The sequence below is a fragment of the Rhipicephalus microplus genome, chromosome X, assembly GCF_043290135.1.
Source record: "Rhipicephalus microplus isolate Deutch F79 chromosome X, USDA_Rmic, whole genome shotgun sequence".
Taxonomy (NCBI): domain Eukaryota; kingdom Metazoa; phylum Arthropoda; class Arachnida; order Ixodida; family Ixodidae; genus Rhipicephalus; species Rhipicephalus microplus.
This window is the reverse complement of record NC_134710.1, coordinates 411553737-411842094: the sequence shown is the minus strand read 5'-3', so window position 1 is coordinate 411842094 and position 288358 is coordinate 411553737. Positions and strand designations below refer to the sequence as shown.

At 44.6% G+C, this 288358-nt stretch overlaps 2 protein-coding genes across 12 annotated transcripts; one reads left to right on the top strand and one right to left on the bottom strand.

The window, feature by feature from the left end:
- Positions 1-84307: 84307 nt before the first annotated feature.
- On the bottom strand, positions 84308-188387 carry Uck (Uridine-cytidine kinase). Of its 9 annotated transcripts, XM_075880274.1 has the most exons (9): positions 188115-188387; positions 176125-176266; positions 144280-144375; positions 119510-119606; positions 107944-108089; positions 96812-96909; positions 96477-96525; positions 93879-93966; positions 84308-84521 (listed from the first exon to the last, which is right to left on the bottom strand). In XM_075880274.1, the coding sequence occupies exons 1-8, from the start codon at positions 188385-188387 to the stop codon at positions 93914-93916; spliced, it is 954 nt and encodes a 317-aa protein (XP_075736389.1). In that variant the 3' UTR covers positions 84308-84521; positions 93879-93913. The 9 variants fall into 9 exon arrangements, with proteins under 9 accessions (XP_075736389.1, XP_037269177.1, XP_037269181.1 ...); XM_037413280.2 differs by lacking the exon at positions 93879-93966; XM_037413284.2 differs by lacking the exons at positions 93879-93966; positions 188115-188387 and adding an exon at positions 187651-188030.
- On the top strand, positions 188268-275988 carry LOC119160984 (TBC1 domain family member 13). 3 transcript variants are annotated; one of them, XM_037413279.2, is made up of 12 exons: positions 188268-188405; positions 195890-195963; positions 208250-208290; positions 210930-210991; positions 220467-220548; positions 235627-235866; positions 239901-240038; positions 242972-243038; positions 248056-248298; positions 256075-256156; positions 269198-269255; positions 275791-275988. In XM_037413279.2, exons 1-12 carry the CDS (start codon positions 188386-188388, stop codon positions 275872-275874), a joined length of 1191 nt encoding a protein of 396 aa, XP_037269176.1. In that variant the 5' UTR covers positions 188268-188385; the 3' UTR covers positions 275875-275988. The 3 variants fall into 3 exon arrangements, with proteins under 3 accessions (XP_037269176.1, XP_075736386.1, XP_075736387.1); XM_075880272.1 differs by lacking the exon at positions 188268-188405 and adding an exon at positions 194283-194374; XM_075880271.1 differs by lacking the exons at positions 248056-248298; positions 256075-256156; positions 269198-269255; positions 275791-275988 and adding an exon at positions 244823-245070.
- The last annotated feature ends 12370 nt before the right edge of the window (positions 275989-288358 follow it).

Here is a 288358-nt window from a genome sequence, read left to right as displayed (position 1 = left end):
CTTTTGTTAGAAACGCATCGACTGCGAAAAATCTCCCTAGCTTCCTCAAAGTTGCACATGATGTTTGAAACAGAACATAGGGGGGGGGGTCAGTAGGGGTGATCGCCCCGAATGTCGGTCAGCTAGCACACCCCATTACCTTACTTTCGTGCTCTTAGTCTACTTTCTATAACCAATTATTACAAATCAGTGAAACCACTGGGAGCACACATTCAGAGTATGTATGATTTGCAGGGGTTTTGAGCAAAAACAAGAGTCATGACGACGCTCCACTCTCAGCTGTTACTTCAAGTGATTCCCCCCCTGTAATTTAGCGGCTGGATACACCCCTGACATGGGTAGCCCGCAGACCTCATTTAACCTAAACTGGCAACAAGTCACTCCACCCCTTCCCTCGTTTTGCAATCCAACCCCCGCTATGTCGGTTTCGTGCCAACTTGGCCTTCTGCTTCAAACGTTGCCGACGACAAAGTTACTGCATAAACTGCTTTTAAGGCGGACGCAGTTGGCCGCTCCTACAGGTGCGCAGTAAAGCCGATGAAATCGCGTGCTTTTCATGTGGTCAGCAAGATACATCGATCCTCGCACTTTTTTTTCGCGCCACACCAACCGAATTGCCAAGCAACAATTTGTCATCGGCAACAGGTCGGCGAGAGGTCTGTGACTGACTGCGAAGTAGTTGGCCCGCCCTTGGCACCCACGTAGGTGCGGTCTTAGGGATTGACAGTGGCGTCACGTCGGCCAACGTCGGCGCACAGCGTAGGCCCGACCGCGTTGGCCAACAAGCCCGTGTGCGTGTCGTCAGCGGGTTGACTATGGTGCGACCTTACGTAAGCGTCAATTTACCGACGGCTGCAGGTCGGTTGCCAACGTTCCTTGCTCTGCTTTCCTTCTTTTGTATTTTATGCACATGACATTGGTTCGGTGCACATGTACGACGAAATTAAAGGCATCTAAAGTCTGCACTTCTTAGAATGTAAGTAGGTAACCCGCTATAAAAGAAATGCGAACGTAAGCTTACTGAATTTATATGTTTATTCCCCAGTTGTACAAGTGCATTATCTTTTCATGCATCAGACTTCACATGGAACAATTTGCATCAGGCCTTGTGCAACCAACTATAGACTCGATGGAGTGGTATTCCTGCTAGATGAGTTCTCTCTTTCGGTCAATTTTCATGCTCTTGGTCGTGAATACGTATTTGGTGCCTGACGTTTTACCACCGAGATGTAAGGCTTGTATCGTTCTGTTGCTGTGAAAAGCTGAAGTGAACAAAGAGAATGGTTAATACCTACAAAAAAGCAGACTATTACAAGACTAGTTACACAGTGTCATGCGTTTATGAGGGCTGTATATATATATATATATATATATATATATATATATATATATATATATATATATATATATATATATATATATATATATATATATATATATATATATATATATATATATATATCCGCATTAGAGAAGAGCTCACGCAGCAAGAACGCAAGACGAAGTTCTTACCCCATCCTCTTTATGAGCGCCTTGCGTGTAATTAAAGTGAGCTCTCCTACATCCGACTTCTGCTGTGTCTGCGTCATGACACTGGTGGAGGAGCTGGGTACATGTCCATGACGCCTTCCAACAGCCCGGGATCTAGTCCTCAAAGAGTTCCGCTCGTTGAAACACCCGTTCACCGCGCCAGCCGCCGCCTGTTAGGCCTGAGCCCAGAGTTCGGTCCTTGGCCGAAAAACGTGACCGCACCCGGAAGCAATAGCCCCGCCATGACCAGCCCAAGCACGAGACAAATGACTGTTTTCACCCCTAAAATTCATGTGGATTTCGACGGCAACACATATGAGGACGCTGTAACTGGCTTGAGGAGTTCGAGCGTACAGCAAATGTTAACGGGTGGAACGCCGCTCAGAAGTCGGCGTACGTGTATTTCCCTCTTCAGGATGGGGCTCGCACATGGTTCACGAATCACGCGTGGTCAACGTGGGACGAGTCCTGGCGGCAGTTCTTGGACACCTTCGCAGACACCGAAAGGAGGGAGCATGCACAACGACTTCTCGAATCACGGATTCAAAAGCCAATTGAATCTGTTGCTATGTTTGTTCAGGACGTGGCTCGTCTCTTCCATCGCACCGATCCTGATATGTCCGAAAGCAGAAAAATCAGCCACCTCCTGTGCGATGTTAAACAGCAGCTCTTTGCTGGTCTCATGCGGAACCCACCTTCAAGTGTCGACAAATTTTCGAAGGAGGCGACCGCCATCGAACGCGCACTACAGAAACGCTACCGCCAGTACGACTGCCCGAAAAACAGCGGACAAATCAGCACAACCACCATGACCACTGTGACACCTGACGAGTGTTCTTTGCGTGACCTGATACGCGAAATCGTGCAAGAAGGGGTGAAGATGCTCACCGCCACACCGAATGACTGCTTGATTGCGTTGGTCACAGAAGTCGCGCACCAAGAGATAAGGCAAGCGCTGTCACCTCCTGAGCCAAACACTGACACTGTTAGGCCAACCTATGCAGAAATTCTCCGTCGACAGCCATCTAACGTGCCGCCACCCCAGCAGTACCCCCAGCAACAGCCGCCGACAGTGCCTTGGTACTTTAGGGAAACGTCGACACCGATTCAACCCCCACTTTGCAAAACCGACATATGGTGTACCCCTGACTACAGGCTTCTGTGCTTCCATTTTGGGGAAGCAGGCCACATCGTGCGGTATTGTCCTCGCCGCGTCACCGGGTACCAAGGATTTCCGTCCACTAGCCCTCGGCACTATTTCAACGGAAGACGAGCATGACGATTCCGCAGGACGTTTCTTCTGAGTTCCGGTCATTCTCGCCCTCTCCTGGTCGTTTTTCCCAATCTAATAGAGGTAGCTTCATGGACAAGGTGAGAGAAAGATCTCCGATTCCACACCGGGGATACTAAAAGCAGCAACTTTAGGGGGGGGGAGGTTGCGAATTGCCGAAGCGTTGAAAATCCCCCATTACCGTCGCACCAAGCGCCACACATTTCAAATGAATCGACAAAAGACGGCATTGTGACCACCGACATTACACTTGTAATTGACGGTCACGACGTGACGGCACTGGTCGACACTGGTGTGGACTTTTCAATAATGACTGTGCATCTGGCCGACAAACTCAAGAAGGTGAAAATGGAATGGACGGGACCGCAAATTAGAGGAGCTGGAGGCCAGCTGCTGACGCCTACCAGCAAGTGCACCGCACGAATAAAGATCGGGAATTCATCATTCGTCGCAACCTTCGTTATTCTTTCTGAGTGTTCTAAACAGGCCATTTTGGGTATGGATTAACTGCGGGAGTACGGTGCCATCATAAATATACCGGATGGTGTACTGACCTTCTCCGCGGACCATAGCGCAGCACTGCAGCGCAAGCCCATGCTCGTCATTGACGACGTGACCATCTCACCGTTTTCATGCCGCCTCGTCGCTGTCACATGTGACACACAGCATACTGGAGAAGGTGTCGCGGAACAAATGTCTATGCTTTTACTCTCTCGAGGAATTTCTATTGTCAGAAGTCTCGTCAGTGTAGTGTCTGGGTAAGCAGTGATCCTGTGACGAACTTCAGCAACGAGCGTTGACACATTGCAGAGAGTACCACAGTTGCATACTTCGATGAAATCGTAGAATTCCGCGAGTGCTTCGCAGTGCAACAGGCAGAGACACCAGCCGCTTCCGCACCACCACCACCTGTCCACGTGAGCACATATTTATCGCTAACGCAGAGGCACAGTCTTCTAGATGTTCCCGGCCAGTTCAAAGAATGTTTTTCATCGACCTCGAGGGTAAATAAACGCCACTGACAAAGCACCGAATTATAACAAAAAAGACGGCCAGACAAAATCCATACCACGTGGCACCGAAAGAGCACGAAGCAATCCAAGAACAAGTCTAGGAAATGCTTGACGACGACATCATTCCGCCGTCAAAAACCCCTTGGGCGTCACTGGTAGTGCTGGTTACAAAAAAGACGGCCGCTTACGCTTCTGTGTGGACTACCATAAGCTGAGCCGCGTGACAAAGAAAGACGTATACCCGTTACCGCGTATGGACGATTCGCTTGATAGGCTTAGGCTTGCACGCTTCTTCTCATCGATGGACCAGAGAAGCGGATATTGGTAAATCGAGTTCGATGAGCGAGACAGAGAAAAGACTGATTTTGTTATGCCTGGCGGACTTAACGAGTTTAAAGCCCTACCCTTCAGATTGTGCTCCACTCCAGCAACATTTCAGAGACTGATGGATACCGTCCTATCAGGCCTTCAGTGGCAGACGTGACGGGTATACCTCTACGACGTCATTGTTTTCTCAGCAACATTCGAGGGACATCAAAGACGGCTGCTTTTAGTATTTCAAGCAATACGGTTCGCTGGCCTAACGCTGAAACCTGACAAATGTCATTTCGGTTTCAAGGAACTCCGTTTTATAGGACATGTGGTGAGCCATGAAGGTGTTCATCCGGACCCCGACAAGATCGATGCCGTCCGAAAATTTCCGGTGCCAACGAATAAGAAGGCCGTCAGACGTTTTCTTGGCCTCTGCGCCAACTACCGCAGATTTATCGCTAATTTCTCGCTCATAGCGTCGCCCTGAAAACGCATAATGAGTGACGATGTTCCATTTTTTATGGGGCGAAGAGGAACAAGCAGCAATTGACGATCTGCGACAGCGCCTGCAGACACCACCTGTGCTTGCTCACTTTGACGAGGACGCTCCTACCGTGATTCACACTGATGCTAGAAACGTACGTTTAGGCGCTGTACTCGTCCATTGGCAAGACTCAGCCGAGCGATTGATTGCATATGCAAGTAAGACGCTTTCCCGTGCCGAGTCCCATTATTCCACAGCGGAAAAGGAATGTCTTGCTGTAGTATTGGCAGTTATGAAGTATCGCCCATACCTCTACGTCCATCGCTTCCACGTAGTCAGCGACCACCACTCGCTTTGCTGGCTCACCAACTTGAAGGACCCATCTGGTCGGCTAGCGCGCTGGAGCTTACGCCTTCAAGAATTCGATATGACGGTCGTCTATAAGTCGGGACGGCAGCACTCTAATGCTGATTGCTTAACCAGGTCGCCTATAAAGCAAGACTATGTCCCAGAAGAGGAGAACATGGCGTTTTTAAGAGTAGTCGACAAGGCCACCATTTTGTCTAAGCAGGAAGAAGAACGCAAGTTGCTTCCTCTTATTTTAGGGGCGAAGCTCCTTAGGGCGTGGGCTGTGCGTCCTCTGTAGCCTGTATGTAGCCACCTCAAGTTTAGTTCTTGCAGTGTTCACTAGATGGCGGTACCGTCCCCTGTATGTAGCCACCTCTAGTTTAGTTCTTGCAGTGTTCACTAGATGGCGGTACCGTCTCCTGTATGTAGCCACCTCTCGTTTAGTTCTTGTAGTGTTTACTAGATGGTGGTACTTGTAGCTGATGATGAAAAGATGCAAGATGTTATAAACTAGAAAGCGGTACTTGTAGTTGATGAAAGACGCGAGATCTTATAAAATAGGAATGATGTCACATATGGCGCGTGTCATTGGTTGAAGGCAACCGTTCGATTTAGTGCGGCGACGTGCGCTAGGGGGAGCGTTGTAATAAAATCCGTTCGCTGTTGGCGCGCGCTCGGAGTCGCCGGATGGATAAGCCTGCACAGCGGAGAGAGCGCAAGGCGGCAGCAGCGCGCGCTCGCAGACAGAATCCCGATGTGCGAGCGCGCGAGGCAGAAGCGCTCCGTGAAGCTGCGCGACGCCGCCGCCAAGATCCTGCCGTACGTGAAAAAGAGGCCGTCATAATGAAGGGACATCGCAAGCCATCCATCGTCTAAGAACAAATAAAAGTTGATTTGTGTATATACACACACATCGTTTCTCACATCTTTACATGATGATCTACTGGGCGAATTACACGGAAGATTCACAGTTTACCGATGAATCCCTCCGGAGCTTCGCCCATTCATCACCATTCACCCCGTGAATATGCCGTAATTTTTTTCCTAACGGCCAGTCTACAACAGTTCCCAAGATAATTGCAAGCAGCCTGCCGTCATTCTGCTTGCGCAGCGGTGTCCTATAAAGAAGAACTTTTCCTCCAGTGAAAGTGACCACTTACTTGTCGTCCCGACATCCATTCGCGATGAGATTCTGAGCGCTTGCCACGATGAGCCAACCTCCGGCCACCTCGGATACACGCGCACATTGGCCAGAATCTAACAAGTTTCAAGTTTCAAGTTTATTCAACAACGATGTCAGTTTACAGAAAAGTGCGTACAGGATTGGTAATACACACAAGGAGCCCCAAAGTTGGAAACTGTCAGGGGGGCTCCCATACATGATGTTAACGGGAGAAGAAACAAAATATACAACATTCAGTTGTTACGGTATCTTCAGTAAGAAAAAAAAACGAAAGTAGAAAATACATATATGTTTAGCAAGGCAAAAAAGAAAACTCAGAAGAACAAACAAGCGCAAGTTATAATACAAAACGTAAGGACAATATAACATGTAGCAATTGTTATCGCTACATTAAAAAGCAGTTGCTAAGATGAAGACAACTGTTGCAAAAAATATTTCTTTACTTGGTTTTTGAATGCATGTTCTGTGGTTGATGATTTTATTACGTAAGGAAGGGAATTCCACAGCTTGATTCCCGTAAATGTGGTAGTGAACTTGCCGTAGTTTGTGCGAACTTTAGGCAGAAGGCGGTTATCAAGCTCAGAAAACCTAGTAATATTATTAATTACAAGGCCTTCCAAGACAATGCCATCTATATGCACATTACCGCGAAAAAGCCTATACATCACAACTGATAACTTCAGCTGAAAGAGGTGATAAAGAGGATGTATATTTAAATTCTGATAAAGTGGCGTTGCATTGGTTAAGAAATGGCTGAAAGTCATGAGTCGAAGTGCTTGATTCTGTAGGCGTTGTAGTTGGTTGAGGTGGGTCAAATATGTGTTACCCCAGGCTGATATGCAATAAGATAAATGGCTGTGAATATGTGCGTGATGAAGGGAGTGGATTATGTGTGGCTGAAAATATGAACGAGTTTTGATTAAGGCGCGTATTTCAAAGGTTATCTTGCGAATGAGTGATTGCGCATGAAGATTGAATTTCATATGCCGGTCAAGAACTACACCGAGAAACGTTGTACTGCCGGACATGGGAATTAAATTATCGTCCAGACGCACAGATATAGATTTTGAAAGTACAGTCGGGAAGGAATGAAAAACTATAAAAACAGAAGTACTAATGGCCGAAGCTTCCAGGCACTGTAAACCATAACGTCCGCACGTGCCTCGATTGTCGACGATGAAAATCGCCACCTTTAAAACAAGCCGGATTGTTGCAGCCAGTTCAAGTGAATACTATGCCGTTTGCACAAATCGGAAAGGACCTCCTTGGACCATTTCCGACTTCCCATACTGGAAACGAGTGGGTACTTGTCGCTACCGACTATCTTACTCGCTACGCCGAAACAAAGGCATAATCGAGCAGAACTGCAGTAAAAGTGGCACGATTTTTCATTGAAAATATCGTTCTGAGGCATGGTGCTCCTAGGATTATAATAATGGACAGAGGTACTGCTTTCACGGTCATGCTCTTTAAGTCAGTGCTTGAGCTCAGTGGAACAGCGCATCGGAAAACTACCTCCTACTACCCACAAACCAACGGAATAACAGAACGCCTCAGCAACACGATTTCCGATATGCTGAGTATGTACATCGACGTGGATCATAAAAAGGACGAAGTTCTACCATACGTGACGTTTGCTTATAATACGGCGCAGGGGGAAACTACCCGAAGCCCGCCATTTAGTCTTCTTTATGGCCGTGAAGTGACGACAATTCTTGATGCCATGTTGCTCCACGACTACGACGATACAGACACCAATGCTCAAGCCTTTACCCAACTAGCTGAAGAAGCGCGGCAGCTTGCACTCGTGCGAATCGCCCGGCAACAGAGTTACGACGCACAACGTTATAACCTGTGACAACGATACGTCACTTTTCAACCAGGCGAGAAAGTATGGGTCTGGAGCCCTATCCGCCGACGTGGCCTTTCTGAAAAGTTACTCAAGAAGTACTTTGGTCCCTACAATGTTGTACTGCGCCTAAGTGTCGTGAACTTTGAGTTCATCCCTGACAGTTCCTCGCGAACTCGCCAGCAAAAATCTGAAATCGTACACGTTGTGCGGATGAAGCCATATTGCAGTGAGCCAGTTGCATAATACCTCAACTACATACACGGCGTATTTTGTCGCAGAGCATCGGGACGATGCTCTTTCTGTAGGGAGGCAAAGCCTGCATTCAACCTGCAGAGAAGAGCTCGCGCAGCAAGAAGGGATGACGAAGTTCTTGCCCCATCCTCTTTACGAGCGCCTTGCGTGTAATTAAAGTGAGCTAAAGTGAGCTCTCCTACATCAACCGACTTCTGCTGTGTCTGCGTCGAGACTATATATATATATATATATATATATATATATATATATATATATATATATATATATATATATATATATATATATATATATATATATATATATATATATATATATATATCAGCAGCCTGGCTACGTCCACTGCAGGACAAAGGCCTCTCCCATGTTCCGCCAGTTAACCCGGTCCTGTGCTTGCTGCTGCCAATTTATACCCACAAACTTCTTAATATCATCTGCCTGTCATAATATATGGCGCGCGGGGTTAAAATATACAAAAACAAACAGTGCGCCGTGCGATGGCAACTTGTGAGTCGATCCTTTTGAATGTGTGCGCCGTGCGGGGGCGAATCGCGTATGTGCCGTGTGGTGGCGAAGAGGACGGCGATTGTGTGCCCAGCGTGCCTCGAGACAGCGTGTTCAGTGCGTGGCCCGTGCGCGAGGGTCGGATTTCCAAGGCTGGGCTATCCTTCGCTAGGTGTCCGGTCGATGGGAGAACGCGGAGCCCTACCTCCTGCTGCCTCGACTTAGAGCGCTCCCGCCTGTTCCACTACGAGATCGGGCCAGGGAACGTGCACGAGGCCGGGCCAAAGCCTTGACGCTGTGTGCAGACGGGCACACTCAGGGTTCGGCCCACGAGCACGCACAGGCCGAGGGCGTCCACCGTGGAGCGGGTCCCTTGGGCGCAGCGTCCCGGCATCAACTGCCACGGAGTGGACCTCCGGGACTTCACGCGGCCAGACCAAGAACCGAGCTACGGCATCGGACAGACAGCCTACGCACAACGTCTTCGACTCGGCGACCTCATCGGCTCCGACAAAATAGTGTAGGCTACTGCTTGACTATTTGGCGTAGCACCCCTTATGTCAAAAGTAACTTTTACTATTCGTTGAGTCCTGTCGTGGGTGTAAAGATGTCCTACGTGTGTTTGTCCACTTGCGTGCTGCATCATTCTTTCTGGAGCGAATCCTGAACCCAAACATAACATCACAAACTGGCGAGCCTGCCAGGATTCGCTCAGTAACAGTGAAAGAAAGCAATTTCGCTCGTGTAACAGCACACGTTCGACTCCAAAATGGACTTAGGAAAGCTTACCGCTGTAGGGATTGACTCGGGCTGACAGGCGCAGAACTGAGCAGGTGGATCGAGGCTGAGCAGGCAAAACAAAGGGATGATAGAGCTGCGGAACGAGAGGCACTGAAAGAAGCTGCGGAGATAGCGCGCTTAGCCAATGAGAGGCAGCGTGAGATCCTCCAACTAAAGCAACAGCTTCAGGAATGAGCTCGGAATGTACCGGCCGCAGCTAATGACGTTCTGCCTCTACCCAGCACTTCATCACCACTTAACCCACAGAAGCTACTTCCTCTCTTTGACGAAAAATGCGATGACTTGCACGCGTACTTGCAGAGATTTGAGAGAGTAGCGACCGGTCAGGATTGGCCGCAAGATAAATAGACCCTGGCTGTGAGCATGTGCCTCACGGGTGACGCCTTAACTGTGATCGGTAGGATGACTGCCGCCGATTCATTGGACTACCAGAAGGTGAAGAAAGCCTTGCTGCATAGGTTCCAATTTACGGCGCAGGGTTACCAAGACAAGTTTCGCAAGACTCATCTGTCGGGGACGGCCCCCGTACAGTCTCGCGCCTCTCCCCAGCCTTCGCTGCGTATCGCGCCGACGAAATGACGAGAACTTTCTAGAATGTGGCGCGGAAGGTATTTAATCGAGCGGCCGAGACGAGAGAGCAGGAGAAGACGGATGTAGCGCCAGAGTACGTAGGGATTCCGCCGTGTAGTCGGCGAAGGTTTCGTCCGTAGGGACGAAGCAGGAAAGGAAGAGGATTTCTACCTGAGGGGTGAAGGCTCGAGCTACAGGCAAGAGAGTGTGTTTACCGCTATCGAGCGAAGACGCGTGGCGACAGCTGCGTGTGTGAAGCCGACGTGTTCGGGCGAAGAAGTATGAAGCTTGGAGAGTGGCCTATTGAAGACGGGAGGTTTCCTAGAAGAGAAACTTCGGCGAGGTTTCCTGGAAGAGAAACTTCGAGGGCTGCGGAACGACAACAACGCTGGACTTTGAGTGAGTGATTCTCGGAAGAGTATCATCTAGACTTTGGTTCCAAGAACTTTGGACTGAATAGGTTTTCTATCTCTTTAGTCTTTATGTGTCTTGGTTGTTCAATGCATGCGACTGCATTGTAGTGCGTATCGTTGTCTGTGTCCGTTGTTTTGAGTGTGGCTGATTGTACTGTGTAGTACGTTGTTTGATTGGTGACGTATTGTATGTAACTATTGTGGAGTGTGCATTCTTGTGTATTGTTTTCGATCTGCCATTATTGAGAATATAATTTTGTTTGTTTATCAACTCTCGGCTCTGACTTGTTCTTTGGGCCACAGCCGGCGTCCGCTGGCGCGCCAAAAAGGACCACTTCTAAATTGTCCACGCTTTCGTGGTGCGGTTCGGGGGGCCGATACTTCGGTTCTTGGAATAAGCCTGGCGATCGCCTCCCTAAATAAACAGGACATGTGTGACAATTAATCTGGCGTCCGCGACACAGGACCTTTTGGTGCACAGTGTGTCCAAAGAAGTGAGAAAGAGCCTCGAGTTGTTGATAGTGCTATCGGAACGATTTTGTGTGTGGTTCAGTGTTCTTGCTAACGAGTGCAGGGGATTGTTCCGATAGACTGATTTAGGCAGATACTTTTTGCACGCGGCAAGGTTTTATTTGCGAGTTGCGAGACACCATGGATCTCGAAAAGTTAGTCGCGCTTGGTGAGAAGATCGGTCTTTCTGGCGCCGAACTACGGAAGTGGGTCACCCAGAAGGAAAAAGAAGAAAAAGAGAGGGCCAAAGAAGAAAAGGCAGCTGAGCTGGAAAAACAAAGGCTGGCGGTCGAAAGAGCCAAAGCGGAAAAAGAAGCTGAGTTGGAACGAGAGAGGTTGGCAGCTGAGAGAGCCAAGGAAGAAAAAGCAGCTGAGTTGGAACGAGAGAGGTTGGCAGCTGAGAGGGCGAAGGAAGAAAGAGAGCAACAATTGAAGTTGGAGTTGGAGAGAGAAAATCTGGCAGCTGAAAGGGCGAAAGAAGAAAGAGAGGCAAAGGAGCGACAGCTGAAAGAAGAAAGAGAGGCAAAGGAGCGACAGCTGAAAGAAGAAAGAGAGGAAAGGGAACGGCAGCGGCAGCACGAGATGGAACTCGAGCGGCTCCGGTTGCAACAGCGAAGTGAAACTCCCGTCCAACTTAGAGTTGAAAGCAGCGAACGGGAAGATCATGGCTTCCGCTTGAACCCAAGCAAGCTGCTCGTGGCGTTTGATGAAAGGAAGGACGACCTTGACGCGTACCTTCACCGATTCGAGACGATTGCGAAGAGCCAGAATTGGCCGGAATATCAATGGGCAACTGCTTTGAGCACTTGCTTGAGTGGTGAAGCGCTCAGTGTGTACGGTAGGCTGACGCCGACCGATGCAGCCAACTATGCAAAGGTGAAAGCTGCTTTGCTGAAGCCATTTAGATTTACCGTGGAAGGATTCCGGGACAGATTTCGGACAGGAAAGCCAGCTGATGGTGAGACGGCTACGCAGTATGCCGCCTGACTTTGTCATTATTTCAACAGATAGATTGAACTTTCAGGGACAGCGCAGGAGTACGATGAGCTTAGAGAGCTCCTAATTAGAGAACAATTTCTGACTAGTTGCCACCCAAGCCTGTCGCTGTACTTGAAAGAGAGGAAGGCTGACTCACTTGAAGGCATGCTCGAATTGGCTGATCATTTCTTGGAAGCGCAAGGTGGCACTAATTTGGCCAAGGTCAAGAAGGATTGTCCCGATGATTCGAAGAAATTGGTTCCCGAAGAAAAGAAGCATGCAACAGAGAACATTCCGCGATGTTTTCTGTGCAACCGAGTGGGTCATCGCGCGAAAAACTGTCGAACAATCTTTACGAGCCCTACGGCAGTAAAATGTTTTAAGTGTGGTCAGACTGGGCACAAAGCAGACGCATGTCGAAACGGAGCGAGTCAAACTCACCAGGTGTCCTGTGTGCAAGCGGCACCGAAATCTGATAATAATGCCGTCACCGATGGATTCGTAGAGTTGAAGAATGGGGAGAAAATTCTTATTGTGGGTGCTGTAATGTCAAAACAGCCAACCGGTGTTACGAAGGGAATGCCAACGCTGCCTGGAAAGGTTGCAGGCAAGAAGATTACGGTTCTAAGAGACACCAGTAGCTCCACGGTTATCGTGCGGAGAAATTTGGTACGGGAAAGTGAGTTGACAGGCAGAACGAAACCGGTTTGCTCAATTGACCGTACGGTTCGGATGCTTCCCGAAGCAGAGATTGGGGTTGAAACCCCATACTTCAGCGGGAAGGTTATGGCTCTATGTATGACGACCCCCCTTTATGACCTTGTCATCAGAAACATCGACGGGGCGCGAGAACCGAATGATCCGGGATGTTTGGGAGAAGACCTTAAGATAGAGCCCTCGCCAACCCAACGACCGCGAGATACAGTGGAGGAGCAACCCGTGACGGATCCCACTCGAGCCCAAGGTGAAGCCGCGGTGCAAGGGACTATGAATGATAAGATGATCGTGTTGAACGAGTTCACGGGCCGGGTTACTGGACTTACGTCGGCACGACCTCAACCGACCGACAAAGCAAAGGAGACGGAGTTGGCCAGCCGGGCAAAATGTAGAGACATGATCAAGCTGGTAAATAAACAGACAGGACCCGTTGAATGTTATGACCCGTTAACGGTGTCGGAAGTGACAACGATGGCTGAGACGCCGCCTCAGATACCGTCGTTGGAAAGGGCTCGCCGAAAAGGAACGTGGAAACACAAGAAGAGATCGAGCGAGCACCGCAAGAAAGGGCGCAAACGCCGCTCAAAGTACACAGGATAAGTGCTGAAGTCGAATCAGAATGTGTTTGGCAGTGCTGAGTGCCATATGTTGTGTTAATGTTGTGTTATCCTGTGTCACCAGTGTCGAAGTGTCTGTGCTGTGATGTGATGTATAGTGTTGTATAATTGTTGTAATGAGAGAACTTTGTACGTTTGTATTGTTTGGAATGAGTGATGAAGTGTTGTAGTCGTGTACCTGTGGCTATATTTCATGTGTTGTGGAATTGAACTATAATGTAAGATTGTATTGAGCGGTCTATTGCGAATGTGAAGTGTCATGAGCGACAGTTTGTGTTACAGTGTTTCAGAGTGTGTGGTGACTGTTCGCGCTCGTTTGTGTGGTTTTGAATATTATGAGATAATATTCTTAAAGTGGGAGGCAGTGTCACAGAACGAGCGCTAAAAATGGGCGCACCGCCGAATTCTTGCGATAACGGGCGAAAGAAACGCCGCGATGTCAAAAAAAAAACATCCAAGGCTCCCCGGGCGCGCGCTCTCCCCGCAGAAGCGTGGCTTCGCCGACGAACCTCCTCACCCCACAACGGCGGCCGAGCAAGCACTCGATTTTTCCAGAAGGAACGGGGCGTGTATGCCGGGTTGACTCATCTGTTGGCGACGGCCCCCGTACAGTCTCGCGCCTCTCCCCAGCCTTCGCTGCTGCGTATCGCACCGACGAAATGACGAGAAATTTCTAGATTGTGGCGCGGAAGGTATTTAATCGAGCGGCCGAGACGAGAGAGCAGGAGAAGACGGAAGTAGCGCCAGAGTACGTAGGGATTCCGCCGTGTAGTCGGCGAAGGTTTCGTCCGTAGGGACGAAGCAGGAAATGAAGAAGATTTCTACCTGAGGGGTGAAGGCTCGAGCTACAAACAAGAGAGTGTGTTTACCGCTATCGAGCGAAGACGCGTGGCGACAGCTGCGTGTGTGTAGCCGACGTGTTCGGGCGAAGAAGTTTGAAGCTTGGAGAGTGGCCTATTGAAGACGGGGGGTTTCCTAGAAGAGAAACTTCGGCGAGGTTTCCTGGAAGAGAAACTTCGAGGGCTGCGGAACGACAACAACGCTGGACTTTGAGTGAGTGATTCTCGGAAGAGTATCATCTAGACTTTGGTTCAAAGAACTTTGGACTGAATAGGTTTTCTATCTCTTTAGTCTTTATGTGCCTTGGTTGTTCAATGCATGCGACTGCATTGTAGTGCGTATCATTGTCTGTGTCCGTTGTTTTGAGTGTGGCTGATTGTACTGTGTAGTACGTTGTTTGATTGGTGACGTATTGTATGTAACTATTGTGGAGTGTGCATTCTTGTGTATTGTTTTCGATCTGCCATTATTGAGAATATAATTTTGTTTGTTTATCAACTCTCGGCTCTGACTTGTTCTTTGGGCCACAGCCGGCGTCCGCTGGGGCGCCAAAAAGGACCACTTCTAAATTGTCCACGCTTTCGTGGTGCGGTTCGGGGGGCCGATACTTCGGCCCTTGGAATTAGCCCGGCGATCGCCTCCCTAAGTAAACGGGACATGTGTGACAATCGACATGGCCAACGTGTCGAAAATGTACGAAGGGCTACGTGATAATATAATCTCCGAGCAATTCCTACGCTGTTGCCAACCGAAACTAGTTATCTTGTTAAAGAAGCGAGAGGGCAAATCGCTTGACGAGCTTGCTAAGCTAACTGATCGCTTTCTCGAAGCACAGAATTTACCAAACATTAGAAAAGATCCCAATTCTGGGCAGGGTTTCAGTGAGAAACTTAATGAAGCACCCCGGAAACCGCAAGTGAAGTGCCTGCTCTGCAATTGATTCGGCCATTCAGCTCCCGACTGTCGCAGCCAACCTAAACAAATGGTAAAGTGCAACTTGTGCGGCAAACCGGGACACACAGCTGAAAATTGCAGAGGTCACCGCGCAGATAACAAACCGACTTCGTCCTGTGCATTCACAGAAGCACAACCGACTGGACCTCATCAGGGCAAAACATCAAAGTGCCCACGAAAGCAAGCTAGCCGCTCAAGTAACGACGACGAGAGCAGAAAACCCGCTGTACATTTCCTAAGCGACAGGTTGCCAGTAGTTGAAGGGTGATTGCTAGGACGAAAGATTCGCGTGCTTCGGGACACAGGCTGCAATACAGCAATTGTCAGGCGAGAGTTGATTCCTGAAGAGTGCTTGACAGGCAAACCAAGCAATGTCGTTTTGCTTGATGGCTCAAGTAGTCGCCTCTCCGAAGCCATCGTACAAGTGAAAACGCCTTACTTTTCAGGCAGTATAAAAGTGGCTTGTGTGAACCACCCACTGCACGATGTGGTTTTACGAAACCTTCCAGGCGTCAGAGGACCATACGATCCTGATTCGGACTGGGAGCGAGCAGATGCAGCTGAGGAAGAGTGGAAAGAAACGAACGTGACCAGGAACCCTCCACAGGCTTCAAGCGTGGCTAAATTCAAAGCTCTGCAACAAAAACAAAGCAAGATGCGTCCCTTGTACGTCCCGGAAGTTGTGTCGAATGACATTACAAAAGAGCAACTCATTGAAGGACAGCAGAATGACCCGAAGTTAAAATCACTTTTTAATAAAGTGAACAAAGAATTTAAATCTAAAAAAGGCCACAGCTATGATTTCGTTGAAAAAAATAGATTACTCTACCGTCGTTATCGCCTTGCGACAGGTAGAACATTTAAGCAGGTGGTTGTTCCAAAGGCGTTTCGACGAAATATTTTAGAAGTTGCCCATGAAAACATCATGGCTGGGCATCAGGGAATCAAAAAAACAACCGATCGTATTTTGCAAGAATTCTACTGGCCTGATTTACACGGAGACGTAAAACGCTTCGTGAAGTCGTGTGACATATGCCAAGGAACAACACCTAAAAGAAAAATAGGAGTCGCTTCATTGGGCAACATGCCTCTGATCCGCACACCTTTCGAAGAAGTCGCGGTGGATCTGATCGGCCCCTTTTCACCAATGTCAGACCGAGGAAACCGATACGTTCTTACCTTAGTTGATTTCGCAACTAGGTATCCGGATGCTGTAGCACTTGCTGCAATTGATGCCGTTCTTGTTGCCGAAGCACTTATAAAAATGTTTTCTCGCATTGGTTTGCCCAAAGAAATAGTGACCGACCAGGGAGCTAGCTTTACCTCCGACTTAATGAAAGAGGTTAGTCGGCTCATCTCCGTGAAGCTTCTCAAGACGACGCCATACCATGCCATGGCGAATGACCTAGTCGAGAAATTCAATGGCACCCTGAAGATGATGTTAAGGAGAATGTACCAAGAGAGACCACGAACATGGGACAGGTACCTTGCCCCACTGCTTTTTGCGTACCGAGAAGTACCACAGGCAAGCCTTGGATTCTCTCCCTTTCAGCTTATCTATGGTCGTCATGTCCGAGGACCACTGAGAGTATTAAGAGAGCTGTGGACGAATGAGGGACTCGACGGAGAAACACGGACACCATATACACGTAAGTCTTTGACTTGCGGAATCGGCTGGAGGAGACGTGCAAGATTGAGCACGAACAATTGGAGAAAGCTCGCGCCAAGCAAAGAACATACTACAAGAAGAGTCGTCTTAGGAAATTATGTTCAGGCGACAAAGTTCTCATATTGTTGCCTACTGACTCCAATAAACTTCTAATGCAGTGGAAAGGACCATTCCCAGTAATTGAGCGAAGAAATGACGTGGGTTACGTCATTGACGTCTTCGGGAAAAACAAAATATTCCATATAAATATGCTCAAGAGGTACAAAGAACGAAGCCTAGCCAGCCCCAACAGGTGTCAGTTGTCACAGAGGTTAACGAAAACACCACCGAAGGACAAGATGAAGTGAACCCTATGCCAGTACTGAACCTGCATCGCACGCAATTTTGCACCGATGTCAACGTATCCACAGACCTTACTGCTGAACAAGTTGAAGAAGTGGAATGCTTATTGGAAGAGTATGCCGACATTTTTTCAGACCTGCCTGGAAAGACTGCGCTCGTGGAGTGTTTTTTACGTCTTACATCCGATAAACCGGTGCACGTCCCTCAGTACCCTATACCATTTGCCTTGCAAGAAAATGTCGAAAATGAAGTGCAAGAGATGCTAAAGTTGGGTATCATTGAGAAGTCTAAGTCGCCGTACCACGCACCGATCGTCGTGGTGAAGAAACCTGACAACACGCTTCGACTCTGCATTGACTTCAGGGAACTAAACAAGATACTCATCCCGATTTCGAGCCAATACCACGCATTGATGTCGTACTTGCACTTGTTGGTCAAAAGCGGATTTTTTCCAAATTTGACTTTACGAAAGGATATTGGCAAGTACCAATGTCTTCAGAGAGCCATGAGAAAACTGCTTTTTCCAGCATGTCTGGTCTCCACCATTTTCTTTACAGGCCTTTTGGTATCAAGACGGTGCCGGCCGTATTTGCGCGCCTGATGAGACATGTACTGGGTGGTGTCGAAAACGTTCATCATTACTTCGACGATGTTGTCATTGCTACCGACACATGGCAAGAACACATCGACACCCTCAGAAAAGTGTTTGACCGAATCAAACAAGCCAATCTCACGATCAAACCAACGAAATGCTAAATAGGAGAAAGCAGCATCGTGTTCCTGGAACATCGCATCGTGAAGGCTACAGTCGAACCCCTTCTCAAAACACTGGAGAAGATTCTAGCTGCTAAGCGTCCTGCAAGCAAGAAGGCAGTACAGTCATTCGTTGGCTTGACTGGCTATTACCGGAGGTTCATACCGAACTACGCCGAACTAACAAAGCCATTGACAGGCCTCACAAGGAAGGGCCAAAGACACAATGTGTCGTGGGGTCCAGCTCAACAAGAAGCATTCACAACACTAAAGGAGAAGCTAGGTGAGGCGCCAATACTCCTCGCTCCCGACTTTTCGAAGGAGTTTGTACTTCGCACAGACGCCTCGAATACGAGCCTGGGTGCGGTATTGCTTCAGATGGGAAACGATCAAGTGCTACACCCTGTCGCTTACGCTAGTCGTAACTTATTGCCCAGGGAGACCCGCTATTCTACAACCGAGCGGGAATGCCTCGCACTTGTATGGGCCATACAGAAGTTTCATATTTACCTGTATGAAAAGCCGTGCATTGTGCAGTCCGACCACCAGCCCTTACAGTATTTGAATTCTGCCAAACACCTGAACAATAGGGTGTTAAGATGGAGTCTCCTTTTGCAAAAATATTCCTTTTATGTTGAATACATAAAAGGCTGTGACAACGTAGGAGCGTACTACATGAGTCATGCTTAACATGTAGCAACAAATTGAACCGCACAAACTGGAAAGCGTGCTGTGCAATAACTCTTTCTTCCCGCGCGTTTCTCTTAGAATAGTTGTAAACAACTTTCTTGAAAAAGGGGGTATTGTCATAATATATGGCGCGCGGGGTTAAAATATACAAAAAACAAAACAGTGCGCCATGCGGTGGCGACTTGTGTGTCGATCCTTTTGAATGTGTGCGCCGTGCGGGGGCGAATCGCGTATGTACCGTGCGGTGGCGAAGAGGACGGCGATCGTGTGCGCGGCGTGGCTCGAGACGGCGTGACCAGTGCGTGGGCCGTGCGCGAGGGTCAGATTTCCAAGGCTGAGCTATCCTTCGCTGGGCGTCTAGTCGATGGGAGAACCCGGAGCCCTACCTCCTACTGCCTCGACTTAGAGCACTCCCGCCTGTTTTGCTACGAGGAAATCGGGCCAGATAACGTGCACGAGGCCGGGCCAAGGCCTTGACGCTGTGTGCAGACGGGCACACTCAGGGTTCGGCCCCCGAGCACGCACAGGCCGAGGGCGTCCACCGTGGAGCGGGTCCCTTGGGCGCAGCGTCCCGGCATCAACTGCTGCGGAGTGGACCTCCGAGACTTCACGCGGCCAGACCAAGAACCGAGCTACGGCATCAGACAGACGGCCTACGCACGACGTCTTCGACTCGGCGACCACATCGCCTCTGACAAAAAACTGTACGCTACTGCTTGACTATTTGGCGTAGCACCCCTTATGTCAAATGTAACTTTTACTACTCGTTGGGTCCTGTCGTGTGTGTAAAGATGTCCTACGTGTGTTTGTCCACTTGCGTGCTGCATCATTTTTTCTGGAGCAAATCCTGAATCCAAACTTAACATCACACTGCCCACCTCACCTTCTGTCTCCCCCTAACCCACTTCCCTTCTCTGGGAATCCAGTTTCTTACCCTTAATGACCAGCGGTTATCCTATCTACGCACTACATGCCCGGCCCATGTTTATTTCCTCTTGTTTATTTCAACTATATTATCCTTAACCCCCGTTTGTCCCCTAATCCACTCTGCTCTCTTCTTGTCTCTTAAGGTTACACTTACCATTTTTCTTTCCATTTCTCGCTGCGTCGTCCTCAATTTAAGCTGAACCCTCTTTGTAAGTCTCCAGGTTTTGCTCCGTAGCTAATTACCGGCAAGATACAGCTGTTATATACCTTCCTCTTGAGGGATAGGGGCAATCTACCTGTCATAATTTGAGAGTGTTTGTCGAATGTGCTGCACCCCATTCTTATTTTTCTAGTACTTCAATCTCGTGGTTCGGCTCTGCGGTTATTACCTGTCCTAAGTATACATGTTCTTTTACAACTTGAAGTGCACTATTTCCTATCTCGAAGCGCTGCTCTTTTCTGAGGTTGTTGTACATTACTTTCGTTTTCTGCAGATTAATTTTAAGACCCACCTTTCTGCTCTCGTTGTCTATCTCCGTAATCATGAGTAGCAATTCGTCCCCTGGGTTACTCAGCAATGCAATGTCATCGGCGAAGCGCAGGTTACTAAGGTACTCTCCATTAACTCTTATCCCTAACTGTTCTCATTCTAGGCTTCTGAAAAGCTCCTGTAAGCACGCGGTAAATAGCGTTGGGGAGATTGTGTCCCCCTGCCTTACACCCTACTTGATTGGTATTATGTTGCTCTTTTATGAAACACTATGGTAGCAGTTGATCCCCTGTAGATTTCTTCCAGAATGTTTATATATACTTCATCTACCCCCTGATTCCGCAGTGTCTGCATGACTGCTGATGTTTCTACTGAATCAAGCGCCTTCTCGTAATATATGAAGGCTATGTATAGTGGTTGGTTATATTCTGAGCATTTCTCTATTACCTGATTGATAGTATGAATGTGGTCAATTGTTGAGTAGCCTGTTCGAAATCCTGCTATTTCCTTTGGTTGTTTGAATTCCAATGTTTTGTTTACTCTGTTAGCAATTACCTTTGTAAAAAGCTTGTATACTAAAGAGAGCAAGCTGATTGGCCTGTAATTGTTCAAGTCCTTGTCATCTCCTTTCTTATGTATTAAGATGATGTTTACGTTCTTCCAAGACTCTGGTACTCTTCCCATCAGGAGACACCTCGTAAACAGGGTGGCTAGTTTTTCTAACACAATCTGTCCTCCATCTTTCAGCAGATCTGATGTTACCTGATCCTCACCAGCAGCTTTGCCTCTTCGCATGCTCTCCAAAGCTTTTCTGACTTCTTCTATCATTACTGGTGGGGTGTCATCTGGGTTACTGCTAGTTCTTATAGCATTAGGGCCGTGGTTGTCTCGGCTACAGTACAGATCTCTGTATAACTCCTCCACTATTTTAACTATCCTATCCATATTGGTAGATATTTCGCCTTGTTTGTCCCTTAGTGCATACATCCGATTTTTGCCTATCCCAAGTTTTCTCTTCACTGCTTTGACGCTTCCTTCGTTTTTCAGAGCGTGTTCAGTTCTCTCTATGTTATACCTTCTTACATCGCATACCTTACGCCTATTAATCAACTTCGAAAGCTCTGCCAGTTCTATTTTGTCTGTTGTACTTGAGACTTTCATGATTTGACGCTTCTTAATTAGATTCTTCTTTTCTTGGGAAAGCTTGCCAGTGTCCTGTCTAACTATCCCGCCTCCAACTTCCACTGCACACTGCGTAATGATGCTCGTCAGATTATCATTCATTGTATCTACGCTAAGGTTGGTTTCCTCACTAAGAGCCGAGTACCTGTTCTAAAGCGACACTCTGAACTCTTGTACTTTCCCTCTCAATGCTAGCTCATTGATTGGCTTGTTGCGTATCAGTTTCTGTCGTTCCTTCTTCAAGTCTAGGTGAATTCGAGACCGTGCCATTCTATGGTCACTGCATTGTACCTTGCCAACCACTTTCACATTCTGCACGATTCCTGGGTGTGCACTCATTATAAAATCTATTTCGTTCTTTTTTTCGCCATTAGGGCTCCTCCATGTCCACTTGCGGTTTCCTCATTTTCGGTAGAAGGTATTCAAAATCCATAAATTATTGCGTTCTGCAAATTCTACTAGTAGTTCTCCTCTGGCGTTTCTAGTACGGATGCCATAATCTCCTACTGCCTGGTCTCCAGCCTGCTTCTTCCCTACCTTTGCATTAAAGTCGCCCATCACTATAGTATACTGTGTTTTTACCTTACTCATTGCCGATTTCACGTCTTCATAGAAATTTTCAACTGAAGCGTCATCATGGCTGGATGTAGGCGCGTAAGCCTGTACCACCTTCAACTTGTATCTTTTATTCAGTTTAATTACGATACCTACCACCCTTTCATTAATGCTATAGTATTCCTCTATGTTGCCAGCTATGTTTCTGTGAATTAGGATCCCCACTCCCAGTTCTCGTCTGTCTGCCAAGCTCCGATCGCAAAGGACGGGCCCATTCTGTAGCACCGTATAGGCCTCATCTATCCTCCCAACCTCACTGAGCCCTATTATATCTAATTTAACATCCTCTATCTCTTTCAATAGTACAGCTAGACTTCCCTCACTAGATAAGATTCTAGCACTAAACGTTGCCAAGTTCAGGTGCCGATTGCGGCCTGTCCGGATCCAGAGATTCTTAGCACCCTCTGCTGCGTTGCAGATCGGACCACTGCCGTGGTCAGTTGCTTCGCAGCTGCTGGGGACTGAGGGCCGTGAGTTATTTGACGTATGCATGTGGGAGGTAGTGGCCAGATACTGCACCAGGGTGGCCAATCCTTCTCTGTTAAGGGTGTACATTCCCGGCGGTGGTTACCGGTGAGGCCGCATCCATATATATCATAAATATTGTGCACTTACAATAATTATGTCACTGCGTTGATTTTCTGAAACATGCTTGAAGCCCCAGAGCACACAGTTTCCTCGTAATACATCGCTGGAAAACAAACAGTACAACAAACAAATTAAGCACAACACTTCTTACCTTGAAGGTGGGTCAGGCAGTTATTTTTCAGTCGTCGTTTAAAGCTCATTTGCGACCTAACGTAACGTGAAAGATTGCGTCCGAGTTTAGCAACCAACCATGCATCATATCTTAGCAGACTTCCTTTCAGCATGGCGAGACCAGTGCATCACGCTATCCACACTTTCTGTAGTCCTTGTTTCAGTGCTTCCTAATGAAAAATGGCAATATTTGCCATGTTCTTGCAGTATAAAGAAACGAACAAAAAACACGACAGGCGTATGTTTACCCGTAAACGATCAACGACGACTGATTCAGCAGGCATTCACCTGAGCCATTCTTATCTGTCCGCTAGAGGACACTACCGGATTAACACATCAGTTTCGCAGGTCAAAGTGAATTTTTCTAAGACAAAACTGTCAATGCGTTAGGAAACATTGCAACTTACGAGTACGCATGAAATTCTCGGCGGCGGGACGTCGCTGCCTCTAGGAACATGTCAAATGAAATGCTCCTCAGTGCATCGGCGTATTACGACTGCATGGTAGCCCTTCAACATGGTGGTGGTAGTGGTTAGAACAGAAGAAAGGCACCTTATTTCTGCAGTCCGGTTGGGAGCACGGCGCAGTACCGGCCCTTCAACATCTCGTCGGCTCTCCGAGCGTTGTCTCTTTCCTAACGCCACGACCTAAAGAAAAAGTAGGGAAAAGAAAGCAAAAGGCCCACTGCACGCTTCGTCCCCATCGGCACCCAACCGCATTCCTTTGCTCCTTTCAGGTCTTCTTTTTCTCAGAGACGTGACGTGTGGCGTATGCATTCTCTCCCCAAAGCCGAACCACATGACCCCAACCTCTTTGGAAGGAACGCACGTGCTGCTCTTTGTGGTGAGAAAACGAATGCCAAAAGGAGGAGGGGTGACTCCGTATTCTCACTGGTAGCTTACGGGGCCGCAGGTATTCGCAGGCACCGCAAACTCTCAAGTTCAACTGATCACCTGTAGGGCGAAAAAATCAAACACGGCGTAGGGTGCCTTGATGCCCGCGCGCGCATCCAGGCACCCTACCATTGCGCGTTTCTGCTTCAAACACTCATAGTGGGTCTACTAACCTCTCTTGCCACTTGCGCTATTGCTGGATGGACGGATAGATGGATGGATGGATGGATGGATGGATGGATGGATGGATGGATGGATGGATGGATGGATGGATGGATGGATGGATGGACGGATGGATGGATGGATGGATGGATGGATGGATGGATGGATGGATGAATGGATGGATGGATGGATGGATGGATGGATGTACGTAGGATTGTATGCATGTATGTATGTATGTATGTATGTATGTATGTATGTATGTATGTATGTATGTATGTATGTATGTATGTATGTATGTATGTATGTATGTATGTATGTATGTATGTATGTATGTATGTATGTATGTATGTATGTATGTATGTATGTATGTGGCTGGACCCTTTAGATCAGGCGGCGGCTAACGCCACCTAGCCGTGATCCTTAGTGAACTAGCCACTAGATTTATCTTTTTTTCCTTTAAATAGTGATTTTCGGGACAGGTACTTTACAGTGAAGGGTAATTTTCACTCGTTCTTTGACTTTAACCACCAATCAGATAACTTTCTTCTAGTTAACTTCACCCGCCTAAAGTCTATTTTGCACTCCCTGTCCCTCAACCCCAGTGCTTTGAAAAACTCTGCGCCATCATCCTGAACTATAGGGGTGAAGCCTTTTACAGAACATTATCAAGTGTTAGGCAGTTTCCTCCTCTTCTCCACATTCACTGCATACCATGTCTACCCCTTCGTATTTGGCCCGATATGTCTTCGTTCGCAATACTCCCGTCCTGGCCTCAAACAGCAGAAAACTACCCCTAGTATTATCATCAATCCTTTCCTTGGCAATTTCCTGCTTACAAGTACGATAGATCTCTCGTGCAGACTTCTTCATCATGCCATTTCTCTTCATGTCAATCTCCGTTTTCTTCACTTTCTTCTTAACCGATAGTTCTTTTTGGTTTGGCTACCTGCTGTTTTCTAAGTATTTACCAGTCAATTTCCTGGTTCGCTTCCTCCATTTTGTATCGACATTCTTCATGCACAAGTAGCTGAAAACCTTCCTAGCCCAACGCTCCTCCCCCGATTCTCTCAATCGCTTCTCAAATTTTATCTTGCTGCTAGCTTCCCTGCCCTCAAATGATGTCTATCCCATATCACCTTGTACTCCCTGATTTTGTGTATTCTCGTGACCTCCTAAAGCAAGCCTACCTATTCCACGTTGCTTTCTAATCTTGCTTGAACTTCAGATCTCATGCACAAGACGGCATTGCCGAACGTCAACCCAGGAACCATGACCCCTTTCCATATTCCTCTCACAACATCATACCTATTGTAATTCCACAGTGCCCTATTTTTCATCACTGCTGCGTTCCTGCTACTATTATTCGTTACGTGTTTCGTGTTCCCTTAGGTACTCGCGCCCATTGCTTATCCATACGCCCATATATTTGAATATATTTGTTACCTCTGGCGTGACCTTCTGTATTCTACCTCACTACCTGCATTAGCATTAAAAATCATGACTGCTGATTTTCCTTACTGAATCTGAAATCTGACTTATCTCCCTCAATATCGCAGTTGTCCATCAATCTCTGCATATATTTCTTGTTGTCGGCCATTAGCACTATATCATCAGCGTACATGAATGCTGGTAGTGCCTGTTCAAAGAGTTTTCCTTGTTGGACGAAAGAGAGGTTGAAGCCAAGTCCACTTTTCTCTACTTCAGCCTCTAATCCTTGTAGGTATGTTATGAATAACAAGGGTGACAAGGGACACCCCTGCCTAACCCCAGTTTTACCTCTGTGGGCTTGGATACCTGTTTTTTTTTCACATTATAACTACCTTGTTACTTTTAAAAATTTCCTTTAAAAGATTAATGGCTTCATCTTCCACACCTAGTGTGCCCAGTATTCCCCACAAGTCCTCTTAAACCTTCCTATCGTACGCTCCCTTGATATCCAAAATGCTAGCCACAGGGGCCTGAGTTCTTTTTCTGCTATTTTGACGCGCTGCGTCAGTGAGAACAGATTGTCTTCCAATCTCCTCTGTTTCCGAAACCCGTTCTGCAGTTCCCCCCGCACCCCCTAATCCTCTGTCCATGCCTGCAGTCTTTCCTTTATATTCTGCTTCGCCAGCCTGTAGACCACTGATGTCACTGTTATAAGACGGTGGTTGTTTGTGTCAGCTTTGTCCCCCTTTCCTTCATAAATCATGCTCATCCTGCTAAGTTTCAATCCATCGGGGACTTCACCATCTTTAGTGTTCTGCTCACTGCCTCTATCTAAGTCTGTTTAGACTTCTGACCCAATGTCTTTATCAGCATAATTAGAATGCCATCCGGGCCTGTTGATGTACTACTTGGAACCCTCTTCTCAGCCCTTTCCCACTCTCGTTGTGAAAATGGAGCCATTGCGCCACTTGATCCATCCTTGTCTATTGTGGTGCATAAGGCACTTCTTTGTTGAAATTTTTCTGTCACCCTTGTCCTTATATATTAAATAGCTTCGTCCCCTTCTAGCCTAGAACCTTGAGTTGCAGTTATAAACCTCTGCTCTAGACTCGTTTCATTTCATAGGGAGTTTAGATGGTTCCATAAATTTTGCAGCTGCCTTTTTGTTCTTTTTATGTACTTCTGCCAGTCACTGAGCACCATTTTTCTAATCTTTTCATTGATCAGGAAGGATGCTTCTTTTCTAGGGCTTAGAAAAATGTCCCAATTTCTTTCAAAACACCTGTCGGTTCACCCCACTGCTTAGCATGTCTGTGCTCTCTAGAGGCTTCCTGACGTTTTGCTATGGCTCTCTTAACTTCCTCATCCCAGTAACTCTTAGGCTTGTGTCTTCTTTTCCCGGGTGACTTCTCACGTACCTTAGCAAGCTCTAGTCCAAACAGTCTATTAGACTTGTCTATGTCCACACTGTTTTATTATCCTCAGTGATTACTTTCTCAATTTGTTTAGTAGCAATTTCTATTTGCCTTTCTGAATGAAAATTTTCCTGTAGTTGCTCATCTTGTCTCTTTCCCACTTTCGTTACTCTTCCAAAACTTAGCTTGATACGTTTGTGATCACTGTCCAGACTTGTGCAGCCCCTTCATCTATGTGCATTCCCCTGAGCTTATCATACATCCCATGTGACATGAATGCGTAATCTATCGTTGACTGCAGCCTTCCTACCTCCTATGTTATTTGCCCTTCACACTTCTCAGTACTGTTGCAAATGATCAAATCATGCCTTTCACACATATACCCATCCAGTCAGTATACTCATCCAGTCAGTATACCCATCCATATCTTCTATGTGCGCATTCATATCTCCTAGTATAATTATCTCGCACTCTCCTCCTAATTCCTCAATGTCCTTTGATATAGATACCACCATTGCCTGGTTTTCCTCTCTAGCCTTTGCTCCCGTCCACAAGTACACCAAACCAAGGAGTGTCATCTGCCCAGCTACTTTCCCTCTTAACCATAAATGTTCCATGCATCCCTGCTCTACTCTTCGCGAACCCATGCTCTTATGTATGAATACACCAATTCCACCCCCTTTTTGCTGCCTTCTGTTCTATTGCAATATTCCCATACGTATTCTGGATTGCAAGGTGGTTGCTCCATGTCCCGAAGATGTGTCTCCACAACCACATATACCATGAGCTCCTCCTGCCTCAACTGCTCTTCTATCCCTTCCCACTTTAACCTATTCCTGCCACCCTGCATCTTAAAATAGCCTACGTTTGACTTTGCTCGGCCCTTGTGCTTACGTCGATTTCTTTTCCCACGGACTCCATGTGGCTTCAGTATTTGTGCCTCTTTAGGACCATCTTTGGCCACACTGTTGGCCTCAGGGCTCTGGGTCTCCCTAAAAAAGCTGTGGCTTGACGACCCATTCTATTACCGACCCTCCTGCCCGTCGCACCATTGTAGTGAATGCTAAAGGGGTGAGCGCCAGGCTGGTACACGTCTTGGTTAACTTCCATTACGCTGCGTTCGAGTTGCCGGCTCATACCCTTCATCACACAATTGGCCTCCAGTACCCTCCTTTCAATCCCACGAGACTGCCCCCAAACCTCTGAGACTGTGCATATGGTCACATGCACACTCACAGAGGCTTCTCGGAGCTACGCATCTCATCCTCTAACTGTCTTTGAAGGTTATGATACTTGCCCTTCAACACATCATTGAGCCCAGCATGAATAATGACGAGATTTTCGCCCTCCATGCTGTTCTCTACAACCTCCTGAGCTTTGGCCAGTGCATCCACCATGCTCTTTCCTTACTGGGCCTCCACCCTGACTCTCCCATCTTCCTTCACTGTCTTGAAGACGCCATCACTAACCCTGGCCACGTTAGAGTCCCTTACCACTAGGACCCTTGTACGCTCCAATCGCTGGCTTCCTGTTTTTGATGGCGCCCCTGTTTGCTTCACCTGTTTCTCTCGCTGCCGTCTGTCCTGTGTTTCTGCCCTGCTCGAAGACTGCCGCGCCACCGAGCTGTATGTTCTCAGAGCCTCCGTACTGTGACCAGACACTGCAGCCCCCTGACCTCCCTTCTCGCCGGTTCCTTTCCGCCTGTCGCCTTCTCCGCTACCCACGCCTTCCGTCTCACACCGCTCGGGGCCGGGGCAAAGCGCCATTAGCTCCTTTACCCGCTGCTCGAGCTCGGTCCGCTCTTCCCGTTCTTTCCGAAGGTCGCCCTTCATTTGCTCTGATAAGATGGCGGTAGCCTCCTTCCACTCACGCGACTCTCCGAGCTGTTTTTGGAGTTCTACTGCTCCCGTTCCGCCCTGAGCTTGCCCTGAAGCCCCTTTATGCTAGCCTCCGTGCGCTGCACGGCCGCCTTCAGTGCCTCGCCACGCCTGCACACGAAGCTCGCCTTCTGCGCGTCGGCCAAGCTCGAGAATTCTGCCTCGTCCAAGTACCACCAACGCTTGCATTTTTCGCACTGCACCAGCTCACTCTCGCCCGTGGTTTTCCTAGCCTCCTTAGTCATCACCCGCCCGACAATCAGACCAAGCGCCCGACAGCCCTAAGCTCAACCTTAATCCCGCTATCCAGCCGCGTTCGCTAACTCTCATACCTCAACAACTGTTAGAAGCTGCCGCCAAGCCCGCATACACACGGCTTCAATTTCGCTAGTAGACTCTCACTAGGTTCCCTTCGTGTTCGGCTCTAGCTGTTTAACAACTAACCTGGCGCCACGAACTTCTTCAAAACAGCCGCCTACCCCATTCACGTGGTTAACGTCACTGCAACTTTGCCCGTGTCCCACACCTACAGTACTGCGAACGCAAGTTATTGATTAAGAGAGAAAAATAAAAATGATGTTCACAAACACAAAGAAATGAAGGAAAACTTATCTCGTGTTGCGCGCTGCTCCTGCACCGACGCACCTGCTCGACCTTGCAAGACCTGTACTTGCTATCTCTGCACTTTCTTGTATGGGTGCCCTCATCGGGGCCAAGTTTTAATTTTAAAATAATCAAATACTACATCTTTGCGTACCGCTACACATAAAAAACAATTTGTTCTTCTAGCAAGTTGTTTTTCTTAAACATGTGCTGCGTCATCAATTTTTTTGTTTTAGTTTTCGCTCCCGCTGACTCGAGGTCAGCCGCAGCCTATTGACATCATTATCCTCATTTCAAAATTTTCTGCAGCCAATGGTTGCGACGGGAGGTAATTGTTCGCGGTACGTTTGAATGTGTCTGTTTTGCTGTTCCTTCACTGTAAAGGTTTCGAGCCTCTGCCTACCAACATGCTCTTTCTCGTTCTGTTTATTTTGACTCGTTCAAATGCTTTTGTGGAGGGAATTCAAGTGACTTCCGGGGAACGAAGCGACCGTTGAAGCTTTCATTGGATGAACACCCGTTGCAAGCCCGGGCCGGTGAGTAGAAGCAACTTCAGTTTTTTAAGGACGGTTGCTTGCGGGGCCAGTAGGTACATTTCAACATATGTAGTTTTTTCTCCCAATGACTGCATAGGCATCACACGGTGGCAGCGCATTGCAATATTTAATCTTAAAATTGTTTAACGTCCTAATCTGTAACCGGAAGAACGTGTGTTACTTGCGGCATGGCTTCACGTGGAACGAGTCGCTGACTCAATAATTATTTCTGAAATTATATTACCAGGTAACACCAACGAGGCCATTGCGATGAAAGAAGGCAAATACATCACTGTCACCTCGCATGTGTCTTCGTAGCTAGCCCGTATATTCATGCAAAAACCTACTAGTTTATAGTTTACCGCAGTCGCTCTCGAGAAACATCACATAATTATGGGTCTGGTTTTGCTATTGTGCGACCAAGAAAGTGTCACATAAATGAAAAATACCCCATTTACTAACAAAGCCTCCTGGCCCACCTGACATAAAAGCAGCTGTGTACAATGGGCAAAGAACCTGCTACATGACATGCCTTGTGAAGAAGCAGCCCGAGTGATACACGTGTTATGAGGTACCATTAAATATCTGTATAAAATACTGCTGTTTACTAGTTAACTGAGTTTATTTGTTTACTTTGCAAAATTATATGCATTGAATAATCATTGATTTTATGCATTGATATCTGGTGATGTTACTTGTTTTTCCAGACTACCATGCAACGACAGGATGACTACCCCCGAATGTCCACAGTCTGCAAGCGCGTTGAAACATCGATCTGAATGTCCACTATAAAAGCTCATCTTGAACCTCACACTTGGAATGCTGCATTTGTGAATGTTTTACTGTGCATATCATTGAGGGGTGCTTTAGATTGGCCACAAGCATTGGCTGTCTACCATGGCATGGAATATACACTTCAATAATGTTGAAACTGTAACACTGTAACACCGTTAGTTAGATTGTGTGGCACCACTGAGCTCAACAACACTCTGTTTAATCCCATCCACAGTGGCCACATTTCGATGGGGGTGAAACGCTAAGACGATTGTGTGCTTAAGGGTTTGTTTGATTCGCCTGCACCACTTGATCCATTTTAAAAAGTGCTGCACCTCGCCATTCGTTTTAGTGGCGCAGCAATGGCATCCTCTAAATCGTGCCCTTCAATTCAAGAAGCGCAGGGAAGCTACTGCACCAAAGCTAGTTCATGACTTTCCTGTACTTTCTGCTCTGACGGCACTGGTTTGGTGCAGCCACACGCACAGCTTGCCAAACAACTTAGCATTAGACGTTGGTACTGTACCCACCTCTACAAATCCGGCGGGTTTTGCCAGGATATTTGCACCTCATCAAATTAAGTGAACAAAATTAAGGATTCCACCTTGTCGGCACCTTGTCATTCATTTGTGATGCCGCACTGCTGAAATCGTGCTACACAAGTTCTAAAATTCTCGTGCACAGCTGTGAACCAGTTACGATTGGTGCAGGTGAACTAAAGTAACCCTTAAAAGATGGAAGCTTGAAAATATGAAAAATCTGTGAACAGGAGGTGTCAGAGCAAATGTTTCGACAAATAGTCTCGTCTCCTGTGAGGCTACAACGTCATTTGTTTTAACCCCTGGAAGCCACAATCGATCTAAATTTGCCCACTACTGTACGACTCACGATCACTTCATAGTTGGCGAGGGAATAGTCAGAAAATATTAATTGCAAAATGAACACCCCCGCAGTGAGAGGCATTAACAGGTTTTCTGACATTTAGTTGTGCCTTGTCAAGCTGTTCATTTGGGGATGATAAGCTGTTGTTTTCCAGTGGTTAGTGTGCATCAGCTTAGTGACTTGTTGCAATAACTCTGCCGTAAATGCTGCTCCACGATCGGTTATGAGAACAGCAGGTGCACCATGACACAAAACAATGTCGTGGACAAAGAATCTGGCGAACTCAACTGCAGTTTTCTTAGGCACAGCTTTTGTTTCTGCATAGTGAGTCAGATAGTCGGTTGCGACGATTATCCACTTATTTTCTGAAAATGACGTAGGGAATGGACCAAGAAGATCCATTCCCACTTGCTGAAAATGTGCTCAAAGTGTTTGGAAGGTTGGAGGAAGCCGGTGGGCTTTGCGGGTGGAACTTTACGACTCTGACAGTTACGTCAGGTGTGTACATAGCGCTGAACGAATGAATACAGCTGTGGCCAGTCGTACTTCTTTCGGATGCGCGCTAATGTCCTAGCAAAGCCTTAGTGACCGGCAGAAGGATCGTCGTGGCACGCCTGCAAAACTTCCTCACACAGTGCCGTTGTAACGGCGAGGATAAAAGTTTCCTAGCTGCTCTCAAGATTTCTCTTGTAGAGAACATTGTTCCGCAGGCAATACAATTTTAATCCGCGTGACAGCCGGCGTGGGACAATAATGCCTTTTTCTTGAAGATGCTGAATGACAGGAAGTAGCGCGGTGTCCTCACGTTGAAACTCAGCCATGCGTACCACATCGACGATGCCAAGAAACGCTAAATCTTGTTCAGTGTCAGATGACGTCGGGGAAATAGGAGCACGAGACAGGCAGTCAGCATCTGTATGCTCATGTCCTGATTGGTAGACCACCGTTATGTCGTACTCGGGAAGGCGGAGGCTCCAGCGGGCGAGGTGGCCTGATGGGTCCCGTAGATCGACAAGCCAACAGAGCGAATCTTGGTCACTGACCGCTCAAAATGGCCGGCCGTATAGGTAGGGTCTAAACTTGCTAATGGCCCAAACGACTGCTAGGCACTCTTTTTCGGTGATAGAGTAGTTAGCTTCTGCTTTTGTGAAATTGCGGCTCGCGTAAGTTATCACACGCTCTGCGCTGTTCTGCCATTGAACTAGAATGGCTCCGATTCCTACTTTGCTGGCGTCTGTGTAAATCTCGGTGTAGCAGTATCGTCGAAATGTGCCAGCACTGGAGCTGTCTCCAGTCGATTGCGTAGCTCTACGAAGGCTTGTTGTTGTTCATTCGTCCATACGAAAGCGACATCTGGCCGTGTCAGCCTTGTAAGAGGTTCCGCAATTTTCGAAAATTCTTCGACAAAACGGCGGTTGTACGCACAGAGTCAGAGGAATTGCTGAACACCCCTCTTGTCTCCAGGACGAGGGAAATCGGCAACGGCACCAAACTTCTCCGGATCTGGTCGACCACCCCCCGGGCTCACCACATGGCCAAGAAACTTGAGCTCCTGATTGCCAAAGTAGCACTTTTCGGGCTTGTTAGTAAAATTCGCTCTCCGTATTGCAGTGAGAATGCTGTTTTGCCTTGAAAGATGCTCGTCAAACGTGCTTGAAAACACAACGACATCATCCAAGTATACAAGACACGTCTGCCACTTTAGTTCAGCAAGTGCAGGGTCCATCATGCGTTGAAATGTGGCGGGAGCGGAACAGAAACCAAAAGGCAGCACTTTAAATTCGTAGAGCTCATCGGGAGTCACGAACGCAGTTTTCTCATGGTCGCCCTCGTCAACTTCAAGTTTCTAGTACCCTGATTTAAGATCTAAGGATGTAAAGAACTGGGCATGGCGTAAACGGTCTAAGGCGTCATCAATATGTGGCAGGGGGTGAACTCGCGTTTTGTGGCTTTGTTAAGCGGTCGATTGTCGACACATAAGTATGCTGTCTTTTTTTTTACTAAGACAACATGTGACGCCCACGGACTTGTCGAGGGTTGAATGACGTCATCATTCAGCATTTCTTGAATTTGACGCTTAATCACCTCTCTTTTCTTCGGTAACACACGGTATGGATGTTGGCGAAGAGGACGTGCCGATTCCTCGGTAACAATGCGGTGTTTTGTAAAGTGCCAACCACTGCACGCATATGCACGCGCCTACGCGTCAAAAGCGTCTAGTCACGCCTGTGGAGGAAAAGGGCGCGCAACCACTGACACGCGTCCACCGCGTTGCACGCGTTGCAAAGTCGATGCATAATGTTGCTTGACCTTTTGGCTTAGAACTGTCCAAGTTTAGCACAGAACGGCACGTTCTTAACTGGAGCAGGTTTATATGTTTTAGACGATATGAGAACAAGTTAAAAAATTGATAGTGCTTCACCCACCACAGTTTAGACTACTTTGGAAGTAACTGCCATTTCAGTGCCCAAAGTAACTAGAGCGGTATGCACCAGAAATCAACATCGGTGCGTGCGCCGCTCCCGCGAATGAACATTCGCGTCTGGCATACTGTACGTCTATCATAGGGGTGTGCAGGGTTCTCCTTAAGGAGAGGGGGCAGCGAAAGTTTGTCCCAGTGCCCCTCCCCAGGGCAGACTTAGCGCCCCCTCCCGTTTATGTTAATATATGGAGTTGACATTGAGCTCTCCCCCCCTCCTCTCTCCGGTGAATGAGGCGGCGGCTGCCCTCCTGATCAGGTTTACAAACCACCGGCTTTCTATACCAGCTCTACCAAATTTACTAACAATATCTTGAATATGCTGGTACCTTCAGTATATTTACACAACATATTTTATATCAGTCAACTTAATAATCACGCCTGCAACTTCATGATCTGACAGATTTAAGTCAATCATAAGACTACAATTGAGGCCAGAGTAGCAGGCTTTCGGCTGATGAGTGTGTTCGAAATACCCTCAAATGCAACAAATAACACCTGGTTCTTATTGATACAACAGATATTGGCCATAATATAGGAACCAAATACTGCGTAGAAAGCCTTCGGGCATTTTCCATAGTCGAAATGTGCTCTAATGCAACTAAATGTGCGTGACACTTCATGATGTGACAGATATCGGTCATAATATTGCAATTGACCCCTGTATGGAAGACTTCTGGACTTTGTCTTTAGTGAAAGTATTCTCTAAAACGACAAATGACACCCAACTGTTCATGAAGTCACAGATATTGGTCATAATTTTAGAACTGAAACCTTAATGCAAGACTTCTAGACGTTGTCTTTAGTCAAAGTATTCCCTAACACGACAAACGACACCCAGCTGTTCATCAAGTCACAGATATTGTCATAATACTGGAACTGAACCCTGTATGGAAGACTCCTGGACGTTGTCTTTAGTCAAAGTATTCTCTAAAACGACAAACGACACCCAACTGTTCATGAAGTCACAGATAGCGGTCGTAATACTAGAACTGAATCCTTGATGCAAGACTTCTGGACGTTGTCTTTAGTCAAAGTATTCTCTAAAACGACAGACGACACCCAACTGTTCATGAAGTCACAGATAGCGGTCATAATAATGGAACTGAACCCTGTATGGAAAATTTCCGGGCGTTGTCTTTAGTGAAAGTATTCTCTAAAACGACACCCAACTGGTCATGAAGTCACAGATATCAGTCATAATATTAAACCTGAATCCTTAATGGAAGACTTCTGGACGTTGTCTTTAGTCAAAGTATTCTCTAAAACGACAGACGACACCCAAATGTTCATGAAGTCAAAGATATCGGTCATAATATTAGTACTTAAATCTTAACGCAAGACTTCTGGACGTTGTCTTTAGTCAAAACGACAGACAACACCTAACTGTTCATGAAGTCACAGATAGTGGTCATAATATTATAACTGAAACCTTAATGCAAGACTTCTGTACGTTGTCTTCAGTCAAAGTATTCTCCAAAACGACAGACGACACCCAACTGTTCATGAAGTCACAGATATCGGTCATAATATTAGACTGAATCCTTGATGAAAGGCTTCAGGACGTTGACTTAAGTCAAAGTTTTTTTTCTAAAACGACAGACGACACCCAACTGTTCATGAAGTCACAGATATCGGTCATAATATTGAAACTGAACCCTGTATGGAAGACTTCTGGACGTTGTCTTTAGTCAAATAATTCTCTAAAACGACAAATGACGCTCAACTCTTCATGAAGTCACAGATATCGGTCATAATACTGTAACTGAACCCTTCATGAAAGGTAGCCAAAATGTTCTCCAATGCAATAAAACACACCCGACACATCATGATGCAACAGATATTAGTGACCAGATTAGAACCGAGCACAGCGTGAAACACTTTCGGATGGTATATTTATTTATTTTAAAATACGGCAGCTCAATGTGAGGCTACTGCAAAAGTGGCGTACATATATACAAAATGAAAGGATTTAAACAGTAATATCACATTAAGTGTGCCAAGGTAAACAAATATCACTACCCTTGAGTGCACCCCTGTAATAAATTAGAGAAATAGGACATTATTATATTACAAGTGCCTCCAAAAAGTCAGACACACTGGTATTAAGAATCGAACCAAGTAGATCAATCCAGTGTTTGATAACTTTATTTGAACGTGTTAGAGAGCTCTACAAATGACTTCTAAGCTGGATGGTGATTGCGGATCAGTGCTGTGTTGAAGACTTCAGCACTTTGCTGGTAGTTTAAATATCCTTTAACATCTACAAAATGCATCTGACACTTCTTGATGAGACAGACATTGGTTTTGAGATTACAGCCAAGCACTGTGGCTTTCACATGTCATCAATTGTCAAAATATCCTATAATGCAATAACGCATGCCAAAAATTTTTGATTGAACAGATACCGATCATAGGATGGCACCAGAGCGCCGTACAGAAGTTTTGGCTAGTTTCCCAACAGAACTAAACTGAATATGCTTAAGTGCATGCATATATATAATCCAAGTTAATGCATATAAAAAAACTGAACAGAAATGAAGGACTCCCTGGAAACACATACAAACATTCAATGTTCGGAACCATAGAATAATATCTTCAGCTCGTTAGAGTCTGGAGGAACAGATAAATACATGCACAGCTCTGAAAGGTCTCATAAGTGGCATGAGGTACTTTTCGCATTTCTCTTATACAAAGTGCAGTACCATACTATGGCACCTTGATTCATTCTGTGCATACATGTGGTGATCTTCTCTTCCAACAATCGTGTTATTGTGCAGCTGATTTCAAATCAGGTGCTTCTCACAAGGTTTTCAGTTATCTGTCCAACTGTAAACAGAACGCACGTTATGTTATAGTAAACTGTAAAACGACGGAAAAGCGCCATTGTATGCCTATAGCTGTGAGTATCAGAATGAACTATAAATTAAGAATGTGTGTGTTAGAATGCCTCCAAACAACGTATGTGCTACGGAGCGTGGCAGAGAAGCAGAAGAAGCGAAAAGTGAAATAGCAGGCATTACCAGCAGCACTTAATTATGCAACTTTCTTTTTCGATCACCACAGCAACGCACGCTCGAGTTTCTGTCTTGTACGTGAATGGAAATGAGATTGCTGACAGCTGAATGTTTCAGCGTTGGTGGTACCCGACACGAAGTCACCTCACACTACTACCAACCAGCGCACGCTTGTTATTAGCTTGGCAACACACGAAAACGATTTGCACCGAAGCCAACGAATGTTTCAGCGTCGTACAATCCGCGAATACACTTCTATAAGTACGTACGTTTTCACATCAAGGAAATGTATTTACTAGTGCGAGGTTCGCTTTCAGCGATGATGAATACCGATGTTGAAAACAAACACAGTGCAGATAAAACCTCCTCCGTATGAACTACGCGATATTTCGGCCATCGTATATGGTGTCTATGTTGCGACGGAAAGTACGGTAGAGTTTTTTCAGCCGATGTTCCTCGCATGTGCTCGTTCATACGAACTAGATGGTAGAGGCCTGCGCTGGATGCAGATGACACCGATCTGAATTGCCTCCGTGGTAGGCGAGGGCTCATGCTCAAACCTTCGAACCTCCGAAGTCTGTTTACACTCGTTTTTAACACAGAAAGTCACAGATCAAAGCACAAGAACACCGACATGCTCCTTTCGCTCGGCCGACGATCGCACACGGGACCGGCGCTAGCATAGCCGGCCGGCATTCGCTGGATTTGTCGGCATCGCTTGAACTCGGCACAAAACCGCATCACGCTGGTAGCTCGTCGTTTTGTTGTCGTTCTAGATTATGAAGCAGTCATTCAGGAACGTTTGGAGTAGTTTCCATGCTTGCTTTCAGCACTCGACTGTGCCTTTGAAGCGGCGGCCATTAGGCACAGCATTCGGAGTCATCGCGGCCTCTGGTTGGTTGGCGCCGCTGTACGCGTGGTGACGTAGCGTACGCGTGCAAAAATATCAAGCCCGGCTTGATCCCTCGCGCCTCCTCGCGTGTGCCCCTCCGACGCCGACGCCGAGAGGCGCATTTGACGCTTTTGACTCCTAGACGCGAGCATACGTGTGCCAGTGGTTGGCACTTAACGTTGGTACGTTGAACTTTTGATGCTGTGGAGAAGCAGCCCGATAATTCCCTCACAAGGTTCAGCAGCCGCTCTTTTGTGAATCTGGCAAGTCTGGATTAACTTGAATGCGGCTTCCCAGGTCAGCACAAGCTTTTGCATGCGTTGAAGTCGTATCCAATGTGCCGATATTGGAAAAGTCGGCGCTTTCACTGTGGAAAGCGAGACAACAGTACCTCTAGGGACGTGCTGAAACTCATTGATGAAGTTGGTCAGGAGAACTCGAGAGCATTTATTCTCTAACCGAACAAGGCATCGGGCTATGCAGATGTTTCGTTTGAGCAGCAGAGGGATATTTGCCTCTGCAATACCTTCATAGGCGTTGAATTCATCAAAAACGTCGCAGCTTACCAAGGTCAACACGCTACTCTTCAGCGGTAATGTGACGTCATCGTCAACCATTCTCAAAGCATTGACGTAGCTGCCGTGAGAGTTGCGCGCTAAAGCGTGTGCCATAGAAAACGTCACCTGCGACTCTTGCAAGTCAATCTAGGCTTAATTATCATGCAGAAAGTCAAGTCCGAGAATTAGGTCCCTCGAGCAACTCGGCAGTATTACAAAATCTCCGAGATACGTAAATCCGTTAATACTGCCTCGCGCTGTGCGCCGTCCCACCAGAGTGAGAAGATGGCCTCCTGCCGTACGTATCTGCGACCTAGCCCACTGGGTAAGAACCTTCTTCAGCCTGCAGGCAAGACCCATGCTCATAACGGAAGAGTCTGCTCCAGTGTCGATTAGCGCCATTACTTCTTCGTCGTCCACAGTTACCGCAATGTTTGATGTCACCACTCTTATACCACGTTTGGCTGTGTCTGTACATTCTTTTGCTGCCGTCGCTGTCGTCGTAGTGGAGGATCTTCCGTAGAGTCAGCGTCAGTGGCGTCACCTCCGGAGATCACTGAACTCAGTTTTCCCGACTTGCAGGACTGGATGAATCGCGTCTCGGAGCGCCGCGTGAATAGGCTGGGCTCGGTGACCTGTAGCGAGCAGGCGACGACGAGCGGGGCTCTTCCAACCGATGTTCGATACTGCGACGATTCGAGATGAAACTCTATTTCCAGTGGTCACTCGCCAGGTCGTGGACGAGAGGCATTAGGCGAAGATTCACGGAGACCCACACGACGGTATGGACATATTCGGTAGACATATCCGGCTTCCCCGCAGTGGAAAAAAGGGGCCTGTGGTCGGGTGTACGCCACATGTCACTCTTTCTTGATCTTGCTTCGGTGATCATCGGTGGGCTGCGAGGACGGAAGCCTACCTCCGTTTGCTGAGCGTGTCGCTCATTGGGGTAAAACACGCTGGGTGAACTGCTCGATGGAGGGCATCGCATTTCTTCCGCGTAGCTCATCTCGACACAGTGCCTCTGCTGTGGCGCCTCACACTGTTGGGGAGCGTGAACGGCTTGCCGTAGCTCGGCGCGTACCATCTCCGCAATGGAGAGCTGATCTACAGGTGAAGCAGTCACCTGCATCTTTTGTAGCTCTTCCTTAATGAGAGCTCTGATGAGCTCTCGCAACGCGCTGATGTCATTGCCGAGAGTGACAAAAGTGACCTCATTTGGATGTACACCGCGGTTATACTGCCTGGCATGCTATTGAAGGGCCCTCTCCATGGCAGTGGCTTCCTCATGGAACTCCGCAAGTGTCGCAGGCGGGTTTCGAATCAGGCCGGCAAAAATCTCTTCTTTAACACCACGCATTAGGTGGCGAAATTTCTTGGATTTGGTCATAGAGGGCTCCGCACGCCTGAAAAGCCAATTCATGTCATCTATGTAAGTCGTCACCCTTTCGTTAGGGCCTTGAACCAGGTGCGCTGGTGCTGGCGCGGTGACGTTAGGCGGTTTTTGATTCATAGTCCTCTGACGTTGATCGAGGCAGCAACCCATATTGTGGCTCAAGTCCCTGGAGACAACGGCTCAACGTACGTGCACAGGGGTAAGTTCGGCTGAGCTACTCGATGGACTTGCGTCAGGGGTGCTCTCAGGGGACCCTATCATCTACCATACCCAGCACCTCCACCAGAAAATGTCACAAAGACACAGCTACTTAGGCACAAAACAGGGCGTTTACTTTCGTAACCCAAGGGCCAGAAATGCGAACACCAGAGCACGCGCCCACAAAACTACTTCGTTGTCCTCCTCAGAGGCTGGCTACTATAATTGCCAGCCTACCTTGCGTCAATATGTTGTGGTGAACGGATTCTGCACCTAACTAATATGGACTCCATATTCGACGACGGCGTCTACAAGCCACTACGCCTGTTCGCTCGCGAAGATCTGGAACTACCGCCACATCAAGAGCAAATTATGACCCTGACCTCTAAGGACATCGACCACGGTGACGTCTTAATCTCCCCTTCGTTGACTGGCGTCGCTAAAGGTATAGCCCTTGCGACAGGTGTCGTATGTTCACCATGGCTCCGCGATCGCCATTGCTGCAAATGTAACACCGGAGAAAGTTATCCTGCCAGAGGGCAATGCCGTTGCCTGTGTTATGGATGCTGAGCCTGTGAGCGTCACACCACTTAAACCTGCCTCTACCAACGACCCTTCTATGAATAAGACAGCACTTATTAGTAATGACTTAACAACTATGCAGGCGCCGCAGTTGCTTGCTTTGTTAACGAAACACGCCGATTCTTTTGACACCTATTCCTCGACGTTCGGCCGAACTACCACTGCAGCGCATCCCATTCAGACGGAGGGAACATCTATTGTGCATTGCTGCCCGTACTGCGTGTCTCTCGCTGAGCGAAAAATCATCAAGGAAAACGTCACTGACATGCTCCAACGAGAAATAATTCCTCCATCAACTAGCCCTTGGTCAACCCCTGTTGTATTGGTACGAAAAAATGGCTCTGTGCGCTTTAGCGTCAATTACCGGGCACTTAACAACATTACACGCAAGGACGTATACCCCATGCCATGCATTGACGACGCCCTTGATTCATTGCAAGGCGCCGAATACTTTTCAAGCCTTGATTTACGTTCGGGATATTGGCAAATTCCCATGCACGACGACGACAAAGAAAAAACGGCACTTGCAACCCCCGATGGCTTATACGAATTTAACATGATACCTTTCGGGCACTGCAATGCGTCCGCGACGTTTTAACGCATGATCGACAGCATCCTGTGTGGTCTGAAATAGAAAACATGTCTCTGCTACCTTGATGGCATTATAATCTTTTCATCAACGTTTTTTCAGCACCTGAGGCGCTTAGATGACGTCCTAACATGCCTCGCCAGCGCGGGTCTGCAGCTCAACACTAAGAAATGCCGTTTTGCCACTAAACCCTTCAAGATTCTCGGTCATGTGGTGAGCAAGGACGGTATTCGCCTTGACCTCGAAAAGATCGCTGCCATCCTTCCATTTCCACGCCCACAAACCTAAAGATTTGCAAAGTTTTCTTGGCCTTGCATCCTATTTTTGTCATTTCATACGAAATTTCGCTTCAATAGCTGTGCCACTTCCCACACTACTTGCTTCTAATGCACCCTTTGTGTGGTCCGAAAAATGTCAGTCGGCGTTTGACCTATTTAAGGAAGCTCTCACGTCAGAGCCTGTACTCCGCCATTTTGATGAGACCACCCCGACACTCCTGCATACCGACGTGAGTGGTTGCGGTATATTCTCCTCCAACGCGATAACTCTGGACGGGAAAGGGTCGTCGCATACACCAGCCGAGTGCTTACTCCTACAAAAAAGAACTAAACCATCACTGAGCAGGAGTGCCTCGCTGTGGTTAGGTCCATACAAAAGTTCCGTCTTTATCTGTACAGCCGTCAATTCACCATCATAACGGACCTTCACGCCTTATCCTGGCTTTCTACAATGAATAACTTGTCCGGACACTTGGGTCGTTGGATTTTACGCTTACAGGAGTATCAGTTTGAGATTATTTATAAACCTAGCAAAAAACGTCAACACGTCGACGCTATTTCTTGTTGCCCACTACCTACGGCTTCGTTCGATACTCCAGCTGCCATCTTTAACGACACCAGTGCGGACATGACTCCCAGTTCTGTTGCCTTGCTCGCCTCGCTGTACCAGCCCCCAATCGACAATGACCAACCCTTCAGTTCTCGCCAACAGGCTGACTCGTACTGTCGGCGCATTATAGACCACCTCTCAGGAGTTACGCGTCCACCCAATGTACGGCTTCGTCGACAACTTGACCACTTCAAGTTTCAGGATGGTGTGTTGTGTTGTCACATTTATCATCCTGACGGTCAATGCTGGGTACCTGTTCTGCCACGCGCTCTTCGACATCATGTACTTAACGCCTTTCATGACGATTTGACTGCTGGCCACCTGGGCTTTCACAATACCTACGACCGTATTCGAAGCCGCTTTTATTGGCCTGGCCTTTCTACCATCATAATCAAATTACGTGGGTTCCTGCTCTCCGTGCCAACTTCGCAAACTTCCGACATCTCCTCCTGCTGGTCAATACCAGCCAAGGACGTGCCCTACAACACCTTTCGAGGTCTTTGGTGTCGATCCTTATCGGCCCCTTCCCGTTACTGTCGCTAGAAATAGACGGATAGTCACCGCCGTAGACCATCTGACACGCTACGCCGAGACAACTTCAGTAGCTCCTGGTTCAGCATCGGAAGTTGCTGACTTCGTCCCTCAGGCCATAATTCTACCTCATGGTGTTCTTCATTTACTCCTAAATGACCGTAGAAATGTGTTCTTATCACAGCTTTTAGGTGAAGTTCTTCGCGTTTCTGGTACTACTGACAAGACGGCGTCTGGCTACCATCCTCAAACAAACGGTCTGACCGACAGATTTCCTCGAACACTTGCCGACATGATCGCTGTGTACATTCAATCGGATCACAGAAAATGGGATAAACTTCTACGATTGTCACTTGGACCTACAACACCGCTGTTCAGCGCACAACCGGCTACTCATCGTTTTATCTCGTTTAGGGACTTTCACCTACTTTTTTATCGACGTTTCCTTCTTCACCAGCAATGGCCCTCCATCATCGTCTTCTTGCGAAGAATATATTTCTCGCCTTGCCCAGTGCCACCAGCGCGCTGGTATGAACACGGAAGCTACGCAACAAGCAAGGAAGGCCGTCTACGACACCTCTCATCATGTGGTATCATTCCATCCGGGTGACGAGGTGCTACTATTGACACCAATTTGCACACCTGGTCTGTGCGACATGTTTCAGCTTCGATTCATCGGCCCATATGTAGTTTTAGAGCAGACTTCACTTGTCAACTATCCTGTCACACCTCTTGTCCTGCCAACTGACCGCCTTTACCGCAGCACCGACCTTGTACACGTTTCCCGCATGAGCTTTTCACACGACGTTCCTCGTCACCTTGACTACCCGTCCGCAGCGGCTAAGCTGGCCGCTTCACGTGGGGGGAATTTGTGTAGGCATCTATTATGCGCTTCCAAATATTAGCAATATATATATATATATATATATATATATATATATATATATATATATATATATATATATATATATATATATAGATATAGTGGGAGTAATAATTCAATGGGTGGGCCAGTTAGTCTTCGTGAAGGTATGGGATATGGCACAACGGGAGCGTTGTCAACAAGGATAAATATATTTATTTCCCAACAGTTTCGGGAGGGGACCTCCCTTCATCAGGGGATGAGTTATACTGACATGAGCTGTCAGTATAACTCATGTTCATGTCAGTATAACTCATCCCCTGATGAAGGGAGGTCCCCTCCCGAAACTGTTGGGAAATAAATATATTTATCCTTGTTGACAACGCTCCCGTTGTGCCATATCCCATATATATATATATATATATATATATATATATATATATATATATATATATATATATATACATATATATATAGTTATTTATTTATTTATTTATATTGCTACGGTATGAGCCAAGCTGTGGTATGTGCCGGTGATGTAAAAGGGGAAGACGACGTTGTCCGGTGCGATCTGAGGACTCCATCTTTACTTCTGATTGCCCTATCTCATCCTCACCTCGTAAATAAAACCAGTCATCCTCTATTCAACCGTAACAATTCATTTGTTGCCCTCTTAACGAATGATGGTGCCGCGAAATTTCTCAAGGTGTTTACGCTCACCTGGCAAAACAATGTATGCATTAAATTACTTGTATTTTTGTTATTTGGTCAATAATTTAATTGGATTGTCGCACACGTATTCTCTGCCAATTAAAGTTATCGAGCTTATGACCACAGGTATATTGTACTTCACTGTCTCCCAGGTAATGTTTTTGAATGTCAAAGAAAACACACTGGTGTTTATATGGTTTTGTGGAAATAACATTAATTCAGTCGTGAACCTTACTATGGCTCAGGCCCGAATGTCGAATTCTTCAACTCCCTTCTCAAGGCCATTTTAGATCTATCTCTATATAACTGAGAATGTTAGTTAAAATCACTCAACAATATATTTTATGTCAGCTTAAATAAATGCACGTTGTATTACTATGATCATTCGGCAACCAAGGCCGGCCCAATGTGTTCCCGACTGGTCACCCCGAAGAGTGATTGGCACGATCGGCATTCACTCGGCCACCGACATAGGCCTCAACCACGCCGCCGACCAAGTGCCGACGTAACCGACAGCGCACCTCGGGCCAGCCCTTTTCGAATGTCGGGGGGCTGGCGAGGTTGGCTGCCGAGTACATGCCAGTCATCCACCTAATGGTCGGCAGTCGACCAAGGTTGCTTGAGTAGTCTCTAATAAATCAGTAACAAGAAAAAAAATAGTCGTACAATTTACCCGCATGAAACACCACTTCCAAAAAGGTAATCTCTGGCATTGGTCGGATGGGTGCCATAATGCTAAATGTTGGACCTCTCAGCCTTACTGCTGCGATGCGGCTCACATCGAGCAAAGAACACGTCTTGCAAGATGAAAGGCTTTAATGGAACTGAAGAACTAAGAAAAAGAAAAAAGTGAGCCGGCATTGCCCTGAGGCCATGCGTCAGCTTGTGAGGAGGCTCAATTATTATTATTGCTGCTCTTCTGTAGCGAGGGATGAAAAAAAGGAAGTCACAACAGTCTCCCGCGCCGATATATGACGCTAGGTGGCTTCCAATTGGCACAGTAGCTGCACAGGACGCTTTACCACAGTGCCGTCGGGCAAGCGTAGAGAGCAAGTACTGACGATGCCTTCCCGTCCACCAATAAGTTATTCTATGCGAACTAAGCTCCACAGTTGCCTTGGACACTGTTTTTCTCTGAGTAGAACTACATTTTCTTTCTTCAATATGTGATTTTTTTGCTTAGCTGAATGTGTAGTTCCCGAGTTCATTTAGGTACTCCTTAAATTTAATCAACGAGACCACAAAGTTCCTGTCTCACCCCAAATCCTGTCTTACCCCAAAGCTTTTTCAGTTGATCATTGGTCGACTCGGTGTTGGTATTGAGGTCGTAAGGTGGTAGCGTTGTCAGTCTTTTTCCAACGAGAAAATCTGCTGGAGATAGGGGCCCTACGGCTCATCCACGTCATTGCACTCATATGTTAAAGGCCGATAATTTATTACTGCTTCCACTTCCATTAGTAATCAACTCTGTCTCATTCACCGGACGTCAACCAAGTATCTTCTCCAAGCAGGTCTTGACAGAACGTACGAGTCTCTCGTAAAATGGGCCCCACCAAGGAGCACTCGGGCAAATGTATTTCCACTGAATCTTCGAGGAACAGAGAAATGCAAGTACGTCGGGGTGCCTAATTGTTCGCCAGAGCTTCTGTAAAGCTTTGGACGTTTTGACGAAGGTTCGGGCACTGTCGCTGTACATTGTGTGACAGAGGCCTCGACGTGATTCGAAGCTCTGAAGTGTGCAAAAAAAATTCGCCGTCGTCAAATATTCAACAATTTTCAAGTGAACAGCTCTCGTTACAGCACAAGTAAAATGAGCGATGTAAAAACGCTCATGGTAATGCCCTTTGATGAGTAGTGGACCTGCAAAATTCACTCCACTTACAAGAAACGGGAGGGGGGGGGGTTGATAACAACGATCCTGGGGCATACAAGGTGAAACTTGCTAAACTGGTATAGTCTGGAGGCGTTGGCAGATGACACACCATCGTACTGTTTTTTTTTTCACCAGCTGTCGTGGTTGCGGAATACAGTATTTTTTTCCTGATATGAATCACTGTATCTCGTACTCCTCTGTGGAAGACTGTTTTGTGAACATGATTGATGATTAAAGTACTGAGGTGAGAGTCTTTCAGTAAGAGGATTGGATGGTGACAACCGTACGTGTCGTCCATCATCTGAGCGTTTACTTGTACCCGAAGCCGCCCGTTGTTGTCGAGGAACAATCTTAATTGTCCAACTGGACTTTGGGAAGCTATCGGATTCTACTTTGTGACGCAGCTGCCTTCCGTTATCAAAGTGAACTATCTGTTGAAAGCGGATCAAGTAGCATTCTACCTGTTGCATTTCTTCAGCAGACGGCTCCTCGAACCTATATCACTTTCCTTCTTTAACTTTTTTACATAACGGCAAACCGTGCAATTACTCTTACAAGTTTTGTGAGGCTGCTGAATCGTTCGTTATCAATCAGCGTTGACACCGATGTTCTCGTGTCAACAGCGTGGATATTGCTTTCTGGTCCCGTCTCAGCTGCCTCGAGCTTTCCGTTTTCGAGGTCAAGTTTTCCTCTGATTTATTTATTTATTTATTTATTTATTTATTTATTTATTTATTTATATGTAGGGTTTAACATCCCAAAACCACCATATGATGATAAGAGACGCCGTAGTGGAGGGCTCCGGAAATTTCGACCATCTGGGGTTCTTTAACATGCACCCAAATCTGAGCACACGGGCCTGCAACATTGCCGTCTCCATCGGAAATGCAGCCACCGCAACCGGGATTCGATCCCGTGACCTGCGGGTAAGCAGCCGAGTACCTTAGCCCCTATACCACCGTGGCGGGGCAAGTTTTTCTCTGAATTCAGGCCAGAATGTATGAGGCATGGCAAGATATCCAGGTCCATACCACCACAACTGCGACCGACTAAGTTTGTGTACAGTCCAGCCTTGAGTGAGCAAATCTGCGGAGTTTTCTTTTCCGAGACCAAATCGCCATCGAGAATATTCTGTCAAACTTCTGATCTCCTGCGTCCTGTTCCGTACAAATGCCTTCCAGGAAACGGGTTCCTTGTAAATCCAGCAAAGAGTAATCTAAGAATCGGACCAAAATGTTGCTTCACCTATGCCCAGGTCGCAGTTCTTGATAATGTATGCATACAAGCAGGCTGCAAATAATGCTGAAATCAATTCAAGCTTCGCCAAGGTGATCATTTTTAACGGTGCAACTCTGGTCTTTGTCATTAGTAGTATAGTGTGAGCGGTACCACTTGAATTGAAGGTGCGAAGGTAGGCTGCAGCACCGTATGCGGACTCACTTGCGTTGGACAAGATGTGCAGTTCTGACTTTTGATAAGCGCCTACGCTTTCCGCTGCAGGGAACCTTGGAATACTGAGCTCATATGTAGCATGGCTACCTCCCTGATCCATTTTTTCCACACAGCTGACATCTTTGTTAGCATGGTGTCATCCCAGTCAAGTTCTTGCGGGAAGATTTTCGCCCTAACTAATTGGGGATTGATATCTGGGATTTAACGTCCCAAAACCACCATATGATTATGAGACACGTCGTGGTGGGGGGCTCCGGAAATTTCGGCCACCTGGGGTTCTTGAACGTGCACCCAAATCTTAGCACACAGGCCTACAACATTTCCGCCTCCATCGGAAATGCAGCCGCCGCAGCCGGAATTCATTCCCGCAACCTGCGGGTCAGCAGCCGAGTACCTCAGCCACTAGACCACCGGGGCGGGGCTCTTCGCCCTTACTAAAAGGGGTGACAGAAAACCCTAAGGGTCGTAGATTCTTGCAACAGCCTGGAGCACAAAGCGTTTAGTAGTCTGATGCTCCTCCATAAACTGTAGGATATTCTAGGTATCCGTCTTCTTGTTCCAATAAAGTCCCAGGACTTTCAGAGGTCCAGAAGGTGCACGAGCAAAGTGATTTTTCGGGAGAAGTGGTTCCTTGTTTGAAGACTGCAGATACAACAAGGTCGTTCCTCGCCCATTTACGAATGTTCATCGAAGCATCTGAGAATATTTGAATTATCTCTTTCTGCATTTGAATAGCTTGTTTAATAGTGTCAGCGCCAATAAGAAGACCATACATATATATGGAGTCTTGTAATAGCCGGGCTGTCATAGGAAAGCCAATTTCTTCGGACCTGAAGTGGTGCTTCAGCGTAGCAGTTAAAAATACCCGCAACTTGCCAGAACGGGTGATTAGATACCAGTGAAAATAAAAAGAGCGTGATATATGGTGACATGTGAGAGCATACGTTTTGTGATCTGAGTAGCATTTATATTTCCAAATCGGGTTCAAAAGTAACCAAAATGGGTATGTCGCGCCCCTAACGCAAGAGCTATGAACCACAAATGTGAAGTCTTCATAACTGTGCTGTGATTATTTAAAACACACGAGAATAAGGGTTCAAATTTCAAATATATACGTTATTGTTCACTTCTGTTTGTTTCTATTTGGCTTGAAAGGTAAAAGAAGTAGAGCATGAAAAGTGGCGCTGCTTTCGTGGCCTCTACAGAGAAACGGATGCAGTTGCGCATGCGCGTGCCACACGGCGTTTCCCGAGCAGCTCGATTCCCGTCGCGTTGGGTGCTTTGGAACTATGCGAGCTTCTGAATGCGATCGCTGGAGCACGCTAGATGCCGTCGACCTCTGTGGATAATTGCTACCACTTCATGCCTGCTGCTGCTGGTGGCGATGGTTACGCTCCGCCAGATTCGCTGCTACCGCTGTCGTCCGTCGAAGCATGTCGCTCTGGCGCTACTTGATGGGGGTCCTAATTTTGTGCTCGCATGCGAGCCAAAATTCGTTCCTCTAACTCGAGTTGTCAAGCGATGACATATCAAAGCCGTCCAACTACGCCCGAACGCAAGCTATTATGCGTGAATTGTCGATCACATGTAAACGTGTTGTTTCGTTTTTGAAGACGTCTTGGCTCTTCTTGGCTAAAGTAGAGAAAACTACCTGTGCACGGCAAAAAGTACTTGCATAAGAAGCCCCGGAAAAGTGCTGTAACTTTTGTAATATAATTTAGCACGCTAGAACGCAGTGGTCACGGGACTGCAAGCTAGACAAACACAACATTACGTGTTTGCACTTGGAGCTTGACTTTTCCTCACTGCTGGCGTTCCACAGGCGTATTATCGCTATCGCGATCACATCCACTGTTTGCAGCTAGAGGTGTGCGCCGAGGGGTCAGCGCCCCGCCACCGACAGTTCTTGCTACGCCACCGCTGCCGACGCCAACTGATCGGCGCGCCATTTAAATAGGATTTTTTTAGCTAACCTGCGTTTATTTTGCACCTTTTGTCACCAGTCTGGCGTCTATTCTGTCCACTTCGCAAACGCATCGAAATTGGTTCACCTGCCATTTCAAGTTAATTAAGTGGACTATAAAAAACTTTCCGAGTGCTCCTAATAAAGTTGGATAAGATTTAAACGTGAATTTTAAGATACCTTTGATTTCACTACATTTCAGCGAACCCCGGTCAGTGATAGCGCCAACGGTGGTGTTTAGCGAGGACTGTCGACATATTCTAGCTGACGAGATTATGTATTATGTGAGGCGGCCTTTGAACAATGATGAAAGGTGTGGAACGTTGGTCCTGGAATATTCATATATATGACTGTGAAGGCGGGTCGACGAACAAAAGCAGTTCAAATGCGAAGTGTGTGGGCAAGGACTTGAGACGGACAGGGTAGAAGCACTTCTCTTCGATGTGTATGGAAGATGTTGTTATAACTGAGGAAGGGCTAGCTGTTTAGGGCGTATTGACAAAAAAATCAGTTGAGAAACTGGACCACATGCATGGGCTTTAACGAACAAAGGTAAAATGACAATTATTATACGAAATGTTCTATCAAACAGAAACGACCACCATTGTATCGGCAGGTTATGTAAGATCAACAATATTGGACAAAATATGGTGATTCCCATAAATTAAGTTTCTGTAAACTGTGAAGTACGCACAGAAGATGAATGCGCACAAAACACTGAAGCGTGGGCTTGTATTTTCAACGTGCTTTATCCTGCACACTGTGCGATACTTCATTCCTCACTATCAAACAAACTAATCTGCCTTTCCTTCAGCCGTTTTTATAAACGGCTGAAGGAAACTAACTATATATTCAACTAACTATAGATGCTGATTTGTCACAACCATGTTTTCAAAGGACACCACATATGTCACTTGCTCAGCAAGTTGGTTAATAACATTTTTGGAAGAACAAACTAAGGATCTCAGCCTGACAGGACATCGAGCTAAGTATTTATGGCGGAAAGCCTACAAACTCATGTACCAAAAGCGATTTCGTGAAAAATAGGCTGAGGCGTTCCACAGCTGCACGCCTAACACTACAAAGGCAAGAAGCGTGTCAAAAGGGTAAAAACAGCTCACTTCCATGATCGACGCCACGTGCACTCGCTAACTAGCAACGCGAATCCCTTATCTAGTTGTAAGGACATCTGAAGGATCACTTATACATGTGTTGCACTTTGCCTTTTTTGTTTTTTAAGGCTTCAAAATGTTCAATTTCAATCTGTTTTTTTTCCTTTGCCAATGACACTGATATATTGGGGACGCGGAGACTAGCGAAGAGGTCGGTTTTGTGCCTGAAGGATGTTCACACTGCCTATAGGTGTCACTAGGCCTCGACCAGTCTGATCTCTGCAGACACAGCCGCATGACAAAGTAATTTCTTTCAAATCATTTAATGCCATTGGCAAAGAAAAAAATTGAACGCACAACTCATGAAGCCTTTAAAATAAAAAGACAGCGAAGTGTCATGTGTGAGTGATCCCCCAGCTTTCCTCACAGATAAAAAACTCGCCGTATAGATAGTGGGTATACTTGACATTGATACTTTGGTGCTCCATGGAAATCGGCTGCTTCACACTACCTTGAAACATTTGTTGGAAAAGAAATGTTTGGTTAATTGTGCAACTGTGGTTTAGATGGCCTTTTTAGGCATGTGCTTCTGGTTAATTTTTGTAGGGGCTTTCTTTAATAACGTTTAGTTTCAAGTCCAGCACTTGTCTTTCCTGGTTCCTACGCTGCATTCGTGTTTTTCGTTGGTTTCTTTTTACGTAGATCGGTAAAGATGATCTCTATTATTGTCATGCGGGCATAGTAACCACCCTTCCACCCTTCTCATTCTCTCATATTTCACCATCTTGAACGCATACAAAAGGTCTTCATCAACGCGTGACGTGAACGAGAGATGTGCTCCGATTATAAGTCGGCCAACTCACTGATGTGTCTATCAGAGGAATTGAAAGATTCAGATTGAGGCGTGAGTCAGAGTCTGAGTGGATCCAGCTGAGTTATACTTAGGCAAGTCTTCTCATTCCGAGTGAGCCCGGCTGAATTTTAGCATGGTGAGTCTGAGTTCAAGCGAGTTCCCAGTTCGATTCAGCAAAATTTTGTTTAGTCTGGATTCTTGTGAGTTCTATGCGATGCCCCACAGTGGGGTTCAAGTGGCTAAGATACTCGGCTGCTGAACCGCAGGCTGCGGGATCGAATCCCGGCTGCAGCGGGTGCATTTCCGTTGAAGGGGGAAATCTTGTAGGCCCATGTGCTCAGATTTGGGTGCACGTTAAAGAACATCAGGTGCTCGAAATTTCCGGAGCCCTCCACTACGGCGTCTCTCATAGTCATAAGGTAGTTTTCCTCACATATCATTCAAGTCCTATGCGAAAAAAAACCTATTTAATGAGGGTGTCTTGTTATTTTGCTTTCCTATGGTTACAAATATTTATAGTCTCATTTTATAGCGTGCCTTGTTATCGTGTATGTGCCACCTTGTAAAGTCACAGAACTGCCTATTTTCAGGTGGAGCATATTCGGTCGAGCGAGAACAGATTGGGGCCTCGGGGTACCCCCCGGGGGTCAGTCATTTTCCACTATTCTTCAATATAGTGGTGAAGAATTTTTCAGACAGAGTGGGTGGCCTAAGGGGCATACGTCACGCACTTTACGCAGATGACACTACGATTTGGTACCCTAGCAGAAATGGAGCAAGCTTTACAGGCGGCCTTGGAGGAGAAAGAATCCTATCTCAGAGACACTGGTATCAAGCTGTCCCCCAGCAAATCAGAGCTGTTACTTTACAGACCGGCTAGACAAGGAGTTTGGGGTCTAACACCACTCAACCAGCTACTTGTGACATTATACGTGAGTGGGCAAAAGTTCCTATAGATGACTCAATTAAAATGTTAGGCCTGCTCATAGACGCGAGGGGCTGTCAGAACAATTAGCTACGTTACATCCAAAATGGGGAACATGCTGAGGTTAATCGCAAGGGTGACTAATCGAAAGAAGAGTTTAAGTGAGGACAACCTCCTCAGGATGTATCATGTGTTTCTCATGAGTATATGTGGCATCTGCTCTAGTTTCGACCAAAACAGAAAAAGAAGGTAAATACGCTCAAGCGTAAGAGCATCAAGAAGGTGCTTGGCTTGCCGATTTGTACGAGCACTGACAAGCTAGATGAACTTGGTATGCACAATAACAATACGAGATCGTAGAGGCGCAGGTCACTGCCCAGGCGGTTAGGTTATCTTCGACGTCGGCAGGCAGGAGAATCCTTGATGAGGTCTGCATATCTCCTGGGCTTACAGAGGAAATGCGAACAACACTGAGTCGGGAAACAAGGGCTACTTACCTGGTGGGGTCCTTCCCGCGAAACGTACATCCACAACATAACGAGGGTATGCGCAAAGCCCGTGCACGAGCTATCTTGAAGAGAGTTAGAGATGACATTGACTCCGTCGTGTTTTTCGACGCAGCGCAGTATGGTAACAGTAGATTGTTCGCGTTGTCGGTTATGAACGAAAAGGGGGTGCTTCGCTCCTCCGCCTCTGTAAAGGTGGCCACCCCGGGTATAGCTGAGCAAATCACGGTTGCGCTGGCCTTGTCCGACCCAGAGCGTTCCTACATTTACACCGACTCAAGAGACGCAATTAAAACTTACCAATCGGGCAACCTCGCTTGAGAGGCGGCCTTCATTCTAGAAAAGAGGGCTTATCCAGGTTATTATGTTATCACTTAGTTCCCCGCACACATGGTGAAGAACGTTCTCGAAGACTTCCCGAGCCTCAACGAGCTGGTCCATGATCGTGCGCGACAACTTACCCACCGCGACGGTCTAGAGGCTATGGAGGGGCAGGAGGGGACTCGGCAGAACGATGCACTACTCATATTCAATGAAAGAACCACGCATTACCAAATTGGCCGAAGAATCTATCCTCATTCTCACGCGAAGCTCAGCAGACACAGTCAGCTACCTTGAGAATGTTGCAGATGGGGTCTTTTCCGTCGCGGGGATTCCTAAGTAAAATATGCGCGGGCGTTCACCCTAGCTGTCCTGACTGCAATGAAACCTTCTGCTCTGTGGCTCACATGCTCTGGCGATGTCCTGCGCTGCCTAACAACCTTCTCTCAAGCGAAGCCGAATGTGAGGAGGCCATGAGAAGTACGGAACTCAGCAGGCTAATGCAGGCAGTTTTAAGCACTGTGCTGTGCTTCCGACCAGGCTGCAGAAATTAGGTGCCTTTTCTCATCTTCTAACTACTACCACCAGTCCAGAGGGCCCAAGAATGGGCGGAATGTCGCGGCGTTCTGTCCTTTACGTGGGCGCGGCCAGCGGTTACAATGGCCCCTCGTTGGAGGGTTCTGCAGTAACTCCTCCAGTTCTATTAAAGTTCGCTTTCTGTCTGTCTGTCAGTCTACATGTTTTTCTCTCTGTAAATCTAATTCCCCACACAATTGAAACTCGCTTTGTTGAAAATCCTTAATAAAAACCACTTGCTCGTATTTTCGAATAAAAACTATAACCTTAACTTAAAGGCATGGAATGAAATGACGGCATAAAATGCACCACTGAGATGAAACATCAACATTGAAATGCTAATACGACTAAGAAGCTAATGCATACTGCCTACTTTCAAGGTGCACAGCTATTTGTAAGTTTCTTTGCGGTGTATTTGGTCACGGAGCTAATTTCGTTCGCGTCGGCGTGATTTCACAACTTGAATTCAGAATTTACAACAACACGTTAGGAGTTGCTCCTACAAAATCCGTTATTTTTGGTGATGTAATAGTGGTTTTATGCATCGCACTGGCTTCAACTTTAGTGCTAATAGGTAATGCGTTTACAGGGTACACCGCTCGTAGACTATGACAACGTAGAATAAGCAATTTATGCTGATGCATGCTACAAATCTTGTATGGTCTTTTCCCAGAGGAGAGAAAAACGCGCATTCGATTGCGATACTAACGAGAAGGAAAACTGAATAATCATCCGTAACTTAATTATTGTGCATGTAGTCTAATTTACAATTGTTCAAAACAAATGAACATGGCTTTGAGAGGGCATGAAAGTGGGTTGTGCAGCATGTTCTGTCACATGTGCAACTTCCTTGAATTTCATTACGCAACATCGTGATTTACATTGAGTTTTATCTACAGTTATGCACCAAATCAACCCAGAATGAGCACTGTATTCTACCTTCATAAATTATGTGGGTTCCAAGGCGACAGAGCAGCACAATTAGCGAGCATCGAGCGCCCCTTTGCTCTCTCCTGCATTGAACTGTTTGTCCTCGACGCCGCTTTCTTGTTTGCATGAATAAATGTGGCGATTGGAAAATTACGAAGCGCAAAACAAAATATTCACAAGAATGAGAGAGACGGGACGGGAGCTTGTGAATGCCCTTTCGAGCGCAAAAAAGTTTACTATAGCAAAAGCACCATCTCGACGAATTTCAAGTTTTGTTAATGTAGTGACAACACAAGCTATCAGCTTTTATGTCATGTCCTGCCATGTGATACGTTGAAAGCTTTCCGAGTGGATAAGCGTCGCACACCGCTCCTGCCGTGCGCGACGCTTAGTCACTGGCAAAAACAATTTTTTTCGAACCGTAATGCTGTCAAACATTTTTGTGACCCCCTGAGAACTTGGGGAGCTTCTAAACATTTTTCCAGCACGCCTGCAGTTTAGGGCTCCATACCGATACAGCATAGCAGCGCCTGTTTTTTTTTATTTTCTTTTTTTCTTGTTCAAACTAATTTCCATTCATAGTCAGGTCTGACACGCGGAAGCAATTTTGGCTGTTGCTTACCCGTCATTGTGTTCGCCCAGTCCATTCTGCGAAAAGCTTGACGACACGGGCTTTTCCCAGGCTCAAGTTACTCATACCTGAGCTTTTGCGTCCTTTGTAGGCCCCTAGGAATGCAGACAAGCTACAAAACGCGGCAACGAGCTCTACTCTCTGGTTTTACGGCTTGCAGCCCAGATATCTGTATTATTTCAGAGTTGAGCATTTGGCAGAAGTCTGCTTGGTTGGCATAACAGAAAAATGAAAAAAAGAAAAGTCCAGCCAATATTTATATTAAGAAACCCGATGTTTGGAAGTCTGATCGGCTTTTTTCTTCAAGGGTGAGAAGGCCCGAGACGTTTGCCACGACTCGTTGCAAGCCTTGGAAGTAGATGGAAGGCAGTGTCCCCAGTGGTGCGGTTGGTGTCTCCCACTGTCAACTGAATGTGTCAGGACTCAAAGGGGAGCCGCCAGCGAAAGTTTTTTTCTGTTTAGAAGATCACCGCACTGTCGGGACTTGTATGGTGGTCTACCCGCTAACAATGTTCTGCCTCTGCACTCCGTTCACTGTTCATTTGATGGAAGCCATTCCTGTGCTACCACATTTTTTCGTAGAAGTTCTTGGTTTAGCCGGCGCACGCGATCCTGCACACGACGCAATGCACTCTTCGCGCAGGCGCAAGGTCTTTGGACAAGCGCATGAAACTGCCGATGGTGGTGGAAGGCAACGTCGACTCCTACTTTTTTTACTTCTCCGGCGCCCACGATGTAGGGGATCGACACGCGGCGTTGTTGCGGCGCCGTTAGTGTCACATTTTCGGGGGAGGCCAGGATGGTGCCATGCAGGTCAGACGCGTTGCGATCGGCTCTAATGATTTCTTCGCTTCTTGGTGGTAAGGCCGCATTCACCCGAAACTGGGTCGCAACGGGACACTGTGAACACCGGCACACTGTGGACAGATCACCGGGACACTGTGGACACAGAAATCACACCAGTGGGTGGACTCTTTGTACATTAATAAGTGACTTTCGTGACGACGATTCTGAGTGTGCAGCTACAGACGCCGCCGTTCGGCCCGGCCGCGCCGTTGTTTGCGTGGTGCACAGACACCGCGTCTCAAACATAATAGGACTTGTTCTCGCCACATTAAGAGATGGAAGATGAATCATCGAAGACCCCGGGGGATGCTGAAGAGGATAACAAGGATTCCGGGTGGATTACGGTGACTAAAAGACGAACGGAAGTGAGGAAAGCCAGTAGAGCTGCTGGCGCCGGAACGCCGGCGTCTAAGACGATGTGCTCAAGAACCTACGCCCAGCCGTCACAGCTTCACAGATGTAAAGAAAAACTTTATAAGGGGAAGCAAGATGCCACCGCTGCCATGTGAAGAAACTAAGGTTGTCATGAGTCCGAGAGGTTGTCTGTGTATTAGCAAGTCTGGCACGTCTGTTGTGGCAGAGGCCATATGGAGTGCGGCGCGGGGCTCGGTCCGGAAGAGAGAAACACGGACACAATGTGCCCTAATCACCTGCGAAATATTATGGTCGTCAGTACTTCGAGTCAAGAGAATGTTAAGCGCTAAGTTAACGTTGAAGCTATTACGGTGGCCGGACAGCGCCACGAAGTCAATGCATATGTTGCTGCTCCGCATGCCACCTGCAAGGGAGTCATCCATGGGGTCCCTCTTAGTGATGATCCAGAAGCCATCGACCGGAAGATTGTCAACGCGAGAAATCCACTGGCCCTCGGAGCAAAAAGAATCAAGAATACTGGTGTGATCATAATGCTGTTCGACGGGTACAAGGTTCCCAATTATGTTTCCTATGGTGGCACCCTCATCAAGTGCACGTTGATGTTTGCTAGTTGAAGCAAGTTGATGTTTGCTATGCCTGTGGCTGACTACGACACCGCTCTGGCGTCTGCCCGACGCCCGACGCTTCAGTCTGCAAGGCTTGCAGACAAGCTATCCAGCAAGAAGAGGATCATGTTTGTGAACCAATATGCAGTTTGTGTGGCGCAAAGCACCTCACCGCATCCAGGGAATGCCAGCACCGATATCGGACACCCTATGTCGTCCGGCGCAAGCGAGGCCTTAGGGCCCGCGCCCTTCGGGAGAGGTCTCCATCCGTCAATGTCGATGGCTTCCTCGAGCTCAACGACTGTCATCAGCAGGGCCATCCCGGACCATCGACTCCTGGAGGCTGATTTATATCACGAGGGAGATCCAGAACCAGAGGCAGCTGCAGGAGTCGTTCCACGTCCAGATTGCGTCTAGGATCCCGTTCGAGATACGGGGCCTGCTCCATGTCCAGGTCACGGTCTTAATCCAGGGGTGGCACCAGACCACGTCCTAGCTCCGGTGCCCATTCCGGATCCGGTTTCGGACCTAGCCAGGGAAAGGCTGACACACCGAGCACCAGACCGGACCCCTCGCCCAGGACAGACTGCGGGCTCGCACGGGGACTGCAGCTGTCCCTGGCAGTCCACGCCACCGAGGACCAGAGCAGGGACAAGTCAAACCTAACCTGGGCCGACAAGGTTCGTAGTAATGACGGCGAGCAACCCATGCAATGCAACCCGTCCCCAGAGCATGCTAGAGACGCGGAGATATTACGATTGAAAAAGGAAAACGCGGAGCTTAAGGATACGCTTACTAAAATGGCAAATGAAATGGCGGAGTTTAAAATATTGCTGAGAACAATGCACAGCAAAACTGAAGGCAAAACCAGCGATACGCCGGTACCGGCTCCTGTTGGTGATGGGCCCATGGCAACCAAACACAGAGCGGTAGTAAGCAAGCTTAGGAACACGGAATCTCAAGTCGAGGAGATTAAGCAAACGCTAGTTACAATTACAGAGAACATTAAGATGGTGGCAGGGAGTGTAGCTAGCTAGCCTTACGGAGAGTGTTAGGCAGATGCAGGCTGCACTCAGTGACCCAGTAGAGGGGCTTAGGGCAATGAACGAGCGCATCATTGCACTAGAAAATCACGCCAAACTGCCTAAATCTGCACCACAGGGTGCGTCGCCTGGCAAAGAGGAAATGGCCATTCCCGTACAAGTCGACAGCCGAGGAGCTAATTATGAAGATTAACAGATTTTTCGAGCCACACTGACCCCCTAGGGCGATGATCAAAGTAGAATCCATAATGGATAACAATAAAGACACTGTCTGTATTTGGCAATGGAACTGCAGGGGGTACGCTGGTAAAAGAGCAATCCTGCAGCAGTACTTTAGAACAATAACGAAGAAACCTCAAATTATAGCACTTCAAGAGACCTTAGCCTCTGCAGCGTCCCTTTCTGGTTACTGGGCAGTCCCTGGCCAGTCAGGAGTACGAGGTGTCTGCGCACTTATAAGTAAAAAGCTGACGCACGTCGCCCACAACTTGCAGATGGCCAGATGCAATATCGAATATGTAATGGTAGAGATCCTACTTCACACACTAAGGCGCAATCAGCGGAAAAACAGTGTTTTTGTTTTGAATATCTACAGTAACCCCAGGCACAGGCGCCAGCATTTCGAGACGTTGCTCGAGAGGGCCGTAGAATTAGCTGGTTCTTAGCCCCTTGTCATAGTCGGTGATTTCAATGCGCCACATGGCTTATGAGGATACGTGTGTGAGACGAAAAAAGGTCGTGACCTCTGGCAGGACGCCACCAAACTAGACTTTACCTTAATCACTGATAAGGCTTTTCCTACGCGGATAGGCAACTCTGCGACCAGAGACACGACGCCAGACCTCGCTTTCATCAAGAATGTCGAAAAGACTACATGGGCCAACACCACCATGGATTTTGGCAGCGACCACTACGTTCTGCAAACTTTTATTATAGTGGACCGTAGCAGAGTGTGAGAGTTCACGGTGGTTGACTGGGATCTTTTTCGCAGCATTCGCGGTACAAGGGCCAGTGCTCCTGACAATTTCGAGGAATGGTGCCAAGGCATGCGCAAAAATACCACCGCTGCCACCAAAAAGATAAAGACAAATTTAAATGTGGAGAAGATGGACAGTAGGCTTGCCCACATGTTCGAAGCCAAGACAGCTATATTTTCTCGATTGAAGAAGCAGAGGCACAACAGTAGGTTGCGGCAAAGAATATCAAAGTTGAACGAAGAAATCGAACAACATTGCGACACACTGTGCAAACAGCAGTGGGACGAGTTGTGCGAGTCCGTCGACGGTCAAATCAGAAATGGCAAGTCCTGGCACCTTCTGAAGCACCTCCTGGACGAGCACAGCACTAGAGCCAACCACAGACACACTTTAGCTTGTGCCCTTCACGAAGCCACCAAAGAACAGGGGGTTGACGAACTCGTTACCCGATTAGTTTCCAAGTACCTGCCGGTCGAACGAGAGAACGAAGACGGCGTGTTCCCAGAGTATGGCGGTCCTCCTTTACCTGAACTAGACGAAGACTTTTCAGAGGCTGAAATCAGGAGAGTGATACAAATGCTCAATCGCAAGTTCATTTCAGTTCAGTTCAGTTTATTACCTTAAATGCCCCCCTTTCTAGGAGGGGCATTACATAAGGGGTGGGGTTTTATTTATGTTAACAATAAGCAGTAAAAGTTGTTTTAGCGTTCAAGATGATCAATAATATGGTCTTGAAAAACAGATGATGAGGTGATGTTGGCGATGTCCCGGGGGAGGCCATTCCAGTCCGTGGCTGCTCGAAAAAAGAACGAGGCAGAAAAAGCAGTGGTGCGCGATGATGGGCGGGAAACCTGTAATGGATGACTGGTTCGATAGGATATGCGTGCTGCGGCTGCTATATAAAGTAGCTGATTGAGGGAAGAATGAAATAGTTTGTGATAAAGCACGAGAGTTGCAGTGCGGCGGTGCGAAGAAATGGGTGACAGTCCATATTTCACTTTCAAAGATGAAATACTGATATCGTATGAGTAAGGTGAGTGAATGAATCTGGCAGCATGGTTTTGTACCGCTTCTAATGTTTTGATTAAAGACGCTTGATGTGCGCTCCATATGACAGATGCATATTCTAATTTCGGTCTGATTAAAGATTTGTACGCAAGTAATTTTACTTGTAGGGGGGCTAGGCGGAGATGGCGTTTGAGAAAACCAAGTGCTTAATTGGATGCTGAAACTAAATTAGCGATATGGGTACGCCATGATAAATCATAAGACAGGGTTATTCCAAGATATTTATAAGATGGTACTGATTCAATTGCGGTGTTAACGATGGGATACTGGAAGCGATATGGGCTGTGGCGACGGGAAAATGACACAAGTTTACATTTAGAAGAATTAAGGGTCATTAACCATGTGTTACACCAATTAAGCGCGTTGTTAAGATTGGTTTGGAGATACAAGAGATCATGCTGGTTACTGATAGTGTGATAAATGGCACAGTCGTCCGCGAACATGCGAATGCTGCAGGATAGGCACGTCGTTAATATATATTAGGAATGGAAGGGGACCAAGGACCGATCCTTGGGGAACGCCTGATGTGACTGAGAGAGAGTTGGATGGGTGGTCATTAACAAAGACTCACTGAGAACGGTTAGTGAGAAACTGTTCAATCCAACGAATAATGTTAGGATCTAGGTGCAGGTGTGAAAGTTTTAGCAAAAGGCGGCGGTGAAGAACTTTATCGAAAGCTTTCGCATAGTCTAGAAAAATTACATCAGTCTGCATGTTACGGTCTGGTTTAAGGTGCAAGTCGTGAAGAAAGAGCGCTAATTGTGTTTCGCAGGAGAGACCTTTACGAAATCCCTGTTGTGATCGATGAAAAAAGTTACATGAGTGCAAAAAACTTGCGATTTGAGAGTAAATTACGTGTTCCATGATTTTACAGGGTACACTAGTTAATGAAATGGGGAGGTAGTTCAAGGGTGAGTCTCTGTTACCCGATTTGTACACTGGAACGACCTTCTCCGTTTTCCAGTCATCTGGAATGATTCCTGAGGCGAGGGACTGTGAAAAAATCAAAGATAAATAGGCGGCACAAATGGATTTACTATTCTTCAGTAGCTTAGATTTAATTAAGTCCATACCGGCTGATGATGAGAGCTTCATGTTATCGATTACGGACGCAATGCCTTCTTCAAAAAACGAGATATTTGGCATAAATGCTTCGATGTTAACTGATGGTGACTGTGAAGGTGCGTCAAGTTCTTGAGTAAAGACAGATGCGAATGCGGTGTTAAATATTTCCCTACATTCATGGTCTGTCACTGGTTAGTGCGCGTCGTTAGTCAGTGTGATGTCGTGAGTCTGCTTTGGATTTAAAAGTTGCCAAAATTTTCTGGGGTTGCTGGTTAGTAGCTTTGGTAAGGCATCATGAGAAAATGCATGCTTGGCGTTCCGGATCTCAACTAGATATGATTTTTCAACTTCGAAGTATTTATCCCAGTCGCTCCGGGTGTCCCGGCGTTTGGCCAAACGGAACAGCCATTTCTTTTTATTTTCCAGCCGTTTTAAACGTACAGAAAACCATGGCTTATTGTGATTAGTATAAAAGGTAACCCTCGAAATGAACACGTTAGTGAGCACACTTAATTTATTTTTGAATATTGACCAGTTTTCATGTACTGTGCGAGTGGGAAACACTGATTTGTGCTCAGAAAAAAAGGTGTTAAGGTCTTCAGTTATTGCATCGTATTTTCCCAGGTCGTAAAGGCATATTTTTTTGCGGATGTGTACATGGAGCGGAACTGAATGAGAATAGGGCATGCATGATTTCGTGGTCGTTGATTTCTGGGAGATAACTTATAGATGACAGGTTCTCAGGACTGCTAGTTAGTATTAGGTCTAGGATGTTTGCTGTTTCTTGCGTAACGCATGTTGGTTCCGAGACTAACTGACTCAGGTTAAAATATAAACATACGTCAATGAAGTTTTTAGCCTCTGCATGACATAATAATGAGGAAATGCCTAGGTTATGCCATTCGATGTTCGTGCAATTGAAGTCACCAAAGAGAAGAATGCGAGCATTGGGGTAAGTGACAACAAGTTGCCTTAGGCTATTGTTTAGGTGCCTAAGAAGTCTGGATTAGCATGCGGTGGTCTATAACAAACGCCAAGAAGTACTGTTAGGGGAGGAGCATGACAAATGAGCCATAATGATTCAATGTCGGATGTGACGTGTACAACGGAACATAATATACCTTGGTGAATTGCGACAAGAACACCACCCCCTCGAGTACACTTTCGGTCGCTACGATACACGCGGAATTCAGGTAAGTCAGTCAGAGTTTACGCGTCCGAAACGTTATCTTTGAGCCAAGTTTCAGTTAGTACCAGTATATCGCTTCCGGATCACAAAACAATGTTCGATAAGAGTGCGCGCTTTGGAAGGAAACTGCAAATGTTAGTAAATATCACGGAAAATGAGAGTGGTTCGGCAAGTGCCAGGCGTTGTCGGTTTGTAGGTACATGGTGACAGGACGATTGCTATGCGATTTCTTTAACTGTGCTAGACAATTTATCGAAAATATAACGTTTCGGACCGATGTGCAGGGTTTTATACCGCAACGAGAACTTAGCAGATTTAGCTTTGGCAAATGCTATTAATTGTTTTCACGCGTGCCGAACTGAGAGCGAAAAGTCCTCTCCAATGCTAAAGTTAGTATTTCTTAATTTCCGGTCATTTGATAGGATCGCGTCCTTTCTTTTGTAGCATGCGAATTTTACGATTATGGGACAATTTCTACCGAGCGAGTGACGACCAAGGCGATGAGCTCTTTCGAAGTCATGAGGTCCTACGGTTATTCCTAGATTATTATGGTAGAAATCGATAAATATTTTTTCAAAAACGTTCCATGTTTCGCTGTCAGTAGGGTCGGAGATGCCATAAAAGATGAGGTTATTTCGACGTGATCGATTTTCCGCGTCGTCTAGGCGGTCTTCTAACTCCTCGATCTTGCGAGACATGCTGCTTGTGTATGCCCGCATCTTTTCGATGTCGTTTCGGATAGGAATAAGGGCCTGGTAGTGTGCTTCTAGGTCGGTCATCTGTTTGCATAAATCCGTTAATGTTCTATAAGTAGTGTTTAGCTGAGATTTGAGGCTCTGTACTTCGGTAATTACTTTGGATTGGCTTGTGGCTATTTTATAAAGTTCTGTTAACGCGGCATCATTTTCGCCAGGGCCAGGGTTGGTTTCCACATCTCCTGACAACATCAACAAGGAATGAATAACGGAAACACATTCGGCGGCAATGGCGAGACAGCACCGTGGGCTCGGCAACTGCACCAAGACGTAATTGCTAGTTTTTTTTTGCAAACAGCGCGTAGGATTTACTAACCTGCATCGCAAAAATTAGCGGGTTAGATGGCTGCGTTGAGGTGCACTAACAGAGCCCATGGGGCGGTGCCGGTGGCGGGTGCGCTTTTATATGCAGCGGAGCTGTTGACGTCGATGATGATGTGGCCGTCCACAATGCTTTGATTCCGGTAGCCAATGCTCCCCTGGCGGCACGGTCATCCCGGGTTGGCTGTTGACGAGTGACAGGTGGTAGCATCCTGACGCCGCTGCGAAGCACGGCAGTGCGCACCCCGGTGGTGCACCGGCAAAGATGCGCACCGAGGTCAGCAGTAGCTGGCTGGTGATCAGACGGCAGATCGTCTGCATCGCAAAAATTAGCGGCTTAGATGGCTGCATTGAGGTGCAGTCACCGAACCCACCCTCGAACCGACTTGCTCGCAGCAAGTCGGCACCAGGGCCAGACGGGATCACGAACAGAGCCCTCAGAAACCTCGACGACGCATCCATAGAACGTCTAACTGGTTTCATCAATGAAGCATGGAAAACGGGAAGGGTTCCTGAGGAATGGAAGCTAGCTGACACCGTACTGATTCCCACGCCAGGTAAGTCTCCTAGCGTTGAGAAACTTCGCCCCATTTCCCTCACATCGTGCGTGGGCAAGGTGGCAGAGCACGCAATTCTCAACAGACTTAACGACTACCTGGAGGAAAATGAGATTTATACGCACAATATTGTCACGTGCTTGTCAAAAAGAAGGACAATGACAGTTGTGCATGTGCCATGAAGTACAATGAAATAGATGAAAAATAAGAACTCTCTTGCGCGTTCTATTAAAAGAACCTACCTGCTTCTGGTGTCTCAGTTTCTGTGGCAAGACCTCTGTTTTGACGTCGTGACACTGGTGGAGGTGCTGGAGCTTACAACCTGATGCCGAAGAGTCTTGCTCAGACCCGTTCACCTAGTCCAGAGACTCATCCCCTCGTCACGACTCCAGTGCACCAATTCAGTCGGTGCCTACTAGGCCTAAGTCCAGAGTCCGCACCTGTTCCGCCTCTTTCCAGCATGGCAGCTCCTACGACAGCCACGGTTATCCCACCATCGCAGACCACTCTTCCCTCGCAGGTAACTCTTGAACATCCTCGCGTTCCTGAAGTTTTCCGTGGGAAAGAGTACGAGTATGTCGAGGACTGGCTCGAACAGTTTGAACGGGTCGCTGTATCCAATAACTGGAGTGAGCAGCACAAACTTGGCCGTGCATAATTCGCTCTGGAAGATAGCGCTCGCACGTGGTATGACAACCGCGAGGCTACATTCTAATCTTGTGAAGACTTCCATCGAAAGCTCCTCAATACATTTTTGAACTCGGACCAATGGGATCGCGCACAGCAAGAGATTGAGGCACGCGTGCAAAAACCCAATGAAACCGCCGCCATCTACGCAGAGGGTATGATCCGTCTGTTTCGACGAGCTGACCCTGACATGCCCGAGGCGAAGAAGGTGCGTCACCTAATGCAGGGTGTTAAGGAACAAGTGTTGGCGGGCCTCGTACGAAATCCACCTACAACAGTAGATGAATTCATAAGAGAGGCGACAGTCATCGAGCGCGCACTGCAACAACGACGCCGACACTTTGACCGCCTGCAGAACCACACGGCAGTAAGTGCTGCAGCTCAGAACACTGCCGTATGCGAAAGTTCTCTGCGACAAATGATTAGGGAAATACTGCGTGAGGAACTTCGGGCCCTCTGCGTTCCCCCTGCCCAACCACCAGTCGCATCTGTTGCCGAAATCGTCCGCCAGGAGTTGAGGCAAGCCATTACACCACCCACGCCAAGACCTGAGCCACATCCAGCGGGCTACGCTGATGTGGTCCGTCGCCCTCCACCGACATTTGTGGCGACGCCCTTCCAGCCACGACCCGCTGCCGTACCTTGGTGGCAACGGGATTCTACGAGACGACCACCAGTTCGCCGAACTGACTTGTGGCGCATGGCCGACCGTCGACCTATTTGCTACTGCTGCGCAGAACCCTGTCACATTGCCCGCTATTGCCGTCACGGCGATTCTGGGTTCGGGAACTTTTCTCGTCCCGCTTCTTTCCGCTCCGAAGACCGTCGTGCCCACGATGCCGATCAACTATCGCCTGCCCAAGCAACCCCACCGCGCCGCTGGCGATCTCCATCACCTGCGCGTCACCGTGACTTCTCTCAGAGCTACGCGGACGTCACCAGAGGCCGTTCGCCTAGCCCGCGCCGGGGAAACTAACTGATGCGACCTCGGGGAGCAAGGTTGCCAATCGTCGACACACTGAAAAGTTCCCCCAATCATCGCAAGAAGGTATCACGACAACGACGATGAATACGACGATGAATAATAAGGCTGATGAAGTTGTACGTGCCGATCTGAGCATTCTCATTGACGGACATCACGTTACAGCACTGGTCGACACTGGCGCCGACTTCTCAATCATGCGACAAGAGCTCGCCGACCGCCTTAGAAAGGTCAAGACACCGTGGACAGTGCCGCACATAAGGAGTGCTGGTGGTCAGCTGATGACACCCACGGGTAAATGCACCACTAGACTTCGCATCGGGGATTCTAGCTTCGTGGTCACTTTCGTCCTGTTGCCAGACTGCTGTAAAGAGTTAATTTTGGGCATGAATTTTCTTCAAGATTATGGCGCTGTTATCAACATCCCTCAACGTGTGGTGACGTTTTGCGCTCATCCTTATGCTGACAACAGCAGTGAAGAACCACGCGGCCGTTTGCGATTAGCCGACGACGTGACACTCCCACCGAGATCCTGCTGCCTTGTGTCGGTGTCCAGTGGGTGTCTTTGCTATAAAGATGTAATAGCGGAGCACATAGTCACTCTTTTGTTCACGCAAGGCATTTCCATCGCGAGGGGCATCCTGGCGCTTACTGGTGGACAGGAAGAAGTGCTCCTCACAAACTTCAGCAACGAGCGCCGTCAAATCCAGAAGAGTACCGCAATTGCCTACTACGACGATGTAGACCAAGCCGGGGATTCTTTTACCTTGCAACCAGATGACGCGGCTGTCCCCGCCTCGACAACTTTGTCGGTGGACATCTGCTCTACGCTATTGCCCTCTGAAGGAAGCGCCTGATTGAACTTATACACGAATTTGAAGACTGCTTTTCGCGTACGTCAAAGGTCCAGCCAACACCATTGACCAAGCACCGCATCATTACTGAAGACAACACGCGACCGATTCGGCAAAACCCCTACCGTGTGTCTCCGAAAGAGCGCCAAGAGATTCAGAAGAAAGTACACAAGATGCTCGCGGATGACGTCAAACAAGCTTCGAAAAGTCCTTCGGCGTCCCCCGTGCTTTTGGTCAAGAAAAAAGACGGCAGCTTGCGCTTCTGTATTGATTATCGCAAGTTGAACCAAGTCACGAAGAAAGACGTCTATCTACTGCCCCGCATAGACGATTCACTCGATCGGCTGCGTCATGCGCGCTATTTCTCTTCAATGGACCTCCGAAGCGGCTACTGGCAGATAGAAGTCGACGAGAGAGATCGTGAAAAAACGGCCTTCGTGACGCCCGACGGCCTATACGAATTTGAGGTGCATCCTTTTGGGTTGTGCTTGGCGCCAGCCACTCTTCAGCGTGTAATGGACACCGTACTATCAGGCCTGAAGTGGCAAACATGCTTGGTCTATCTGGATGATGTTATTGTATTCTCAGCAACATTCGAGGAACATCTCAGCCGTTTATTCACCGTCCTCCAAGCCATACGTTCGGACGGCCTTACTTTAAAACCGGAAAAATGTGATTTTGGTTTTAACGAACTCAGCTTCCTAGGCCACGTCGTCAGTCACGAGGATGTTCGACCTGACCCAGCCAAAATTGACGCTGCAGCGCAATTTCCTGCGCCACACGACAAAAAAAGCCGTGAGACGCTTTTTAGGGTTGTGTGCCTATTACCGGCGATTTATTGAGGACTTTTCGTCTATTGCGGTGCCATTGACACGACTCACACGTGAGGACGTCCCCTTCTTTTGGGGTGAACAACAGCAAATGGCGTTCAATGAACTACGACAACGCCTGCAAACACCTCCAGTCCTCGCGCACTTCGACCAGGAAGCCCCTACAGCACTTCACACTGACGCCAGCAATCTAGGTCTGGGTGCCGTTCTGGTGCAGTGGCAAGACGGCTGTGAACGAGTAATAGCCTACGCCAGCAGAACTTTCTCTCGCACAGAGGAGAACTACTCGACTACCGAGGAGTGTCTCGCCGTGGTGTGGGCGGTCATCAAATTTCGTCCATATTTGTACGGCCGCTCCTTCAAGGTTGTAAGTGACCATCACTCTTTGTGCTGGCTCACGAACCTTAAAGATTCATCTGGCCGTTTGGTGCGCTGGAGCCTAAGACTTCAAGACTTCGACATGACCATCGTCTATAAATCTGAGAAGCGGCACACCGACGCCGACTGTCTCTCACGGTCGCCAGTGGAGACTGTCGCTCGTGATGACGAAAACATAAACGCGGCATTCTTGAGAGTTGTCAACACGGCCACTATTGCACGGGAGCAGCGCAGTGACCCCGAGCTGTTACCACTCATTGAATATTTAGAAGGACGACGTAAGGACGTGCCACGGTTATTTGCCAGAGGACTGCCATCTTTTTCTTGCGAAACGATGTTCTCTATAAGAAAAAGTTCTCACCAACCGGCAACCCGCACTTGCTCGTCGTGCCTGCCTCCCTTCGAAAAGAAATTATGGAAGCGTGCCATGATGAAGCAACTTCTGGTCATCTAAGCTACACCCGAACATTGTGCCGACTACGATCCAAGTAAGTACTACTGGCCAAAGTTACCCGCTGATGTTAACCATCACGTGCGAACTTGCACCGACTGCCAAAGACGCAAAGCACCTCCTAGCAAGCCAGCCGGTCTTTTACATCCAGTCGAAGCACCAGCGAAGCCGTTTATCCAGATGGAAATGAATTTCCTGGGCCCCTTTCTAACTTCCACAACAGGGAACAGATGGATAATCGTGGCCACCGATTACCTGTCCCTTTATGCGGAGACTAAAGCTATGCAGCGCGACACAGCAGCAGAGGCCGCTCAGTTCTTCATCGAAAACATCGTCCTTCGGCATGGCGCTCCGACAGCAGTGATCACAGACAGAGGACCTGCCTTCACCGCAGAGCTTTTGGAGTCGGTTCTCAGACTCAGCGGTACAGCTCACCAGAGAACAACCGCTTACCATCCGCAGACAAACGGACTGACGGAGCGCCTCAATAGGAATCTCACAGACATGATCAGCATGTACGTTGACACGGAACATAAAAACTGGGATCATATATTGCCGTACGTGACCTTTGTTTACAATACCGCTCGACAAGAAACTACTGGAATGACGCCGTTCAGTCTGATCTATGGTCGCGAAGTCACGACAACGTTGGATGCCATGTTGCCACATGAGTGTGACGACATCCATGTGGACGCCGAAGAGTTCACTCAGCGCGCCGAGGAAGCCAGACAGCTAGCGCGTGTGCGCATCTGTCATCAACAGCATCAAGATGCACAACGGTACGACCCCCGACACAAGTTTATAAGCTACACCAGGCGACAAGGTCTGGGTCTGAATTCCGATACGTTGACGTGGACTGTCGGAAAAACTGCTAAGACGATACCTTGGCCCGTACAGCGTCACGCGACGCTTGAACGACGTGAACTATGAAGTTGTTCCCGACACTGACTGTAGTTCTAAGCATCAAAATCATTTACCCGAAGTCGTACACGTCGTGCGTATGAAACCGTATTTATCCAGTTGACGCGACCACTTCATACGCCTGGTAGAGCACCTAAGTTGCGCGGACGATGCCTCTTTCAGGGGGAGGCAAATGTCACGTGCTTGTGAAAAAGAAAGACAATGACAGTTGTGCATGTGCCATGAAGTACAATGAAATGGATGAAAAAGAAGAACTATCTTGTGCGTTCTATTAAAAGAACCTGCCTGCTTCTGGTGTCTCAGTTTCTGCGGCAAGACCTCTGTTTTGACGTCGTGACTATATGATTGGGTTTCGTACCGGCCTTTCAACACAGGATGCAATGCTGCTCATCAAGCACCAAGTCCTTGATACTCTAGAGATACAAAAGCTCTTCTTGGCCTAGACTCAGAAAAGGCCTTTGACAACATCAAGCACGAATTCATCTTGGAGGCTGTGGCGAAACTCGAGCTTGGGCCCAGGCTGTACAACTACATCAAGTCCTTCTTGTCTGGAAGAAAAGCGAGGCTGCGCATCGGGAACTTCTTCTCTGACGACGTACCACTCGGACATCGAGGCACGCCCCATGGGTCTGTGATTTCTCCGGTTCTGTTCAATCTCTGCATGATCGGACTGTCGAAAAGACTGGCTAGCGTGGACGGCATCAAGCATACCATCTACGCCGACGACATCACAATCTAGTGCGTTGGCGGTAGCGAAGGCCGGGTGCAAGATGCCCTTCAAGAAGCAGTCACTGAGGTGGAATCGTACTTGCGCCAAGCGGGACTCAGATGCTCACCCGCCAAGTCGGAGCTCCTGCTCTATAGAAAAGAACGAGGTGGCCGACCTAAGGGATGGAAACCCGTCGAAGAAAGCGATATACAGATTTACACGAATGACGGCGAGGAAATCCCGAGGGTAGACACCATCCGGATCCTCGGCATGTTTATTGAAGCGAAGGGTGGCAACGGTACTGCTCTGCGGAAGATTGTCACCAAGACTGACAACGCTTTTCGACTCGTCAAAAGAGTATCCGGGAGACATACAGGCCTTAAGGAAGACAATTTGTTAAGGCTCATCAATGCGTTTGCGCTCTGCCACTTTACCTACACCATTGCCATAGACAACAGGCTTAGGTCGGAGTGGGACAAGCTCGACGTGATTATCAGAAAGACCGTCAAGAAAGCACTGGGGCTTCCCGTACGCACACACACCGAGAACTTGCTCGCGCTCGGTGAGCACAACTCTGCTGCCGAGATAGCGGAAGCGCAGCAACGCTCGCGCTGGCTCGCTTGTCCACTACGACGGCTGGTCGGCGCATACTTGGTGAGCTAGGTTTTAACCCAATGGAGCTGGAAACAAATAACGTGCGTATATCAAAACATATACAGGAAAACATCATTGTTGCCCCAATACCCCGCAACACTCACCCTGTACACAATGGGGGACGTCGTCGGGCAAGGGCGACGGCTCTACTGAAGCAACTGGGAAAAGGTGGTGTAAATGCAAGTTTCGTTGGCGCTGCAGCATATCGAGACGGCAAAAAGTTCGCAGCGGTGGTCGTGGACCAGACGGGCTCGACTACGAACTGCGCCACGGTATGCACAACGAATCCCCAGGTGGCCGAACAAGTGGCCATTGCACTCGCTCTGCTAAATGGTCGGGGCGAAGAGGTGTACAGCGACTCCAAATCTGCAGTCTCCTTTCAGAAGGGCCGCTTATCAACACAGGCAGCCAGGTTCTTGAACAGCTCCACCAGCGATACGATTGTCCCTCACACCATACATTGGTTCCCCGCGCATGTCGGCTCCGTAAACGGCGTTGCACTGAACCCGAACGAGTCGGCCCACACAGCAGCGCGCGTACTCACTGACCGCGCTGCTCTCGACCTGGGCGACGGCTCCAGTGCCAACGACGTGGGACATAAAGACACACCTACTACACACAACGAGATTACTAAGTATTACTGCATGGCGAGGCGGGCATTCCCAATGCCACATTCAAAACTCAATACAGCACAGGCCGTCTCGTTGCGCTTACTTCCAACCCATTCGTACCCGTCGTTAGCATACCTAAATGCAATTTATCCTCACGAATTCCCCGATGCCGCCTGCGCCGCTTGCGGGCAGACCGCTACGTTAGCACACATGCTCTGGGAGTGCGGGTCGCTTGGGCCGACTTATAGCAAACCCGAGTGGGATGCGAGCCCAGAACTTCAGGACCAAATCCTGGCCGTCCAGTGTACCCGCGACAGGGCCGTCAGGCTAGACCTGCCAGTCCCCACGTGGGAGTAGCCGAGTGACGCGTGGCAACCTCAGCGTCTGCACTGGACCATAATAAAGTTGTTCTCACTCTCACTCACTCACTCACTCACTCACATTTTCCCCTTCTTTTCTCTTACGGAGGGCTCTGCGAATAAAAGCCTCTGTGAATAACCGTTGTTGCCGAGGTCACGGAACATTTTCTCCCTTCCACCGCTGTGGTGACGAGTAGTGATTGCATGATTGGTTATTTTGATTGGAGTTTTCACGTTTGTTCAGATTTCTTTATTCTTGCCAGAGTAAGATGATTTCGAACATTTTTGTACGTGTATGGTCGCTTTTCAGGGTAAGGCTGCAGTAAGTAATTTGGGAGGTTAAAACTCACCCCACCCACAGCTGGCAAGCACAAAACAAAGCTTAGCGGTAGGTCATGAGAAGGCATGGAGATAGCACAGCAAGATGGGAAAAAACGATCTTTTGCGCAGCGCAGCGTTGCTAAAGCCTTTGCGGCCGCCATTTAATTTATGACCATCCCCACTTCCAGCTGTACATTACGCCCTATAACCCCCCTGTCCCCAACACACTGTGATAGGAGATAAGATTGGTGCGCGTCATTAATATCCCCTATTTTTTGGACTCCATGAGCAAAGGAGCCCTTGCACACAAAAAATAGCGCTTTTTTTTTGCAACCCACGGCCGGAAAGCTCATTTGCTCGAGCGCGCGATGATAATTCTTGAAGTCTTGGTTCCACAGGGCACCGAATGAGGCGGGACCCAGAGGTGTTTTCGCATGAAGAAATCTCGGGTTTTCGTGCAAAGCTAACTGGCTGGGTGGACGCACAAAACAACGGGCACGTGAATCACCATGTTGACGTCTTTTCAACGGAGGTGTTGTGCCGTTTTCAGATACGAAGGAGACGTGGCGCGAGGCGCTTTGTCCCAGAGTCTTGCATAACTCATCAACGCATCATCATCCACTTCCTCCCCCCCCCCCGGGTCGTGTGAGGGGGAGGTTTTGTTTCAGGCAGACGGCCATACCCTGGCAAGGGGACCACCGTTCGGCGCCAGGCGCCAAACACACGTGGCCTGCCTCTCGGCGTACTAGCCAGAGAGACCCAACAAAGGGACTACCCTTCTGTGCAGCAACTTCGGTCGTGACGCACAAAGCGAGCGAACCCTGGCAAGATGGGCTATCGCAGCGCGTGGGGCGCTCTGTGGTCATGGCCCGTCTCCTGACCGCTATGGTCCAGCGAGACTCAACGGAGGGGCTATCTTTTGGCACGGTGACATCAGTCACCGTGCACAAAGTGGACGCACCCGGATCCTCAACTGAGGGACTACCCTTCGGCACAGCTACTTTCAGCACCGCATGCGAAGCGGACGTACTCAAACACGTGACAATGGGACTGCCCTTCGGCACGGTAACTTCAGTCACCGCACCCAGGGTGCACGCGCCCTCACACTGTCGCGCGGCTGGGAGCCTGCGACGTCCCCTCAGGGCAGATGGGCTATCGCTCGACGCAAGGCGCGAAGTCTTGCCTGGCAGCTGCCTGCAGCATTGTCATGGGCGCAGCCATGTTTGCTGACGACATCACGCACGAACCAATGAGCGCGTAGCTTCCGAGAGCCTTCTAAGAGCGCCTGGCGCAGTGCATTGTGGGGGGTCTATCCACTCGCTTGTGTAAACTCGCTGCCAGGCGTGCGCCGCCGCCGCCGGTCGAAACTACCTCGGCGCACACCTGTGTTTGAAATAGCAGCATGTCTGCTTAAGACTGCATAGTCACTGCAAATCAAGAAATTCTGATTATAAATGTTCTCTGGTGTTTTCTGCGTTACCATTCCGTAATTACAAGCACTGACAAGTAAGCTTTACGTTGCACTCAAGGAAACGGGTGCCATAAAATACGTTGTGGGTTCCTTGAAGTAGCTCCAAACGGCACTTTAGTCATTCTCCAAACTTGTATTTCCGGCAGTGGGCTGTCTACTTGAGGTGAAGTCTTCAACCACAAGAAGTCAAGCGCATCTCTGTCGCATTCTCGCAGGCCGATTTGTAGGAACGCCTTCTTAACATCAGTATCCATCGCTATCTTGTAGCGTCGGACACGAAGCAGTAGCGTCACTACGTCGGGATTTAGATTTGAGCCGGCTTCTAGGTTATCGTTTCAGGACTTCATCCCGGGTTCATGAGACGAAGCGTCGAACACAATGCGTACCTTCGTAGTAGATCGGTCCTCACGTATGACGGCTCGTTGTGGCATATGATACCGTGGTCCAAGTGGTTGGTCTTGTTTTGTAGGTACTTTTTCAGCAGGTCCTTCTTCGAGGTACATTCGAAAAGTTGCGTCGTATTGTTTTAAGAGCTCACTGTCCTTGTTAAGCTTATTCATCAAACTATGTAAACCTTTGAGTGCAACTGCGTAGTTTTGACCCAGATCAGCCTTTCCTTCCACGGTAGCGCCACTTCGTATCACAGACTTCGGTAGAATGCTTTTCAGACCGGCAGAACAGGCATTGTTGTGGACTTTTTGTTGAGCTTTGTAGAGCAGCTGTCATGGAAACGTCACACGGATGACTGGGTTTTAGTCCTCCTTTATCTGTGTCACGACGAGTTTTTGCTACGTCTTGTTCAGCAACAGCTTGATTGATTGATATGTGGGGTTTACCGTCCCAAAACCACCATATGATTATGAGAGACGCCGTAGTGGAGGGCTCCGGAAATTGCGACCACCTGGGGTTCTTTAACGTGCACCCAAATCTGAGTACACGGGCCTACAACATTTCCGCCTGCATCGGAAATGCAGCCGCCGCAGCCGGAATAGCAACAGCTTGTCGACAAGCGAGTTGAAGGTCGAAGAATTCCAGAAGCATTCGAAGATCGTTATCTTCTGGAACCGTTACACGGTTTGAATTGCCTTGCGTATTCGAAGAAGATGCAGCCGATGATGATGTCTTGTGCATCTCGTGGAAACGCAGTACCACGTCTGTCTGTAGAACTCTTCGCAGGATTTTCCGAAGCATGGAGCAATAAGTTGTCGATTTCATGTCAAGCACCTTGAGGCTTCGAATATGAACCTGTACCTTGTCGTCAAGTTGCCTCAGCTGAAGAACGTCTGCTGACGACGACACCAGCTTTAGATCCAGCAAACCTTGCAAATGGTCGTGCAGAATGATCTGTTGATCTCCAAAACGCTTCTTTAAATTTTCAATAGCGTCTTTATAGCACTCTTCGGCAGCTTGTAATCCCAATATAGCGGATGCGGCCGCTCCAGTAACCAAACTGCTCAAGTAGTTGAACTTGTCAGCTGTGTTTAACTCACTGTTGTTGTGGGCTACTGATGTAAACTGCGTCCAAAATCTCGGCCATAGTCTGCGGTTGCCGAAAAATTTTACGAGTTCTAGTTGGGGAAGCTTGCTTCTGCCAGTTGATAACGGGTAGGCGTTCGTAAGGCGTGGGTGGGGCTGGAAGCGTCAGACATCCATTCAGCTTGACTCGTAAATTTGCTTGAGAGTAACAACCTTGTCACGGTATTCTCCAGCGTCTAACGTCTTGCTGTCCAACAGGTCGTCTGGCGTCTCCTCAAAAATTGCCTCATCAACTTTCTCTATCTGACCATAAAATGAGCTTATTCGGTCGAGGAATACACTTACTGCTGCTGCCGTGACGGCTTGATTTCCTCGAAAGTGGTCTTCTGCCTCGGACAACAGGACATCCAGTTGGGACCACAGGCTGCACTGTCGCCTAAGATATCATTCCATTCTGCCTCCCGCAATCGATGTATCTCGTGAAGATCGCAAGCGCCATCTTCTGAGGTGTTGCGACTCCTAACATCGATGATGTTGGCGTCATCCAAGATCCCAGGTTTTCAGCACCATGTGTTGGACCTATGAGCCTTACTGCTGTGGCACGGTTCACATCGGGCAAAGAACACGTCTTGCAAGATGAAAGGTTTTAATGGAACTGAAGAAAGAAAAGGGGTGAGCCACGAAAACACACGTGGCAACGCGTGTTCTCGTTACCACGAGAACACGCGTCAGCTCGTGAGGAGGCTCAATAATGATGATGGCTGCTCTTTCGCGGTGAGGGGTGAAGAAAAGGAAGTCATAACACTTAAGTTGACCAAACGAGGGAGGACGGGATGGCTCCTTAAATTATGAAGGGCCCCCCCTTCCCAGGCTACAACCGAGTGTGCATTAGATTTCTGTGGGACTGATAGAAAACCATGGACATATGAAGCCTCGCGAGTTTTCAGTGCGCAGTTACGTAGGGCAATAAAGTTTTGTTAGACCTTAGGTTGCACAACCAGTCAACGTGGGTGTCGGTGATATGCAGTTTAAGACCTAGAAAGTAGATGTGGTTGTCCTTGGTCGGTTCTTGGGTGAAGGTTATACCTTGCCCCTCAGAGGAAGTGTGGATACAAGCACATTTTAAAACATTCCAGTTTTAGTCATTAACAATTACCACATGTGCACTGTAAAAATGAATCACAAATCATGACAATATTCACATCTCTCTCATCACTTGAAAAAATAATTATTGTTGGGGTTTTATGCCTTTAACCCACAATATGAATATGAAGGACGCGATAGTGGAGGGCTCAGGCAATTTTGAAAAACAGGTGTTCAATGTGCAACATTACCACACAGCATACGGACTTCTGCCATTCCGCTTCCCCCAAAATGCAACCGCTATGGTTAGATTGAACTCGCGACGTTGATGTCAGCAGACTAACACTCCAACCGCTGATCCACTGTGGCAGACTGTCAGGAGTTGTGCAGCTGGCTTGGCGATACGTTGATTGTGAATTTGTAATACGTTCTTCGCTAAACCGAGAACAACCCACATCACTTGTGCATAACAGACCACAAACTAACTAAAAGCCACTTATCAACCTAATTAATGAGAACAAATGATAATGCCAGGGAAAGTATAAGGTATGTTATGAGAAGTTTTTGTAGTAAAAATGTGATTACATTTACACTACAATTACTTCTAACAATATCCCCTATACTTTTCCTGGCATTATTGTCTGTTAATTGTCATTACTACTTTCTCTAAAAAATGAACCCTTATGGTTACACTTTTTTTATCGACATAATTGGCAGACTACTAATGACACCTTGAGTGCTTACTGAAATTTAGACTTTTTTACAATATATAAACATATTTAAAAGCATGCAGTGTGCTAAAATAATTTTATAAATACAAGTATGAGCCCACCAACAACTAAGCAGTTTTGCCATATCAAACTGTGTGAATGTGAGAGGCCAAGATGTATAACGCACTTCAATTTGGAGGCAAGTTCTAAGCCTGTCAATACAAACAGTTTATTTATGACCATATGAATTATGACTTCTTTGACGTGCACTCAATTAACCCCGTAAACAGTACTTCGCTTTTGATATAAAAAAAAAGTTTGAAAGCAAGTAAACAAAGACAGCCATGCATTCAGAGTGTGTTCATACACTGGGGTGAAAACAGACCGGCTACTGCACATCGGCTGCAGCAATACCCGTCCCAATCGTGATCACTGTTAAAAACCGAAAACACGTGAACACATATTTTACAAATATACAACACAGATATGACAGAAACTGATTACTCCTATTGGATGAATTCATAATAAACAGCTCTCTGAAAAAGCTTGTGTTAAGTACTTACCCTGCTGCCAACAGTGCAGCTGTGGTACTTGGGCGTTGCTATTGACTTCCTTTGGTCCACTTGACTAGATGCATGACTATTGAGTTATCTCAATATGACAAACCTGTCTGTCCACATTTGATTTCATCATTGTCATTCATCATTCCTCTTTTTATCTGTTCCCTTTCCATCCTCATCGTGGAGTAACCGGTCAGAGCAAGCTACATCTCAGAATGACCTTTCAGATAAATATATCTTCTTTCCTTGCTTGACTATCACAAAAAGCAGAAACTTTTAAGTGTTGATGTTAAACCAAATGCTTTAAATTAATGTGAAATAGTGGCCAAAACTGTCACAGAAAGCACAGTCATGTTTTTACTCAACATAACCAGCACACAAATTAGAATGCACGCATTGAGTACATCTTGATTGCGCACATCCGAAGCATGTTAGAAAGGCTTGCAAGCAAGATCTTTCCAAAAGGCCACTTTCCAGACACACAGCAAATTCCCATTAAAGAGCACATGACTGCAAGAAGAAGGTTACACTATTTTTTAACTAACATCACAAAAAAAAAGACCACGACATCTTTGAGCTATTGCTTTCTTGTAAACCCATATCTCAAAAGCACCAGTGTCTGCGCAGCGTAAAACTTAAATCATGCTCATACTTTGTAAGTAGATCACGAAAAAGCACTAAAAAAACTTATTAAAAATCTTATTGAGAGGTCCCTGAATCATGCTTGGCTACACTTCACAACTGTAACCCAGATTTTACACGGATACTAAAATGCAGCAGCTTCTTCAGTAAGTTACTGGGCATATCATATGTATATAAGATATGTACTACTATAGTCATGGAAACATAGCAGGAAAGAATATAAGGGACACTAAAGGCAAATAACAATAGATGTCAGAGCGAAAGCTCCATACATGACAATGTATAAAATGGCAATATTATCCTTTGCAGTGTCCTACTTAACTCAACGAGAAATTAGGCTAAATGTACTACACGATGGGCCCTACGAGTGGGATAGTTTGGAAATGATCCTAATGACGTCAGAGCGCCGAACTAAAATTTATCACTGGTATTCAAACTAGCTGCAATAAAAAAAAGAATCTTACATACATCAAGAGGTGCAATAAAATGCTGCTTATCCATTACTATTTGATTTATAGAATAAATAACAGCCTGGCATTAGTATGGGGAATGGTGTGAGTGGTTCAAAAATCTGTTTTCACCTAGTTAGACTAGATTGCGGGTGCCATCTAGCAGGGCTCCATTGAACCAAGCAAAACACCCCGTGCACGCACCATGTCAGAGGCCATGGCAGAAAATTGACCAATGGCCGTTGTTGCTGCTGAGGCTCCTGCTACTTTTTCTCTGGTGTTACTAGTGTTGGTGGCCGTGCAGTAAAGGCGGCCAACATTGGGCATGGCAACAGTGACGTGAAACGTACCACTTTCAGGCAGGGTATTTGAAGAGCGCTAACACGATGCGGACCACTAAAACATTATTTTATTTGCAAATAAGCACTTCTTTGGCACAAAAGTAGCACTGCGAAGTTTCTGGACTGCTATTTCAGCAATAAACATCGACTTAATAGTTGCCTTTAGTGTCCCTTTAAATAGAGAATACCCAGTAAGCACACTAAATCAGCAGTGCAATGTCCTGCCGCAACACACAGGTAGCAAGAACTCAGCACATGAGTAAAATTATTGCTATTATATCACAAACTGAACATGGCAGGAAAAAGAACAATACTGGCATTATTTCTGCTTAAATTCCCATCTTTAATTATTCTTTCAGAATAATATATATTATTGCCTCCTTGTGTTCAGATGGCTAATTTTTACCTTCACTGGGACAAGCTACAACTATGGCAACAAAAGAATTCTAACCATAAATGGCTCTCCACAATCTGACCAGTAAAAAAGGCAAAGTTTTCCACAGCAGTAAGGAACAATGTTCCTGCAGATTACTTCACTGAGAAGGCAGCAAAACAGTTCAAAGAATTATGCATAGGGATACGAATCACATGAAGTTCGTGGACATCTTCATAAAAAACCAGAAGCCCTTTTTTTGCTCCTAATCTTAAGTGATGCATAAAATGCAAGATAATCATTACATACAACTATAAGTGTGCGTACGCACCGGGGAGGGGGGGCAGAGTGGCAGCTGCTCCTCCCACTAATCACCTAAAGGGGGGGGGAGAATGTCAGCTCCATACAATGACATAACAGGGAGTGAACCTTCGCCCTCCCTGAAGGGGAACCTCGCACATACCAATGCATACAACTCACAGCCAGGGCTCACACAGTGCTGAATAAATATTTTCAGACATTCTGACACCGGTGAGAGCTATTACAGACTTGACACTCCTATGAATGTCTACTAGCCAAGTTCTCTTTGACCAATGTTGGAGCCAGTTTTCTTCGATGAGACTGTATACTAAAGGGCTCACATTGCTGCTTAACCATTTGCACAGTGAGCTTCTAGGCAAACTCATTCACTAGGCACCAGTTTCTGTGTACAACATGAGCTATGGCTTCTTGGTGCAAAGAAGCTTTAAATAAATTGCTGCAAGACATTTTTGTTAAATTATAATCATGCAGTTCATGTTTACAAAACTGTCTACACATATTTTTAGAGTAGTAAAATAGTTGTCAGTGTAGTGTTAGCACTAAAACAGCACATACAACATTCCCATGCTGTTGTATTCTTTTATCATGCTCATACAATGAATTATGCACCAGCTCTGCTCTAATGAACCAAAATTTCACTACGAATGCTGCTGTAAACATCCTCTTGGTGGATATAGAATGGAGTGATAGATTCATGACATCCTACACATCAGTTTCTTTTTTTTTACAACACTAGGCCACACCAGTGACCTAATGTTTCATTAAAAAAAATGACACTGAACATTACTTCTTCCCTATTGCGCAGTCTGAGGCTCACGTACTTGTTTCACGTGCTAGTTCTTCGCATCCGAGATGTTAGAGTGGTAATGTAGTTTTGAGTTAACAGTTGCGGTGCATCCCTGAACCTGTTATCTAGAATATGCAGTACACTTTACCTGCCAAGAATGTGTGGCTACTGTGCGGTCAAGCTATTTTATACTGCTGGTGTTCTAACATTATAACATTGCCAAACAGCCACATCAACTGTTTTAACTGATACAGGCACTGCGTCACACACTAACCTTGAAGAAAGCCAAGTTTAAAGGACAATAAAACAAGAAGACAATGATTTTTTGGTAGTTAGTATGGTGCCCTAAAGTAGCAGGTGAATACTTGAACAGGCCTTAAATGTAGGTTACTCTTGATTAAAAACAGGCCAAAATAAACCAGCCATAACATCTGAGGGGTGCTTAGAAAAATTTTGGGCCTGTGACCACCCCAGTCTATCACTCAGATGCCGCAAATTCTGTTGCCAATTTGGCACAAACGTGCCAGAAGACCACCGTACAGTTGTATTTTGTTTTATGATTATTCAAAAATGCGAAGACATTGTTCATTTCATTAAGCAGTTTTTACTGTTTGCACAATATCTGCAAGTTGACTCTGGACTACAATCAATTCAACTAGTGGTCTGGTACTTCATGCAATACTGCGTTGCCAGCAGGATGAAAAAGTCAATGCACAACATGGGAGTATTGAAAGCGGCGACAATAGGACAGTGTGAAAATGTATTGTCTGGCTAACACTGCATCTGATGTAGTCGGGCATTCATAATTGAAGCCCTCTCACTCTGCCCACAGATGGCCCGTCACACCGCACGCTCCACAATGAACTGAAATGAGCCAACTGGCTTTCGGGTATGCTGAATGCGCAAGTTGCAGCGCAACATGATACAGTGGTGCTAATCTTATCACCACTCACTTAGCATGAAACACCGCAGGGGTAAAAATACAGTGGTGGTTCATCTACAAGTAATAACTCATTTGTCTGGTTCCATGTGATTACATGCAGGGCTTTGTTCAAGATTGCGTGATATGATTTAGCCCAGGCGCGGACAAGTACAATAAAATTTATCTTTATTCTGTCGTACAGACAGATGGATTGATTAACTTGTAGGGTTTAACGTCCCAAAACCACCATGTGATTATGAGAGACGCCGTAGTGGAGGGCTCCGGAAATTTATACCACCTGGGGTTCGTTAACATGCACCCAAGTCTGAGAACACCGGTCTACAACATTTCCGCTTTCATCGAAAATGCAGCCGCTGCAGCCAGGATTCGATCCCGGGACCTGGAGGTCAGCAGCCGGGTACCTTAGCCACTGAACCACCGCGGCGGGGCTACAGATAGAAGGACTGCGAAAAACACTCTTAGATCAGCTAGACTATTTCAGACCCATGACATTTATGAATTAAGATAATATTAACCGCTAGGGTTTTAGGTCTCAAACTGAAATATGATTTCACTGGACACCATGATTGAGGGCTCTGAAAATTTTGACTAAAAATCTCTAACATGCACATATATCCACATACAGTAAAACCCAGTTAATTCAGACTTCCCGGGACCAGAGAGAATGTTTGAATTAACCGAGGGTACGAATTATCGTGAGTACAAACAGAACGCTTGAAAAATGTCTCCTATACCATCAGAGTTTTATTTCTTAAGTTTGTGATCGCGGTTTGCTTCACGGACGCAATGTGTGACAAAGTCACAATTTTGCAAAGTTCCTGCAGGTGGCTTAGTCCGTGCACATTATCCGAGGAAAGCATGCATATGTCCTCCAAAGCGGCACACACATGCGCAGCCTGCGTCATTGTGTGGCGTAGACGCTCGTCAGCATCACTTACGCCCTCGTCAGCCGATTCCACTTCGCCGTCTAAGACTTCGGCAACGATATCGCTGTCGGTCACTGTGCCGGCCACGGCAACATCGGCAAGTAATAGCCAAAGTGCACATCAGCTGGCATGGTGCTCACATAGCAGTCATCTTGCTCTTCGCCGGTTTCCTCATCGACCACCACACCCGGATCAGCAGCATCATGCAAGAAGCTGCTATGCCTAAAGCAGTTTGCGACTACTGCAGGCGGTGTGTTGTTACACATGTATGTCAGCATGTGGATTGCGCTTAGCACGCTCACTTTGTACTGCTTGCCTGACTCCATGCAGAGCAATATCCGCTCGAGTACCTGCCGTCGATAGCGGCTTTTCACGAACTGTATGATTCCCTGGTCCATCGGCTGCAGAGAAGCCGTTGTGTCATAGCAGTTCGATGTTCTTGAACTCAGACACCTTCGTGTGCGCACTACAGTTGCCTAGCACGAACAACACCTTCCAAGCCTTGGCCGCAAAGCGGCGGTTCAGCTGACGCAGCCAGGCTTGAAAGAGTTCGGCAGTCTACCAAGCCTTTCTGTTGAACCGGTAGCCGACAGGCAGCTTAATATTCTTAAAACATCATGGCTTCGCAACCTTCCCGATCACCAGCAGCGGCAGCCGCTCTGTGCCGGTCATGTTAGCAGCCAGAAAAACTGTCATGCGTTCTTTACTTTGTTTTCCACCGACGCACGGGTCCCCCTTAAATGTGACTGTCTTGTCAGGCAGAGCCTTACAGAACAGCACTGTCACATCAGCATTGAAAATGTTGCATGGCTCGTAAGTATAAAGGCGCGCGGATAGTGTAGACCGCTAGTCCCACACAACACTTTCGTCAACCGCACCTCTTTCACCACACACGTTGCGGAACACCAGCCCGTGTCACTTCTTGAAGCGGTGAAACCAGCCTTCCGACGCACTGAAGGAGTCAATGTTCATGGTCATCACGAACTTCTCTGCTTGTGCGCAGATAAGGGGGCCGCTCAAGGACGATTGCGCGAAACGGCGATCCAGCGCAATAGCGCTTCTTCTAGCTTGGGATGCACTGCTGTTCGAAGTCTCTTCCTTTGATCGCCAAACATGTCCCCGTCATACGCTTGCATAATCTGCTCTTCGTTCTTCACGTAAGTGCTCAGCGTGCTTTTCTTCACATTAAACTTTTCCATCACTTCTTTTCGAGATGCTCCCGCTTGCAACGCCTTCAATATTTTCAACTTTGCAGCCGAATCCTTTGCTTCGTACTTCACCCTCTTCCCTGCGGGGGTCGGGGCGGTTGGAGCCCAAGGAGATGGAGGGGAAGCCATTCCGGCGTCGCAAGCGCGGTGGTCAAGCACGCGCTCGAAATAGACAACACAAACACACACACACAAAAAAAAACAGCACGGTGATAAAAACGAAATAAAAACCAGCAAACTTTTCAAAAAACAGCAAACAGTAAGACTGCAAATGGCACTGATCACGTACAGATAAATAATTTAAAGCACACTATAGGTGAGCAATCCAACTCAACCGTCACGCAAACGTGTTCGATGCGCAAAAAAAAGGAAAGGCAAATTTGTGGGCTGCTCATTGCTGATGACAGTAGCGATGTACTGCCTTCCATTTTGGTTGTTTAAACTACCGCTCGTGCGTGTTTGTGTGTGTGTGTGCGTGCGTGCATGCATGCGTGTGTGTGTCTGTGTGTGTGTGTTTGGGTGCCTCTGAGATGTACTACCCATGGACAAAGTTTTTAATCTCAGAGGCCGCAATCCGATCCCAAAGTTGTTTAGGTGCGCCGTCGATTTGGCCGACAGAATCCGCTGCTGCTTCCCCGTCGTGACTCGACCGCGGTTGGGCGCCTGAATTAACCGAAGCGCAGCCAAATTTGTCCGAACTAATGAGAGTTTTCAGTCATAGAACAATGTACATTTTGGACAGGACCAGATGCCATGGCCAAATGAACCAGAATTCTGAATTAATGGGGGTCTAATTAACAAGAATACTACTGGCCCATGCCAGTAGTATTCTGCCACCATTGAAATGCAGCTGGGGATGCTGGAATTCGATGCTGCGATTTTCGTGTTAGCTCTTGACCACTCGTATTTCTAAATAGGGCAGTATGTGATGCCAGGAAATACTTGGTGCAGTTATTAAAGTTTTTATGACACAAAACGCTGCTCTGTATAACAGTGCACTAGCTCATCAGCCTGTTCTGCTGAGATAGACTGATGACTGTGCCATGTTGCTATTGATCCATGCTCAAGAATAAAATAGCAGGAAAATAGATTAGACAAACGCTTCAGCATTTGTGATGCCTATTTTCCACACTCATATGTTTTCCATGACACTTTGTTTTTGAGCATGCACTGCACAATCAGTAGTGAGTGAGTTTGAATGAAATTAAAGCAGTGCATCCTCCCCACTACAGTATGCATTGATAACACTGCGAGTAATTAAAGCAGCCCTTGTTGCACTTTCACACAGTTAGCTGGCCTATGGAATCGGGTGTGCCGTGCAATGCCAAGCGACTTGTTTGTTGTCACAGCACATAAAATATTAAGAACAACACGTGAAATGCTATTAAACTAGCAAACAGCCACGACGCCACCACTTTCTTAAATGCCCAAATAACACATGCGAAGGTCTGAACATCATCTTTGTATTTATGACACAAATAGCATTACAATCAATGTACAAGCATACTCTACAACACTTGTTGTATGTAAAAGCAAGTATCCTAGAGATCCGATCAGTGGGGGTGCTTGGCTAAGGAGGAGCCTGATCGAGGCAATGGTTCCCCACGGCTCTGGTGATGATGCAGCAGCTCCTGAATTGTCTGCACAATCAGATCAATGGCCACTGCAATAGGGGTAAAAAAGAGCCCAGAGTGAGTAAAATGTCGCTAAGCAGGTGGTGTTTATATAATCAGGGCAAGTTCTTCGTACATTCATGGTTTCATACAAGCCATACTCATGAATGTGCACAGCTGTGCTTGGGCTGTTTGAAGTTCCTGTTTTTGTGCATTGTTGAAAAGTGGAAGCATACTGCAAGTCGTTTTCTTTCTTTTTGGTCTCGATGACGCCTGATGTCTACTGTTTGAGCAGTTTGAGGGCAACTAGCTCTTAAAAAAAAGTTCTGAGAGATCAAACACATTGCTCTCCTTGTCAACATAGGAGCATGCAGTAGTTGAGGTCTCTAAGAGCAGAAAATTGTTTAGATTCTTAGAGAGCAGGGCTCAAAGAGAATTTGTGGGTGACGACGACTTCTCACTAGACGAGCATTCTGAATTCGAAAGCACCAGCAGTAACAGAGACAATGAAAATGATGCTGCTCACTCAACTTGCACGCTACGCATCCTCATGCTTTAAAGTTTTTCACACTTGCATAGTCACTTGGTGTGAATTTAATGTAGAACGGCGTTAGGATAAAAATAAAAGCAAAGTTTGACAATGCCTGTAACACAACCTACTTTGAATTTTAGTGAGCATCGCATGCCACCAACGAACTCAATGAACACAGCACTAAATACAGGAAGGGAAATAATGAGGAACAAGTGGGAGAGAATGGGATAAAGTTGTGCACTGCAGTGGAAGCCCATCAGGTTTATAAAAATACTTCTTGAAGCACCCTTCCTAAGAAATCTAATTGCATTTCTTTCGCAGCATTACTTACAGTCGAGGTGGATGACATTCTTTTTTATTCATGAACCTTCTTTCATCTTGCAAAATTCTGCTACAAGATTTACTTTATTCAGTGTCCCTGCGCTTTCTAATACATCTTCGGGCTGCTATCTCCTAGTTTTTGTTAATGCAGATAGCACAGTCCCCTTGGCCTGCAGAAAGATATAATAGGTCGAGTTCCCAGATCCCAGGTCAAGATGAATTCTTCAACAGCAGAGCCATCTCTCCAAGAAACCCACTTGCGCTACCTCTCTTGCTTTACGTTGCAAACGAGTAGATAACAATTCTTACTTTTCATGAACCGTCCACCCAAAGTGGATTTGCCAACTCACACGATGTTTTCATGGCACAATGAAAGCACACGACTGCTGCATGGCGCCCACTGATAACATGTCTCAGAGGCCATGCTAGCAGTGGATATCTATCAAAACAGTCATGAAATAAGGTACGTGCTGCACTGAAACATCCTCCCGTTGGGCTGGTTTCACCAAAGGGTGATGTGCGCTTGAGCACGGTAACTGTGCTGCTAGCAGGCATAAATAAAACCCAGTGCCACATCGTTTTCTTAATGTTGAGAAGAGATACACCTATTTTTTAAAAGAGTGGCATAGAAGTAAAATAACATCCGCCATGTACATTGCTGTAAACAGCGGCTCAACAATGAAGGGCTTTGTTTTTCTGTTATAAAATGGCCGATTGGCAGAGCACTGCATGACGTGCTGGACCTTTTGACCTGGCAAGACGACCAGCTTGTCTAAACTCTGCAATAAGCCACTCTTTTTTATCATCACATGACTGGACAAACTTTACCTTTTGCTTTCCATATGCCATTTCCATTTCCAGATATTTTAAACAGGTGTCCATTCACTGCTGTTCACAACTACGTCAACCAATTGAAAAGGAGCCCATCAACAGTTTTAAATCGGACAAGCACTGCACTGGCAGCTCCAGTACACATGCTGCCATGGTAAGGTTCACATACACAGTGAATTTTGTCAGACCTGGCTAGGATATTAGTACTTGGGTTTTCCCCACTACTGTTTTCTGAGGTGGCCTTTGTACGCAAGGAGGGTGAAGACAAGTTAAGACACGATTGTATACTTTCAAGCAATGCCGAAATGGCAGCTTTTGAGACAGTGAGAAAAGGCTATCAACAAAGCTCGAATTATCAAGAATTCAATGTGTTCTATTAAATGTTTTTACACTGAACAACTTAACGACAAAAATAACTGAAGCCAACAAGAACTGCATGGGCATTGCATCTCGACCAGATTTGAATTCACACTTCACTATATAGAATCATCAGCATTTACTGGATCTGCACAGAACAATCCACTTTTAATGATGTCAATCACACAAGCTACTAATTATACCATTACAACCAGCTATTGTCGTACCAGGACCAGCAATAAGAAATAAGAACATGGCCATATGTTTCCCTGTGCATGTAGGCCTAGTTACTCTTCAACTTATAAGTGAACAGCATCAAACAATGCAAGTCGTGGTAAGGCCTATTTGACACTTCATTACCAACTACATAAATACACGCTCACGTGAAATGGACCCACGAAATATGCTCCATTCACTGAGAGGTGGACAGACAGGGGTGCGGAATTCAAATATAAAACCAATCGTGTTAGAGGCAGTTGTTCCACTTGAAAATCAGTTCTTTTCAAAAGATTTCCCTTTACTGAGAGCCTACTGTAGGTTTATTGACGCATGCTGAAAAGATTAGGAAATTCACAAAAGCGGAATAAATAAGACCTCTCAAGACTTGAGGATTACTGAAGCCACTGAGGAGTGTTGAAACCGTGGACTGTGAAGCTTATATTTTTCTTGAGACTTACAACCTAGTAACTTGGGAAAATTCCCAATGAACTCACTGTTTCAGCTGAACAAACACTGCATTGTACTTGGCCCCATATTTTGGAAATGTGCAAGTGGCCAGAAACACGTGTCAGAAACAGTCTCCAAGTGTTGCTTGGCTAGCAAGGCAGCCACCAGACGAGCTCTTTCCGTTCTCTGAACAGCAATTCTGACGAAGGCAGCACGACAGTGCTAAACACACGTCCCCCTCACAAATGTCTCTATGGCAGTAGAACAAGTTCTTATACTTTAAAGCAATGCGATCGAGACAAGAATTCGGACACAATAAACATTTAAGCTTTCTATGTGTCCACCTTTTTGTGCAGTCATTTGCCCTGCTTCGAATGATATACAGTTAAACCTGCTTACAACAAACTTTCATAAAACGGATTCCTCTATATAACAAAGTTTCTCTTCCCCCCCCCCCCCCATTGCTTCCTAGAAGTACATGTATTTGCGACCTCTATGTAACAAAGTAACAGCGGGAGACAACCTTGATATAACGAAGTTTCCCCACAGACAATCTAAGAATTTCGACCCGTATTTTGGCATTTTGGTACGAACATGCATCTCCCGTGGCTCCCCTGCCGCCGACGAAGCGGCGGCGGGGCAGGTGGGCCTGCACTCGTGCGCGCGGGTGAGCAGGCGGGCCTGCACCCCACGAGCCAACGTTGCCGCTGTTCTCGCCGCCGCGGGCTCATGGGCAGGCGTGCCCCTCCCCCCTCTAAACCAAAATAAAAAAAAAACAGAAAAATACTTTTGCGCCTTGACAGCGCCCCACCTTTAGTTAGCATCACATAGCTTTGCCAAATAGTTTTCCACGGTATCCGTGTCTGTGTCCGTGTCATTCGCTCTTCGTTTTCGACGCCGTGCGCGTGTGCATAGTTTCACTGCGCGTGCATGGCGTGGACACTGACGACTTTCAGCTTTGCTTTTTTTTTATTGTGATGGCAATTATATGGACAGTCTCAGCTGGTTTTTGTCGTCGACACCACCGCCGTCATTCATCATATGATGTATCTATATATATAAAAACTAATGAAAGAAAAAGAGTTGCCCACGCTTAGCACCCAGCTCGTCACGATGTACTCATGCACGCTTATCCCCCACACGTACTTTGCCCTGGGAATGAGGGGAACGAGTTAGATGCATGTGCACGCGTGCTTATCTTTGGGTGGGGAGAATCGTGCACCTTCGACTTTGATCAGAACAATTGCGTTTAGTTGCCGGGCGCACAAATATCGCTTCGCTCGCTGGACGAGTGCCGTCTGCGAAAAGAGTGTGCTTTTCAAACACAGCAAAGTAACAACTGCGGCACTTGTGAGCTTGCACTCATATCTGTACCTGTGAGTACGTTTCGTGCCTCGTTTTCGTTTAAACACTGTGTTATGTGTCGAGCCGTAAGCAGTGTTAATTTGCTCTCGTCCTGTGTATGTTGTTTTCGTGCGTCATTTGTGTGTGAGAAGCGTGCAGTATGCTTTGATCTGCTTGCCGTTCTCAGCGTTATATTCTAAGTTGTTGCTTGGAATCGCTTCGCCCTTGCGGTGGAATTGTGACTTTTCTTAATTTGAGACAACCGTGTCATCAGCACCAACGGGTTGTTAGACTAGGCGCTGATAGAAACTCTCTGAGACCACGGTGACAACGGATGTTTGGAGGTCGACTCGTCACGCGCTTTCGTCTTGGGCTGCAAGTTCGCAGGCTGGTAGCTTTCACGATTAGTCGATTAGTTCTGTCAACACGAAAGCACGTTAAATACAATGCAATGAACGCGATAGCAAAAAATTGTAATGTTATAAGCAGTAAAGGCTGGCAGCCAAGTTTTTTGGATCCCATATCGCAGAACTCAAAAAAAAAAATGGTGTGAGCAAATACGGCCGCTCTAGGGAGAAGTGCTCTTGTCACACAGTCCCTTCACGTTGAAACCACACTGATACTCCCAGAGATAGCAAGTGCGCCAGGGATCGCAACAGCCCTTAAAATCAAAGCTCATTATTGCCACTCCAATGATACCCCCCCCCCCCCCCCCTTCACGTAATGTTTCATGCTCATTCAAGCTTTCTGTTGGAACATTTGATGCCAGTTGTAACACTCTGGAAATGTTATCTTATGCCTTTTCTAGGCTATAGCGATGGGCCGACTTATTTGATCTCTGCTGCAGCTGCACTCTCGCGCTTTTACCCGCTTGTGAAAGTTACAAAGGGCGGGGGCTTATCAATTTGGACTTGTTACGGAACATGGCGGCAAAGACAAAGACACGCCGAGAGTGTCCACATAATTACTATCGCAATAATGCAGTTTTTTTAATGTAAAAAAAGTGTTTTGGCTTAGCTCTGTCTTCAGTTGCCCTTTTGTTCAATTTGCATGTTTATTTTGCAAAGTTTCGTACCAAACCTACATTGAATAAAATATTCCTTATAACACATTTTTCTGGGAATTTATTAAGTTCGTTATATCCAGGTTTGACAGTAGAACCATACAAACTAGCCCAGATGTCGACCATGTCATTCGTTCTAATGTGTCAGACAAATTATTGCCGCAAGCACATTTGTGAAGCCAGAGTTCTATCGCGATGTCTACTATGATCACTAATAATTGTACTGTATGGATTGATAATTCTGAATTCAATAGAAAATTGATGATTCTGAATAATTTGATTGTGGCAAGCAATATATCATTATATCTGGTATCATTATAAATGAATTATACTACATTCTGTACAAATTGACAGCAACACTTTAAAGCTCATTATTGCGGCCCTTGTTAAATTGGAAAACAGGATGATTTGGACATGTTCTCTGGTCTTGCCAAGCATATGCATTGTTTAACCTTTACTTGCCATTGTTCCAAAATTAGAACATATGAAATTCATTAAAAAAATTTTTTTTTCATCCATATAGCACCCTTCTTAAATTTTTGTTTCTGCATACTCAAGGATGGTTAAAGAAAACGTAACAATTTCAATTTTTTATATAAACCCTTGTAGAGTCTTTAGATAAAGGTTTAAAAACAGGCATATTTCCTGCTCCTTCCCCACCAGACGCTTGTTGCATTACTTTGCACGAAAAAGTCACGTTGCAGTGAGCAAACCAGAACTAGAATATAAGGCTATAGTATTGCATCACGTAGCAAATTAAAAAGAAATAACAAAGGCACTCCAGTTGTCAAAGTCCGGAGTTTCATGTGAATGTTCCTTTTTTGGAACATTGGCATTTCAGTGTCAAAAAACAGCATTGGCACGCGCTAGCCTTTCGCCTTGTTCTTTTTTTTTCTTTTTTGGCTTGTTGAAGATGAAGATGGCAATATCTCCGATGAGGAGCACGTGAATAAAATGACTTTTTGAAGTTGTTTCCGATGATATATGCGGGCACGTAGAAGTAGTGCGGTGCAGTGATGAAGATATGGGGTGCAGCGATGAAAATACTGATTTGCCGACTAGATCTTTGAGCTCTGAGTCACGACGAAAACGTCCAGCCTCGAGGCAAATGACTTCTGCAAAAGCACGGAAATCTTCAACAAAGACTGCAAAAACAAAAACCACAAATCACGCTCTTACACCAACATGGGGTGACCATGATAAGTTTGATAAAAACTTCCCAGCGACAATCCTCCGTTATTGCTAAAGACCTTTCCGGAGCTTGCGAACATGAGCCCTTTCATGTTATTGTGCAAAATTATTTCTCCAGAATATTCTAATCGACTGGCTCAATTGACAGCAAGATACCCACTCCAAAAGGACGAGGAGGTGGACGTCACAGGAGCAGACATGGGTCAGTTTTTCGGCCTCTTACTATTTAGTGGCTACCACTCTGTTCCGTCAGAGGACTCGTACTCAAGCACTGCAGAGGACCTTTGTGTCTCTATAGTCGTGACAGTGATGTCCCGAAGTAGGTTCTGGCAGCTCAAAAGGTCCTTTCATGTGGTTGACAATACTCAGTAGCAAGCAGGCAAGAAGATGGGCAAGATTCAGCAATTTTACGATGAAATCTCCAAATGTTTCCACCAGTTTGGAGTCTCCCACAAGAACCTAAGCATCGACGAGTCAATGGTGCCCTATTATGGGCACCACTAGTACAAAATGTTTATTCGCGGTAAACCGATTCGATTTGGTTGCATGATCTGGATGATGTGCTCATCAGATGGGTACCCCTACGCAATAGATATATATTAAGGAAAAAATGAGAAAGATGACAAGACCCCTCTTGGGCTTAGGGTAGTTAGCAACATGGTGTCAGTCCTCCAAGCCCCAAAACAGTTTGAAGTTTATTTCGACAGCTTCACTTCGCACGGCTTCTTGACAAAACTCGCTGACCAGGGAATTCGAGCGACAGGAACTGTGCAAGATACATCACCAGTGGTTGTCCAATGAAGAGCCTCAAAGACGTCAAAAAGGAAGAAAGATGATCTTTCCACTACAAGTGTGATGGGGTGGTCTACAAATGCAGGTGTAACGACAATGCCGTCGTCACAGTTTCTTCGAACCACCTCACCCACGAGCCAGTTGGAAGTACAAAACACTTCTCACGACGCTCAAACAAGAAGGTGGACATTCCTCAACCTCATTTCATCAAGAAATACAATGAGGGCATGGGAGAAGTAGATGTGGTGGACCAGCTTCTCGGCAGCTATCGACCAAAACTTCGAAGCAAGAAATGGTGGTGGAACCTTTTCAGCAATGATTTCAACAAGGCTGTCGTCGCAGGATAGCTCTTCCACTACGAAACTTACAACGGAAACCAATGCCGCCATGACACATATTGCATTTCGGCGGGATGTCACCATGTCTTTGCTGCAGCTCAAGCAGAAACTAACTGTGCGGCCGGACCCTCGGGTTCATTCAAGAGGTGAGAACAGGAAAACTGATGGCCACTACATCATCTGAGCGTCTCAAGGTGGATGGCCTGAGTTCAAGAATACAACAAATCAGTGCCAACAGGGCAAGAAGCGGCAGCACAAAAACTGCTTTGCTGTGTACCATGGCTTGTGAATTGTTCACTGTAGTACAGCCAGTATTATGAAGAAACCAATTTTTTTACAGATTTGTTATTATTACTTAAAACTTTTAGGCCCTTTGCTTGATGCTAATTATTATTCTTCACTTATTGTGAGTAAGAAAACTCAATAGAGAAGTCAATAAACGTTGTTCTTGACAAACAGTTTTTTGCATATGAAAAACGCCAATGTTCCTAAAATGGAACATGCGCAAAAACGTTCTTAGTCATCATCAATGTGGCTGAATTTTTCATCATAATTAATTTAGAAGGCCAATACGAATTACCAAAGTAAATATCACTTTTTACTATTGCTTCATAGTGTGGCGTTTAAAAGGTTATTGGCGTCAAACTCTCGTTGGATACATTTGGTCACAACCTGGTTAGTTCTGACAATTCTTGGAACATACCGAGTGCAAAGCAATGTAAATGCAAAGCACTGTAAAGGAATGAAAACAGCATTTGCAGACAACCAAAAAATCTGCACAGTCTAGATCGCCATCATTGACGCCATTTCATACCTTTTCGCTCAATAAAAAAATTACAACATAGTCACCTTCCATCCGCATACTTCACATAACATTGATTCCCAAGGTATGTGGGATCTGCCAAACATTTTGTTCAAAGGAAGTGGAAAGGACTCTGAATAGTAGCAGAAATAGACTCTTGGCAGAATTCAAGTGATGACCTGTAAAATATGTTATGTTTTAAAATTTACTATACTCAGAGCATATAAGTCGGTATGATAAGAATTTCAAATTTTGAACATGATGAATCGATGCGAGGGTAACACATGAAGGCAACAACTTTAAATTAGACCTTTGCAGCAAAGCGGATTTCCCTGTTTAAATGTTTTTGCTGCTTTGCACACCTTCACTGCAGTGAAAGCACCTTTACAAAAGGTTACATGCAGATTATTATACACCTATTTGTCAATTTCGAATTCTTTGAAATATTCAATCATTTAAATTCAAATCAAAACAAATTTCAATTCTGTAGTATTTGTTTTGAATATTTGAAGCCTTCAAAAAGTCATACAGGCCTAGTAAAACTGCTTTGGTTTTATTAAGACAGAAGTGCTTAAAGCTACAGTTACATTATGAATGAAGTCATGAATAAGCACAGGATTTAAAATGAAAGTGTATTGATGTAATAGACATTACCTTATTGTTTTCTAGAAACATTCAATAGATTCAAATTTTGCTAATTCGTACATTTTTGCTAGTCCTATGGAATGCGTACTAATGAGTTTCACTGTATGCAGAAATGCCTTGCTAACTTCAAGTGGCAAAGACCTAAAAAATATTGAGATAAATAAATTTTCGGGGCAAGCAAAGTTGTGGAACTGAAGTGAAAGGTCAAGTTCTATCTAAAAGCTTCCCTCAAGGGTGCAACAGCCAGAATAGTATTTGGAGATATTTTTTAGAGCAGCAGAATCTTGCATTTAGAGCACTAAAATGCTAACTTGGAGCAGGTTACAGGAAATAAAACATATATTTTTATTACGAAAGACCAAATTTGGAGCAAAGAAGGCTTACATATAGAAAAAAAAAAGTATGTTCAAGCCATTCTACATGACCTAAATCATGCCGAGTAAACATGAGCACTGCTGTTTCAATAAACTAGTATTTCGATCTACCCACTGAGCGAACAATGATAAAATAAACATTAGCACTTGCCGTCTCTGTCAAATCCTTTGACAGAATCCGTGAACTTAAATGTAAGTCTGCCAAGCTGGCGACCATGAAATCCAAGGGATTCGTGAAACTGAGGAGTAAGAGTGGGGAAAACAAAACAAAAAAAAAACTTGCGCAGTTTGTTTTTTGTTTAGGGTGGTAAAAGTGTCATACACTGCCCCAAATGATTACCAGTAACTTTTTCAGACCTCAGCGATCATACTACTGCTCACAATCATGAGGTAGTATATACGCGTGAGTAATTGAACGAAATTTGCTGTCCCATGAGTAGTGCTAACAGCCCCTTCCAAATCAAAATACGCTTTTTCGCAGGGCACTGGTGTATTGCGGCAACGGTGGTTTAAGCATCATTCTGCATGGATTAGAACAAGGACAATAAATTTTTGAATACCGCTAGACCCCCCCCAACCCATTTTTTTTAACATGAGGGTTATGTTTAGGGCACAACATCTCAGCTCCCTTGCTAGACGCATTCTACCAGGAAAAGTAACAGTGGTGCATACCCGTTGGTCCAGCGACAGCACCAGATATCTATCACCGGGATGACAAGACTAACGCAACTTCAAAACAGAAAAATGTTTGATGTGCCATTGCTATGGTACCCAACGTGGTCGCCAGCAACGCCGGCGTTCACAGCACGTCGACTCTGTTCCTGCACAGAAAACGAGGTATGCACACCCAGCTCTAGTTTCTAACATGCCATAGTCCCTTTTGCTGGCTAGGAAGTTCATATTTCCCATGAAGCATTCTTGGCTACGGCAACGCATTTTTATCTTGAAGTTGCATCGTCTTGCCGAGAGGTATCTGTTGCAGTCAGCGTACCGATAGGCGCACGGCTTTGTTACTTAATCTGGTCAATCGCATCTTGTGAGTGTCCTGACCTATGGGATTAAGGTTAGCGTGGTTAGGTTACCATGGTTTAAGGTTAAGAGTCTGCACCCTTTGATTGATTGATGACTAAAACTACAGGTGAGCCACGTACATGGCCTCCCTATCTTGCTGAAATTTGCGCAACTTGAAAAATATGAGGCTGGTTGGGTATTTTGATGCAGCATGGCCCAATTTCAGCTAATTTTATGATTTTGGAGCAGCTCGGCACAAAACTGGGGAGTTGTATCAAATTGTCACAATTGGCTCAGCTATTGCACCACTGTTCCCTACTACAAACCAGCTATTTAGGAGGAGCTCCTGAATGAGCTTCTTGTAACGGCTTTAAAGAAAAATAACGCACCTGCTATATTCAAACGCGCATCTGACTAACATGACTCAAAAATAAAAATATAGCTAAGGGACAGTTTTAGCGCCTATACCGAAATCTAAAGCGCACGCAATTTCAAGGTCTATTTTTCCTTAAAAAGAGGTGCGCGTTGGAATTAAGTAAATACGGTGATGTCATACTAAAGTTATCAACCATTTACCAGCACTGCAATTTTATTTAGTAAAGAAGAAGACGTCCTAGGAAGACATGCTCAAGTTGCTTAGCATATTGCACGTGCTTGACCATCCCTACCACTGCACCAAACTTTCACACTACACGAAGCAAGGGTGATGTCGGCCCATCTAAAGTAGTTGCGTCAACATTGCCGCTCTCATCGTGTGCCGGCACTACGTTGTTTCAGTTTGGAAAAAGGTCAAACCAGCCGCCATTGCCTGTGGAAGCAGATTTGCGAGTCAATAGCATCAATGTTTTATAACTGGAAGAATGTTCGCATTATGCAGACACACTAGGAGCGTTGCTTCGATGTCTGGGAGCTTCGAGCCTCAGATGTGCTTACGCTTGCTCAACATGCTCGGCTGAAATCTATCTAGCACATCTCACTTTTTTTTAACCACCACTGAAAGCGTGAATAAAAATTACTGGGTGACGCTCGATGCAATCCAGCCCTGTTGTTTGAAAAGGGCTAGCTTTCTTCCCTAAGTCGGCAGCTTTGGTGGTGCTGTCCTCGCCGCACCACACAGCTAGAGTGAAAATTCCTGTCGCGTGTACTGTGCATACAAAATAAAACTGAAGTTCCATCTCCCAGAGACGTCTGTCGGTAGGGCCTGCCTACCGACAGACGTCTTTGGGAGATTTTGCAGGGCCTGCCTCGGCACTAGTCTATCGTGCCACAGGGTTGCTTGGCAAAGTCGTTAGGCCGCTCGGTTTAGACTTCATATTTATCTTCATATTTATGGACAATATTTTCCTTTCCACAGGCACCACAGCCTCGCACAGAGCTGGCGAAACGTGCTGGTGGCGAAATTATTCTTCCACTTTCGGTCAAGAATGTTGATCAAAACACAATTTAGTTTAGAAATATCTTGAGTTAAAAGGCAGTAAACACATGGCAAGTATGAAAAATGGTTTGGTGCTGCGGAAATTTTGAGCTTAGCCAATTTTCCTAGATGGGCGGCATTACATCAGGTGAAAGCAGCTGTTTCTACGTCAAACACTACTTCGAAATTTTAGCACGGCAAAACGAGTCGGAAGTGGGTTTTACTGTTGGTATCCTCAGTTCATGGTTTATGCTTGAAGATGCTTGAAATGGTGCATGAAGTGCAGTGTTTATGTAACAAAAAGACGCCAACAAAACCACGAACCTTCATTGTCGGCGCCTCTGGGAATGATGACATCAGCATATTTCTTCGTCTGCAATGGGACAGGAATAAACATATATTGCATGAACATCAAACTACAGAAAAGTGGCACTCATGTTAGGCATGATAAAGCTAGAAGCAAACAATCTTAAGGTTTCACGAACAGCCACAGTGTCAGTGTTATGTTGAAACATGCTGTGAGGCATTTCCAAGCACTCTGCAAAATATTAAATACTCACACAAAAAAAGGCAAGAAACAGTTGGTGGAGTGCTATCCACTAATGTAAAACATCGAACATCTCAACCCTTCTAAAATTCTTCAGTGATGGAAAACTCACAGGCAGGCAAAACTCCTCGAATGCAGGCTTCACAAAGTTAGTGTACTGGTGGAGAACCTTCTCAAGGTCTCGACCGCGTTCTTTCACATCACGCAGCACTGAAAAAAAAAAGAGGAAAAAAAAAGTCTCAACACAACATCACCCTCTATTGAATACCAAGGAGTGTCCTTGTATCTCCTGGCACATGCAAACTAGAGCACCATGCAGTTACACTAAACATATTTTTATCTTGACATTAAGGACTCCCCCATGAAGGCTTCAATAATGAATAAAATAGCTTCAAAGGTTTCTGCATCCTACTTGTCCTTGCTTTTGAGATGTAAAGATCCAACAATTATTCTTATTATCATCCTGCTTCTAGCTCTTCAAAGCATTCAGCTTCGGACATCGTTACTGAATGTACGAGACTCGATTTTTCACATAGCCACACCAGTATGTACAAAGACATGCAGATTACCATTGTCCAAAGTGTGAGGCGCTAGCACATTTTCTTTCGCATTTTGCTGGACACTTAGACAACAAAGTTTCATCCTTGGACAAGCTGTGTCATTCTGTCAAGTTGTTAAAGTTTAAGTTGTTGTGCCAAGTTGTTAAAGTAGTTAAAACAAATGACGCTTCAGAGACACTGTCACTCAGTCAAACCAGGCAAAAGCCTGAACAAAACACTAATGTGATGGGTAGACTCCAAAACACCACTTCATGCAGAATACTGCTTTTTTCAGTTACTACACCGCAGTACAGGACAATCTTTAGTAAACAAAAATCGCTTTCATGAAACCACTACAAACGTACTCCCATTTTGGATGGTTTCACATCTGGGTGATGCTAAGCAATAGTACATCCAAATAGGTAAAGGAAACTCCCTCTAAGTTTAACATATCTCATTTGCTCAAATCTAAGTTAACCCCTTAAAGTCCAAAGCCAGCAAAAAAAAACTGCCACCGATGTAGGCTCAGCAGAAAAAAACAAAATTTAAAGCCTGTAAAAAACTCAAACAGCACTTACAATAAAACCAAGATACATATAAAGTTGCAAAGAGGATCCCGAAACATTTTGATATGACAGCAGACCAGAAAACTCGTTCAGATTTCTCTGGTGTGCATGCATATGTATGGCATTCTCTATAGAGAGAAAACTGACTTCGGTGCTCAGAAACCCAGCACCTGGTTGCAGTGTGGCACCATTCATCCCAAGTTAATCGTGTGCAATGCGTCGTGATCTAGTACACTCGGCCTCATTGTAAGAAAGTTGCATCTTGCACAAAAATGAGTTTGTTATATAAAAAAATCTATTGTAAAGATTATTCCTAACACTGTACCTATTGCAAAACTACTTTTCATGTGGTTAGTTATGACCGATATTTTGTTGTGTCTGGGTTCGTTATAGCAAGGTTTGAATGTATAAACACTCACGCTATCAGCACGCCAGAACTCCTGTCTGTATGTACGAGCGCATTTGCTGTGCGAGTGTGTGCAGTGACATTTCAGTATGCACAAGCCGCTCACTTCTAAAAGTGAGTACAGTAAAACCTCGAAAATCCCAACTCGGTTGTTTTGAAATCCCATTTAATTCGAAATAGTTCTACGGTCCCGTGTTTTGCAATGTGGATCTGAGTGGATAATTTGAAGTCGTGGTCAGCACCAGTATGGTTAAGTCAATGACTTTGGGTGCCATGTGCCAATTCCCGACCCCGATTTAACCGGCAATCCGCGGAAACGACGGCCTTTAAAAACTTCAAGGCAGCAACGTAGCCATACTAATGAGTGGCAGCTGAAGCACCCCAACCCTGTGACTTCTAGCACAAAAAAAGCAAGGGAAAAAAATACGAACTCGTGCTCAACCAAAACATGCACTTGTGGAGAAGATTAGCTTCACTGCAACACAGTGGTGATACGCAGGCAGTGTAACGCATGTTTTTCGCTACGAGAACACGTCATGATTTACCCATTCTTTTTAGGATTGTAAAGAAATTTAATAAAGGTCAGTATGATGGAATTCACAATAACTGTGAACCTCCCATTGCCCGTGGCTGCAGCAATCTGCACACTTGCACTACTGGCGTAATTCTTGCCTGCAGTGCCTACTTTGAAAAGTAAGTTCGAAAGCTTCGATGATCACGTTTTCGAGCTAAGCCATATCGCCAATTTCGTCACACTACTATCATTAAATTCTTTAATTTACCACAAAGAATGGGCAAATGGTCGCATCATGATGTGATGCAGCGAGGGCAGACGACATGCTACCCCCTTGCCACTGCTGTGCTGCAGTGAAGCATGTCTTGTTTTCCACAGGGGTGTATTTTAATTGAACAAGACAGCATTATCTTTTTTCTTTTTCTTTTTTTTCGGTGGCAGCAGCAAGGCCCAGGTATTGCGAGAAAACATAACCCTTTGAGCTGCAAACTAGCTGGTACAAGAAACAATCGGCCCTGATTACTTTGGATAAATGCAAGTTCCTTACCTCCCATTTTTTGTATGTTCTGTTCATTCAAAAACCCGATTAATTTGAAGATTTCTCGCGGCCCCGATGACTTTGATTGAATGAGGCTTTGCTGTAAGTGTTGTGCACACCACGTTGGGCGAACATGGTGTTGGCTGTGCTTTCTTGCACAGTTTAGGCTGGCTTGGCCATTTAGCGGTGGTGCAGCGCATTTGGGTTGTCGAATACTTTGTACTGTATGGGCAGTAGTTTAATGTCAGCACTACACCCCACACACAGCCAGACAGATAATTGAAGATGCTTGGTGGAATAGGACTGTCAATGATAAGTTGTTACACATTTGTCGGTGACTTCTATCCTTATCTGGCCACGGTCACATGTGGCAAAGTCATAATACTTGGCCAATATCTCAAAATTTGAAATGTAATTTGCCATACACCATGCCACTGGCTACACCTCAAATTGATAAGTAATATTTAAACCAGCAGGCATGCAAGCCATGATCGTGTGAGGGACCTGCAGTTATTATGCTGACTAGAAACAGTAACTAGCATTGCTACTGGGTCATTCCACGCCAAATGTCTCAGCTAGTTTGGCAACCATCTCAAATGTATTCGAAAAAAAAAATTGGACTGATTAGCCATATTGAAAACAGTGCATTGCTACAATATTGCAGAGAGAAAAAATTTTTTGGTTACGTGGGTGCCTTCCAAATTTCCCAGAATGGCACCTGGGTGTTCTTTGCAACAAAATTTATCCTAAGAGTTTAATTTCTTGATTCTACACCAAATTAGCTTTACACACTAAGCAAAAGCAGCTGTGTGAAGTGAAACAATAACCGTTTCGATGAAACGAAAAACACAATGTTTCAGCCACATTTTTAGGCACGGGGCTTGATGTCTGTCTCACCTTGTGGCTGAATTCGCGTGCTGGAGTTCAGTAAGATGCTGATCAATGAATTTAGCATAATATGGGTGGTTTGATGCAGGATGGCACAGCTGTTCCATGCCTGCCTTTAGTTAGAAAACATTTCCAACATTTCTGATGTTGTAGCTGCTGTTGTATACAAGCTTGCCTCAGTTCACAAAATTGTGGTACTTGCTTTGAGGTCACTAGCAATCGGAATGCTCCTTTATTAAAGCTAGTCATTATTAGTTTTTTATAAATTTTCAATGCATGGGTTGCTTCAAAAATGTTTGCTTCACTATTAAAAAAAAATTAGAATAGCATTAAATTTATAATCAATTTGCTTCTCAATTCCACTATTTGCACACTCCTATATTTAATGGTAGAATAGGGTTGGCCTGAACTCTGGTTATCTACATCTTACTGGCTTATAAATAAAAAGAAGGAGAGAGATCCAGTGAGGTACATGCAAGTGACTATGATACAGTCCAGCCCACATATAACGGCCCCACTTAAAACAAACTTTCACTTAAAACAAACAATATCCGCGTAATCGTGAAAATATACATTGGTTCAATGGCACAAAATCGCACTTACAACGAACGTCTCTGAGCGCTGCTGATCGGTTAAAGCGAATGGAGTTGGCACTCTGCCGACTTCCCGAGAAACCAGATCAGGCATCGGCGAGGTGCCCATACAGTCTTATTGTTAAACGCTGACCCTGTTTCTGCGCCGCTCTAGTTGTCGCTTTCCCCGACCGCTTTTTGTTACCCACCCCTCCGTTCTTTGTCCCCTCCCCGCTACTCTGAGCACCCCGCATCACCAGACGAGGCCCGCTTTTTCACAGTGCCACCAATTTTTCGAAGACCGGTTGGCCATCTAACTCTGTTTTGGATCACTCGTGATCGCTGTTTTTGATCGTTGCCGTCGCCGGCCTGGAGAGACCAGACCACTTGCCAACATCGTCGGCCACCGACTGTATTCGATCATCTGCATCTAGTGCATGGGTGTACACTATCCCACCGACTTTGATATTTGCGATTCATTTCTTGTTTAGGACTTGTTGTCGCTCACTTTGCACTCGGCTCAGCATGCCCTCCGCACATGAGCGGAAGCGCGAAAACAGCTGTTAATTTGCACGAAACGAATCGTGAAATATCGAAGTTGGTGAGGCCACCCAAACCCGCCAGCGCAACAAAATCATTTTTTGACCACGGCCGCCGACTCTTTGAACACCGTCGTGCGCACCGATCTAGGCGGCCGTGCTTTGACTTCTGCGCGCGCAGGCACTCTTTCAAGTTTTTCTACGTGCAAATTGCACATTCCGCGGATCTTTCAAGCAAGCTACCCAACCTGCCTCCTTCCCGTGCGTTTTGGTTTTCAAGGTCGCCCTCCCGCCTCATCCTCCCCTCTTTTCACTCTATCGCAACTCCTTGCCCTTCTTCTCTCGCAAATATGCTCTCCTTTCTTGATCACAACATTGAGCTTCGTCTATTTACCAAGTCCCAGATCACTTGCCGGTGGCACGCGAACCCGTCGGCTCATAGGCGGCTACGTCACATGCACGTGATCTAAAAGTCCCAAGCCAGCCTGAGCGGCCTCGGACCATCTGCGCGCTTGATGCTGGCTACATCCGCTGTGACATCTGCTATGCCAGGCTATGCCGTCTGCTCCCTCCATAGCTGTGACACAGGCCACAACGACGACCCAGTTTTAACCTAAACAGTAGTTAGGTAGTATACCTATTTCTGTTATGATGCAACTTACTGTAAGTGAACTACTCGAGCGCGTGCGCATCGTAGACTGGCACGGTCGTTCCACTGCCGTTTCTCCTAGTGAGTATAATGCATGTTTTCCCGACCTTCGGGAATATGCACATCCTCGATGTGGCTCAGAACACCGATGACAAGAGCTGGGTGCGCAAACAATGCGAAATCCAGAAACATTTCGAGAAGCAGACAGAAAAGCAAGGAAAGAGCACGAGCACATGAAAAATTTCCATGTCTAACTTAAGATGGCCACACTGGCATGCCCCCCGCGCTGTCAGCTGCCAGCTGCCCGAAAGAATTCATTTGGACGGTCCCGGGCCGCCCGCAGACCGCCAGGCACGCTATAATAAGTTTCATTTTCTGTGAAACAGGCCCAGAGCTGTTCCACACGTTCTGGCATGTGTGTCGCGTGTGCCCGCCTGGCTCACTCTTGGTGTGCCTGTGTGGTCAGGATGGCAGACTGGAAGACTTGCATGTTTTTTCCTGCTGCTCAACAAAACATCAAAAGTGTGACCGCTTGACTTGAGCATACTCCTCGCGCTAGGTGCCGTGTTGCGGAGCGCTTGCTAGCTCATAGCTGCTGACCATTTGGCAGTCAACTTGCCGCTTCGGGGGTCCCGGTATCCAGCTGTGGAGATGGTGAAAATTTTGTGGGCGGCGGTGACGGCTACATGCGCACGAAACTGTCTTCGCGAGGCCGACTTCGTCGCCCTCGGGCCCGATGCCGAGCCTGAAGCTTCCGAACAGACCACTCCGGCAGCGATTTGTGGCAGCGCATCGTCGACTTCGACCTGGAGAGCGGGTGGGACATCTGTTGCAATGGTTTAATTATGGCCGATGATGATGCCGACCCTGCGGGACCGTGCACGGGTTAGGGCATTGTGAGTGAAGTACGTGGCGAGAGCGATTTGGAGGAATCGGGTTGCGAGAACGACGAAACTTTGGAGCCAGTGCCTCATGCAGTTTATGCCACAGACCTCAGCGGACGAGCACCCTTCAGATTTAAATGAACTCGAGACCACCCTTATCGCTTCTGCTCTTCGCAACACATGCATCACAGACTCTTTTGGGCAGAAAAGTTTGTTTTTTCACTCAACTTTTTTAAAAATTGTGTTTCATTTACTACAAACTTCGGGATACTGCGAACGGATGCCGCACATGCTCAGGTTCGTTATAAGCGGGCTCGACTGTACTATGTAGTAAAATGAAATACAGTAAAACCTCGTTATAACAACGTCGCTTCCTTCGAATCATCGCTTTTATTAAGATGTCACGCAGTCCTTACCACCATGCGTGTATTTTAGACTGGATTACTCAAAGCATGTCGATAGCTGCTCCGCTTAGAGCGAAGTAACAAGTTGTGGATCCGTATTCATGGCAGCGCTATGAGCGGGCGTGCCACTGCTCATGCCGCCGAAGTGCCCGTGCACTTTTTTCACCCATGTCTCGCGCCGAGCTTTTTCTGCACAGAGCGAGCAATGTTTGTGCTAGCATCGCCAGGCTAAATCACGTCAGTGCAGATCAAGTGAGTGTCTCCGTGGCACAGATTTCACCCTCCCTCCCGCCGGAGGCGCTCGCTCCTTGTAATCATGTCGGCTGCTCTCTGCTCCGCCACTGGCTATGCCGGTGGTGACACGTGACCAGTACGAAGCCTTGGCATGCTCCCTGGGTTTTTTCCATCCGGGCTTGGTAGACACACTTGCAAGTGTGTTGTGCAAGGTCTGCATGAACGCAGGAAGTTGTGCGTGCACATCGTGAGTGCTTTTACAGTTGACTCCTCTTAAACAGAACTCAAAGGGGATCCATAAAACTGTTCCATTTATCAGAAGTTTCATTTAAGCAAAGTACACTTATTTCGTGAACCAATACCTTTATTCAAGTTGCACAAACGTCACCTTACTCATGAGAATGAGTAAGAGAAAAAAAAAAGGAGTGAAGAGTGGTTTGTTTGGCAAACTTTGAGTTGTTTTTTCACAATGTACGCACCCATCCCTGACAAACTAGCTAGAAATTCCGGACAAACCTCATGCTCAAAATAGCACTGCAAAAGTTCAACAGCCTCTTTAGCTTATCGGTCTTGTGGCACCACAGCACTGGCAGTATTGTCATCACATTCATCGCTGGATGGTTGATCCTCATCTTGCACTTCGGCAATCATTTCCTCGACAGTCTCTTCACGACAGGTATGAACATCTTCATCAATTCCTTCGTAGTCCTGCAGCGTGAAAGGGACAAAGGGCACGACCTGACTGAATACTGTCTCAATGTCGGCATAGTAGGGCTTTCTTTCTTCTCCATCAAGTACTGCTTTCTTGCGCTTGAAAGCCAGCATGGTGAAAGCATCTGTGTATAGTTGTTTCCTTTACTTGCTCCCAGGCACAAGCCAAAATGTGGATGGCTGCCAATAAATCTATGCTGTATAATTTTCCGCTGCCTGCTCTAAGCAGCATTTCATAGAGCGATTGTTTGCAGTAATGAAATTCACTGTTCTGAATAACCCCTTGATCCATCTGCTGGATCATTGCTGTTGCATTGGCTGATAAGAACTTCAGAGTTATGGCGTGGAGTCTTTCAACCTGAACATGGGCTGGGCAATCATCCACGATGAAGACAACCTTCCTGCCTTGCCTCGTAAATCTTGCGTCTTCCTCCCGGAGCCAGTTTTCGAAAATGGCCATGGTCATCCAGGCTCTTCCGTTCCCATGGTACGCAACGGGAAGGTGTCGAATGCTTTTGAAACAATGTGGGTGCCTTGATTTTCCTATTACCAACAGCTTTAATTTCTCATCTCCTGCCATGTTTGCACCCACCAGCACAGTGATGCGATCTTTACTGCGTTTTCTTCCACTACAGGCTTCGCCTTTGAAGGTGAGAGCCTTTGATGGAAGTGCCTTATAAAAAAGAACCATCTCGTCGACGGTGAAGACGTCTCGTGGCTCAAAGCTCATCAAAATTTTCTTAAGCCACCCCTATTGCCAGTCGATACAAATGTCCCTGTTGACTGCACTATTCTCACCAGAGATTGCTTTGAAGACTAGGCCATGGCGTGTTTTGAAGCGGTTGAGCGATCCATCGCTTAAGACAAAGTTCTTAAGACCTATTTGTATGGCGATCTCTCGAGCTTTCTGCTCGAGAATCGGTCCCTTATGGGCAAATTGGTACTCCGTGTACGCTTGAACCACAGAAAAAGAACTTTTCCTTGTTGTTCATAAGGCGTCGTTTGCATCCGCTACCATTTAGATGCAAAGGTCCCATTCTTAACAGTGCCTTCAATCATTTCTCTGTCTTTCCAGATCCGCGACAGCGTCGATATAGGGATGTATTTTTTCGCCATCTTCATTTTGGGGAGGCCGCTTTGATCAAGCTCCTGAAGAGCTGGCAGCTTTTTAAAAAGCGAGAGTGCATGGTGCGGCCCCTTCCTTTCCATCGGGCTGAAATAACACCGTGATCCACCACACTTAACCGCACAAATAGGCTTAACTCACAATTGACTCGCCGACTCGGCTTGCACAGCCATAAGTGAGAATGGCTACTGGATTGGCTTGTCTTGATCTCGAGGTGTTGCCATGGTTGTGAGACTACCTTCGGCATAGCGAGTCTAGGCTGTGTTTAGAGTTTGTGCCGTTTAACCGTAGGTGACCCATAAGCACAGTTTCGATTAACCGATGAATTTTACTGCACAACACACAGAAATCCAGCCATATGAGCCCGTTTAGTTGCGTTAATGAGGCATTTTCGTTTAAGTGAGTTTTGTTTATTGGGAGTCCGTTGTAGTTGCCGTCAAGTGAACATGGCTCCGCCGGTGCCCACACAGAAGTGTCCGACATTGGAGCAGTAAGTTCCACTGATACGTGAGGTGGAAAAAGAAGGCCGGCAGAAGCCTTAAATTGTAAGACAATTTGGAATATCGCCGTGAACATCACCAACTATTCTGAAGAATAAGGACGCCATTCATTTTGAAATATTTGCGCAGGCACACAGAGCCACAGAAGAGGCACATAAACAGGCACAATCCAACAACTGGGTTTGTTTTCAAAAACGTTCACTTAATAACCCTCAGATATGCACAATCTGGTCACAAAAAGACATTTGAACTGCGCACATGGCACAACTTATGATGAGATGCTCACTGACTAACAGACAAAAGTGAAATTTCCTTCTCAAGCAAGGCAACCGAAGGCTGACTAACACACTTTTCTTTCAGCTTGCAAATGAGATAGACCTCTATCATTTCTCTCGAAGTTTGGTGTCGATGCCTATATTCCGAGGTAAGGTTGTTAAAATAAAGCTAACATGTGCACTCATTGCAATGCAGTGTTAAGTGAGCTTGCATTAGGGCGACCCTTCAGACTCGACATATCCTCCCTTAGACTTGTGTTACGGTAATATACATCCGTCCGTCTGCCCTACATACACACGACCACATGTCAGCGGTACACTACACACCACATTATTTGCACATTTACAAACTGGATCTTGTATTTAATGCTACATTCCATTTGAACACTGCTCAGTTTGTTTCATTCCAGGTTAACTAACGGGCACACTCCTCCAGTTTTGTTTTCTGCCAAAAACACGACCTTTACATTGTAACTTCCAGCTACTTTTTTTATTCAGTGCGATGGCCCGTGTACATAAGGATGCAGGGTACCCATTGTCTGTGTCTGTAGGTATCAGGCTATTAAAAAGCTTGAAACAGGGAACGGAACTATTTTGGAAAACGAGTGGGCAGACTGATTCTAGCTCGAAGGTGGTAGCAATCCCTTATGTCATCATCAGTGTGCCTTACGGCACACTGATAATGACTGTGAGGACTGTGATGATATCTGCGAAGCTGTGAACAGCATCACTGGCAGAGATATGGAAGAAACTTCGTTTCCCCATCTACTGATGCCAAAATACTGTAGACTCTTAATAAACAAAAATCTGTTGAACGAAACTACTGCCTTTGCAATGCTTGGTTTTGGGCTTGTATTCTGCACCTATGTTCACCTCTCAGTAAACGGAACTTCTGTTAAATGAAACATATTTTCCCGGTCCTTTCAGGTTCCATTTACCGAGAGTCTACTGAAGTCAGCTTGCTTGGAAGCCTCAATGAAGATGATGAGCAGCTATACAAACAGTCTCGCGATATACAAACAGTGGCACAAACGCAGGACAGCCTTTGTTTGTAGCGAAATAGAGTGGAGTGCATGGGTGGTGACCACGACGTTATAATTTGCCCTGAACAAACTGGAGCAGGTCCTCCTCAAGCCAAGCCAAAGCACCGAACAAAGCTACTCGACTGACTTTTTTTTGTGTGTAAATGAAAGTTTGTTTCACTGAATACCACTTCTGCGAAGTTGTCATGGCTAATTTAGCTGTACTTGCTGAGCTTTTATGGGGAAGTCACAAATATCAAATTATTGCTTATAAGAAATTGTTTTGCTGTCCCATTGATTTCGTCATCACGATGGTTTACTGTAGTGTACACATAGCATGTTGTGCTATGCACAGATGCGTGTTATACACAATGTCAGATAGCAAATACTCTAGTGTTTTAGAGAGTGTTCTATGCATGACTCTCTTTAGAGGTTTAGCGCGGACTAAAAATGTGAACCTCTCGCAACTGCACAATGGCCTTCCAAAAAAAATCACAGCATATCCACGAAATGAATCCACGGGCAAAGCATCCGTGAATTCGTCTGTGCTTCCGTGCCTTGTCCATCGAATGCCGCCGAGCCTCTGAATGCACACGCACCAAAAACGGCGCATTTATTGTACTTTAGAGCGGCCCTTGGCGTACGGTGCTGCCGAAGAACACGCGATCGAAGTCGCACGATCGTCTCTCCATCCGTACGTGTGACATCACTACCGTCCTCTATGACCGGTTCAAGAACTAATGAGAAGCTGTTACGCACAACGTCAACGAGAGACGCATGAGCCACGCCATAAGGAGCTTCGCCCCTAAAAGTTTTATGCATATGTGGCGAGGCAAAACATGCACTAGACAGCATGGAGGCAGAACAGCAAAGGCACCTCTGCGTGCGAGCCGTGTGTCAGGGTCAGTATCCACGAAGAGCTTCATGTGGAACATGTCGCGCAGGTGCGGGAAGTAGAACAGCAGCACTCCTTCCACCAGGACCACGTCCGCAGGCGCAATGCTGATCCACTGATCCCTGAGCCTATAATATTTCAATATTTCAATAAATATTTATTTCAATAAATAAACACAAAGTAGACATAAATAGATTCAGAAATCCCGAAGTGAAAACTGTTGGGGAGACCTCTAAACAGAAAATAAATAGGGGTTATACTAATCTCGGCAAACAGTGAGTTAAGTAAATTAAACAAGGTGAAGTGTGTCAATATCAATGGGAACAAATAATTTTTAAAATGTCTATATGATAATCACAATTATAGACAGATTGAAGAAGCAAAATATAATAATTTGCACATAAATCCAGACAAGGATTATTCTCACTTGCAGCTAGCAACGCAAAAAGGCAGCAAACATAGACAAAATTCATACTAGGCAAAGTTAAAACACTTAACAATTGGCAAAAGTAAATTTGGAAATGTTCGGTAGGGAAAAGAATGGGATATATTCTATGCGTGCGACAGAGTGTTAATAAAATGATCCTTAGTTTTTCATTTGAATGATAAAAATGAAGATGACTTGATATCCAATAGTAATGAGTTCCAGAGTGAAATGCCTGAAAATAGAATGGTAAATCTCCCATAATTAGTTCTAACTTTAGGAACAAGTAGATTAAGTTTTTAAGATTAAATCGACAGAGGGAAGTGGTCACATCTGTCACAGCAACGAAACGCTCCTCAGTGGAAGGGGCACCAAAACAAAAAAACGTCTACCCACGCAGCCTACCAAACCTCCCTTCACAACAGTTTACAGAGGACTTTTTACAGTACCAAAACTAGTTCCAATTATAAGACATCATCTACCTCCTTCAAAATTTCTGTTTTCTTTCCATCAGCAATAAAATTATTAGACACGCCCTTTGCCTCGTGGTGATCTGCTTATTGTCAAAGTGTCATAATGCAGTTTTGTTTTTTTAGTGCATCATAATTACTGAGTAATTATGATGCATGATTGATGCAGCAATTACCAAGATTTTACATGCCAAAACCATCATATGATTATGAGCGCCGTCACAATAGAGGGCTCTAGAAGTTTTGACCACCTGGTGTTTCTCCTTAATAAGGGCAGATACTACTAAAAAAACTGTTTCTTTAATCTATCGCTTAGGGCAATGAAATTTTCGCTGTTTACGTAGGTTTTTATGATGATTTCAAATACCTAAAAAGTTTTAGAGACACTTGCGTACTTTCGATTTTGTACCATGACACTGCGTAAAAGTAGCTCTTTTTTGGCACACTTTTTCTGCCATCAAGATTTTATGTATATGAACCATAATGGATCGTATTGACTGTAGAACGTAAATAACTACCAGAAAGTGTGTGCAGGATACTTTTAGGCTTGTGCAAATATTCAAATGCTTCGAAAATTCGAACAAATAGTAGAGTAGTCGAATTCGCTTCAATTCAAATTTAAATTATTGAAAATTTTGAAGTATTCGCAATGAACGAATAAGTGTATATTAGTCCGCATTAACCCCCTGTAAAGATGGTTTCACTGCAGTGTAAGGGTGCTAAGCCGTGAAAGCATCTATTCAAAAGTAATTCGCTCTGTCACGAAGCCCCCCCTCAAGTTTAAAGGGGACCTGCAACGCTTATTGAGCATGGACAAAAAACGCTGCCGATCGGTAGTCGAGACTACCGAGAACACGCAAACCAAATAAATTCTCAAAGTTAGCTAAAAATTGCTCTCTTCTGTTGGCAAAAGATGCTACAAGATCAAAAATCACTCGTCACAGCCACTGTACCTGTTACTGGCCTACTTTGACATGGCGTGCTCGGTCGTTACTGGGGCTACGGCGGGATGCCGCCACTTTTAGCGATTTCAGCGTGCAACAAGTCTTTACAACTCCAAAAACTTAATTTGAGCACAAACACATGACACACTCACACACACAAAACACATCCAGGCATCAAACATGAATCAAACATAAAAATAAAATAAGGACCATTGTGTGTACCCCTTCACTATCTTTGTTCCCAAGTGAATTCCAGTTTATCAGTTCTAGGCAGTGAGAGAGAAAAATTGTGTGTGTTGACAGTGTGTGCAGTTGGCCTTCTGTGATGTCAATGCGCACATGTGCCGCATGTTACCCTCAAATCAATTCATCATGTTGTTACCACATATGTAATTTAGGTATGTGCATCTGTGTAGCGGGGAACAGGGTGGTAACAGAAGAAAAGGACGTTCGGATTTTGGCAAGAGGTCTCCGGTGCGCGCTCACTGCATACCTTCGAGTCGACCATTATGTCGTCTCTGAATAAACCCCTCTCGTAGACGTAACAGAGTGATGGAGGTGGGTACAGCACGTCGACGTACCACGGAGCCACAGTTGTTCTGAGTTCGCCGGAGCTATCGTCTTGCCGGTCTGCCACCGACAACAGTCGTCATGGCCCAGAGCGAAGGTCAGGAATCAACTGCCTCAACTACGTGCAGGTCTACGCTGGCTACACCTAGGCATCACTACATGGAACCCCGCCTGTTCGCGGGAATGGCACGAGAAGATGTGGACACGTGGCTAACGCATTACAAAAGGGTGAGCCGGTACAACCATTGGAACTCTATCCATCAACTGGATAACGTCGCGCTGTTTCTCACGGACACCGCCCTGATGCGGTATGAAAACCATGAAAAGTCCTTGACAACATGGGCTCTTTTTGCTCAAGAACTGAAGAAGTGTTTTGGTGACTCCGACTCAAAAAAAGAAAAGCACGGAGCGGACTCTTGCTGAAATAGCTCGGACTCCAGGAGAAACGAGCACTGCTTATATAGAGGACGTTCTTAAGCTTTGCAAGATTATAAGCCCGCAGAGCTTGGAAGAAGACAGGATCAGACACCTCTTGAAAGGCATAGTGAAAGACGTTTAATGCGCATCTGCCAAAGCCTGCACCATGTGCAAAAGCTGGTGAAGGAATCCTGAAGTAAGGCATGATCGCTAGGAGAAGAAATTACTTGATATAAGACGCAGTCGTCGGCATAAAGACGGACCTGAGACTTCAAATTGTTTGGAAGGTCATTTATAAATATTAAAAATAATAAAGGTCCTAGAACGGATCTCTGTGGAACACCCGAAGTTACATCGACAGTTGAGGACGAAGTGGAGTGGAATGACAGTTTGATATCGAGATTTATTAAAGCTAGCTATCCAGTTGGTTAATCGAGGATTGTTTAAAATAGCATCAATTTTACTTAGCAGCTTATTGTGTATAATGGTGTCGAAGGCCTTGGAAAAGTCTATGAATAACGTGTCAATCTGATTGCCAATGTCAAGAATGCTGGATATGTCATGCGCAAATTCGACCAGTTGTGTTAGTGTGCTGAAACCATGATGAAGGCCATGTTGAATGTTCGAGAGTAGGTTATTTGACTCAAGATATTCTGTTATATGATTGTGAATGACATGCTCAAGCAGTTTACCGGAATTTGAAGTAAGTGATATCGGTCTGTAGTTGGACAGGAGTTGCTTGTTACTACACTTATGCAAGGGCAAGACTTTGTCTAGTTTCCAGGACTGGGGAACAGTGCTTGAAAATACGGATTTTCGAAAAATGATTGACAAATAACAAGCACACCACAGAGAGTATCGTACGAGAAAGCTGTTTGGAATGTCGTCGGGACCAGTGCACTTTTTTGTGTCTAACTTAAGTATCATGTTAAGGATGCCATTCTCGTTAATCAACACATCATCAATAGCGAGCTCAGGATTAGGGCTTCTGAATACTGGGAGAGAACTGTTGTCATGCGTGAATACAGACTGAAAGTAGACATTGAAAGCTTTAGCTATTTCAAGTGGGTCTGAAATAGCCTTACCGTCTAGCATAAACGATATGGTATCAGTTTTAGTTGGTGATATGGAAGTCCAAAATTTGCGTGGGTTGGATTGAAGTAATCTTGGAAGCTCAACTTGAAAATAAATGTCTTTAGCTTTTTGCAATTCGGTACGTAGTTGCAGCACGGTATTATTAAATCGAACGATACTGTCAGGATCTTGCGTCTTTTTTTGGCGCCGCAAACGAGGAACGCGACATGATGTATGCAGTAGAGTGCGATTCATCCAAGAGACTTTGGGATTTCTTTTTTTAGACTTGAGGGGGACAAAGTTATTAATGCATAGTTCAACGATGCACTCAAATTCTTCAGCCAGTTTATCAACGTTTTCGTCTTCGCGAACACCAAGCGATTGAAAAAAATCAAAATTAAATGCAAGGGTGTCCGTTATTGACGCGTCATCAGCATGAGAAAAGTCAGGGAAATGAGTAATATTGGGCTGTACTTTAGTCATTGGAGAGGGGATTGAAACGAACACAGCTTTGTGGTCAGAAATGCCATCGATTACTTCGTAATGAAAACCAGTTTCAACTAGATGAGAACTTAAGAAGCCCAGATCAAGGACAGATGTGTTTCGGGTAGGTGTTTGCACGATTTGAATAAGACCAAGGAATAACGAAAGAGATAAAAGTTCCCTACAAATGGCCAGATCATGGCCGGTGCAACACAGAGTTCGCCAATCAATACCCGGAGCATTGAAATCCCCCATGAACACAATCTCCGAGGTGCCGAAGTCCTGTTCGTGCATGAACAAGCTAAGCTTTTCTAAAGTTTTTATTGGAGAACCAGGTGCTCTATAGCACACACAACAATCATAGACAGCCCTTTTAAACATAGCTTACACCAAGTAACTTCGACATTAGGCGTATCAGGGAGCACAGAAAATTTTATGTCCGAACGAAGAAGAGCGACACCACCCCCTTTACCACAAGATCGATCATTCTGTATTGCTACATAGCCTGGGGGTGTAAATTCGGAATCCTACACGTCGCTGTGTAACCAAGTCTCTGTTATCGCAATTACATGGGGTGAATATGATGATACAAGAGCGAGTAAAGGTATAAACTTGTTCACAATGCTTCTTGCATTCAAACACAAAAAACTTATACTGCTGTTACATGGCTGCAGTCAACGAGAACTTGCTCCGGCCGTAGAAGTAGAAGTGTTTTTAGCAACTTTGTTGGTAACGCGCTTTAGCGTGTCTGTATCAGTGTTCCACATGTAGCATACATCATCAATATAAGCATGATCGTAGCGTAGTTTAACTCTGCATCCCTTATCACGAAAACATCCCGTAGCGTCCCACAGTTTCTTACGTAAGGCACGCACGTTTGGTGATAAGTCCTCAGTGATATGAAAACCAGAACCTTTCAGTTTCGTGACGTTTTTCATAACCCGCATTTTTTCCCTGAAGTCAAAAATTTTCAATATAACAGGACGCAGTCTCCCATCCCGTGGTCGGCCCACACGGTGACAGCGCTCAATATCTGAACATGTTAGTTTAAGATGCTCTGTTAGTATTTGCGAAACAGTATGCAATAAAGAGTCAGTATTTTCGTCGTGAGTTTCTGGTAAACCATGCAAAAGAATGTTGTTCCGGCACGAACGGTTTTCTAAATCGTCGGATTTCGAAGTGAGTTTACAGACTGATTGCCTAAGAGAGACAATTTCAGTGTTTAGCTTGTCGTACACTGCACTGCAGTCAACAGCAGCTGTAGAAGATTCCAGTGAAGATACGCACGCTTCAAGGGCATCAAAGCGAGAATTAAAAGACTCCTTTATATCTGCAATGTCACTAGAAATTTGCTTTTGATCAACCAACAATTGCGCGAAGAGATTAGCTGTTTCTGGAGTGGGACTGTCTGAGGAGTGATTGACACTCGTATTGTTGGCATTGGCCCCCTGTGCCTTTGATGTATTTGTTGAAGGCACCCCCCTAGGCCCAGGGTTAAGCTCAACGTCCCCACTCAAGAGAAGGTCATCGTAGCAATGCAACATACGAAAACAGAAATCAACAAGACTGCTTGGGCAGAACAGCAGTAACAAAAAGCGGTCATCTGATCGATAACTATAGGCATGCTGGATGTACGATACCTGCACGAAGAACAAGCAGTGATTAGGCATCGTTCCGGCGACACCGCTGTTCTGCCCACTGAAGGAATGTGCTGACGAGATGTACTTTATAGTCTCCCATGTAGTCGCTGTCCGCAGGTGACCGGTAATTGGCTGAACAACAATGGCCTCAATCAATAGTTCAGCACGTGGCAGGCCGTTCGAAAAGCCGCAGAACACGCCATGGCCATCACCGAGACAAGTGACGGGGCAGTCCGGAGGCACTCTTATCGGCAGGTTCCATGTGTCACAAAAAAAGCACCATGGACGATGAGGCAGCGCCGTCGCAGAAGAAGCCATGGAAAAATCTAAGGAGCTGCACGAAGAACAAGCAGTGATTAGGCATCGTTCCGGCGTCACCGCTGTTCTGCCCACTGAAGGGATGTGCTAACGGGATGTCCTTTATAGTCTCCCATGTAGACGTCGCTGTCCGCAGGTGACCAGTAACTGGCTAACAACAATGGCCTCAATCAATAGTTCAGCACGTGGCAGGCCGTTCGAAAAGCCGCAGAACATGCCATGGCCATCACCGAGACGAGTGACGGGGCAGTCCGGAGGCACTCTTATCGGCAGGTTCCATGTGTCACAAAAAAAGCACCATGGACGATGAGGCAGCGCCGTCGCAGAAGAAGCCATGGAAAAATCTAAGGAGCTGCACGAAGAACAAGCAGTGATTAGGCATCGTTCCGGCGTCACCGCTGTTCTGCCCACTGAAGGGATGTGCTAACGGGATGTCCTTTATAGTCTCCCATGTAGACGTCGCTGTCCGCAGGTGACCAGTAACTGGCTAACAACAATGGCCTCAATCAATAGTTCAGCACGTGGCAGGCCGTTCGAAAAGCCGCAGAACATGCCATGGCCATCACCGAGACGAGTGACGGGGCAGCCCGGAGGCACTCTATCGGCAGGTTCCACGTGTTGCAAAAAAGGCACCATGGACGATGAGGCAGCACCGTCGCAGAAGAAGCCATGGGAAAATCTGGGGAGCTGCACGAAGAACAAGCAGTGACTAGGCATCGTTCCGGCGTCACCGCCGTTCTGCCCAGCGTTGAGCGCTTCATGGACAACATTCTGCGTGGATTGAAGTGGGAAGTGTGTATGTGTTACTTGGATGACATAGTAATTTTTGGGCGCACCTTTTGTGAGCATAACACACGACTCAGCCCTCTAAGTATAACAAATTATAAAATGTTAGGACTTGCACCATACTGAAAGTCAAATCCTGCTAACTGTTTAAAGTTCTTTCCCCTTTCTTTGAATGAAAAAAAAAATTGCATTTGCATAGAGGCCCTATTTCAGTTTAAAAAATATTGTGGAGGTCAATAACGTCATGATAAATATGCCCTTTTTTTTTGTATGCCATATATACTATTCGAATTCAATTCCCAAAATCACTATTCGCTCCTAACCTAAAATTCACTACAGTATTCTCACCAGCCTAGATATTTTCATGAACAAGAAAAAGTGCAGTGTGAGAAGTCTTAGAATGCTCAGCCCATACTAATTGCTTACTTTAGGTTTACAATAAGTGATGTAAGGTTTGAAAGGAAAAAATTGCATTCATCACATGTTAAGGAATACGTTGCCAAAGTTTCATCCATATCTAGGCATCAGAAGTGCCAAAAATATGATGTCCAATCTTAAAAAGATGCCAACAATTGCATTTTAGAAAAATTCATTTTAAACATATAAATGAAAACTCACCAATGTGGCAAAGATATACCTTTTAAAATGATCTCTTCCATTATGAGAGCTTATAAATCATTGTAATTTTTAAGCCTGCATCTTTGGTGAACAGCAACGGCAAGCAGCCAGGTGACAATCTACTGGGGTCACTAGACAATCAGCTCTTTATAGTTTTTAACTGCAATATTATGCTTTTAAAAAGCATCTTTAAAAGCACCTATTTTAGCCTACGTCAAGCTTAAATACAACCTTCATTTTTTTTGTCATGAAAGTAGCGACACTAAACTTGTGAAAGCAAGTAAAAACAAAAAAATATCTAATCATGGAAAAGACTGGCCTTTTTCGAGTAGCATCTCCTTTTGAGTGTTCCATTTTCATTTTTTTGAAAATTTCCTTACCATATGTGCCAATTTTTTTATTGTTGATTTTGTGTCATGCTGCACTAAAAAGTAAATATTTATAGTTGAAAAAAAAATATTTGCCCTACATTTTCTGAAGTGGGATTGCTCACTGGGATGAAAGCATTTCAGCTTTTCTGTGACACTGTGATTTATTTTGCCAACCAAAAGCTAAACGAGTTGATTGTCGGTAAAACTGTTCTAGGTACTCCAGAAGACTGTATGGCAATATCGAATGGAAGCCTCGCTTGGAATGGCCAAAAATGGACACTAAGAAGGCTTTGCATGAGGATTGTCAACAATAAGCTTCACCCATTGACAAGCACTCGCAATGTTCACTTCAGGGATGTTCTCATCCTCACCAGAAGAACAGCTTAATTCAGCATTATTGCTGTCTTCTTGCCTTCCGGCCACTAGATAAACATCACTACTCAAACCATCTCTATTGGGAAAAGACCACAAAGATACTGTACCACGAGAAAAGCTTTTTCGGAGAATCCACCGGACGCAACGAACTTGGGAGGTGTGGCACGATGCTCACCCAACAGGAGCATTGCATACGACAATAGCTCCGCTGAACACAGCACCAGTCCAGTTACGTTTGGGTACCCCCACGTATGTGGTATGCTGTATTGCGAGTGTTATGGTCCCTGTGTGTTGTACTTGCCTTGATGTAAAATATGTTCATAAATGTACACTTGCATTTTCCTCAATGGTGTGACAGTGTCTGTTTTCTGTTTCGAGAGCAGCTCATTTTCAAACTCCACTCTGGTGCCCCATCTAGGGCTTAGAAACAGAGTTCTGTTTGCTGGCCTTTTGAACCATTTGAGAGTACATTTACCTGTACATGTACATCATTGCCCGTATGTTTAAAAATGCAAGCCTTTTTCAATCATTTCTGTTGCCTGGAGTGTGTTGCCACATTGTGGGAGTACATGAAATTATTTTATAGTGTCAATGCCCCTCAGTTTTTTTTTAATGCTTTCCTACAGCAATGCACCAAATATTTCCAAAGGTGACTGATTCATTACTCTCTGATTTATTGCTCCCCAGTAAGCGATTACACCTGTTTCCATGCAGGCCCTGACTGACACAAGTGATGTAGCTCCATTTATTCTTTCAGGGACTCACTCACATAAACTGATTCCGTTTCGTTGGCAATAAGCCGAATGATTATTATAAGTTGTGGAGGTAGGCTTGTACAAGAAGCTTACCCTATAAAGCACACTTATGAGAAGCGACCTACTGGTGCAATGCGTCTACCTCTCTGCAGGCCTGTGAGCGTCTGCCCGGCGCTCGTTCGCCGGGCCAAAGCAAGCTAAGGAGAGCGGGGCTGTCAAAGGTGGCCAGTGAGAATCGGCAAAGCACAATGACGTACGCTAGCGTGACGCAAGGGGAAGGCATTATTCAGGCAGGCTCGAACACGTATCTTTGCACAGGGAAAACTAACGTGAGGCTTGTGCCAGACAAGAAGGCCTGGTGGCGAAACCACAGTGGCCATGTTTCCTGAAGTTGACCTGCATGGGGCCAGCACTCGTGCTAGCTGGGGAACGAAGTGCCAAAAAGGAGAGCGCATTCAATTGTGTAGGACCTTTCTTATGCATTCTAGATGAGCTCACCGATGCAGTTTATTACCACTATGGAAGTGTGCGCTTATTTATTTGCCACAAGAGAGTTTAGTGGTGATTCGTCCAAATCACTGCTCAAATGCCAAATTAGAATCTGATTCAGTATGTTGATGAGCGGGTGACATCTGAAAAACTTGCACAGCAAGAAGACACTGAATGGACCAAAAGTGGCTTTTTCTTCTCCATGTTCCCCCTTGACGCCACTTCGCGCATTCATTTTTCTATGTCTATAAACTACACAGACGTTTACTGCAATGGATAATTCCTCAACAGTTGTACGGCTTTTTTCAAATTTATCTAGCTGCTGCTCATGAATAAAATATGCCTATGTAACAACGCAAAAAACTTTTTTTAGATGCAATATCAATAAGAACTAACAAACAATGATGCTAAAGGAACTATTGCGGATGCAATTAAAAGTAATTGTAATATATATGTGAAGAAAAAACGTTGACGAAAAGGTACCTTGCTGTGGACAGGAACCGAACCTGTGACCTTCGAATAACGAGCTAATCGAAGGTCACAGGTTCATTTGATGTGTTATTCAAAGGTCTCAGGTTCACTCCCTGCCACTGGCAAGTTATCTTTTGGTCCACTTTTCTTTCTTCAGATGTATGTAATAATTACTTCTAATAACATCCCCAATAGCAGTTTCCTTGTCATGATTGTTGATTAGTTCTCATTATTACTGTGCCCAACAAAGAAAATGAGCACAAAAAAGTTTACACTGCTTTCTTTTAAACATTTTTTTTTGGTTGCTTTACAATCACCCAAATATACTTTATACAATTTTTTAAAAATAGATTATCTGAAAAATTTAATTCAGTAATTAAAAAAATACACAATGGGGAAACACATTTCGCAAAAAATATCTGACCCACAAAGGGCTTAAGATTGTCCTTTGCAACATTGAGATTACTTAGAAGCTTGGTAATTTGGTCTAGTTAGTATAACATGATGACTGTTATAGCGTCAGCTCAGAAAGACAACAAAAGGACAAGAAGATGAGCACTAGCGAGATTTAACGCTTGTCTTCTTATGCCTTTGTCGTCGTTCTAAGCTCACGCTTTAACAATGATCATTGCGATTATAATGACAGGTGCATGAGCAATACTCCTGCACTCTCAAAGTTAAACCAATACAATATTTCAAGTATAAACTGAAGAAAAAGCATGAGGCTGTAAAAAAATTTTCTATGCTGCTTTAATGATAGTTGACAGACCAGATGGTACATACTGAGCGTGAAACAGCACACCTAGGCGGGACAGTAAGCCACAAGAAGCGTACATACACAGCGCTGCTACAGCTACATAAACGTTAAACTTTCGTTGATACATCAAAGTGTCTCAACAGGACTTCGAATATTATCTGACAAAAAGGTATAAATCGTTGTTCATGCAAGCAAAAAACTTACCCACCCCATATTTTTCTTTTTTTTTATGACTTTGTCAACACACAGCATTTTTCTTAAGGGCTTTTTACATATGCCACTATTCAATCTATTCACTGCAAAATCATCTGACACTGATTATATTTAATTAAACTTTACTTCAACACAAAGAATTGATAGTCACACAAGCCTAGAATATATTTCGCTGGACTGCAAACCAACTGTCTATCTCCAAAGACCCTTTGATGGTGCTGGCAAATATACTTGCAAGAAGCATTTCTTTCTGCTAGTTGTGTTAAATATTAGACAGAAGCTGTAAAAAAAACGAGATCGTTAAGTATTTTCATTACATCCTAAATGAATCCTCCTAGCTGAAGCTCAGTGGTTGATTATATGACGCTCTTACCGTGTGCTAGTGATGAAATCGTAAACAGGCAGCTGCACCACTTTTTCCTGCAAGATGTCCCTCAGCGTTGATGCCATCAACTCGTCATCAAACACATCTGCATATACAGATATCACACAAAAAATGTAATCATCAAGAAAAAAAGGGACGCAAGAGGCTCAATTTGTATTTGTCACAGTTATAATGAAGCCAACAGACACTTAGAAGTGCAGAGAGTGTAAAGGAAATGACTTTTAGATAATTGAAATTAATGAGTGATTTAGGAAGCAAAGGAGTGACTCAGGAACCAAGACGGCCGACAACTGTCAAGTGACAGACATAGCTGCATTACTTTCAGTGCTTACCCAATTCACACTAGTGCTCAGACACTTTGACGCACAAAGCAGCATCTTTAACATTGAAAAATTTAACATTGAAAAGTTAAGCGAGCTGAGAGGGCTGCCTTAACTCTAAAAACATTGAAAAACATTTTGAAAGTTAAGCCAGCAAGCTCAACGTGGTTTAAAACTAAGTGGTGAGACAACAGTCGCACAACTTCACAGAAATATCCAAGGAAAAGCCTAGAGCGATGAAAAACTTAACTTAGACATTGGTGATGCGTTTTATCGATAATCGGTCCCTACAGAAAAGCATGCACAGTGATTGTGCAAGCTTCAATTTGCATCCTAGATTACTCTGTTTCATCAGTTTATAAATAAACTGCTGAAAATTAAAATTATGTCTTATAGAAACAGGCCCTTCTGAATGGTCAGCAGTCTAGGAACTTCCAAGATGTCACCGAACCATAATTGCCTTCGTTATTTTGAATTTCATATTTAAACTTATTGCTTTCCAAAATTGCCAGGCCTACAGGGAAAGCAAAGCACAGTCACAGCGCATTTCTATAGCCCATTAGAGACCCTCTTAGGGCTACAGGGCTACTGATACAAACAAGCTTATAACATTCCCACTATGCCAAAAATCATAATTTCTGTCAAATTGGGAAGTACCATGCGATCCTCCCCACTACAAGATAAGGGCACGCGACTGAGTGTCTACACCCTCCTCTCCACGGGGCAAAGTACGCGTGCCGACGCGTTGTGACGATGTGGCGACGAGCACTCTTGCGCCATCTCGCTGGTAACGCTGAAAACAAGATAGTGTGTGTGTGCCCGTCCCCAAGATGCCCGTCACCAGCGATAAGTGGTACATATAAATAGCTTGCCATTTGAACGTTGAGGGACGCGCTCCTCCGTGGCTCAGTAGTCAACACCTCGCACTCATGTTTCAGAGGTCCCAAGTTCAATTCTGTGCTGAATTCTTTTTTCAGGATTTTTTTCTTTATTGCATTTTCATATATACAGATCAATATATATATACGTTGAGTAACGGCAATGCCCACGTCAACATTGGCAAAATCCAGCCGAGAGTGTCCATATAATTGCTATCCCAATAAAATCATAAATAATAATTTTTGTCAAGTTGGGAAGCACCTACTACACAGTTATTCATCATTCTGCAAAGAAGCGAGGTATCCGCCATAAATTTCCAGGGCTTTATGTGCACTTTATCGATGCGGTGGCTAATGATGATGAATTTTGTTTGAGCCCTTAGCAATGCGTTGAAGACATTCAACGACCAACTGGTTACACAATTCGTATTCTGGAATGCCTGTTTACACAATTCGTATTGTAGGATGCCTGTTTACATAATTTTCATCGTGTGATGCATCGTTGTTATTTAACTCTTCTACCACGCTATATTACATATAGTAACAAGACTCCTTCCCAACACAACACACGTATATGGTCTAATTGAAAACAACTTCAAGCGCCAGCATGGCTCTGTGGTGGAATGCTGGGCTGCCACAGAGAGGGCCCAGGTTCGAACCCGTTTCCATCCTGGATATATTTTATAATTTAGTTTACCTTTTAAAAATTTCACATGATAGCGGTTACCAACACTGGTCACCGCGGACAACTATGGCACCAGAAATGACCTTCGTTGCGATCTCATAATAGCTTTCAAAGCAAAAAGTGATTACAAGATCACAAGTACACAGGTGGGGGCCCCACGAGTAATTTTTAAATACTGCAAGAGAAGCACAAGATGTAAGAGATCAAGGCAAATCATTTGGAAGTAAAAATGCAGTGAACACGTTTTCTAACATAATTACAGTAAAACCTTATTATTTCAAACTTTGTTATTTCAAAATCTCAATAAATTCGATGTATTTCAGCAGTCCCATGAGTTCATAATATGAAGCAACGGTCAACACCAGTCCGGTTAATTCGACAACTTTGGGTACAGTGTACCGATTCCCGATCCTGATTTCGTCGTGGAACCGTAAAAACAAGAACCCTTAGGAGCCACTAGGCAATGTACTGTATTGATACTACTGAGCGGTAGATGAAGTACCCCAGCCTAGATACTACCAGCAGGAAAAATAAAACATAAAAATAGACGGTCTCATGATCAACTAAAATGTGCGCCTGCAGAAAACAAGACGTGCTTTACTGCAACATAGTGACGACGCGCGGGCAGCATGTTGCATCCTTCTCGAAACGTCGGCCCGTCATGATTTACCCATTCTTTCTGGGATTATAAACAAATTAATAAACGAAAGCCTGGCAGAATTCGTGATGTATGCGAACCTTCGAGTGCCGGTTGATCCAGCAATTCCACATTTGCACTGCTGACGGAGTTCTTGCTTGCTACGCCTACTTCGGAAAATCAGTCCGAAAGCTTCAATCATCATGTTTTCCAGTCACAACATAGCTAGTTTTGTCACGCTGTCTATTATTGTTTATTTTACTAAAAATAATGGGCAAATAGTTGCATCATGATGTGCTGATGCAGCGAGAAGCAAGCGACATGCTGCTTGCTTGTCACTACTGTATTGCAGTGAAGACGCCTTATTTTTAGCAGGTGTGGATTATTTTTCGCAGGTGCAGGTATCCGAGTTGAAGGAATGGGACTTGATATACCCGATTGAAAGCAGCTTTGCGCACCTGGTGGTGTGCGTTGCAAAGAAAGACGGTACGATGAGAATGTGCATTGACTACCGCCAACTGAATTCCATCACAGAATGGGGAAAACGGCGGAATTACTTTATGAAGTGGCGAAGGCTAACTACATAATGCTACTTGACATGACATGCCAGGATACTGGAAGATACTGGTCGAAGAGAGTTCACAGAAGCTTACCGCACTCGCGACTAGACTACGAGTGGTCTATACGCATGGCGTGTAATGCTGTATGGGCTGCAGAACTCCGCTGCGACTTTTCAGAGGATTATTAATGAGGTACTTCAAAGGCATAGAGGCTATTCATGCACCTACATAGATGACATAGCAGTCTACTCAGAAAGCTGGGAGTCGCATGTACATCACTTGGACACGGTGTTGACCACTATAGCGGAAGTAGGTCTAATAAATAACCCGCAAAAGTGCCGGCTAGCACAAACGAAGGTTAAGTACTTGGGACATGTGGTTGGTTCAGGGTCTCACTCCTCTGACCCCGATAGGGTTACTGCGATAGTGCTACTGAAAACACCATGCACAAAGCAAGATCTGCGAAGTGTGCTAAAACTTTTTAATTATTACGGGGAATACATCCCCGCATACTCAGAGATAGTGGGCCTTTTGACTGACCTCTCCAACCACCGCGTACCTAACGGCATCCCGTGGAGCGTAGAAAGTAAGAGCGCTTTCAATGCTATTAAGCAGGCCCTGAAGGCTGTGCCTTCGTTAAGTGCTCCTCACCTGAACAAGGAGTTTGTGCTAACTATTGATGCTTCTGAAAGGGGTGTAGGAGCTTGTTTGGCTCAGAAGACAGATGGCAATCAGAAACCTATTGCCTTCCTCAGTAAGAAGCTCACTCCTCAGCAGGCAAAGTGGTCTGCAATTGAAAGAGAGACATTCGCTGTTGTGAGGCTGCTAGGTCGGTCGGACACCTCGTTATTTGGCACCAGAATGAAAATTGTGACTGATCACAACCCACTAACCTACCTTACCCGCTCCACGTCATCTAGTGCGCGACTGACCCGCTGGGCCTTGGCATTACACAAGTACATCTTCTTTTTGCACCCCATAAAGGGATCTTTTAATAAATGTGCCCATGCCTTGCCGCGATTGGTTAGCGGGGATCAGTAGAGAAAGCTTAAGGAGACAGGTGGGAGATTTTTTTCTTTCTTTTTTCATTAGTACTACAAAATGAGCACGTTGTGAATTAACAGTAAGAAAGTTTGTTAGATTTAAGCAGGCAGCGAGCATGTGGTTTGAATGTTCATTAATGTACAACAAGCGTTCATACAACATTCTTAGGTTGGAAGGAGTTATGATTGGGGCACGCGAAGGATGGCCAGTCGGTAAACGGAGCCCAATGTAAAGGAAAAAGAGGACTAAGCCGCTCGCCTCTGCACGCGTTTTTGTTGCCAAACCCCTTGAGCTTTTGTTCACCGCACCTTGTGCTGGTGAATTACCCGCACGGCGGAAGCATTCTCACAGTGAGCTAGACTGAGAAATAAGTGGGCCCTGTATCGACACTGCTCCCGATAGGGATAACCTGGCGCCGTGCTGTCACAATACATGTGGATAGACGGCAGCATAGTGTGTACTAACTCCAGACAGCGATTGGCTGACTAGACAGGCTTGTTGTCGCACGAAAGTATTTTTTAAGTGCACGTTGACGAAATAACGGAGTTCGTTACCTGATTTCTTGGAGGATGAGGTTAGCAAAGTGTGGGAACGCAGAGGCAGAGACACGTCTCTGAGGGAAGAAGAGTTGTTTGCTGCATTGGTAGAGCATCGAGAAGAGGTTTGTCCCACAAGGTGGTCTCAGATGAGACGGAGGTATTTAATAGAGAGAAATGAAGAAAAGGGGAACTTCGTTCTCGAGAACGAGATCGGGAAGCGGGGAACGAGGTCGTGCTCAGCGCTGACTCTGATCCAAGGTTGATACTACATCGATAAGTTGGTGTCAGTGTGTGGAGTATACGGAGGGCTCAGCAAGTAACGCCGACGTAAATACAGCCCAGTGCTTACTATGCGGTCGGTTTAGTGGCTGCCCCCGCCTCTGTTTGTAAATAAGTGTCTGTGTGTAAATAAACTGATGTTTGCAAGGCCGGGAGCAACCAGGCCTGCCCAGTCCTTCAACGTGTCGTCGTGGCTATCTGGTATCATCGGGATTGCACCCATCTTCCCAATCTTAAGGGATGCTATGCACACCTTTTGTGTTTAGGTTAATAAGGCTGAAATATGAGCTATTTAGTACGTCATGATTTGACATGCTGCCAGGTAAGACACAAAGCAAGAAAAACGAAGAACAGGACAGGGTGATGCGCAAACTAACAACTACTCTATTTCTAGCTTGGACAGTATGAGAATGAAAGCAACACGAAAAGGGGGAAAATTCAGTGATAAGAACAGTAGACAAAAAATTAACACAGAAAGCATATGAGGGCATCACACAATGCCACCGACACACGGAAAGAGTTCTGAATGCGATGACATGATTTCCTTCAAAAAAGTTATTTATTTTTGAAAAAGTGCGATAGAGGACGTGCACTTCACTGACATGCACATGAAATCACTTATGCATACATCAGACTCATACATACACAAGTCTGTCCATATTCGAAATACTAAAGTAGTTGTTAGTTTGTGCATAAACCTGTGTTCTTTCTTGTTTTTTCAAGTCCATGTCTTACCTGGCAGCGCATCAAAACATGAAGATGTGTCCATGTTAAAGCTTAATATGCTTGGTGCGATATGGCCACCTCCTGTGCCGCCCACAACGGTTGGTGACAATGTACCGACATCACTATAGCCCAAATACAATTATATCTGCTCATCTGCATGTGTAGCATGAAGCAGGACAATTTCAGTTTTTTTTTTTAGGCTGTTATAATCCAAATACACTTCATTTTTGTGAGTCAACCTTTTTTTGACTGTTCTTCCTATTATTATTACAGTGAAATCTCAATACAACCAATCTCAAGAGACCGCTAAAATTTATTCATTATTTTGAAAAGTCAGTATAGTGAAAGTATTAAAAATTTGGGCAAAAATAATAAATGCAAACAAGTGAGTCACCTATCTTTACTGCGTATACATTCATGACCGCATTATGCTCTAATAAGTACAAAAAAACAAACACGAAATATTACGGAACCAGTGCACGTTTATTTGAGAAAGAGCACGATCTATACTGATGTGGGCAGCTTGACTTTTGAAAGAGGAACTTTGAAGTGTGCACATCTTTCTTACGCACTACTAAGAATCGACGTTAAACACCAATTCTGCACATAGGTTTGTGCGCTGTTTCAACATCGTTTTCGCTCTCGTCGTCGTTTCCTTATCACGACAAGTGGTATGAATGTTATCAGACGTCAGTTAAGTTTACGTGCATGCTTCATCGTCCCACTGTGCATAGGGTTCGAGCGTTAGTAAAGCATGCACAGGTAATCATTTATTTATTTTATTTATTTATTTATTTATTTGGACAATACTGCGAACCTTGAAAGGTCCAAGCAGGAGAGGGATGTACATATCCAGCAGACATGCGTATGGATGCAAGATCGACACATGAATGTGAGGGTACATAATCAACAGGTAAGTATACAATCATTATACATTGGATGACAGCAAGGGTGAACACTCTGGCAAAACATTCCAATCGGAAACAGTTCTGGGAAAAAATGAATATTTGTATTGGTCTGTACGGGCAAAGAACGGTGTAATACTTCGGCTATGTTTGTGACGAGACGCTCGACTAGGGTTATTAGCTATGTAATCTTGCGACTGGATTCCCAATTTATTAAAATATAGCTGGTGTAGAAAGTTTAGGCGGGCACTTTTACGTCGGTTGGCCAATGGCTCTAGGTGTGCGAGCTCCAACATAGCTGAAGGGGAGTCGCGACGTCTAAAACGTTTATAAATAAAGCGAGCTGCCAATCTCTGAATTTTTTCAAGCTTTTCTTTATTAGTGATAGTATGGGGATCCCATACAATGCTTCCGTATTCTAGGGTGGGTCTTACAATGGATTTGTATGCAATGAGTCTAAGCGATGAGGGGGCATCACCTAATTTATGCTTCAGAAATCCTAACTTTTTTCTCGCGGAGGAACATATGTTATTTATATGTGTTGACCAGTTAAGTCTGGACGTCAAGGTTAACCCCAGGTACTTATGTTCCTCCACTTGTTTAATCTGATAATTGCCAAGACTATACATGAAGTGAGATTTATTCTTATTGGAGATGCACATGTAAACTGTCTTGTCGAGATTTATAATCATATCCCATTTATTGCACCATTCCGTTATTGCATGCAAAGCACGGTTAAAAACGTGCTGGTCAGTGACAGACACTATGTGGCTAAAGATGATGCAATCGTCTGCAAACAGCTTAAGGCGTAGAGGGGGCTTCACAATTTGGCCAAGATCATTAATATAAATGTTGAATAGAACCGGTGCCAAGACCGAACCCTGTGGGACGCCAGAAAAAACATCAAGAAAACGAGAACAGGCACCGTCAATTTCAACATACTGTTTGCTGCCAGTTAGGTATGAAATGACCCAATTGACGACTTGTGATGGAATGCCTAAGTTTTTCATTTTTGTTATTAGTTTCGAGTGTGGAACTCTATCGAACGCTTTTGAGAAGTCTATTAGAACTGCGTCAATCTGTCCGCCCTCGTCAAGTACCTGTGCCATCTCATGAACGGTAACTACTAATTGAGTTGCAGTTGAAAAACCTCTTCGAAAACCGTGCTGTACGTTAGTAAGAAGATTATTGTTGTCAAGAAAATCATTTAGGTGTTTAGCAATTACGTGTTCGAGAACTTTACAAACTGTGCAAGTGAGAGATATGGGTCGGTAATTACAATAATCGGTGACAGAGCCTTTTTTAAAAATTGGTTTCACTCGGGCAACCAACCATTCAAGTGGGAGGCAAGAAGTTTCAAGAGACTTAGAATACAACTGTACCAAGAATCTAGCTAGGAGCTCTGCATATCTTTTGAGAAATGCGGTGGGAATGTTATCAGGTCCTGCGGATTTTTTAGGATCTAATCGTAAGAGCAGCTCAGTAACACCTTCGACAGTAATATGGATATATTGGTTGCTATCGTTGACGTAAGGCGTATTACCCGGCGTGGCTGGCCTTGAGAATACGCTCTGGAAATAGGAATTGAACGTATCAGCAATTTCTTTTTTATCTGTAACAATGCGAGCACCAACAGCTATTTGATCTACGCTTCTTGAGTCCTTGTTTGATAAAAATTGCCAGAATTTGTGAGGGGATTCAGTAGCAAAGCGCCCAAGGGTGGTTGAATAGAAGTGCTCTTTAGCTTCTCGTAGTTTAGATTTCAACTTAGAACTTAGCTTAAAAAGGAGGGCGGCATCCTTGTTCTTCCTTTTCCGGTACCGTTTTAGTTTACGTTTTAAATGTATAATTTCTCTGGTTATCCAAGGATTGGCTTTGTTGATTTTTTTCATTTTATCTGGAATAAACTTATTGATGCAATAATTGCAGCATGACTTAAACTTTGCCCATAAGACGTTAACATCGTCATCGTGAAATGTCAGTAATGCTTCTTCTAAATGGTGGGCAATGTTTGGGTTATCTGCTGCGTTGTAGTTTTTTACTTTTACAAATTTAGCGTTGTTTAACTTGATTCGGTTTGGAAGCTTGCAGGAAAAATATACGAGCTTGTGGTCCGAGACTCCCTCGTGAATTTCTGTGGTATGATCAGTAAAGCTGGCTGAACACAAAATTAAATCTAGAATGGAGGAAGCAGTGCTAGTCACCCGTGTTGGATATAGTACTGTCTGTGTAAGGTTGTAAGCTAATAAAGTATCCAGAAGGATTTCAGAGTTCTTTGTATCAGTGCCCCCTGATGACATCGAGCACCAATCTATGTGCGGTAAGTTGAAATCTCCCGCAGCAATAATGTTCTGATCCTTATACACGGCCAAATGATCATACAGTTCAAGTAAAAATTCACAGGGAGCTCCCGGCGGCCTATAAATTCCCGCAATAACAATATGGTTTCCTGAAATATTTATTTTACAAAAGACACTTTCGTGGTCAGGGTTAACAGCAGGCAGTGAAACAGATGAAAGGCCCGCCTTCACAAGAATTGCCACACCACCTCCTCGTGTAAGTCTATCTTTGCGATAGCACGTATATGAAGACGGAATCACGTAATTATCAGGCAAATCTGGGCAAAGCCAAGTTTCGGAGATGACAGCTATGTGCGGGTCATATGTTAACAACACGTGTTCCAGTTCGCCTTGTTTATTGCATAAGCTTCGCATATTAAGGGAAATGAGCCTCAATGTTTTCGGTTGTTGCTTTGTAGAATCCGGAAGTCATTCGTTCGCCTTTTTCGTGTTTTTCGGTTTAGTGCTCAGTTCTCGTTTTTTACTTTTGCGCACGAGCACCCGGCAATCTTTTGCTTCGTCCCACGCATAAATGTCGTTGTTAATATGTAGTTTATCATGAACCAGTTTTATCTTATTGTCGGCCTTGTTATCAGAACATACGGATTGCCAAAGTTTTTTCCTTATGTGCTGCGTTGCCTGGGAGTAGTCATGTGACACGGAAACTTTGCTGCCTTTTAGTTTGAAACAGTTATTTAGTATGGCTATTTTTTCGTTGTAATTGTACAACCTGAGTATGATTGGCCAAGGTTTATCATTTCGCGGTTTACCAATTCGGTGAATGCGTTCGAGAGAGGTTACAGCGACTTTTAGTTCATCATTGCAAACCCGTCGGACAACTAAGTCTTCAAGGACTTCTCTGGTTTCTTTTGGGCCTTCTGGTATGCCATATACTACTAAGTTATTCCGCCGTGACCTATCTTCATAGTCATTAAGCCTCTTGCCTTGAATTGCGACAGTTTTTTCTAGTTGTTCAACGGAGTGCTGAAGGGTATGAATTTTTTCTTTATTTGCTTTTGACAGCTCCAGAACTTCATCAAGGTTTGAACTAATACGGGTCAGAGTTTCATCGCGCTTGTTCGCGGCAGTCTTTATCTCTTTCAGTTCCTCAAGAATAGCACTTAACACATCTTTATGCTCATTGAGGTCAACAGCGGACCGGGTCTGGGGACCGGGATTCGTCTCTACGTCCCCGCACAATACGAGAAGTAGCACAGACCAACAATCAGCAACTATACAGAAACAACGCCGAGGGCACGGCAGCACTACTAATCCATAGTAACTAGTACATTTTCCTAAGGAAGTATCATAAAAACTAACCTGCACGATCAGCCATGCGCAGTCAGACATGCTCGAGGCGATGCCGCCGTGCCCTCTGATGCAGTAAACGATGTTCACTGGCTTTATAGCAGGAAGCGGCGACGTCACCGGGCTGGGCAGCCAATGGGGCGTCAGGGCGGTGATCGGGCTGATATTTTGATGAGCCGGTGGCACCGAAGTGCTCCACGTGTTAGGCGAGTCATTGTTCCAAGGCGGTTGTCCAGGATCAGCCAGCAGAGCTGGCCCTTGCGTTGAGCAGACAAGAAGAACCTGCACGATCAGCCATGCGCAGTCAGACATGCTCGAGGCGATGCCGCCGTGCCCTCTGATGCAGTAAACGATGTTCACTGGCTTTATAGCAGGAAGCGGCGACGTCACCGGGCTGGGCAGCCAATGGGGCGTCAGGGCGGTGATCGGGCTGATATTTTGATGAGCCGGTGGCACCGAAGTGCTCCACGTGTTAGGCGAGTCATTGTTCCAAGGCGGTTGTCCAGGATCAGCCAGCAGAGCTGGCCCTTGCGTTGAGCAGACAAGAAGAACCTGCACGATCAGCCATGCGCAGTCAGACATGCTCGAGGCGATGCCGCCGTGCCCTCTGATGCAGTAAATGATGTTCACTGGCTTTATAGCAGGAAGCGGCGACGTCACCGGGCTGGGCAGCCAATGGGGCGTCAGGGCGGTGATCGGGCTGATATTTTGATGAGCCGGTGGCACCGAAGTGCTCCACGTGTTAGGCGAGTCATTGTTCCAAGGCGGTTGTCCAGGATCAGCCAGCAGAGCTGGCCCTTGCGTTGAGCAGACAAGAAGAACCTGCACGATCAGCCATGCGCAGTCAGACATGCTCGAGGCGATGCCGCCGTGCCCTCTCATGGGCGACTTCATCCCATAGGCCGCTCGCCTCACACTTTAGGGGCGAAGCTCCTAAAGCCATGGGTCTGTCGTTCCTCTGTGAGTGGTTCATAACCACCTTTGAAAACTGCCCACTACTTCACCCTTGCAAACATCCCACTACGCTCCACCACCGATCCACCACTTCACCGACCATAAATCACCTTTGCAAACAAGAATATAAAAGTTGATTTGCATAATATACGCACAGTATTACACCTTGATAATGATGTAATGAGCTAACTTTCATGGGGAGCCAGCACGATCGTCGCAAGTCAGCGACATTTGCATGTGTGTTGGCATTGAGCAGTTGCGTTTGGGAACGGCTACGAATAACTCAAAATAAAAGTTTATTTGTATGATATACACACAATCTCACGTCTTTCTAGTGATGTAATGGACTAACATTCCCTGGAGAGTTACGATTTACCGATGATCTCCACCTCTCGAGCTTCGCCCATTTATGAAAATTCATTCCGTGAATATGACACGATTTGTTTTTATTGTTCTCGTAGCATTCCTTTCGTGCTGCTTGCCGAGCTCACCTTGACCATTTACCCACCAACAAGAAGGCTATAAAACAGCCATGTAACAAGCCCACAAGTAAAGCTGCCCGATGAAAACAAAGGTGACAAAGCGAAGCCTGACGCAAAACACAAGTACCAGGTGATGATGATGCAATAGGGCTATTCCTATCGCAAATTTTAATAGGGAGGGCAAATAGAAAAATATGCTGGCGTTATTAGGACGATGATGATGACAGTAGCAGGTTTTCACAGCTGATTTTCACAGCTGCGGGTGACTTTTCAAAATCCTTCTTCGTTATATTGAAGTGGTGTGGAGATATTTGGGGGATAAAATTCTATACTTTATTATGAAACATTTGGTATTCTGAAATTCGTAGCAGTGAAATATTTTTACATTAACCAATGAACACATGGAGGAGTATTTTTCAAAAGGTTGTGAATCTGAAAAAATCATTAATCTGAGATTCACTATAACAAGACTTCACTGTATAATTATCTTACAGTCACTACCAGATCCAGAACAAAAGTTGACATCCACATTTTCTTGCAGGTGCCGTTTAAGATTCCCTACTAATTTCACTGGTAACAGTGCCATGTTTAAGAATAATGTACATGGAGCTCGTGGTAATCACTAGAGGGCCCATTTCTAGGCACTAAAAATCGGGTTTTAGGTGCCAAAAATAGGCAGGAAAAACGCAGTTTTAGGCTCCCGAAATGCAAATATAAGCACAGTAAATGTTTACAAAAACTCGAATTGTCTAAGAGATCTGCATGCCCTGTATTTACAGCAGTAAAGCAAAAAAAATGTACGATTTATGATGGCACAAAGGTGCTAATAGTTTAACATAGGCATGCAAATGTCCTTTTTCCTGCATGGTTTGCAGAACATGATCTCTTCTTTTACTGTTGAGCATGGTAAGTTAAGTGTCCACCATTCAATAAACACGCTCATGGGTCTCTTTCTTTAGGCATAATTGAGAAAGGCAGCACAGGAGCAAAAGCCAGACTGTTCAAAGGCCGGAAGGGTCTTTTAACCTCGTGTTAACTGGGTCTAATCCCGCAGGGTCAATTTCTTCTCTGTCTGTGAGCAACTAAAAGTGTCCTACACCAGATTCGAGCATTTCGAGTTGACAAGTGTGATGCATGCACTGGGCACTCACAATTACATCAACACAGATTTGCAACACTACATGTCTCCGAAAGAGGTGAAATGTCAGACTTGGAATGGTCCTGCGTACATCCCAGTAGTACCTGACACTAAGAGAATATTACTTGAATAGAAGAATAAAATATAGACAGAAATATCAAAACATAGAAATTGAACGTGGCCGTATTTTGTTTTTCTTTGAATCGAACGACATGCGAGACTCGTTGCGTTCATGTTCTGGCGTAGTGCCTGCTCCAGCCCTGACAATGTTTGGCATGTTTTTGGCGCATAGACGCTTAGAGCAGTTCCAGCAGTGCGATACTGTGTACTGTGGCAGGGAAACGCTATCCATGCCAGCCTCTCCAAATGTGCATGCACAGAAAGATCCATTTAACAGAAACAGGCAGTACACTAGAGCAAACGCCGAAACGACACAACACGACTTGCGTGCACGACCTCGGCCTGGCATGTCAAGCGAATCTAACCTTGTGTACGCATGACATGAAGCATCGGCGTCATGTTATGTTCTGGTTCCGAGTAGCTCCAATACCGAAAAGGGCAGAGAAAAAATTGGGGTTACAAACTCTACACGTGGCGAGTCGTAAAAGTTTCAAGCTCATGTCCTCACATCAATATTTCATGGTTTGTAATCAACTAATTAAAAAATTATTGGGGTACAAAGCTTTTCATTGGGCATGCAACAACTTCCAGTGTCTAAATAAAATTTCTAACGTAACCTGGTGAAAGGCCCTCAAAGAAGTAAATTAGTAACAAAAGAAAAGCCACGTGAACATTTGACATTTTCTTCCCGTACACTTTACATCCCCCTGATGGCACTCCATCGTTTCACATTCGGTCTTCATCGTCCTCCTGCGGCTGCACAGAAGCACCTCCTGTTCTTGGAATCAGCACAATTCAGTCAAGAATACATCACTGTCAAAGCATTAGACAAATAATCTAACTTAAATACAGGTGTCAGGTTGTAACTTATTGGTCAAAAAGCCCACAATGATCGACTTGATATACTCAAAGTGTAGAGAACCAGTGCCGATGAGTGCACCCATGATTTTTTCTCAGCAATCTCGCCTGTTCGTTTTTCTCACCCTACGAGTGCGAGTAAACAACTGGGAAATGCTGAGCAGAAGACACGATGCAGATGAATATATTTGTAGAGGCTAATCGGTATGATATAAGTACAGAAACGAAACCGAGCCCCGCCGCGGTGGTCTAGTGGCTAAGGTACTCGGCTGCTGACCCGCAGGTCGCAAGATCGAATCCCGGCTGCGGCGGCTGCATTTCCGATGGAGGCGGAAATGTTGTAAGCCCGTGTTCTCAGATTTGGGTGCATGTTAAAGAACCCCAGGTGGTCGAAATTTCCGGAGCCCTCCACTACGGCGTCTCTCACAATCATATGGTGGTTTTGGGACGTTAAACCCACATATCAATCAATCAGAAATGAAACCGAAACTGCACGATCCTCGTAAAAGAGGATGAGCACGCACTAACAGCGAAAAAGCGCATGCCAGCATTCGACGCAGAGCAGCGATCGAGGCAGTTCTTGGCTGGACGTCCGATCCGGAGAACTCGTGGATGTCCTCGGCATGCTGTTCTGTTCCTGGAATCCGGCTGGGTGACTGGCCCAGGGACCAGGAGGTGCGCTGCTGATCTGGCTGCCGTCCCTGATAGCTGAGCAACCGACGAATGAGGCCTGTAGTCTGGCTGGGCGACTGGCCCAGGGTTCAGGCAAGGTGCCGCGGGTCCCCCCGCTGTCCAGTGTGGCCGCGAGCTCCGGTCTGCTGTTGGCTACTGCTCCGGCTGCCGTTCCAGGTAGCTGGCACGACCCTGGTGTGCTGCCAGACGAGCGGGATGGCTGATAAGCTACCGCTACTGGACAGCCGTGCAGAACAGCTGGGCCGTGGCGTGGGCCCACTCACGCTGAGGACATCAGTGAGTCAGGGGTGCACCGTCGCAAGAGAGCGGCGAGCAAGAAGCCACGGGCAAACACGGCAAGGACTTTAGTTAAGACACGCATTTATAAGGACTAAACATGGCATTACGTTAACCTTGCGTCACTATCGTTCCCTTTTTTTTTTAAAGTATATTCTTCTTTATGTGTGTGCACTCGTACTTCGATCAAGTTTCTTGGCTGTCAATCCTGGGACCAATAACAACCCAGATATTACATCACAAACTGGCGAGCCTGCCAGGATACCGCTGCTAAAAGCCTTGAAGGAAAACGTCGTACCTCGAGTGCACCCTCACAGTAATCAGTCCGATTATGGATACAGAGAAGTTAGCCGCTGTTGACGTACAGCTAGGTCTGTCAGGTACAGAGTTAAAAAAATGAATTGAGAGTGAACAGATCAGGCAAAGAGACAAACGTGCTGCAGAAAGACAAACAAGCAAAGAAGCAGATGAAAGAGCTCAAAAAATTCTCGAGCTCACGCTAAAGCTTCAAGAAGGCTCAAGTGCAGTAATGAACTCTGAGCCTATGCCTCTCATGAATCATGCTTCCCCAGTTTTCTACCCGCAAAAACTACTGCTTGTTTGACGAGCGACGCGATAACTTGCATACCTGCTTGGAAAGGTTCGACCGCATGGCAACAGGACCGGAATGGCCACAAGATAAATGGGCCTTTGCAGTTAGCATGTGTTTAACGGGCGAAGCATTGACAGTGATCGATGGCATGACAGCTGCTGGTTCGCTGGACTATGATAAGGTGGAGAAAGCATTGCTGCTAAGGTTCCACTTCACTGCGCAAGGCTATCATGAGAAATTCCAAAAAGCACGACCAGAGGACGGAGAAACGGGAAGGAAGTTGGCGGCAAGACTATCAGGGTACTTTGACCACTGGATAGACATGGCCAATGTGCCGAGAACCTTCATTATCGCTGAACAGTTTCTTCAGTGTTGCAATCTGAAGCTGACTATTTTACTAAAAGAACGGGAATGCAAGTCGCTTAAGGTGGTAGGCCACTCAAAAACAAAAATTTTTTTACGGGCAGGCAGTGTTGAAATAACTTTTTCCTCAAAACCAGCATGTCTTATTTAATTTACCCAGCTATTTACAGTGCAAAATACTGAATATTTATTTATTGGGAGGTAATCTTTGTCATTAAAGGTGCTAGCCACGCCAGCTGTGATGACTAATGGGTGGCTTTATTCAGTAAAGCTTTGGCATTTGTGTAACTAATGGCTGGAGCCATGCAGTGAACTAGAATAAATATTATGCAGTGAATATCAAGGAAGTAATGCTAAAAAACAAAAACGGAGAAAAAGAGCCAATTCAGACTGAACCTGTTGGAGAATTCCGCTGTGAAATGAAAAATATCCGATGGATTTCTTTTATTCTAGTTCACTGCACAGATATATACGTTGTAAATCATTGTGCAAAATTTCAGTTGAAAGTATACGCTCAGAAATACGTTATGAAAGTTTGCGTCGCAACATTTGGAGCAAATTGACATTTTTCAGAAAAACGTAAGCAAAGATTTCCGAGCTTGTAAAAAGGGTCTCAATCTTCGCATGCAGGCCTAAAATGCACCAGATTCATAGCTGGGCCCTTCTGCAGAAGCATTATTGTCTCCTTTGTTCGGGTGGCTGCCCGTATTTTCTTCCTGGCCTGTTTTGTCCCATCCGCTGACTTGCGTTTAGCATTCTGCATGCGCAGGTGATCCCTGGCAATGCAAGCTGTCGTCGTGTGGTGCCCTGGTTCTATGCCAGCTAGCCTCAGGATATCTAGGGTGCTTACACTGCCATTATTAAAGTGTGCCACAGCATCATGCAAGGCAAATATTACTGTGTACAAGCTTACATAGACCTCTTTGGGTGCCCGCTGCCATATTAGACCATTGAAACACTCATTAGCATTTTGAGTCTTTCCATGAAGGCACTTCATTAGAAGTTCATCAGAGCACAGATCACAGTAGACAGTTTTAACTTTGTTGAGCACATCATTTGGAAGTCCTCCTTTGTGTACATATTTCCCTTGGCGGAGTGCTTCGACCCTTTGGTATCCGCACCAGCTTTTCGGTCCAAGTGGACACAGGCCATGTCTCGGCTGCTTGTCGGTAGAGCTGCAATGAAAAAGACTGGCAAGGATAGCCTCTTCCATTGCAGAAAGGTTCCCCACATTAGCCCTTATGGCGATGCCATAGTAGTTTTGCAGGACGTCAATGAGTGCATCATTGAGCTTTCCCTTACCACCGAGTCCACGCACTGTCTTCTTCAGTTTTCTGATGCGGCAGCTAACACGCTTCTGTACATGCCCAATACAATCCAGTTTCTGCAAACTGTCCTTTCCACACATGTCTTTGACAGCGGCATAGCTCTTGGAATCACCATCGCCGTAGTACTGCAGGTTCTTCAGATCTTTTTTGCCTTTTGACCTTTCAAATATTCGGTACAGACCAACCGTCTCCATACTGCCAGCACTTCCTTCATGGTTTGCTTGACAGAAAGTGTGGTTTGCCTTCCATTCCTGGTACGAAGCACTATCTTGCCTCACCTTGCTTTTGGTTTCACAAGACTTACACGAACTAGAAAGGGCCTCAACATCAAGAACCTTTCTCGTCTCAACAGAAATCACAAACACACAACCGTTCAAAGATGAATGGCCATGCTTCTGCCACGTGCCATCACCTGAAACACCACACTCGGCACTCCCCACAACATGACGAACTTCTACAGCAGCATCAGTCATCGACTACGACGCCACTTCTCCTGCCGCTGCAGAAAGCCGAGATGACAGTTTGTCGTAGGTGGAGTGACGTGGAGGAGCAGGTATGTTCATCACTTTGGAAAAAGTTTTCGCACCAGCGTGCCCTTTTCCTAACTGGCGCATCCCGTAAACCACACATAAATTGTTCTCATTGGCACGACCCACCTTTCTCGACGTATGAAATGGGCGCTTGAACCCACAGTCGGTACACACGACCGCATAAGCCAAGCATATCCCTTGGTGAGAGCGTTCCTCAAGCTTCAGTGTTGTGTTCATGCATTCGGAACATGCCAGCGATGAAAACACTGAAGAAAGAATACCAATGTCCATTTTCCAGTTCCCTTGGAGCGCAGAATTCTCTAGTGGAGCCTGGTACGCCTTGTTTATGTCCCCAAGCTTCTTCGCAGTTGCTGAAATACCGGCATCTGTGTCAGTAGGCAGCCTCGTCGTCGTGTAGCGATTCCCAGCAAACTTGCGCTTCCTCGTCTTCTGTGTTCTGCACTTCCCCATGCTGGTCGTAATATGGTCCAGGTGGCCTAAGGATACAGCCCTAGTAGCGTTGACACGTGGAACAAATGCAGAACGAAGCCTGACGTAGCCTGACCAAGGCAAACAACAAAAATTTCGACGAGCATCGTGCGTCCCCATTGTGGCTGTTAGAGATTAACGAAGACTTTTAAACACAAAGTTGTATTTAGTGGTATCATCTTATATAACAGTCACAATAAAATGCATAAAGTATTTCGAATAGCATTAATATAGATAAAACAACACTTGCTTTTGAGAGCAATTTTTCGGAACCGAAACTACAGTTGGAAATGTGGTTTCGGTTTTGTTACAAGAGCATAGGGTATATAAAACTTCCTGTAACTCACAGACTAATGACGCTAGGAGGATAATTTTTGTTGCAACATATATGTGAATGTTTGGGTGTGCAAGAAAAAGAAAACCCTAAAAATTTGTTTCGCGAAAAAAAAGGACTTTTGAAGGTGGCCTACCACCTTAAGAAACTTGCTAAAGCTACTGACCGATTCCTCGAAGCACGGAACCTTTGTAATCTTTTGAAAGTGCCAGACCTAGACAAAGAGCTAGCATGAGTAATTCATAAGCCGCAAAGAAGTAACCTCCACGATGTATGCTGTGCAACTGTACGGGCCATCAAGCTCATGAGTGTTGCCGCCCAGCAAAGAAAGTGGCAAAGTGCAACATCTACAGAAAGAGTGGTCACAAGAGCGAGAACTGCTGGAGGACGAAGTCACAGAAGGAGCAGAGTTCTGCATGCATTCATACGGCCATGACAAAACACTGTAGCACTGCTCCACCTGACAAAGTTGTTCGAAGCAAGGAAAGCAGACGCTCCTAGACGTTTGGGAAACCTCTTTTCCTTGTTAATGGAATGCCGGAGGTCGAAGGACAAGTCCTGGATAGGAAAGTACGAGTCCTCAGAGACACAGGCAGCAATACCGCAATCATACGAAGAGACTTTGTTCCAGGGCATTGCTTGACTAGATCTCAGAGCTGAGTGATACTAACAGATGGATCTTGCAAAGAGGTTTCAGAGGCTAAAATACAAATCCATATACCATATTTTTCTGAAGAAATTAAGGAATTATGTATGAATAGCCCTCTTTATGATGTGATTTTAGGCAACCTGCCTGGCGTCAGAGAACTCCTCGAGCCAGATCCTAATCGGAGGTGTGCTGTCGCCGATGCAAGCGATGAAACACCGACAAACTTTCAGGTAGAAGAGATGCGGCACAATGTTTCGGTCATGATCAAACCACAAGGAGACAAGATAACTCCATTAGATGTGCCATCCATAAAACTTGAAGACATAACTAAAGAAAAACTGACAGAAGAGCAACAGAACGACAGGACGCTCAGGTCTCTGTTCGTTAAAGTGGGCGGGAACTTCAAGGCACAAAAAAGTCTCAGCTGCTCATTCTTGAAAAGCACTGGGTTTCTGTATCACCAATACCACATTTTTCAGGCCAGACCTTCGACCAGCTCGTCGTACCGACGCCTTTTCAAAGATAAGTCCTGGAATTGACACATAAGAACCTTATGGCCGGACATCACGGCATACGACGAACGACACAACGCGTCTTTGAAGACTTTTATTGGCCAGATCTGCATGGTGACGTCAAATGCTTCATCAAATCCTGCGATCTGTGCCAAAGAACAACACTAAAAAGTAAAAATGGTGTTGTGTCATTAGGCAGTAAGCCTTTATTACGCACACCATTTAAGCGTGTGGCAGTCGACCTGATCGGACAACTATCCCCAAAAGCAGAACGTCAACCAGTTCTCTTGCAGCAGGTGTCTGTTGTCATCAAGGCGCAAAATGGTCGTGTGACACTGAAAGAGCAGCCATGCAGTGTCGATGTTCAGCATGGCATTCATTTTTTAAATCTCTTCCGTAAACAGACGGCCCCTGACGTGAAGTTGTCTAAAGAGTTCACAGACAAACAGCGTTCCGAAATCCAGGCATTGTTAAAAAGTTATCTTCAGAGCATCGTTCAAAGAATCTGTGACAATGTCATAGATGAATATTTGTGCACTATATAACATCCATGCACAATTGAGTGTTGTGTAGCCAATAGGTGTTTTATTATACGCGGACAATTATCGATGCTCCGTGTTGTGCGATGATTGCGCATGCGAAGAAATGGACCCGCAGTGACTTCCGCTTATGTCTCTGACAATAGGTTTCGTTTCTTCTACCAAACAAAAAAGTTGTAAACCGCTTTCTTAAAGCCGGGTGTATTGTGATATAGGTACAAAAACAAAACCGAAACTGCGCGATCGTCGTAGAAGAGGACGAGAAAGAGCCCGCACTGGCGACGAAAGAGCATGTGCCAGCGTTTGCCAGCGTTCGAAGCAGTTCTCAGCTGGACATCTGATCCGGAGAACTCGTGGACGTCCTCGGCATGCTGTTCTATTCTTGGAATCCGGCTGGGTGACTGGCACAGGGACCAGGCGGTGTGCTGCTGATTCAGCTGTTGTACCTGACAGCTGGACAACCGACGAATGAGGCCGGTAGTCTGGTTGGGCGACTGGCCCAAGGTTCAGGCAAGGTGCCGCAGGTCCCATCGCCGTCCAGTGTGGCTGCGAGCTCCAGTCTGCTGTGGGCTGCTGCTCTGGCTGCCGTTCCAGGTGGATAGCATGACCCTGGTGTGCTGCATGACCCGGGTGGCTGGTGAGCTACCGCTACTGGACTGTCGTGCGGAAGACAGCCGTGCCGTGACGTGGGCCCACTTACGCTCAGGACATCAGCGACTCAGGGGGGCATCTTCGCAAGGAAGCGGCGACCAAGAAACCACGGGCAAACACGGCGAGAGACTTTTGATTACGATACGTGTTTATAAGGACAGAACACCATTACCTTAACTATGCATCATTATAGTTTGCATTTTTTACTGTAAATATATTCTTCTTTGTGTGTGTGCACTCGTACTTTGATCAAATTCCTTGGCTGGCAGTCCTGGGCCAAGCAACAACCCCGACATTACATCACCACCGGCCTTTGTGTTGGCTAAGGGGCTTGACAGTGCTGAAAAGAAGTTCTGAGATGGAGTACAGATTACACCCCATAGAATTCCGAAAGCTCAATTTTGCCTGGTAACATGAATAACAGTCTCCAACTGAGCTCGAAAGCAAAATTTGAGGGTAAACAATTTTCATATGGGCAACGATATTGAAAATAGACATTTATAGGTGCTTGTAGGAATTTAGGCCCAAACGTAAAAAACAGGCATTTAAAGGCACTATAAAAATACTATAAAAGCCCTCCTTACCTCTAACTGATGCTCATATATCAAAGTGACACGATATGAACGCAAGGACCAAAATAGGCATTTGACTCGAATCCGGTCTCTAATAATCATACATGCACAGTATATTATTGGAGTTAAGTGAAATGCAAACAGCAGCAAGCATTGCCAGTGGTTCAAAGTTGTACCCCTTTATAGAAGACACTGGTGTGGGAGAAAAATGGGTATAAGAGGCAATAATGCCTCAACACTGAAATAGAGGTTTACAACAAAACACATGCATGGTACCCGGCTTAAAGAGACACCTTTTATACATGACAAGAATCGCACCACAGAGCATGAACCTTATTAGGGTGTGTAGCTATAGTGCGTGCCATCCCATTATCCCCATGTCATTATCCCCATGCCATCCCATTATCCCCAAACCAGACTGATCTGGCAGCACTGTGCATGTCCATGGTGATGCTTTTTCTAACGCTTGCCACAGCTCATGTTTTATTTGACGCGAATAGTACATGACTGAAGGCATTGTCTCTGACAAAACCCACTTTAAAAGGTCCATCGATTACACCGAAAGTTGTCGCATGTAAACTGCACGTAGATATGAGTACTATATTGAAGAACAAAAAAACATAGCTGATTCCTCCATCATAGGAATTGGTATTGCACGAAAGTGAAACGTGCCTTCACAGAAGTACCGCTTATTGTGCAGCAATATACGAGATTTTGTACAATGTTTATACATGTTTCGCAGCTATAGTACCGTTTGACATGGACACTGCCAGATTGATGCCTAGTGACATGCCTCCATCGTGACGACTATTGTCTATGATCGTAATTTAACAGTTGTAGTACCTAAAGTTGTTCACATATAGCTGGACAAAGCGAATCATAAATCTCGCACCAAGATAACATCGACAAGCACATAATAAATGCTGATTCACATTATTCACCTCTCCGAAACAACATCAACTACGGAAAGAAACGGCACAGTATGCACTCTCGAGTAACGGGTACCCTACGTGTGTGCTGAAATACACACCATCACTCTGCGTTACAGCAACACGGGAGGCAGAGGTTTGCAGCTAGAGCAACAAACGAGTGCAGGCGCTCCCCACTGGCAGCCTTCAGAAGCAGCCAATGAGAGACTTTCAGCAGGAATAAGCAACTCTCAGGCATCTACTATTTCGACATGTGTAACCCTTTGAGACCTTGCGACAGGTGTACTGAACATAAAAAGATAGTGGTGCGGAGAAGCAAGCAAAGCTAAAATTGTACCAGAAACCCCTTCTGCAGCTTTCCCAAGAGGCAAAAAATGACTTTCTTGATGTCGGTTTTCCCTCAGCTACATTTTATTATCAGAGCCCCTCAGAGTAACCCCACTGACAAAGAGAGAACTCGAGCACTCAGTGTGCGCAAGTATGTGAAATAACTTCAGCAGCCATCTTTGTAGAACTCAATTTTTACCATGTGAGCCCTATATAATTCTCTAAAGACAGTGTTGTGAAAGTTGGCCTTTGTAACTCGAAGTTCGCTCGCAATGCGAGAAAGTCTTTATGTCCAGTAAACTGGAGACTAGATGCAACTGGTACGCAGGGTGCTCAACATGGGGAGAAAAAAAACACAAAAAAGACAGTAGAGAACGTCATGCCACAGACAACCTTCAAGCCCAGCCATGAAAAATTAAACAGGAGCATGCTTGCAATTCAGGCAGAGCCAAAAGCAAAATTTTGTCAAGAAAGAGGGCAGAATATGTGTCACCACTAATAAATCCCAAGGTGCAGTATACTGGACATGGTTCTTCCTTGCACTTATTACTTGCTTGATTTTTTTTTGCATGGTTTTCAACAGCTTTCTTAAGCAGGAAAAAAAGAACACTGAACATTTTTTTCCACTACACACACACACACAAAAAAAAAACTACTGGAAGGGATAATGCCAACCATTGCAAACTCTCACATGGTTAATAGCAGAGTCCTTTGGTGCATTTTTATTGCTTGCAGAGCCAGGTCAAGTTTGTATACAGGCAGAGAAACTGCCACTGTCCTGCAGACAAGGAGGCAATGAGAAGCTGTAATCGGCTGCAAGCGAGTGGCAAGAATGCGTTAGGATGAAGTGGGTGGCTTCTACATCCAGGCACCAACTGTCCCTGCTCATCATAACGTCTCCATGTACTATATAAATTTACTAGTTAAAAATACTAAACCCCACTGGCTTCTACTATTTTTAACCAGTGAAGAAAAGATAGAAATTTTCAGCACTGCATTAAATATAAGCATACCCATCTGTTAAACAAAAGCATTGTCAGACACGTACCTACAGAAAGTATGATGAAAAGTATAAGTATTTTAAAAGGTACAGTACACTATTCGTAATAAAAAAAAATTTGGGCATGTTTCCTGTGCCTGCTATTCCTTAAATAGTACAGTCCTTTATTCCACTAGAAGGTCCCACTACTTATGAAGCCCCAGTGGATCAATCTGTGACAAATATGGATTTTATTGAAGGTGATCATGTAATGCATCATATCAGTAATACAAAAATTTCCATTTGTTTCAAATAAATTTCCAGTTGAACACATGAACTTAGATGAGTCAACCACATTTTGCAGTAGAACAGGACAGTGTTAAACAATCGTAAATTGCAGTAGCCACCTCAACAATCCAGGATACATACTACATGCAAGTAGAGAGGCCCATACTTATTAAATATTGTGGTAATGTATAACAAACTATAAGTGTAGTACTTCAAAGCTAAAGCTATTTAACCATGCCAATACCTGAACAATTAAAGTCCGTAAATATGTGCCACTAATATTGTTCGTATATATTTCATAGTGCCAGAACAGCAGCCAGTTACTTGCAAGACAAATAACAGAAGCTAAATGAATAGATAAGGAAGAGCACAAAAAATTGAGAAGCAGATTCACAAAAACCAGGATTTCGTGGTGCCGGCCATTACACCCACACTCGTGCGGCACTGAATCTACAAAGTTGTTCAGGCTGCGACACACTGATTAGCAAGAGAACGTGCCTTCAAAAGTAAAAGGATAACAGAATCCAAGAGCTGGAGCTGCATTCAAAAGTGAAAAACCTAAGCTGTGCTGGCAAGAAAGACTTTAGGTCGACTAAGGAAATGTACAGGATGACCATTGAACTTCCGATGCAGCATTCAAGTCAAATCCCTCTTTTCAAGTGACCTGCACCCGCAATGGTGAGAATACTTGCAAAATCGTGAACAAGCAACAGAAATGCACTGCCTGAACATGCCAAGCTACGGCTGCTACCCACATAACATTCCCGTTCTTAAGTAATGTTAGTAGCATGAACGACTTAAACTTCAAGAAATGACAGAAGAAATGAATGAGGAGTTGAAAATAGCAGTGATTGGAACCTCCTGAGAAAATCCGCAGAGATAATGCAAAACTTCCATGCTGTGCAGAAGGTCCCTCAAGTTGAGCCCACGCGTACCTGGGAATGGCAAACCTTCAGATGACACGGTACTGGTGCGCAAAGGCCTAGATGAGTTGGGGTTCACTTTAGGGGTCCTGCGCCTGGTGTTCAAAACTGCAAGGCAATAGGGCAGGCATGATTATGTTAGTGTACAAGCGAAAACCTTGATAGCAAAATGCCAGTGTCCACCACAGGTAACGCAGTCCAGAGGGCCAGAAACCTGGGAGCCAGAAGATGCGATATGTTTTACTAAGTGGAAGAAGTGAAAAGGCTAAAAGAGATGAACAAGGAGTTAGAGCCATTTGAAGGAGTCACTTGCTGTTGACTAAGAATCACTTACACAAAATCTTGAGCACATGAAAGGCAAGTAATGCGATTTCTACAGCTTGGTCACTTTTATGTGAGACACCCTGAAAAACGCGACTATTTTATTCAAATAACTTACTCTTCAACAACACTTATTTTATCTTTTTTTACTGATATCGCTACAGTTACATCATTTACCATCCACAACTGCAGCACATCACCCCCTTGGTAAGTGAATTTCACCAGCTGGTTAGCACGAGCAGCACAGTGACAAACATGCTTGCTCACAATCGCGTTACAAGAAAAACATTTCTAAGTGGGAAAATCGAGGTCACCGTTTTCAACAAAACACAGTAAGAGCAACATGAAGTAGCTCGTGAGTATGCCACACACTGTGCCATGTGCAAGCACACTTTAAGCTTAACCTTGTAATTCCCAGGAACAGTTATGCCTTCACAAATATTGCAAGAAAACACTGACTGTTTTCACTCTTCTTGTACAGTTAATTTTAGGGAAAATATGAATAAAGTTTTGTTTCAGGCATAAGCTAATTAGTACTAATTAGAAATACTTAATTAGTCATATAATATGTAGGTCACTTTACCTTCTTCATAACCTGCCAAATCTGCAAGTTGCTTATCGTGACACTTATAGTAGCTTTTAATAGCATTATTAAGATATGTATCATATTCAAATGTATGAATTAAAGGGTTAAGATAAACCTGCACAACCTTGGTAGGTGTTTATTAGGAGTTAGAAAAACTGCATGTATAGATAACTGAATCTTGACAAGTATGCAAAAAAAGACAAGAAAAAGAAAAAGCAAATGTGTGTGGAGACAGAGTACATTACTAACACTCGAGAGAAGCAGCCATATTCTTATAAAACTTCCATATACAGGGGTGCAACAGTCGGAATACAATTTTTAGCAATTTCTGGAGCAGCAAAATATTGCTTGTGAAGCACTAAAATCCAAATTTGAAGCAAGTTTCAGGAGAATAAATACTTCCATTTTTTCATGACGAAGACCAAATTTGGAGAAATAAAACAAGAAGGTTTAGATTTAGAATAGAAAAGTAAATATGTAGAAACTATTCAACACCATCTAAATCATGCAGAGTGAACATGAGCAATGCAATTTCAAGAAAAGTAATTCAAACCACCTTATTGACCAAACATTGATAAAGCCCACATTAGCATTTGCCACATATGTCAAACCTTTGACAGACTCAGTAAACTTTGATGTGGATCTGCTAAGCTGGCGGCCTTGAAATTTGGGGAGATTCATAAAACTTAGAAGAATGGGTGACGAAAAATACTTCTCCACAGTTTGTTTTTGTTTTTTGGGTGGTGGGCTGCAGAAATATCATCATCAGCCTGCCTACGTTCACTGTAGGACAAAGGCCTCTCCCATGTTCTGCCAGTCACCTCGGTCCTGTGCTAGCTGCTGCCACTTTATACCCACAAACTTCTTTATCTCATCTCCCCACCTAACTTTCTGTCTCCCCCTAACCTGCTAGCCTTCTCTGGAAATTCAGTCAGTTATCCTTATTGACCAGCGGTTATCCTGCCTATGTGCTAATTTTCAGCCCAAGTACAATTCTTCTTGATTTTAACTATGATATCCTTAACCCTGGTTTGTTCCCTGATCCACCCTGCTCTCGTCTCTTAAGGTTACACCTATCATACATTGTCACCTATCATACAATGTATGCAGAAATGTCATACGTGATTCCAAATGATTGCCGGTAACCTTTTTATACATCACCGATTATACTAGTACTCACAATTATGTCGCGTATACAAGCATGAGTATATTATTGAAATGTGCTGTCTTTAGAAACTATTGTTAATAGCGCCTTCCAAATCCAAACAGTACAATTAAAAGTTACATATATGCCAAAATATTCATAACAATAAAAATTTATAATATACACTTTGAAAATAAATAACCCAGGTACAATAATAAATGTCGTACAAGCTTTTCTATCCATACAAAAAAAGAAAATCAGAACCAAGGTTCTGCTTCAGTGCTCGTGCCATGCGGTGAAGCATTGCTTGGTTTTTTTTGTAAGACAACAGTAGCATCGAACACTTTTCCCAGTAATTTTTTTACTTTAGTTTTTTTTTTGTTTTTTTTTCAATAAGAGCCTACATGTGTTCTAATATAGATAGATGCTCGTCATGTGAATAATGCCTCTATATTGCAGCTATCCAATGAACTTTGCTATTTTATCTAGCGTTCCAATATATGCATCCAAGCATATTTCTTCACATTTTCGCACATCATGTTAAAAAGAAAAAAAGGACAATATCGCGTGCAGTTATACAACCTTTCGCACCACTCCGTAGTCAGGGCCAAGATGTGCTCCAGTGGCCATCTTGTCATCGAGGAGAAGCTCTCAGCCGCTACCAGCTCAATGTGACCTAGCAACGCGTGGATATCACAAATAACCAGAGTAGCTATAACTTTGTACACAAAGGTTAGTAAGTACGCACTTGTGGCAGAGAAGACAACATAAGGCCGTAAACAAAACAAACCTGTAAATAGCTGTGGATGACTCAGGCTGATGCAAAACATCATCGCCATAAAACCTGAAACTGAAGTGCTGTCATGAGTGGAATAAGCTCATCCTCAGTCGATTCAGGTGCAGCTGCAAGACAGTTTCGAGCGGCGCGTGTTTTTTCCAGCACAGGTGCACACCCATGCACGCGTGACGCTGCCACCATAGAAGTGATTAGTGACACTAGATGCAGCCCTGTGTCTTATATAACCATACAAGCGAAACCGAAGCGGCTGAAAACTGGCTGAGAAGGCCCCCTCCACACTTTAAACATAGGGCAAACCTATGGAAATATTTTTTTTTGTAGAGTAAATTTTTGTTGACTCCTAGCAACAAGTCTACTGAATAGCTGGCATCAATTTCTGGCAATTATTACTCCTCAACACAGTTAGAGTGCAAAGCTGACACCCTCATTTTATATTTGACTTGCAAAGGTTTTTTTATTACAGAACTTTGGTGTTACTGTAGCGTAATCACAAGGGGCACGCACTTCTGTCAAGATCGCCAGCCAAGTGCATCTTCTCAACAAGACATGCACAATGGTTGGCGCAAAGCTCTGTCGAAAATCCCTACTTCGTCAAAAGCGTCAATCATCCTCGTGGTAACGAAAGAGTTAAGCAGTGTTCTGCATGGGTCAGATTAGAACAAGGCCAGACAATTTTTGAGCCTCGCCCCCTCCCCCCCAAAAAAATTTTCTTTGCTCGCGTACGCATATATAACAGACACACACAAACACATACACGCATGAACATACATAAAGTATGACTGAATTCCCCACCCCCGCAAAAAAAAAAGCTTTGGCTGTGCCCCTGCCACCCCCCCCCCTTCTTTTTTTCTTCCACAATGGAGTTAGGGTCCGGCCCAAGGTTTTTAGATACTGTCAGTTGAAAAAGCTCACGCCAGACGTGGCACCAACTCGTATCCACTCTGAGCGTGGCACTGCCGTAGCATTGAGATTAAGCCGCTGGCGCTAGCTACCCGCCACTTCCCGCGCCAAAGTTGATTTTTTTTTTGCTTCCTCAGACCACAGCGGCAAGAACTTGAAGGTTAGAGTTTAGTCATCTCAAATTGTATTTCACATGTGACATGATGATCACAAGCAGGCTTGATAAAAGCCCCAAATAATTCTGCTGTTCTGAAGGCCTGGACAGCTGCTATTCCACGAAAAGCCTTCCAGGTGACAGTCAAGACCTATATTTGGGATCTACATTTCTAATCAGAGAACCTAATCAATTGCTATGAGCACATCGTAGGCGGAAACATTGTCGAAATTCCACGTGGTAGGTGGACATTTACGCTCGGTGCTGTTCCTCGAATTTTCCGGAATATTCCTACACGCGTCTAAACCAGCAGCATTAAAGTGCAAAAGGAAACCCCCGAAACTTAGAGAAACCGTGAATTTCGAGGGTCATGTGTCAGCAAGTGGCGATGATGTTCCTGACATTAACCTAGAGAACAGCGATGTTGACGAAGCTACTGGCGTCCCCTGCGATCCAGAGTTGTGTCCAGGAGTGGCAACTTGATTCACTGCATTACAAGACTAAACAAAGTTCTAATCCTGGAATGTCGAGCTTATCCAGAAAGAAGTTCGTTTTTTTTTTTTTTTTCAAATTCACTGTCCGTCTTGTGTTGAAAGATTCAAAAGTGAAGTCAGCGAGAGTGTAGCACTACCAAACCGAGTGGCTGATTACTCCCCTGCTCCTTAAAATATCAAGCCCTGCTGCTTATAGGCTGATGTCAAAGGTGAGCACACTGCCTCTGCCGACATCCTCAGGCCTTGCACAAACTATAAAAAAATGCCTTGCAAATTTGGGTTCAATAAGGCTTCGCTAGGCAGCATCAGCTGTTCTGCTGGAAGAAGGCCGGTCATGAGTTCATACACTTGGCGGATAGGCACTTTTCAAAGCTGTTTTTTCATTTTTCGAACGTCGTTCTTTGCTTTTTCTCGAAATACTGTGGCCCTAATAACCATCTTTCTTAGGTTTTTAGTAGTCGAGAGCAATTTTTGGTGAAGCGTCATTGCTTTCATAGATTTTTTTTTTTTTTCTTCTACCGTGCTTGCCGATTGTACCTTGTGCTCTTTCATGATAGGCATAAGTCTTCCCGGAACAGCCCCAAGCATATAGTGCTCTTCTACACATTCTGAATTTTCAGGGCTGATGTTGCCGTCGAAATGGAAGGTAATAAGCTGCTATGACAGCCCATGCATATTTTTAGGTGATCAACATAACCGAGAAAAGCTGATACCATCCGGAAGCTTGTGAGTTTAAGCTGGCTTTCCAAACCATGTTCGCTGTATGCGCACAGGGGAACAAGCTTCCCCCTAGAACAGAGGACAACGGTGAAGTCTTTTGTTACCATCACTGCCTTGTCGATTTCGACAATACCTTAATACCTTTGTTGTGAAAAAACTTTGAAAAAAAAAAAAAAAAAAAACTTCTGAACAAGTTCGACATTCTAGGATTGGAACTTTGTTTGGTCTTGTAATGCACCTCTGGACACAACTCTAGATCGGAGGGTACGCCAGTAGCTTCGTGAACAACGCTGTTCTCCTTGTTAACGTCACACTCATCACTACTACTTGCCAAAACATGGCCCTCGAAATTCACTGTTTGTCTAAGTTTCGGAGGCTTCCTTTAGCGTTTTAATGCCACTGGTTTAGACAAGTGCAAAGAATATTCGAGAAAATTGGGGTAACTGCACCGGGCTTAAGTGTCCACCACAATTTCGACAACGTTTCCACCTACGATATGCTCGTAGCAAGTGATTCGATCCTCGGATATGAAATTTATATTGATTCAAATGTGGGGTTTAGTGTCCCAAAACTACCATATGATTATGAGAGATGCCGTAGTGGAGGGTTCCAGAAATTTCAACCACCTGGAGTTTTTCAACGTGCACCCGAATCTGAGCACACGAGCCTACAGCATTTCCGCCTCCATCGGAAATGCAGCCGCCACAACCGGGATTCGATCCCAGGACCTGCGGTCGAAATTTATATTGCCAATGTAGGTCTTGACGATCCCGGGACCTGCGGTCAAAATTTATATCGGCAATGTAGGTCTTGACTGTCACTTGGAAGGCTTTTCCTGGAATAGCAGCTGTCCAGGCCTTGAGAACTGCAGGGTCCTTTGGGGCTTTGAAGAAGTGCCGCCAATCACAAGGATTTTGCTCGGAGGCACAGCCCTTCGACAGCCCGGCGCGCTGTAGGTCGACATGTTTACTATGTTAAACTGCTAATTCACTCAAGCATGCTTGATCGTCATGTCACATGTGAAACACAATGTGCCAAAAAGCTTTCCCAATTGAACGTTATTGAAATACTCTCTGTGTGTCATGTATTTCACTGCTTTCTATTTTTTCTTAAATTTTTCTTCCTTCACTTTAAAAGTCTATCTTATAACTACTCGGATAATTTCGGCTACATTTGAAAGAGTTGAGAGGCGCCTTTGCAAAAAATTATACCATTTATGTCAGTGGTGCCAGCTGTGAGCCCTGAGAAATCACTGATATAAAGCATAGCAGGGAGTTTTGCGCTAATTCGCTCAAGACAGTCAGCATGGCCTGTCTATTTTACCTTAGCTGTTCAAAAAGAAGCAGAATCATTTCTAAATACAGTCGAATCTCGATAATTCAAACTGAACAGGGCCCGAAAATTTGTTCGAATTGAAAGAAGTTCGAATAAATGAAAGCTAAATGAACGGAGGACTCACCATGCAGTGGCGCATGCACATTGAGCTAACACACGAGGAGAAGTTTCAGAAGACTTACATTTATTCACAATTCACAGAACATCCGTCATTAATTCAAGTAATCGGTGATGCGTGTCTGCACATGATTGCCTTGCAGCGAGTCAATCGATTTCGCACACAGCTTGCAAAGCATTTCTACTTCGGATTCAGCATTCTCCTGACAAGAAAAGTTGCGCGTGGCAATGTCCAGCGCCGACACTGACTAAAGACGACACAGCAACGACTGCGTCTCCGCTGCTACCCTCAGACGCAGCGTGGCCAGCACGTGAACAGAAAAAAGGAGCGCTCCACTGGGAGAGAGAAACAACCAACACTCTGCGGCTTTTTTTGTTTCTTTTTTCTCTCACTCGTCGTTGAAAGGAGAAGGATCTACATGGCAGGGACGGGAAAGGGGGAACGTGGCACCAGCGCATGAGAGAGATCCAACACTCGGCGACAGTTTTCTTTCTTTCCAGCTCTCTCTCTTCATGCGTGGCGTTGGAAGGAGAAGGGACTTAACGTGGCAGGGATAGAAAAGGGAGAAGCGTGGCACAGGCGTGTCGCAGATCGGCATTTGAGAGAGAGAGCAAACATTCCACTGCAGCCTTTTCTTTCCTTTTCTTTTTCTTTGCGCGCAGCGTTGAGGTGCCGGAGGTGTCGCCGCAAAATTGGGCGTGGTGCTGAGAGAATTTTCGGAGCGCGGTATGTTCGAATCAACTGTTGCAAGTGCTTACACGTTCAAATTACAGGGCGTTTTCGCCCATTGAAATACACATAGCTTTGACGGGACCTCAGCATGAGTTCGAATTAACCAGACGTTCAGATTAAGCACGTTCGAATCATTGAGATTCGACTTATATGCTTACACGCAATTTATGCATAATTTAGGCTCGTTCGCTTAAAATCGTCCACAACCTGAAGGCGTAGATGAAGACTATTTATTTCAGACGAGCAGGCAGAATTTTTGGGGGGGGCTAGGGGCACCACCTTGATCTGAAGTTGGTGCCAGACTGGAAAGTGTGGTCGAGTGTCACTTTTTACTATGTAAACACTAGCGGAAAACATTTTTATTGTTTAGGGGTGAGGAAGCACTGCACAGGCCCGGTGTACCATCCCCTGCCTCACTGATTCATTGCAGGCACAGAGTTATTATACTGTTATGTGCCACTCACCCAGGTGATGAAGAAAAAAAGGACTAGGTGGTGCCTGCTCTCGCCATCTTGGTTGTTTTTGCCCGCACTACTGTGGATTGTAAATATTGTAAATACACCCTTTTCTGTCATCCCACCAGAAAATCATTTGTAGAAGGTGCAAGGTACCCACTTCACGCAAGACGGAACTTCACAGCAGGCGTCTTCTTGGACAGACCATCATGTCCACAGATAATGCCGTCAATACAGCACCCGCTATGCCGAATTCACTGAGCCACGTTGTTGTGACCCACCCCTGAGACCCTGGCCTCTTCTGCGGGACTGATAACGAGCACGTGGAGAAGTGGCTGGCCGACTACGAGTGCGCCAGCGAGACCAATCACTGGGATCTGACTGATGCTCGCAGTCAGTCGGGATCTGACTGGGCTTGGTGGCACTGTTTGGAGCATCATGGTTAACTACGTGCTCTTCGTTATACAGGCATGCCTTGGCTTTCACGGGACTGAACGTGCTTCCCTGCTGGGTTGCTGTGGTCATTCCGCCACAACGCCGATGTCATTAAGTATCCAACACGTGCAACTTGGGACGACGCTGCTATCGCTATCAGCATGGCAGAACGAACCCCATCATGATGCGACGCTTCGCACGTCACGTCCGGAGGATCTTTTTGGCGCACCAGTGACATCTGGCACATCGGCGGGACTGCATAAAAGGCCAAACATGACCCGCGCACGCATCACTGGGCTTGGTGGCACCGTTCGGAGCATCATGGTTAACTACGTGCTCTTCGTTATAAAGGTTGGTGATAAACGGTCCTTTGTTAAATGTACTAAAACTAGTTACGTTGGACTAGTTGTGCTGCCAAACCCACAGTACATGTTATTTTGCTACCTGGAGTGCGTTTGCGTGATATTTTTGTTATTGCAACTGAGTGGTGACGTAGAAGAGCACCCAGGTCCTGACAAAATAGATCAAATACTACAGGCCGTCAATGAACTTAAGACATCTCATACAGCTCTTGAGACGGGTCTTAAAGATGTCCAGTTAAGGCTATCTCAGATTGAAAGTATCCTTACGTCATTAAAGCAATGTCAGGAGAAGGTCGGAAAATGTGAAGCAACCGTATCGGCTATGCGCAGTGAGTTCACTAAAATGCACAACAAAATAGAAGAACTAGGAAATAGAAGCTGCCGAAACAATATCATTATCTATGGTCTTAAAGAAACAGAACAAAAACCAGAAATGGTGCAACAACTTGTGACGCGAGGGATATTTTCTGAAATGTTGGACATCGAAGCGAAATCTGTTGAGCGTGTGCACAGGCTCGGTCTTCGGAAGCCTAACCGCGAGCGACCAGTTATATTGCGCTTCTATGATTTTACAGAAAAAATGCTGGTATTACGAAACTGTTATAAACTAAAAAATACACCCATATCTGTATCAGAAGACTATTCTAAGTTTGTTCGTGAAACTCGGAGGAAGCTGTGGCAGGCGTCTGCGCCAAATCGCAGTAACGGAGATAAGGTGACACTAGTTTACGACAAACTTAAAATCAATGGAGAATGCTTCACATGGAACGAGATAGAAAATAAAATGGTAGCTGTGAAACGTGCTCGTACCGATGGCCACGAGAAGCCAAGCACTTTTCCAGCGTGACCGAAAACAAAAGAGCCACTTACGTTGCTTTGCTTTAATGCAAGAAGTATCGTAAACAAAACACAGCAGTTGGAAGAACTGTTGCTTTTGTACGGACCTGATGTAGTGGTCATTACGGAAACATGGCTAAATCCTGATATTCACGATTTAGAGATAGTGCCACCAGCATACGCACTGCTTCGTACAGATCAGGATGGCCGTGGCGGGGGCATGGCCATCGCCATTAAACGGAACACGCATTTCATAAAGAAAGTGGCATTGCTGGTCACAAAAGTGTGTGGTGTTCAATCCTTATTAATAACGTCCCTGTGTTGATTGGTGGAGTATACCGGTTTCCGGGTGCTCCTGATGAATACCTTGTAAAGCTACAGAACTTTCTTCACGGCTGTGTAGGTGAGCGAACGAAACTAATACTTACTGGTGATTTTAATATGCCGGGAATAAACTGGGACACTTTTGCCATCGGAAATACTGCTGTTAAAGGTTCAGATATACTTTTTGACATTATGTTTAGTCACTCGTTGACACAGCTGGTGATAGCACCGACTCGCATCCACGGGTCGGCATGTTCAGTGCTTGATCTTGCATTTGTGTCTGGCTCATTAACACCACAAATAAAAATTGAAGAGGGAATCTCTGATCACAAGCTCATTCTGTTGACATTTCATGACATGGGCGGCCGCGTATCACACGCAACGACGCGCATATCAGTTAAAGATTGCTACAGAGCGAATGACGAAAGTGTTATAGATTTTCTTGAAGCATCACAAGACGTTTTCTTTAATACGTCATCGGGTGTCGTGGATCTATGGACACACGCAACGACGCGCATATCAGTTAAAGATTGCTACAGAGCGAATGACGAAAGTGTTATAGATTTTCTTGAAGCATCACAAGACGTTTTCTTTAATACGTCATCGGGTGTCGTGGATCTATGGAACAAACTAAAATCTGGAATCACGCATTGTGAATCAACCTTCATACCTACTAAGCTAAAGAAAACTAAGCGTAAAACGCCGAGAAACATAATCCACCTAAAGAGAAAAGTACAAGGACTCCGCAAACATAAAAAGAAATCCGCTGCACTCAATGAGCTTTCACGCCACTTAAAAACGGAAATAAAGATGGCAAGAGACCACTTTTTCTCAAGCACTCTGACTGAGTTTATGACAAATCAACGACGTAAATTTTGGAAGTACTTATCATAGTAAACTAAAATGGAAATATCGGGTAGTCTTGTTGAAGATGCACGGATTATTGCAGATGCTTTCAACATTTACTTCCAATCAGTTTTCACGCGTACGCAGCCTTCATTTTTACCATCGTCTAACAGTGAAAATCACATGCCAGATTTAACAATAACAGAGTCTGGCATACTTAACCTGCTTCTTCAACTCGATGTCAAAAAATCGCAAGGCCCGGATGAAATTTCTAATGCGTTTCTTAAGCGCTATGCCGCTCAGCTAACCCCTTTTCTGCAAAAGATATTTCCCTTATCATTAGAAACAGGTGTACTTCCTAATGATTGGTTGTGTGCAAAAGTAATTTCTATCCATAAAAGTGGGAACAAGCAACTGATAAACACATACAGGCCAATATCACTGACAAGTACATGCTGTAAGCTAATGGAGCATATAATAAACAAAGCACTTATGAACTATCTAGAGGAAAATAATCTGCTATATCCGAACCAACACAGTTTTAGAAAGAAGCTTTCGACCACTACACAACTTTTAGAGATTACTCATGACGTTGCTTTAGCTATTGATTCTAGACTGCAAATAGATGCAATATTTATTGATTTTTCTAAGGCATTCGGCCGCGTTCTGCACTCGTTGCTCATAGATAAACTTGAATCATTTGGGGTTGACTCAAAAATAGTCCATTGGATTGCCACTTATCTTTCCAACCACACCCAATATGTTTCTTTTATTAATAGCGAGTCCGACCGTGCCGACGTGTTCTCTGGTGTTCCCCAAGGGTCCGTACTAGGACCAACAGTCTTCCTCATATACATCAATGACATCTACACTGCTATGGAACCAGGTATTACAATGAGGCTTTTTGCAGATGACTGCGTCATATACTCTCCCACTAGCACTACAGAAGACCAGGTGAAACTTGACAAATCTTTAAAAAATATTGGGCAATGGTATGAAAAACATGGTATGCAAATTAATACAGACAAAACCATGTGCATTACAATTTCCCATAGAAAAACACCACTTCACTTTCAGTACAACTTCTCTGGGGCAGACATCAAGCACGTAAATACCGTAAAGTACCTGGGGGTCATAATAACATCATCGTTAAAATGGGATGCCCACATTAATCAAATTTCTGCACGTGCATTTAAACAACTAGGTTTTTTAAGGCGTAAACTAACCGGAACTTCCCCTCAAGTTAAACTAACAGCATACAAGACGCTCATTAGACTTATCCTAGAATATGCAGCTATAGTTTGGAACCAGCACCAAAAGAACATGATTGATGCATTGAAAAAGATTCAAAACCGGGCTCTTAGGTTTATTTTTTCAAAGTATGCCAGGCGGGAGAGTGTTTCCGCGCTGCGTTTGCAAGCACGTGTCGCAACTCTTGCTAGCCGACGACAATTAGCCAGCTGAAATTTCTTTTTCTTCTTTCAAACAACCTGGTAAATTTAAATAAGGATGATTACCTTAAAGTTCCGCACCGTCACTCCAGTAGAACTAACAATGACAAATGCATGCGCCCATTCCTGTCACGTTGTAACACGTTGAGGTATTCTTTTTTTCCCGCAGCTATAGAGATGTGGAATGACTTGCCGAACGACGTTGTCAGTGCGCAATCACCTGAGTCATTTTCATCGCTGTTGGAAATTCATTTGGAGGCATTGCAATAGATTCTGCGCATTGCAATAGATTCTGTGAAATAAAGGTTAAAACAGTGTATCGCGCATGTGCTCCCACATTGCTGCATGTGCTTCGCCACCTGCATTTGCGTGTCAGTGTTACCGTCGATGTTGTCATGCTCGGTAGCTTTTTCGGTGAAACACATGCGCGTTGTTCATTTATTGCTTTATACTGTTATATCGTTATTTTTCTTTCCTTTTCATCTTTGTGATATGAAGCATTGTTTGCTCTGTACGCCCTCTCCTGTATAGGCCTGAAAAGGCCAAAATATTGAATAAATAAATAAATGTCAGCTACTACCTCAGAGATACAGCCAGTGTGCGGTTCGACACACACGAGGAGGAGCTGACCGGCTGGGACGTATGCAAACAAAAAATTAAAGACCTTTTCGGAAAGCCCATTGCACACCAACGAGCTGCCCAGAAGAAATTCTCGTGCCAGGCCCAAAGCACAACGGAGCCATACATATTGTACATACAGGATATCTTAGCCTTGTGCCGGCAAGTTTTTTTTTTTTTTTTAAAGATACTGCAGGCCTTTCTCGGGCCCATGCAGGAGTGAATACAAATAATATAAACAGACAATAAATACAAATGCACAGTATATCTTGACACAGCTGAAAAAATATTACATAGGAAATTAACAAGTCGAAAGACATAGCACTCAGTAGTATATACACACATACACATTTATACATATACACATATATACATATATATATAAACATACATACAGGCCACATATATCAAGAAAAAGTATTCATCACAATATACTCGGTAAATGAAGCCAACGACCCAGAGTTTACAACTTTCTCGGACAAGTTATTCCAAGAAGTAATCGCGTCAGGAAATAGAGCAAACTTGTGGACATTAATGTGGCTAACTGGTTGCCTAAACGTTTTGCTGTGTTTCGTTCTGGCTGTAAGTTTCGAAGGATGTTGAAGGTAACTCACCCATGATAATTAAAAGTCCCCATGATAAAGCTGGTAAATGAATTTTGATCTTGATACTATCTTGCACTGCTCAAGTTTTGTAGGCTTGCCTTATTACATAAATAAGTTACACTAGAATGACGGGAGTACACGGAATATATGAAACACAAAGCTAAATTCTGAACTCGTTCATTTCTTTTTAATGAAGTACTGCTTCCAAGGTCTCCAAATAACGTCGGCATACTCCAACTTTGATCGTACTAGTGCTTTGTATGCATTAGATATAATCACAGAAGGAGCATTTTGCAGTTTTCTCTTTAAAAAGGACAATTTATTTAGTGCACCCCTACAGACGTTCTCGACATGCGGTTCCCAGGTGGGATTACTCAAGAGTGTGACACCTAAATATTTAACATGATCTGTTCTAGTGATTGTAGTATTTCCCAAAGAGTACGTAAATTGTAGAAGCTTCTTCTTGTTGATTAACGTAATGAAACTAGTTTTTGAAGGATTTAGTTTTAATCCCCACGTTGCGCACCATGCATCAATGAGTGTAAAGCATTGCTTAGTTAAATTTGGTGTTCATTATTTATGGCTGCGTATATTGCACAGTCATCTGCAAATAGCTTATTTTGGATCGGTGGCTCCACATAGAGATGAATATCATTTATATAAACTAAAAAAAGAGGTCCAAGGACTGAGCCGCCCAGAAGGAACTTTCGTGCCAAGCCAAAAACCTCAACGGAGCCGTACATCATGTACATACAAGGTGTTTTAGCCTTGTGCCGGCAAGTTGATACCAAATGCCCGAAGCCGACAAAGTCAGCCACATTCTCAAAGGCATCGCTGACGACACCAATCACTTGCTTGTGTATAAAGACTGCTCCACCATTGTAGACATTATCAGGGAGTGCCGACGGTTCGAAGAAGAGCCGACGAGTCATGCAGCTATTTGTTCGGCTTCCTAACACTGCCGCCACGTCGTTGTGCGAAGATGTCCACATTCAGCCGCCACCCCAGTACCGAAAACTTTCTTCGTCTTGTGCGCCGAGAGATCGAGGCAGCAACTCCATCTGCTGCCCAGGCTCGTTCTCATGAGGAAGACCGCCCGACAGTGGCACTAATCCAGGCCGTCGTGTGCAAAGAACTGGCAAATGCAGGCATCCAGCCAGTATGTGCCCTAAGTCGTCCCGCGGTCATCCCTGCTTCATACTACCGGCCACAACAGACGTATTCCAGGTACCGTGACTCAAACCAGTGGTGCATACGTGATGACAGGCTGATACGTTTCAAATGCAAGGGCGTCGGCTCCATTTCCCGCTATTATCGCTACCATCGACCATTGTCTCTTCGTTCATCATACCGTCCCGACGACACCAGATCCTCCCCTTTTCACAGCCATGAGGACCCATCGAATTCTAATGCCTGAACATTCTAATGCAGAACACGCCGTCACTCCTCGAAAAACTGACCAGTGCAGCTCTCGGAGAAGATGCTGCATTGACCTATCGACCCGGAAATCCTCTGTTAACTCTGGCAAGTCGGCAAAACCTTTTGGACATTGAAAGTAGATGGTGTGCCTGTTTCAGCGCTCATCGACACCGGAGCCCAATTATCAGTCATGAGCGCTCACCTTTTTCGACGTCTTAGTAAAGTTCTTACACCCACTTTATCACCTGTTGTTCGCGTAGCCGATGATCACACACCTACCGTCCTTGGATTGTGTTCTGCGCATGTGAGCTTCGATGAACGCAAGACCTCAGTCCTCTTTGCTCTTCTGAACGAGTGCCATTATGACCTAATCCTTGGCTACGACTTTTTGAGCACGCATTCTGCCCTGATCAACTGTTCTTCTGGTTTGTTACAGTTAGAGCTTCCGGCTATACCTGACCTCACTATCGCGTCGCCACCACATTTATGTGCTATCCAGTTTGTTCGCTTGCGCCGAGGTACCGCAACTTACATCTCATTTAACACAGACCCACCGGTACCTGATGGCGACTACTTGATTACCCCCTCCTTGGACGTTATTCTGGCGGGACGAGTAGCTCTGCCTCCCTCTCTTGGGAATGTTTCTGCAAACAAGGCTTGCACACCTGTCCTGAACTTTGAACGCGGCGCACAACTGCTTCCTGAAGGTATCATGCTGAATACGATATCACTTTTAGACGCAAACGACCCTGTTGCTTTGGCCATTGATGTCCCACAGCCACTTCCAGGCAGTCCTGCTGCTAGCTCGACACCTGATGACACGTTCGACAACATGGTTGCCCCGGACCTGAACCCTTTTCAAAGCCTGGACCTGCACTTTTGTTGGCGTCATACCACGACGTTTTTGATTTCACTTCACCAAAACTTAGACAAACATCTCTGGTGACCCATCAAATTGACACCGCAGACGCAAGATCTATTCATCGACGCCCTTATCGTGTCTCGGCGACCGAGCGCAGCATCATTCCCACCGAAGTTGACAAAGTGCTCGCTAAGAACATCATCGAGCCATCTTCGAGTCATTGGGCATTGCCCGTGGTATTCGTAAAAAAGAAAGAAAACACCTGGCGATTCTGCGCCACCTACCGGCACCTGAACAAAATCACCAAGAAAGACGTCTACCCTTTGCCACGAATAGACGACGCCCTTGATTCCCTTCATGGCGCACGGTACTTTTCTTATATCGACCTTCGTTCGGGCTATTGGCAAATAGGTGTTGATGAAAATGATCGAGAAAAGACCGCCTTCATTACACTCGATGGTCTATACCAGTTTGAAGTCATGCCCTTTTGGGTTGTGCAGCGCACCAGCAAGATTTCAGCACATGATGGTCTCGCTACTGAGGGTTTTCAAGTAGTCTTTATGCCTCTGCTACCTGGACGATGTCGTCGTTTTTTCCACGACGTTCACCAGCCACCTGCTACGCTTGTCGGCTATTTTTTTTTTTTTTCAAAACTTTATTTCGTCCACAAGTGTGTGTGTTGTGGAACAGGAGGGCTCGAGAAAAAGTGGATTTATCCACTTGAGAAGCCTCGAGCCCCCGTTTTACATGGCATACAGCGAGAGCATGGAAGTGATTATACAGTACTGATATAATACAATACTTATACTAACACAATATTACAATATTTACAACAAACACTATACAATACAAAATGTGCACACTATCTAATGATAAATCATTCACATAGTCATGATATCGCAATCAGCATTTCTTCATGCAAAAAAAAAAAACTGAAAAAAGACAAAAAGAAGAGAAAACAGTTAAAACTTGAAACTCGTTGAACAGAATCTATACTTTTTTACAAAAAGAAAGAGCATCAATTCTTGGCAGCAAAGAATGCTTTGATTGCACTGTTCCCAGTTGTCTCTAAATTGATTTCACATTGATGGAGTTCATTTAACAACTTTGGAAGCGTATGACGAAGCATTTGTTTTGTTATCATAATGCGTGAAAAAGGTATTTTCCAGATATCATCATTGCGTGAATTATATGACCTTGTGAGTGGTGTCAACTCAGAAAATGTACGAAGTAGCCAGTCTGTATCGTGCTTGTATTTTCTGGCTAGATTTAATGGATACAAATTGTGTACGGACGTGATGTTATATTTGATAAACAGGGCTTTTGTGTGCGCAGTTTTTTCCACGCATGCAATGTGGCGAAGTGCTTTCTTTTGTAAAACAAACAGGTGGTTCAGGTTTTTTTACGTTGTTGTGCCCCAGACTAGACAGCAATAATTTAAGCGAGAAAGAAATAGTGCATCATAAATATGAAGCTTGACAGCTGTTGGCAAGTAGAATTTGAATTTCACCAGAATTCCTACTACCTTTGCTACCTGTGTAACAACATGATTTATATGAATGTCCCATGATAGTTGCAAGTCTTTTGCACCGCTAGTCTTCAACTCAACTCTTCAAATCGCCGCTTTGGCTGCTAAGAGATCACCGTGCTCAGTCATGTTGCTGACGCTGTCGGTACACAACCTGATCCAGCAAAAATATGCGCTGTCACCAACTTCCCTATTCCACGTTCTTCCAAGGACGTTCAGTTGTTTTTCGGCTTGTGCTCGTATTTTCACCACTTTGTCAAAGATTTCGCAGTCATTGCGCAGCCCCTCACATGTCTTTTAAAAAAGGACGTCCTTTTCACTTCGGGACCTGACTAAGCCTCGACTTTTTCTCATCTTGTTGACCGACTCATGTCACCCCCTGTAATGGCCCATTTCGACAACTCTGCGCCAACCGAAGTACCCACAGATATCAGTAGTCATGGTATGGGTGCTGCCTTTGGTCAAAATCAACGTAGTCACAACTGCGTCATTGCTTACGCCAGTCGCCTCTTGTCCACAGCTGAGTGGAACTATTCTATAACCGAGAAAGAGTGCAGAGTGCCTTGCTCTTGTTTGGGCTATCGAGAAATTTTGCCCTATCTTTACGGCGGACCCTTCACTGTGCTAAGTGATCACCACGCCTTATGCTGGCTGTCTTCACTAATGGATCCGGCTGGTCGACTTGGTCGTTAGGCACTACAACTTCAAGAGTACACGTTCACTGTTTACAAGTCTGCCCACTTGTATCAAGACGCCAACTGCCTGTCCTGTTATCTCGTCGACCCACCAGACTCTTCAGCAAACGATACCATTCCGTCTGTGCTTGCTATAACTGACCTATTTAACATTTCTGCTGAGCAACGACGTGACCCGACTTTTTGCAACATTATCGACCGCCTCAACTCTCGATTCATCCCTTCGTTTTTTGTGCTACACGATAAAATCTTGCTACGTCGCAGTCTGATACTCGATGGTCCTGACCTTTTACTTGTGATTCTGGCACACCTTCGTTCGACTGTTCTGGCCCATCTTCACGACATGCCGATGGCAGGGCACCTCCGCGTTTCCCGCACCTATGATCGTGCACGCCGTCGGTTCTACTGGCCAGGAATGTATAGGTCAGTACATCGTTACGTGACCTCGTGCGATCTTTGTCAGCGCCGGAAGAAGTCAACACTCCCACGTCCCGGCTGTCTTCAATCACTCGAATTCCCATATGAACCGTTTCATCGTGTTGGCCTCGACTTGCTCGGTTCGTTCCCTACGTCTCTATCAGGAAATCTACGAACTATGCCACATGGTTCGCAATTACTCACGCACTTCCCACCAGCTGCGTGACCGATGTAGCGGACTTCTTGCTCCAACACGTCATCCTTCAGCACGGAGCACCGCGGAAACTTCTGACGGACCGTGGAAGGCAGTTTCTATGTCAGGTCATCAGTGATATTTTAACGCGATAGCGTAGAGACCTCAGTTTTTATGTCGGGTCATCAGTGATATTTTAACGCGATAGCGTTAGAGCTCGTGTCGCAGAAAACCTGCCGCCGGCGTCGACCTTATTGGTTGTGAGCGAAAAATCGTCTGTGCGTCTGTGGCCGAAAAATCAAGTTACCAAGATAGCCGCGGAAGGCCCCTACTTGTTCACGCGTGCCAGACGCTCTTCCGAGTAAACTTTCCCCTTCTAATCCTGAATGGGGGCGACCTTGACGGCTCTGCTCATGACCCGTGCGAACGAAGAAGTCTCCTTTCTTTCCCGTACTCGGGTCTTCCGCGTTCGCCTTCGCAGAACCGATCAGCTTCGTTAGTTGACAGGACGGAAGCTGGCTACGCGTTCTGCATCAGCCGCATTATGTGGGCTACACACAATGCCGGTAATTGGTGCCCCATACTAACTGGCGCGTTCGGCTGACTCGCAAGCGGGCCAAAAATCTCATTACGACAGCCATCACCGAAACGCCTACTTTCCTCGAGGACTTATTGTCTTCCTGTGGTCTCCAGCATGCCGTATTGGGCTTTCTGAGAAGCTACTGTTCCCGTACTCCTGACCATACCGTGTGCGCCGCCAAGTGACCGACGTCACGTATGAAATAGAACAATTGTCCTCATCTTCGTCCACGACAACCCGCACGGACATCATTCACGTTGTCCGTCCGAAGCCTTATCTTACACCGGGCTTCCCCAGCACACATGTATAGTGACCACTTTCACTACTGTCTTTCTCCGGCTGCACCGGGTCGGTGCCTGTGCTGCCGGAGGGTGATGTTATATGCCGCTCACCTAGAGGACGACGAAGAAAAGGACTAGGTGGTGCCTGCTCTAGCCATCTTGGTTGTTTTTGGCTGCACTACTATGGGCTGTAAATATTGTAGATACGCCCTTTTCTGTCATCCTCCACCTCAAACAATACATTTCTTAGGTACAGGTGCGCCCCTTTTTTATCACTAAGTAGTATTCATTCGGCCTTCATCTAGCTACTTTAGCCAAACTCCGCGTATTCGGAAATGAATTTCCCACTGTTTCACATGCAGAGACAGCAGACGATTCTCCTTCACCAATCCCAAAGCGACAACTGCGCCGCCACTGCGCGTGATATGGGAGGGGGCTGCTCCTCGCCGCTACGACCGCGCACGCTTACCCAACTGACAATTCTAAAAATGTTGGTCCGGCCACAACGTGTGCATACTCATTGGCCTGCGGCGACCGCACCGGATATGTATAGCCAGGGCAACTCGACTTCAAGACAGAAAAATATTTTATAACTGTTTGCTATGGCAACCAACGTAGCTGCCGGCAACACAGACATTCACAGCTCGTTGAGTTTGTTTGTGCGTCGAAAGCACGGCATACACTTCCAGCTGTAGTTCTTAATATGCCATAGACGCGACTGCTGCCTAGGAAATTCATATTGTCACGGGGTCGTGATGTTGACGAAGAAAGCGGAATGTAGTTCGAAGATCAAATTGTTCATTCAGTCGAACTTGTGGCCGGTGAACGAAAAACCAGATTACAGCGACACCCACCAGCACTGAGAGCAGCGAATTGAACGTCGGCCTTCGCCTTCGATCAATTGACAAGCGGTGAAGCACGTCAGCATTTATGCACATGCCGTCGAATATTCTTGTCAGAAACAGTGTCAGAAACATATTCTGTCAGAAACAGTGTCATGTACAAGTCATCTTTTAGAAAAAAAACTGAGCCATATACAAGAATTCAAAGATGGTCAGACCCTCAAGAAATGTTTTGGGATTCAGGAAAAAAAAAGTGCATCAAAATCTGTCCAGTCATTTCCATGCTACAGTTTCTATGACCAATGCACAATGTCCAAAACACACTTGTGAGAAAAAGCCTGTCGAAGTTTTCGACAGGCTTTTTTCGGCGAACTTTTTTGTTTCAGATCGGACATTCATGAAAATTGGCACAGACGCTAAGAATGGCCTCACAGTGCTTCCATAAAAATTTCGGGGTGATACCACAGATACTTAAGAGACAAATTACTTCTTCATTGAACCTGGTGGAGGGACTGAGCATAATGCCAAAAAAGAGTATTGAGAAAACTGCATTTAAAGTTTCAACTTTTCTTTATATCTACCAAACACCTAAAAAATGTGATCTCAGGTTTGTCTAGTGATATGTGGCTGTTCAGGCATGTGGCCTATGACTAGTGTGCCTTTGTTGCCTTGTTTTCCCCCCATAACCTCCTTTCATGAATAAAAGGACAAGTATGGATTTTCAAACCAAATTATTTGTATGAAAGAGTGGTGTGATAGGCATGAGAGAAAAGACCGTAAATAAGACTATATATAAAAATGATTACACATATTTCTTGTGTTCCAGCTGTCATTAGCATAATTAAGTACTTTCTTACAAATATTCACTGAACATTTTTTATGTAGAGAGAGGTTTATTGCAACAGAAAAATGGCTCACACCATGACAGCATATGCCTTCTTTCCAAATAACAAAGTTATGGGCAGGAAACGTAGCACAGAAATTTTTTAGCAGTTTATTTATTGACGCGAAAAAGAATATAAAAATTCACGCCCCTGCTTCATACATGCTTTTTTGCAGAGTTAGACCTTTTCAGCAGAGTTACACCTAAAGACAACTTCGATGACGCGCCGCGCTGGTAGACCGCGCGCCTGCTCGTAGTAGTCTGATCGTGCATCCGGCATGCCCACTCATAGTAATCTGATCATGCATTCGCTTACAGCTTCATTGCTTGCAAAGAAGCACTTGGCCACGAGAACGCTAGCATGTCGTTCTTGCCCGCAGTCTCGCCATCTGCGAAGTTAGGGCTAAAGACGACTCCGATGACGCACCGTGCTCGTAATAATCTGATCGTGCATCCACTTACAGCTCCTAACTCAAGTATAACTATACCCTGAGTGATCACCGAGTCGTGAACAGGACACGAAGTTACGATTTTCGAAAGCCATGTCCTCGCGATGCACAAGCAGCAGACGACGATCTCTCCGAGCAAGCATCGGGCCAATGACAAGGCGAGCTGAGAAAACATGGCGGCCACAGCCAATTAAGGGCCTCGAAACAACCTTTAAAACATTTGCTTTTTGTTCGCTTCTCTTTAAAGAGAGGAGCCTGCTCAGGCGGGAAATTAAACAAGGAGAAATGCTTTTTCCGATAAGCCCAAAAAGCCGGCTCCGGCAGCGCCATCGCAAAGCTATAATTTCGAAAATCGCTGTTTTCTCACGATTTCCAGAAAAAGTTTCGCTACCTAGAATGGTGAAACGAAATTTCCGAAGCACTACTGTGCAATTTTCAGGGTAGATATTTTGGAATCAGATAGAAAAGGGGTTCTAAAAACTGAAATCTTGATTTTTAAAAAAACTACTTTTTTGCCATTTCTTGCGATCCCAAAGCCGCGTCCCTCCTTAAAGGGCCACTGACACAAAATTTTGTGGCCGAGATAGCATGTAGGGTCGGTTCTCAGGTACATTCATATATCATCTGCAAAATATCAACAGCGAATAGAGCTCGGAAGGCATTTTAAAAGAATTGTGAAGTTTGCGTGAGCCCTCTGCTTCATCGTGCCATTGACACTCTCGAAGAGGACCCTTTGGGAACTCCCTACTTCCCTCTCGTCACCACCTTGCAGCCAAAAAATCAAGTTATGATGATGTCATAGCTGCCATTTTTCTTTTGCCACGTTTGTTCCTGCAGCTTATATTTCTAGACGGCTGGTTGTGAGTCCGTGGCCGTGGCGCAAGCTCAGAAAGTTTCGTGTTTCGCGACAGTGCAGTCCCGTTTCCTATTCGAAAGTAATTCTTGATGCAGATCGTACGGAAGTGTGACACAGTTCTGTGTGCTGACGTGATCAAGACCTGCACACGCTAGGTGGCAACAGTTGTACCCAGTTTTTGGAGATCTGTCACACCGAAACTGAAACTTATCGATAATGAGGGGCCTGTAGTGAATTATCTGTCATGTGCTGCAGCAAATGATGTGTCGTGTCATGACTAACAGGCCCCTAGCAATACTTTGCAGCAGGAAAAGGCGAGGCCAAAGTTTTAGTGTCAGTACCAGTTTTAATGAATTTGCACAGACATCTTTAGTTTTCTTCGATTAATTGATATGTGGGGTTTAACATCACAAAACCACCATATGATTATGAGAAATGCCGTAGTGGAGGGCTGCGAAAATTTTGACCACCTGGGGTTCTTTAACGTGCACCCAAATCTGAGCACACGGGCTGACAGCATTTCCGCCTCCATAGGAAATGCAGCCGCCGCAGCCAGGATTCGATCCTGTGACCTGTGGGTCAGCAGCCGAGTACATTAGCCACTAGACCACCACAGCGGGGCTTTAGTTTTCTTTACTGATTCCAAATATTAAATTATTTTTAAGCTATGTCAGTTCTGAAGTTAATCAAAATTAATTAGCATTGTTTCTGGAATTACTAGAGCAAAAAATACTCATGAAAACATTGTTTTAAGCTCATAGCTAGATACTAGAAAGGATAGGCTTCACAGGGGTAGGAATATTTTTTTATATGACAACTATTAAAATTGTACAGCATATTAAAGATTGCTGAGCAAAATATGCCTAATTAGATATCTAATAAGTCTACAACGAAAAGACATTCACACTGAAATACAAAAATCTACTCCTACCCTCGAGGTCTACACTCATGTAGCTCAATATTGGAATAAAATTAAGACTTCTAGGTGCTCTGATTACTTGGAGATTTCGTCGGAAAGGTTACAAAGAGTAAAACATTCAGGTTTCGAAAAACTCCAGAAAAGGAATGCAGCCAATTTTAAACCTCGCGTAAATCAAGACTTTCAGCTTTTTTTTTTTTTTTCTCAGTGGATGATTAGAAGCTACCAGAGATATAACCTGCATGCCTACTGGTTCAGCACGCATCTTCCGGCAGCAGCAGCATGGCATAAATAAGCAAGCTAAGTTTTGGTGCTTTTTTTACAGAATAAAACGGACTTATGATAACTCGAACACTGATATTTCATACTTTTGGTTATTTCAAACAAAATTCAATTTTTTGGTTGGCCCTCTATTCTTTCCATGTACTTAAAAGCCTCTTAACTCAAACTTCATCATTAGGTTAATTCATTTGTTTTGAAGTTTCATACCAGGAAATATCTGCTGCTTTCCTGCTATTACAGTAAAACCTCGTAAATTTGAACTCAGTTACTTCAATATCCTGTTTATTTGAAGCGGCGGTAAGCACAAGTCTGGTTAATTCGAAAACTTTGGGTGTATTGTGTCCATTTCCGATACCGATTTCGCTGCAAATCTACGGAAACGACAGACCTTAAGAGCCACTAGGCAATGTACTTTAGCTATACTAATGAGTGGTAGCTGACGCACCCCTGCCTCGCTACTTCCAGCCCAAAAAATAAAGGTATATAAAAAATAACGGTCTCGTGATCAGCTAAAATATGCGCCTGTGGAAAACAAGATGTGCTTCACTGCAATAAACTCATGATGTGCGGGTAGAATGTTGCATGCTTCTCACAACGTCAACACGTTGCGATTTATCCGTTCTTTCTGGGAATTTAAAGAAATTAATAAAGAACAGTCTGGAGAAATCCGCATTGTATGCGAACCTCCGAGTGCTGGTTGCTCCTGCGATTCACGCACTTGCACAGCTGGCGGAGTTCTTGCCTCCAACGCCTACTTTGAAGACTCCAGTCGAAAGCTAAGATGGTTACGTTTTCCAGCCAAAACACACAGCAAATTTCGTCACACTGTCCCTTATTAAATTCTTTATTTTACGAGAATAAATGGGCCAATGGTCACATCATGACGTGCTGATGCAGTGAGGAGCAGGCAACATGCTGCCCACATGTCCCTACTGTGTTGCAGTGAAGATGTCTTGTTTTTCGCAAACGCGAATATCGGTTGGTCATGATTTTTGTTGTTGTTGCGGTGACAGCAGTTAGGCCCGGAATTCCCCCTTGTTTGCAGCAAAACTGTGGCCTGGTATTGCTGGAAACATGACCCTTAGAGCTACAAATTAGCCGGCACAGCAAATGACCAGCCCCAATTAATATGAATTCCTTGCATTCCACGTTTTGTATGTTCTGTTAATTCGAAAACCCACTTAATTCAAATGTTTCTCATGGTCCCAGGGACATTAAATAAACAAGGTTTTACTGCATTTAAAAACGTATGTGCTTATATAATCCTAAGAGCCTAAAATGGAAAATAAGCACCTCAGGCCTTCAAGAAAAAAGGTTTTGCAAATAAACGAATGTTACAAATGAAGCACACACATGGCGAACCGCGATGCATCTCAAATGGTATAGAGATAGGCTTTGTCCTGAAGGCACATATAGCAAAGAAGCAGTTGGCAATTCACAATTTCTTTCAAAGGTCTGATCAGCACTATGTGTCCAATAAGCTTGTGGACTTTACACTTCTGCTTTCTGTTCATTGAGTGCAGTTAGGGTATAAAATGCTTAAAAAAATTTGAATGTGATAAAAAACAATGTGTCACCTTGCCCAGAGTCATATATCTGAGAGCTCCTGATTATTCAAGCTTTTTGATAATTCAAATAAACTTCAGAGGTCCCTTCGAGTTTGAATTAGCAAGAGTCGACTGTACAGGCTATAGTGGTGGTATAAATTGCTATTATGGCCAAAATACAAATCCAAGGTGTGAGAAACTATCAGTACTTGCGGCTATGCCCATGTGCTACAAAAATGCTGTTTTCAAAAAATTAATTTCTTTATGAGTTTGCATATTGAAAGAATGTTCCACAGAGTTAGGATTGGGATGATGGATGTAATCCCGATGGTTCAGATGATCACAACGACACGTTGAAGGACTGGACTGTTCACTTCCTGGCAAAGTTCAGCTTATTTACACACCGACACTTTACAAACAAAGGCCGAGATGGCCACTAAACCAACCACACAGTAAACACTGGGCTGTATTATTATCGGCCTTACTTGCCGAGCCCTTCGTATACTCCACACATCGACACCAACTTCACAATGTTGTATCAACCTTGGATCAGAGTCAGCACCAAGCATGGCCCTATCCCCGCTTCCCGATCTTGTTCTCGAGCACCAAGCTCCCCTCTTCTCCATTTCTCTCCATTACAAAGAGTCCCATCCAGTCCCATCTGAGACCACCTCGTGGGATGAACTCCTTCTTAATCTCCACCAATGTAGCAAATAACTCTCCTTTCCTCAGAGATGTGTCTCCGCCTCTGCATTCCCACACTTTGCTATCGTCATCTTCCAAGAAATCGGCTAAGCAAGAACTCTGTGATTTTGTCAATTTTCGCTGAAAATACTTTCGTGCGACAAGCCTAGCTAAACAGCCAGCTGGCTGTCTGGATTTAAGTATACACGATGCTGTTGTCTACCCACACGTATTGTGACAGCACGCCCCCACATTATCCCTGTCGGAAGCCGTGTCGCGACAGGGACCTCTTGTTTCTCAGTCTGGCTCACCGTAAGAACACTTCCGCCGTGCGGGTGACGACTCACCAGCACAGGTGCATCCAACAAAAGCTCACGGGGTTTGGCAACAAAGGCACGTGCAGACGTGAACGGCTTAGTAAGTCTGCACAGCTACTTTTCATTATTCTTCCTTTTTCGTCAGGCACCGTCTACTGACTGGCCATCCTTCGCTTGCCCCAAACATAACTCGCACAAATACATCTAACTCAGCTACAAACTTCGGTTAATGTGCGAGCATTTTGAAGGCTGTATATAATACGAATACACACCCACATGCCACTGTGGCTGTGCATTTGCATGTGTTTCATATCCAGCCACAAAAGTGCACTCTGTGTATTGCGACACTGTGGCGCCATAAAAAAGAAAATCACTCTCATACATGAAAAACTTCAGCATTTTCAATATGGCAAACTGCACTCTCCAAACATCACCAGCAACCTAAGCCTCGTCCTGCTAGCTGAGAAAAGCACTGTTACAAAAGGAAAATACTGAAGTTAGTGCTTGTTTGTTTCAACTTTGTTCGAAACAAGCCACATGCATGTCAACCTATTTTTCTGTTGGTATCTGGGTATCTTCTCCTCACAACTGCCCTGCGCACTTACATCTCTGACTATTAAACTAAATGGTTGCTACAGAATGTGCTGATGGCTTTTTTTCTTTAGTTTTTTGCAGGCAAAAAGAATTTCCCCCTTTAATTACACCTCATTTTCAAATCGTATTCTCATTCCTCGAGCTCTCAAGAAATGTTAAAATTGAGCTCGGTATACGTGCTTCTATGATTCAAGTCGCTGCAAAGAAAACATGTACATTTTTTTTTTAATTTAACCTCACCACTGTAACAACTCAAGTTTCTTCCCTTAAGCCTTCAAGGTCTCAAACACTTGTGACAAGAAAGTCTGTGTGATGTTTTTTTGATGAATAAACAATACCACATGAAATTGTCTTTGCTCCTTCTATGCTTTGTGAATAACTCTTACCTTCCATGCTGTTGTACAGATTTAAAACAGCTCAAGCCCATGTATGTTTTACCTCCATGTAACGAAGAGATTATGACACATGACTAAAGTGCAACAAATTTCAATGTTCATAATTTATTATCATGAGCAGTAGATCTGCTGAACATTGGGATAAACAATGCATAACTTTTGCAGTACCTAAATAAAGGCAAGCAGCAATCACAGGAGGAATGCATGCGAGCACACTGAGCCAGAGCAGTCGAGCTGATGTGCTGCAATGATGATGGTGATGGTGAAAGCCCCTTGTGCCACTCTGCGGCAGGTCCAAGTTCTTTTTTTTCTTTCTTTGCTAACACATCATGACATCAGGTGTCACTTTGGCTCGTAACTGATCTTGCTTGTCTTTTTTAGGCTTGTGCATGTTTTGTTGTTGTATCGTGTGTGAGTAAACACGTAATGCCTTGACGCAAGTGTTAACGTCAGCACTGTGTATTGCATGTTTCTGATAGCGTTTGCTTTGAAAAAGAGTTTGGCAAAAAAGTGATAATCTGTCGATCGTGAATGAGGCCGCTGCTGGTGAGAAAAAGCATATCGCTACGCGATTGAATGTTCCTGCCAGCACTCTGTCAACTGTCTTGCGTGCTAAAGACAGCCTCCGCAGTGCACTTGTGGTGGACAAGCTCTTAGAAAAAAAGGATAAAGTTGTCCACTTACACTTATGTAGACAAAGCCGTGCTTACATGGTTTTTGGACACATATGCTCGAAACGTTCCCACACGTGGCACAATTCTACCAAAAAAAAGCGAAAGATTTTGCTTCTATCCTGGGCCACGACCGCTTCAATGCTAGCAACGGCTGTCTTCAATGATTTAAGAGCCAAAACGGGTCACCAGGAAAATGATTAGTGAAGAGTCCTCCTCTGCCGACAACAATTTTTGTGCATCGTGTGTGCCCGAGAAGCTGGCTGGCATTCTGAGCCGCTACAAGGCAGCTGATTAATACTGATGAAACGGCTGTTTTATCAGATGCTGCCTAATCGCATGTAGGCACTTAAAGGAGAAGACTGCTGCAGAGGCAAGCAAAACAAAATCTGTGTGACTGTTTTACTTTGCACCAACGTTGACAGCAGTGACAAACGGATCCCGTAGGTTACTGGGAATGGCGCCCAGATGCTACGAGCGACTGCCGGTAAAGTATGTGGCCCCTTTAGAGGGATGGATGTCACAGACTATTCTTTCAGTTGGTTGAAAGACTTCAACGAAGACATCAAGTGACAAGACTATCAAATCTGTTTCTTTCTGGACCATTCTCTTTGCACCATGTTGAAGGCTTTCATCTTTCAGGGCTCGAGTTGATAAATTGTCGTCCCCATTGCACATCCCTGATACAGCCACTGGACAAAGGAATAATCAACAGCTTCCAGTGCTGCTACTGCTGTCTTATGACGAAAAAGATTCTTCTGGGACTGAGTTTTGAATGCCAAATAAAGATCAACATTTATCAAGCCGTCAAGATGATTGCCGTGTCATGACAAGAAGTTGTAGCTCAGGTCTTAAATTGCTTCGCCAAGGCCCAACTAAATGTCGCTGAAAGTGGAATCTCCAACCATGACGAAGAGCCGACGTAACCGAATCGTGGGATGCACTACCAGAGAACGGGGGAGCACCCAACAACTTCGAACTTAGCCTAATTTTGTTTGCTGACAACCGCGCTGCATACACTGAAGAAATACCAGATACAGGGCTTGTAAAAATGGTGCATGATCGCAGTCACAAGGTGCGTCAGAGGAAGACCCCCTGTTTGCCACTCCTACCAGGAAAGAAGTGACAGGCACGCTAGATGTCTTGCGAAATGCCGCCGGCACGCAGAACGATGAAGCTGCCTTGCATGATTTAACTTCCTTGGAACGTTGTGTGATGTCATCATATATGAAGACGACACGAGCCAAAATCATGCAGTTCCTTTTTCTCCAGAATAACTGTGAGAGGTGAACTCCTCTGAAGTGATTTCCATCTCGTTTTGGCTTTGTTTTGCATTACATTTACCGATTTTAACAAGAAACTGCATGCAACGAAATATTGCTGACATTCCTCGATTTCATTACATCCAGGTTCAACTGTAATGGCATGTCCACTTTTGACAATTGTTTCAACTCACACACATCGAGTAAAAACCATGCAGGAAAAAAAGACAACACGTTGGCACAGAAGACTAGACCAATTACAGAAACACTGCCCATGACTTTTTGCATTTCTGTGTGTTGGTACAACTTCAGGTAACTACCTCAACTTTCAGCCCTCGTACTGAATTGTCAAATGAACCAGCTGCTGCCTGAAACGATTTCTGAAAATCTTTTGCTTGCTATGTTGCACAGTGAGGAGACATCACACAACGCCATAAAAAGAAGCAGTTTTTTACAACAGCAAGGCAATGCTCACAACAGTGAATCCATCATATCCTTTGTGTTCAGTACGGCCAAGTAAGATTACATATTTTCTGCACTCTGATTGTATCTGGCATCTTGTTCCTCGAACAATGTGTTTATTGTGGTGTTTTTTTCCTTTCTTTTATTGATGTGTAGTTTTTTTTTTTTTTTTTTTCAAGTAATGCAATATCATGTCAGTGCTGCTGTGAAGCAATGTAACGGGGGCAGCAGGCTTGTCAAGCTCCCAAGTACGGCTTCTATTCCCAAGTACGGCTTCTATTCAAGTTCATAAACTAAACCACATTGATTGACTTATTGTAATAAAATTTTACATCCATGCCTTCATGAAAAGTGAGAAAATTAAAAATACTTTATGCAGAAACTGTAGGAAAATATTTTAAAATAGGCAACCATTCTTATTTGGCTGTTTTAGGCACCCGCCATGAAGTTTTTAGTCTTTTGTATTAACCACATATTCATACTACATCCCTGCAGAGTGGTCACTAGAAACCAGATTTCAGGCAATTGCCAACTTTGTTTTTGCACCCCTACTGCCCCACTCTGATATATCAGCATGAATTAGAGATTAAGAAGGGCTTTTATAATGTTTTTATAGCCCCCACAAATGATTATTTTAGCATTTGAGCCTAAATGCCCACAAATGTCTCATATTCAAAATCAGCACCTATACACCTTTTCACTAAAGGCTCCCCAAGTGCCGCCGTAAGCCCCTCTGGGCTGTTGTTACCATGTGTGACCCCCATAAAAACGCAGGGACAAAGCTGTGGTGTCAACTTTTGTACCCCCACGCAACAGCCCGAAAAAGAGTGGATCCTTCCTCCTCTCCATTAAAAAGGTCTACATTAGCCAGGTTTCACTTTCGGGTGCAGTTTGAGACCATTATCAATGCTACCGGGTAACCACGCTTGGAAGTTTATGGGGCTCGACCAACTCCCCGAAAAAAACTGTTAGCAGCAGTGACATGGGATGCACTGGCCAGCCTACGCTCCCACACTTGCGTGGCACGAGAGGTAGGCAAATGTAAAACCTCGGAGAGCCATTAGAAGAAAGGTAAGTGAAGAGCAAAAGACAAAAAATGCGATGTGCAAGTTGTTTTTGTTTCGTTCGTAACTTGCTTTTCGAAGTGTTGCCCAACAAGGGAAAAACTGGCTGTACGCAACTTAATCCAGCCGATGGGAGGCATGGCTCCCTTCTAGTCTTTTGTCAGTATCGCCTATCTGCTCTAGCTTTGCCCTTCTCAGTCATACCAAAAAGAAAGACAACACGCAAACAGGGTATTGATTCAACATCGCAGACTAAACTCACCCTGCTGAAGAACAAATAGACGGACTGTGTTCTGCGTGCCACACAGAAAAAAGGCCGATTGCACAGCTACGTTCCAATAATGGCGCCTTCTTGCCATCATTAGCAAACAACAAAATGTTTCAAGTTTTCCTGCTGCAAACACAGGTGGAAAACGCCTGTGTTTGAAATTACTTACATTTCTGGAAAAATTTATTGTGTCTATATTTATGATGTTGGAGACCTAAACCACGCTATTTCATTGCCTCAAAATCCAGCCTTCACTGGTAAATCAGCCAGACAATTTGCAGCCATATCGGTAGTGTCAAATGACATACCATCCAAGACAGCTACCGAAACATTCCTCGTGACTTCACCACTAAAATAAGGTCAATGTCATTACTGGTAGATCCAATCACAGTTGGCTCCCCACCTTCACCACACAAATATCTTGCATGAATGTGTCATGTCCGAGGTTGTCGTCAGCTCGAGGACATACGCGTGGGGCGCGGTGTTCCAAAAACAGTCTGGACGAGCAAAAGCGTGTTTATTCCTAGTCAGAGGTGGCAGACGAAGTGCCATGGAAAGCGTGTCATGACTCGCTTGTAAAGAGCGAAGGAGAGGGGGAACAGCCACCAACCAAACACCTGCAGGTACGGTGAACTGCTTAGAGGGTCGGGGCTTGCTCGGGAACAGAGGTTCACGTGGAAGTCAGGACACAACAGAATGACATTTTAGATGGAAGAATAAAGTGGTTGCAAAGCACGAGCTAACTTGTCTTGTGTCGAATTCATCTTGTCTCACGTGTACACTTGTCAAAGATGCAAGTAGATATTCTGGTAGTACTCAGCGATTCTCCGTCTCTACCAAAACCTCTTCATGCTCACCAACTACCTCTTCCCACTCTCCAGTGAAAAAAAAAAAAAAAACAGTGCCTGAAAACCAATGCTGCACTACAAAAAAACATTATTTGCTAACTTAGAAAGAACAGCTTGGAATCGCACAATAGACAGGCCAGGTGCTACCTGAATGGGTTAGCCTGCAGCCGCCATGTGCAGCCATACGAAATTATTTCTGCTAATGAAGCAGAGGCATTCTAAAAGCTTGGGGTAAAAGTGGCCATATATCGTAACTGTAAAATGAACCTTTCACTTTTTGTTGGAGACAAGCAATGATCTCACCTGGGTGGTCATAGTTGAAAAGTCCCCGGTTGGCCCTATCCCGCTCAAACGGCGACAATCCCTTGTAAAAGTTGTCCTGGTGGATGCACACCACTTGGCCCTCCTGGCCTACCCGAGACATGATCTTGCGGCACACCGATGTCTGCACGAGTTTCAGACCAAAATAAAGAAAAAAGAACGAGAGGGGGCGAGCGGAGATAACTTGTAGAAAAAAAGAAATTAAAAGCAATATTACTTGCCGGTTAAATAAATAAAAAATTCAATCGACACGAAATGTAGCCGGCGGAAGATGACTGAACAAGGCGAGTGCCCCCTGCTTTCCTTTGCACGCATTGCTACAGTGACATTCTTGGTTCAACGACATTTCATCACTTCAAACCTCCATCTTCCCTAGAACTTGCATCATGCTAGCATCTACGGAACTATAGCATTTAGAGGTACACTAAGGACAAATATTACATCCATGCACATTGCTAAAATACCGATTCCACGAACTTCACTGTACTAGTCTTCACCAAATGAACGAAAACAACCTTACTTTAAAAGAAAATAACATTTATCTCCTTAACTGCTAACTTTTTTCGAAAATTTCCGGTCAAAAAGTGCCTATTTCTTAATTGCGAATTTCAATTCTGGTTGTACTAAAAGTAGCTAGTCGATGTTGAAAAACATATTTTCACCACATACTAAGTGAAATCGATTAAATAAAGTTTATTTCTGAACAATACATAGAAACCTGCTGCTAATAGGATTAAAAACTTTATAAACAAAACAGTTACAGATGCTACATCTTTCTTCCCTTGTGTGGGCTAAGCACCCTTGGGATATTTCGCCTGGGAAGCTTTGGGGCTGTGCGAAAAATTTCAAAACGTGGAATAACGCAAGGCGACTTCACTGGCGGACACTCACAATGTTCGCTTGCGAGCTGTCTTCATCATCACCGGAGGAGATACTCAATCACTGTCATCGCTGTCTGCACTTCCGAACACAAGATAAATATCTGTACTCGAATCATCACCACTCTAACAAGATAGCTTCTTTTTCGTGTTCACGGGTCAGCAGAATGAGTCAACGCCACCGCACGCCATCTTTCCCTATAAAAACCACGCCCCTGCTGCAGCACTTTTTGAGCACAGTCAGAAAACTCAGTTGATCGGTAGTAGAGGCTCCCGAGAACAGGCGAGCTAAAGAGGCCTGGAATTTACAATAAATGATCAAAGTCAGCTAAATATTGCTTTTTCTTCCCTCGACAAATGACAGAAAACACTCAAAAACCTTAGAAGTGTGGCAGCTTGGGCTAGTTGGTATGGCATGACGATAGTTATAGCGCGAGAACAAAACGACGACACAGAGACAAGAATGACACATGTATATTACCATCACATGTATATTACCCATCTATAACCATTGGCTGATTTAAACATGGCACGCTCAGTTGTTATAGAGAAGGCCGCGAAAGGTTGTCATTTGTCCATGCGCGCGCATGCGATCACACTCACAGAGCCGCTTATTTGAAGGGAAAAAAAAGTGCTGAAGGTCACGAGGCGTGTGTGACGTTTGTTGTTTGCCCCTCCCATGCCTCCCTGCTTAGCTTCCCGCGCTTTCGCCAGGACGAGAGAAGAGAGAATGTGATTCCTGCGTCTGACAAATCCTTGTAACTCCGCTCATACTGGACAGATTCTTAAAATATTTTCGGCATTGAATTTGTAAGTCAATACGCTTTCTCAGTGAATTAATTCCATTGTTACTCAAAAAAGTGTTTCAGGGCCCCTATGAGGGGTTCAAGAGCCCACATACCTACATCGCAAACCAATTCACCCACCCCCCCAGATGAACAATGTCAGTTACACCCCACTACCTTTCAGTGCTTGACAGGCAATACCATGGACAGATCCAGTGGGGGAATCCAGATGTCCTGACAATCCTTTTCGATTGTTTAATGCATAAGCTACGTACGGATGTTGATGCCTTACACACATTTATGGGCATCACACTTTTCATAAGCTATTTAATGACCCCTCTGGAAAAACCCTGCATCCACACCTGAACAGCAAACACTACGGTTTCTTGCCAAAAAAATGCAAAAGCATGGCTGAAGCAGTGAGCCAACAATACCATGGTAATGCAGCATTTCCTATTGTTTGCAAATGGAGATTAGTCATACTACTGAGATAATTACAAATATTTTATCACACTGAAATTACAAATGGTTGTTTTTCATCAAAAAGCAGTTGTTTCATATGAACAACTCGCTGGTTTATTTTGCAGTCGCACAACTGCAATTTCTAGCAGCAGTCCAAAACAGTCTGCTTTTGACCAAAAGTGACCCTTTGCGACGGAATGCCAATAAAGAAGGGTGTAAGACAAGGGGATATGATCTGCACAATGCTATTCACCACGTCTTTACAGGAGGTTGTCAGAGGCCTAGCATGGGAAAAGATAGAAATACAAGTTGATGGAGAGTACCTTGGTAACTTGCAATTCGCCGATGACATGGCATTGCTGAGTAACTCAGGGGATGAACTATTATTGAATTAGACGAGGAGAGCAAAAAAGGTAGGTCTCTAAATTAATTTGCAGAAAACAAAAGTAGTATACAACAAGCTTGGAAGAGAACAGCGCTTCGAGATAGGTGGCAGCGCACTTAAAGTTGTAAAATAGTACATCTATTTAGGACAGGTAGTAACCGCAGAGCCTAATCACGAGAGTGAAATAACTTGAAGAACAGGAATGGGATGGATCACATTCAGATGACGATAATAACAGCAATACATATTGTTCTCTTCTGGTGGCGGAATATAGCACAACACCGTTTTTGTGGCCTCCGCGACTAGCTACGGCAATGGGACCTAGCCAATCGCGGAGGCCACGCTATTTTACTCATATTTATTTTCTTTTTGTCGGAAATGAAGTATTTTTCGTAAATTTCAGGCAAGATTCGTAAAACCATAAGCACGGTCAAAATTTATACATTTTACGGAAAAATAAGAAGAGGTGGCAGGTATGCATTCGGAAAGCTGAACCATGACAGCGAATTAACTAAAAGAATAAGGATGGGGTGGATAACAGTTGGCAAGCATTCTCAAATCATGAATGGTAATCTACGACTAGCCTTTAAGAGGAAGGTATATAACAGCTGCATATTGCCAGTACTTACGGAGCAGAAAACTGGAGGCCTACATAGAGGGTTCAGCTTAAATTGAGGACAATGCAGCGAGCAATGGAAGGAAAATGATATGTGTAACCTTAAGAGACAAAAAGAGAACAGAGTAGATCAGGGTACAAACCGGGGTTAAGGATATCATAGTTAAAATCAAGAAGAGAAAATGGACATGGGCCACGCATGTAGCGGGTAGGCAGGATAACCACTCGTCATTAAGGCTAACTGACTGGATTCGCAAAGAAGGCAAGCGGGTGAGAGGGAGACAGAAAGCTAGGTGGGCAGAGAAGATGAGAAAGTTTGCGCGTATAAAGTGGCAGCAGCAAGCACAGGACCGAGTTGACTGGCAGAACATGGGAGAGGCTTTTGTCCTACAGTGGCCGTAGTCAGCAAATGATGATCATGATCCTTTGCAACTTCATTCTGACAAAACCTTTCCAACCGCCTTGGTTACGCGACTCCTAGAGCCACCAGTGTGAATAACCCCTAAAAGTGAGGTTTGCTTTTGAGCAATGCCAGCAAGGCACAGCCCTTTTAAGAAAAATAGCATAACAGGTATTGAAACTTCTTGGCCACTCATGTCTTTTTTAAGATAATGTCTGAACCATGGCAGCCAGAACACTCTTTGAGGTCATCACTAGTATGGAAGTTTGGGTGCCACTTAAGCCAAAAGCATCAGCAGGAGAGTGCGATGGGAGCTTTGCCCCACCTGCAATTTGGGTTTGCCCCCTTCGCGACCATGTTGATGGTTATGACGTAGGCCAACATCAAAAACATATCGTCTCCAAGAAAAGAACAGAAATTAACAGATAAAATTTTACGCCATTTTATAATACACTGGAATGGTCTTTTCATTATGAGAGTACAGCATGAGTAACAGATATATAGCAAGAGTACATGATATGTCATAATGCCAGTATTGTAATGTCACTGTGATGCTGCATTTGATGTCTCACATTTCTCTAGATATCTCAATTACTGAAGAGCTGCCATCAGCGACATAGACATTTCTGATGTTTTCAAGTATCAGTCCATGAGTGCAGCCCAAATTGTTACTTGCCTTTGGTATCACTTTAAATAGTACTAATGTAAAATTTGCTAACAAGCCTGGCACACAGCTTCAAGGTACACTAAAGCTGAACAATTCAGTTTGCAAACACATGTTGAGCACTGCATTCACCTTCCTCTCATGAGGAAATATCAACAAGGAGCACAGAGAAGGGCTCTGTGCTTTTTCAGAGCCGACAACGTTAGTGCAACGTTGCAGGCACTGTTGCTTTTCCACACCAACCCTGTAATATTCCTCAGATGCTTTTAATGCCCAGAAGAACTAACCGCATCACTTCAATTAGACCTAATTGCTACATCTAAAAACTAGAAACACAAAACTTTTTAATGCTTCAGTAAAGCTTGTGTGAGGGCCAGTTGGAAGATACTGCAGATAAAGGCTGCGCTGCAAAGTTGAGGACAAAAAACTGGACTGACAGTTCTTAGATGCGCTTTCCCTGTGTCAGTACAGTTCTTCCTCCTCAACTTTGCAGCAGAGCCTTTACGTTCTTAATGCTTTCTTATTCTCCAGCAAAATAAAGAACATCTCCTCTCCAACGCCATTGTATTACATCACGGTGCACCTCGCATCCTCCTGAGTGATTGAGGCAATACGTTCCTGTCCACAATACGAGCAATGTACACCAGTGTAAGATGTGTAAAAAAAGCTATTATATACTTGTCATGAACACAACTGCTTATAATTTGTAATGCTGTGGGCTTAGTTGTCTTTCTCATTTCCTTCTTTGCATCACTTATTCTAAAACTTAGCGGTGTTTTTGAATAAAATGGCTTATCATATTGTTTCCTCTATATTTCTTATGAATAGCATCTGACCTAGCTCAAATCATTTCAGTAAGCTGGTGCATGTTAGATAATGTTTTTTAATTCACTGTGTCTTTTGTGCGAGTATTTTGGGATGGAATTAGAATTCTGGGTGTTGCCAAAACCACAATTTGATTGTTAAATACAGCTTTGTGACGAAACCCATCTATTTCGACTACTCATGGTTTTAACATACCTAATTTAAGCGCACTGGGTGAGAAAAAAATCAATTGTTCGAATGTTGCTTTTTGGCTGTAACAAATCTTCTACCTTCATATATTTGCTACTGGGCTAATGATGTGTTTGCTAAACTAGCCTGCTAATTTTCGTTGCACTAATAGAAGTCCCCTCGAAGAAAACAGTTTGTGCCTTTTATATGTGTGCAGGTTCCTGAACCAAGTATCTGGCCAGCACCTCAATTGCTTTGTATAATCAAAGCTACTGTAAAGAATGCAAGTTTTTGGACAAAGTATGTAGTCATTGTTATGTATAATAAAGGTTGCAGGTATGCAACAAGATTTGTTGAAATTTTGCATTTACTTTTGGATATGCAGTATGGTGCATTCCAGGCAGCACGAGAAATGAAAATGAGTTGACGTTTAAAAGCCTGTCTTGCCTCCAAGCAAAACAGATTATTGTAATGATGGAAGGCAGTCCCTAATTCATTCTTTCAACAAAAAGGGTGCCAATTTTTCTGGTTGGAAAAGCGCCAGCAATCAATATGATGCCACATTATGCTGCTGTCCCTACATGTCACTCTCAACAGTGAACAGCTGATTGCGCCAATTGCAAAATGCCGACATGACGCAACAAATAACTACGGGAAACGCTCGACAGGCAGGTTTGCATGAAAAATAAATGTCTAAAAAAGGTGTTACAAAGATCTAGCGAAAAGCCTTTTCAGATTTCTGGCAAGAAGTTTACAAGGCTTCTAATATTATAAATATAGTAAGACGTTTTTAGAAGAAGAAAATTTTTAGAACTCTTGCTAGAAGTTTTCTAGCAGTATAATAACGTGGAGTTAGCACAGCTACGGGAGGTCTTCAAGCTGCTTAGGTTTAATTACATGTAAAAAAGACTTCTGATATACCTTTGAACTATCCTTTTTGTATGTTTACTAGAAGTTTTTTAGCTTTTGTTGTGTTTCGTGGGTTATTGCTTTAAATAATTTTTTTCGCTCTTTCTGTGCAATGCCTGTTTAATCTAACATTTTTCAGATTGTGAAAAGATGGGCTTTTTTAAAGAAGCACTGACATCAAATTTTATGATCGAGATGTGCCCATCATTCAATCGCCTGGTATGAATAGGTCTCCTTGGCCAAATTTGAACGGCATCCGTTGCATAGAAGTTATTTTAATTCAATGTGAAACAGCGTAGAAAAGCTAAGGAGAAAAAACAAAAAATAGACTGCCCTGTGACATTGACACTAGTGCTACGTGTTCGGTGTGATACATTTCACAAATACTATCCTGAAGCAATGACTTAGTAGCGATGGCGGGTACGATCCCAGTGTTCTTATCGTGGCGATGAAGCGCAGAAACGCACTCGCTCATCGCATCCAATCTTCATCGCACCAGTTTGGATGATTTCGTGAAATTATCAAGATAAAAACCACCTTTAAGAGAACGATGGAAGAAAAAAGCATGATTAAACATGTGCTTGTCGGTCAGCATGTCGGGGAATCGTTGTGAGTTGCAGTGGTCTAGTTCGAAGCACGGAAAAAGCGCTATGAAAGTGTCTTTTCATATGTGTTACACATTAACACGGCCACAAGCTATCAAAAGTGGAACAGCGTATAGTCAGATATCATCGCTAACAAGTAACATGCAGGTATCGAATTTTAGTTCATCTGTAGACTTTGCGTCTACGTAAAAGTGGTAAGAGCGTGTTAACCGTAAGAGGCTGGATAGGTGGGGCCATCTGGAGACGAAAAAAAGAACCTGACAAGCAGGAAACGTATTTTATTTCTCCGCTGATGCTCATTTGCGATATCAATAATGCATTCACCCCTCTGCGAATACCTGAATGCTTTGCACGCCAACACACACCAATATAGCTAACTGAGACGCACGAGCGAACATGGCTGAAGCGTGCATCCTCAGGCACCTCTGCAGTGCGGCTTGGAACGGCGTCCATTTCGGAATCACTGTCCTGCAAAAGGTCGATCGAAGCAAAAATAATTTGTGACATCGTGAATCGCGGAAATTCCAAGCTCCAGACTATCGTATTGAACCCGAGTCGACACTTTGTACGGCGACGACAGCAATGCAGGTGACAAGGCATGACTGAATGTGCCCGCCTAGTAGACGAAATGCTTGTGGAGCAGCTAAGCCTGACATCACTCTTTTTGTGGAGAAGTGGTCAGCTGTGGCGTGATCTGGAGGTGACCGTGAGGTAGCACCACTGATGGTGCTCCCAGCGCTAAAAATGGCGAGATTGCCGGCCGTTTCGAATAGTGCTAGATACCAGTGATATAAATAAATAAAATTGATATTTATTCACCCTTCAGTTGCATTCTAGGTCGCGAATCGCTGCTACGGGGTCTATAGCTACTTGCTGACGCAAAAATCTTGACATGAGTAAATTTGACGTCAGTGCTCCTTTAAGGTCTTCCAAGTAGTCTTCGTGTGTAGCACTTTAGTAGTGAACTTAACTGCAGTTCCTACAGAGTAAAAAAAAAGAACTAGTACAGTATATATATACATAAAGTAATGAGGTAACACCGTAATACGAGCATCGAACGCATTATTCGAAGGTCGCTGGTTCGGTTCCTGCTCACGGCAAGTTATCTTTTCACCCACTTTTCTTTGTTCACATTTACATTACAATTGGTCTAGCATCTTCCCCTACACATTCCTTGGCATTATTGTCTGTTAGATCTCAATAATGTCCTATTTCCCTTACATCTATTTGTTGTAAAATTCTAGAACACATCATCGCTTCACATATTTACAGGCATCTGGAATCCAATCATTTCTTTTTCAAAAATCAGCATGGTTTCAGAAAGGGCTTTTCGTGTGAGACTCAGTTGTTTGAATTTACCACAGAGCTTCATGCAAATATGGACAATAATTATCAAACTGATTGCGTGTTCCTCGACTATTCGAAGGCGTTTGACAGGGTTGCACACTGTCGCCTGATATCGAAACTTTCCGCCCTGAAATTAGACTCCCGTACATTATCATGGCTTCGCAATTTCCTGTCGAATCGTCAGCAATACACAACAGTTAACAATTTGTCTTCTTCCCTATCTGACGTTTCTTCAGGTGTACCACAGGGCAGTGTACTCGCGCCATTACTTTTCCTCATATTCATCAATGATCTTCCGCAACATGTCTCTTCTTGCATCAGGGTGTTCGCTGACGACTGCATTATTTACCGTCCAATCAAGAACAGTGAAGATCACCTGTCACTCCAAAACGACCTCGACGTAATTAATGGTTGGTGTAGTGCATGGCTGATGACACTAAATGTCTCAAAATGCAAAGTAATGTCGTTCACACGTAAACCTAGCATATCCGAATTCTCTTACAGTATTAATCATTCCATTCTATCGACTGCAACACAATATCGGTACTTGGGCGTAATACTGACACCTAATCTATCCTGGTCCGACCACATTACGGCAATCTCTGCCAGCGCCTCGAAATCACTAGGTTTCTTGAGACGTAACTTGAAAGCTGCACCATCAGGCATTCGCAAATTATCTTACTTGACACTGGTTCGCCCTCAACTAGAATATGCCTGTTCGATTCGGTCTCCCCATCAAAAATACTTGACTCATTGGAAAGAATCCAGAATAGAGCAAGCCGCTTCATTGCCAATAACTACAGTCCGCATTCTAGTATATCACAAATCAAACAGGAACTTTCACTCCCACTCTTGAACATTCGTCGCGACATTGCCCTGCTGTCATTCTTTCATAAAATTACCCATTCTTCCCGAATCACCGTTACTGGTCTGCAAAAACCATATCTCACTTCACGTAGACTACACAATCATCTTAGCTATTCCCGTGTATACGGCTCAACAAACGCGTTCAATCAGTCCGCACTTCCACGTGCTATCCGTCTGTGGAACAGTTTGCCTGATGACATTGCATCCCAGACAAACTTTGACACATTCCGTCATATCTTATCAAGCCACTTCACAAGCCTTAGCAAGTAGATGCCGTATCATAATTCATTGGTCCGCATTGGTTCATTTTTGTGATTGTCACATTCATGTGCGCGAGGATTCTGCCTTGTGGCCGCTGCATGCGCAGGAAATAGTGTTTCGCCCACGGTTACTATGCGTGTATCTTTTGTACATGTTGAACTTTTGTACATGTTAGTGCTTTTTGTTTGACTTATTATTTTCCAATTGTTTCTTTTGTATTTGTTTTAGTTTGAGATGTACATAAGTATTGCGCCCCTTACTCAATTGTTTCTTTTGTACTTTTTTTTTCATTTTGAGGTGTCTATATGTATTCCCCCCTTGCTCAATTGTCTGTATTGTATATTTTTTTCCAGTTTATTTGTATATATGTATAGCCCCCCTTACTCAATGCCCCCCATGGGGCCTGTAAGGTACTTTGAAATAAATAAAATAAAATAAAATGTGTCAAAACACGGAAAAACGAGCCCTTAAGTATACACTTCTTTCCCGTGTGTGTGTGTGTGTGTCTGTGCATGCGTGCGTGTGTGTGCGCGGCCTGGCTCATACACCATGTTTATTCCATTCCGACTTCTTCTTCATCGGCTTCTACCAACCATCGCTTCATACGTCACAGGATTCCCCCTCCCCCCGAAAGAAGGCATGGATTACGAACAAGAAAAAGTAAACAAGGAGAGGTTAAAAAGTCACAAATGTCAAAATTCACAATTGGTTCTATGCTCCAGGGTAGTTCCGTAAACTTTCAAAGACTTCAGGGGAGATTGCAGCAGTCCGGTTAACGCAGGAATTTTGGTGGGCAAGGCTGGTGGTTGCGTCTTGGATAACACAAAAATGCTTTGGATGTGGAGATAAGGGTAATCACAGCTGGCATTCCTGTGAAGAACGAACGAGGCTCGAACATTTTGCAGAATCGACAGTTCCGATATTGTAAGCATCAAATTCCTCTTCGTGGGTGATACACAGGCCGTGCAGGCAGCTTGCGTGCGCGTTGATCAAGGTTGATTGGGCGCTGCCTGTGTTCCTGCCGAGTACAAGGGGTGCTTTCGTGGCTTTTGGAAATGTTTCCATAGCTATGTCGCAGATGTTTTGATCGAAGGCGCATTTTTGATCTCTGGTGGAGAATGTATCCATGACGATGGGCCTTCTCGCAATGTTCTTTGAGCCTTAAGAGTGGTTTCCATGAAGTTTTCTTTCGTCGTTGACAATGTTTAAGTGTACGTTGACATTGTAGTTTCTTGGTTTCGTCGACTTGCTTGGGGTGTGACATTGATCGTGGCGCGCCAGGATTCTTAGTGATTCATCCACAGGCTTTTACGGCACCAACCGATGCAGCTATTTTTGGCGCAAGAGAATGTGGGGAGATTCGTGCAATTGAATCTTCTGTATTTATAAACCGCTCATTGTTAGTGGTTGCCTGAAGAGTACTTGTGTCATCGGAATTCGCACCTGCACTTTTGTTTTCAATGTTGGCAGTGAGGTTGTATACTGGAATGACGTCGCTTCGATCTTGTGATTGATGAACACTAGACGCTTCCGCAGAAGACTTTTCTTCACAAGATGCTGATTGAGAATGCTTCTGTCTTTGTGGAACTGCTGAGCTGAATACCAAGTCAGTTGGCAAAGTATGCATGCGGCACGAAGTATTAAATGCATCTGGGTCATCAATAGTGGATTCAATTCTTTTATGCAGCGAAAAGTTAAGCATTGGCAATATTTGCTTGGATGGGAAACCAGGTGGAAGTTTGGGCCTCGTAGACAAACGGCCCGGATGTCTTTCCATGAGCAGATGGCTGACTTCGCCTGACGGGAAATATATATATATATATATATATATATATATATATATATATATATATATATATACATGGTGAAATCATGCCATCTAAGAAATACACAAAACATCCCACCCTGTATCAAATATGGCTAAGGGAAACTCAGGAATTGCGTTTAAGCTTTGTACAGTACCGTTTATCTTTGCGCATATTACGCACTCATAAATGTGAACACATTTGGCTTCCCACTAATTTTGTTCTGAACATGTTCGAACACCAGAAACGGGCTCTGTCACGCTCCTGAGTTATTGCAACTATGGAGTCGCCTTTGAACGCCTGCGTTTTCGAGGGAATCAAACCAGGATCAACCTTTCACATCGCGAGTAGCTCTTCAGTGATAGCCCAGTTACCATCGAAAAATTCCCTTACGACCACGAATAAAAACGTAGATCACACTACACAGATAATGACAAAATGCTGATGGCGTCAGACTGCCCAAAGTTACAAGAAAATAGGCTGATCGTCTTAATAACAAGAGGTGGACGATTCCGCACACCATTCACTGACCTTCCCAGATGCCGTACCACCGGCGACGCCAATCAGGAACGGCGTCTTGGTATCAAAGCCGCTGAAACTGTAGTAGCCCACAGCGTTCACCTCAGAGCCGCACTCTTCGGACATTGCTTTAGGTATGCAGCGCAGTAAGCAAAGGTCGAGTTGCACTCTTTCCACTACGGGCTTTCTGTGGGCAGCTTCAACGATGGGCTGTGATCACAAGGCCCGTGTCATGTCCAAGTGATCCACAAAGAGCGAAAACTGCGCTCAAATTACGCTGTCACATAATATTCCCGCCACTGCGGATGGAAACAAGTTAGCTGGCTGGCCTCGGCTCTCAGCTGCACCAATTATTCGAGATTATCCGCATTCGTTATAGCGACAGTTGACGGCAAAATAAGGACTGGTAATGTGTTGATGATGGTGATAGCTGTTTGAGCTTCAGCCATGCTTCAGCTGTTGTGTACGCAACTTACGTATTCATCCGCAGAAATACAGGTGATCGGACGCGACGAGGCCAACGAGACCGGCGAAGCGATGCGCCTCGGCGATCTGCCGGGTGAGCTGCAGCAGGCGTTCGTGCGCGGGCAGTGCTGATAAAATGTTCGGCGGCTGTGCTCCTGCGCTGGTGGTAGACATCTCCGGGTCTTCGTGCTAGCCGGAGGAGCAGAACTGCGGCTACGAGTCCGAGGTCTTGCGAGTGAGCCGCCGACGATGTCGTGACCCTGCTTGCCGCACGACGAGGACATGTCCACCTACAGGACAAGGCATGTAGATACCTTAGAAGTGTGGCAGCTTGGGCTGGTTGGTATGACATGACGATAGTTATAGCTCGAGAACAGAACCACGATACATGTCCTTCTTGACTCTGTGTCGTCGTTCTGTTCTCGTGCTATTACTATCGTCATGTAGATACCGCAAACAAAATGTAACTGATCTGTAGTGTATTACGTCAGCCTGGGGGGTCGCTGTGTACGACAAGAAAAAGGGGGGCGTCTTCGCGACCGCTCTGGATGCCCCGTGATGAAGCGCGCGGTTTTCCTCGTGACCTTTCCGTTGGCCGCTTTTCGAAAAACTCTCCATCGCATGAAACGTGCTTGCATACCAGTCTTCAACCTCTTGTTCCCGCAGTTGTGCTGGCGATAGTCTGCGGCATGCTTTAATTGGCTACTCAACATTCTGGCAGTTTGTACAAGTGGAATATTACTTTGTGCGAGACCGGCTGATAGAATACTAAGCATCTTGCGGTAGTGCGTCGACAACCAACGTCAAGCGTTTTAACGCAAACTGAATTTCCGTAAAAAAATGGCATACTGAACAAGCCTCGAATTAACGGTGATCGTCATAAAGGGGATTATATGTTCGTTATTTGCGTGCGCCGTGCCTTGAGGTGTCGCATCTTTTCAGCGCGAGTATTGGGTTTCGACGGCGGTCAGCGTGAGAACGTGCAGTGTTGCAGACGGGGGAGGCACAGACGTAAAAGCGATCGCTCTCGGTGCCTTTCTGTCGTGCCGCTCTTTTTTTACACAAGCACATATGCTGGCGCATGACATTGTAGTGTTTAATGTTGGAGTGCACACATCTGTTGAAGCACTGACCTCCTAATATGCTGGCAAAGAAAAAAAATAATGCTTGCAATAACGCATGTATTGTTATAATTTTTTTTTCTGCCACAATGGTGCAGGGGCATGGCTTGTGCAAGGGACTGGTGCAGGTGCATACTAGCGTGCTCATAGAATGTCATTAAAGCTTGTCTGCGGTAATACTAAAACAAATAGTAACATAGCGCAATGTTAGTACATGTCGTTCCTACGTCAAAAACGGGAATAATGGAAATTGTTATTACATGCCACAATTCAAGCAGGGAACGGAACAGTGGTTTTAATCTGCCTGTTATGTTTTCTGATGTGTGTTCACTCTGAACAAAAGAAGAAAGAGCTACTTTTAAAAATTTGCTTGTTGAGGCAAATCCAGCACAGGGAGGTTGGTTGGAGCCTTATGCCACGACCTGAGGCAGTGTCCTGTAAAATTTCATTGAATAGACTGCCCATTTCGGTGTATGCTGGCTGGGTTACTGGCAGTCCTTTAGTATACTGTCCACCGAGTACAGTGCTGTCGCGGCCCAAATACAAAATCCGTAGCCGGGCCTGCTAAAAATCAGCAGATAATGTGAAAACTGCATGGATTCATTAAGTATCAATTTAATGGCATAAATGTAATTAATTACTTGTGTCAGTAAGTATTTTATTTATTGTTAGTTATGAAGCACTCACAGAAATGTTGTATAAAATAAGTATGATAGATATTTTTCACAGTCGCTAGAGCACCCATAGCGGCAAGAGCCATTTACGGTTGACACGACATGTGGTGTGTGTATTTCTTCCATGGTTTGCTCTGGTTTTCGCGGGCCTGTGGCCTCCGAGAATGTGCACCGGCATGTCTCGGAGGCCATGTGCAACCAAAAATGTTACGAGTGCTTGCCGCTTGTGGCGCAGTCGAAGTATTTTTGGTGAATGCGGTCGTAAATCTCTAAGCAGAGAGCATGGGGTTGGAATGTTTGCCTCCAGGATTTGCTAATGGACATTGCAGTGGTTGTTTGCGAGCATTCATTGAAAGTGGTGAATTCTACAATGAGAACAAACAGCTATGCACATCATGTCACTCCTTCCTTATGTAATGGCCTGAAGATTTTAGTAATGATGTTCAGTTGCTTTTTTAAGTGATATTTTTCTTACAGAGCCTTCTGAGCACTTCAAATTGACAAGTATGTGTTCTGGGTAGCCATGGAAGCTTCTTGAAGCTTTCCAGCAACTGTTTTAGAGACCACCATAATAGACGAGCAGCTCGTTGCACCTCAGACTTGTAGACACACAGTGATTTTGCCAAAACATAGGGGGAGGGGGGTTGAGACTGAAAGAGATGAACAGACGCTGTTTCTGCAGCCCTCATTTGAGGCCTGTGCGAGTGGGTGCATTTGAGTCTTCTGTGCTCAAGTGTGTGGCTAATCTTCTAGGTAGGGAAGAACATTTCGGCAGACGCCAGCTGCCCTTGAGAGGGGGTTGATAGCAGATGCAGATGTCGCTACTGAAAAAAAAATCTAGGAACTTGTAAAAATTTATAGAATTTTCTTTTTATTCGGGAATCCGTTGGTAGTCAAGAAAATCGGATCTACTGACAAATCCGTAGATCTTGTGCCACTGACCTAGTGGACTGTCTGATAGGGGTATTATTCTGTTACTTGTCACAGAATATTGCCCCTACTGGCAGCGTTCTGGTGGTATTAGTGACATTCTGTGGTAATCCACTTGGTACACTGTTACAGAACATCACGTTGCTGTTTTTCATTCGCAAAGAAAGAAATGAGGATAACTAAAGCGATTGATTATCAGAAATGGCATGTTATGGTAAGATGGGCATACTCTCTTGTGGCATTTCTAAAACCAGCTGTGCCTGCCATGGTGGCTTAGCGGCAAAGCTCAAGGGTGCATGTTTTTTCACTGCCATGGCATCTCGTTTTCAAGAGGACAACGCCTGTGTCTGTAGACTTGCAAAGTGGGTAACCCATGTTGCTCAGATGAAATCGGAGACCTATTGGAGGCTAGTGCAGGCCAGGTTGGCATGAAGCAATGACCGACTGTCGAAATGCAAGAACATGAACAACTGCAGTGATTGTTTAAGCAGCTAGAAAGATGTGAGGGGATTTTCGGTGACATCTGTCACATAAACCATAAAATAATGAAAGCGATCACTCCTTGCACACTCTGGCACAGAAGAGCACCAACAACTGCAGAGTCTGTTGTTTCGTGCATATAAGCACTAATAATATGAGTGCATATTTTCTGAACACATTTCTTTTGCACAGTAATTTCTGTGTATAGGGTCCCCACAACACTTTTCGAAATAATCGTCAAATGGATTAATTAAAATAGCTGGTCTTACGAATCGATTGCCGCAAAAATTTGTTTGATCCGCGAAGTACGAACAGAGTTGCAGAGATTTGTTGCACGCTTCAAGTGCTTTCTCCTTCCTCTCTTACCAGTGAGCGCACTGAAAGCTATGAAGGATGGAAGGGAGGCGCATGAAAATGTGGCGAGATGATGAGTCCTCTCGTCAGCATGTGCTATTAGCTAGAGCACTTTTTTTTTTTCAAACGTGTCGCTTACTTTCAGTGTTATCATGAGCGCAAGGGCACGTCAAAGGCAAAGTTTATTTCACCAGAAAAACTCTGCATATTCTTCATAGCTAAAACCTGTGCTAGACAGCTTGACTTGGTCACTGAAGACCCTTACATTGGCAGCACATCATGTTTACAGTACAAATGGGCATATAAGATCGTACTTAAACACATGCGAGTAATACTCATTAATCTCTGTAATAATCATTAATCTCTGCAACAGTTCCCCAGCTGTGGAAATTAGCAAACGTCGTGCCTGTATTTAAGTCTGGAAACAAGCAATTAATACCAAATTACAGGCCAATATCTTTACTTTCTACCAGCTCTAAACTTTTGGAGCATATCATTCATAAATATATTGTAGAATACCTAAATGCACACAATATACTTTCCCGATCACAGCACGGCTTTCGTGCTTGCTATTCTACTGTTACACAGTTGCTTGAATTTACGCACGACGTCGCTTCTTCTCTTAACGACCGAGGACAGATTGACGCCATATTTATTGATTATTCAAAGGCCTTTGACTTGGTTTGCCATGCTAAACTTTTAGTTAAACTTCGCACATTTTTTGGTGACAATAAGCTAGTTGACTGGATAGCAGATTACTTGCGGTCACGCACACAATTTGTTACGTTTAACCATGTGAAATCGTCTGAAGTACAAATCACTTCAGGGGTGCCCCAAGGTTCGGTGCTTGGGCCGCTCTTGTTTATTATCTACATAAATGACGTAGCAGAAATTATCGGTGACACACAAATTAAACTAAGAATGTATGCAGATGACTGCGTTATCTATAACACCATCTCTAGTGTTGAAGATCAGGAAGCCCTGAACAGTGTTTTTTCATTGTTTTGTAATTGGAGTGAAAACTGGCAAATGTCAATTAATTTCAAAAAAACTGTAGCCATGACCTTTTCAAATAAGAAACAGCCTCTTAGTTTTGCATACACTAATAATGGTGTCAGTCTAGCTCGTGTCACGGAGTTTAAATACCTAGGTGTAACTCTGACAACAAACTTAAAATGGCGCACGCACGTCGAAACAATCTGCAACAAGGCTCTTCGAAAACTTTGGTATCTCCGACGCACTTTAAACAACTCGACAAAAGAATGCAAATTGACAGCGTACAAGACCTTGGTCAGGCCCATACTTGAATATGCGTCGGTTGTTTGGTCGCCTCACCATAAACATGACATAGCTATGTTAGAATCTGTTCAGAAGAAAGCAATAAGGTTTATTTTTCGTCGCTATGACCAGCGGTTCTCGCCTACTTCGCATGCGCATGTTTTATCACTGCAGTCTCTAGAACATCGGCGCACTTGCGATCGTATCATCCTCCTGCATAAGACTGTTCACACAGGCTTGGGTGTTCTAGCGCCCATTTCTTTTGTTGCAGCTTCTGCGCGCCGTACCCGACGATTTGATCCCTTAAACATTACGCCCTTTAGAGCTAGTCTCGACTGCTTTAAGTTTTCCTTTTTTCCGTGGACCGTGGATCTATGGAATGAGCTTGATGGGTCTCTGCGCAGACTCGATGCTCTGCAATTCGAAAAAGAGTTGCGTAGTCATGTATTCTGATAATTTGTTTTACTGTTTGAACATTTGTATTCCACTCCTGCAATGTCTCAAAAACTGAGACAGCAGTATTTGTAAATAAAAATAAATAAAAAAATAAAAATAAATACCCCTGTCACGCGGCCACCACCAAACTCCGTTGGACACCGTCAACGTAAATCTCCCCTAGGGGGTTTAACGGAGAAGGAGTTGTGACAGTGTCACACGGCAGTGACGAGGTTATAACAGTTGCCGCGAGGAAGCTCAGCTAGCGCTGTTTGATTTTCGGAAAGGTATTCTAATTTCATCTCTATTGATCTTTTTTGTGAATCCTCTTTATGCGGTTTTTACAAAAAATCACTATTAAGTAGGTATGCGACTAACAAACCATTAAAAATAATTTCAAATAAAAACGCATTTGCTAAATGTAGCGATGCTGCTGGTGACGCTGGCCACATTGTGCTTTTAGTTATTTTGTTGCCTGTGTACATGCCCGGTACGAAATTTCTTATGCTTCCTTGCCTCGTGAGCGCACATTTTGTGTTCTTCAGCCATGAGTGACACAGCGGATGACGTGAGGAAGTGTTACGATATTACGCTGGTAATGACGTTGATCGGCTGGCGCCGGCCGACCCGACTCGCGTGGCACGGTGTGTAGGGCATCGGTGTTGAGAGTAAGTGAACTCTGGCGGGCGTAAATATATGTAAACAAACACCCATTGTGAATAAGTACTACAACGAAACAATGTTTAATATTGCCAAAATGTATTATTCTTTCACTGCAGCTACTTAGTGCTCGAAATTTTTATCTGACCTCTAGACTGCTGGGGACGAGAGTACCTCGTTTCGCTCCGAAGGGAGATCGTTGAACATCCTTTGCGAAACGCTCCATTTACCTTTGTTTGTGTAAGGGTGGCCGTGTGACACGGACCGCATCTTCGTTGTCGTAAAGACGAGGGAGATAAACGGTCTTCGCGGGTGCCCGTGTGACAAGGGTATAACATTGTAAGAGTTGCAGTTAGGGTTACATCAAGTATTAAAAAATAGCATGCAGTTATTCACAGTAAAATTTGCACAGAAACAGCATAAGCAAATACAAAAAGATACTGTAATTGCAAGATATATGTGTATAAGAAAAGCATTCTCTAAAACTTCAGGTTTACTGTAATTACAGAATTTTACTGAAAAACATGTCATGTAAAAATTACAAGATAGAGAATAGAAATGCAATATGACAAGGTAAGCTAAAGTTTGCACAGTCAAGACATGAACGAGAGAGCTTCAATGAAAAAAAAATCGTGCAACTGCCAGTATGTAGCAGTAGTAAGTTCGGCATAATTATTTAGGTTGGATGGTAAATTATAGCGCAGTGCTTGAAAGTTGTAGGTGGTGTGGTAACAAGGAATAAACCAGGTAAAAGTATGTTGCATACGCAAAGGAGTGGCAGCATCCTGTGACAGCCTGTGCAGTGCACAATGCTCAAATCATCTGATAGCACTGCACATTGTGTGTATAGTGTGACCATTTTGGTTTATGGCATCATTTTTTGATAGAAGAGGGTACGATTCCTACTTGACTTTCAGAATTAATTGCAAACTTGAAGTCGTGGCTTCTGCTGTAATATTTAGCTCGTATGTTTTCAAAAACTTCTACTAGCAATGAGCAGCATTTTCTGACCATGCTGAAAAAGTGTTGCAGGGCCCCTTCAATGCCTGGTGCAGAGTTTCTTTCCAACTTTTTTGTTTTTAGTGCACCTCTTTCAGACGTACACTTTCTCTTGTAGTGCATTAGAACATGTACAGTTTGGTGGGCCTACACAATTTCTTGAGACTGCAATGCAACTTTTAGTCTCCTAGCCAATTGGCAGTGAAACTAAAACTTGTGTTAGATACTACGCACAGTTTCTACACACTAGGTGATTGCATTCAACATTGTGTGTGCAGTTCAGCCTGTTAGTTTGCTTAGTTTAATTATTTTGCCAGTGGGTGTGTAAAAACCTGATTCTGCAGTCTGTTTTTATTAGCCCAGAACAGAGGAGTAGCCACTCATTTTATGAGTGTCTGCTCCTCTGTTCAGCTTTCCTGCACGCTTGTGGGCAGCAGAATGTCGAGTTGTGTTTCTAACATTGTGTTAGTACGTCAAAACTACTCGTGCAAGAGAAGAGTGTGTTGATTTTTTTAAGGAGGCACTGTAGTGACAAAAGTGGCTTATGATTTTATCTATAGCTATCCATCCATTCAAGTGACCTGAATTGAGAAACCGCAGCTTGGTGCGCACAGATATTATAGAATGTATGACAATTGCAGTAATACCTGTAATGTTTGCCACCATCTGTCCTTGCACAGTGCTCATCTATTCGAAATTATTTTAGTAATAATGGAAGCAGGTTCAACTGATATAATTTTTTAGACTGTAAGTGCACTACTAATAAAGTCTGCACAAGTGAGTCAACGACCATAAGCAGTGTAGGATGAAGTATATTGTTGCATCTTGGCAATATTCTGGCCTGTCTGCTTCCAGGGTCCATGACTTGCAGAGGCTCTTGGAGTCTGATCGTATTGACACACGGAGGCTTCGCGAGCTCTGCTTTCAAGGTATGCGCACGTAACGGCTCATGTTGGAGCTTTTGATGTGGAAAGACTTGTGACAGGAACAGTCTTGATGAAATTTGCCCATGGGAAATTCGTAGATAACAAAGTCATCGTGCAGTCCTTTGTTGGAATATCTCGTGTAAGTATGCCAGTGGGCTTTGCCAGTGTGCTGAGAACATGGATTCTCATATAAAGGTATTGTTGAATCTAACAGTCCAGTTCTCGTAACCAGGAACTATGTGGTATGTCATGTTGCAGAGGCGGACTTGAAATACAAAATTACTTCTGCATTAACATTTAAAATACGCAGGTCGCGAGATCAAATCTCGGCTGCAGCGGCTGCATTGTCGATGGAGGCGAAAATTTTGTAGACCCGTGTCCTCAGATTTGGGTGCACGTTAAAGAACCCCAGGTGGTTGAAATTTCTGGAGACCTCCACCACGGCGAGGCGTCTTTCATCATATGGTGGTTTTGGGACGTTAAACCCCACATATCATCATCATTGACATTCAAGATGTTGCAATCACAGACTGTGGATTATAGTATGTAAGAATTCTGATGTAGGCAAGTTCCTTCAAGTTCGTTGTGGAAAATTGGTGCAGTGATGCGCTCAAGTTTGTAAAGAAAGTGAATAGAGGGCTGACGAAGCAGTAGATTGACAAACACGAGTGCTAACTATCAATAGAGTTTATTGGTCACTGAAAACACTCGTGCACACGCACACGTATCCATGTGTTTGTGTTCAAGGTAATATTTGTACCAAACGTGCAGCTGAAATGAGAGTAACATATAGTTGCAATATGATATGTCTGATAAACCCTGTATCATAGACACTATTCGCATTGTTCACCTTGGTTGTTCAGCAGTTACGGTGCTCAGCTGTGGACCTGAAGGTCGCACGTTCAAACCCAGGAGCTGCAGCCACATTTCAGTAAAGCTGAAGCTAGAGGTTCGTGTGCTTGGCTGTGTCGGTGCATGTTGGAGGACACCTGATTTTAGAAATTCGACACTCTCTACTGTGGCATGCCTTGTAAACCTAGGCTGGTTTCAGCATGAAAATCCCCAGATACACTCAAACCTCATAATAACAAAGTTGCATCGTACACGAAAATAAGTTTGTTATATCCAGACATTTGATATAAAGCTATATTATTAACACTGTATCTGTTGAAAGACTATTTTTCATTTACTTCGTTATAACCAGTATTTCATTGTGTCTGGGTTTTGTTATATCGAGGTTTCTGTGCATCATTACTATTGTTGGCATAATTCTCATTGGCAGCTCATATAGCAGTAAGAGTCGTATTGGCATAGGCTCAAAAGCATGAATTCCTTATGTAGAGACACTGATGGCTGTTTCCACATTGCTATATCTGATAGGCTTTCGAAATTTCCCACATCCCTTTATCATGATGATTAAGCACATATCTTTTTTCAAACTATAGCCTTTGGCTGCAACTTTTGCAGTGCCACGCTACCTTTAAGGAGAGTGATAGCTTTTTCCGTCGCACTGCATTTTATAACTTGTCTGTACGTGACAGTGAACTGGATAAGAGCACAGCTAGACAGGTGTGATTCTAGAAATCTGTCCTTTTCTCGGTTTGCGAAAGCTGTTGGCAAAAAGTAGGAAAGCAGTTTCAGAGCAAACTAGATGAGAAAGGGCAAATGAACTGAGCAGCTCTTATCCCATATTAGTGTAGGGCTTATCAAGGGAAAAAAAGAAATTCATTCGGGATACAGTCTTCATGTAGTCTTGTCAACTCGCTACAAGGTCAGCCATACCTGTGGGCTGACGAATCACGTCTCAGAAGAGCATCACAAAAACAAAAAATTTAGGTACGAGCAGCAAAGCGTGAAAAGAAATTTGTGGATTGCCACGTAGGAGTCATTTTTTTTTAAAAAGTTCAAAATGCCAGGGAAATTCATACTAAACATTTTTCCTCGCACATGTTGCTCAACAATAAAAATAACAAAACATATACAGTAGATTCTCATTGAATGGAGCCTAAAGGGACAGTGTTAATATGCTTCACTTAACATGGGTTTAGTTTATTGAGAGATCAATATGAGTGCAGAATATAAGTACGAAAGCAATCATATCGGAGGAATTTGTTTGATTTAAGGGGAGATGCGAGTCAAAGAGCAGGACTTTTTCCAAATTACATATTTTTGTTTTTATTTGCTTTGACAAGAACAGTCTCTACTTTCACGACAAAAAAAAACCTGATAATTGCAAATAAGCTTGAAGTAGGTTAAAATCGCTTTTAAAGTGCACAAGGTGGCTTCTAAAAACTAAAAGGAGGTCCTTGTCTAGAGTCCCCTGGAAATTGTTAGATGGTTGCTTGCCTTTACATTCTGCATGAGCAGTTCCCGCTAAAGCCACATGCTCAAATAATAAAGATTGCCAAGCTTTCATGATTGAAAAAATAATCTTAAAAAACATATCTTTTCTGCGTAGATGAGCTGTGGCTTACACCTTTAAAATGTGTTTTTATCAAGATCTATTTTTGGCAGTTCCTTGAGCTTAGACATCATGTTTTTGGTATTTATGATAGCCCAATCGAGATGAAATTTCACCCACATATTCAATAACCTGTGAAGGGTGAAAGTATTTTCTTTAACACTTGATACGGCTGCTGACCCGCAGGTCGCGGGTTTGAATCCCGGCTGCGACGGCTGCATTTCCGATGGAGGCGGAAATGGTGTAGGCCCGTGTGCTCAGATTTGAGTGCACGTTAAAGAACCCTAGGCGGTCAAAATTTCCGGAGCCCTCCACTACGGCGTCTCTCATAATCATATGGTGGTTTTGGGACGTTAAACCCCACAAATCAATCATTTAACACTTGATATGGCCTTTATAATTGTTGGGAAACTAAAGTGAATAATGAGAGATGGCTGAGAATTGTAAGTGTTCTCACATAATTTTTTTTGTCCATTAAAATGTCTTATATGCACTTTCATAAAAGTTATTTGCATTCTACAGTCAAATTACAGCAATATGAGCCATCAGTGGCTGAGAGCCATAGATGTTTCGCATTTGTCTTCGCATTTCTAGAAGTCCTTGAAATCACTTTTTCAAAGTGGTTTAGCTACAACGAGCTTTACAGTGACAGCTTGAAAGAGTTTGTTTCTTCCTTGAAAAAAAAACAAAAAAACAAAAGATGTCACTGGGCTGCGCACAACATGGTCCGAGCCTCACCAATCAAGTGACCAAGTTTTTTCTGCCCACCCATTCGCGTTTTTACACAAAGGCACTCCACAAGGAGTGAGCACCTACCCATGAAAAGAGGAAGCCCCTGAATGTCATGTGCGTCACTTAGGCTTGCAGCCCAACGTTATGTGGGGCACTTATGCACTATAAAACTTTTTTTCTTGGCGATAAATATAAGACGTGCGACAAATTACGAAGAATGCATTGTTGTAAACAGATAGCGAAATGCATTGTATGACCTGTGTGCAGAAAATAAATGGTTTTCATTCTGATACCGCTCGTGATTGTCGCCTCTCAGTCTGACGTTACTAATGATGTGGCATTATTTACAGATTAGTGCTTGAGGAAATTACGGTTCGCCGTGGAAGGTGTTGCAAGCAATGGCTCACAACTGAGTTCATCGTTCCACTCTTCTACCACTTTACATCGATAAAATGTTTCAGTGCGGTCACACGCTCACTTTCGGCACATTTCATATTTCACGGCATATTCCAGTTCAGTCGTGCACCCACGTAGGCATCCTGTAATTCCAGAATCTAATGAACATATTTTCTCGGTCGCCATTTAAGGCCATGCACGAGCAACAAAATATATTTTAAATGTTTCACATTGCCCGCGCGCGTGGTTGATTCCAGTCTCTGGGCAGCGCATCACCGCCTTGGGTGATGTGCAATTGTGTGCCAGCGCCACCTGCCAGTTTCCTCCCAACGCGTTACACACTAGCCGGCGCGTTCATCACACTTTCTTATTCTAGCCACAATAACAGCAGTGGTTTCTAGTGGTAGAGTGTACTAGAAGTGTTAAGTGGCGTGACCGCGCCTCGCCCCCTGATCCCTTCCGCGTTGCCCGCAGCGGCGGCGCTGCAGTTGAATAGTACTGAAAGAGCCGCGTGCAGGAACTGCTATGCGCTTTGGCTCCTTCATCGTGTTTTCTTGATGCAGATTTCTTTGTACCTGCCCATCATTCATGTCTAGCACATAATGCCATAGCCCTTGAAGTATGACACGCCAATCTAATGAATTTGAGCTCTATAAAAGCCCTTGTGAGAGATCGAAAATAATTCAGAAAGGGTGTGTCTTATACTGATTTCTTCTCCTTAACTCTTTCTTCGTTGGTTAGGTATCTACAATATTCAAAATAAGTGAGCCAATATATTGGAAGTTAGCTGTGCTCATAAAGCTGTGAGATTAAAAAACAAATACTGTGTCACATGCACGCAGAACCAGAAAGCCATAAGTAAAAAGGAGAGAGGAAGGGAATCTGAACCCTCTACACCACGAAATGTTTTCGTAATTTAACTTTTCAGGGTTTACTAAAATATTTACACGCATTCACAGCCATCACCACTTGCCAAAGTTAGGCGTTCTGCTGCACACCCCACTTCCTCAAAAAAAAAAAAAAAAACTTGGGTAGCCCTGCGCCAATAGTTTACTGTTGGCAAAACTGAATATAGCGTTTCTCTAAAAATGCGCACTGTAGATTTTACCTTTTCGACAGTATGAGGTCTCAAAACTAGTTCAAGTCTAACATAGTCTGACGAGAAATGCACCGCCTGAAAATAGCAGCTGTGCTAAGGGGCATTGCGGGGATGTGTGTGTATGTGTGTGTGTGTGTGTGTGTGTGTGTGTGTGTGTGTGTGTGCGTGTGCGTGCGTGCGTGTGTGTGTTTTCACTGTGTACATATACAAGGAAGGTAACTTTCTCAAAAGAAGATGCACCACTGCCTGCCTACACTTTTGACACTTAATAATAGAACTATGCTTATAATGTAAAACATCGTCATAAATTTGCTCGCTTGCAATAGCATTACGCCAATAGAATAGAACTGGTTACAATAAATTTACGCAGATTAACAGACAGGCTATATATACAATTGGCTCGTTTTAGTATGTTTGTGAGTTGTTTTTAATAAGTTTAATTTGTAATAAGCCTTTCGTAAAGCAATAAATATTATCTTCCATGAAACTGGCATGATAAAACAGTCGTCACTGAATAATATTGTGACAACGTTATTTATACTCGGGTTTCTCGTGAAATGATCGAGAGCATGTAGGCTCGTATGAGGAACACTGTGCTTTGGATATCGTAGAGACTGCCGACAAAACGAGCGTATGATTTAATTATGGTTTTGATACTTCTCTCTTTGTAATTCACCAGTAGCCACTTATGATGTTACGCAGCTCAAAGCACTGATTAAGAAGCCAGGTGGATCCGTGCAAATTCCAATAGACATTTTTTTTTTGTGGGTCGGCAGGCTCTTGAAACAGTTTGAAAAGTTAATTCGAGCGCGAAAACTTGACACGATCACTCACACATGCACACACCCATGCATCAAACACACAGCGCTCACTTCCAACTGATTTATTCATAGCTCGAAGGCTTGAATATATACAGGACGCATTGTGTGCACACACACCAAAGTGTGTGTGCGCACAATGTGTCGTTAACTCGAATCAACTTTTCGAAATGCTCTACCAACTAGCCCAACAACAAGTTCTCTTAGAATACATTTCTTGAAACAGTGACTGTATCTACGCAATTTTTGGCGTGCCTGCATATTCACTCATGCACCATGGCGCGTCGCAGGTGCGTCCACTGATAAGGGCTCAGAAACGCTTTAAACGCGCTGAAAACGAGCAGTTTCATGCTTTCGCAGGCTCGGACGCACGCGCTCCCAGTGCAGACACTTTTGAGATCTTCAGTAGCATGGGACTATAGCGCCGCCGCTACTGTCACACGCTGGAGAATCAGCAGAGATGCGGCGCGGCCGCCTCGTTCACTCCACTGCCCCATTCTAGTACACTACTGGGGGTGCCAACTCATGTTTTAGAATTCGTCGACGTATTTTCAGGTTCTGAAAATGAAAAAGTTAGGTTTACTGTATAGCAATAAATATCTGAGCCTAGAATCGCATCGTGAAATTTCGTTGAAAACGGGACAGCAGGAGCAAAAGTGTTCGTTGTGGTGACAATATTTATGCATTGACTCCTATGGACTGCTGACGAAGACCCGTAAATTTTTCGTTTATTTCGTTGAAGTGGTGTTCGACTATGCCTGTGCATTTATATAAAATTTCGTGAATTAAAAAAATAGCTCCAGGTCCCATGTCCCCTTTCATAGGTCTACTGTACATCCCTACCTACGCTTGCTTTAACGGAGCGCTGACATCAAATTTCAAAATCGAGATGTGCCCATCATTCGATCGCTTGGTATGCATAGGTCTTCTAGGCCAAATTTGAACGGCATCCGTCGTGTGGAAGTTATTTTAATTCGATGTCAAGCAGGGTATAAAAGCTAAGGAGAAAAAGCCGAAAATAGACTGCACTGCGACATCAACACTAGTGCTACGTGTTCGGTGTGATACATTCTACAAATATCATACTTGGGGACGATGCCCTTGTAGCAATGACGTGTACGATCCCAGTGTTCTTATCGTTGCGCCGACTGCCGCCGAAGCGCAGAAATGTACTCGCTCGTCGCGTTTGATCTTCGTTGCTTCGGTTTGAATGATTTTGAAAAATTATCAAGATAAAAACCACCTTTAAAAGAAAGGCAAAAGAAAAGAGCATGATTAAACGTGTACTTGTCAGTCAGCATGTCGGGGAATCATTGTGAGTTGCAGTCGTCTAGTTCGAAGCATGGCAAAAGGGCTATGAGGATGTCTTTTCATATCACGTATGTGTTACACATCAACATGGCCACAAGCTATCAAAAGTGGAATAGCGTATAGTCAGATATCATCACTAACAAGTAACACGCAGGTATCGTTGAGTTTTAGTTCATCTGTAGACTTTGCGTCCACATAAAAGTGATAATACCGTGTTAACCGCAAAAGTCTGGATAGGTGGGGCCATCTGGAGGCACAGAATAGAACCTGGCAAGCAGGAAACGCTCTCTATTTCTCCGCTGATACTCATTCACAGTAGCTACATTGCATTGACCTCTCTGCGGATATCTGAAGGCTTTGCACGCCAAAACACAAATATAGCTAACTAAGACCCACGAGCAAACATGACTGAAGCGTGCATCCTCGGGCATCTCTGCAGTGCTGCTTGGAACAGCGTCCATTTTGAAATCACTGTTCTGCAAAAGGTCGATCTAAGCAAAAATAATTTGTGACATCGTGAATCACGGAAATTGCAAGCTCCAGACTACCATATTGAACCCGAGTCAACGCTTTGTACGGCAACGACAGCAGTGCAGGTGACAAGGCATGACTGAATGTGTCCGCCTAGCAGACGAAATGTTTGCGGAGCAGCTGAGCCTGATGTCACTCTTTTCTGTGTAGAAGTGGTCAGCTGTGGCGTGATCTGGAGGTGACCCCGAGGTAGCACCACTGCTGGCGCTGCCAGCGCTAAAAAGACAAGATTGCCGGCCAATTTCAATAGTGCTAGATACGAGTGATATAAATAAATAAAAGTGATAGTTATTCATCCCTCAGTTGCGTTTTAGGTCGCAAATCGGTGCTACGGGGTCTATAGCTACTCGCTGAAGCAAAAATCTTGGCATGAGTAAATAGATATCGGTGCTCTTTTAACATCTGGCAGGGTCCACAGTTACTTCATAACAGAAAACAGGGCAGACAAACGGGACAAAAAAGACTGACAGGACTGGGTGCTGGCTAACAACACGAGCGTTTATTTCGTAAGTGTACAAATATACTTTTTTGAAAAACGGAAACTACAAAAAGGGAGAGGGGGAGGCTCAATGCTTGTGTATCAACTAGTCCGTGACGATGCAATGATCACGTGCGGAGATACTTAATTTCATTAGTGGTTAGTACAATGAGTGATGTGCTTACACATGATAGCCCTGGAATGAATTTCGAGTACTTTGTAGACTTTCCAGGTGCGTGAATTACGTTATCTGTGCGAGATGCCCAATTTCTTCCAGTTTTTGCCTTGAGGTTGTTATTGTGCTCTTACAGCCGGTTGTTGGTATAGCGACCTGTCTGCCCAGTGCAAAGGCTTCTGCAGAACGTTGGTCAGCCTTGTAGGTCACTTCAGCCTTGCAGGGCATAAACTGCCCTGCAAGGCTGAAGCCCTGTGTCGCATCTTGCTTCTTGTAAGCGGAAGGATTAGGGCGAGGGGCACTCACCATCTTGCACAATGAACCCAGCTTTGTTGGCCCCGGAATTACCACCCTTATGCTGGCACATGCCTTCTTGATCTTGTGCAAAACACCCTGTTGGTAGGGGATGGCCGCCACTCATGCCCTGTCTTCTACAGCACGAAGTCTAGTCGCCTTACAGTGCTCCTTCAGGGGGACTTCGGCCAACCCTGACAGGGATGATTCAGAAAAGCAAGCCTTATCCAATCTGCAGGCCAGATTAGTACGACTGGAAGCAATTATGTAGGCATGATCTAACTAGCACGTTCTTCATGACAGAAAGTGTGATAGTTTGCTTCAGTGACTTGGAATGCTGTGATGATAAATGGAAGTAGGTTTGTTTTTGAACAAGTTGAGTTCTTTCAGTAAGTGCACTCTGCACTGAAGGCTATCTTGATGTCTAGAGAGCGTGTTTGACCTCTGTCAGGTAGTTTTCCTTGTGAAAGTCTGGTAGTGTTCACATGACAGCATTATAAAACCTCGTCAACCTTCCTGCTACTTTCCATAGAGTTTGTGCGCTGAAAAAAAATTGACATACTGAGAGACCTTCTTCCAGCGCGGTCATGATTTTCACAGTTGTCTGTCATATCAGGCCAGAAGTGGTTGTTTAGAACCGGGGCAATGCATGACCCTATGCAAACAGTCTTTTTGCACATACAGACAATGTAGAAGAGGTACAAGGAAACGGTCCAAAAGCCTGCTAATGTTTGTACGTACAGCATTCTGGAAACGTGTGGTTCTGTGTCTTTCTATGCCCGCCTGTACTGACTCAGCTAGGGAGGCTTGGGGTGGAGAGTAATAGAAATCCTTGATATCGATCAGAAAAGCTTCCACACATGGATGACATGAACATTCCAGGAACCTTGATACTTCAGACTATTTGTGAATAAGCAACGGGTCACTGAGGCCTTTCTGCTAGTAAACACACAAGCACATCTGCCAACTGCTGACTTCCAACACTGTCACTCGAAAAGGGTAACCTTCTTTGTGCGTCTTCAATTTCGATAATTTGGCTACACAAGCACGAGGACAACGACGAGGATAAAGAAACTTTGTAGAATCGCGGTTTATCCATCGTAATCAATCTGCATTCAGTAGTAATTGTGGTCTCCTACCGTGTGCTTTTGGCAAGACATAGGTAAGGCGTATGCTTTCATCGAATGCCATTTGTGCACTGATGGTGCCACCGGTGTAGGTGGCGAAACGTCTGTTTGACTATAGTTATTTTTGAGTAAAGCCAGTGATCAAAAACATTTAGCGATTGACATGTGGCTGCAGTTATACATATAGGGCCAAGGGGGCGCTGCTTAAAAAAAAGAATATGGGAACACAAAAATGATATATAACAAAAGAAAATTGTCTCACCTAGTGTTGCACTGCAAAACCTGCTGCTGCCGGCCAGTTTCCAAAAAAGATGTGTGCAAAATTGTCTCGATGAAGGAATGCAGAAAATTTTATAGACATATTATATCAAGCAATCTTGAGACAATCGTCTCTCCACCATCAATCGGTTTACAAGGTAACAAATGTGGACTTTTCGGCCTATGCCAAGCCTAAGTTTACTGCAGGATTATCAGCTTGCTAATGTGACTCTCGTCTCGCGCAGTGTTTGACAAAACAAGTGTAGTAACTAGGTGCAACTTGTGTTTTCAGATGCTATGTATGCCAGACATATTATTTGTGTGTACGTATTTCATTGTTTTGTGGCCAATAAATTCTTTGTTATTAGTGTTTGTCATTAGATTGCTCACTCCATCCTCCCATAACTTTCTTTCACACTTGAGTGCTTCATGCTGCACATTTTCCATTATGTAATATACTTTCACCTTCTGTGATAGTAATACCGAGGGAAATAACATCCCAAGATGCTTCAATTCCAGAATATGAAAAAGTTATGCAGTCGAGCAGGTACTAATCTTCAGTTGACAATTGTAGTTGGATGAAAACTTCGATACAGATGCACTACAGCAAAAAGTACAGACGATATGAACCAGATTTTGTTGCTTGGCAAGTTGAGAAAAGGTGTGAACTCTTGCACATATACAGATTAAAAGCTTGTGGTTAAATTTTTTTTTTACTTAGCACATATGCTTTGTTCGCACCATTTTGTGCGTTACATATCCATGGTTTTTGTTTTTTCTTAGCCTATTCAATTATTTTTTTTGTGTGTGTAGGCAGCGAACAGTAGGCTCTTGCTGTTTCAGACAAATTGTACATCAAGGGGAAAATAATTTTCCGCTGGTAAACTTTCATTGATAACTTTAATAAATATGTCTTGTTTTTATTTCTTAATTGAATGGCAATCGTTTCTTCAGAGATTTAAATGATGTAGTAAGGTATAGAGCAATTTTGTCGTATTTTAAAAGAACATTGCTTTAAAACAAATCATTTCAAATGAATGAATTCTAAAGGCTAATAGAATTTATGGCATCTCTATTGATTTAAAAAATACTAATAATTACGTTGAACTTCATATTGCACTTGAATTGAGTATGCTGAAATTATTGAAACAATGAGGGTTTGTCGAGGAGATGTCTTGTCACTGGAAGGGACTGGCCAACTTTAGTGCATCAGCTGATCATCTCACTTTTGCATGTCATGTTTGGTTCTTATGTTTCTTTCATGCTCTGTATAACAAAAACACTATTTCCTCTTGTTTAGCATTGTTGAAATCGAGGGTTGTTGTTACATAATCTATTGAAAAAATGGTTCTGCATGAATGCGTACATCCGAAGAACAAGTGTTTTTTCGTTATCATCTCATGTCCATGTTCACCTGGTACTATTTTCTTATATTCCTTTAGAGCGTTCACTTTTCATTTCACTGCATTCAGCATGAAAGGGAGCAGTCCTTTTGGTTCTTTTTGATATGCAGTGCAACAGGCAGAAGAGTGCTTTGCACTCATTTTTACTTTACGAGAAACTGCCGACTAATATGATAGCTTCTTGCTTGGCTTAACCTAGGGCTAATTACTTAGCACGTTGCTACTATCACTGCCAGTGCACTTCAACTACTGCTTATTCATTGTGGGCTGTGTTTCCCTGCCGCAGTGGTCTAGTGGCTAAGGTACTCAGCTGCTGACCTGCAGGTCGCAGGATCGAATCCCGGCTGCAGCAGCTGCATTTTCGATGGAGACGAAATTGCTGTAGGCCCATGTGCTCAGATTTCGGTGCACATTAAAGAACCCCAGGTAGTCGAAATTTCTGGAGCCTTAGACTACAGCGTCTCTCATAATCATATGGTGGTTTTGGGACGTTAAATCCCACATCAATTGTGGGCTGTGTTGGCGTTGGCACAGTTAAAAATCAGTGTGGTAGTTGTTTGATTGCTTTTGTGGTGTGGGAGGGGGTCTGGGGTGAAGGTTGATATCAACAAGGGGGGCAGGGACTTAACCGATGTATGTAAATCCAAGCAGCTGCCTATTACTACATAAGCTGTGCAATTGGAAGTTCTGAAGATTTAGTTCATTACCGCCCAAAAGTTGTCTAAGGATTTGCGAACAGCATGGATGTTGACATACTAGGTGCCTTCTAGGTCCTTTCTAGGCACTTTGGTTTGTCGTCACTTTGCCATTCTACACTCTTCACTGTATTCAATGCATGTTCTTCTGTATTCTGTTCTGTCTATATAGAGTTGGCAGCATTCAGCTGCATGTTCCCTGCTGTTCTTTGTGACAGTTCATCATCAATGTCCTTATCATATAGCAGGTTTAGGCTCTGAACAATCTGTGTTGTTGACTTCTCTTGCTAAGATTCGATGCATTCTATAGCACCATTTATTACTGCCCCATAAAAATTGTTTGGAACTCGTAATGATGTCTTCGCTGTAGAAGAAAAGGCTTGGTGTGTTGAAATTTCTCTGAGAAATGTGCATTTGAGGCTCGGATTGTCCCAATGGTTTTGTTGTGCGTGTAATAGAATTATCTCTCTCTCTCTCTGTGCTATTTCATAATGAGATCTTCTCTTGGCAGGCATTCCAGATGACAGTGGTTTGCGGCCTCTCTGTTGGCGGGTAAGTAACGTGTTAGTTGGTTTTTGTACCTTGCGTAGGCTGCGTTCTTTCTATGCATTTATGAAATTGCTCTGGGGAAGTTTTGGGACCGACAGTCATGGAAATGTGTTTAATCTTAATCAAGTGTAAAAAAGAATCCGCAGCTGCTGAAAGGTCGTTTGCCGAATCAAAACTGTAGCACCATCGAAAACATTATTGTCAATGAAAAATTAGTTGAATGAGCCAGCAATACAACGTTATAGTGCAGGAAGGAAGCAGTTGCTTGGGCACCACTGTTACGTTTTTCTGGGCATTTACTCAATGTACACTGCTGTTTTTTGGGAAAGTAAACACTCAAATTACTTGGCTAGTGCATTGCAGGAGAGCACCAATAGACGGCAAGCGATTTCATAGAAATTCAGTAGATTGTTACATCACCATCAATCAACAGGAAAAGCATCCCCAGTAGGATAATACAGTGTTGCCACCTGTGGGGTCAAACGTGCATCTGCATCGGTCGTCTGCGCTTTATTCGTGGCTTGGCCTTTTCAAGACCAGTAGTTCCGGTTGGAGTCAACTGGGAGGTCAGTCGGCAAGCGTCTGTTCAAGGCACAGCTTTGTTCTTCCCCGAGAGCTCATACTTGGCATCTGCCCTACTTAAGGCGCCAACCTGATGCACACAATGAAGTGAAGCGACGTGCGAATGGAGAAATTGCATAAGTGGTTGCGAATTTCTCTAAGACAGCTTCTTCATTCACCGTAAAAAGGTGGGGCATTTAGCTTAATTCAGTGTCAAAAAATTTGAATTTTTCAGTTATTGGACATTATGCTGTCTCATATAAATAACATGTTAAGTTATAAATTAAGTCAATGTAATAGAAATATAGAGGGTATGCACTGAGCCTTGACCTGCAAGGCCGCAGTACATTTGTCGGTAACTCTTTGCCCTCCTGCTGAACAACACGGAGCATGCTTACGGTAATGTCCTTTCAACAAAATGTGGCTTGTCCCTTGTTTATCACTTCTCTTGTTTGCTGACTTCTCAGTGAGAAAAAATTGCATTGTGTGCAGAAAGAAGCACTGAGGGAAATAGAAATATTAACTAGAACGGAGAACTTAATTTTTTGTTATACTCTGTGTTGCAAAAATATTGAAAAGTGAATGTACATTCAGCACTTTTTTACAATCACAGCTGTTCACAACTAATAACGTAGCGCGTAAAAACTGTGAGACAAAGAACAAAGAGAAGCACTAACTTTCAACAAAATTTATTTTGAAGAGCGTACATATCTACATGTACTCACAAAATGCGAAGAAACAGTCAAAATAGTTTTAAAATATGTACGCTCTTCAAAGGAAATTTTGTTGGAAGTTAGCGCTCCTATTGGTCTTGTGTCTTTGTTTTTACGCGCTACGTTATTGGTTATGTATTACCAACACGCCCAAGCCCTGCCCGAGTGGTCTAGTGGCTAAGATACTCTGCTGCATTTCCGATGGAGGCAAAAATGCTCTAGGCCCGTGTGCTCAAATTTGGGTGCACATTACAGAACTTCAGGTGGTCAAAATCTTCAGAGCCCTCCACTACGGCGTCCCTCATAATCATATAGTGATTTTGAAACGTTAGACCCCACATATCAAATCAAATCAATTACCAACACAACCAACTTCATACTCTTGTGAGCTGGTTGATTGATTGATTGATATGTGGGGTCTAACATCCCAAAACCACCATATGATTATGAGAGATGCCGTAGTGGAGGGCTCCGGAAATTTTCACCACCTGGGGTTCTTTAACGTGCACCCAAATCTGAGCACACGGGCCTACAACATTTCCGCCTCCATCGAAAATGCAGCCGCCGCAGCCGGGATTCGGACCTGCGAGTCATCAGCCGAGTACCTTAGCCACTAGACCACCGGGGCGGGGCTCTTGTGAGCTGGTCACAGTCGACATAAAATCACAGTAGTTGGTGCACACAGCATTTATGCCTGCTTTCATCATATTGAGAGTAAGCAAGGGCTCAACTTCGCAATTTTTCACTTGGTACAGCATGAAGTATGCTCCCACAGATTTTTTCCACTCACCTGCATGTTGCGAGTTTTCCTAGTTTTCTGTTCTTATTTGTTTTCTAATCATGCTCTCCTCGTCATGGCTCTTGCTATGCAATTGCCGAGGAGAGACCTCATGCCTTTTCAGTCCTTTTGCAACTGAAAAAAAAAAAGAATATGCCAAACACTGCAAACTTTTTCTCGCTCAATTCGTAGAGCTTTTTTTTTTTTTTGAATAAAATCGTGCCATTCTCTCAATTAAATGGCCTTCTTTTATTTGCGTAGAAATAACGCTGTAGTGTCTTCATCTTGTAGCATCACAATGAAGAGTGCTAAAAGCAGAGACAAATGTCCCAGCTTGTAAAAGTGTGTCCATCTAGCATCACGAAACACAAGTGTGGCTAGTATTATCCTTGTTGCTTTTGTGTGGGACCAGTTTTTGTTGGTGCCGAGCGTTATCTTCATCGGCCATTTTGTATGAAAATTTTATGAGAAGTGTACTGGTAGATAGTCGCTAAAGAGTTATATATTAATCATGTATGCTTCAACATCTATGCACGAGTATGTAGGCCGGCTGCGCCCTTGTAAATTTTTTTTTTTTTTCCCCTTTCCAGCTTCTGCTCGGGTTCTTGCCTGCAAGCCGCTCGGAATGGCCAGCCGTCCTGGCTAAGCAGAGGTTCGTGCTTACATCCGTTTGCCATTTTTTCAAACTCACTGTGCCTTTCAAGGTTTCTTCGTTTTGAAGCAATAGATTCAAGTAGTGGTTTGTACTTGGATGGTTTGATGAAGAAATAAGGCTCTACAGTGAAATTCTAGATTATGATTGTTATAGGAGATGTCTGTTAAACGAAAGCTAAAGGGACCAGGAAAATGTGTTTCGTTTAAGAGGAGCTTCGTTTACTGAGAGATGAACAGGCGTACAGAATTCAAGTACGAAACCAACTATGTTACAGGCAGTTGGTTTATTTAAGCAGCAATTTCGTTTAATAGGAGTCTACTGTATTTATTCAATACCTGCGATAACCAAATCCTGAAACAACAAAATGAATTTGTATCTGCTGTTTTGCACCCACAGAATTTGATACATCTCGTGTTTCTAAACAGCAGAGCGCCACTAAACTGCTATCCTGTATAAACGAAGTTTGCTGCAAGAGGATCATAACCTGCATTACAGCAAAAAAGTCCAGACATTGCTCAAATATTCCTGTTCACTTCAGTTTTATGGAATACATTGGAATACATCCATAGCCCACATGCATGATGCCTGCCTTTTTTTTATTAATACAAAAAAGAACCATAAGCGATTACAGAGTTGCCATGGTTTTTTTTTTTCGTTCATTTCAAACGTCATGGTCACATCGCTATCAACAGTACCGTCGTGCAACGATCAATTGCATGCTTACACTGTAGCTCGACGGGTTTCGAATTTGCCTTGTGGTGTGCACAGATGAGTTATTGACAGGGACCTTTTTATGGAACTCATGTACAGCATGGAGGGGCACTGTGTGCTAGACTTTAAGGTTAATAGGGGGGAAAAAATGTACCTATCATTTTGCTTTGAATTACCAATTTTTTACGCGAGTGATAGGTGTGCCTGTAGATTGAGTCTTGACAATTTACTGTGCCCCCTAATTATGAGACTTGTCTACTAATTATGCAAGCAAGTTTTTTTTGAACTTCTGCTTATGCCTTGGTATGATGGCTACCAGAGAATGTGGCGATTTATTTAACTTAGTGTAAGTAAAACTTTACTTGCATCAAAGTTGCTTGCACCAATGCACTAGCAGGAGGCCATAATACATGATGTTGAGAGACCTTAATGCTTCTTGATTATGTGGTACAGTGCAGTTTTAGTAATTTTATAAACTACTAATAGATCGAAGGGTGTCATTAATTTGAAATGATTTGTTTTAAAGCAATGTTCTTTTAAAATATGACAAAATTGCTCTATACCTTACTACAGCATTTAAATCTCTGAAGAATCCCACAGCACTGAGCAATTGGCAGAAAAAAAAACAATCAAGGTCAAAATTTCCTGCTGCTTGGCTACTGGTTCCAGCAGCACTGGTTTATTAATGCATTCCCAGTAGGTTATGGAACCAGCAGGTGATGGAACAAGCAGCTGATTGAGCCCGTAGCTGCTGGTTCCAGCGCAGTGTCGCAGGCAGTCGGCCAACTTGTAACTCGCTGACACGCAGCACACTTCCCAGCAACAAAGCTGGCAACAATTCAAATTGTAGCTGCATATTGTCAACTCAAATTTTATTGCAGCTGAACCAGCTGAAATTTGGCATGCTTCTAACTGGAAGTTAGTCTCTTTACAGCTGAACAATCGCCACATTCCATTTTCTTATTACTTTGAGTTAGAGTGGTACCAATGTGCAGATTAAGTTTTTTCCCCTCCAGGGCATGTAGTTCTAAAGGTGTTGCCTTTTCAAAAGTTTAAGTACACACTTATCACAAAAATGTTGATCCGAAGTAATAATTATATTTTATTAAAAAACTATTTTATTGAAAATCTAAATAGGTAATCTGCCAGCTTTGACTTGGGCTCGATGTATTGAATTATTCCGGACGGAAATCCACAGAAAACCTTAATCCACACCACAGATGTCTGTATTGTCGAGGGCAGCCCAGTGATTCAGGCAAACTATTACAAAATAAAAGATTTCAATGTCCATGCAGATATCGACTGCGGATATCAATCTAAAAAAAAAAGCGCTACTTAATATCCATTCACGGGAAGCAGTGCTCGGAAGGATGTACATATTAAGCAAATTAGCTTTTGCATCTCTACAGCACCATTAGTTCTCTCAGCAAATTAGAATTAAGCAGCGTGTTAATACTTCATTGCACATAAAACAAATGATTGATATGTGGGGTTTAACGTCCCAAAACCACCATATGATTATAAGAGACGCCGTAGTGGAGGGCTCCGGAAATTTCGACCACATGGGATTCTTTAACGTGCACCCAAATCTGAGCACACGGGCTTACAACATTTCCGCCTCCATCGGAAATGCAGCCGCCGTAGCCGGGATTCGAACCCGCGACCTGCGGGTCAGCAGCCGAGTACCTTAACCACTATACCACCGCGGCGGGGCTACACATAAAACAAACTTGTCTTACACCAACCGGCATGTATACACGCATTCATTAACATTGCAAACACCAATATACAACGACAGTGAGCTTAATGAAGCACAGGAACATTCGGGATATGCACAGTTTACTTATATTTGAAATAAATGATGCAACTTACTTGCATTGAAGATTGAGGGCTGGAAAATACGACAGGCCTCGATCTGCCCTCACGAAATCAAGACACCGTATAACGCAGCACCAAAAACAGCTCAAATAGGCTGATATTCACTTATGGCACTTTCGACCAATGAAACTGATCCAAAAATAAGCTATTACATGTTACTGTTACGTAAATTTCAGAGGGAACTTGCTGCTAACACCGAACACACAAATGGAAAAAAAAAAGTGGACAAGTCACGACAAGGGCACAACATAAGTTATACGAAACTACGGTGCTAAGGCATCATGATGATTTATGCATCATTTTGGACTATGTTGTTACCTGTAAATAAATAGTACAACTTTTCTATCGTGCACTATTTGTAATATTAGGTAGGTGACTATTCAGCATTAATTTGGAAAAACTTAGAATAGATACGAGACTAATACAACTGAGGAGTCAATGAAAATGGCGGCGAATTCAATGCTTGGCAATGCTGGGCACTGTACGAGAAGTAGCAATGCGGCGTTCTTTACGGCGGTGTTAGCTTCTCTAGCAGCGTTGTAGCAGGCAAGAGCAAGCTAGCAAAGTTCACTGTGGTCTGATCGTGGCAGAGGTTGATGAATGTTCTGCGGGAAATCAACCGCAGTGGCATTTCTTTGCTCAGTTTGACCAAACCCAAGTTGGGGGTTTAAATTGGGGAGATTTGTGTGGCATTGAAGTACTGTATCTAGTATCTTGCTTATTCGAGCTTTGGAAAGCTCGAATAAATGAAAGTTTTTTTTTCAGTGATGTATATATTTTGGACCTTAGCCACACAGAGCACTTGAGATCATGGTAAAATCTGCACCATGTACAACGTGTTGCAACCATTCTAAATTGTCTTCCATAACGACTGGCATTCACTTCAATAGTGCAGAAGAATAAAAGAATAAATAAAAACATGGATACATGATGGAAGGAGACAGGGCTGTCCTGCCTGTATTTTTCGTGCTACAGAAATCGATTATAATGACAGCTGCGACACTCAAGTAGCTCACTCTATCACCTTGATGGACTTAATTATGAATGCATGCAATGCTATATTGTCACTGGTGGATTCACTGCTAGAACTAGGTTAAGCTGACTAAAAACCAGCACGTTACGTGCTCGTTGCAGCAGCATCCCAGGAGAAAACCATTAACCTGCACAGAATACCAGTAAGCGCTCTCCTGGGACCAGCACGGTCAATGGGTTGCCTGCTGGGGTCATCATAAAACAATTAAGTACCCTGCTGGAACCAGCTGAAAACAAGCAAGAACACTGCTGGAACCTGTACAACCAGCAGGAAACTAGCAGGTTAGTTGCTGGTTCCACCAGAAACCAGCAGAAAGTCGGCAGGAAATTTTTTCCTGGGAAGGGAAGACAGTAGACGCCATGAAACTAGGAGCGTGGTAACAATGGTGCTCCATTTGTTGTCCGCACTATAGATTAGCACTTACCTTTCAGGTCGTTACCAATTTGTGCACTAAAGTTCGACATAATTCTAGCGCGGTTGAGGGGGGGACGCGGCTTTGATATCGCAAGAAATGGCAAAAAATAGTTTTTTTAAAAATCAAGATTTCAGTTTCTGGAACATTTTTTTTATCCAATTCCAAAATTTGTACACTGAAAACCACACAGAAGTGCTTCGGAAAATTCGTATCACCTTCCTAGGTAGTGAAACTTTTTCTGGAAATCGCGAGAAAACGGCGATTTTCGCAAAATTATAGCTTTGCGATGGCGCTGCCGGAGCCGGCTTTTTGGGCTCATCGGAAAAAGCATTTCTCCGTGTTTAAATTTTCCGCCTGAGCTGGCTCCTCTCTTTGAAGACAAGCGAACAAAAAGCAAATGTTCGTAGGTTGTTTCGAGGTCCTTAATTGGCTGTGGCCGCTATGTTACCTCAGCTCGCCTTGCCATTCGCCCGATGCTCGCTCCGACAGATCGTCATCTGCTGCTTGTGCGTCGCGAAGACATGGCTCTTGAAAATCACTGCTTCGTGACATGTTCACAGCTTGTCGACCACTTATAATATAATTACGCTTTAGTTAGGAGCTGTAACCGGATGCACTATCGGATTACTACGAGCTGGCGCGCAGTGTACGAGCGCGGCGTGTCATCGGAGTCATCTTTAGCCCTAACTCCGCTGACGCCGATACTGTGGACAAGAACGACGTGCTAGCATACTCGTAGTGACATGCTTCTTCCCAAGCAACGAAGCTGTAAGGAGAAGCACAATCGGATTACTATGAGTGGGCGCACCGGATGCACGATCAGATTACTACGAGCGCGGCGCATCATTAGTTGTCTTTAGGCCTAACTTCGCTGACGGCGAGACGAACTTTGGGGACAAGAATGCTGCGCTAGCGCACTCGTGGCAACGTGCTTCTTCGTAAGCAACGAAGCACATCACTCGCTAGCTCCTTGGAACCGCAGACTGGCATTTTACGCATCAGCAGCAGACCCCACTGTCGAGCTCGTCAACCCCCCCCCCCCCGCCCCTTCACTGCCAAGATCGCTCGGAACAGCGGCTAGCAGTTTTGCGTGTCTGCATTAAAAATGCGATAACAAGCACAGTGCGCGCCAGTTTTTTTTGTCATCGCAGGTACACATTTCGTACATCGTCACCAAATGCCGCCGGCAAGTGCATCACGCGCCGGCTGCGCTGTCCACGCGACCGCGCACTTCACGGTCATATGGAGGACTGTGAATAAGCTTTTTTGATGCAATTTAGACATGCTTGGAGCCTTGCTTGGTATCGCGGTGAGCGTATATGAATGTTCTGAGACAGTAAAAGCCTCGTACATTTGCGTTTCTGCGATCGGCCGTATGATGATGCATTTCACGGCTAGAGTGGCAAAAGAGCATATATGAAGCAGGGGCACGAGTTTTCAAATGCACGACTCGTGTAATTAAATAAACTTCTAAAAAATTTCAGTGCCATCAGTTTTCTGCTCATAACTGTTAGTCATTTGGAAAGAAGGCATAGGCTGGCATGGTGTCAGCCATTTTTCGTATGCAATAAACCTGTCTCTATAAAAAAATTTTCAGTGATTATTTGTAATCAAACAGCACCTGATTATGCTAATGACAGCTTAAACACAAAAAAATGTCTAATCACTTCAGTATATGGCCATATTCAATTACTATCTATTCTGTCATGCCTACTATCACACCACTCCATCACTCCATACAGAGTACTTAGTTTGAAATCCATTCTTGTTCTTAGCAGATAAAAAAAAGGTTATGAAAATATAGGCAACAAAGGCACACTGGTTAGAGGCCAGATGCCTGAGAAGTCAAATATCTCAAGACAAACCTTAGAACGCTATCTTTAGGTCTTCTGGAGACGTGAAGAAAAGGTGCAACTTCTAACGCAGTTTTCTCAATACTGTTTTTTGGTGTTACGCTCAGCTCATGGAGCAGATATCTCGGCAACCACTGCACAGATTTCGATTCCGTTTGTTTTGTAACGCTCCTTGAACTGTGCTTCAGGGGGCTGCGATCTTAGTTTTTCATTTTACTCACTATAGAATTTTTCATAGGGTTTCTTGTTCGTAGTGTAAGTGTGCTGATTGCAGTGTCGCTGGAGAAAATAACTATAAAATTTTGTGTTGTAAAAAAATTATTTTGAAAATGCAGCCTCCTTCAGCATAGATTTGGCTATGCATTCAGTAATTACTATTTTTGCCATTTTATAAATCTGCCAGCCCCTCCACGAGGTTTGTATGATCGCCTCGAAATTTGTGTGGAAGCACTGGGAGGCCATTTTTAGAGTCTGTGCTAATTTTCATCATCTAACCAGAAACAAAAAAGTTTGTTTCGAAATGCACATGTCCCCTTAAGGTCCTTTACGGCATGCCACAGGGATCTGTTCTTGCCTCGCTTTTGTTCCTCTTATTCAGAGATGACATTGTTGAAATGGTAAACATTAAAATTTGATTATTTACAGATGACTGCATGATGTACAGTGAAATCAGTCGTTGGCAATCAGGTTTCCTTCAACAATTCTATAAACAATATAGCCCAGAGGTACTGAGACTGGCAGATAGTTATTAATTGCCAAAAGAACAGTTGTGATGAACATAGACAGAGAGAAAAGCATACTGTTATTTCTATACTCCCTGAACGGTGTAACTCTTCGGACAGCGAATCAGTATAAATACTTAGGTCTTTTAATATCATCTGATCTCAAGTGGACTGCGCATGTAAGAGTTTTTTCTAAAACAGACGCGATGTTACACTACTACAGATACTAAGCGCTCATTTTGCATTACTTTTATAAGATCCATACTGGAATATGCGAATATAGTGTGGTGTCATTCAACAAACACTGACATAGCTATGCTCGAGAACAAACAGCGCAAGGAGGTAAGATTCATCTTCAACTGCTATAAGCGAACTGATTCCCCTTCCAAACTTCTGCACCGAGCAGAGCTATTTTCGCTCTGTGACGGAGCAAAAACTTATCAGTTGAAGTTCTTCTACCAATTGTTGAATGGCCACTTTAAAACTACAGTCGAACCTCGATATATCGAACAGCGCGGCGATCGTGAAATAGTTCGATATATCCAGAATTCGATATAATAAAATCACCAAAAAATTGCGTCAACAGCTTGCTGAAAACAACCAACGAACCGTTCAAGCGTGGTGCAGTAAATACTCACTTGAAGATTCAAACATAGTATTTATTGTGTTGGTTTAAAATATTGAAAAAGAGTAGCCTGCTTTTTGTTGGCCATGGCATGTTTGACGACTGCATCCTCAATATAGTCCAGGCGATCCATAAGTGATAGGCCGGCGCCTTCAATCGCGGCGCAGTGGCGGCGCACAAGGGCCAAGGCAGCTACGACCTCAGCTGATGTCGGGAGCGGGGCACCATCAGCGCTTGCGGGATCCACCTCGGCAGAGTCTTCATTTGGCTGCTCAGTAGTAGCTTCGGCGACAATCTCCACATCCATGAGCTCCGCCGTTCTGAGTCAGGCCTGTCGCGCACCATAGCGCGCGACAGGCCTCACTCCGAACGCACGAACACTGCGAGCACAACGACCGATGCCTGCCGATGCTATGAGGGAGGAGCTTGCAACAAGTGCCCAGTGTGCCGTTGACACCATAGAGACTGCAACGACTGCAAGCTGCAAGGCTGCGGCGTGAGTCCGGGTGTAAAGTGCTCACATGGCGCGCCCATGCCGGCTCGCCTGACTGCTTTCCCTTTCCCGGCGGTAGCGCGGGCCGCGTCAGAGACAGTCGTCTGCGTCCTTTCCCTCCTATACTTTCCTCCTCAATCTTTACCTCCCACTCCCCCTTCCCCCACGCGAAGCCGTGTCGGTGCCTTCGTATTGAAAGACAATAACAGCTCCGCGCTTTTCTCTTCACTTTCCTCATTCAAGAACCTCTACCGCAAGGCTGCGGCGCACGTACGCCGCTACGTTAAAGTGGCCACCATCGATGTGTGCAGCATTCGTAAACGCCCGGCGCTCTACCGCTACTTTCGAGAGTTGCGGGAAAGCTCGCCACCTGTCAATGGAGCGCGGGTGGTTTGGGGTGGCTGAGTTCGATGTATCCATTATATGTCAAACTTTGTTCGAAATAAAAAATCAATAATGCATGCAATTTCCCGCGTGATATAGGAACCGTTTGATATAAGCAATAATTCGATATATCCGTGTTCGATATATTGAGGTTTGACTGTAATGCTTAGCCTTGGCTGTTCTAAAAATAAAAATGGATAGTACTCTAAAAATGCAATCTTATGTTCAAAGAATACTGTGCAATAACAATATCTTCCAATTTTCATTTTTTTTTCTTGTGATAAGAAAATGGTATGCACTTGATTCAACTACTGTAGTCCAGCCAACACTTAAGTATTGAAAATCTCATGTCCATGCTTCTAAGTTCTATCTGCTAAACTATTTGCGTATGCATTTAACATTTTCTATCTTCTTGAATCTTTTCGTTTTGTAGGCAATGTATTGCTCTGCTTGTATGTCATATACATTGGTCATTCCCATCATCACAGCATTCGCACGTGATGATGTCGCTACTCTTACGTGTGTTTTAATCTTGTATACCCTTCATGTATTGCCATTGCATTACCTTGCTTTTACAATGTTTTTTTTTACCACTTTTTTATTAACCCTCATGGAGGGTGGACAATATTCTGTAAATAAATAGCATGCCTCATGAGGTTTTTTCTTGAAACCTTTCCTTGTAGACTGAGGATCTTGTCAAGATTCGTCGCTTCAAGTCTCAGTCCTTCTTTTCTTCGATGGCGTGTGGGTACTTTGAACACTGCCCCATAGTTCGCAATTCCGTACTGTGGTGCCCATCTTCGAAAAGCCTCGCAAGTTTATTCACATTGTAAACAGACCTTTTAAGAGCTTTGCCTTGCCATGGTGGTCTAGTGACTAAGGTACTCGGCTGCTGAACCACAGGTCATGGGATCGAATCCTGGCTGTGGCGGCTGCATTTTTGATGGAGGCGAAATTGCTGTAGGCCCGTGTGCTCAGATTTTGGTGCACGTTAAAGAACCCCAGGTGGCCAAAATTTTCCGGAGCTCTCCACTACGGCGTCTCATAATCATTTGGTGGTTTTGGGAAGTTAAAACCCCACACATTATCATCATCCTTTTAAGACCTTTTAAATGGTCTTGCAGCTTCATTATAAATGGGATAGCCAAAACTTTCTTGAGCACATAAACTTTATGCTTAAGAAAAAACGAATGACGCTTGTGGCAAAATGTCATGTTAGAGTTTTGTTTTAGCACAGTTATTGTTGGAGATGCTGGTGCTCGTCTGTGGGCTACTGTGGATGTTGGCCTCTTGTTGGTCTTTTGTGTACCCAGCCACAGCTGCGAGTTGTGCGAACGCACTCATTTTGCCTTTCGCAGGAGCCTGTACGAACAGTTTGTGGATGACATGATTGTGTCCAATCAAGAAGGTGGTGCCAGTCCCACCGAGCCGGATGACCATGTGAGCTTGTGTCCCGCATCTACTTGACTTAAAGCTTTGTTTTGCTGATTTGCTGATACGATTTTTGTTTTGCTGTATTTGGAGAGGAAGAGGAGTATGGAGATGGGGGCATACTGGTGTGGAGGGTCATGTGAGCGTTCGAATAGAGAGAACCTGTAGAACAGGATGCCAACTAGTTGTTGCATCCCCAACGTAAAGGCTGCCCATTCAACTGGGTTACAGCAGAAAGGATTGGCCGGAAGTGGTTCTGCGTGTTACGCGGGCACTGTGGGTTTGGTGCATTGTGTAAAAATCGAGACTACTACTTGTGGAGTGGACTGGAATTGGTGGACATTCGTGCAGCATATCGAAGCTACTTTTGTCGACATGCAAAAGCAGCTCCAAGTGCTTAGCTTTGTTAAAAACTGGTCAAGACAAGAACCAGTAAGGAGCTTCATTTGCTCCAACAACCATCTGTAATAGCAGCTGCAGATGATGACCCCCTTTTTTTTGACAGTGTGAAGTACCTGCTCTAGCCAGAGTGCTCTGGTCTCATTGCTCACTTGGTGTTGAACTGATAGTTTGGACGAAAATCACTTTGGCTTCCAGAGTGGCTGTATTCTTCCACTCTAGTGTTTTGTAGAATTAAGCCAGATGAAATTTTATATCAGTTAACTGCTAGCCTTACTCTGTATTTAACATTCCAGTTTATTGCTATCACATTCATTTCATTGCCTTTACTGTGAAACTGACTCTTTTTTAAGCTGCATGACAGTCAATTCTCCCGGATTTTCCGTAAATGTACACATTTCTACCCTGCTTAGTTTTACAAGTGTTACTTGAAATTTTATGGAACATATATATATTGTAAGATGGCGTCCAGTACCCTCAAGACTCTTCTTTATTGTCTCGAGTATGTGCCCCACAACCTAAGCTTGACTAGTGATGATGAGTATGTACAGATGAAAAGATGGGACGCATAAACAATGCTCACACTTATTTTCCCCGCGCACTTGAGCGGCCGGCCCGGCAGAGACTTAGGCGGGAAATGTACGGCGAACAAAGGGCTTAAGACGTGAAACGTGGACTATCTCGGAGGCACGGTAACGACGGTCCGAGGAACCCTTGACGGGAGTGACAAGGTAATTGACAGGAGATGTCCGTTCATAAATAACGCAAGGTCCAAGAAAGCGTGACTGAAACTTTTCACACAATCCTGGAATGCGAACAGGCGCCCAAAGTAATACTTCATCTCCAGGACGGAAAGTGACGTATCGACGAAAGCTGTCATAGCGTTGCTTACGGTCTTGTTGACTGGCCTCCGTGTTGAGTTGAGCATGTTGCCGTGCCTCAGAGAGCCTGGAAACGAATTGTTCTGGCGTAGTCGTGGACGTTTTTGTCGTTACATTGAAGAAAGAGGCGTCAATGATGAATGTTGGCGCACGACCATAGACGAGGAAGAAAGGTGAATACCCGGTGGTTCGTTGAACAGCGGTGTTGTGTGCAAATGTTACGAACAGCAAGATTTTGTCTCAGTTATCGTGGTTCGGTCCGATGTACATGGATATCATGTCGATTACAGTCCGGTGGAATCACTCTGTCAGGCCATTTGTCTGCGGGTGGTAAGTGGATGTGGTCATGAACTGTGCCACAAGTTTTTAGGATTTCATCGAGAATTGTGGACAGGAAGGCCTTGCCTCGGTCACTCAACAACGCGCGAGGTGCACCATAACACAACACAATGGCTTCTAAAAAGAAGGCGGCAACGTCTGATGCAGAGCTAGTGCGTAGAAGAGCAGTCTCCGCATATCGTGTGAGGTGGTCGACAGCTGTGACGATCCAGCGGTGGCCCGCTGGCGTTACGGAAAGTGGCCCGACGAGGTCTATTCCGACGACAAAAGGTGTATCGGGACATGGAATGGGTTGTAATAGGCCAGCAGGAGCTGAAGTTGGTCGTTTCCGGCGTTGACAAAGTGTGCAAGAAGCGACATAATTGGCCACAAAGGTAGAAAGACCAGGCCAGAAGAAACTGCTCCTAATGCGGTTGTAGGTCTTTTGGAATCCTAAGTGTCCAGCTGATGGGTCGTCGTGCAATGCTTCGAGAACTTGTTTTCGCAGCGAACGGGGAAGTACTGGCACCCACCGATGCCCATCGGCATTTTAGGTATAGCGCTGCAGGACGTTGTTCTCTAGCTTGAACTTCCGTAGCTGACGACGAAGTCTGGCATTAGGTGGAGAAGACGAGCCATTTAAGTATCCGATATTGCGGTTACAGTAGGGGTCGTCACGTTGGCACGCGGCAAACTGGGCGCTGCTGTTTAAAGATAGTGCAGCAACTGCCAGGGGTGGTAACGTAGGTGAAGAGGAAGCCGCTTGATCACCTGAGGGGCATTGAGGATACGTAGTTGGAGATGAAAGTGGCAGAGGGCAGCGAGAGAGAGCGTTAGCATCCTGATGCTGTTTGCCAGACCTGTACGTAACGTCAAAAGTGTACTCTTGCAAACGTTGTATCCAGCGACCGAGGCGCCCAGACAAATTCTTCAGCGAGGACAACCAGCATAGAGCATGGTGGTCAGTGATCACAGTGAAGTGACGTCCGTACAGATAAGGTCAAAATTTTTGGATGGCCCAAACGACAGCGACATATTCCTGCTCTGTTATCGAGTAGTTCTGCTCCGCAGGTGTTAGTGCGCGGCTGACATACGCAACTACTCGCTCACGGCCCCGCCGCGGTGGTCTAGTGGCTAAGGCACTCGGCTGCTGACCCGCAGGTCGCGGGTTCAAATCCCGGCTGCGGCGGCTGCATTCCCGATGGAGGCGGAAATGTTGTAGGCCCGTGTACTCAGATTTGGGTGCACGTTAAAGAACCCCAGGTGGTCAAAATTTCCGGAGCCCTTCACTACAGCGTCTCTCATAATCATATGGTGGTTTTGGGACGTTAAACCCCACAAATCTAATCAACTACTCGCTCACGTGATGTTTCATCGCGCTGGAGGAGGACAGCACCGATTCCGTGGCCACTGGCATCTTTGTGCAGAAAAGTGGGTGCACTCTCATCGAAGTGACGGAGGACGGGGTCTGATGTCAGAGCACGCTTAAGGGCTTGGAAAGTCCCCGCCGCAGTGGTCTAGTGGCTAAGGTACTCGGCTGCTGACCCGCAGGTCGCGGGTTCGGATCCCGGCTGCGGCGGCTGCATTTCCGATGGAGGCGGAAATGTTGAAGGCCCGTGTGCTCAGATTTGGGTGCACGTTAAAGAACCCCAGGTGGTCGAAATTTCCGGAGCCCTCCACTACGGCGTCTCTCATAATCATATGGTGGTTTTGGGACATTAAACCCCACATATCAATCAGGGCTTGGAAAGCACACTCACACTCGTCAGTCCATGTGAAAGCCGTTCCTGACGTCAGAAACTTGTGTAACAGCTTTGCAATGGCAGCAAAGTGACGGATGAAGCGGCGGAAGTAAGACGTCAGGCCAACGAAACTTCGCAATTGTTTTTGATTGCCCGGACGTGGAAAACTAATTACGGCAGCAACCTTGTCGGGGTCGGGTCGAACGCCATCTTTGCTGACAAGGTGACCCAATACTTTGATGCTTGTGCTGGCGAAGTGGCACTTCTTTGTATTGAGCTGTAGACCAGCTTTCGAAATGCACGTTAGAACTTCGTCCAAATGCTTAAGGTGCTGAAGAAAAGTAGAAGAATAAATTACGATGTCGTCTAAGTAACATAAACAGGTTTTCCATTTGAGACCACGTAAGACGGTATCTATCATGCGCTCGAATGTTGCTGGAGCGTTGCATAAGCCAAAAGGCATGACCTTAAATTCGTAAATCCCATCAGGCGTCGCAAATGCTGTTTTCTCCTTGTCTGCTTCGCGCATAGGTATTTGCCAATACCCGGATCGGAGGTCGAGGCTGGAGAAATATTCTGCGCCTTGTAGGGAGTCCAGGGCATCATCTATGCGTGGCAACGGATATACGTCTTTTTTCGTAATGTTATTGAGCGCTCTGTAATCAACACAAAAGCGGACAGAGCCATCCTTTTTCCGGACCAACACCACAGGAGACGACCAAGAGCTGGATGAAGGTCGAATAATATCCCGTTTGAGCATGTCGGTGACGTTTTCCTCAATGATTTGCCGTTCCGCCTAAGACAGACGATATGGGCGGCGGTGTACAATGGAGCTGCCTTCGGTTTCGATGCTGTGCTCTGCAACGGAGGTGCGGCCCAGAACTTTGGAATGTACGTCAAACAAAAGGCTGTGCTTTTCGAGAAGGTCTAAGAGGTCTCTCTTTTGCTCGGCAGTGAGGTAAGTACTTATGGTGTCATTTAAAGCAATAGTGGTAGCCTTCATATCAGTTGTAGCAGACAAAGGCGTTGATTCTGCGTGAAGGGGAACCAGCGAGAAAGGCTCGCTGTCAGTGAAGCAGCTCACAGCAGTGCCTTGGGGCAGCATCACTGGCAATGAAGTTGGGTTCAAGGTGGGGACCAATGCTTTATTGTCGTTAAAAGCGCACATGGCCGGGTGCTATGGTAAGCCCCGCAGGTTTGGAGCGATCTTGTGGGGCTATGAACACGTCACCGTTAACTATAGTATCCGAAGTGATCGTGAGAATTTGTTCATCTCCTGGCGAAATGAAACAATCAGCGGCAGCAACGAAACCGAAGCTGTATGGATCGACATCGGATGAACTCTCAGTAGCTGACATTTCAATTAATCGCTGACGACACCATATGAAAGCCGATGCCGAAGAAAGGAAGTCCCATTCTAAAATGACTGTGTGAGTGCACAAAGGAAGTACAAGAAACTGAATGTGGTGAAGGATGCCATTTATGAAAATGCGGACTGTGCAAACACTTGAAGGCTGAATAGGGACTTCATCTGCACAACGAAGGGGAGGGCCATCGTATGGCGTCCTAACTTTTTTCAAGCACGCACAAAAGTCTGCACGATTTACGGAAAGTGATGCGCCTGTGTCAACCAGTGCCTCTGTCTGTATACCTTCAACGTACACTAACAAAACATTCGATGGGCGGTCCGGAGGAGTTTGACGCAGTTCGAAAGATGCAGCTTTCCCTCCCGAAGCTGCACTGTTTAGTTTTCCAGTTGGCGGTCAGGAATTGAAGTAGAAGGTCAGAGAGGAGAAGAGGAATGCCGCATCGGTGAAGGTGAGCGGCGACGTGAGAAACGGGAACTGCCAACTTAGCCAAAGTTCTGCGGAGACGGCGACCGACGTGTGCTGCTCGGATACAGCCGGCGATAGGGTAGTCCAGTGGGGTAGAAGTCGTCCTGTTCAAAGTTATCGTAGCTTCGTCTTTCGTCTCGCTGACGGCGTCGGCAAAGCCTTGAAATGTGACCACGGATGCCGCAATAGAAGCGAGGCGGCCGCGAAGTGCGCCAGTCGTTGTAAGGCTGGGAAGATGGTCGCGGTGCAAGTGAGTTGAGCGAACCATGCAATTCGGCCGCTGATAGCTGCATTGGGCTTTGCTGGGGTGCAGGTGTCCTAGCAGCAGCTTGAGCATAAGTTGGCATGGCCACAGGATATGAGCTCGGAACTGGTGAGATTGTCATCAAGGCCAGGCTTTGCTGGGACGCAGGTGTCGTTGCAGCAACGTGAGCATAACTTGGAATGGGTACGAGATTTGAACTCGGAACTGGTGTACCTGGGATCAATGCCAGTTCCTCCCTCATGACGTCGCGTAAACTAGTAGCAGGTGGCGTCGTTCGGATATCAAGGGGGCGAGGTGAAGCCTGTGCATGAAGTTCCTTGCGGATGATAGAGCGGATCAATGCACGCAGGTCTGTTGTGTCATGACTCGAGCTGAGATCAGGCATATCAGGTTGCACCCGAGTGGTTTGAAGCTCCTCGAGGCGCTGACAGGTAGCTACAACATCAGCTACGGTCTGGGGATTCTGCACCACAAGCGTATTAAAAGCGACATTCGCAATGCCTTTTAGCAGGTGGCGCACACGGTCGTTTTCCGCCATATGGTTGTCGATGCGACGGCAAAGGGTGAGAACATCTTCAATGTAAGAAGTGTAAGACTCGCCGGGGCGTTTAACACCTGCACCAAGCCTTTTCTTGGCGATATCCGAGCGCACCGACGGGTTTGCGAAAATCTGGCGGAGCTGGCACGTAAAGGCGGGCCATGTCAAAAAATCTGTAGCGTAGTTTAAAAACCACGTTTTTGCGACGCCGCTCAAGTAGAATGCAACGTGGCTGAGTTTCGCAGGCTCATCCCAGTTGTTGATGGCACTCACGCAGTCATACTCCTTGAGCCGGTCTTCCACGTCCTCACACGGAAGCCCTGCGAACAGCGGAGGATCCTTTTGAGGGCTGGTGACCAGGTGAGAAGGGTTTCTTGGCGGTGGGAGCGATGGCGCAGCTGCTGCGCTGGGCTGGTCGGCTTGCGACATTACTGAACCCAGGTTGTTTAAGCGGTGGCCTGAACGGAGCTCCAGGGATGTGTTCTAGAAGACGCTGGGGTTGTCTGAGAGAGCGAGAGGACACAGGAATTGGGCAGCACACTCCACCACTTGTAAGATGGCGTCCAGTACCCTCAAGACTCTCCTTTATTGTCTCCAGTATGTGCCCCACTACCTAAGCTTGACTAGTGATGATGAGTATGTACAGATGAAAAGATGGGACGCATAAACAATGCTCACAATATATATATATATATATATATATATATATATATAATGAGATATAACAGACATCGAACGCGTAATTCGAAGGTCGTAGGTTCGATTCCTGCTTACAGTTGGTAATTTTTTCATCCACATTTCTTTCTTCTTATTTACATTCCATTAATGTTAATAACTTCCCCTGTACATTCCTTGGCATTACTGTCTGTTATATCTCATTATTATTGTGTTAAAAACACGGAAAAACGAGCCCTTAGGTATACACTTCTTTCCCTTATATATATATATATATATATATATATATATATATATATATATATAAAGGAAACAAGTGTATACTTAAGGGCTCGTTTTTTGGTGTTTTACACAATATTAATGAGATCTAACAGACTATAATGCCAAGGATGGTATAGGGAAAGTTATTAGGCCAATTGTAATGTAAATGAGAAGAAAGAAAAGTGGGTGAAAAGATAACTTGCCGTGGGCAGGATCCGAACCTGCGACCTTCGAATAACGCGTTCGATGCTCTACCACTGAGCTATCACGACAGCTATCCCCCCAGCCACTTTATTGGGTATCTATGTCAATTTGAATGTGGGAGTCTCAGTCACCGCCACTAGTAGCCATGGCAGCGAGTGTGGCACACTTTTTATGAGCCTGTTTGGTGTCACCCGATCTAACGGACTATAATGCCAAGGAACGTATAGGGGAAGTTATTAGGCCAATTGTAATGTAAATGAGAAGAAAGAAAAGTGGGTGAAAAGATAACTTGCCGTGGGCAGGATATAATGCCAAGGAAGGTATAGGGAAAGTTATTAGGCCAATTGTAATGTAAGTGAGAAGAAAGAAAAGTGGGTGAAAAGATAACTTGCCATGGGTGGATCCTGCCCATGGCAAGTTATCTTTTCACCCACTTTTCTTTCTTCTCATTTACATTACAATTGGCCTAATAACTTCCCCTATACGTTCCTTGGCATTATAGTCTGTCAGATCTCATATATATATATATATATATATATATATATATATATAGTTGCAGCTAGAAATTAATGCTGGTCCCGGTAGAATAAGAAAAAATAGAGTATGATGCATGTTGGTATATATATATATATATATATATATATATATATATATATATATATATATATATATATATAATTTTTTAATGAAACTTTAAATGAACAAACAAGGTCTGCAGTGTTGTATTTGACAGAAATAACAAAAAAGTAATTGCAATGATTAACTTAAAATAGCTAAAATGCACTTGGGGCTGAACACAGCGGGGCAAAAGGAGGGTGCCACAGCGTCATTGAGCAAAAGCCCCTCCCCCTGCATCTCGCCAGCACGGCAAGGTGCGGAAGATTTAAACAGCACCATGGTACTTTTCACTGCCACGAGAGCCCAGTACCTACCATATTTACACGATTGTAAGTCACCTCATTTTGCAAGTTTGAAATACTAATGTTGGGGGGTTGACCCAGAATTGAAAACGAGTTTTGGTGGTGAAGACATTCTGAAAATGATCTTCGCATGTTTTTGCAAAGGTATCTTTTTGGCGCAGCATTGAAGTACTGCCGTGAAGCCACCTTTGCAAATCGGTGGCTTCCCGATGTGTGAAAAAAAACTTTTTTTTGAAATAAATTACGCTCGTGCTCCTTTTTTTTTTATGCTGTGTCATTTTCCGGCTCAACCTACATCTGAGTTGACTTACGATTGTGTAAGTGTGGTCATCTTCTATCATTTTGAGCAGCTTCGACATTGACCGATTTCTGCCACCATCTGTCGATAGAGAACTTTCTCAAGTGAGCAAAGACTGCCACAGCAAAGTCACTTCAAAAAATGAATTGTTGCCCAACTGTGTTGTTTGCCAATTACTGTGAAGGATTTCACTTATGGTTGTAAAAATGTTTGTGATGTCGTTGCTAAATGTAAATCCCGCAAAGCATAAAGAAAAGAATGTATGGCAGTTCCACTGTTTTGAAACCTGAGGAAGTGCACAGCACGGGCATGCAACGATTTCATTTCGTAGAGTTTCCACTGGTCTATTTATCAAAACGTCAGCAAAGCCACTGTTTGAGGTATGCATGTTTGGTTTCCTCGGCATGAGTAGAATAATATTCAGGGGATTTGCAATCTCGGTGTGCAGCACTGTGCTGCCTTTTCTGCGCATTGACTTTCTGCTTGTTGAGATATGCGTCTCCTACAATTACTTCCGCACCTTGCCGCGCCAGCGAAGAGCAGAGGGAGGGGCATTTGCTCAATGACGTGGTGGTACCCTCTTTTCTGCCCCGCTGGGTTCAGCCCCACGTGTACTAAAAGCATTTCGAGCTAATTTAAGGTAATTATTGCAACTAATTCTTGGTTGTTTCTGTTAATTTCAACACTGCAGACCTCGCTTCGTCCATTTCAACTCTGTTTTGAGCATTTGTAGCCTTGTTATAGCCCGTATTGAGGCTCTATGGTAAACGGGATCACACCACATGAGGTAGATGGATGACAAGCTGGGCACCTGAAGTGCTCCGCACTCATGAAGGCGGTTGGTTAACATTCCTCGACACTCCCCACTTTGTTTCAAGGGTTTTCCTGATTTCCATGTCGTCAAGTTGGTCGTTGTGGAGGTGGCAAGTTGAGAAATAACGGGTGAAGACAGCACTGAAAAAGTTGTACACATCCCCAGTCTCCCTGTACGGTGAACAAATACGTGGGTACCTTACCTAAAGCAATAAGTGACAGATTTGCTGTTGGAACTTTTCTCTGTAGTTTAAAAGAAGTAATGCCATATGCAGCTGTGATTTGGGAATCGCACTGGAAATGCCTTGTGTGATCATTTTTTTTTGTCAAGTGGACAAGTGGAGGATTGATGTTAGGATGGAAGCCTCAACTCATTAAGTGTGTTCAAGTGTGTTTTTGCTCAACTCTGACTTTGAGCAGGAGCACCCTTTAATGAACTCTGGTTGACTTCCTCCACTTAGAGAATTGTGTGGAGAGATAAATTTAACCTTTAATGAGAAGAGAGATGAATGAAGCCTTGGAGAGACATGACCCTTACCCTGAACTTGGGGACAAAGAATCTTAATGTTAGCGAACGACTGAGCAGGGTGCCATCACATGGCTGCACCCCATGGCAAGAAGCACAGTTGGTCCAAACACAGCTTGTGGTTTATGTCTACTGTTGGCTAAGCACGATGTGTCTTCACCATCAAACGGCCGGGGCAGGCAGCTCTGAAAAGTAGTAGGTTGGGCGAATAGTGAATTTTAGGTTTGAAGTGAATTGTGATTTTTGTCAAATAATTTCAAATTGAATTTGAATAGTGATATATCTCATGTCATACCTGTGTCACACGGGTAAAACCGATCCTGATCACTCAGATCGCAATGAATTTCAGGGCTGCTACAGTACATGGCCCAAGCTAATCAGGTTCGAGTTTGGGTCTTATGAAATGCACCAGGTGGCACTTGCGTGCCATAAAACATGTCATTGACAAAACTCAACGTACGATATTTTATTAGGGCCATTTATCAGCAATATATTATTCGTGCAAGAACCGCTCGAAGGTCAAAAACTTTGCATGCCACTTCAAGAGTAATTTCATAAATCCATCATTCGGTAAAGCTTTCTTTGCACTTACCTGTATTGCTGTGTGAGAATCTTAATCTTCACTTTTATTTCTGATGGCACCTGCTCGTAGCTGTCCATTCGCAGCGAAACAGCAATCTCATTGTACACACCACAGTTTCACTTCTGTTGCATCATGTCTCCAAGTTGCTCCTGCCAGCCGTCAATTGCTGCAAAGGTCTCTTCATTCGACCACGGAGTGCGCTTACGCTGCGATGAAGTCGAAAAGCTGACGACACTCATAATCGATTTGCTTTGAGGTACTCCAACTGCTCCGACGGTGTGGGAGTTGATCTTGTCGTCTGCTTATCATCTGCTTCTTTAATAACTACAGGCAGACAATACGAATCTTAAAATATGCAATATTAAAAATATTTTTTCATTTGAAACACTTTATAATTTCTTTTATAAATTAATATCTAGCTTTTTAAATCTGTTTTTACGAACCCATGCTTGATTTTCTAGGTTTTTTTTTTTTTTTGCTTTTATTATGCTCGGCCGGGGGTGCTGACGACACAAAATCGCGATCTCTCTGCCAAATCGCGAATCGCGATAGTCTTGATCCCGTCGCGATTAAAAGTGACCGTGTAGCAGCATTTAATCCGGATCGGCACTGATTGCAATTAAAAATGCCCGTGTCACCCCGGTATTATAAAGAGGAGCATATTTGTCATGACCAAACTAACCTGCACAATATTTTTGAAAATTCAAACAAGGCCTGTGCAAATGCCTTTTCTTTTTGCTTCAAAGGAAGTGGAAACAACTTTGAATAATTGCAGTATTTAACTTTCCGTACAATGCAAGTGATAACCTGTAGAATGCATGTGATAACCTGTAAATTAAGTTTTAAAACTGTTAAGTTTTAAAAGTTACGTTAAAGTTTGTCAATTTTTAAAATTTGTTATACTTGGAGCATATTAGTTTGTATAACGAGCTTTTAAACTGTAAAAAATGAATTGATGTGAAGGTGTCTTCATATAACCTTGAAGTGAGGCTTTGCGGCAGTGTGCAATTCACCAAATTGTGCGTTTTCATGGCTGAGCATGACTTTACATCAGTGAAGCTACATTTAGAAAAAAAGGACATGTGAACTAATATATTGCCACATTTCCTCCTCAAGTTTTGTTATCGCCTGTTTCACTGTCAGTAATTCTCAGTGCAAACTGCGCCTGCAGTCGAGAAGCTTCAAGACTGCAGTAGATCATTTTGTTAAGATTATGCTCACTTTGAGAACATTGAAAATAATTCTGGAACTTGCAAAGCTGCTAGGGATAACGCTATAATGTTCAATATCAAGTGTATAAATGCCTACGCGCTTCACCTCTTGTCAGTTGATCGACGGCCGACGCTCTGTTCGCTGTTATGGGGCCTCAAGTTCAGCCCAAATAAGTAGTTTAATATTCGACCTGCAGTCTGCTTCCTTCGTCCACGTGACAACCCCGTGACAATATAGCTGGATAGGTGCTTTCACTGTTCAGCATTTCCTCACTGCAGTGAAACCACCTTTACAAGATATTACGTGCGAATTAATATGCATATATTCATTTGTCTCAAATGATTTGAAATTTTGAATAATTTAAATTCGATTCAAAGCAACTTTGAATACTGCATTATTCGTTAGAATATTCGAATATTCGCGCAAGCCTACCGAAAAGATTGAGGCTCTGTATGACAATAGGCAGGGGTGGAAGCACTGTGCCATTTGCGCCATTCTGCGCCAATCTGGCCTGCTGCGCCAAGCTGCACCTAAACAGCAATTTGCGTGTTCAACGCCAAATTTTTCGCGAGTTTTATTATTGACACGCAACACATGTAGGCTACACAAAGGATGCACCTGCTCATATCAAATTAGTTCGGTCACGTATTTCTGTTCATGCACAAATCTTGTTGACGTTTGTATGCACACCTCATTATGCGACTCTATATATATGTTTTAACAGCAAAGCTGTTAGTCAAACCATATAAGCTGAAAAAAATTAAGAATCAGTTTCACCAACGAACCTATAACTGCCATAGCAAGCATTTGTAATGTTGTGATGACAATGCCGTACGAGCTCTTTTCTTTCTATTTTTCTACCGCACCATTACGCATGTCGCACTCCCTTGTGCGAACCATGCCCGAATCACTGAGAGCAATCCAGATAATCTTAAAACCTTCCGACAAGATTATGCGCACAATGTGTATATTAGTTTGTCGTGGAGCTTACGCAGCCGCTAGCGATAACACTGGAATCTTTGATGGCACATCTATAAATGCCGACGCACTTTGCTGCTTGGCAGATTATCGACGGCCGACGCTCTGGTTTGCTGCTATCAGTCTACAGCATGTATTGCTTTTAGAGTGAGCGCGTAATGCTTGTAGAGTGACGTTTTATTTTCCGGGCACAGGCCCACCTAAATAAAAAGTTCACTCATGAAAACAGCGGTTACTGCCTTCAACATCTCGACCCCGTGAAAATACGAAGGCTGAAAGGTAACTCTTTTGGATCCGACATCATGACTCTGGGGGGGATAGCTGCCGTGATAGCTCTACCACTGAGCTACCACGGCAGCTATCCCCCCAGCCAAACCCAATAAAGTGGCCGGGGGGATAGCTGCCATGGTAGCGTAGCTCAGTGGTAGAGCTTCGAACACGTCATTCGAAAGTCGCAGGTTCGGATCCTGCCCATGACAAGTTATCTTTTCACCCACTTTTCTTTCTTCATACTTACCTTACAATTTGGTCTAATGTCTTCCCCTATACTTTCCTTGGCATTATTGTCAGTTAGATCTCATTAATACTGTGTAAAAACATGTAAAAACGAGCCCTTGAGTATACACTTCTTTTCTTAATTCATTAACGAGGGTCTCGTACTGGCAGACTTAGTGCCTTTAGGTTGTATACGAGGGGCTATTGGTGAGCTGCCCGTTCGTAATAAGTTCACGTGTTACGTGACGCCAAACAGGCTCAAAGAGTGTGCCACACTCGCCGCCATGGCTACTGGTGGTGCTGACTGACACTCCCACGTTTAAATTCACATATAAACCCAATAAAGTTGCTGGGGGGATAGCTGCCATGGTAGCTCAGTGGTAGAGCATCGAGCGCGTCATTCGAAGGTCGCAGGTTCGGATCCTGCCCATGGCAAGTTATCTTTTCACCCACTTTTATTTCTTCATATCTACCTTACAATTCGGTCTAATATCTTCCCCTATACTTTCCTTGGCATTATTGTCTGTTAGATGTCATTAGTACTGTGTAAAAACACGCAAAAACAGGCCCTTAAGTATACACTTATTTCCTTATATATATACATATATATATATATATATATATATAAATTTGGGGTAAGTCTAGTCACTTGATCAGCATTGAAGGCTTAGTAAAAACCACTGAAATTTTTTGTGTTTGAGAAAGCAAACATACTAACAGTGATGTATGCCCCAAGAATTTGGTGCTCCAAAGCTGCTCCAAAACCGTATGATTCCTGCTTCAAAAGCTGCTCTAAAAGACTGAATGCCGCTTCCACCCCTGCAAGAGGGCTCCTGAGAAAATGGCCATTTGCCGCTCCACCTCTGAACCCTCCGTGCTGCACGTGACTGCAAGATTTGCCTGACCGAGCTCTTCTGAGGAATGTCGAAGGGTGGTTGATGACCCCTTCAGCTTTAAGCTGTAGCTTGTGGGGATGTTAAACTCTTTCATTTCCCTCGATTATATTTTTTTCACATTGCTCTTACATCTCTTGAGAGCTATGTAAAGGAAGTTGCATTGCATATGCCCACAGCAAAGGTCAGTGTCATTTAACATTTACTTCCTTGCACTGTGACATGTTGCAATCATTCTGTTCTCTTTTCTGGCTGGCTGACCTCCATATGCAAGGAAGTGCTCTGCTATGTAGTGTGTTTTTTGTTGCCACAGTGCTTAGTCCTCCTCAAGTTGCAACCTGCCTCCAAATCTATGTAATAGACTGCAGGTGTCCAGTTATTGCAGAGTGCTGCTATCTTTGTTGCACTTGGCAGTGATTCTTTCAGAGCTCAACCAGCTCCTGCTATTATAGCTAAGCACAGACTTGAGTCCTGAGCTAGGTTAGGTGAAAGCATAATGCAGTGAACTTTGCATCACAACATTTAACTGCCAATATCGGCAGTATATTTATCATAGGGGCTAATATTACAGAGGCCCGGCTACACTTTATGAGCGTGGTCAGAAAACGCTGCCCATCGCTAGTCAAGGCTCTCGAGAACAGATGAGTCAAATATTAAAGCACAGCTCGCGACCTGGAATTCACGATAAATTCTGAAAGTCAGCTAAAAATTGCCCTCTCTTCTCTTGACAAATGAGGCTACAGGCTAAAGAATTATCATCACAGCCTTTGGATCAGCCCCTGGCTGACTCGAGCAGGGCGCACTCGCTCGTTACTTGGGCAGCTGCAGGAGGTGCGACTTGTTCACGCATGCGCGCGTGATTGCCCTGAAAAGCCGCATATTAAAAAAAAAAGCAAAGGTGCTCAAGGTCACGAGGTGCATGTGATGTATTTTCATTCCCCGTGCCATCCTTCCCTGCTTAGCTTCCAGCACTTTCATTGGTACAAGAGAAGAGAGTGTGATTGCAGCGCGCGACAAATGTTTCCAACTCCACTCGTACTGGATGTATTCTAAAAATTTTGCATAGTGCTGAATTCATGAGGCAATCAGCTTCTCTAGTGAATCAATTCCATGGCTACTTGAAAAAGTGTTGCAGGGCTTCTTCAAGCTTGGTCAGTTAGAGATGTTCTGTCTTTCATAGGTAGCCACTGGTTGTTGCACAGACCACTTGATTTTTCCATCCCGACTAGATGGGGACATTGCATTGTGCAGCCCCTGAGTGTGAACCCAAGCAGCCGGTGGCAGGCATACTTCCGGGACAATGAGGTCCTCCTGCAGATCGACAAGGATGTGCGACGCCTGTGCCCAGACATGTGCTTCTTCCAGCGCGCTACTGAGCACCCATGTGTCCGGATTGCTGCCAACCCACGTGTGCAAGGTCTGCGGGAGCGTGTGCAGCGCAGCATGCTACGAGCAGCGAATGTCACTCGCTCTCGCCAAGGCATCACTAACGTGAGTCTTTCACTTCACCCAATCGGGCTGCTAGGCTACAGAAGTTGAATCACTGCTCATTTCAGCAAGCAGTATATGGAACAAATGGCTTCTTTATAAACTCGAAGACCACTTTGTTCTTTTGCTAATTGCTACATTAGTGTGAGCTGTTTATTGAATGTTTTTTTTTTCGAATTCACCTGATCTCTTTAGGGTGGGTCTGAATATTGTTCACACTTTAAAAGTTCACCTGACTATTTACAGTTGAATTTTGTTAGTTTGTAATTCATCAATCTTTGAAGGGATTTATGACATTCGTCGAATTATCTTGTTAGCCCAAATAAGTGAGAGGCAGAAAAAAAAACAGCTAAACACTCCTCTGATTCATTTGGTAGCATTTCTACAAAGTGTAACACGTCCCCGAATAGAACGTATGCCATTATGTTTATTAGCTCCACAGTTCAAAGTTTACATAAAAATGACTTTATTGTAACTGAATTATGTAGAAATAGAACTCTCGCCTGATTTTTCTATGTGATAGCAATTATATAGACACTATGTGCTTTTGCCATTGGCATCAGTATGGCCATGAGACTCATATAAAGTCAATATTGATAGCATTGGCACCTGCACAAATGTTCTATGTGCGAGTGAAAGTGGGCAAGCACAGCTGATGGGCATGTAAAAAATGCACCAGCCACATTTTGTTGCACGGAAGGTCTATGATGGAGGGCTCTGTACTTGGCTCAGTAGTTTTTGCATTTGTACATGCCGCTCTCACCACTGTTTCTTTTTTACAGCAACGAAAAAAAAGCATGATCTAGACAATGAGAAAAAGCCTGAGAAATGATCATCACCGTCACCGTTTGTGGTCAAACATGCTAGGATGAACAACCATGTTTGAATTATCTTGCAAAGGCTTTTGGATCAAAATAGCAAAAGTTTGGTCCCATAGAGCAGTATCAACAGTCAGTCGGGACCTTTAGTTGCAATCAAGTTAAAGTCAAATCGACGGACACGGGCTGTATTAAGTGGATGTTTTGTTGGCTGCGCCATATCTTGAGATGCTTGCAGTGGCACTGTAATTAGGAGGTTGGTGGTTCACTCGCTGAACGTACGTGAGCTGCCTCAAAAAAACTTGACAAAAGAATTTTGATTCTGGGCATGGCAGTGACATTTTAATGGAGATAATACCGCATTGGATAGCTGTGTGCTTACATTTAAGTGCATGTTAAAGAATTGCACGGGTTTGCACTTTTCGGAGCTCTCAACTACGACATTTTGTATAATCATGTCTTGGTTCGGGACAAACCTAAGTGTCAACAATGAATGGTAATGACTTTAGCATGAGGGAAATGTTAAGTTTACGTAGTATGGACTTTGTAACCATAATTTGTGCTTGCGAGGATAGAGATAGGGTAATGAGCGTAGTACTTGGCTTTTCTTGTCTTGTATGTAACACAGCAGTCTGTGAAGTTCTGCTGTGGCCTTTTGTCATAAAGATAGTGCCCTCAGATATGAAAGATATAAGGCATATTTACACTTATCTTTCATGAAATTGTAATATAACCTTGTGTTTTCTAGATTATATAGAAATTTCAAATTTCATATGCCAGATATAACAGAATTGTAATCTATAAACTTAATATATCAAGTAGATGCATATTACTTTTGCAGTAGTATGCTACAAGAAAGTTACTGTTGGTTGCTAAGTTTTACCCTATTTATTTCCTGTAGCTGGTGAGTTCTCAAGGTTTGGAGCAAACGCATATTGTTCGAATGGTGCAAAACCGCTTGTGTATGCGCCATAGTGTGATACATTCATGCATCATATTGGACTGACCAAGCACTGCCTGTTTGAGCCATGCACTTTTAACCCTCTTAAGCTTGGCAACGTTGCATGGGGACACCTAAATTAAATTTAATAAATGGCATTTGATTGTGATTATTCTTCCCATTCATCTATGATATTCTCAAGCAAGGACAAAGGCTTTTTAAAGTATATCGTAGATGGCACTGAGTGTCCATGTTATCCTTTGATTTAATATTTCATGCCCTGCCGCAATGGTCTAGTGGCTAAGGTACTTGGCTGCTGACTTGCAGGTCATGGGATCAAATCCCGGCTGCGGCGGCTGCATTTTCAATGGATGCGAAATTGCCCGAGGATTGTGCACGTGCTTAGATCTGGGTGCACGCTAAAGAACCCCAGGTGGTCGAAATTTCCACAGCCCTCCACGACAGCGTTCCTCATAATGATGTAATGGTTTTAAGACTTTAAACCCTACAAATCAATCAATTTAATTCATTGCTTGGAAATGTTGGGAAACCTCTCAAATGCAGTTGCTGTAATGAAAATAAAATAAGTTTGTAAACAGCAGACACGCTCACTTAGAAGCCTTCAAAAGTATGAAGGACATGGAAGCACTTCCGTGTGTACTTAAAGGGTTTCTGACACAAAATTTCACGCCCAAGATAGCCTACGGGATCGATTCCCATGAACATGTGTGTATCATCTGCGAAATATCAACAGTGAACATAGCTCAGAAGGTATTTTATATGAATTTAGAAGTTTGCTAGGGGGATTAAGCACTACCTCCTCAAAAGTGACCTGTGGTGATGCCCCTATTTCTCTGTTGCCAGCACACTGCAGTTAATACAAGTTATGATATCATAGCTGCCATTTTTCTTTTTGCCACATTTGCTTCAGCAGAGTAGGCTGCTCGTGAGTTCGTTGCCGCTGTGCATGCATTGAAAGTTTTCTGTATGGCGATACTGCTGTCCTGTTTTCCATTCGAAATTACTTGATGCGGACTGTGCGGAAGTGTGTCGCTGTTCTTTGTGTTAATGAGGTTGGGCGTTGCACACTCCAGGTTGTAGTTGCACCTGGTGGCTTGTCATTTTTTTAGCTCTCTCAAACCGGAACTAAGACCTCTTGTTAATGAGGAACCTATGACTAATTACCTGTCACACATGGCAGCAAACAATGTGCCCTGTTACAACTAACAGGCTCCCAGCAACACATTGCAGCAAAAAAAAAAAAAAAAGTGAGGCCAAAATTTTTGTGTCATTGCTTCTTTGAAATGACGACTTACTTTGACAACATGGCTGAACATCGCTCGTGTTGGTGCGTTAAGCTGACCGAGACCCAAAAGCGATGACGATGCAGCACAATTGTAGAGATATGCATAATTGGGAAACAGGGGCCTCTCTTCAAATAGGTTTATATAAAGTACAGAACTGTAGTGGACTAGATAATGTCCCAATACAGGGTAGACATTCGAAACAAGAGTGGTGCAGACGTGTATTCTGTGCAAGCGACCCAAAGGCAGTGAGCAGACAATGAACCACGTCAAGTCCTGCAGCTGGGTAGCCAAACCTCTTGGTTATCATAAGGAAATAGCTTGCGAATGGAAGTGGTTGGGACATCCTAAAAAAAGTCAATTACCTGTTTCAAAGAAAATATAACTTCAGTTTGTTGAGAGATCTTATGGTGGCGATAACCTTCTCAATAACATCGAACAAAATTATGCCTAGCATTTCTGCGGTGCGTTTTTGGGGCAGCAAGCACAGGCAGCTGGATGGTTGCTGTAATGTCCGATCATCCAGAATGCTGAGGCCATTAATATTACATCTACTATCGCTACCAGAAAAATGGATAAGCTGAAAATATGTTATGCGGTATCTATATTTATGTGGGCCATCTTGTTTTGGGGTCACAAAAAAAGTCTACTGAAAAAATAGCTTTCTTCTTTTCGCTTTCTTTATGCATCTTTTTCTCGTTTTGATTCTCTGTTTGTACTTCATTGCATACTTTTGTTTCAACAAATTTGTTGGAACTGCTAATGTGACATCTGTGAAACATCTTTGTAGCATTGCTGCAAATTGTCTTCATATGGGGAAACATACCGTTAATTAATGTGAGTTGTTAAAATGCATATTTTTTTCTTCTAGTTTGGAGCAAAAATTTTCCACCTCTCAATATTTATTTTGGCATGCGAGGGTGAAATAGCTATTGTTAGAAGGCATTTTCAAATACCTTTTATAAACTTTTGCAGATATCAGCTTGTGTACGGTCGCGACCCGCACACGAGGCACTTGAGCAACTGGGTGAAGGACAAGAGGCCCACTGGGAAGTGGTTGAACGTATTCTATTCCTGTATGCAAAGTTGAATCCAGGCCTCGGATATGTTCAAGTGAGTGTTGGCTTCTTTTCAAATGCAGACTCGCCTACCTTTTTCTGCAGGACCTTCAGTGGCTGTAAAAGCTGCCTACCGGCATTTTAAAGCATTAGCCATACATCAAAAGACCTAAGCGACTCGAATTGGTGTATCTTTCTGCGCAATTTCTTTTACGTGTAACTATATCCAGTGAAAGCTCAATTCAGGCTTTTTTTTTTAATTTTACTTTTCTGTAGCTAGAGTCTCAGTATCATAGTTCATTTGCATATAACAGACCTCACTGCTATACTTTTTCACTTCCAACGTGTTTAATTTGCTTCAGTAATAATTTTTTTTGTTTTAAGAACCCCTCAAAGCTTACCTACACAAATGGTTATAAAACTAAATTGCATATCTCATTTATTGGCTCCTTGTGCATAAATGAACACATCAACAAATACCGTATTTACTCGATTCTACCGCGCACTCGGTTTTCCCGATGAAAAAAAAAGTAAGACATCGATTGCAACGCACACCCATTTTTCTCGTTGGCCCGCACGATCACACTACTCGGGAAAATTACTCCTTTCGGGAGCGTCTTCCGTTTAAATATGAGGTACGGGGGAAGCTTGTGCCTATCTGACGTGCAACGGAGCATTGCCGTCACTCTTGTTTTACCGTGGCCCGATGTCAGCATGGGAACTTGCTTCGCCCCCTTCTTCTCGACGGTTGTGGTGCCAGGCATGCCGAAGTAAAAAGGCATCTGACCGGCATTCCCGATTCGCCCAAGCAAGTAGCCGTTGTTGTGCCGCAAGTTTAGGACGAACCTCTGAAAACGAGTTTTTCTTCGTACTCCTCTGGCAAGTTTTGGCGCATGCCCGTTCGCTTTCGGAGGGAAAAGCCTTTCTTCTTCATAAAGTTAGTTAGCCAGCACCTGCTCGCTTTGAACTGGCTCCGCGTTAGCCCTTTTTCTAAATCTAACTGCATAGCCCGCACTTAAAACAGTTCTGCCGTCACGGGCCGCTGTGCCGCTCGCTGCTCAAGCACATACTCGGTGAGCAGCTTTTCAATTTGCGGAAACCGACCCTGCTGTGGTCCACTGAAGCCTTTGCATGAATCTTTGACAATTTTCTGCTTTTGTTTCCGCCAGTCCCACATGCACGTTTTGGGAACTCCGAACGACCGCAATGCGGCCCGATTTCCGTCTGTTTCGGCACGTGCGATGACTTTCTTTTAAAAGCGGCATCGTGGTGCACTCGTCGTGTTTCTGGAGTCGGCCCTTCCATGCCGTCGATGTTAATGAACTACAAGATGACGAACTCCTCAGCACACGTACGAAGTGCCGCACATGGGAAACACATAGGCAGAAATGGCCGACGTGCCATGCTGAAGCACGTAAGGGGCGGCCGTTTTGGAAATGCCGATGACAATAGAATGACTGTATTCATTTTTTTTTCCCGCACTCGATTTTAACGCGCATGCGATTTATCAACTCTCTTAACTGGAAAAAAGGTGCGCGTTAGATTCGAATATTTACGGTAGTTGATGTATAAAAAAATCTTCTATATCAAAAATATATGTAGTTTGTATCAAACTACAGATACATTGGGTGTTCATTGAATGATGTAGAAGGCACTGTAGTCATTATTCAGTACTTATGATATTGGAACAATTATTTTTTTCTTCGGCAATGTCACGCACTTTTTGTGCAGCACATTCTCTGGTTTGTCAACTGTGGGAAATGCTCAGCACTACTATTCTTGACTTTGACATTCGGCTCATTTGGTGGGATATTTTTTTTCTTTTTCGTTTTTCTAAGCAGGTGATGGCATTCTACACAGCCATCGTCCCCCCCCCCCCTCCCCCTCTTTTTCATTTTTCTTGGGCAGTGTCGGGCACTGTGAGAGGACCACAAGTATGTGTACAGCTTCGTTGCTCTAGAGCGCAGTTTGGTAGATTGGCACTGGTGAAGATTTCACTCATTCACTGCTCAGGTGAAAATCCTGTGGCCCAGGAATGCCATTCTCGTTGTCGTCATGGTAGACATGGAAGCCTTTCCCAAGCTTTTTTTAAGACTTTTTCATCACCAACTAGGTATATGTATAACATTCTCAAGGATACACCCCACAGCTGCACCTAAGATAAAAAAAAACTAGTATGCGCGCTGGTGTGAAAGTGAAGCACGGAGCATGAAGTTGTGGCTCAATAACTTGGTGTTCTACAGCAAAAGAGTCAGTTTCATCCGAAACTTCGAGTTTCAGTACTCTTATACGTTCAGTATATATTACAGCTTGCATGAAACAGCACAAAGCACACATTTTCAGGTAACGTCCACTGTGTCAATTTGATATGTGCGAAATTCCCGCACTGCTGTGAGGTCCCATGTGACTACACATTCTAGAAAGTTATGTCTCATAATCGGAAAATGTACAAGAGAAAGAAAAACTCGCAGTAACTTTTCGAAAATATGTATACTAATCACCTTTTCCATGGTGCAGTGGTCCAGGTAAAATACTATCACGTGCTGTCCTGGAGGCTGCCATCTTCGAAACTAAAGTAGAAGTTCTCTGGTGTTTGGGACTAGAAATATCACGATCAGAAAATACTCTTTAGAATTACCTAAATGCCACTAATTGGCTATCATGCCTTCTCATTTGGCTTGTGAGAAGCAGGCGTAGCTTCAAACTTGGCATACCAAACGTGATAAACTGGGCATTGTGGGGTTACCTACTATTGAAAGCGATGCTCGTGGGCATGATTTCAACACAACATATTTATGCATCATGCTGGCACGTAATCATTGCTGTACTCCAGTAAGGTGAAAATTTAAAATCAAAGCAACAATGTTTTTGTATTGTGAACGTGACAAACGCCGGCCGCGCTGAGGCAGACTGCCGAAGGCTGCATTGTTGGAAACTGATGGGGCTTCGTGTTTTTTTTTTTTTTCCCCTGCCATTTCTTACATGCAGGGCATGAATGAGATTATTGGTCCCATCTACTACACACTGGTGTCTGATCCAAATCCAGAGTGGAGAAGTGAGTGTCTAGCACTTCTTTTTTTTTTTTCTCTGTTTATTGTCTTTTGTATGTGTATATAATAGAGTGCCAGAAACGACGGCATAATATTGGCACGAAACTTAAGAGCACCGAGGTTGCTGTTTTCAAGAACTGCTCTTTGCATTTAGTTGAAAGCATAGAGATCTTTTGTTGAAGGCATCACTCATGCTTGTGTGTGACAGGAGACATGTTTAACAGCGGCAACTTCGTTAGTGTGATTTTTGCACTTACAGGTGGTTTTTTTATCTCTAAAGTAAAGCTTGCGGCTGTACCAATGTGAATAGTTCTGTTGTAAGTCTATTGGCATGAAATGTGTCAACACTGTTTAGAAGTTTAAATAAAACCTGGTCTTGCCAACACTTCATGCAATTTATCCTGCATTGAAACCATTGTGTGAAAGCATGTTGTTTACAAGCAAAATCTTCGCACAAAGCCAATCACCTTCACATGTCCTGTACATGTTATAGTACATCGTTTCGAATACATTCCTGTCAAGCACCTAACCCGATTGGTGCTTTTTTCTTTTTCCTTGAGCTTCATTACTGTGAAAAAAATTTTGCCTCACCGACCGACTAACTTCTGCGTAATCTACTTTTGTAAGTAAAGACGGAGAGCACAAAGTTAGTTAAATCTTGAACTTTCAAGTTCACCTTCCGTGGCCATGAGCATTGACATAGTTTGCGGTTACATCAGTCAGGGGCAATTTAGTATATTTTGGATGCCTGAACAAGAAATGTATAAACTTAATACATGTTCACAGATAAATGGACGTACAATAGGTTGCACAGGGGTGTTTAGGTGCACAAGTAGGTTCAGCGGCGTTGTGGCAGAACTGTGCCAAATTCAAACATTCATGAGTATTGTGGCAGGCAGCGCTGGGTCCTCTGTGTTTCATTCTCCCAGTTTTTTTTCTTATGCCATAAAGGTCGTAGATTTTTTTTTATTTCTGAAAAAAAATGTTATAAGGAATTTTCAGCAGGCACTTCGTTGTTGGTTATGAGTGCAGGAAGCATTGTCTGTAGACTCAACACATTTAGTTTCTTCTGAAGTGCTCACAATGTTTCACTGACCATCTGAAGGCAGAACATACATCTCGGCATTGAAATGGTCTTCACATTCACTGGATTCGTGCGAATTTTGTCCATAAAATGCCCGGACAAAAAATGTCCTGTGAAGACTTCGCACCACAAATTGTCCACCGAGCTTCCATTAAGAGGAGATGCGGGTCGAAAAACGCGAGTTTTTTTTTTTCAAAAATACCAACTTTTTATTTTTGCCTGTTTTGATAAGATTAGTACCTCTACTGCTATGAAAAGAATAATACAGGTCGCGACTTAACTGGAAATGCTTTAAAATTACATCTAAAGAGCACAAGGTGCCTGCTAAAAGGTCGAAAGTGTGCAGTATTCGAGCACCTTGCCCAGATATTGCGCCGCCGCTCGCCATTGTTGATCGCATGAGTCGAAGAGTCGAGCCCCACTCTTCAAATACCAACAGTTTTCTCGCTGATGCAGTGCAAGAAATAATAAAAAGAATCACTCTTCTGCGCGTTTTTCGAGCGCCACGACTGGCTTATCACATGGTACGAATCGGGGACCGCCATTGGCCGTTGAGCGCCTGCATGTGCTGCGAAACCTATTTGCGGGGCCCATTTCTTGTCGAGCAGCGCAGCTGAACAATGATTTTGTTGTGTAATTATCTCCATTATGAATGAAAAAAAGCATTGCTCGCAAGTGAAAACCCTTGCGCGGCACGCTCTGCAGGAATAGGCTACGAGCAGCTGGTCCGATTTGCGGCAGTTGTTGGCTCCATGCATCAAAAGTCGTTCACACCGGTCAGCCGGAAAGTTCGTGATGCAGCAATGGATGATGTCAGCACCAATCTTGAGAGGTCGAAAGAGCTCGCAGCGAGAGAACTTAGCAGGGACAACATTGCCATTATGTACGATGGTATGTGGCACAAGCATGGCTGCAAAATTGCATCACACTGGAATTAGTTTAGATTTCACAGTCCTGTCGAACTTCTTCCTAGCTTGCAGTTGGCACAATGCTCTGCCAGATGGAGCGGAAGTTTGGCAAGCGTTTCATGGCCCTGTCTGTGAGCGAAATGTCTGTGAGGAGTCGGCTCGAAAAAGTCGAGAGGGAAAAATTCATGGTGCTGGGTATTTTAGTCGCAGTGGCCACTACAAGAAGGATTGTTCTTTTTGGTGTGAAAATTTCATCTGATTTAATGATATCTTTCATAAATAAAAACTCTATTTTAACTTTAAAACTCGTTTTAAAACACAAATTTTGCCATTTTTTTCAATGTGCCCCTCCTTTTTCAGGCACTTCTAGTGCTCGGATCTTCATGAAATTTTGCCCAAATTTTTTACAAAGTATGACAAATGCAATTATCTAGTTTACATTTCAATATTTTATTGTATAATTAAAAAATTGTATGTATACCTGTACTAGAGTAGGTGAAATATGGACTTTTTATGTGTATTATTTTTCACGCATATTACATATTTTGTATGTGCTTACTAATTAGTTATTTGCACTCTACACTTTATTTGAAGCATTATGAGCTATGAATGGCAAAAAATTACAGAAGTTTATGGATAAAAAGAGGGGTTCAGGTTTTCACTTTGTCATGTTGCAGAGTTAATAATGTGTAACTTGCAAGAAAACTAATTCTATATTTGAAATCAGCATAAAAAGTTTCATAAACAGCTCAAGTTTCATTGCTCTAGGGTGAATATTAAAAAAAAGTGTCATCGAGTAGCATCTCTCCTTAAGTGCTTTTCAAAGCAGTTAGAAACTAAAAACTACAGAAACTGTAGAAACCGAAAACAACATGTAATAGTTTGAAACGGTGCCGATGGTTGGCATAACACACTAATAAACAAGAGACAAGCACACGTCTTGGGCACTCTGACAGAAGCGACTATTTCCAGTGGCAGTATGAGCTGAATATATGTCCACAAAGGATTCAAGGTGTTTTATATCAAGGTTACCATGCCCACAGTATACACCTTTGTGCATTATGCTTGAAAACGGCCCTATCCCGGTGGTCTAGTGTTTATTTCACTCTACTGCTCGCTCGAAGGTCGTGGGATTGAATCCCAGCTGTGGCGGCGACATTTTTGATGGAGGTGAAAATGCTTGAGGCCTTGTACTTAGATTTATGTGCACGCTAAAGAACCCCAGAAGGTCGAAATTTCTGGAGCCCTCCACTACGGCACCTTTCATAATTATATTGTCGTTTTGAGATGTTAAACCAAAAATATTAATATTATGTTTCAGAACAGCATCATGTAGAATAATGTGCGAATCATTCGGGAAGTTATTCATCAGCGCAACTGCGCAAAGTAGAAATTTTTGAGCATGTAACAGCGAAGAATAATTGGCAGGAATTGTGAAACGCTGGTCTTCAGCTGTATGGACCATTTGAAAAAGGTAAAAGATCATATTCAACGCCCATGCTGATAGCTGCAACTGAAAATGCCGGACAAAAATCATATACGTGAAGTGCCAAGCTGTTTGTTTGCCCAGATTTTCTTTTTTCTGTAGAAAGATAAGCAAGTAGTGCTTACGCATTTAGTTTATTCAATGGATACGCGAATATCTGGTGAATTTAATGTAATTTTTTCTGACAAGTGCAACAGGTTGGGGAGGTTCCTAAAGACGCATGGCTTTTAATGAGTAGCGCACAAAAATCGGAGGGAAGAGGCACCGATTTAAACATGACAAGCACCCATCCTGTTCTGTCTTATCTGGTTTTTATGCATCTGGTTTTATTATTCGAAGTCTTGCAGTTGCTGAGGACAGGTGTGCTCTCAAAGAGGGTGGGGCACTGGCAACATTTTCAATGATCAGCAAGATCACCTGAGCCAATTAAGCACCTTTGCACGAATCTCCCTTAGCCTCTTCTTTGTTGGCCCAATAGGGTGAGAGGATGTGCTGTCTACGCCAAGGAAAACAGCAAGGCTGCAACAGTAACCCACTCTTATTATGCCTAAGAAATGTACGGGCATGTGCAAAAAGTGTACTTGTATCTTTCCTAGTGTTTCTTTGGTATATATTACACATGGCATAAGAATGCAAACTTGCAAAAGTGAGAACAGGATTACCTAGCAGACGGTACTTTTTTTTTCTGAATTCTTTTGCATCTACTTTTGTCTTAAAATACAGTAGAACTGCAATTTCAAGCTTCCGCTTGACCGTTTTAAAACTTGGTCAAGCTATGATGCAATAGAACTATTAAGTTGGATATTTTTGTTGGAAGTGTAGGATATTTATCACTGCTCATTCTCTAAATGAATAAATACGGTTAAAATGTACTGATGGGCTAGTACATTGCTCATTATAGCATATGCCAGCCCACAGGTGGTGAAAGGATGAACACGAAACAAAAAGACAACACAAGTGCTTCTGTTGTCCTTTTGTGTCTGTCCTTTCACCAGCTGTGTGTGTCAATATGCTATAAGTAAGGTGAGTTAAATGCAACAAATAGACAACATAGCCTGACAGGTAACAACTCAGAAGTGTTACCACAGTGGTTTTCATGGGAATTGAGTAGTACAACTACAAAAATAGCATGGTTTTGGAATCACCAAAGCACAATCAACACAAGGACAAAAGCTGGATCACTGGCTGTTGTCTGGGTAAAACAGTTGTGTACCTTTCTTCAAGCTCAATGTGCCATAAAAATATTTGGGATGTCAAATTATATCAGAACTTTCCACTATGCTGTTCTGCATAACAAACTACAGTAAATGGAAAGCTCTGAAACGGAACTGCTGCTTAAATGGAACAAATGCTTCTAATATCTCTGATTTTATACTCGCTCTCCAAGCCTATTTATTAATGGGAGTCTGCTGTATTTTTAATACCTCAAATTCCAGTTTATTTGCATGAATGCCAGACTCTTCCGCTGAATGGTCCTAAAAATAATCAATGACTTTGTTGTCCTGAGCTTCAACTCAAGACGCCTTTTAATTATATATGCACAGAGTATGCAGAAGCGGACTGCTTCTTCTGCTTCACGAGCCTCATGTCGGAGATTCGGGACTTCTTCATCAAGACGTTGGATGAATCATCGTCTGGCATTGGTGCCATGATGGAGCGCCTCATGCAGCTGCTGCGTCGCCGGGACGATCGGCTGTACGGCCACCTGAAGCAGCTGCAAGTAGAGCCGCAGTACTACAGCTTTCGATGGATCATGCTTCTCCTCTCTCAGGACTTCCCGCTGCCTGGTAATCAAGTCATTGTTTTTTTTTTTCTTCCAATTGGTTTCCAACCATGCCCAGACATCTTGAAGTGACAAACTCAGTGGTTATACAATACGACCATCTTTGTCTCTGCAAAAACAGGGAGGGGGGGGGGGGCAACAGAACTTACGCACATTATGTATAGATTGCCAAGTAGCTGGAGTCACAAATGTGCACACTATAAGCAGAATGAAATGCTATAGTGAAAACTACAATTTGGAACACATGCAAAACTTCTAAACTGACCGCTACTCATATTCAGCAGTGAAAGGATACAGCCAAAAGGTTTGCACATATTTACACAGAACAGCTTAGTCCGGTTTAGTCAGCATTGCGTATGTTGTGATCCACATGTGTTAAAGAGGTTGCTTCAGTGTTTGTTGCCAGAATGCAAGTCATTTCATGCCGTTACTAGTCAAGTTTCCCAATATTCAATGCAGACAATGCTCCTTGAGTCTCTTTGTCTTTCAACTTCTTCTGCCTGTTCAGACACTTTACATTCAGACAAGCCAAATTCTGGATATTAGAAAGGCTTACTGAAAAAGGCAGTACAGTAAACTCTCATTACAACGAATTCGCTTCATTCAATGTATTGCTTTCATTGAAGTGTAGTGCAGTCCCGACCCCAATGCGTGTATTTTAGACCGGATTACTCAAAGCATGTTGATAGGTTGATAGCTTGCTACGCTTAAGCGAAGAAAGAAGTTGCAAATCTGTATTTATGGCGGCGCTAAGAGCCGGTAAGTGACCGCCCACGTCGCCAAAGTGCCTGCGCTCTTTTTTTCACCCACATCCTGCACCAAGCGGTCTTTTTTGTGCCGAGCAAGCAATGTTCGTGCTAACAGCGCAAGGCTAAACGCACCAGTGCAGACTGGTGCAGATGGCGTGAGAGTCTCCGCGGCGTGGTTTTCGAAAACCTTCTCCGTCCACGCCCTACTCCGATACTATTCAGTACGAAGATGCTCGAAACATGCCGGCTGAACCGGCTGCTTCCCGTCGCTACGCCACTGGCTACGTCGGTGGTGTCAGGTGTGTCCCGTGACCAGTACGGAGCCTCGGCATGCTTCCTAGGCGTGCTCTCTGCTCTTAACACACACACAACACACATGTGCGCTTGTGTTGTGCGAGGTCTGTGTGAACCCATGACGTTGTGTGTTTCACGAGTGCTCATAGTTGCCATCAAGTCAACATGGCTTCGCCGGTGCCTGCATGGAAGTGTCTGACATTGGAGCAGAAAGTTCAATTGAAACACGAGTTGGAAAAAGGAGGCTGACAGAAGTCTGAAATCGCAAGACAATTCAGAATACCACCGTTTACATTATCAACTGTTCTGAAGAATAAGGATGCTGTACTTGATAGCTTTGAGAAGAGTTTCTCGGCCAAACGAAAGCGCAGCCGTGATTCTATGTATCTTGAAGTGGAAAGAGCGCTTTTTAGGTGGCTGAAAAATGCTAGAAGTGCAAACCTTCCAGTAAATGTGCCTGCATTGATCTCAAAAGCCGAAGCCATAGCCGTGCAAATGGACAAGCAAGATTTTAAATGCAGCAACAGCTGGCCTGAAGGTTTTATGAGACAGCACAGCCCGTCTTCAAAATTGATCGTTGGTGAAAGCACAGCCGTAGACCGGGATGTCATGGACAGATGGCGCAAGCATCGGCTGAGCACCCTAATTCAGCAGTATAAAGATAGGAACATTTACAGCTTAGACAAGGCGGCATTTTTTTACGAACAGTTGCCGAAGAGCACGTACAGTAAAACCTCGTTTATTCAAAGTCACTGGGACCATGAGAAATTTTTGAATTAAGCATGTTTCTGAATTAACAGAACATACAAAAAGTGGTATGCAAGGAAATTGAAATTATTCAAATTAATCAGGGCTGGTCGTTTGCTGTGTCAGCTAGTTTGTGGCTCCAAGGTTTATGTTTTTCAGCAATACTTGGTAACGATTTTGCTGCAAACAAGGGGGAATTCCGAGCCTGACTGCTCTCACCGCAAATTAAAAAAAAACTATATCAACTGAAATACGCGCCCGCGAAAAACAAGCCATCTTCACTGCAATACAGTAGCGACACGCGGCCATATTGCTCGCTCCTTCCTGCGTCAGCACGTCTTGATGCGACCATACGCCCATTCTTTCTGGTAAAATAAAGAATTTAATAATGAACAGTGTGACGAAATTCGCGATGTGTTCTGGCTGGAAGCTTTCGACCAAAGTTTTCGAAGTAGGCGTTGCAGGCAAGAACTTTACCAGCAGTGCAAGTGCACAAGCTGCTGGAGCAACGGGCACTAGGAGGTTCGCCTACATCGCGGATTTCTCCAGACTGACTTTTATTAATTTCTTTATATTCTCAGAAATGGGTAAATCGTAACACGCTGAGAAGCATGCAACATGCTGCCCGCATGTCATTTCTGTATTGCAGTGAAGCACATTTCGTTTTCCACAGGTGCATATTTTAGTTCAACACTAGACAGTTTTTTTTTTTTTTTTTTTTATGCGAATGCATTTCTTAGTTCCCTAACTGTTCCACTCTGCTCTCTTCTTAAGAGACAAGAAGAGAGCAGAGTGGATTAGGGAACAAACGGGGGTTAAGGATATCATAGCTGAAATCAAGAAGAAGAAATGGACATGGGCAGGGCATGTAGCGCATAGACAGGATAACCGCTGGTCATTAAGGGTAACTGACTGGATTCCCAGAGAAGGGAAGCGGGTTAGGGGGAGACAGAAGGTTAGGTGGGCAGATGAGATTAAGAAGTTTGCGGGTATAAATTGGAAGCAGCAAGCACAGGACCGGGTTAACTGGCGGAACATGGGAGAGGCCTTTGTCCTGCAGTGGACGTAGTCAGGCTGATGATGATGATGATGATGATGATTTCTTAGTTGGGCTTCGTCAGGCAGCCGGGAGAGGCGTGCCAGCAGGTGTTATCTCTCCGCTCTCACTCTCTCTCTCATTGCAACAGCTGCTGGTGCGCAAGCTTATCCTCGCCCCTAGCAACCAGAGCATTTGGTGCAAGAGTGTGGGAGAGGTGCAGTGCTTTGTTGCTCCTTCTCGCACTGTTCACTCTCTCTCCTCCCTGCGCCTCACTCTCCAGTCTTCTCTCTCTTCACTCAACCGTTTGCTGGCTGGGCCTCTCTCAAGGTGATGGCAGAAGTTGGTGAAGGCGTAGGTTCGACGGCAACGGTGTCCTCTCTCAGCACCAAAAATGCATTTACATTTTCTCACAAATCCCTTCGGGGAGGTGGGGGCATTTTTTTTTATAATTTTACTTTTTGTGCTGGAAATAGCGAGGCAGGGGTTCTTTCACTACCACCCATTAGTATCGCTAAAGTACATTGCTTAGTGGCTGTCGTTTCCACGGATTTGCAGTGAAATAGGGATCTGGAATCGACACACTGTACCCAAAGTTTTCAAATTAACCAAACTTGTTCTGACCGCTGCTTGAACTTATTCGCTCAACTTGAATTGCAAAATAAGGGACCGCAGAAATACTTCAAATTAAGCGGGATCTTGAAAGAACCCAAGTTAAAATAATGAGGTTTTACTGTACACTAGACCGGGAAGAATCTCATCAGGATGTAAACAAAGGAAAGAACTTGTTACAGGGCTGTTCGGTGCTAACGCAATAAGGGAGGACAAGCTTCCTTTGCTGATACTGGGGAAGTGGACAAAGCCCTGGTGCTTTCACAACACAGTGATACCCAAAGACTGCATATACAGAAGCAGCACAGAAGCAAGAGACGCGCTTGGATGACCGCAGCCATTTTTGAAAAGTGTGTGCGTCTGCTCGATCGAAAGTTCAGTGCAAACCAAAGGCGTATGCCTTTTGTTATCCACAATTTTTCCAGCCATGGCATGATTGAAAATCTGCAAGTGATCACTGTGCCCCGCCGCGGTGGTCTAGTGGCTAAGGTACTCGGCTGCTGACCCGCAGGGCGCGGGTTCGAATCCCGGCTGCGGCGGCTGCATTTCCGATGGAGGCAGAAATGTTGTAGGCCCGTGTACTCAGATTTGGGTGCACGTTAAAGAACCCCAGGTGGTCGAAATTTCCGGAGCCCTCCACTACGGCGTTTCTCATAATCATAGAGTGGTTTTGGGACGTTAAACCCCACATATCAATCAAGTGATCACTGTAGAATTTCTACCAGCGAATACGACCGCGATATTGCAGCCCATGGAGCAGGGCAACATTGAGACAACACGAAAGCTATGCCAGAAAAGTCTTTCACAATGGATGCTGGTTGTTTATGATACCAACCAGGAGTACAGCATCGACTTACTTGTACCAGTGCATTTACTTTGCCATTCAAGGAAAGAACTGTCTCCTGCGAAGATTGCAGACAGCTTTGCACATGACGAATTAACACAGAGGATGCTGATGATGACTGCGAGGACTATGATGATCTCTACGAAGCTGTGAACAGCATCGTTGGCAGTGATCTGGAAGGCAACTTGGAATCGTTCGCGATGGTCGACGCAGATGTACCCGTCATTGCCTCAGGTATGGATGCCAAAATAGTCTACTTGCTTGGGGGCCTCAAGGAGGAAGATGAGCCGCTAAATCAACGCGCTCACAAAATACCACAATGGCACAAACGCAGGAGTGTCTCTGTCTGTTGCGAAATAGATAGGAGTGCGTGGGCATTGACCAGGACCTCATAATTTGCCTGAACAAACTGGAGCAGGGCACTCCTCGCGCCTAGCCGAAGCACCCGACAAAGCCAGCTGACTGACCCTTTTGTGCGTGAATAAAGGTTTGTTTCTCTAAATAATACTTCTGTGAAGCTGTCATGGTTAATTTAGCTGTACTTGCCGAGGAGTGCCACATGGCTTTCTTGCTAAGTTTGCAACCACCTCATCGCAGTTGGCCTGGCACAATCGCATGTTTTGGGATCCCATAAATTGCATCACAAACCACTTACACAGGGGCGCTAGGATGTTGCTGCCTGGCCTACCATTACTGTTGTTCTCTCTCAAGCTGTTTGCCCTGTTAGTGCCCCGGCGAAGCCTCAAGACCCACTCTGGTCCCCTGTCATCTTCCTGACGACATCCTTTGTGCCACTGTTTCATGCTGCTGAGTGAAATGTGTGCAGTGAAGAGACTTCTTAGGCTTCCTCTACACCCACTTGTTTGATACTGGTCCCCTGTCATCTTCCTGACGACATCCTTTGTGCCACTGTTTCATGCTGCTGAGTGAAATGTGTGCAGTGAAGAGACTTCTTAGGCTTCCTCTACACCCACTTGCTTGATACTGTAAACTCTTCATATCTCCGACCGCACAATGCAAGTGCGCTGTTCTCAGTAATTGTAGTTCAAGGAAGCAGTGTAGTTTTTCTAACACTTCGACGCACCATTGGCTGTGGGGAAATCAACAGCCTGCACAAGTGCTCATGGTGTTCAACACAGTCAAGTTCAGTCAAAAGATATTGTTCGTAATCTTAACTGTCTTTGAATCGCTGAATGCAGCTGTTAGTGGATTGAATTTCTCATGCTGCAGAAAATTTACAAAATATCTGGCTTTTGTTTGCAAAGTAGGTCCTCCACTTATTGGCATATTTCGTGCATGTGCTTCATTAAACCAGTGGAGCAGGGCAGCTTCAGTGTCTTATTTGGCTCCATGGATTCTTTTTCTTGAAAAGACCGAGTATTAATGTCCAAGTGCTCTGGCCCTTTGACGCAATTGCTGTAGGAGTGTTTGTGACGTTACGTGCCGTACCGTGTGTGACGCAAGCACTAGCCTTGTACTTGCCTCACCGTGATACCATAAGGCAATGCACAGGTGGTTTTGAGTTAGAAGGCGGCAGTGGACTGATGCATAGTGTATTTGTGTTGTTTCCTAATAAAAGTGTGCAGTATTCTTACAGTGCCACAGCACTTGCGGTGCCACACACATGCTTTTGACAAGGTAGTTGGCATGGCAAGGTTTCTCGGTGCCCGGGCTGCACGCTCGAAGGCGGTTTTGCACGAGCTGGCTACAAAAAGGGGTGCAGTGTGTGCTTTTTCTGGCGCCTTTAGAAGCGTGCAGTATGGTTGACTACGTGAACTATTCGGCCTGGCAGATATTTGAGGGCACTTATTGTGAAGGTCTCCTCACAAAGAGCAACACAGATGTACAGGAAGCTCTGGGGAAGCTTCAAAATCTAAATATGTAGACCTACGAAAAGATAAACTAGTAATCTGCTTACTGATATCAGTGATATAAGTGATATAGTGCTGTGGGACAATTCTTGTGCAGTCACAACATTTTTTTCCGAAAATTTGATGCTTTTTCTTTTGTCTTGCTCTTTTTCAAATGCTCCAGCAAACCTGGTCTACAGAACCTTCTTTCAATTATTTAATGTGTCATCTGTTGCTGGGGCTGGATGGTATGTAAAAAAGAAGTGTAGTTCATATCTGACAATAATTTGTTGAAAAATTTTCTCCTACAGCTGTGTCAGTGTCATGTACATTAAAATATATACTTGTCCCCCCACCCCCCAAGTTGCTACAAGTTTGTTCTTTTCAATCTCCTAAGGCGATATATTAAATGTCACTAACTGCTGCGAATCAAGGTTCTATTGCTCCAAAATCAAAATTATACTGTTCCAAAGAAGGACTGCTCTCAATTCAATTTCAGCCATCTCACCCTGGCATCCTGGACACAGCTGTGAAATTTCTTCATTTTTATTCCTTGTGTCATTGACGTTCTTTCTCCAAGTGAAATGTTTTGCTGCTTTCAGGTACTTGGTAGAGTGGAACATGTCAAAAACAGCTGATAATGCTGTCTGATAACCGGCCTTGTCATTTCTGTCATCTTGCCTAAACCGCGAAGTTTAAAGCGATGACAACATCCATTGTTAAAGAAAAAAACGGGGCTGTTTGAAATTTTGCTGAATTGATGCGTACCACACAAATGCACCTATTTCTGTCCACCTCTTCCTGCTGTTATTTTGTAATTTGTCTCATTGAGCACTTATTGGCGCTCCTTGGAAGCTGTGGGAATGTCAAGTTGACATAAAGACGAATCCCAACACGCAAACATAGCGACTGTTCATTCACTCAGTTGCAGCAACGCCGTTTTCAAATCGAGAAACAGGCTGGCGGTGGACAATGAAATGATGGTGCTTTGAGCCTGTCCCCATTATAAAAAAGAACAGCGTCCCTGCTGCAAGCAGCCAAAACCACCTTGCGAGAAGCCCGACAACAGAGCAAGAGAGATTACGAACAAAAGTTCTTGCCGGGTGCCAGTCAGTGTTGTACACGTCCCCGCAAATTTTCTGTGACATTGGGCTCAGCTTACTCGTGGAACATCACGTGGTGCCTCTGTCTGCATCAAATCAGAGAAGATGTCGATTGGTTCTGATAACCCAGATGTGCACTCCCCCACTTTAAAACTAAATAATATATCTTACAGGCAACCAGAGATGTCGATTGGTGCTAATAAACCAGATGAGCACTCACCCTTACCTTAAAACCAATTTAATAAATCTTACAGGCAACGCTCGTCACTAATATTCGGGCAGAAGTGCCCCAAGCACGCAGCACTCTCAAATAACACAAGCATCTGACGTCTCCAAATTTGATGTCGGGGATCCTTTAAAAGCACCTTCGTTGCAATAAGTTTCTTTGTGTCTGAACTTCTCGCACTATGTGGTATTATCAGCTGTTATGTGCCTTATTTTCTATTCACAAGATAACGTTAATTTTAGCTATGTGCTAATGGTAGATTGAATTGCAGCTGGGAGCTAGAACACTGAATATGTTTGTACATGTTTGTTTTGTGCAGATGTGCTGCGTATCTGGGATTCTTTGTTTGCTGATCCACAGAGGTTCACTTTTCTCATCTACATCTGCTATGCCATGCTTTCGTGAGTGACTAAACTTTTTTCTTAATGCCCTTTAGGTTATGTAGCAGTGTTTAGTGATGACCCAGTGTGATAGCTTAGCTGGTAACGTGTAGCTCTGCTAAGCCAAGCTCAAGGACATCAATCGGATTCCAGTCCACCTTGGCCAACAAGTAATAACAATAAGTAACAAGGGGGGCACTTGTTTGTTCGCGTTGATATCATTACCTGTGATTACATTTCGTGCCTCATTTTGTTTAAGGGGAGACGCGGCACTTCGGGACCGAAAATCAGCCAAAAAATCGAGTTTTCGCGGACCTTCTTTTCGCGTTCCCGACATCATTGCGCACCTATTTACAAAATTTCATAGCCGAATACCATCAACTTTTATCGTTATTCAACTTCAAAAAACCGAAAACGGGCGTCCTGCCCTTTAAATTGAGGGCGAATAGCGCAGGTTTCGGCTCTACGATACGCGGGAACTACACGCTCGATCGGCGCCATTTTGGTCTTGTTTGAAAGAACGAGTTTTCAGCTGTTTTTTTTATTCAGTAAGCAACATTGAGCGTTTCCCCGGCTCGAAAAACGGGGCCTCAAAGACGAAGAGCCGCGCTCACTGCCATTGGCTAAACGGCACACGTGACTGAAATGGCGCTTTCCGGTTGGCTGGAAGCTCGCGGCTTGCGCCTGCATACGCGACCCGACGCCATTTTGAAAGGGTTACCGCTGTGACGCCTCGAAATCGGCAGAGCACTCTGAAGCTTCTGATCGTATCGCCATGCCTGGAAACGCAAAAAAGTATCGGACCATGCACGCATTTGGTCGCAGGAAACGCAAAGGTCGTGGGAGAAAGTCTACGAAGTCATCAGAGCCCTTGGTTGACTCCGACGAACGATGTGTCGACGCTCCGACGACGATGACGGTGAAGCGAACTCCGGACGACTACGAATCGACGCCAAGGTGGTGACAAACGCCGAAGTTGAAGAAAATCATGCCCGGGAGAAAGCGACGCTCGACCGGCTTTCATCGGCGCCAGCAACTGCACGGAAAATTGACTTTTTCACCGCAAGTTGTAGCGAGGCAACCGCACAGGACTCAGACCACGCTGCTCCTTATCTACTTATGCATCTAGATATCCTAAACGCGATAATGGGTGCCTTGTGTTGCAAAGCCTGCCACGGACCGGCTACGATCGTCAGAGGGGATCGGGACTACGGACTTGCCGTGAAAGTGCTAGTGCAGTGTGAAAGGTGCGGCGAGATCGCGAATGAATGGACTTCGCCCCGCGCGAACGGCACGAAAACGTGCAATCCGTTTGAAGTAAATCTTCTCGCTTCGAGGGCGATGGTGGCTACCGGCAACGGCCAAACGAAAATGAACGATATTTTCGCAACAATGGGCATCTCACACCGCGGTATGCACCACAAGACGTTTCAGCGGCATTTGAAGAACACGCTGGCACCCGCTGCAACGCGAGCGGCTGAGTCCGCTATGAGCGAATGTGCGGGAAAGGTTAGAACAATTTATGATGACTTGTGCTTCGGCCACCGGGGCAATATTGCCGTTAGCTCCGACGGCACGTGGAAGACGCGAGGCCATTCTTCCCACATCGGCGTGGGCACAGTTATCGAATTATTTAGTGGCTACGTGTTGGACTACGTCGTTCTTTCCAACTTTTGCCTAGGCTGCGAGGTGGGCCCAAAGCCTAGTAGTGAGGGCTATCAAGAATGGAAGGCTAACCACAAATGCCAAAAAAATACGAACAGCAAAGCGGGGCAAATGGAAGTGGAGGCGGCTCTAATTCTATTTCAGAGGTCGCTTGAACGCCATGGCCTGCGCTACACAACTATGCTGTCTGATGGAGACTCTAGGACATTTTGCGCCATACAAGACGCCAAGGTGTATGGTTACATTGACGTGCAGAAGGAAGACTGTATTAATCATCTACAGAAACGGATGGGCACCGCATTGAGAAACCTGGTGCAGAAACAAAAGTGCGATGGGAAAAGAGGCCTTGGTGGGAAAGGCAGGCTCACAGGTGAGCTGATCACCAGGCTGAGCACATATTATGGCCGGGCTCTGAAATCGCATGAAGGTGACGTGGGCGAGATGCAAAAGGCTGTGATGGCCACATACCGCCACGTCACCTCCACTGATGAATGCTCGGACCACAGTCTGTGCCCAGCTGGTGAAACTTCATGGTGTCGGCACAATGCCGCAAAAGCAAAGGGTGAGCCCGACCCCAGGCATGCCTACAATCTACCGAAAGACGTGGCAGAGGCATTACTACCGGTTTATACCCGGCTTTCGGAAAGAGCCCTGCTTCAGAGGTGCGAACGCGGCAAAACGCAGAACTCCAACGAGAGCCTACATTCGGTAATCTGGAGTTTGGCCCCCAAGGGACGCATGCGTCCCTGTTCGCTGTTGAAGCAGCTGTTGCAGAAGCAGTGCTGCGCTTCAACACGGGCAATTTGAATTCTGCAACGGCAATCTTAGGTGAAATGGACATGAATGCGACAAGTACTGGTGCCAGGAGAGCGAGAAAAAAAGACCACCGTCGCAGCATTGTCTCCAACAAGAAAAGAACAGCCTCATTGGAACTCCGGAAGCTAGTGAAGAGGAGGCATGAGCACAGAATGCATTCAGACTATGCTTCTGGTGCGTTTTGAGGTTGTCTTGTTGCATCTTCTGCAATAAAAATGTGTGCCCACGTTTTTTCTCGATTTCTCAAAACGACAGTTTTCATGTGCTTCCCATTATGCCGGAGCAATATCTCTTGTTCTATCTGGGTTATCATTACGATTTCTTTTTTGTTTCGAAGATAAATGCAGGGGATGTGTCGTAAAGTAAGTTTTATTGTAATATTTTTTGGAAAAAATTCTCTAAATGGATCTTTTGTTTCAAGTGTAGATGGGGAAATTTTTCATGTCATATTCAACATCCCACAACTTTGCTTCGAAATAGCCCAGAACAATGATTTATACTTTATTGCACACTGTGAACATACCGAATTGGTTCTATAGGTTGCACATCAATATCCAAGTTACAGTTAATTAGCTAATTAGGCCTTAATTGAAAAAGTCACAGTTCATTATATCTTTAAAACTAATTGTCACAGCAAAAAAAGAATTAGATTTTTGAGATCAGCAGTAAAATCTACATAGGCTCTCCAAACTTGACTGAGGTACTCGCAAAAATAGAAGAGTTTTTGGAAGGTGTAGCATCCCCCCTTAAACACGTTAAGCGTCGAGTGGTAAACATTATTTCGCTCTCGTCCTGTGTATGTTGTTTTCGTGCATCATTTATGCGTGAGCAGCGTGCTGCACGTTTCGATCTGCTTGCCGTTCTCAGCATTACATTCCAAGTTATTGCAATCGTATTCATTGCTTAGCCCTTGTGGCACTGCTGCGACTTTTCATTTCTTAATGTAAGACAACCGTGTCGTCACCACTGAGGGTATGTCAGATTAGGCACTGATAGAAACTCTCTGAGACCATGGTGACAAGGAATCTTTGGAGGTCGACTCGTCACGCGCTTCCATCTTGCGCCGCAAGTTCGCAGGCTGACAGCTTTCACGATTAGCCGATTAGTTGTGGGAACACGACAGCATGTTGAATGCAATGCAGTGAACGCGATAGCAGAAAATTGTAATGTTATAAGCAGTAAGACTGGCAGCCAAATTTTTTTATCCGATATCGCGGAACTAGTAAAAAAAGCTGGTGTGAGCGAATACGGCCGCTCTAGGGAGAAGTGCTCTTTTCACACAGTCCGTTTACGTTGAAACCGCACTGATACTCTCAGAGATGGGAAGCAGCCCGCGATCCCAACCGCCCTTAAATCCAAGTTCATCATTGCTACTCGAGCGATTCTTCCCCCCCCCTACCCCCCCTTCCCACGTTGCTTAATGCTCGTTTAAGACTGGTGGTTTACTTTTTATTAAAGCATTCGACAGCAGCTCTAATATGCGGGAGATGCGACTCATTTGATCTCTGCTTCAGCAGCGCAAGCACGCTTTTGTCTGTTTGTGAAAATTACGATGTGCAGGGAATGTCATCAATTTAGGCTTGTTATGCACGGAAAATGGCAGTGACAGCGAAAATCTACAGAGAGTGTCCATATCATTGCCATTGCAATAACGCAGTTTTTTTTAGTATAAGGTAAGTGTTTTGCGTTAGCTCTGCCTTTAGTCCCCCTTTTGCTTTATTTGTGCATTTATTTTCAGAATTTTTGTGCCAAACCTGCATATAATAAAATCCTCTTTGTAACAAATTTTTCTGAGAATTTATCAGTTTCGTTACTTCCAGATTCAACTGTATATCAAATATTTTACTTTATCGAACAATGGAGAAATCACCTTGAATTTCCCGTGCAAAAGTATGGGACTGGTGTACACGTATACCGAACTCCCAGAAAAAGGGACATCTGCTATATCGAATGTGAAGTTCAAAAATTGAATTTTTTCCAACGAGTAATGATAATTTTTCGGCCACATTCTAACAAGTGCCAATCTTTTTTGACGCGCAGATGACGAAAAGGCGAAACTCTATCGCGCTGATCTAGTTCATTGCACAGTGCTTGCGAGTGCACCGGTATGCTTAATGCGTGATCTGCAGGTTTTTAACGTGCGGGCATGACTTCAGAAAAAAGCGATTGCAGAGGGCACCTGAACGAAGCCATTCGACGATCTCATTGCCACGTTCGCAATCCCTCGTGCATGATGGCATGTGAGACTGTAAAGCATGGCCTTCGAGATGTGTAATGTGGTTACAAATTTTGGTGTTACGGCACTAGGTACCATACCGAAATAAAATAAGCAGATACATTAAAAAATGTTTTTTTTTTTTCTTTTTTAAATACCTCCCGCCTCTGTCCTTGAAAAAAGAAGAAAAAAATATTTTTTGATGTATCTTCTTATTTTATTTTGGTATGGTAGCTAGTGCTGTTGAAGATCGAAACAACGTTAAATGAAGCTATTATATCACAAAATAGCACAGTAAAAGTCAACACACAGTTTCACGACCATGCTAAAAAGTTGCGAGTAGCGCGAGCGCGGACGACGTCAATAAAATTTTGAAAGTCCCGTCTTCTGCGGCAAAGAGCCATCTATCGAATGCAGGAGAAACCTGCATTGCTGATAGCGCTACGCAAGCACAGCGGCACAAACACAAAGCGCACGGCCTCTGAAACGGCGATCACGTGGCGTATTAACACGCCGCGTGTTCGGTCATGCAAAGGCCATGCAAAGCACAACCGCATCGGCGCAATGGGCACGTCGTGCACCCACAACGTCTACGTGCAGACGAATATGCTGAGAATATGCATAGATATGCCGAGATTGTTTTCTCTGGGCAGGCCCTTTATAGTTAAGCATGTTACTTAGCTCCTGCTACAGCTGCCGTTGGTTGGCGAAAATGAAGCCGTGCTCCAGCTCGATGGCTTTCGCTGTGATCTAGGGACACGCCTAAATGAAGGCAAGCACCATCGTGCACTGAGCCTCGGAAATGCGGAGGAGACGTTCTTTTTGGCTATTGGTTGCGGTGGCCTTTATTATGATTTCAATCAACTGAGCCAATGGCTTCAAAAGTCGTGCCTTTTGAATTTAAATAGTAATGGAGAGATGATTAGAGCAAGTTCTTGAAACGGGGTTGTACCTAGCACCACTACTAAATGTCCCACTAAATGGCGGTGCCTAGCGCGATTTCAAAATAATAGCAGAAAAAATGTGTTGCAATTGCAATGCATTGAAATTCAATGTTTGAAAATTAGTGCCATCACATTTTCATTGTGAGCAATAATAATTGAACATTCCTCAACATGTTACAAACACTTCTCAGCTTGCTATACTGTCCCCAAGCAGACGTTGAAATTGTGACGCAGGCCTCCATTTTCTTCATTGGCTGTTCGCTTCCGCTCGTCCTCGCGACCACTGCGTACCACCTATTTTTTGACGTAACAAACGGAATGCCTTTGTCCGAATTTAGAACGCGTTCAAGATTGCACCACTGGTGCAAGGCCCTTTAAAAAGCTTTTCTCGGGTGCCTTATTTTAACTTATGTGGTTCCCAATATCAGTTTCTCTGATAGCTTGTTGGCACATACTGCAGTTACTTGTAGTGGCCATTAGGCCCATGACAATAAACGGAAAAAGGGGCCATGACAACCTATTTTTTACTATGATCTGTCTTGTGCATCTTAATCCTTGTGCGTTCTCAAACAAACTGGCAAAAGTTTAGTGCTTTTGGTGAATTGCTTAATTTATAATAGAATATTTTTATAAATGTGCGAGCCACTTTAGAGTCGCTCACAAAAAAGAAAGCATCATCGAAAAAAAAAAAAAGAAGCTCTATCGCGAAATAGACCTCGCCCTGTTGGCAAACAGTGTGATTTCGCTGCGAGCACCCCACCCATCATCCTCTTTCTTGGAGCAGGTACTCGTCAGCGAGAAGTTCTGTGGGCTGCATCTCTTTGCATAGCGGCGCTGCGCATCTCGAGATTCTTTCGACAGAAGTTTGTCAATTGCTATTTTCTAAAGTCGCAGCTTTTAAACAGAAGGGTCACAGCCTATAATGCACGATTCTGTTTGATTAACATGCAGCTATTTGCGGGTCGTAGATGGCAGCAAAAAAAAAAAAAAAACCTCAACTCTTTTCTTACTGCGCGAAAACGGCTATTTCTCATATGTCTTGGAAAAAATGCTTTTGCCAGTTTAAAGAGAACTGCAGTATGTATTTCAGCATACCAAATTGTGCACAATAAAATGCTTTTTTCAAAAAGTATATGTTGTACAGCAACAAAATTATTTTAAATGAATAAAGATTTGAAAAGGTGTAATTTTTGGTTGTCAGCTGGTAAACAGTGCAATCAAAACACTACATATTAAAATATATTCTCAATATAGATTACTGTCGAAATCCGCTACAACGAAAAATTCACGATTCCTCGTCAGGAGTCCATAGGAGATAATGCATAAATGTTGTCGCCACAACAAACACTTTTTCTTAGATCGTCCCGCTTCAACAAAATTTTTCGATGCAATTCCAGGCTCAGATACTTATTTCTATGCACTAAACCCAATTTTTAACGTTTCAATGCATTTTAAGAGCCTGAAAATGCGTCAACGAAATCTAAAACACGCGTTGGCACCACCAGAAACCGCCACTATACCGCTGCTGTTCAGCCAGTATGGGTGCCGCCATTGCTCGATAGTGATGACAATGATACTGCCCTGCTTTTGTTTTGCCACTGGCATGCTTTTGAGCCGCAGACGATTCGAAGCTGAAGCTCAGTTCATGGTTTTCTTCTCGAAGCTGCTGGGCGCAACCGCGGCACGATGCCTTTTCAGAATACTATGCTTATCATTACGTTCGCACTTTGCCAGTGTGGTAATTAATCAGAGCTGCTGTTCGTCCGCATTATCAATAAAATCAGCTAGCTGCGAGTGATAGATGTTAAGAATGGCATATAATAATGCAAAAGCCACCGCTCCACGATGCCCTGCCTCCATCTCGGTGTTGTCGGATACTTTTGACGGCGGACAGCTGCTGGTGTTAATGTGTTAATGCAACTGTTTGGTTCGTTCACAAAAGCGGTTTCAGGCATTGTTTCAGCGTGCTTTTCACAATGACTACGCTATGCATGGGTGAGAATCGCGTCGTGACGCCGCTGGGAAAGAATAGGAAGCAGCGAACATGTTTTTGAATTTTGAGAATAAACATTCTTTTGTTTTGCTAGCTCAGATCAGGGATATTTTTTTTTCTATTTTCACTACAACAAAATTTTCGTTTCAACAAAATGTTTTCCGCGCCCCGTCAGTTTTGTTGTAGCCGGGTTCGACTGTACTCAGATTCTACATTTTGAAGAAGAATGACCTAGGAACTGTATAAAAATGATAAATGTTGTATAGAACGTCTCTATTCATATCGACAAAGAAAACCATAACCGAGGTGCTGTTTTATTGCTCGTGCCATGCAGTAAAGCATTGCTTGGTTTTTCGTGAGACACGAGTGAACTCGTACATATTACTCAGTAATTTGGTAATTTTTTTGCAATAACAGCCTGTAAATGTTTCATTATTGATGGGTACCTGTGATGTGAGTAATCCATCTGTAAATCAGATGTCCAATTAGGTTCGCTATTTGGTCTAGCTAGCTACTCTAAGGTTGCTCGCTAGACCAAATAGCGAGCGCTCTTTGCATCAGTCACCTCACTCTGCATAGATTGGCGTTGCACTATATGCATCCAAGCATAACACTTTGCATTTTTTCACATCGTATAAAAAAAAATAACCATATCGCGCGCGATCATAAAATGTTTAGCGCTGCTCCGTAGTCAGGGCCAAGATGTGCTTCGCTGACCTTGTTGTCATGGCGAGAAGTTCTGCAGCCGGCGCTAGCACACCACGCCCCAGCAAAGTGTGGACCTCAGACATAACCAGAGTACTAGGCTATAAAATTATGCACAAAGGTCCGCAGCTACGCACTTGCGACGGAGGAGAAAACCTGAGGCCGTGAACAAAACAAACACATGAGAAGCTGTGGATGTCTCGGGCTGATGCAAAACGTCACCGCTATGAAACTTGAAGCTGAGGTGCTGTCATCGTCTTTAAGCTCGTCTTCACTGAATTCAGATGCGATTGCAATATAGTTTCAAGTGGCGCATGTTTTTTGCAGTGCAGGTGCGCGTCCATACATGCGTGACGACGGCATAGGAGCGACTAGTGACACTAGATGCGGTGCTGTCTGATATAATGGTGCGCAGGTGCGCGTCCATACGCACGTGGCGACGACGCCATAGGAGTGACAAGTGACACTAGGTCTGGTGCTGTATCTGATATGATACAAGTCAAACCAAAGCTGCTGGAAACTGGCTGATAAAGCCACCTACACGCTTCACACATGCGATGGGCCTTCTGAAATGCTTTTTTGTAGAATAAATTTCACTGACTCCTAGCAACAGCTCTCTATTGAATAGCTGGTGTACATTTCTGCAAAATATAACTGCTCATCACTGTCAGATTGCGGAGCTGACACCTTGAATCGATGTTTGACTTGCAAAGGTTTTTTTGATTACAGAAGTTTGATTTTACTGCAGCATAACTGCGAGGGGCACGCACTTTTGTCATGTTTGCCACCGAAGTCCATTTTCCCAACAACACACGCATATTAGTTCGCACAAAGGGCTGTCTAAAAACACTGTGTAGCCAAAACGAGCCAATTCAAATTGATTCTGAGAGGTTAGGTGGCTGGATTAACAACTAAAGTGTGCTGAGTGCAAGAGCAACAAATTCAACATGCCAAAATCGACAATCCAAAGCATGGATCACCGGTGATCGATTTGAATAGGCATGGTAACAAAATAGTTAAGAGACCTTGGTGCATAGCTGGGATCTGGAACCAAGGTATTGTGGTTTTCTTTCTGGCGTTATTGCTTTTCCTGAGGTGAACGTGCGGGCGAGCTTGCGGCACTCTTCAGCTTGTTGAGCAGCCTCGGAGACAGGTTAACACTCTGAAGCATCAGGGCTGTAGGGAACTAGTGTCGATTGTATGGGCCCACGATGCGGTGGTCGGGCTTGGCCTGACTGTCCCAGCATGGGAGCGGCCTGCTGCGCGTTGAGTCACCTCAGGACTTGAAGTTTCGCATCCATCGATCCATCCTCTTCGAAAGCAAACATTCTGCATGTTCACGGTGACTGGCGCTTTGAGAAATATTTGTGTCGCATGGATGTGAACATACTCAATTTCTCTCGTGACTTGTGCACTGCAGTTTTAAAGAAGGCACAACATTGGCGGCAGCATGGTTTTAAGCTGCTCAGCACAAGGTCACGGGTAAGATCCTCACTCACTACGAAAAGTTTTAATCTGAGATGAATGAAAAAAAGGAATAAAACAAACAAGAATTACATTTTTCTGTGTTTAGGCTGAGGTTAACAAATCCCTGTGAAAATTAAAGCAAAACTCTAACCCTACGGCATTCCCATAAGCCACTGAAAGTTTATGGGATTTTAACCCCAATAACTTAGTTCTGTAAATGATCTCTTGCGCAGTTACTTCGCCACATCTGATGCCTACAACGTGTTTGCATACTTTGCTATTTTAAACTTGATACACAAATTGCAATGTGCACTGTTATTTTATGAAGGCCGAGCCGTAATGGTACCGAATAACTATATGAGAAACAATAATCTCCTCTATTTCGATTAAGACGTATTAGGTCTCGGATAGTAGGAGTTATACATTCATTGGATTCGCCATGGCGCAGCGTATATGTGGCTTCTGCAATGCTGAAGCACCCTAATAGTTCATACATAATCGTATCCTTCAATCCCGGAGATCATGCACTCTTTTTTTTTTTTCTGCACACTGGGCAAACGATGAGAAGTATCTACCCGCAGATGATCGTGTCAAGTGCATTTTTACCTTGACTAAAATGTCGAATCGTGAAGTTCTGTCTCCGGCCGGTTAGTGCCACTAACCCAGAATGAATGCCAATGTTTTCGCAAACAAGAGACATCGTTATTCACACAGTATAGACCGTACATAATATTCTTCGTTTTACCGTTCTTAAAGGTGAATCAGTATTGTTCATACCTTTCAGCCACAGTAAGCTGAACTTTAAGCATTTAAAAAAAGAAAAAAACCTGTCGCAAGCACTGCATGGCTGCGCCACGCTGAAGCACCAGCAGCAATGCTTTGCCAACCATCGCCTTGCACATGCGCCGGTGACGGCGCTCTGTGATGTACCTTGGTAGAGGTTTATTCGCTGACTGCTTCTCAAACTGCCTCGATTATGGGCATTACACAGAAACTGTCGAACTACGCTCAAAATTTCACGTGCTGAAAGACTGCATTCATTCAGCTTTACGGGCGCACACCCGATTTCAAGACATCGCAATCGAATTGCAAACCACCAATCGAGTGCTGCACGTGCCACCCTCTGACAGCGCAAAGAGTTTCTTGTATTCTCTACCAAATCACAACTTAATAGCACGCTACTGCTACCGAAGTGCAACCAACGTTGATTAGGCCTAGCCTGCGGTTCGATATATTGTCGCAGAAAGTTTGACTAAGACATGAAGATCGGGCATCGAAAATGTCGCACTCAAGCACTGAACCAAAAACAACGTGCGTGATACAGAGTTTGAGTTTGCGGCCAGGAAATCAACGATAACCCACCAAGCTTATGTAACACCGCTCACAGGCAACAGATGCGAAAGCTCGCATCATAAAACTGTAAAAGCTTTTAAGCTTACGGGCAACGTTACAAATGCGGTATTTGTGACAAGCTGGATGACAGCGACTTTTTTCCGGACAGAAAACTCTTGAGTGCATCTGATAAGGTCGGGATCGCACGTGCCATGTTGAGTCGCACACAGCTGGCAGCAAGCGGCCTGAGCGATGCTGGTAAACTGTAGGCGCGGTGGTGGTGGACTGTGCTGGTGCAAAGGCTTCATTCGTCGCCTAGACCACCGCTCTCCCCCCACTCAGCGAGTAGCGGGCAGCGCTTTTTCTTTTTCCTCACTCCACATCCTCTCCTTCGTAATGACCTCTTCGCTCACTCCCTAGTGGCACGCCCAGCGCGCTCCCTACTGCGTTTGTCACAAAGATTTTTCAGCAACTGCATTAAAACCGGTCTTTCATCTTAGGGGATTGCACAATAAGTGGTATTGGTTTACATGTGGTTCTATGGGATGGTAAATGGGAGTAGAAAAAGACCGCATTATTAGCGGTTCTGCGCTATAGGCGGTTACGTTATAAGTGGTCTGTACTGTACTACATTGCACACTGCAAACAGGTTTGATGACTACTACATTTGTTTCTGTTACACCTGTGTGGATATAATAAATGTATAATTAATGCTCCAAGTTGTTTAAAAATTCAATTTTAACACAATCGTGTGCATAATATGTTATTCAACAAAAGCATTACACGAATGTATAAAATTCACGTTTAAAGCACTGGAGCCTCTGCCTGTTCAATGCTGTTTGCACGTGCAAGTACGAAGGTATACCAACTCTAAGCAGTGGCATTTGGGACCCCTTTACTCAAACTAACATAAAAATACTTGAACGGGTGCAACAGAAGACGGTCCGCTTCATCTACAATAACTGCTCCCGTATCTCTGCAACAGAACTCCTAAAACAAGCCAATTTGCCCGCACTTACGGAACGCAATCGTGTTTCCCAGATTAAAATTTTTATTTCAGCTTATGAATAAGCATTATAATAGTAATATTTCTGACATCATTACTTTTTCTTCTGGGTATGCGACAAGACAAAAGCATCACCTAACAAGGACTCCATCCGCGTAAAAAATAATTGTTTCAAATATTCTTTTTTTCTAAAGACTGTAATAACCTGACTAACACTCAAGTTGCTCAACTTTCACTGTCTTCATTTGCTGCAAATATCGGTTAATTACTTTCCAATCTGCAACATGATCTCGTTCAAATATGTATATTTTTCGCCATTTTTATGTAGTTGTTTTATATGCGTGCTCTGTATTGATCTTTATTGTATTTTTTTGGACTCAATGTTTGCTACCCTTTGTTGTTTTGCTGCCTAAATTTTTTTTACCATGACGATGTATTTCCACCCTGCTAAAATCCGTTATGGGGATTGCAGTACCTGTAAATAAAATAAAAATAAATAAGTATGGTCATGCACTTAGCTTCATCAAATTATATTGTAATGTGCATTTTTTCTCTCGAATGCTTGTATTATGTACAATGGCTAGCAATTCATTTCCATTCAACTACTGTGTGATTGACTGTGATGCAATTTTGTTTACTTGCACTTTCCGTACTGCTTTTTTCAAAAGAGCAGTCAACCTCTCGTTACATCTCACCAGTTCAGCACAGTATTTGGTGCACATCACTGTCTGTCATTTTTCAGGGGGCTCCATTCATGCAGTGGTTGCCAAACTGGTTTTGGCATGCAAGTTTTGTTCCAGGAGTAGCCACCGAGATGCACTCTAAGTAGACAAATGGGCGCAAGGCCCCTGGAATAAGGAAATCCAGAAAATAGTGTGTGGTCATTTGTTTGAACTTCTTTTTTTTTTTTTTTTTGCAGGAAGTTGCGGGACAAGCTCATGATGGGCGACTTTCCCTCCAACATCAAGCTTCTTCAGGTACGCATGCTCTTGCAGGTTCTGTTGAAAGTGCATAGAAGCTAAGAATGATTTGGAACACGGAACACGCAGCCACTCGCTGGCGAGGCGTAACGGCGGATAAATACAGGGGGAGTCTGCACATACGTGGTCTACCTAGCGAGATACTTTACCTCCTTAGTGCATCTAGATTGGCGTTGTCTAGTTTCAAAAGGGTAGCGCCAAGTGCTCTTCAGAGATAGGACAGCGAGGGTTGGGCGGATAGGGGCCTGTAGCACACTGTGCTCTATAATTTGCAAACATGAAAACTTGTTGATTCCTTGCAGTATGTTCTTGCAATCACCGTAAAAACCGAAATACTTTGAACTTCTAAAAAAGAAATTTTAAACAAATTGCGAAGTATTTTGGCGCGCCCTTACTTTAATAAATACGTGACACAACCAGCTGCACTGTGGCGCCCCACCACGGTGGTCTAGTGGCTAAGGTACTCTGCTGCTGACCCACAGGTCGCGGGATCGAATCCTGGCTGCGGGGGCTGCATTTCTGATGGAGGCGGAAATGTTATAGGCTCGTGTACTCAGATTTGGGTGCATGTTAAAGAACCCCAGGTGGTCGAAATGTCCGGAGCCCTCCACTACGGCGTTTCTCATAATCATATGGTGGTTTTGGGACGTTAAATTCCACATGTCAATCAAATCAATCAGCTTCACTGTGGTGACGTTTATTTTTATTTGGACACTAATTTTATGAAGGCAAAGTCCAGAAGGCAACAAGGTGCTGTCACTCAGGTGTGCCCGAACTTGAATCTGCCGATGTCTGTTTCTCACTATATTTATTTTTTTATTTTACCCCCAGGGCCAAATGGCATTATAGAGGGGGGTGAGTTATTTACCAAAAGTTATAAATGAACAAAAAGCAGTCAATACGGTTAGATCATACAAATAAATATCTTATAAGTACAATGTTTGGTAATACACCATATAATAATACATGTTAGCTTATACAACACAGAATCTAATTATACTATGGTAGCTACAATTATACAATGGGACGTACTAGTTACGTCCCAAAGTGCATTGTCCTCCGCTCCGTCCAATACATTGCTGATATCAGCATTTAGGGAAAGACTTGCACACCATTTCTTCTGGAAAAGGTTTCCATGCTGACGACACCCAGCCACAAATTGTCCCGAGTGGTGGATGTCTGAGGCGGCCAGTGGGGGTGGGGTCTTGGGATTGCCGCCCAGCATCCACTCATTGTAGAGTTTGTGCACGCAATCTTTGAAGGGTTTATTGAGCACTACATCTAGTAACTTGACGATTGATGTTAGTCCCCCGGGAATCACGACAAAGTCCGTCTTGCCATCGAACAGAGCTCCCTTCCCATCGGTCGTGAGGTGGCCTCGAAATGAGTTGAACACTAACATGCTCTGTCGCTGAAAAAGCGTATTGGGTTGTTGATTCCACACTAGCCGGATCTACTCAAGTGTGAGGGACTCATTCCTGAACCCTTTTTTCTCTCTCGATAACATCTCGGGGAAAGTTTTTTTTTTTTTTTATTGGTAACTCTTTTCTCTTGAAAATTGTATAAGGGGGCAGCTTCTTTCCGTCAGCTGTGCAAACGAGCATCACTGTAAATCACGAATGCTTGTTGCCTATTGTCAAGAGTTTCTCTTGATTGGATCCTTTAGCGGTCACAGTCTGGTTCGAGGGCTCATCAAACCAGATAGGAGTTTTGTCAGCGTTTTCAATTTGTCCCATCTTGTAGCAACGCTGTCGACAAAGCGTTGGTACTCGACCAGCTTTTTATCAAAATATTCGGGCAGTTCTCAGCGCAAAGCTATTCTGCTTCATAAATCGGTGCACCCACAATGGCGAGCCTTTGAATTGCGCCCTCATGAGCCCAGAGTCGCGCGCTATTTCAATAGCTTTCACTCAGACGCACTCCAATGTCTCACGTAGTGACCTGGCACGCAGCTCCCGGATGAATTCGGCAAGTAAAGTTTCTAATTCGGGGTGCACTGCAGTTTGTCCACAAAACGAAGTTTTTTTGGGTGCTGCAGGATATGATGTGCTGCTTTTGGCTCCACCAGTATCGCACGCTTTTCTCTGATGCACCGAATTCTCATTGTGCCACCAGGTTGCCGTGCACTTCGACATACTCGACAACTTTTTTTTCTTCGAATCTAGCGTAAACTACCGTTGACTACTACTCATTTCTGAAGGAAAAAAATAAATAAATGAAACACCTGATGACGAAAATAAGTGAAGCAAAATGGCGTTGCTACTACACTGTAGGCCTTGCCTAGCCTTGCCCTGCAGCCCCACTGCTGATGCTCACGATGGCAATGGAAGCATTTGACTTCACCGGCACATTGTTGTGAGGCTTCCACATTTTCTTTTGCCGATTACTGGTATATAACTCGAGGGTCAACATTTCATTGTGTTTTTTTTTTTTTTTTTTAATTCGACCTATATTCCGGTTTGTATCTGCATCCATTCTGGGAGGCCCCATTGTGGTAGTCTAGTGGCTAAGGTACTCGGCTGCTGACGCGCAGGTTGCAGAATTGAATCCTGGCTGCGGTTGCTGCATTTTTGATGGAGGGGAAAATGCTGTAGGCCCGTGTGCTCAAATTTGGGTGCACGTAACCCAGGTGGTCAAAGTTTCCGGAGTCCTCCACTGTGGCGTCTCTCATAATCATATGGTGGTTTCTGGATATTAAATTCCACTTATCAATCAAACAATCCATTCTGGGAGACTGCGTGAGAGAAAGGCAACATGGCCACGACGGCATCTTTGCCTACTTTACTCTGTGTTAATCTGTTTTGTGAAGTATTAGTTCTTGCCTTTACTATCGCGTGATCCGTAATTATACTAGCTCTGTAATACAAAGACCATTTGTACTATCACAGACACTCCCCTTACAGGTGTGTCTGCGAAAGAACCAATAAAACATTTTCTAAAGTAAAATAGGGGGCATATTTGTCATAGTAAGTTTGAGGCAGAAGGACTGATTTTGCACGTACTCTAAAAAGCTCCACACGACTCCAAAGTTTCTTATTCGCGCACCAGATGTAGTTCACATATCTTAGTGCACTAATCAATTACAGGATCTGGGTGCTTGGTAGCAAGTATTTTTACATATCGATCGCATGTCATTGTTTGTTGCCACAGACATTCATTGTCATTTACTCAAAAGTAGCATACAATGCTAGTCAGCGATAGCCTCTCTCATCTATATGCAAAATAAATAGCACCATAGTAGATGTGTATTTGTAACAGGATGAGTTCTTTTTTTTTTTAATACAAAACAATGAATCGAAACTTTACTGTGTTTGGTTGATATGCTCATGGTTGCATCAGACGAAAATGCCGCACTTTTCCAGCGCAAGTCACAGTCACCTCCCATAAATATACTGATGAAACGATAAATACTTTCAGTTTTATTTTCTGGCACATTTTTAACACTCGCGCGTTAAAATTGCTTATGTGTGTTCTCGTCATTCCTGAGCACACCTACACAAACAAACAAGACGGGGCAGCAGCCAAGAAATAGTGACGACGCCAGCTCTGTCCAGGAAAACGTGTCAGGCATTGCACATTCCTTTTGCGGCGCCCAATCTTCAACGGTGTTGCAATATCAAAACGGCATTTAACGCGCAACTTTGATCTAGTAGGCTTAGATAGCATTGAAGAAACTGTCTTTGAGGGCAGATTCTAGCCGGTCAATAAACGATCCCAAGAGCATCGTGTGTGTGTGTGTGTGTGTGTGTGTGTGTGTGTGTGTGTGTGTGTGTGTGTGTGTGTCACGACTTATACTGCCTTGTCTGAACGTATCAGATTACCAAATACTGCGCATATATGTTCTTTTTAAGCGGGGATAATTTTCACATTGTACGACATGCTCATGGTTGCATCAGACGAAAATGCCGCACTTTGCCAGCGCAAGTCACTGTCACCTCTCGTATATATACTGATGAAATGATAAATACGACCCAGCGTAACAAAAGCTGTTGCATAAAAGTCTGTTGCATAAAATGCCCAGTCATGGTTCCAAAATTTCAGTTGACGGTGCCATTGGTTGCTTGTAAAAAAGCACACTGCGGCTTTTTTGATTTCGCGTGTCCTCTAGCACGATTTTTTTTGGCCTCACAGTTGAAAATCGTTTCGTGTATTGCGCGGTCGTGAGCGTAGTTAGGCCTAGCCACAATTCCAAGAGGTATGCTTGATCAATGTGTATGGGGCCACAGTGTCCGATTTTTGAAAGTGCATCGGGCTTGATTGAGACTAAAAAGTCATCCCGCTGTGGTCTTCTTAGCAAAATTCAAAGTGGTGATAAGCAGAGCTTCTAACCGAGAGTCAGTCCGGGATGCATGGCTGCGATGTTTGCGACGAGCCTGGCACGCTATGGTAACCTGAGAATTGAGCTTCCACTTGCAGCTGCCAAACTTGAGTGTAATTAATTTGTAAGTAATCCTCAACCTGGTAACGCAGAACGAACGCTCTGAATGCGCCACTAAGTAGCATGATGTTAGACTGCCGTGGTTTCACAATGCCCAAGCAGCAGCTGACGCTCTCCCGAAGCACAGATGGGACCAGTGGAGAGGCGTGCTAAAAGAACTTGGTGGACACAGCCATTTGGCACCTTAAGAAATTGTTACGCTTTTTGTGCATTTTCTTTTTCTACGCTTGTTTCTAAGTGGAAGAGCTAGCCAAAGCGGGGAACTTGAACAAGAAGTGCTGTCTCTGATGAGTGCAAAATGACGGTGCTTGGTTGTGCTGTGGAGAAGCTGTAATTTTTTTGAAAAGCTTTTTTTTTTTTCTGATTTCCATGATGAGTTTCATCACATGAGCAGGTGCAACAAACCTTTTTAGGCACTTCTAGGTAGTTTTTAGTGAATGTATTTTGGAAGTGGTTGAAAAAGGAATGCATAAACTCAAAATGGATTTTCAAAAAATCTATGTATTTTTTTTGTGTGCTTGCAATCGTCTCGCATTTGTAAAAGCTGTGCATGGAAAAAAAGTCTCTTCTTTCATGATGCTGGCACCAACATGTAAAGTGTTGTTGACACAACTTCAGTTATAGAAGGTCATGTAAATAAATGCAATTTGGCCTCTGCATTTTCTCAGTCTTCATAAGACATCTACAGAAAGTCACTTGGCACACTTCATCAACCTAGCGAAACAAAACACTTTCATGTTCTTACATTGTAAGGATATGCTTAGGGATCTTTTGCAACTTTTTTTTCTGTAATTTGGTTTTGAAGTACTCGAAATGTATCCGTGAAATATTAAAAAATTACTCCGTTTAATTCTTTTCTAGTCATTTCTATTTGCGCAGGCCTAATTCAGTGCCTAGCACTATCAGGGCCCAGCTTGTTCGTTTATAGATCTCGTGTGGCGTGGTCACGCTCACTGTCAAGCGCTCAGTATAGGCCTAAAACATGGCTAGCAATGCTCAAAACTGGGTTAAATTAAGTGATTTCTTAAATAATATGTTTAAGTACAATAAATGGGAAGACATCGCAATGACTATCTTAGTCATCGAAACTGCTTGTCACATGTGACTGAGTCCTGCATCGGGCAAAAGAGCACAAAATAGCTCCTCCCACCGGCACTTTGCCAGCTCCTAATTGGTTTCCACATCTGAAGGGGAAAGCAACATGACAGAACTCTCTGAAAACGACATGTATCTCAACTGCTGTAACAAGTAGGAAGTGAATAAAGTGCACCAAAAAAGCAGTGTGAGTGTTGGATACAATGTTTGCAAATCTCCTTAACAACATTCTACTTTTTCTGGGGAAACCCTTCATGCTTACCTCAAACATTGTCATTGACGGTTTGTTGAATGAAGCAGTAGAAACGCTGCAAACAAAAATGGCTGTTTCACCATGCTGCGTACTTCCTCAGATTTCACAGTATTGGCAGTGCATTTGTTTTGTAACAAGACCGCCACCTAAAGAATTACGTGTCATGAGTACTTTGTGGTACCCCAGTAATATTTACTCATATTTTGCGATGGGTGGTTTCATGATGCATTAGGCCAGCCAATTTTGTGTATTTTTCATGAAACCTTTGTAATACCGTTGAAATCTGTTACATGAAAGTACTGCTTGAACGAAACTATTGCCTGTGCAATGCTTGGTTTCGGACTTTTATTCTGCACTTATGTTCGCCTCTCGGTGAACGGAACTGCTGTTGAATGGAACACATTTTCCCGGTCTCTTCAGGTTCCATTTACTCAGAGTCTATATTGGGGACAATTGGAAGGTTTCGTCGACTTCTTGTAGTGTTTTTTTTTTCTAAAATATTTTACGCTTCAACAGGATTACTAAAAAAACTGGTAATTTTAGTTCATGGTACATAGGAGTATCTGATTTGTTATTGGTGAATTAAAAAGACTCGTATTGCATTTCTATGATGGCACAACTTTCGATGTATTCACTAACTTTACGGCGAATACGCATTGACATTTCAGTTAATGTTGTGCTTCGAATTAAGTGTGCAATTATTGAAGGCCATGTGCACGAATGGAGTGTTCTGTCTCGTGGTGCAGAATTTTCCCGACGTGGACGTGAGCGAGCTGATTTCCCAGGCCCTGTCTATCCAGCAGGAAGACCTCACGTTTTCCTTCAGCTGATGCTGTGCAGCAGCTACCTAAACAGGCAGCTACTGCATTCCTGCTCTAGGCCGCACCGACCAATTATGCTCACAACTCCCCATAAGGGGACAATAAACTTTTTTTGCTTCGTTACATTGCAGTCATTGTCTTTATTCAAAGTCCTCTTGACAAGGCCTAATGCACAAATATGAGGCCATTCATTGTAAGCTTATTCTGGCCTCAGCTGTTCACTTTAAAATATGGACACACTGCACTTGCTCATAATTCACTGAGGCAATCTCTGCCAAGTACAGCAGCAATTTTCATTTTATCCGAGGTGGAAGAGGCAGAGCACTGTGGTGGCACCTCGGCAACGAAACAGCTGCAGCCCAGATACAGCAGATTGTTGCTTTCTTGTCCTAGCTAATCTGCTGCATTTGTACGAAATCTGCAACCTCGCAACTTTTCAATGTATGCGACCTAAAGAAATCTCTAGTACATTTCTTGTCATCTGCAACTGCTTATTCATCGATGATTGACGTTTTCTAAAAGGTGACCTCGCAGCAACTGGACTAGTGCAGCATGCTTAACTGCACTTCAAGTGACCTCGGTTGGATTGTACTATTTGCACTTGACACTCGACAATATTATTTTCTGCGCACCTGTGACTTGCTACATTTCAATAACACTGTTAGGCTCAAGGCTGTACTACTTTGTTTGCTGCTCGCTTTAATTGATGCCTGCTGTCTGAAATTCCCAGCCTTTTCCTCGTGTGTGTGAGTGTTTGTGCATTTTAATGAAACTAAGAAACTAACAGTCATTGATGCCAAGTAAAAGTATAGGAGACGACATTAAAAGTAATGGTAATGTAAGTGTGGAGAAAGAAAAGTGGACGAAAAGATGACTTGCCACAGGCAGAGACCGAACCTGTGACCTTTTAATAACGCATCCTATGTCCTACCATTTAGCAACCACGCTGCTGTCTCCTCGTCCACTTTGTGGGGTATATATGTGCACTAAACGTGGGAGCATTAGTCAGTGCCGCCAGAAGTCACTAAGGTAAAGGGGGGAATGATGTGGTATCGGGGTTTCGGTTCAGATTTTGGAACCGGTTGGCTAGCCCCTAGGGGGCGTTGTACATATATGTATATGTCGTGATGCTTGTGTATATAAAAGAGAGTTCCTGCTTGGCTACCGGCTGCTGCTTACTTCTTGTCGGCTGGCGCTTTAGCGCCGTGCCCTGTGTTCTCCGTACGGCGTGTCTACCGCACTATACTACAATAGTGAACCGATAACTCAAGATTTTGTGTGGTACGAGGCTACTGCTGTTCGCGCCGGCATAAGTGCTGCAAACATGACTGCGTGTACTAATTAGAAGCGTGTATACATGACATATCTATGTTGCGAGCCATGGGCATCAGCAAGGGGGTGCAAAAGGGGCACTTGCCCCCTTGCAGTCACAACAGCACTTGCCGTCACCCAAACTAGACCAGCGCTTTCCCTCTCCCTAAGCTGTGATGCAACAATGGTTTGCACTCCCCAAGAGAAAATCTCGAGGACGACCATACTGCAAGGGGAAATATTCTAACAGTTCTGAATCTGTCGACGTAAAGGGAAGTGGCGGCTGCGCGCTTGGAAACAACCAAAGACACCTTGCCACAACGCAATCGTTTCAGGGAGCAGAGAGATGAAAGCTACGAAAAAAAAAAACTGTCGTTTTAGCTCGTATTTAAGTTTTCCAGTCCATATAAATAGCAGACAAGGTATTTCTAAGCGAGTACAAGCTATTTCTAAATGAGTCTTGTCCCAGGTGCATTTTTGATTGAGACGAAGTGGGCACTTCTCAACAATGATTACCTTGCCCTCGCAGATTGCACAATACAACCTCTATGAATACATGGTGTTCTTCATTGCCATAAAAAGTCAGTGCAACAGCAATGTCAACCAAGGTTGTGAGAAAGTCTGCCTGAAAAATAATGCGTGGGAACGCCTGTTGCCAACGTGCAGCACAACTTAGAAAAAGGAAAAAAAACTTATTGCACATTGCAGCTTCGCAAGCATACTTAGACGGGTGCAGTAAAGTAAAAAAAAAAGTTGACTCATGGATATATCGCCTCGTCAGGGCTCTTTGACATATAGAGCTTAATGTAAAAATCATTCCCATAGGCATGCAGTGGCAAACATTGACCGTAAAAAATTATTTGCTAAGAAAAGTAAGCAAAACCGCAGTGTAATTATGAATGTACAAAAACATGCTGCGTACACCTCTTATTTCACGTTGTAAGCAGAGCCGTGCTTGACTTATGAAACGCACTTCACCACGACGAGGACTACACCATCTACGCTTAACAGATAACGATGTCTTCTTCGATTGGGCGTGTCGCTGCAATGATGCATTTTCTCGAATACTAGTCCATTCAATGGCATACGCATAGGGAGGGGGGTCTCTATACCTACCGCCCACAGTCTTGTCACAGAGGAAAGCTGATGTGTGTGTGAGTATGTGTGTCCTGTCAAATTGGTGAGAACCCTCCTCGAAAAACATTTCTGGCTATATATATACCCTCTGTGAGAACGGTAACAACAGAATTGTTTAATTCGACAGTTTTGATCAGTATATTTTTCGTCGGGCATTCCTGACGAAGGCCAGACTCTGGTCAAAACTGTCGAATTAAACGCTTTCATTGTTACCGTTCTCATGAAGAATCTACTTGACTTATTGCAACGCTACTGCCACTTTCCCTACCATGCTTACACACACATACACACACACACAACACATATATTTAAATATATATATATATATATTGAAGAAAAGAAGCTGGTAAATGTACGAGAAAGCAAGCAGTTCCTTTATCGATTTACGTTTCGGCCATGCCACGGCCGAAACGTAAATCGATAAAGGAACTAACTGTTTGCTTTCTCGTACGTGTACCAGCTTCTTTTCTTATACGTACCAGAACCACTGAATATATATATATATATATATATATATATATATATATATATATATATATATATATATAAGGCTTATGTGTAGAAGAATAACTTTGGTTGCCGCAAGGTCGGTGAATAACTTCGCCGACACAACTGGCGTGCGGTGAGGAGATTCAACTTTGAGGCTCGGGAGTTTAACCTGCGGCTGCTGAATTTGTGTCATTAGAGAGAGGACATCTATGTAAACCATTGGACCAACGCACTCCTGCCATGGACTGTGCTCGTGGTCGATGGTCGATTGTCCTCGACCTACGGCAACCCTACGTCGACAACTGGTTGGACCACGCACCACAGCCGGAAGCTTACGAGCTTTGCGAGACGCCATTCTACTCCCAGGCATTCTGTCGTGACCTTTCCGGTGACACCAGTCGAGGCGGCGAAGGGAAGAAAGAGAACCAAGTGGCTCCACAAACAGCCACTTCTCCTTCTAAAGGACAGCAAACCCCGTCGAGACCCCCATCACGGAGTGCGCGACCGCCATCACGGGTACCACAGCTGTCGACGCCACCTTTGAGACACACCCCGAAAAAGCTGACAGGGTTAATTCGGGCCAACAACGACGGCCAACCATACCGCAATCAACAACAACCAGTAGCCAGAATCAACCATCCCCAAGCAGCGAAAATCAGCAGCCAGCATTAGCCAAGAGCAACCAGCAGCAGCCTGCAGCAATTGCCTACAGGCCAGCTCGTCACGAGCAGCACAACGGGACGGAGCTCCAATCCAAACCAGGCACGACCTCCGAATATCTTGCGGTTCTATTCGCCACGTCTGTGCATAGTGACATACTGGCTGTGCGAATGGGCAAACATTGTCTGCTTCAGATGAATTAGGCCACAGAACAGGTCTAAATTTTTTTAAACTTATAAAAGTTGTTGACAAACAAATACGGCACGAAATTCACATGCGTAGTTTCGAAGAATATGTACTGGCGGGTACATTCTGATTCTGATTGTTGTTATGAATAGATCGGACTAGATCGAGGAGGGCAGGCGACAACTAAATAACAAACAATTCTACAAACACCTTGACTCGGACCCTACCACTGAGTTTGATTATTTTGTTTTCATTATGTTTCGTAAAGTAACAGTTGGCGTATTTTATTTTAATAAAGAAGGCTGAGTAAAAGCCACTGTTTAGAATTCCATCTGTGTTTGGCATTACGTGTTAGTATGTGTGTCAGTGTAGGTTAACTTTCAACCTTGTTTTGTATAACGCAAGCAAGTTTGATTTTCATGGTCCTATTTTCTTATTTTTTCGAGCATGCTTTCTCTTGTCGCGATGATCGTTGGCAGCCCGCATTGAATGAGAGCTTGTCGGAGGACTAACTGTGTTATGTCTAACAGTTTGACGCTTGCAAGCGACGCCAATGTGCGTGATTCAGAAGTGCTTGGTGTTCTAAATTGTAGTTTCAAGGCCAAATTGAGTTAACCTCAGCAGCTTTGATCGTCCACGATCTGCCTAAATCACAATTGTGAATTGCTCGAAAAAAAGGCTGTTTGGTTTAAAAGTGCCATGCACTGACACTTAGCTAAAAGTGTGTCCACATTGTGCATTTCTCCTGAGATACATTGCTCGTGATGCTATTCTTTAGCTCTGCTTAATCTCGAGGAAATATTTTTGTTTCTGCTGGTCTGGCGATTTGATTAGCATTTGGAGGGTGCTTGCTTTGGCCAGAGTGGTTTGGCTTTGCGCTTGACTCCGCCGTTCCAGTGATCTCCTGCAGGGCTGTGAAAGTCACTAAGGGTGGAGAAAACGAAGCGGCTACAGTTCTCGGCAGTCAACCAGCATTCCTCCTTCCGAGCCGCGCTAGACGGCTCAAAACTCCAGATGTATTGTCTGGCGGCGGGGGTGCTGTTATGCCACAGATATGGTCCTCGTTCGGGAGCGCTTTTTTTCACGAGATCGAGCACTGTTCCGGCGAACTACTGTCTCCCCCCCCCCCAGCGCCACCTCCCACGCAGAAGGCGCCTCCTCTGTCGAGCCACCTTGCAGTTCTGGGCATGCGTCTCCTCCGCCGAGCCCCGGGAACTGGCCTGAGAAAAGGGACCAAAGACGTTATTTAAGGCCGTGCCGGCCCCATATTTGGAAGGATTTTGCCCCAGCCAACTTTGTCGAGCTGGCCAGCTTTGTACGAACTATAACCCGAGATCGAGCCGAATCCCCGCCTGGTGGCCACTGGTTAAAGCACACCTAGTGTGGATTGCTCTCTACGTTGTCTGTTATCCACATAGGCTAACACGTGTGCATACGTAACGCTTGTGCTCGAAGGGCGGTTTGTCCCACTCTGTTAGCGCAAGAGTAACTGCTTATATGTTTGCCTAGCACTGTCTACAGAAGCATTTGGCCTTGCTCGGTTGTATATGTACCGCAATAAGATTAGGTCGAGCACTTGGCGAGAGTGATGTGTATCGTCGTCGTAGCCTCTCTTCGCCAGGACCATGTCGGTGTAAGTGCCGCTTCGTAAAGCCCATCCTAAAGTGCACTTGGCGTTGTTCCAAACATGATAAATATTATTGTGTGAATGCAGCGTTTTAGCGACTCGGGGATAAACGGAAGTTTTACATTGTTGTTAGGTGTCTACTTTCAAAAAAATTCTGGCATTCTTGCTTATCGTTCAATTATGCGACGAGCTTTAGTTGTTCTTGAGATAACCTTGTTTTGTACGGGTCTAGTCCCATGAAACTGCTGTATAGTAAATTCTGACACTTCGGTACTTCCATTGAATGACACGGAGCTGAAGTTGACACGAAACTTGAGTTGCTGTGTGCAATTTCAGCATTGGACGATATTTATACAGACACACCCGTGTTCTTATCAAAGGTGAACATTTGGCAGAAGTCTGCCTGGATGGGATAGGAGTGAGGCCATTAGAAAACCCCAATCAAAAATTGTATTTAGAAAACCTGCGTTTCGAAGCCAGACCAAGTGCTGACTCAAGCGCTATAATACAATTTTTGGTAGGAGTTTTCTAATTACCTTACCCATGTTCTTATATTTCGGTTCGCTTAAAAGAGGCCACATTGTCAAAATTGATCCAGATGACGTGCCTCACATAGTCGCATAATTTCAAGGAGAACGTCATTTTTTTTACATTATCTTGAGCGCTTTTGTGGCATTGTGCTAGACTGATGGAAGGAGTTGACACACACTCGCTTGGAAAAAAAAATACCTTTGTTTCATTTAATAATGGAACCTTTGCATCACTTTGATACAGATAATTATTATAAGAAACTTCGGGCTGAACTATTGCTTTTTTATACTGTTAAAAGAGTAAGAAGAACAACACTTGAGCACTGTGTGTCATATAGCTTTCCTCAATAAACATATCGACTGTCCTACATTTATTTTTTGAATAAATGATTAAGACAAAAATGAGGATGAGTAATCACTGTACTTTTGGGTTCATCGCCCAAAAATATCGTCTTCCTTTTTTTTAGAGGCGGGGGGGTGAGAGGGTTGGTATTCATGACCAGCGTGCATGAAGAATGAATTCAGTCATGCTACAGCAATGCATAATAGACGGGACATAAGATCAACACGTAAAATAAAAATACAAGAAACGTGGCACACTACAGTGCAAACGCACAGACAGTCGCGAAGCGCAAACATCTGTGAACTTGTGACAGACTGCCTTTCTGTCACAAGTTGTAGTAACATTCGGTGAGCTTCATGTATCTGTTAAGCAATGAATGGCATATATATTACGAGTGGGCAGCAGCCAACGCATTTTATTCGCCGACAATCGGCTCACAGCGCTTAGAAAACACACCACTGCGTGCATTGGCATGCGCGCCGCCGCCGGCCTATCCACACTAGCACGATGACGGTGCGGCCCCCTATAGCCCGATCTTGGGGGCGAATAGTAAACGTTCCTACCTGTTGCTGTTTTCAAAACGATTGCCTCTCTATTGCGCCTCTGGGCGAAGGCTTCAGCAAAATCCATTTATCTTCTCACTGCTTTCGGCTACCGCTAACATTGCCACATCGAATTTGTAACGATAAATAGACAGACATACAGACAGATGGACGGACAGACAAATGGACAGACAGACAGACAGATATGCTCAAGGTCGCCAAAGTTCTCTAAGAAATGCTTTACATTTAAAAGCTTCAATCCACCACTCAGTAAATCGCTGCTGTCTCATTCCAATCATTCTCCGCACATATGTGGTGTGTTAGTCGGGCGAAGAGGAACCCAGCACTTGCAGACATGTGGTGGCCTCCAGCGGAAGTGGTTGGAAGTCCTCTGCACAGTGTCACATTGTATTCGGTAGTCTCAGACTCCCTGCCACACACCCTATATGGGGTGCACATAACTGCTGAGTTGATGAAGAGGCATGTGGTTTCTGCTCATCTCGGCGTGCCAGGCGTCCGACGTAGATCTTATACAGAATTGTTGATAGTGGACAGCTTTGTCAGAGCCCCCTTTGCATCGTGAAATCACTCAAGCTGCGCCACATGTGTTGGCTTCAACAGAGTGTCCCTTACATAGGTGGCAAAAGCGTCACAAAAACTAGGCGATAGTCCCACCCAGCATTGCCGTTTGATGGATTTCAAAAGAAACCAAAAACTAAACAAGGTAAATGTAACCAGTGCAGCCATGTTGGATCGGAATAGGGCACTAAATGCATTCTATTACGAACAAGCACCGCGGTAGGCGTTTCTACAACGTACAAGCGAGGCTTGGAGGCTGGGCTGAGAATGCACGCCGTTTCTTTGTCGTCTCGAACCCACACCGTGCCTCCTGGCTCCAGTGGAGGAAGGACATTCGTGGCACGACAACGATCGAAGTCTTTCTTCTGACGTCTTCTTATCTGCTCGTCTTGCGACAAAACAACTTCAGGCGCAGGCCAGTGCGGTTGGAGGTGACCCGCCAGCTTGGGAAGTCTGGCTCGCAGGCTGCGGCCCATGACGAGCTGTGTTGGGCTAAACCCTGTAACGCCTGCAGTGTCTCTGTAAGACAGAGCAGCCAGAATAGATTTTCTGCTTTCTCAAACAATTCTTTAACCGTGCACACCATCCTCTCAACTTCCCCATTAGACTGCGGTTAGTTTGGACTTGAGGTGGTGTGTTGGAAGCCATAGTGCTTCGCAAAAGTAGCGAATGCACGTGAGGCGAACTGTGGTTCATTATCGCTTCGTACAACTTCATGGATGCAGAAATGCGGGAAAATGCTCTTGACCGCTTCAGAGTTCGTGCTTCGCATGTAGATGACTTCCGGATAGCGAGAACGATAATCTACCACTAGAAGATAGTTGTGTCCCCTGTGAGTGAATAAGTCCATTCCGACTTTTTGCCATGATTGCATTGGAGTTTCCGTCACAATCAATGGCTCACTTCGTTGTGTTCTTGTGGTTGCGCACAGCCTACAGCAACTCACTTTGTCCCGTATTTGCTGCGAAAGCCCGTACCACCACACGGAAGCTTGTGCTTTCAACCGGCATCGGTTGATAACTTGGTGGCCTTCATGGATAAGTTTGAGCGTGTCCGTTTGCAGTGAAGCCGGGATGACAAAGCAGTTACCTTTGAGCAGGATGCCATTGCACAAAGAGAGATCTCCTCGATGGTTCTAGTACTTCCTAATGTGATCTGGAATCCTGTCTCAACGAGGCCAGCCCTGAGTACAATACTTGACGAGCTGGATGCATTCCCCGTCCAGTTATTGGTGCCTGTGGACATCCTCTACAGTAACCAGCTTCGTGTTAGTGACCACGGCGACTTGCAATTCCATGAACTCCTCTACCACATCCACCGGACTAATTGATGGCTTTTCGTCCAGAGCCTTTGAAAGAGTATCGGCAGTAGCTAGCTCTTTGCCTGGAATGTATACCTTGTTGAATTGATAGTGCATGAGTTGGGTGCGGAACCGTTGAATTCGTGAAGGCATCGTGTCCAGGTCAGCGTTTTGAAGTTATGTCTTCAGTGGCTGGTAATATGTTTTTCCCGTGAATTAGAGGCCCCGCACGTGCTGGTCAAAATGGTGTACTGCCCATGCTACCACCAACGCATCTTTCTCTGTTTGGCTGTAGCGTTTCTCCGCATCACTTAGCGACCGTGATGTAAACCCTACCGTACATCGCTCCCCCGATGGTTGATCCTGCAGTAGAACCGTTCCCAATCCAAATGAGCTTGCATCGCATGATACAATGGTTTTGTGACCAGAATTGTACTTCGCAACGCAGAGGTCCGACATGAGCATCGCCTTGATCCGATTAAAAGCGGTTTCTTGAAGCGGTCCCCATTCCCATGTATTCTGCTCGCCTAGCAAGGTGCGGATTGGGGCGGTTGCCTACGAAAGAAAGATTAAGCAGCAAGCGACCAATATGATTCGTCATACCGAGGAAGCGCCTAAAACCAGCAACGTCCTTGGGTGGCTCTAAGTTGCATAGGGCTTCCAGTTTACTGGGGCTAGGCGAGATGCCGTTGGCGTCGATGACCACACCCAGAAACTCTACTCTGTCTTGACCGAAGCAACACTTTTACTTGTTCAGTTTAACTCCGGCTGTCCTCAGACGTTCCAGAACCTCCACAAGTCATTTGTCGTGCTCTTCAGGGTCTTTTCCGAAAACAAGGATGTCGTCTATCATGTTGACGACGTTCGGTTGTTCCTCTAGAATGCGAGCCATTTCTCGCTGAAGATACTCCTGTGCAGAGGTTAGGTCGAAAGGTAGACGACGGTAGCAGTAGCGTCTAAATGGCATGATGAATGTGGTGTATTCTTGGCATTGTTGGGATCATCGCACTTGGTGCAATACTGCTGTCGCGTTTAGTTTTGAGAACAGCTTTGCGTCGCCAAGTTGCCAGAGCACTTATTCAACCGTAGGAAGCACATGTCTTTCACAGAGGACTTCCTTGTTGAGCTTTGTTAAGTCCACACATATTCGGAGGCCGCCTGATGCTTTTGATACAGTGACGAGACCTGCACATCATGGCGTCGGATTTGTAATGCGCCTGATGACCCCCTGTTTTCCCATCTCGTCCAGCTCTTGCTTAACTTGGTCCTACAGAGGAATCGTAAATCATCGAGGTACACTGGGAGCAAATGGCTTGGCATTTGGCTTGAGACGGATAGTATACTTTTCTTCGATGGTGCCAAGTCCATCGAAGATATCCTGGCTACGGGTGGCGTCACTTGCAGAGTCAGCTGGCTGGTCAGGTCGCTGTGCGGCGTCAACGAATTTCGCGACTCCCAAATACGAGGATAGCAGGGTAGCCTAGTAAAGGCATAGACTGTGAAGACGTGATGTACACTGATTGTATGCAGCTGCGCCTTTTCCACTCCAACGTAGCTTTGAATTGGCCTGAGACATTCAAAGAAGAAGAAGACCACGCGCAGTCGACCGTTCCTGCAGTAGACGTTTTCCTGTTCCTGGAACGCTCGCTTCTGGAACCTCGACCGTTCCTGCAGTAGCTGGTGCCGCGCTCAACCTACTGGGGTGTTCTTGGCTGAGGATTGAGTGGTTTTAAATTTCTGTCTTAGAGTCCGACTCTAGCTTGTTTCTGAGTCTAACCATATCTCTAGTGCTCATGTCGACTACTTCTCCTGGCCAGGCGCGATCCGCCTGGTCAGCGTCCTTGCCGTCTAATGAATTACCGCTAGACTCCTTTTTCCGCAGTGGTATCGACAGCATTCCCGTAGCACTGGTACCTACAAATGGAGGCTTCATCAGACTTTCAAACCCTCAGGTGGTTCAAAAGGAACTCAAGACAACTTCAAATCATTTCCAGACCATCACAGATGTGCGCCCATTTGGGCGAGGAGGTATCGTGTGTAGGTCGCCGGATCAGACCTGCGTGCAGGATCTTCTCAAATGCACCTCCTTTGCTGCTACCCCGGTGAGTGCTTTTATTCCGCCTCACCTTGCATGTACCAAAGGCCTTGTACGGGGAGTCGACTCCAAGCTGAGTCCAGCTGAGACCCTAGACAGGCTCTCTGGAGCAGGCGTAATTTCAATTTACCGGTGTAATCGCCTAGTCGACAACCAGAGGGTACCAACCGAATCTGTTATCGCGACATTTGTGGGCACAAAATGCCCATCAGAAATAAAATTATGGCCACTGATCTTCCGAGTAGAACCCCTCGCTTCTCGTCCGATTCAGTGCAAGAACTGCTGGAGATTCGGCCACAGTGCGGGAGGATGTAAATCTAACGTTCGTTGTCGCACCTGTGGAGAGAGTCATCCTTCAAGCAATTGTACTGCAACAGTGGAAAAGTGTTGTCTCTGTGGGGGCAGTCACTGCGCCGACAACTCTGACTGTTCCGCTCGTTCCCGGGAGGTTCAAATCCTGGAAGTTATTGACCGCCGCCGCTGTTCTCGAAGGGAAGCCATTGACATAGTTAGAGACAGGGCTTTTGGATACTCTGGTATAACAGCGCGCTGCACTTCCAGTATGGACTCAACCCTATCGCAGGCTATTGAAACTGCTGTGGAAAAGGCAGTGAGTAAGGCAATGGATAAACTAATATCTAACCTTTCCGACTGTTTAGTCCAAATTCTTTCAAGCCAGATTGGACAAACAGTACAGACTAGTACAGAACCTGCAGTATTACACATTACTAGTGACGCCACACAGCTACGCAATGTAGTGATGGACGAACTTTCTACATCTGCAGGCAAGGCTAAGCAGCCAGGAACACAGGTGCACTTGGACCGACATTCGCCTCGGCCGAGTACAAGTACTGATACAGATATGGAACTCGATATACGAACTAATAAACGTACCAGATCCCCTATCTTCACCGATCTCAAGTCCAAATCTAAACGGAATGAATCAGCTATTTCGCGTGAAGATGCTAACAAGGGCGCGACATGCGCCTCTGCGGTGCGCTCAACACCATAGGTCAGTTGAGGGTACTGCAGTGGAACTGTCGTTCTATATTCTCAGCCTCAACCGACTTACATTACTTTTGCAATAATTTTAATCTTGATATTATAATTCTCCAAGAAACTTGGCTTACACCAGATAAAAATTTCCATCTTACAGGTTTTCGTTCTTTTCGATTAGATCGCCCATCACGTGGTGGTGGTTTAATGATCCTTGTATCAAGTAAATTATGCCATAAAGCGAAAATTTCTTTCAGAATGTTAGACTTCGATTGCGAATTATTAGCATTAGACTTGTGTCTCCCCGGATACCACCCTTTTTCAATCGTAAATTGCTACTTCCCCTCCGGTGTGCAAAGCACGCGTTATCTTGACAGCGTTTTGGTAGCATGTAGAAAGGAAATTGTACTCACAGGAGACTTTAATTCACACCATTTGTCTTGGGGTATAAGGACAGATTCTTGTGGTAGGCGACTGTGGGAATGAACTATTGATCACAACCTCTCCTGTCTGAATAAAGGTTATGTAACATTTGTCCGAGGTCAAACTAGCTCAGTATTGGATTTAACGTTTTGCTCCAATGCAATCAAGATTTTGTCATGGGCTGTTTTGGATTCGGCAACTAACAGTGACCATCTTCCTGTAGTTTTTGACATTACTTGTCCAACAATAACTTTAGATCAGCCAAAACGCACATA

Coding starts and splice junctions, on each gene's coding strand:
- LOC119160984 (XM_037413279.2), top strand. CDS start 188,386: ATGTCCACCTACAGGACAAG. Junction 208,291..210,929: donor TGCGGCCTCTCTGTTGGCGG/GTAAGTAACGTG, acceptor TCCCCTTTCCAG/CTTCTGCTCGGGTTCTTGCC. Junction 248,299..256,074: donor TCAGGACTTCCCGCTGCCTG/GTAATCAAGTCA, acceptor TGTTTTGTGCAG/ATGTGCTGCGTATCTGGGAT.
- Uck (XM_037413280.2), bottom strand. CDS start 188,387: ATGTCCTCGTCGTGCGGCAAGCAGGGTCACGACATCGTCGGCGGCTCA. Junction 119,607..144,279: donor TGAAGGTTTGCCATTCCCAG/GTACGCGTGGGC, acceptor CTGTATATGCAG/ATGTGTTTGATGACGAGTTG. Junction 96,910..107,943: donor CACACGGCTCGCACGCAGAG/GTGCCTTTGCTG, acceptor TTTTTTTTTCAG/TGCTGCGTGATGTGAAAGAA.